Source organism: Myiozetetes cayanensis, unplaced genomic scaffold (genome assembly GCF_022539395.1).
Source record: "Myiozetetes cayanensis isolate MyiCay16 unplaced genomic scaffold, myiCay2020 scf1, whole genome shotgun sequence".
Taxonomy (NCBI): Eukaryota; Metazoa; Chordata; class Aves; order Passeriformes; family Tyrannidae; genus Myiozetetes; species Myiozetetes cayanensis.
This window is the reverse complement of record NW_026086604.1, coordinates 112,539,334-112,745,486: the sequence shown is the minus strand read 5'-3', so window position 1 is coordinate 112,745,486 and position 206,153 is coordinate 112,539,334. Positions and strand designations below refer to the sequence as shown.

Genomic DNA, 206,153 nt, shown 5'->3' with positions numbered 1-206,153 from the left:
CAGGAAGCAACCCAGATCTGTGTACATATAAGGCATCCTGGTAGCTGACTTCTCTTCTGCACAACACTCCTGGATAGAGAAAACACATGGATAAATGGTCAACCCAATATGCACCTGGGTCCCCAGTGGCAGATGGCACAAATTATTTAACAACGCTGCATTTCCACGATGTCTAAACTAGTATCTTTCTGGCTGGCTTAGGGTACAGAGCTCAGTCCATGGTGCATAAAGGCTTTTTTCCTTTCACCCTCTTATCCTTGCCCAATAGCAACCTCTCCAGCCTCCTCTCATACTGCTTAACAGTGTGTGTGGCTTGGCAGCCCTTGTTCCTACTGTTCAGTGTGCATTTGCCCTCTGTGGGCCCATGCACAGGCTTCCCCTTGTTGCTAGTTTGGCACAGGGTCAAACTGACTCCCCTCCACACACATCTGCAGGAGAGCATCTGTCCTTTTAGTCTCTTTGTAAGAGTATAAAAAAACCTGCTGAGTTAATGCATCGTGAAACTAATGCTGGTTCTTACATTTCTCAAGGAGAATTCAGTCATGATTTCCATAATTCATGGAATTTGTGGGAAGCTCCCAGGTGGAAAAGGTCCTGGGGCTGTTGGTTGACAGCTGTCTCAACATGAGCCAGCAGTGTGCCAAGGTGGCCAAGATGGATCAAAAATAGTGTAGCCAGTAGAAAGTGATTGTCCCCCTCTGCTTGGCACCAGTGAGGCCACACCTCGAATCCTGTGTTCAGTTTTGGGCCCCTCACTACAAGACGTTGAGGTGCTGCAGTAAGTTCAGGTGATGAAGCTGGTGAAGGGTCTGGAGCACAAGTGTGATGAGGAGCAGCTGAGGGAGCTGGCATTGCTTAACCTGGAGAAAAGGAGTCTCAGGAGGGACCTCATCACAACATGAAAGGAGGTTGTAGTGATGTGGGGGTCAGTCTCTTCTCCCACGTAACAAGCGACAGGACACGAGTTCAAGTTGTGCCAAGAGAGGTTTGATTGGATATTAGAAAAATTTCTTCACTGAAAGGGTAGTCAAGCATTGGGATAGACTGCCCATGGAATTGGTGAAATCACCATCCCTGGAGGTGTGGATGTGGCACTTGGGGACATGGTTTAGTGGTGGACTTGGCAGTGTTGAACTTGATGATCTTGGAGGTCTTTTCCAACATAAATGAGTCTTTGATTCTATGATTCTATAATTATTTACAGTCTTTTGCCATGTGCCTTGCAGAAGCACTGTGCTACAATAACGATACATCAGGAAACCCAGTCCTGCCACTCAGTGGCTGCTTGCTTTTAATTTATCTGCACACAGCAAATGCTGTGATAAATCTGGGCATAAAAGTACCATTTTTCATATAGGTGCTTCACCATAGGAGAGGTCATTCCAATGTTTTCTGAGGCAAAGGGGGGTGTCACTTTTTAACTTCACTGTAAGTAAAGCTTCCTTGGTAGCTAAAATCATGTAAGCTCTGCACAGGGTTGTTCTAGGACAGGAATCTTGCTTGAGCATAGGTGGGCTGAATTAAAGCACTGTTATGAGTGGCGAGAAGGATTGCCTGCCAGCAATACCAGGAATTACCTGACACCTGTGGCCAAAATTCCTTGGCATAAATGAGCAGGCTTAGCCTTTTCTGCTTTGCAGGGGGGTCAGCTTCCCCAAGCTGTCCCAGGTACCACAACTCCTGAGCCATGCTCAGACTGAAAATCTGGCCCTGAAAAGTCTCCTAATGCACTGAAGGCAAGAAGGAAGAGAAGACAAACATGGGATGGTCAGGGATAATAAGGCTTAGCAACTACATTCACAGCTAGTAATTATTCCAAATCATGGAGAAAGTCCCTTTGTTTGCTCCTTCCCACCCGATAGGTGTCTGCAGGTCTGTAACCAGGTCAGGATCTTTAAAAATTGTTTTGGACCTGAAGAGCAAAGTGCTTACAGGCCCTTATGTCCATGCTGCACTTCTCTGTGGTGCAGCTCTCCAGCTGTGCCTTGTCCTGCTGGGATGCAGCCGTATCTCCATGCCCGTGCTCTCTACCACAGAACGTGCGTTCATTCGTGTATGCTCAGAGTTGGCCGTCATGGGGCTGGCTCATGGATGGAAAGGTGCCCTCAGTCAGGAGTGTGCAGCCCTCAGGAATGTGCACCTCCACCCGAGGCAGCAGCATCAGCGCCTCAGAGCTGTGGTGCTGCTCCAGCTGGCCAGCCTGGCAGTGGAAAGACCTGGATGAGCTCCAAGGGCGTGGCTGTGTGTCACATTCCCAGTGTTATTGCAGCTATGACTTAAAATCATGAAGTGGTGTAGTAAAGGCAAGGCCTAGAGAGGAACAGGTGGGGTAGTCTCTAGCCTGTCCTTGACTCACTGTGTGCTCTTGGACACATCATGTCCTCTTGCTCTGCCTGAGCTTCCTTGCTGCATAGCACAGCACTTACCATGTGTGAATACCATGGGCTTCCATTCTTCTTCCATTAGCTGGCTTCTGGGAGAGCCTTGGCAGGAGCCTATGTGTTTCCCAGAGTGCTGAAGAGCTGCCACATATTAGCAAGGGACCTTCCTGCACAGGAACCTAAACACATAACTACCACAGTATCTTAAAAGATATAAGAAAGAGCAAGACTCCAGTTATTCAACTTGTTAATGCACTAGAACTTTAATAAAGTCTAAAAGGAGTGCCTTGAAGGAAAATGGTGTTCCTTACATTTCAATGAATTTTAATAACAGTAAGAACAACATTTAAAAAGGATTGCATAATATTGTTAACTTCACCTTAAACCTGGTGTTACAGTTACGAATGGGTTCATACCTCCCTCAAATGAATCATGGACAGTGTTCTCCATTCATGTTTCCTCTTGATACAGGTATGACCACAGCCTCCCCTGGGCTGAGAATAGTTTTAAAATGAAGGTGTGTCTTTGTGCCTGTGTTCTAGCTTTGAATGGCCAAATGTCTCCAATATAAGCACTTTAGAAAGGTCTGTATACACAGGGCTGCTGGAGTGAACTCACACATCAAACCACAGCTCAAGGTTTCAGTCATTTTGTTGGTACAGAAACCAAACCACTTGTGAGGATCTTGCTTCAGGGAATGGTGACACTACTCAGCCAAAAAAAAAAGGCAGGTTGAGAGTATCATACTCCTCTGTCCCACTCACCTCTCTACCCAGCAGCTATCCATCCTGAGTCTGCCCCACAGACACTGGTCTGGAGCAGCTGTCTGTGCCACCCTGCTTCTGCACAAAGGCCAACAACTCACTCAAAACCCACTTTCTTCCACCCCTTTAAACTGAGCTACCGGATGTTGCTCCACAGCAGCTGGAGATGAGGCCCCTGAACAGCTCCATTCACGCCACCCTGCTGATCACAGAATCATGAGAATCAAGAATCATAGAACCTTTAGGGCTGGCAAAGACCTCTAAGATCATCAAGTTCAACCATTAACCTAACTCTGCCGGCCCACCACATGTCCCCAAACGCCACATCACTTTTGTGAACACTTTCAAGGGTGCTGATTCTACCACTGACCTGGGCAGCCTGTTCCAATGCCTGATCATCCTGTCAGTAGACATTTTTCCTAATATCCAGTCTAAACCTCTCCTGGTGCAACCTGAAGCCATTTCTTCTCATTCTATTGCTTGTTACTGGGGAAAAGAGACCAACCTTTTATCTGCCCACAACTTCCTTTCAGGCAGTTGTAGTGAGTAATAAGGTCCTTCCTGAGCTTCCTTTTCTCCAGTGATGATGCGAGGGGGGCTGTTCCCTCCATAAGGAGGACCATCCAACTCAAAGCAGTCATACAGAGGAAAATCTGTAAGTGCCTGCCAAAGCTCAAAAAAAAAAAAGCTCCCGAAACCTTGACCAAACAGAACCTAGGTGCTTGGCGTGGAATCAGCTACTACAAAGGGAAAATGTGCTCTCCTGCGGGAGGGCCACCTTTCTACACAGAACCTGAGCGCGCAGGAGGAGAAATCCTTCCCCAGCCCACCACCAGTGTAGAGCTTCCTCTGAGCTCTTAGCTCGAGGGGTCAGAATGCAAGTGTGACAGAGGAAAAAACAAGGACCTGAAGGAGAGAGGAAAGTGCAAAATCCAACAGATAAAAGGCATTCCCTAAACCTGGAAATGTACTCCAAAAAACCTCACTTCCTTACACACCATTTTCAGCAGTATCTTTTTAGCTCGTCTCATCTAAGCATCTGGATATTAGCCTGTGGCTGAGCTGCGGAGTCCTGCCTGGCTTTGCTTCTTCCCTTAAGAGGAGCTGTGTTATTCCCCAGTATTTCTGGAAGGGGGCACTATGGCTCCAGGATTGCAGCCCAGCACGCTGCTCTGCTGCTGGTTGCTGCTCAGCCCGAAAGGGAAGCTGTTAGCAAAAAATAAACAGTTTATATCCAGCTTTGAGACAGAGACATTAGAAGGAGAGGGATAAACTGCAGCTCTAGGGACAAAGATAATGTAGTAGTGAATTTATTGAAATGTCAGGGCAAATGGGAATGACATAACCAAATAATCAAAAGGGGAAAAGAAAGTAACCGAGATGATAAAAAATTAAAATGGCAAACACAGCACGACAAGGAGCAATTACCCTGGGCTAGAAGCAAAGAAAATGTACAGCACAGAGATATACAGTGAGTAGTGGCAGAGCACAGCTCGAAATGAAAACAATAAAACAAAAATATAATTAAGAACAATTCAAACCACCCAGATGCATTTGTAGTTCAGCTCAGATGCCAAATTCAGTTAATAACTGCTTCCAGCTGCTCAGCGATGCACAGCCATTTCTCACTGCAGCCTCTGCATCGGGGCTGGGGAGAGCAGCAGAGGCACCGCTCTTACGGCACAGGCCCTGGAAGAGGGCAAGGCAGCAGGAGAGAATTAAAAAAATGGGAAGAGCTCTAAATCAGTCTACTGAATTCCTCTTGATGCTGGGCACTTGATGGGGATGGGGGGAGGTGCTGCAGCATTAGAGCTGGTGTATCAAAGTGATTCTTCTGGAGGGTCTCTGCCTTCCCCTCAGGTTCCTGTCTCACGTCTCTGTTGGCTACAGTTTCTTCCAGTGAGAGAAAGATGAGGGCATGAACCTTTAGAGCAAGCAGCCCTTTACAGAACAGGGATCAACACCAGCTATTATGCTTTCTCTGGGGCCTGGAAAAAACCAGACCTTTAATTGTCCTCCTTTTTGGTTGTTGATATTTTTTTAAGCTGTGTGTTACGATTCACCTTTTTCTGATTTTCTTTTTTTTTTTCTTCCCAAATCAGGAGGGCTCCCAACTCAACTTTTTGATGTTTAAACACAAACATTCTGCCTGCCCAGCCACTGTGTGTGTGCACACACACACACACACACACACACACACACAGAGATGTGTGTGTGCACATGCACACTCATGCACATTCACACACAAACATGGTTCCAGCACCTGGGATTTGATGGGGACCATCAACTGAACATACACAGGCATGAACTTGCAGCACTAGCATCTCCTTTTTCCCGAGGCATGATGTTTGTCCTGTAAGACAAAGCAGTCCTCGTATAATCAAATGACCCTTAGATCACTGCTGGGAGGCAGGGCATGGAGACTGTCAGCAAAACTGAGAATAGAACAAAGACAGAGAAGAGGCACAAGGGGGAGCTGGAAAACATTTCTTTTCTCCTCTCCATCCCTTTTTTAATTAACATCAAGCCTAGTCTGTGGTGCTCAAAACGGCCTGTGTTTGTTAATCACAGCTCATTTGGTTGTGTAGGAAGATACAAACAGGGTTTCATGTGTGACTGATGGGAGCTGTGAGCCAGCCCCCCCGGTTGTTTGTACTGCTCCCATGAACAGCACTCTTCATGTGTTTATATGCCAGGCCCCAACTCCAGAGGAATGCTGCTGGAGTCTGCTGTGGTTGGACTTCAGCTGAGAGAAAGGAATCCAGCTGTGTTGTGCCTCTTCTCAAGTCCCATCTCCAGCAATACCTCTGGTCCTTGCCAGATGAGGTAACTGCATTTGCGTTGTCTTCTGCAGCTTACTTTGTTTCTGCTCTGCCCACTTGCTGGTCTAAAACCAGAGCTGTCTTTTCTGATCTTCTAGCACTTTCAGCCATCCTGAGGTGCTCTTCTCTCCTGGGACTCCCTCCTCACCTCTAGTAGCCAGCTGACAGGTGTGCAAACAGCTTCAGACTCCCTCTCACATCCTGCTGTGTCCTGCCTGTCTGACTCGGGGTGCTGGATCTTCCTCTCTCCCACTGGCACTTGTCTACTTGACACTGATCCTCTCCACCTCCCCCTCCTTAATGAACATGTTTCCCTCCAGCCTCTCCCATCCCACCTTGACTCCAGCAAGAGTTGGCAACAAAGACAACTTGTGTTTGCGCTGAGAGTCTGGTTTGTGTCTGGGAAGCCCAACAGCAACTGATACTATTTTATTAAAGGCAAAGTGACGGAGGAGGGGAAAATAATCAAGGGATGACCTGTCACAAGACCAAAAAAATGGTTGCCAAGCACGGACCTATATAAGACTGACAGCTCTGTAATGCCATAGACCCAGCTGCAGATTTTAAGCTATTCCACTTGTCAACTATTTGAAGTATCTTGGTTTCTCTACCAAGATACATTGACTCAACACCAGGTTTCTGTTCTAGAGATCTCAGAGATCATCTGCTGAGGTGGGAGGGCAAGAACCCAGTTTCTTTTCCTGTAACTCATGCCAAGACAGCACCTCTGAATGATGGCAGGCTTTTAAAGAAAGGTTGTAAGAGCATTTTCAGGACCAGTCTTGCATTTAAAATCTTCAGACTACATTGATCTTTTGCTGTGGGAAAACCCAGTTTACTTCCTTGTTTACACATAATCATGTTCAGCTTTGAGATGAACAGCAAGATAGGAAAGTCTGTCCCTCAGATACCCCATGACTCCTGGAACTGATCTGCAGTTCAGAAATTACTTCCATGGCAAGACACCATGTGCCTGTCGCAGGGCTGTGCTGGTGCTGTAGTTCTGGATAACCACAGCCTTTTCCTTCATCTGGAAAATAACGTAAGCCAAGAGAGGTTTTCAAACCAAATTTCTCTGAGACTCTGCCGTACTTTTTGCCCACCTTCACCCCACATACAGGGGCCTCCTGCCATCTCCTTTTACTTCTGTCTCTCTGTGGTCTGTGACTCTTGGCTACTCAAAAATTTTTGGTATCACAAGGTTAAGAAGATTGATCTCCAGCCTTCTCACCCTTCGACAGTCAGGGGACAATAAAGGTGATTCAGAATATCTGATCCCACAAGAGAAAGTGTGACTGGTATGGGCGAGTTGGGGAGCAACCACTGAATGACCAGGAGGTTACGAGTTTAATGACACATAAGGCAGCCTTTGCTGAGAGCTTTGCTGGTTGCACTGTTGTCCCCTTGTGGCTGCAGAAGCCTTCATGGTCTCTTGGAACCTGGTGGCTGCTGTGTGGCCAGAGGCACAGCATCCCACGGTGAGTCTGAGGTTAGAAAGAGGATTACTTAAATTCATGCTCATTGAATGACTGCAGATGAGTATGAGAAGTCACCAAAGGTTTTGAGCCTACGGGTTCTCCAGCTGCGCTCTGCTGATGCACAGCATCATTCTCTAACCCTGTGCCTGAGAGAGATTTTACATCAACAGGAAGGATTTTTTTCTCCATCATGCCAAAACTATTGTGGACTACCTCAGGCATTTCAACGCCCTCAGTGATAGATGGCCAAGTCAAGGAGATGTTGCTCATCTATTTAGCAATATGTGTATGTGGCAATAAAATAGTACAAGGATAAGAATTCCTGCCATGTACTTTTTATCGGTGTAATAGAAAGAATTATGAAGTCAATCAAGTCTAACAGTGATTATGCATCTAATTTTTGTTCAGCCAAAACAACAACAAGGACAAGATTTTCAATAGCTCTTGACTATGGCAAAGAAGTGCTAGCTCCCTTTTTTGGTTTTTTTTGGCTCCTACTCTTGTTAATTAAAGTGATTTGTGCTTCCATTGTGATGAGAAACACTTCAGAAAGATGCCAAATATAAATATAAAAATTAACAGCAAAGTGAGATCAAGCTAGAAGACACTGGTTGACAGAGACACAGCTCTGTTTTTCCACACCATCATTTTCTTGTATTCCTTTTTTTAGTTGTCCCCTCTCTAGGGAGATCATAAATCCCTCAGAGAAGGGTAAGCCTTACTGTTGAGGCTGCTAATGTGCGTAAAAATTGCTGAATCATCCCCCAGCCTTCTTACCTATCTGCAGAATATCTAAAACACTTTGAGGCCTAGGGTAAATTATGAAAAAAACCCCAAACCAACACACCTGACTGTTTGGTTTTAAGCCTCTTCAAAGTTATTCTGTTTCTCTGAACTTTCTGAAACCACAAAACTGTGCAGGACTAATATTAAAACATGGTTCAAAAGCATCCAAATCCCTCTTCAGACTCCAAAGTCTACCACTTGCATGCCACACATCCCTCAAAACCACTACACAGCTGCACGAGATCACATGCCCCTTGGCATACCCTAGAGTTAATAGTTCGAACCTTTGGAGCTGCAGTTCGTCCATGAAGCCCTCTTTTTTCTCAGCCTTCCTGGCAACCCTTGTGTGTGGCACCCCTGAGTAATGTAAACAACCCTTATTAGCCTTATCAAGAAAGAACATAAATAACAAATTTAATATGTGGCCTAAAGTATTAAAATAGCTTGCTAGTCGCCTTTTCCTCTTCTCATTCTCTTCCCCCTCCAGAAGCTCTTATCTTGACCTTTTCAGTCCAACAACCTTAGAATTAAATTATGTACATTTTTCAGACCTTATTCATGGCTGCGAAAGAACATATTTCATGTTTGATAATAAGAATACAGCATGGGATGCAAAAGTGTTGAGCATAATAATTATTAGCTGTGACTTCATGTAATCTTGAACTGAAGCACTTCCACAATCTGGCTACTCATTCACTTTCTCCCTTTTTTGTGTCTTTGCTATGGGGAAGCCTTTCTATTGAATATGCACTAAGCTTGTTTTCTGCCATAGGAAGGGGAACAGAACCTCTCCTTTAACTTCAGGCCTCTTGATCAGCACTTTTGAGTTCTCAGTTCCTCTAGAAAACACCAAGAGTCAAAACTTATTGATGAGAGTGAAGGGTAAAATCAATAGGGGTACACAAAAACAGAGAGAAAGAGAACATGATTGCAGACATTTTCAGAGACTGTCATTTAAAAAAAAAAAAAAAGTTACTGTAGGTTTCCCTGTCCATCTTCATTTATTCATGATGCTTTCCTCATCTTCCTGGTACTTGCAGAACAGAATTAATTTTGCTGTACTTTGCTGGACACTAGTAGAGATCAGAGAATGGCTCTGAACTGACACACACTCAGTTCCCATCAACACTCAACCTCTAGTATTTTTGCCTTCCACCAACTCCATGTGTTATGTCCCAGATCAAGCAAGAAGGTGCCAGTCTCTTGAGGAAGCTAATCATTTCCTGCGATAAAATCTGTGACCAGAATTTATCCAAGCTCTTGAATGGTAGAATAATAAACTCAATTTCAGAGTGAACTGTAGAGCTTGTCTTGCCAGCACTCTCAGACATCAGTTACTACAATGAGAGTACATCCTGAACCTACAGCTCATAAGCATTTCTTCCTCAGTATTAATACATGCTCAGTAATGCAACAGCTCAAGAAATCACAGGGAAAATGTTGGTGGAATTTATGTTACTTGACCTGTGAAAGTAGCAGAGCCGGAGTAAACTTTCTGTTCCACATGGCTCAATCCTGGCATTAAGACATGCCAGTAAGACTGGAGCATGAAAATGTAAATGGAGAATGAGGACCAGGACATTCTCTGTCTGGAAAACAACAGTCTTTTTTACTCCATTGCTTCTGTTCCCCTGTCAGAACAGCACATCCACTTGCACAATACCTGTGCTTGCCAGAACAAAAGGTCTTGCCCTCCCTAGGATTCTTTTCACTCCGTTCAGTTAATTTTATTAACATCCTATAGACTCAGTCCTCAGGGCTTCAGGTGAAAATGTTTCATCATTTCAAGTATTTCACAATACAAGCCATGCAAAACCTACCAATGCTGCATGTGTGCTGCTATTAATTACCCTGTCAGAAAGGCTAGGAAAGCCTGATAAAATAAGCTGCATTTAATGCATACCATCCAGAGGAATTCGTTCAAACACACAGAGCTGGCTCAGGCAATTGCAGGGAGACTTGCTAACAATGTTGCATACGAAGGGTGATATTCAATGTGACACATATGAAGAACTCAGGCTCTCCTACTCTGCTCTTAAAGGTGTAACTATGACATTACTGTGCCATTTCTATATCATCAGTGCTCTAGGAAGGCAGGGTTATGTTACTTCCATTTTGCAGACAGTTTAGCTAAAGACCCATGCCTCGAGAACTGCAGGCACAAAAGCTGGAGCTCTGGGAGCAGAATTCACTTGGAGTGGTTGAGTCACAGGAACTGAATGAGAAACATAGCAAGAAAGGCTTATTCAAGGCTCCTCCCACTGAACTACACTCCTAGATTCTCATTTACAGACAATGTATTTGAGACAGGATGGCCCCATCCTCCCCCTCCAGTGCCCATTTTGTGACAAGCAGGTAAGCAGGGAAATGAACAAGATCAGCTCTCTGGAAAGGGAGTGCTGTAAGGAGAATGCATGATATGGGGTGCAATAATGAACATGGTATGTTGTAAGACCTACGTGCTCAGCTGACACTCCGAATCTTTGTGGTATAGGACTTGGAATTTTTCATAGCTCTCGCGTACTAAAAAATACTAGAAAGATAAAAAAAAAAAATACCATGGGAAAAAATTTCACTATTTAATCTAGCAAAACTTGTGAAATCAAAACCAGAGGGGTAAATGTGAACAGGTAAATTCTGAATCCTGTTCACTATGTAGTCTGGCAAGTCCGTTGTCCTGGGGTTTGCTGTAATTTAGATAGCTAGAGTCATGATGATCCAAAGGAAACAACATTAAAACTGCCTCAGCTTCTCAGTGCATTTCTGTCTGGAGTCCTCAAAGGGACAACTGCAGGCTTCATCCCACAGCCCCTGCCTGGAGACTGTTGTTGCTCTCCCCATTACATCTTGGCTGAGTAACAAGAAACTTCCCAAGATGAGTCAGTAAAACACACACAACATTTTGAAGGAGGGCAGTCAATCTGTTATGAAGTACGTAATCAACATTTGTGTCATGAATAATGATGTTCAGCTGACAGAGAGACGTTGATACCATCAGGCCTGGAACAGATACTGACACAGTGATGCTGGGATACTCAGTTTGTCCATCCTGGGTGTTTTCTTGCTGATGACTGAATGTACACTGGGCCCCCTGACTCTGGAAACAAGTTAGACATGCATGGTATGATCACAACAGGTTTACCTAATTGTCCTGCTCCAGGCTGTAGTGATAAAGGGCAGGAACTCATGGAAACTGTGCTTACGTCATTTATATCTATTAGCTCTTTTCCCATTTTTTGACCCTCCTTTCTCCACCCTAGTCTCCTCCCAAACAAACAAGACAATCCTAATTACTTTTTCCTTCTCAGTCAAAATCTGGCTACATCCATATCCAAATTACTTAGATTCTGATAATTATATGTAGATATTCTTGACCTTGTGTGACTCACCTTGAGTACTGTGTGCAGTTTTGGGCACCACAATATAAAAAACACATTAAGATATTAGAGAGTCTGAAGGAGGGCAATAAGGATGGTAAAGGGTCTGGAAGGGAAGCCTTGTGAGGAATGGCTGAGGTCACTTGGTCTGTTCAACCTAGACAAGAGGAGAGTGGGGAGACCTCACTGTGGTCTTCAACATCCTCATGAGGGGAAACAGAAGGGCAGGTACTGATCTCTTCAGTCTCATGACCAGTGGTAGGATTTGAGGAAACAGCATGAAACTAAGTTAGGGGAGGTTTAGGTTGGATATCAATAAGAAGTTTTTCACTCAGAGGATGATTGAGCCCTGGAACAGGTTCCCAGGGAAGTAGTCACAGCACCAAGCCTGACAGAGTTCAAGAAGTGTTTGGACTATGCTCTCAGGTACATGGTGTGACTTCTGGAGTGTCCTGTGCAGGGGTAGGAGTTGGACTCAATGATCCTGATGGGTTCTCTCCTATTCAGTATAATCTATGATACTATGATTACTGATACTCTCATGTAGGCACTGTATGTCTTGCAAGATTCCACTCCCCAGAAGGCTTCCAACTCTCTTTTACAGTTATCTGTAAAGTCTGGCTATTGTACACTTCTAACCATGTGCAAAATCCATCCATTCCTCAAGGTGCTGTACGTGGCTTTTACTAGAATCTCACAGTGGTATCCTGTCATGTGTGGCCATTGCTCATGCCATGCCCTGTGGTTTCTTATGACCTGTTCAGTCAGCTCAAAGGCAGGTCAGGGCATAGTCATCTGCCTGAAGATGTAAAAAATACTACATGATTTTCAGGCAACCTACGATGTCCACACCAGCTGTGTGCTGCAAGAACCATGGACCAGTACAAAAAAGTCTGGACAGAATTGGACTAATATCACCCTAGGCCTTATGGAAGCTCTGACAAGAGCCCAGGTGCATCAGGACTCAAAACCAGGTTGTATTTCTCATCTGTGAGTCTTTAGATGATAAATGGTTCCCTGCATCCATATATTGGCATGTCTGTCACAAAAGCCATTGTTTATGCTACATAGGTGCACAAAAATATTCACAGCACAACAAGCCAACTATTTCACGGAGAAAACATTTTGAATGCTGGAGGTGAAAATGTTCTGCCCCATTGCTGTTATGGTCTGACCAAGCACCCAGCCTTCTAAAGCACAAATCACAGAGTTGTGTCAAGGGCAAAATCAGGCTTCCCTAACATCCATACTTCCTCTTGGCTTTTTGTAAAAGTGACAGACAAACTTTACTTGACAAAGAGCACAAATTTTTGCTAGTGCAGTACTTTCAAAGTGAGGATGGTTTTCAGGAATGACATCAACCTGTTGGTACGAGTCCAGAGGGGGACTGTTAAGTTGATTAGAGGGAAGGAGCACCTCTCCTATCAGGAAAGGCTGAGAGAATTAGGATTGTTTAGTCTGGAAAAGAGAAGGCTTTAGGGTGACCTAATTGCAGCCTTCTGGTACTTGAAGTGAGTTGAGCCTAGTGGGAAAGGTGGAGAGGGACTTTTTTCAAGAGTATGTAGTGACAGGACAAGGGGGAATGGCTTCAAGTTTGAAGACAGTATGTTTAGATTAGATATTAGGAAAAAATTCTTTGCTGTGAGAGTGGTGAGGCATTGGAAAAGGTTGCTGAGAGAAGTTGTGGATGCCCCGCCTCTGGAAGTGCTTAAGGACAGGTTGGGTGGAGATCTGAGAAACCTGGTCTTGAGAAGGGTGTCTCTGTCCGTGGCAGGGGGTTGGAAGTAGATGATCTTTAAGCTTCCTTCCAACCCAGGCTATTCTCTGATTTTGTGATGATTCTGTGGAGAGCACTGGCATACACACAGAACAGTTCCCTCTCTTACAAAACCTTGTCACTAAACTCCAATCTAGGCAGCCCCTGGTGGTCTAGTGGTAAAGGCACCGCGCTATCACCGCGGAGACCCGGGTTCGATTCCCGGTCAGGGCCACTCCCGGGCAGGTGGGGCTCGTTAGCCCTTAAAGGCAACCCACCTACGTCCTAAGGACCTCGCTGCCACCGTCCAAGCTCGCTTGGCCCCGGCAGATGAACCTTAGGATTAAAGGGTGGGCTCAGTTCTGCGCACACTGTGTCTCACCTAAAAAATCCAATGCGCAGGCTGGAAGGTGTAAAGACCTTCCCCGGATCTTCGCTCGCGAAGACTGGCCAAACTCCAATCCAAATATGGGGGCTACTACACCTTGCTAAGAAAGGAAATGCCCAGCTCATGCATGTGCATAAGATGTGTGTAAAGAAGGCTAAATGTTCAGTGAGGAAATGTATCTTTCCTACAGATGAATCCCTGCATAACATTCACATAAAGTAAGAGGAGAGTATTTCCTTTGCAACAGGCACATCACAGAAAGGGAGTTCTCCCTTCCCAGTGCTGACTATTACAAACCTCAAGACCTGAGAGGGGCTCACCACTGGAAGTAAAACATCATCCAAGTCTCTTCCACAAAAAGAAAAAAAAAAGAAAAAAATAAATATTCTTTACTTTCTTAGTAAAATCAGGGGAATTGCAAAAGTAGTCCTGAAATAATTCCTGGGCTTGGCTTGCTACATTAGTTTAGTGAAAGTGCAGCACTGTAGTTGCTGGCTCATGAGTGATTCTGAAAACTGGCTTATTAGTCCAGCCTCTTGTTCTAGTCAAGACACCTATTTTGTCTTGACATCTCCTGGTTAAAATCCATATTACCAACTTGTTTTCCCAAAAAATAAAAGATTGGTAAGATTGTTAGCATGTTCTGATGCTGAAAATACTGTCATCATGCCCAGTTAAGAAAAAAGCACACTCATGGGAATAATAGAGTGTGGGTGCATTCACCTGTCTGAAGCCAAGCCTGAAATCAAATCAGGTCACATCACCACAGCTAGAAATGTGACAAGGTATAATCAGCATTAGATGATTACTTAATTTTACTACTGACTTCTTTAATAGAACTTGAAACAAAACTTTAGTGAGAAGAGTGGCACACTTCACCCCCAAGTGGTCTCCACGTGCCCTTTCTGCTCTGAGTTCAGACCTGCAGCCAAGCCCAGGTGCTGGAGCCAGAGCGCATCTCTAACAGCTCCAGTCTTACAGTCTGTCTGCCTGTCAACTGCTGGAGGCATGTTGTTATTTCATCATAGATACTCCCAGCTCAATGTATTCTCCTGCCTTCAACACAGGGCAAACCAGGATTTGAAGCCATCCTTGGCTCCCAAAATGAACCATCAGTCCCAGAAGACCTTTGATAAAAGGGCAATCAGGAATGCCCTAGGGGATGCCAGCTTCTGCTAGACAAACCACCAGTGGGTCACTACATGCCCACTGTGTCCCTCTGATGTGCTCTGCTCTGCTGACCAAGTCCGACTTCAGAATGTTCCAAGCCTCACAACACTTGCTGATGTCCCAGATTGACCTCGTGGTCAAAAGAATCAAGTCTGGGATAGGAATAATTCTGCTGTAAAACCTGATACACACAATCCAAGTGCTGGCTGTAGTTCTTCCCCCACACTTTTGCCAACCATCTTAAGTGCATTTTTTTTGCACACTCGTCTCGCAGCCCTGCTCTGATACACTCTGGAAGGCCCTGCAAACATCCCCACATTATTTTTTCAAAAACAGAGATTTCACTGCTGCAAACAAAGGCTGAAAACATCACAGCCTGAGCACTGGTGTCTGTGGAAGCAGAATTATTTCTTCACAACGAGTAAACAAGTTGTTACATGTCAAATCAATTCTTCACTCCAGGGCTGGTCCTCTGCGCAACCACAGCAGAATCTTTGGCAAAGCTTCCCCACTAAGGTGCCTGAACCAGAGTGCTCAAAGGAATTCCATTTAAGGCAGAGCAGGGATTTCATACTTTTCCTCCATCTCCTCAGGCAGAGCTCCTGCTTCTGAAGGCAGCCCCTATTCCCAGGGGCCACAGTGGGAACAAACCCTTGAGGAATGTGGTAACAGAGATAACATCTGAATGAGGAGACCTTTACCAATAGGCAATATAGCATGAAACACATTTGGCAACATTGGAAGTCTCCCTCTAGTTGAACTCTTTTGCATTGCCCTTACCCAATCCTTCTATGTTTTAATTAGGGATGTATTTTTCATACTTAAATCTCTTCCTCCAAGACTGCATTTAAAGATAGCTTGATGCACTTACTTTTCAGCTTAATTTCACTAAGTAGCTTCCTTCAAGACCTGCCTCTTGCGAGGTAGCAAGTGCACAATTCACAAGCGTTTTGGAGCTGCTGGGTCTTTACTTTCTGGGACAATTATATGCATTCACCATGCTGTGATGCTGAAACCCTTTTGACAACAGCAGAAAATGGCTCAGAATTTTCTCCTTATGTTAAAAAACATAAGGAATGTTGGATCATTATGCACTTAGGATGATTCAGGCCAGTGTAGATCTTAAAGGACTATGTCTGTGAAGGTGCCAGACAGGAACTCCCAGCTGTATGTCATAGAGGAAACTTTCAAGTAAGATTAAATAAACATTTACACTGATCCTCTTAAGATCTATCAATCTGTCCTTCTGATTGCTCTATCCTGGATATGTCTTGGAGAAATACTGGAATTATATTTTCTACAATTCTTTAGACTTTCAAATCCAATTTCATCTCAGTTACAAAACTCTCTTGTTGAATCAGGTGTCTCTTAATGGTCCAAGTCACACATACAAAGCACATCCTGAGTTCTGCCTTTGAACAGTAATGCCCAGTGGACATGGATTTTGGTAACTGGACATGGATGCTGTAAAATGGCCTCTATTCACTTGGAAAAAAAAGCACCTTCCAGCTCTGACACTATTTTGCTCAGATAAAAATCTGATGTATGTCTTTATAAATGAAAACAAATGAACAAACACAGTCAGAGCTCTGATCATATTTGGAACTTTTAAACAACTAGACTGATAGGACCTTTCTAGAAAGACTTGTGTGACCCGGTATATAATTGACAAATCATAGAATCAGAGAATCATAGAATTAATTGGGTTGGAAAAGACCTCTGACATCACCAAGTTCAACCCTTGATCCAACACTGCCGTTGTTACTAGACCATGGCACTAAGTGCCACATCCAATCTCATCTTAAAAACCTCCAGGGACAGAGAATGCACCACCTCCATGAGCAGCCCATTCCAATGTCTGATTACTCTCTCTGTAAAAAATTTCTTCCTAATATCCAACCTAAACCTCCCCTGGCACAGCTTAAGCCCGTGCCCTCTTGTCCTATTGCTGGTTGCCTGGGAGAAGAGACCGACCCTCACCTGGCTATAACCTCCTTTCAGGGAGTTGTAGAGAGTGATGAGGTCACCCCTGAGCCTCCTCTTCTCCAGACTAAACAACCCAGCTCCCTCAGTCTCTCCTCATAGGACTTGTGCTCAAGTCCCTTCACCAGCCTGGTTGCTCTTCTCTGGACCTGCTCCAGCACCTCAATATCCTTCCTGAACTGAGGGGCCCAGAATTGGAAACAGTACTCCAGGGGTGGCCTCACCAGTGCTGAGTACAGGGGAAGGATCACTTCCCTGCTCCTGCTGGCCACACTGTTCCTGATCCAGGCCAGAATGCCATTGGCCTTCTTGGCCACCTGGGCACACTGCTGGCTCGTGTTCAGCTTCCTGTCCATCCAAACTCCCAGGTCCCTTTCTGCCTGGCTGCTCTCCAGCCACTCTGTGCCCAGCCTGTAGCGCTGCAGGGGTTGTTGTGGCCAAAGTGCAGGACTCGGCACTTGTCCTTATTGAACTTCATCTCACTGGAGTCAGCCCACCTCTCCAGCTTGTCCAGGTCCCTCTGCAGAGCCCTCCTGCCTTCCAGCAGATCAACACTCCTCCTCAATTTGGTGTCATCTGCAAGTTGGTCTGCAAATAATCTCTTTTTAAGCCATTCTCCAGAAAGCTTAATGTACTACTGATTAAGAATTCCTCTAAACTACTGCAGTTTGGGAATTTTAGCTGCAGGCCACATCTGTTTTTCTAAATAGGCTTTCTAAATCTTTCACTTTGTAACAGCTGTTGATTACATAAATACTAATTGCAGAACTGAACAATAGTTGTCTCTGTTGAACTTCTAGGTAGATAATGAAAATAGGCTGCAGATAGAAGAAAGCCCATCTTCAAAGTCTTTTGTTCTACTAGGCATCTCCATTCAAAAGGTTTATCCTTTACGGACATTAATGCACTCTTTCTATGATAATAAGTGAAAATTGCTTCACAATTACTTCAAAAGCAGTAATTATGTTGTAGAAACAATGCCTAATTTCTACTTAGATTTGTTTACTTTTGTCTGGAGCCATTTTCATTATGGAAATGGCATTGTCAGACTGCTGGCAGACCTCTGAAATAAAATGAGAAGGCTCATTTCTGTTACTATCAACTTCCATTTTACTTCCAAGTATTTCACCATCTCCAGCAGCATATCGTGGAAGTCCTCCAAGGAAAAAAGGTAGAATTTAATCACCAACAACATTTTTAGACAGCAAACTATTTTTACTGTGTTAGGATCCTTCTCTTTTCCAATCAGAAGAGTAAGTGTACTGCATAGAATTTTCAAATATAAATACAGGTTAATAAAAAGTACTTACCTAGAACATAGGAATATGGAATCATAGAATGATTTAGGTTGGAAGGGACCTTTAAAGATCATCAAATCTAACTCTGTCATGGGCATGGACTTCTTTCAAACTGGAGAAACCTTTCATAGATTGTGAATGCTATGTATCCATTTATGCATATCCACTCCTTGGAATATTTTTTTGTTTTTCTTCAGCTCAAAATCACTGACTCCTTCTACATAGCTTTTAAAATGGTGTAAATCCATTTATTTTATTAAATTTATTCTTTATTTACATAAAAAATGTTGGAATTCACTTTCCTTCTGTCAGTTAAGTTGCTATGTGAACATGTTTCACTAATCTAGTGTAAAGATCCCTCTTTGAAATACATGACACCATAAACAGTCACAATCTCTTAGGCTTCAATATGAAAAATGATGAGGAAATTAGTTAACTAAAGCCTCCGCTTTAGTTCATAATGTCACAGAAAGCCAAATCAGCATTTTAGTTTCTCTTCTTCTTTCTTCTTTCCCCCACTTTTCTTTATGTATCCTTGCTTACTCTTCCTAGCTCCTCCAAACACCTACCAACCTCCTCCCAAACACACCTCAAAAAGCCCCCAAGGCTCCACAAGCTTGGAGAAAAAAGGGATTCTACTGAATGTTAAGGAACAAATGCCCAACACAGTAATGGTTTTATGATTTTGTACAATCATCTTCATCCTAACACCCCACAAACCTTCCTCTCCTTTTTACCCCAACAGTTAGACATATCCCTCCATACCACAGGCACTAATACCTTCACATAATGGCCAGTCTTCACGAGCGAAGATCCGGGGAAGGTCTTTACACCTTCCAGCCTGCGCATTGGATTTTTTAGGTGAGACACAGTGTGCGCGGAACTGAGCCCACCCTTTAATCCTAAGGTTCATCTGCCGGGGCCAAGCGAGCTTGGACGGTGGCAGCGAGGTCCTTAGGACGTAGGTGGGTTGCCTTTAAGGGCTAACAAGCCCCACCTGCCCGGGAGTGGCCCTGACCGGGAATCGAACCCGGGTCTCCGCGGTGATAGCGCGGCGCCTTTACCACTAGACCACCAGGTGCTCCAATATCTTCACATAATCCCTTGCAAACAGCTGCCTTTAAAATTACCTACTTGATTTATAATTCAAATAGATTAAGCTTTCTAGTTTTCCCAGCCACACAGCGGCTGGTCTAACCAAAATAATACTTTCCCCTGTAAACTTTACCTCACTTATGGCTAACTCATTTTGTATTTGGCCAGCTAGTAGTTAGTGGTGTCTAGCAATGCTCATAAGGTGTCCTAGCCATTAGTCATCCTTTTGCTTGACCCAAGTACACTGACTGTAATTAAATGAACTGTATTTGATTATTTTCCTCTTGGTTATCCACAGGCAGTCCTAGTTACCTGATCTTTTCTGTCACAAAGTATGCATATCAAGAAAAAATATTTTCTCATAATTTTTTTCTTACTTCTGATATTCGTGGTACTTACAAATGATCACCAACTTGTGCTCATTTTGAGATTACTCATATCTTAAAATATTTGTATTTCTTTGATACTGTATTAGCTAACCTGCAAGTCACCTACTCTGAATTATTTGGTACTTTCATAATGAATCCTCCAAAGTAGTCCATAGTTCTAGCTCAAGTGACTCTCTGCTCTAAATTGATGTTTTTCTGTATGAAGATGATGCTGTATTGTGGCTGGATTAGTTTATTCTAAGTAAGTGTATTCATATGGCAAAACAGTTGTTACAGTGACTGGAGTTGGTGGAGGATTAAAATATATAACCTCAACTCAGGTTTGATCATGTAGATAGAGTTGCATCATATTAAAGGAATCAGAGCTGTGATTTTGGCAGCATTCCAGACACTTCTCATTAGTTTGAAATTTACACCACTTGCTGTTGTCCAACATGAGGTGCTAAAGGTCTACGTAGACTGCTTTTAAGTCAGAAAGTAACCCTTTAAACTTACAGAATATCATTGTTCCTATGGCTGAAATTATTCAATACTTTTTTTTTTTTAAAACTTTTTATGTTTCCTCCTTCAGTGACATACTTGAGCATATTAACAACTGAATCAGCATATACAGAATAGCAGCAAACAAACACGAGTTAATTTAGCGTTAGACAACATATGTCTCATTAAGGTAAAAGGCATATGCTTTAAATCATCATAACCACATTTTTGTATTGGTCTTCCTGAGGTCCAGATTTATTCTAAAATGTTTTTAGTTGTTCACTAATTCAGTGTAAATAAGTAGGTAAAAGATGAATTGACATTTTGAACTATTTATGGAAGAAATTCAAAATAAGAAAATACATATATCAGTTGTTATATAGATCAGATACATTTGTTTCTTCTACTGCAGACATAATTTATTATTAATACTTTAGCATATCCTGCTCTAAATTCAGAACAAGTCTAGAATGTCACAGGAATATCCTCATCTCATGGTACTGTTACAAAATATAAACACCAATTAGCAACACTGATACTGTTAGTAATACAATAGTAACAGGCATAGTGTTACTATATATATAGATATACATGTATGTATCATGAAGAGGGAAACATAGACAGTAAAATGTATATTTGCACTTCACTTTTTCTGAACTCCTCCATGGAGTGTATTTCTTTAGATTATTCATCAGTCTCTTCCGTAGTGAGCGAGCATGACAGAGAGAAAGAATTATAATACCCAAGATGTTATATTAATCTGTAATAGCCTATACATATTTTGAGTGTGTTAAATGCAGTTGCTGTGCACCTATGCAGATCTATATGTGTGGGTATAAAACAATTCATCTTGCAGCCAGCCCACATGCCTTTGGTCAGTGCTGCTTATCAGTTTTGTTTGTCTTGTTGGTAGTTGTTCACTGAAGGAGAACTCTGGACAGAGAAAAGGTGACTTGCTTCAACTCTGCCATGGTGTCCCCAATCCAAAATGACAAAAGTACAAATAATAATGATAGTAAAGAAAATCCTACTGCTTAAAATTTCTGGAATGAAAGGAAATGAAAATTTGATGTACTGGCTTCTTGTGGTACCTAGAGCCAGATTTGTATTATTTTAACTGCAGGTGTAGACTAGCAATCACAGCAGTTGTCACTTGGTGGAGCCAGATTACTCTTCAAATTGAATATGACTTCTGAGTGGCTTGCTGAAAAGCTCTCCAAGCCAGGATTTTTAAATAACAGGTAGAAGAAGTAAAGATGGGAATCAGGGGACTTAAATATTTTGAAAAATCAAAATTTTAAAAATTTTTCTCTTAATTACTCTGGTATAGTCTTGACAGCTGAGGAAACAGTTATTACCTTTCATTGGAATAGGACAGAAATGCAGTAGAGATGCATTTGGTAATTTATGTGGAAACATGTAAGATGCAAACAAAAGCTGTCGCTTTTTGGTTTTGCACCATTTAAAGAAGTTCAGATTGTTGATGCTAAACTGAGAAATCTTATTACTGATTATATATTTTTAAACATATCTGCCATTTTTCCATCTCTCTCCTAATTTCTCTTAATATAAGTGAGAAGGGACCAAAAGTACTTACAGTTTAAAATACAGAACATCCTAAGAGGGAAAAATTAGAAGATGCTGAACTGTAAACACTTTCTCTACACTATGCTGACATTAGCAACAATTTCCCCAAAGTATGTTGCTTTTCTTTCCCTGACCACATGTATGAGACATTTTCATTAAATAAATAATTAAATAAATGTTATTAGTAAAAGCTCCTCTGGTTTCTGATTTTGTGGTACATTTATTATAATTGCTCTAACAGAGCTCAGGGAACTTGCACCACTCTCTGCCATCTTGATCTTCAGTGAAGGATCATAGAATCATAGAAAGGTCTGAGTCAAAAGGGGCCCCAAAGATCATTTATCTGATGTCCCTGACATGGACAGGGACACCTTCCTCTAGACTGGGTTGTTCAGAGCTCCATCCACCCTGACCTTAAACACTTACAGGGACGGGGATTCCACAACTTCTCTCAACAACTTTTTCCAAAGTGTATGTCCTTTCTGCCATTTTTGTATCTTCTCATTACATATTTTTTATCTGTATTGAATTGCTCCAAACCAACAAGATAAGGTTAGATGATAGATCTACTTCTATGGACATGTCCTGACTGGCATATAAACAAAGCCTCACCAGTTCTTTCCATACCTTTTTTAGACCAGCCAGATCTCACACACTGGGACTATCAGTTGGCTCCAACCTACTATTTTTCTCCAAAGAATATTGAAAGAAAGAAGAGAGCTCTCGGTCAGTGACCTCACATGCCAGAAAAGGCTGGCTGGTTCAGTCTGCAGTCTGTTGATGGATACATCTTACAAAGAAGACAGAAGAGAAGTCAGAATCCCCCACCAGAGCACTGGGGGACTGCAATTTAGTGTCCACTTGGAAGGTCATCCTCTTCCATGACACACTGGATCAGATGATGGTCATAGTTTTCATGTTCTTAAGATACTGGCAAACCTGGCTAGCAGTCTGCTTGTAAAAGGTGCTATCCTATCATACAAAAAGGTGACAAAGAACAGGAACTACTTGTGTTACAGCTTTTAGGTATGAAGTTTAAGTACAAAAGCATATTGAACATTATTAAGTCCTACATCTGATTTCCTAAAGAGTTAATTTACTCAATTATTTCTGCATAAATCCCTTTCTTTTGAGGCGGATGAGGACATGATCATAAAAACAAATTATATGTGATGAACAATTTAATTTTTTACTGTGGGGAACAACAGGACTTTTATGTAGAATTATAAATGACAGCGTTATCCCTGTCAAGGAAAGCAAATATAACAAGTGAAAATTATACCCACGTGTAAACAACACACCACATTTTATAGAAAAGCAGAATTAAGTTACAGATAAGAATCAGCAAAGATCAAACAGAAAAAATGGGACTATGTGAAATAAAGGAATAACATTCCCAGCATTATGTCTCTTAATGCTAGAAGATGGAGTTGGGGCAAGATGAAATCAGATCATTGCTTCTGCATACCTGGAGCAGCTGGAAAGATACCCTGTGATGGCCCAGGCTAGGTAGAAATTAGTATTTTCAACCAGCAAGCTGATGGCTTTACTTTCCTGTCATGTGTGGTTGGAGCTGAGAACAGGGTTGGGATCTGTGCCCAGGACAGAAGGAACAGCCTCACAGTTGGCCATGGAGGGCAGAAAGCTCATAAAGTTGCAGTTCAGGCTCGAGGGGTCTCCTATTTGTCCTAGGTCAGTTTGGGCTCCTCCACATTTCTGGGGAAGGTATTTGTGTCTTGGTGGCAATTTCAGAATTCAGTTTGTTAAAGAGGGAGTTGGTGAACTATGTTCCCATGTGGTCCCATGGAGCTGAGCACTTCAGGACCTGGGGCTGGAACTCTAGGCTCTCTCTGTCTCTCTTAGGTGCAGTAATGGGACAGGGTCAGTGGTGTCAGGTCGCATTGAGTATGGGGTTCAGGTGGGCTCATCTCTTGGGCTTGATGACCTCGGAGGCCTTTTGCAACCTCAGTGATCCTATGACTCTATGTCACTTTCTTCTCCCAGGTAAGAAGCAACAGCCCAACAGGAGATGGCTTCAAGTTGCACTAGGGGAAGATTACATTGAATAATAGGTAAAATATCTTCACTGAAATGGTGGTCAGGCGTTGGAACAAGGTGCCTGGGGAAGTGGTGGAATCACCATCCCTGGAGGAGGCAAGAGCCATGTATATGTAGCACTTTGAGATATAGTTTAGTGACAGACTTGGCAGTGCTGGGTTAACAGTTGGACTCAGTGATCTTAGAGGTATTTTGCAACCTTAATAATTCTAAGATCAAAGGGAAGGAGAGCTCAGAAATGGCTGTGTGCCCCAGACTTCAACCTGACTTCGGAAGTTTTCTAAAACCCCTGAAAGAATGAAATGTGGCAGCCACTCCTTTCCCTAACTGTCCTGATACGCCTGCCCATACCAGCCATCCTGAGCAAGTGGGCCAAGTGCAAACCTTTTTGGCCCCAGGAAGGGGATGAGGGTGTTGCTCCTAGTCAGTGTGCTGCCAGATCCTTGCCTCCAGGCTGTTTAAGAACTGAGTAGGAGCCTCAGCTCCTGGAAACCAGAGCTTGCATCCTGCCTCCTGCTGAGCAGCCAGGTGGGCACCGGCCTGGAGCTGAGAGAAGAGCTCACTGTTGCCCACCACAAGCACCAACCCTCAGCTTAGCTCTGAGGTACGACCAGAGTGGAGGCAGCAAATTCTGGGGCTGTGACAGGTATTTGAAATCTATTCCTGTGTCCAGAGGGTCTGTCTGATGTTTAGAAGATAGTAAATGGATATTTTATGATCTTTATTTCATGACTTCACCATCCTGTCACAAGATTTAGAGTCCATATTAAAGCTAGCGTTCAGTGGAGTTCCTTAGCTTGTGAAGTCTTAGACACTTTTCTCAGCGTTTTTGCATAGTTACAAAATTTTAGACTTCCTCTCTCAAAGAAGTGCAAAATAAGATTTTTAGTTGGACTACCTCTCTCTCTTTTTTTTTTTTTTTTAAATGGCTCTCACACCCTCTTTTCTGAACATTTATCATTGTTATTGCCCTCAAGCCAGTATTTTGCATTTTCCAATCAGTGAATCCTCTTTAAACTCAACATCCAGGATTCCTGTGGTGTAGAAGTTTCCTGTTTTTCACTTTATGCTCTCTGGTACTTTTTGCTACTGCTTTGGGCAAAGCTGCTCTATTTAATCTACAATCTCACTAGTAAAACTTGTGAAATCAAAATGACTGAGGAGACGAGGAAGAAGGATAAATATGAGTAGGTAATTTGTAAAGTCTATTCATCCGTCTGGCAAGCTCCTTGATTTGAAGTTTGCTGTTGTTTAGATTAACTGGATTTTTCTTCTTCCTGTGGATTCTGCAGTTTTGGCAAAGTACTTTTGGAAAGAAAGCAGTTGGAAGAGAAGCTTTCAGTTGCTCTCCTGTAGTTATTTTATCAGGAATGGTAGTAATGCTATGTGTCCCCATTCTGCTGCAGAGGTGGGGGGTCATTGGAGTTTGGAGCTCGTTTGACAGTTTCTGGCACAGAGGCCAGGTGATAAGGAAGGAGAGAGGCAGCCTGGCTAGGGAGATAAGCTTCATAAGATCCTATGGTTGTAATTCCAAAACCAGTTTTCACTTTGTTCCAGCTGAAGGTGTCAGTTTCTAAGTTTTCATGCCCGTGCTGAGGTCCCAGGAAAAACTGCAACACTATATCTGAGGAATAATGCCTGAATAGTAGAATCTAAAAAGCTGCTGGAAAGAAGAATGCAAGAACGTTCTTACAAAACATCTAATTTAGTGGGAAAACTAAATCAGTTTGAAATACAATCTTCCAAACCGACCAATGTGCATTTGCAAATGAAAATCCAGAGGAAACAACTACCTGAGCTCTCAGTGCTCTTCTCTGTCCAGACTCCTCAAAGGGACAAGCTCGGCCTGTTTGCATGGCCCAGTTACAAAGCGTGTAACTGACACTTGTGCTGTGAATATGACACAATTTTCAGTCAGCAAAAATCCCTACCTCTCTCACCCATGTCCTCACCAGCTGGGTGCAGTTCACCAGGCAGTGCAGTTCAAGGAAGACTGTGCAGAGTCAGACTAAAGCCACCCTGCCCGTTACAAAAGCCCTGACAGCAGTCCTGGTGCATCCAGATTCACAGCCAGGCAGGATTTCTCAGCAGAGAAATTTTAGACGATAAAAGGCTCCCTGCATCTATTCATCAGTGCGTCTGTCACACAAGCTACCACTTACTGCCTAGGTGCAAAATCAACATTCACAGCATAATGCACCATCTTTTCCATGTGGGAAGAGTCCTGACATTTTAAACAACAGAGTTGCCAACACTCTGCCCTGCTTTGCAGCTGGCAGGGTTTGACCAGGTACCCAGTGTGCTAGGCATGCAATATAGGCTCCTGTCACAAAATCAGGGCTCAGTAAAAACAGCTTTATTTTGTATCTTCATTTGCGTCTGTGGTTTGGGCTGGTTGGAACATGGTGTTTCAATCTGGGTTAGCTATAAAGTTGGCTTTCCAAAAAAATTAGGATGTTTGGCAAAAGCCAGTTCCTTTGAGGTTTTGCCCCCTTACACAGGCTCTATGCAGAGTGAAACTGGTGAAAAAGGACAAAGTTCTCTCACTTTTTGTTAGACAAATATATTGCTTCTTAATGCTGTTAATCCCACTTTAGGAAAAAAAATAGATGTTTCACTCAGAAAGATCTCCACTGAAATATATTTTGGGGTTGGCTAACTGTAAGATTTTTTTCTACATCCACTTGATTTTTGAACAGCTTTAAGGCCTGAGCCCGAACTTTTCACCATCAGTTAGATCATCTCTTTAAACTAGACAAACCTTAAGCTATACCTTATCTCTCTGCTTAGTTGTAGTAGGTTGTAGTTGTCAATTTTTGGTTACCATATTTGCACTTAAAAATCATTAAAATACTGATGCTCCAATGCAGAAGCATAAGCAAACACTTCTGTATTAGAGAAGGCATTTTACACAGAGATACACACAGAGATGGGAAATACAGAATTTTTTTTTTTCAACCTCTCCTTTCAAGAGGTGGAATTACAGAAAGACCTTCAAGTCTTGGGTCTTATTATTAGTCATCAGTTACTTTGAATTATGCAAAAGTTATTCCACCCAGTGGGCCTGAAGTGGTAGAGTTAAAAAACCAGGGAAGTTCAGTACAAATCACTCAGTACACATTTCAGGCACATGACGGATGCTTAGAGGAAGACAACAAGCAGATTTCCTAATACAACAATATTACATCAACTTCTAAAGTTAGTGTCAATGAATCAAAGCTCAGAATATGGTCTTATGTGCAGTGATAGACTACTTCAGATCTGGTCCAAGAATAATGCAGTCCTGAGCTATCCCACAGACTGCAAAAGCGAAGAACACCAAGGTTTTCATAACTGACCCTTAACTCATGCAATAGAAAAAGTCTGCACCCTCTCACAAAGAATATAAGTTTTTGCAGTAATTTTATAGTGACAGCAGTTTCCAGTCTATGGAGGGCACTGTCATCCACTCAGAACAACTCTCCTTCTTACAAGACCTTGGCACCTGACCTCCAATCCAAGGGCAGCAGCTACTACCACTAGTTGAAAAAGAAAATGCCCAGGATTCAGCATGTGCATATAGGTGCTGTATGGGAGTGAAAATCAAATGGCCAGTGCAAACAAGGGTTCCGTCTTACTGATCAACCTCTCTGCTCAGAATATACTTCAAGAAGGAGGAGAACTTCATCTGCAATGGATGCAAACGTCAACAGCTGAGAGGGGCTCACTTCACTTTGCAGAAGTCAAACATCTTGACTCTGAGGAAGGCAAACATTTCCTGAGTCTCTTCTGAAGCCCAGAAAAAGGGAAAAAAAGTATCCTACTTACTTTCTTTATGAAAATATTGCTGGGGTCAGTCTCCTGGTGCTGTGGATGGATAAAAGTGAGGCATCACAGCTCAGGAAAACAATTCTGAAACCCGGCTCATTAGTCCAGCCTCTTGTCCTGGCCAAGACACCTCTGTTGTCTTGACACCTCCTCGTTAAAACCCTTATTACCACTTTATTTTTCACCATAAAAAAAGAAATGGATATTGTGAGGTTTATTTTGAAGTTGAAACACTGTTATCATGCCCAGTTCAGGAAAAAGCATGTGTGGGAATAATGGAGTGTAGGTGCGTTCAACTGTCTGAAGCCAAGGCTAGAGGCAAATCAGATCAGCTCAGCTAGAAGTGTGACAAGGTGTAATTAACATTAGATGATTACTTAATTTCACTACTGATTTTATTAATAGAACTTGAAATCAAAACGAATTTAGGAAGAATCCCACACCTCACACCCTGAAGGGTCTCTCTGTGTCCTTTCTGCTCTGAGTTCAGACCTGTAGCCAAGCCCTGCTGCCAGAGTTGGAGACAGAGTGCATCTCCAACAGCTCCAGGCTCATGGAGCTGCGTGCCCACTGGCTGCTTGAGGCACGTAGTTATTTCACCACAGATACTCCCAGCCCAATGTGTTCCCATGTCCTCAGTGCAGGGTAGCCCAGGACTTGAAGCTGTTCTTGGCTCCCAAAATGAACCAGCAGCCCCAGAAGACCTTTGATTAAAAGGGCAATCAGCACTTCATTTTCAGGGCTTTAGGGATGGATATAGCCTGGAAACGGATCAGCCTAGTTTGTTTTTTTAGCCCTGTGTTGAGTGCAAAGTTGTGCACATGCAAAGAGTCTGCAGGAAGCTCAAACCCCTCTATTTCTGGCCAAAACAGCTTCCTTCCCCAATAATCTCTGATTTCTCCCATGGGTCTTGGCAGCATTATTCACAGCTTACAAACTCTGGTGACACAAGACAAGTCAATGTGATTTTAAAACCATCAGATGCCCATTTTAATACTACAGACTCCTGACAAAGAATACCTTGCTCCTGAGCTTTGCACACAGCCTTCAGAGGCAGAAGATCTGTCCCCATTGCTACTGCCCACTTCATCCAGGCAGACCTTTGTGACCATCATGCCATCTCTGTAGTTCCTGGTGTGGTGAGTAGAAATTTGTTCCGGTGCCCTTCATCCCATCTCTGGTGTCAGCAGAACTTCCAGGGAAGGCTCATGCCTCTGGAGTACACTCCTTCTCCATGCATGCTGCATGGGAATGTAGGACTGATGTCAGGACCTGCCTTCACAGAGCATTAACGGGACCCGAGGGCCTGTTTGTTGTCCTGCACTGCAAAGGCTGCGGTACAGGAAAAGAGAGATGTTCACGGCTATGCACCTTGCGGGGTCTCTGCTGCTCACATTCATGGACTCTGATCTGCTTCACCAAGACGTGCTGTTTTTTAAAGTGTGGATTATGTTTCTGTGTCATAATTGCCAAACACTTTCTTGTGCCTTTTGTGAAAGCAACTGACAGTACCTGTGATCTCCCCTACACTTCACCAAGACCACAGCCTGGATTTTTTTTTTTTGCCATTATCTATAAAGGGCCATAACCAAGGGGCACAAGATTTGGCCTCTTAGACCCATTAATTATTTCCAGCTTTGTTTTTTAAATTTGACCACACAGGAACTCAACTTACTTCACTTTTCATCAAATAATGGTCCCAGCTTGAAGGATGCTAGAGTCTAATTTAGTAGTGTTGAGCAGCAGACAGTATGCAGCCTTTCAGTCTCTCTGTCTTCCTTATATGACAGCACTGCTCCTCAGAGTGTGCTGCCTAAGCATGCAGTATGTGGTCAGAACCACGATCTTCGGCAAAGCTGCAAAGCCCATTACCTGCAGCTCTCACAGCTGCTGTCTTACACCTTTAGCAACCACTGATCCAGAGTTCAAGGTTAGCTTACCCTCTGCCCTTTTCCAAGAAGGTTAATTCTGGAGAGAGAATTACAATCTAAAGCCAGCATGCATTTTTTTCATCATAAGAAAAGAAATCTAGGATTGTCTGGACCATGAGAAGTCTCTTGCACGTTGTGTTGCTCATGGGCACACATTTTTTCCTGATTTTTCTCTTCTTCCAATACTGCTGTTTGTTCTTTCTTTTCTTTCTTTTCCTTTCTTTCTTTCCTTTCTTTGTTTCTTTCTTTCCTTTCTTTCTTTCTCTTTCTCTCTTTTTCTTTTTCAGCCCTAGACAACTCCAACTTTATATACACACTAAGGCATGCCAAGCTTTCATTTCCATTTTAAACATTACATCAGGCAGTGAAGCTTTGTGCCTTTATAGTTACCCCAGCAAAGACAACTTGTTCCCCTTTTTGCTCCTACCTCTGAGCAGGGAGATGAAGACCTTGCAGCTAATATAGTCTATCTTTTTTTTCTCTTTAAATAGCACTTGCACTTGGATTTTGCAAAACTGCCTTTATTTCTGGTAACTAGAGCATTTCTGTTCAGAGAGATACTGCTTAAAGCTACCCCCATACCAACTCAGGCAGTTTCTTGCAAATTCAAATTTCAGTGGCATTTGGGAAATGACTTATTTGGGGTTTTGCTTTTGATTTGCTGATGTCCTTCTCTAATATTTTAAAGTGTTTTCCAAATACAGTCCAGTAGGAATTGTCTTGTTTTCCCTGTAGGAGGACACCCCAGTTCTGCAGAGCAGGGTACCAAACTTGGACCACTTTTCCAAGTTTTTCCAGTTTTCTAAGGCACCACAAGGCTAGGATGACCCAGGAACCTTCTTACTTCTCCCTTCGGGACTTCTGATTCAGGGATCTCACCAGTCTTTCAGTATTCCTTGATGTTAGGGTGTTAAAGCTCTCCTAAATGGTTCAAAGGGTCTTCCTCCATTTTTGTAATTCTAAGGATCTTCAGGCACATCTTCGTGTGTACCAAGGCAGCTTTGTTTTGAAGCTATTGATGCTATGGGGAATACCATACAGCACACATGACTGTGAGTATAAGACATAGATCTGTCTGTTTATTCTTAAGTCCACAGAGAAAATCCTTACAACATGGGCCAAGTAGAGAAAACTGTCACCAAGAGGATGAACAAACCACAGCTTTGTTCACCAATAGGCTCACGATGCATGAGGTGTTGAGAACACACTCCTGCTTAAGTGTCAGAGTTCTGAAGGGAGAACTGACCATCTCTTACATCCTTCTCTGCAGTGACAAATAGACACTGAAGCAAATTCATGCAGCTGTCAAAATACTGCTCCTCTCAACAGACCTCGTTCTACTTTTTCAGAAACACAGACTTCACCACTACAACTGAAGCCTGAAAATGTGACAGCCAGAGCACTGGCGTCTGTGGGAGCAGAATTATTTCTTCACATCAAGTAAACAAGTTGTTATGCACCAAACCAATTCCTTACTCCAGAGCTGGTCCTGTGGGGCCTGAGCAGCCCACATTGTTGCTCACTTGGTGCAACCCCAGCAGAGGCTTTGGCAAGACTTCCCCAGTAAGGTGCCTGGAGTGCTCAAAGGGATTCCATTTAAGGCAGAGCAGGGATTTCATGCTTTCCCTCCAGCTCTTCAGATGGAGATCCTGCCTTTGAAGGCAGCCCCTATTCCCAGGGGCCACAGCGGGAAAAAACCCTTGAGATGCCAGCACAGCACTTCCTAAGGACACCAAGCCCAGCGTCAGGAAGGCACTCTCACCAATGCCAGGCAGAGCAAGGGAGCTCAGCATCCTTTTGAAGGCTCCCAGCACCTCACATGGAAGGGGATCAGGACCAGGAGCTGGCAGTCAGCCAGCAAATGCCTGTGGAAATCACCATGAAGCAACAGCCTGAAATAAGCTTCCCATCTGAGACAGGCCAAGGAACAACTTTGGATCCAGGCACTAGGCTTGCTTTTCTTTCTGACAGGAAGGAACAGACTGGAGGAGAAATCAAAACTTCAAAGGAATAGGAGACTAGAGAAAATATTTGAAGAGAATATCTTCTCCAATAGGTAAGAGAAGGAGGCACGCAAAGTATGAAAAGGTGGGAAGGTTATTGCTCTTATCCTCCTTGTTTAGGCCGGGAGGGGAGAAGGAAAAAAAAGGCATTTCCTTAAAAAATGCAATTGAGTGAGACATAAATTATGTGTCAGTTCACTGGAGTGAATTAATTTTGGCTGCTGTGAAGAGTGAGGAAGTGAAAAACTCTGGTTGGGTGCCCAACGGAGGGGAGGAGAGGAGATAAGATAAGAGGTAGGTGATGATGAAAGGGAAGCAGAATGATAGAAATGTGAACAAGTTAGAGTTGATAAAACATTGTGCTCTAGGTCCTAATTTTCCCATTCTGGTGGCTTGGAAGTGTGCAACAGTGCTGACGAAACAGCTCTCAACAAAGAGACAGAAACACCAGGACCACTTTTCAGTTATAAGCCTTTTCTTTTTTAGAATTCAAGCTTACACAGTTATCTATGCCCACTATATTCATAATTACATTTTAATATCTGCATACAAAAGCTATGTAAAAATTATTTTCTTCCCCCAAATATACAAATTTTCTCTTTAGATAGTTTAAAACATTTGTGATCACAGATTTTTTTTTTAATATATTTTAGGCTGAAAAAATATTACCAATCTAGCATAACTCTTAACACTGTTTGCAAAAAAATACATCATCCAAGGTACTTTGTTTTTTTACTGTACGGTGTAATGTTTGCCTTACCCTCAGGGCATGAAATTGATATAAAAAAAATAAACCAAATAAGCAAAACCCACAAACCTCATAGACAAAATAATAAGTCCTCCCAACCAACTTAATAAAAACAAATAAACAACCCAAACCACCCTTCTCTTCAAAAAAAATTATGAATGACTAATTTGATGTATTTATGAGCAAACTAAAACTGAAGAGTTCTAAGGAAGTAGGAAAAAAGAAATTACAGTATGTCAGCTAGTTCATGCCCTGATACTATCTTTACTGACATTAAATGTGTAATTAAATAAAGTGTCTTTTAATGTTTTACATTGTGCTCAGTAATTTACATAAATTTAATCCACACCCGGGTGCTGATGTAGATTTACATTTGATTGTCTTGTGCATAAACAAGGTTAGCTTTTAAAGAAGGTAAACTGTGCAATGGACAGTCACAAACAACTTATTACCTGCACAATATTGCTTTTTGAAGGCGACATCAGTCAATGTGGATACACACAAATAATGCATACTCTTTGCATTTGCTAACATCTATACTAAAACTTTGTGATAAGGCCAAACCTTTTTTTTTTGTTTGTTTTTAATTTTAAAGCAAAAATATACCATAGTAAAAAACCAAAAACAAAACCAAAAACGTGCTCACACCGTTTTGAGTCTTTAAGTGGAAAATAAATCTCTATCACACTAGAATAAAATTCTCTCTATAAAATTTAAATACAGATCACTTCATTACTATATCAAAAGGAAACGTCTGGCAATCATTTCCAGATGATCACTATAACAAGACACATTAAGAGGTTCTGTCGCCTCTTCCTTTGTGAAAAGATAAATGTTGAACACTTTCAATTGCTCTCACAGTGAGAGGAAAACGTTCCTTGGTTGTGGATTTTGATTCTGTCAATGAAAAAGGTTTAGCCTTAGGAATGCTGGCTACATCTCAAAACCATAAGATTGATTTTTATAATTTATGATTCATGCAGCAAGAAGTCAATATGACACATACAGATTAGAGTTCCATAGCATAAAAATACATCACTAGCAATGACATGCTCCGTTTGTGATCAACAGCCCTCTCTTGGCAGATTTCTGATATAAATGGTCTTTCTGGATAGTTTTTTTCCTCTTTCTGATGCCTGCCTCTGAAGATGCAAGCAGTCTGCTCAAGGATGATTTTCGACCTTGGAGGTCTAACTCTAACGTCTACATTTTGGCAGAATGTAAACAAAAATCATTATCACACGCTATATGTCATTATAAATATCATAACTTAACTGAGATTACACATGAAACGAGCATCTAAATGCACGTTACTCAGGGCAAAACCATGAATGGTGACAATCAGGTTTGACAGGAAAAAATCTTCTGTTTAAGACTCACACAGAGACCACAAAGCAAACGTAAGAGCTACGTGGCACCATCAGAAACGAGACTCTGGACTGCACTGGAATGCGCGTGCTTGTTATTTCACTCAGAAGGCCAGTTACTACAGAGGGTGCTGACTACAGTACTGACGTTTGCCACTGAGGTGGTCAGTCCAGTGGCTCAATCCCACAATGGCTTGAGACCACTGATATTTAAAAGCATGTATGTCTTTGCAGAACTAAGGTCAGTATCCACTGGCAAGAGTCTGCAAGAGCATCCTCATGTGGTCTAGTTTTGCTCTCATGATCACATAAATCAGCAGTTGTACTGAGGAAATAAATGAAGTCACACAAAGTAAGACTGGCAGGAGATTAGAGGCCATTAGATGTCAGTACATCAAATCTGTCCAACTAAGAGCTTGGTCTTAGTTTTCAATTAAGGAATACTACTATCTCACTGTTAATCAGTGTCAGACTCCAACTTAATCTAAAAAGCTAGAAAAGGATGTTGATGTATGTCCTTTCTGCTAAGAGCACTGCCGAACCTGTCAAAGTTGGTTGCCTGATTTTAGGCACTTCAGTCCATCTGCACTCATCTAAGGAAGGAGGCCTGATTTTTCTGAACCCTGATTAAGCACAGCTCCAAACTGCATCAGCTTCTTTTGGAACTAGAAGAAAGATGACATTTTTTCTCCTGGGTCTCATCTGTGGCACAGTCAAAAGCTGGAACACTAACTCAAGCTCACACTGAGCAAACAGGTGAGGTACCTGCACTGGTTTCAGGAGGAACAACAATCTCAGGTCTGTGAGAGAACAGAACACCAAAAGACATGCACATTTCTCTTTCCTTTGCAAGCCACTGTGGGCATAGATGCAAGTAAGGGATCAGCTTCTTTTCTACATTTCCTATATGCTATCGGTTCCCTATCAAATCATCCCAAATCAGCTATCCCAAAAACTAGTTTCTGACTCTGTCCCCAAGACAGTGCTCTACAAGGAATTTGGATAGAGACTGATGTTGCTTAGATGCATATTTCAAAACGGAGCAAGCATAGCCAACAACAGAGGTTCTTCAACTTCAGCAAATATGTAAGAATAAATCCCCAATGGCCTGTCTTCCCCGCTATCTGCAAAAAAACCCTAAACACCCCATTGCGTTTTATGTTCTGACAAAAACCCCCTAAGTGATAACATCAGTGCTCATAGCTCATCACAGGTGCATATGGTATCAAAGAACAGGGAGAACAAGAGTTGACATCCCTGAAAACATGGCCAATAGCACTCCAATGCTTTCTCAATGATGTAGGGAAAGAGGGGTGAAAACAATTTAACCCATGACACATATATACTGTGATCCACCTATAAGTTTTCCTGAGTATCATGTTTTTATGAGGGGATAAACACACAACATATGGGTTCAGATTTGGGCCATGAGTTTTGAAAGTCAGCACATCCACCCTAACAATGCCCACTGACTTGCCAGGCAAATAGGTCAATAAATAGCAGAGAAAGAAACTGGTACAAATGAATGCACAACATGAAAGAATGTAGGGTATGAGGAAGTGCAAAATATCTGAACTAAGTCTCTGGTTCCCAGGAAGAACAGAAGGATGGTTTTGATGTATCATACAAACTCAGAGAATGGTTTAATATCAAGTTTATAAAACACAGGGACAACAACCCTGCATGGAGATGGATGACAGAGAGGAACCTCTACCTATAATGTCCTCACCACTGGCCTCCAAACATTCCAGGACTGTGAGTACTGGCTTGCGAATTTCGGCAGCAGGACATTTTGTCATTGCTCAGTTTGGTTCCTGCTAGTGCAGTTAGTGGAAATAAATTAAAAGAATTAAGAGAGCATCTAGCCAAACAAAACATGAACAGACAACAAGGAGGGAGAACCTAGCTGATCCACATGCATACACACGCACACACACGGGAGCAAGTGAGAGAAGGGGAGAGAGAAGATAAACACATGGAAATATGTTTAAGACACCTGCTGAAGATTTGTAATTATATATATATAAAATTATATATATATGTGCATATAAACTTTATATATATATATAAAACAAAGCATTACTGCTGAGCAACACTATTTGGATTACTGGGATAAAGCTGTACAGTCTTGAGTGTCGTTAATAACACAGTTGGTTTCTGTCCCATCTGAACGTCACCCCATATGTTTCATTCTCCTTTTTCTCATTCCGTGAGCCCTCATATCCCTGAATAACTCTGAGGAACTGCCTGCTATCCTGACAGAGAGTCTTCTCCCTCAGCACTGCAGAAAAAGCAGACCTTTCCACTCTCAGAAAAAGCACCTCAGAGGATCAAATTCCCCTCCTTACTCCAATAGACCTTCCAGAGAAGTTACCTGGAGTTCAAATTTAATAACTGAAGATCTTAATATCTTATACACATGGAAAAAAAAAAGAGTCAGTCCCTTCTAACACTCTGCATTATTTTAAGTACTTGGGACACAGTTAAACTGTATCTGCTGGAACAATCCTCAAGGAATTACGGGATCATGATGATGACGAAGATCCTAGATCATAATGGTAATTGTTACAATAGCAATAATCATGAAAACTAGAAGTTTCATATTAAGAATTGGTCACCTGTACCCTGCAAAAGGAGGTAATACTAGACAGAATTGCCAGGGTCAAATTAACAACAGCTGTTTTAACTTGAAGGCCAATTTATTTTCTGCCACTCCAATTTCTCTCTCATATTTTTCAAGCAATGATGTGTGTGAGCTGGTGACCACACAAGTGCTGGTGAATGAGATTGGTTCTGTTCATATTTTCACTGTAAAGCTGTCAAAGCACTCACACCAAAGGACTGAAGAACAAATTGCAATAGTCACAAGTACCCGCATTAAAGGGATGTTTTCATCCATGTGTATACAACTGCCCCCCAGCAACCCCAAAAGAAAACCCAAACAAAAACCCAACCCCGTCTCAAGAAACAGAAGAGCATGAAAGAAGAAGAAGAGAGGTGAGAAGAGCTGGGCAACGGGATGAAATGACAGCCAGTAGTGCGACGGGGGTGCGGAGAACCGCTCCAGTCTCTCTAATCCTCAAATACTTCCAGGAACAATGGAGGAAACAGTTCTGTGGGGCACTCCACCTTCATGTGCAGGAAGCGGCTGGCATGGCAGGCTCCAATCATTCGCAGGTCTGTCACTTTCATCAGCAGTTTTGGCCAAAAGTGTGCAACATGGTGTTTTCTGTAATTAATGTAGTGTTCGAATGCCAGGAGGAACCCCTCTTGACACTTTTCTATTCTCTCGACGCAAACAAGGCCTGGGCGATCTGTGGATACAAAGCAGCAGAATTATCATGATTACTTATTGCCTTAACAAAGTCCTGATTATAAATCAGGAAAAACGGGATGGTTCTGTTGCTAGGAAAGAAAGAAGAGAGACCATGGACACTTGGCTCTGCCACAAACAACTTCTTTCACCCTGGACACCTCACTTATCAGTACTGTCCCCACCAAAACAAGGAGATAATCCTTCTTTTCTTCATCCTTTGCCTGTTTTGCCCTTGTAGAGTATAGATGTTTGGGATGTGTCTCCTTACAGTGACTAGAACAACAGATCCCCGATTTCAGATAAGGCTTCTACCTATACCTTTCTGTAAAACAACTAATAAAGAAATAAAAAAATTACTTATCAGTTATGTAAACTACAGTTCCCTTCTATCTGTTTCTCTACAGTCTGACCAATGCTTTGATCGTGCTCCGATCCCAGGTGAGCTACAAAGGAAATTGTTATGGAGCTCCGGAGACAGTTCTGGGAAAGCAGGTCCTTTGAACTGCCTTCTGAAACCACTACTCGTGTATCACTGCATATGGAACTAAAAAGAAATCAAAATGTTTTGACTGGGAAGATCAAGTGCTGTGTTGTAATTAATGTGGAAACCTTTTCTGTCTCAGATGCAGTTATACTTGTAAATCACTGACTGTATATTGTTTTCAGTGCCCAATCTTCAAAGTGGTTTTAAAATCTTGCCAAATCTGCCACTGCCCAAGAACGGAATTTCCTCTTTCGGCTGGCACAATCAGTTGAAGCATATTTGAAAACATACTCAAATTGAGAAGGTTAGAAACTCTTTGGAAATCGAGATGCTGCTTCTGTATTATGCCAGCAAATGACCAGTTCCCAGTGTAGGAAAACAGCACAACCCTCAAATGCCCATGAGGGAACAGTGGTGCTGCTAATCAGGAAAACAAGGGCAGGTCCAACGAAACATATGAGACTGATGGAAATATGTATAACTGCCCAGTGCATGACAGTATCCAGGGGAAAAGGGAACTACCTTATTGTAAGGACCGATGTTGCTAAATCATCTGGTTTTCATTCAAGACACACTGGCTCCAAACCAGAACTGAGTTCTTTCTGATGATCATCCCTGCCTCATCTGTAAGTACCAAACTGAGCAAGGTGTATAACCAAAGCCACTTCTATGTCCGTGTTTCTAAATACTCTGAATTTTTTCCCTAGTGCTTACCAAACTAAGTCTAAGCTGCATTGGGATTCTGAGAGAAACTTTCTCCCATTTTACTCCAGTCAGTACTACAAGATCTAACACATCTTATTCCTTTTAAAAAGAAGCTTGTGACAAAGACCAAAGAGTTTCAAAATGATTAGGATCCCAATATATTTCTGTTCTCACCTGATGACATGAGCAGAACAGCCTGAAGAAGGGCAACCTCGGTGTCATCCAAGTTAAATGAAGAAAGAGACATGCCCAGGTCAAAAATGGCATCAGACACTACGCCAAGACCCCCATTTTTCAGCTGGCCCCTTGTCACCGCCATCTCCCCATTTAGTGTTAAAGTCTCACTCTCGGGGTCATAGCGAACTGCTGCTCGGAGGGACATTATCTCCATACAGCAGCCTTTCAGAAGGATGATCTGGTCTTCACATGGCAGCTGCAGAAATTATAAATGGTAAAGAAAAATATGTATTTGTCAGACTGAGTTGCTTTACAAGTACAATAAACCCATGAGCATGAAGTTGCAGTTCACACGCCAGGACACTACCTCTCACAGTGCAGCTACGCTCCAAACACACTGCTGACTGACCACACTGCAAAAACGCCAGAGATTTGCATTCCTGCCCTCAGGAACTGCCAGCAGGTTAACATCCCCTCCTGAGCTCCCTCAGCTTACAACTTATAACAGAATAAACTAAAACTGGGGCTGGTACAGACCTTGGCCATCCCGGTTAAATTCACTGCCAGCCATGCTTATTTCTTACCTGACCAGAGATAAATAAAGACATTTGGGAGGGTCTGTGAGAGTGGACTATGTTTTAAGTAAAAGGAATGAAATAAATGCTTATATGTAGAGGAGATACCTGAATAGGTGGGGCAGTAATTCTCACTGCCCATTTAAACAACAGAGAACTTTTTAACCTCTACTTAGCCTAGTAAGGCTGTTCTCCCTAGACTCCCTACATTATCTATGGTATAGCTACAGCTTTTACACTGGTGTCTAAGCTGTGATCTTCAAGGTATGGGGCTAAACATGTCTTTTCCATAACATTAACAAAGGCAAGCTGTCCAGACTGTTGAAGGCACGTTCTATATTTACAGAGTATAACCAGAATGCTGACACATGAGCAGAATGTGTTTCTGTAAATCACATCTTTACGTTTTCATAGGTGATTCAATGATAGCAAAAAGCACCGGGACTACTTTGAGACTGTTTACATATGTGAGCAGCAAGGGTCATGCATAAGAAAAAGCAACCCACTTCTACTTGGCTTTAAAGGAGGCAAAAAGCCACCCATATCTGTTTCATATAAAATTATTACATTTACCTGCTTTGCAATTCAAGATGAAACTGCCATGAAATATAAGTCTACATGGCAACTGTGTACTCGCAAAGCAAGTACACTGATTTGGTGTAAAATGATACAGAGTGGACGCCAGACAGTTACCTAATGCAAGTGGAAAGCAGTTCCCTGTTAGAGCTTTAAGCACGAGCCAGTCATGGTCAGGAAAATGAGTTGAATCATGCAACCACTTTCCCAGCAATGTCAGCTTCAGGTGTGAAGTGTTTGATACAGAAGAAAATCGTCTCATCCTGTTCAGGGCAAATCACTTTCCCTGCAGATCACCCTCAGCTCAGCAGCAGTGTGGGGAAGACTGCACAGGCACAGTGGCAGTCTCCCTACCCAATAACAATGCCACTGGTTGGCTGCTGAGATTGAAGAAGGGAAAGAAACAGAGTAAAAAAAAATTAAAATAATAGATCTGTGAGAGGAACTGTGCAGAGATATCAGAAGAAGCAACAACAGTGAAAAAAGGGACATGAAAGAAAGGAAGAGAGAAGGGAGAAGAAAAGAGAAATTAAAAAAAAAACACCTCTGAGAAGGAAGAATAGTGGAAAAGAAACAGATAATAGTAGAGAAGATATTGTGTGATGCTTTGGCTGTTTTATTATGAGCCATTAAACTAATGAGAAGTTCTCTTCCAACTTGAACTTTTAAAAAACTTCTTTTTGGTAGTGGTGATTTGACTATGCGTGCCCTTCACCTGCTTCCTAATTCTGAAGGATACATGGGACATCTGTTTCACAGATGCCAAGCCTCAGGTCTTATCTGCCCATAGCAGGAATTCAGGAGTTACCGAAGACAGGAGGCTGGAATGTCAGTTCTACTCTCAACAGAGCAGATTTTAATGCTACCTACACTCACACCACTTGAGTGTTGCTACCAGAGCATCCTTAAAGAGAAAAAACAAAAGGCAGGAACCTGAGGCGCTCACCTCTAGAGGCAGGATGTGTGCAATGCAGCACCATGGAACTGAGCTGAGCTACCTGGGAGGGTACTGACATAGCTACACCCACTGTGGAACCAGTGATGCCTGAGACACTTAAAACTCACATCACTAAATTCTCCTCAATTTTCATCTTCTAAGCAGAATGAAATGCTAAAAGGAAACAAGAGCAGAAATGCTGAGAAGTAAATGAAGTTTTCCTTATATTTCAATTACTCTGGGATGGGATTCTTGTTTTGAGGCAGGGGCCAACGGGTGTACACAAACTAAGCTGGGCACTCACAGTGCTTCTGCATGGGTCCAAAGATGAAAGAAAGAAGGAAGAGTAGCCATGAATATATAAGTGACTACCAGTGTTCCTCATAGACATTTACTACATTCTTAGCCTTAGCCTCTGTGGAATTAAGAACTGACATAATGTATAAATGCTCTCCTATGGGAGAAAGGAGGTTTTTTTTCTCCTAAACAAATCCACATCCCACACAGTGTTTCTTCTAAAAAAAAGATATGGGTTAAAAACCATTACTGAAATAAAGTTAACATGATGGTGCCCCTTCAAAAAGAAGCAAACATTTGTCATTTTCTTCATGCTACAGCAAGAGCTACATGACAACTCAGAGGACAGCTGTCCCGTTCCTTTGTGTTTATGAGGAGTTGTCCCTCACCTTGCCACCAGACCTTGCTGAATATGGGTGTTAGGTTTACACAGGGGCCCAGTTGTAAACAAAGCCTGTCCAGCTGAGCCATGTAATGCACAAAGGTCATGCCCAATGATGCCTTAACTTCTTCATCCATGCTTCCTGCCTAGCTCTGACACAAGAGGGTCCATGGTAGCCAGGAGGGGTAGGAGATGTCAGATGGGCACTGATGTCTGTGTGTGACTGGCAAAGCCTTCTAAATTAAAAAGACTACCTTGGTATGTCACTGCAACTTCTTACCAACAAATGCCAAATCAGAGGAGACAGATTTCCTCAGACACTAAATGCTGCAGGGGCCTCTTGATCTATGGACACATTCCTCACATTTTAAGATCTTCACACTTGGCCACCATTTCATTCTTTCTTGACTGATGGAGCCAATGCTGAGGCTAGCCAGGATGAGCTATTTACACTATGATAACTATTGATATTTACCTCTTCTTGTTCTGTAGGTGCCAGGGGACATATATAGCTCTCCCTGACTGACCTTAAGGAGAAGCTGGCAGCCTCAGAACAGTAAAATGCTATGGCTGCCTTACACTTCCTTCCTGACTGATGTTATTAAGAAGAAACACTGTTCCTGAGTCAGGGAGTCCCAAGAACTCACTGTCCATAGTCACTCCCCCTGGAGTGCTGCACCCAGTTCTGGGGTCCCCAGCACAGGAAAGACATGGATCTGTTGGAGCAAGTCCAGAGGAGGGCTACCAAGATGATCAGAAAGATGGAACATCTCTGCTATCAGGAAAGGCTGAGGCAAATGGGATTGTTCAGTCTGGAAAAGAGAAGGCTGCAGGATGACTTAATTACAGCCTTTCAGTACCTCAAGGGAGCCTACAAGAAAGACAGAGAGAGACTATTTACAAGGGTATGTGGTGACATGACAAGGGGTGATGGCTTCACTCTGGAAGACAGTAGGTTTAGATTAAATATTAGGAAGAAATTACATACTGTGAGGATGGTAAGGCACTGGAAGAGGTTGCCCAGAGAATTTGTGGATGCCCCATTCCTGGAAGTGTTCAAGACCAGCCTGGATGGGGCTCTGAGCAAACTGTATGTAGTGGAAAGTGTCCCTGCCAATGGTAGAATGGTTGGAACTAGATGATCTTTAAGGTCCCTTCCAGCCCAAACCATTCTATGATTCTGTGAAAATTATTTATATTATTAAGACTGAAATATTATTTCAGGTTGCAGCTCTAATAATATTTTTTAAATTAGGAAAAAAATATAATCAGCCATTGCATCTAGTCCTTCAATAAAAATGATACCTTGGTGTAAATGAGATCATCTTAGGGCCTTTGCATTCCTAGTGTGCAACTGAGTCTATTTACTGCATATTTTTGCACATGAGTATCTACCTGAAATGACAATCCACTACTTTTATAGACTCTTTTATGCACAACCTCCTTATTCAAGAAAAGTGTATCTAGGGAACCCAGTGAGGCAAGTGTCACTCCTGGATAGGGGTGCTTTCCTGAATTTGAAGAATTTTTTACTGTGTAGACCCAGCTCTACAATACTGTAGCTCCCAAGGAGCCAGAGGGACAATAAGGAACCATAGGCTGGAAGATTTTATTACACATATCAACGACGCTTCTAGACAGTCATTTTTTGTTCACTTGCTTTGTTCAAGGCCACCTCTAAAGACACATCTGAGTCCCTAAGAAAACTCATTAAATTCCAAATGATTCTAGTCCCATCTATTTTGAGTCTCTTTAATTTTAAACATACTGAATTTTTAAATTTCATGCCAGAGTATTTTGAATAGTTTTTAACAACAGGCGTATAAATGAGGAGTGTAAGGAAGTCTTCTTACCTCACAAAACATAGGCAACTTTTTGGCAAAATCCACCACTCTTGTAATCGCTGGTGTGATAATTTTTGTAAACTGGCTGAAGGCTTCTAAATCCACTTTCCCACCTTCTGGGGCATTAACTATTGGTGCCTGCCCAATATCTTCTGGCTAAGGATATAAACAAAGATATTTAAAAGAACAATCTATCTTAGAGCTTTATACTCTGAAAAAGTCCTGCTTGGTGATGGAAGATATGCTAAAATAAAAAATAACACTACTGGCTTTATAAGTAACGCCCATTATACCACAAAATGTGAATTTATTTGTAAGGCATTTGTGAAAGGTGACTGCACAGAGAAATGGGTGACGGGCATGCTGCTACCCCTCCTTTCTGGGTAGCTGCATTGTTGTGCACATGCAGTTTCTTCCTTGTGCCTGTATCTGAGTATTTTATGGGTGCAGCACATGTAACTTTTTCTTAAAAACATAGGTGTGTTGTTTCTTACAGTTGCTGAAAACTCTCAATTTTCTCTAAAAGCAGAGAGTTGAGATGACACGTTACCCCTGAGAAGGTACTGTGAGCTTTGCAGAACTGGGCTCTTTCAAAGCTCTTTCAGAGCTCAAATCTCTGAAAGTCTCCACAGAACAGGTGGCCAGGTATCACAGAGCCCTGGGCAACTGCCAAGGCCGGTTTCCAAAACTGGGCTAAAACAACTGATGAGCAGGAATGGGATAACACAAAGCTCGTCTGGACAATGTGACCAGAATTCGAACTCATCTGGGAAAAATTTTTGGTCGAAAATCACCTGTTGCATTGCTTCAGCCCAAGGCTTCTCCAAATGAGAAAAAAAAATCATATTTTGAGCATTTTAATAGGGATATGCAATGAAATAGTTTCAAGCAAAATCTTCAATGAGTGTTTTTTCATTCCAACAGCACTTGAACTTGTTTACCTGATTTTTATGACAGCTGGTCAACACTAACACGTATTTTAAAAACAGGCAAATCAAAGCTGTTTGGGTTGCTAGGTGTGGCTTTGCAATGGTAAAACACCTGTCAAGGTTTCATTTTGTTCATATTAGAGTCAAAAACTAAATAAAACTCAGTGAAGAAAACCTTTAAGACTGACGGGCTCTATGACATTTGCATAAGACACTTAAACAGAGAAGGTGCTGAAAGTGCTGTCTGTAATAAAAACTTGTGCTCAGCCATTTTTTAAAGTAACTCATAATAAAAGATCCTTCACAGCTCTGTCACCAATCTGAATCCAAATCTAACTTCTTACAAGAAAAAACTCAGCAATGTGTTAATAAAGCAAGCACCAGTTGTCAAGAAACAATGAAGGGGACTGGGCTCAATTATCTGATGGTTTCTACTAAAAAACTCAAATAAACCCAGTCCTAGCTCCCTCCCTCCCTGAATCTTGGGTAACTAAACCACATTGTCTGTGTACTCATGATAAACAACCTTCATCACTTCCAAACAAGAAGACCAAAAGCTTAAAACCACACATAACTTTGTTAGAGAAAAAAATAAAGAGCACAGCATTTTCTTGGGAAAGACAAAAGAAGCCAGGATCACTAGCTAAAGCTAACACACCGGAGAGCCCTTGCCACCTAACGCAACAGGAAAAGAGGTCCAGACCTCAAAGGAGCTCCTGTTGTCAAAGACCCAGCCTTAGCTACATAAGGACAGACCCATAGCTACTGGGGCATGCAATCAGCTTCTCTTGCTCTTCAGCAGTTTGTGGCAGGGGCTTACGAAGTCCTTCACCCAGGGTTGGCAGGCCATCCCAGACCTTCCTTTCTGTGCTCACTGCAAAGTGTCAGTGAGCTTCCTATGCTTGCCTTGAAACCACTGGCCTTCAGCACAAGGTGTGAAACTCACAGCTGGTCCATGAACTGCACATTACAGTTGCCAGCCCTGCCTCTGTCCCATCCCTCCCCTCTCCCATTAGCCCTGTCATTACATCACCTCATGCCCTGTCTCTGGGCACCTTTTGCTGGAGCTTCCCCTTCCACTGTGATAGTTCCCAGAGCCTGAAGTCCTGTAGTGGACCACATTTTACATGGTCCAGCCTGTTCATTCCCAGCCCCAACCTCAAGCTCCCCATTCTTTATCCCAAACCTGGGGATACCCAAAGAACAGCACTCCTGTCTAAGCAACCAAAAGCACTCTTGCAGCTGCTTCTTGGTCTGCTAAAACCAGCACCTCAAACCTTGCTCTGCAGCACCCCTAGAAAGTGCTCTCTTGCTTCTTGCCAGTGACCACTGGCTGGGGTTTCCTGACTACACGCTAGTACGAACATGAGCCATTCGTATAGAAATTTAGATGGCGTCACTGGAATTTAAAAAAAAAAAAGCATTATAGAAGAGATCAGCTGCTTTGAATACATAATTTCTCTTACCAACTCAACCATGAGTTGAAATTCCCATGGTGAATTACGCAGCAGGAGCCCAGGCTTGCAAGAAGATGAGCATTCTCTATCTGATTTGCTATACACAGACTGTTAAAGACCCCTGTGTATTCCTGAAATGCAGTCGATAATCCTCTTTTGTGCTGTATAAGCATTTTGCATTCTGCATTTATTTCCCCTAAAAATCCATTTAGAAAAATCAAATAAATCCTTTTTTAAGGTTGAGCATCACAAATCACCCTTTATTTTCTAATCCTTAGTTACAGGATGAAAATGAAAGTTGTTTTGTAGCCTGCAATTCCAATGCTATAGTGTATGTATCATGCTGTTCTCATTAATTTTTCTTTGCCTAATTTATTTCAATAATGTATTCACCATTAACAAAAAGAAACAAAGCCCACAAATCATTAACAAAAATTACCAGCTTTCACTTAAAACTGTACATTGCTTTAACACTTACAATATGTCGTATGCTAGTCCCTAATAAAGACAACTATCCCTGGATATAATATACTAAATAAGATGAGGTATGCATTATAGACTGCTATTGTTCTTCATCAGGAGTGAAACAATTTTTCAACTTTTTCTTATCATAGCACAATAAAAGTATCCAGTTGAGTAAGCGTTAACTTAGCAACACGCTGTTTATCTTTTGAAATACATGATCTGATCAAACCTGAGGTTCAGGCAAGAAAAAGTAAGTAGTAACTACATAAAATCATCCCTTTTTCATAAACATGAATACACTGGCAGATAAAATCCCTCTGGGGTTGCAATGCTGGGAAGGCACTTCAGAAGAGAGAACGGGACCTGGTTCCAAGACCAGTGTACAAGGCTACAGCCCTTACCAGAAATTTCCTTTTCTGCTTCCAGTGGCTTCCTTGTGCATTGGTGGCCACATGTGCTTCAGTAACAATTTTGATGAGCTCCCATTCCTCATCCGTTGGCTCTGGTTTGTGCCCAATGGTTTTCTGCAGCTCTTCCCGACGTCTCTTCTCTCGATTTTCTTCTATCAGCTTCCTCTTTGCCAACCGCTTGCTGTCATCCAACACCACTAGCAGGGGAAAAAAATGTACAAAAATGGCAGGAAGCTCTTAAGGCTGTTTGAACTTTGGTCTTTTCAGTGCCTGAGGTACTAATTGATTACAAACACTGTAACCAATCAGTAAAGAAGTACCTTGGAAAGACCCACAGTTGAGACAGTTCTCTTATTTCTCCCTTCCAACTTCATTATCTCAGAAGTATGGATGGCAAAGAATGACTTACCCTCCTGGCAATGTTTTGTATACCGCCATTGCCTTCAGGGGGTTATTCCACCAACAAAATTAACATGTAAAAGCTTTGTGAGGTGTCAAAGTGCCCCTATAATGGACTTGGAGTAATCAATGTTGGGAAATATGCTCTTCTGTTTTCTTTGAAGTAATATCAGCATGCTCACTGCTCTGAAGTGTAGAATGTGTTCTTGGAAGCCAGCAGAAGGTAACATGGGTTGAAGAAAGTGGGAGTATTTATTCACAGGAGGCTCAACTGCCTGTTGCATGACACGATCAGAAACAACCTGCCTGTTGTTTTGTCTTTCCTTAATACCTACAAATGTTGTCGTTATGCAATGTTCCTGTAGTCTCATGACTTCCAGTGATGCCAGATAGGTAGGCCCCAAGGTTGCACATCTCTGACCACCATCTCCCCGGTGACCCAGGTTATCCAGCCCCTCTCCTGAGGGTCTACCTGCCTACAATGAAATTGTCTCTTTTACTCTATTTCCCTCTAGACAGAAGGCACTGTTATACACTACATTAACAATGAAAATACTAAGTTAGACTATTTTTCTGTTGTTTACTGGGCCTGTTTTCCTGTCAGTTCTACTGCAAAGAATTACACTGGCGACAACCATGAAGGCACGAGGGAATTTATGTGGCTTCTGGGGGTTTTACATGACTTCCTTCCATTTGCACTAATTGAAGTTATTGGTGTAAATTCCTGTGCAACAGCAGGAAAAGAAGACCCCTAAGGGTTAATCTTACAACCATATTTTCTAGTTCTTTAGAATGAGATTCGAATTCTTTGCAGCAGATAACTTCTTCAGAGCTAAAAATAAAACAAACAACTGCAGGATGACTCATACAATGACATTCAATTTCACATCCTCCAGAATTTTCTAAACAAGATGTTTTTATCTCAAGCAAAGTGTCCATCCAGATGCATTTCTCCCTCCTCTCCTCTGAAGAGTGAACATTCCTACTGTTACTCAGCTTGGTAAGGCCAAGAGAAGGTGGAGCCTGATGAAGGATAAACAAAAAATTACAGCCTTATGAAAGCGGTTTGATGCAATGACTGCAATTCCCTGCTACAAGTTATTAAAAACAGAAAAGTGCTGGCAGTTCTGCTCCACTTTAACAACCTTCATCAATCAACATACTTTAAGCAAACACAGACATTGAAAAAAAAAGATACAAGAAAGAAAACCAGAAAAATATACTTACAATCTGTTGCCATGCCAACAAAGATACATTTTTTGAAGCGACATTCCTGGCACTGATTTCTTGTTACTTTGTCTATCACACATTTTCCTTCATATTTACAGGAATAGGTTGGATGGAGGTTCTTCTGAATGGTTCTTCTAAAAAAACCCTAAATGCAAAAAATAAATATATTAGAAAGCATTAGCACTGAGCAATTTTATCAAATTGGGAGCCACTTTGCTTTGTTAGGAATGTACCTAAGTATGCAAGATAACGTATTTCATTCCATGAAGCTCTCAAAGGGGAGAAAAACAAACCAGTTTTATAGTGTATGGCATTTCTTTCGAGTTTCCTTAAAAATTAAAAACATATAGACATCTTAGATAAAGATGTAAATAATGTTGTCTCGAGGCACAAATACTGTCTACATTCTTCTTGCAGCCTTATGTTTTAGTGTTTTAAATTTTTTTGTATATAATATAGGAGGTTTATTTTTGATCCCCTTTCCAAATTTTGTAATCATTTTGAAGGATATGAGGAGGCATATACATAGTTTTAACTGAAGAGCAGTTTCTGCAAATGGTAAGAATGGTGGTGTGCATGTGCTAACAAAGGATGAAGAACAAAGAGTTCTACCCCTTTCTTTCCACAAAAGCCAAATAACCAACCAACCAATCACATCTGGGCAAGACTAAGAAATTTGCAAATACAAACTACACAACCTTTGCGTTTGTTTCTAAATAGCGGATCCATAATTTATAAATTTAATTTGTATTTACCACACAGTTAAAAAAAAAATCCCCATCACCACTGAAGATTCCTCTCTATATAAATCCTTTCTATCTATCTATCTATCTATCTATCTATCTATCTATCTATCTATCTATCTATCTATCTATCGTAATATAGACCCATACTGCCAGTTGCAATAGATCCTAAGTTCATGTGAACTAATGAAGTTCTGCTGAATTCACTGATTTATACATCCCATAAAGCCTGGCCTTAGGTAAAGAAATTAGATAAAATTTATCTCTGAACATTATGTATATAATCCTGGTATTAATTTCAACATGACTTCCAAAAGAGCTGGATAAACTCCCCAAGACTGCAAGATATTGATAAGACAGACTATAAAGCAAGAAATTTAGACTTCACTTTAATTTCAAGTTTTACCATTATTTGAGACTGTCTCATTTACAAATGCAGCTTGGGATGACCTTGACATAGAGAACACACTGACGCCCTGGTCCTGTTTGACTTAGGCTGCCAAGAATGGCTTCAGTTTCAGTCAAAACAATGGCAAAATTCAAGTGAGATTTTACCTAATGATTAGTTCTTCAGCTGGCATTTTATCTAATGAATAGTCTCTTCACTTCAGTAGGTGAAAGGTCTGTTTTTAATCATGTTAAATAACACCCAGTAAAATCTTACAGCAGTGCGCAATTTCTTTTTACACAGAATGTTGAATTAATATGTACAGATAAGTCTGTATCTCAACTTGAGCTCCTAACTTCTGCGAAGACAATAAAGAACCTTGTCCTCATTAGAGTTTTATCTTACAAGATTCAGCTTGAGCAAAGAGTACAACTCTTTACTCCTTTATTAAGATCCGAAAAGTTAATTAAACTGAGTGGCATAAAGGTTGCGGCAAAAAGCCTTTGCAAGACTGGGACCAGTTGTGTTGAGACAAAATCCGGGAAATCACAGGCAAGACATCCTTATGTGGGGTTTGGAACAAGTCTCAAACTCTCATCCACACAACAACTGGTTTTGGTTCCGTTCTCAACCCTGTGATGAATTCCTAGGATCTGTCACTCTCCTCCCTTAAGCCCAAAGATGGCTGGGGACAATCAGAGTCCCTGGGTTATCTCTGGTTACAGCAAGAGACAGAAAAATCTCTGATGAATCTCAGTAAGTGGTACTTCAAAACCTTCCAAACTTCAAACCTTCCAAACCTTGCATGGGACTTAATACGTCCCTAGTTTCACAATGGCAAGGCTCTTCATCACCTCTGTTGGGACCAGCTCATTTCACCTTCTCGTTTCATTGCATTTATCAGAAACATCTGGCAAAAAAACTTGTCTGTCTTTAGGAACAATATATTAAGGGAGTGGTTCTCTATACTTGCCCAAATAATTCATCACAGGAGTGTTATTTTCATCAATAAAAGAAATCATGTTTTATTGGTAGGCAACAACTCTTCCTAAATTCCTTTACTATGCACCTATATAGCAGTAGATGCAATGGGTAAAGTCTGAAAAAACGTTTCAGGGATGTCAGAACTTGCTGTTTGTTTATTTGGGTTTAAATTTCTTACATGTTACTCTTCAGAAATCACGGGTGAGGAGGTTTTTTTCATGAAAGCACTTGCCAAAGCAAATCTTTGGCTGTCAGCCTTGATTAATCTTGCTTCAAAACTAAGGTGACTTTGAGTGGAAGCAACTAGTAAATGTAAAATTAATCAGAAGTTGGTTTATATATAGTATATTGATATATACATATAAATTTGCTGATAAATCACTCAACTTCAAAAGCATATGCAGCTCCTCACGGAAATTAAGTACTTTTTGCAAATCGTTAGCTCAGTTCCTTGTGTGCAGAAGCATTATTTTAAATTATACGTCAGACAGAAGTACTGTATCTGAAGATAAACATAGAGTTATATGCTATGTCTCTAAAGTAGCTGGTAGGCATAAAAAGAAGTACTTCAGCTGGAGTAAAAAAGCTTTAAGAGGAAAGCTGGCAAGAGATATAGCTGTTCAGCTGGGAGCAAACAATATGTCATAATGCCACAGTGCTGTTTATTTCCCATTATATTTGAATTAAGTCATATCCATACATTTTATGTATTGTTATCATCTGCTATATGGAATGCAAATGTGTAGGAATCACTTGTTCAGCTCTACAGTTCTTTTCAGATATAAATACTTTTTCATACATAGTATGTATTTATAAAATCATTATGAATATTCCCACAGATCTGATATACATAGGATATTTAGGTCTCTGTGCATTTCATAAATGTAACTTAGGGCAACGCTGTACAACCAGAGGAACTACTTCATCACAAGAGTTACTGCAATGAGGGGCTCTAAAGTCAATCCAAACCCAGAATCTCAGATTCAAATGTTCCAGACTTTGGGGATGAATAGAATGAGACTTCTGTGGCTTAGTCTCATGACACTAGTCCAAGACATGTGTGGTCCTATTTGTTTAGAAAAACAATAATTTTTTATTTTCTGCAGGAAAGAACAGCTTTCTTACAGGATCTCAAGCTATTCATGCAAATTGATGGCAGTGAAATCATGTGAGATGCGCCTGATTCTGTTATTAATTTTTTTATTATTATTTACTTGCCCAAAGCAATCTCTTTTTTAATTTAATTTTGCATGTAGTTTTGGAGACGCAGTTTAGGGCTGAAAGCACATTTCAGTATGCTTATGTTAAAAAAGTCAAAATCTTTTTGAAACTATTTTAATTGGGTGTCAATGCTTTGATGGATGTTACTGTTGTATGAGCATGTGGAAGGGATTTTGATTTTTGCATCTTCACAGTCATGATGAGAAGCACTGGAACACTGTTAATCGCTACAGACCCTTCATGGCCATAGGCAGAACCTCAGCTATTGCATAAACAGCTTCAGTGGATTTGCTGGGAGCATGCTGATGTACTCTGGCTGAGAACATGGCTAAGGGAACATTAAAAAATGGAAATTCAAAAGCTGTTAAAACAGCAACAGCAACAATCTAAATTTCTTGTTTTCTTTTCAGAAGCAAACACGGCAAAAATCAACTATATTCCTTATGCATATGAAGAGCAGCAGCATAGCCGGGTATGGCTTATCGGATATGGTACTGGATGTTCTTATTCGCTTCTAATCTGTCTTTGATTTGACAGCACAGTCCAGGAAGCCTGTATAATGGAGGAGCTGGAGAGCTATTTCTGATTCCCACTTTCCCACTGTGCCATTTACCTTGCAACCTTCGCAAGTGATGCAGCGATAATGATATCCGGTGGCTTTGTCCCCACATACTACACATAGCTCATCCTTGTCTAAGTAACTGGGTATATACCCTGTAAAGAAAAAGAGGATGCGGCATGTAAACTCGATATGATACATTTGATATAAAAAGATTATGTTAAAATCCACTGTTGATCTTGTCTACTGGTGCCACACTTCTGAACTCACTGAATTTCCTGAATAAAAGTTCATACTATGTTACAGACTTATTTAAACACAGTCCTTAGTGTCTTCTACTCTTCAGACTGTTTCAGCATCAACTGGTCGAGAGGGAGAAGTCAGAACATGATTGCTCCCTCCTGAGTTGAAATACTACCTCAAAAAAATATATATTGTTACCTCAAAAGGTCTGATGTGAAATAATAAAGTAGCAGTGAGACATACAATATATTTCTCTTTTATATTTCAGAAAAAACCTGATATATTTGTACACTGCAGATGAGATTCCAGGTTTCCGCATGACTCAGGGGTTTGGTAGTAAGAAATATTTACTGACAGATTGTTTGTTTTAAAACAGAGGAGTACTAGCAACAGATAGCCCAAACTGTATTGATCATGCCTGACCTGGACATGTTCCACAGGGACATTTAATATAGTCTGAATTTAGGGCAAAACACGTGGGCATTCAAATATATGTATCTGTGTACATACGTACGTTAGAACAAAATCTTCTCTTCTGAAGTGGTTTACCAGATCCAATAAGTGAAATCAAACATTACTGCTGTGAAAAACATCGGCAATGCTTGGTTCTTTTCCCACAATGGCATTGGCTTTGATAACACAAACATATTTTCAATTTGAGCAAAAAACCAAAGCAATTCTGACGGTAACCAAAAAGTAATTCTGAAACTAAACACAACTTTAAACAGGGAAAAATACAAACCTGTCAGAATCAGTGTTCCAATGACTCATAACTAATGGAGTTACGGTATGTAACTTTTCCTTCTGAAAAATCTCCCTGTGAGGATGTAACACAGAGATCTCAGATTCCCTTTGAGGGGAGAGAGGAAAGTACAGCTATTTATGTAACAGCATAAGATCACTGAAGTGTAGTAAAGTTTTCACAGAACCCCACAATGGCTGAGGTTGGAGGTCACCTCTGGACATCATCTGGTCTGACATCCCTGCTCAAGCAGGGCCACCTAGAGCCAGCTGTCCAGAAGGATTTTGAGTACCTCCACGGATGGAGACTCCACAAACTTTCTAGGCAATCTATGCAGTGCTGTCACCCTCATAGTGAAAAGAAATTATTTTACTGTTCTCAGAAGGAATTCACTGTATTTCTATTTGTGCTCATTGCCCCTTGTGCTGTCACTGGGTACCACTGAGAAGAGTCTGTCTCTGTCTTCTACTATATGGGGGTTTAGGTATTTACACAAATTGATATCCCCCCCGAGCCTTCTCTGCTTCAGGCTGAACAGTCTCAGCTCTCTTAGTCTCTCCTCATAGAACCATCTCCAGTTCACCATCTCTGTGGCCCTTTGCTGGACTTGTTCCAATATGTCCATGTCTGTCTTGTATGGGGGAGCCCAGAACTGGACCCAGCACTGCAGTGTATTCCACTAGAGCTGAACAGAAGGGAAGAATCCCATCCCTCAATGCAGACCAGGATGTCACTGACACTCCTTGCCTCCAGGGCACACTGCTGGCCCATGCTCAATTTGCTGCCCACTGGGAGCGCCCAAGTACTTCAACCTAAAGCACTTTCCTGCCAGTTGGGACCCAGCCTGTACTTTATTATTCCTCCCCCAGCGCAGAACTTGGCATTTGCCTTTGATGAACTTCAAAAGATTCATCTCATTCCATTTCTCCAGCCTGCCTAGGTTGCTCTGAATGGCAGCACACCCATCTGGTGTCCCAGCCACTCCTCCCAGTTTTGCATCATCTGCCAACTGTCTGAGTGCAATTTATGAGTGCAATAAGGGAGAGTCCTTTGGATGTGGCTGCTTGTAACACTATCCATTGCCACTGGTTTGCTGAACCCATCTGTAGCACCACATGTTAGTCAGACTTCAAGTTTGCTGTCTTTGTGCGGCCCCCACACCAGTACATACAGGTCAGGGACTCGTGACACCAGTCACATGGAGGGTAACCAGCAACAAGACTCAGGGCAGCAGAAAGCTTTTGGAGGATGCTGCAAGAGGAGTGGCCATCATCTTCCTGCAACTAATATACCAGAGGGTCAGATCACTAACAGACAGCTTATATTAAAGTGCCTTCCTAAGACTATACTTCCAGAGGTTCTCCAAAAAGGAAAGCCCAAATCAGAGAGAAAACAGTTGAAATTAATTGAACTTAAAACGCTTAAATTTTGTGGACGCTGGTGAGTAAATTAGGTGAATGTAAAGAAGGCAGAAAATATTTGTATGGCCTAGTTTGAGTGTAATTATGAGAACCTCAAATTATAGAGGAACATATATCCCCTCTTTTGTAAAAGCCAGGAAGCAGTGGCACTCTGAAGCCATGCCTAGGTATGGGTGTCTCAGATCTGCCAATATTGGCATCTGAAAGGGGAGTGGGGCAACGAGCTTAAATCTTACTGATGTACCATACCATTCTGCAGTAGTGCAAAAGATCAGATTTACATTCAGGTTACATTTCTCCAGGATGAACAGGTTATGCCTGGATAGACTGGTGGCCATGTGGAGCTGGTTGTGTGACCTTGAGGGTTGAGAGACAGCAGGGTTTCGACTCCAATTTACATCACTGACTCCTAATGGACATTATGCCAGTGGGGGATTAGCAGAGGCTATTATCTTCATCCTGCCCCCACTTTGCTCACACCTGCCTCTGCACATGCAACACATACACAACACAGAGCTGACAGAGGAGGCAGAAGAGGCAGCAAAGGGATGCAGAATTTCCCCCTAAATTTCTCACAAAGATCAATTTCTTGTTATTGCTGGTTACTGCTATTCATGAAATGCAGCCTTTATGTAGCATAAACTATGTAATCCAAATTCAGTATCCCTGGTTCGCTTGCTTCAGAATTGCTTCTGAATTAAATGTCTTGATATTCCATTAAGTATATAATCTGCTTAGTACTGCTCATGTAATGGCAACTTTGCTCTACTGGAGGAGCAGAAGACCACTTGTCTAAACCACTTCCTTAAATATATACAGTAGCTCATGTATGTGACCACTGCTGTCCACCTCCTTCTTGGAGTTTCAGGACTTTATCCAACCCAGGAAACAGTTTCCAGTCTGGTAGAAAAGACAATCTCCTATAAGCACTCCTAGTCAGAGACTAAAAATGGCATCCTCACATGGAACCACTCCCTATTTTCCTGCATCAGCAGTGCTAAGTGCCACCTACTTAAGCTACTTTAATACTATGTTCAGTACTTTTGCAGGATTGCGCCCATGTCAGAAAGGAAGCACACATTTGGAACTCGTCTACCGATTCAACAAAACATGAATAGAAAAACCTTATCCCCAGAAATCACTGACAATAAAAGTGTGCAATACACATACCTTTTCTTTCTATTACAGATCTACACTTCTGCATATTTTTAATACTCATTCCAACAGCTAATGGGGTCAGAAACAGTTACAAAGTAGGAAAATTGAACCTTCAGTAGTATTTTTAAAAGATATAATTCAGACAAACAGATATCACTCCAGAAGGAATAAGAGTATTTATATTCAGTTCTTACAAACTGTAATGTCCAGTGCAAATAATTTCTAGTAGTTGCAAATATCCTCTATAACCTCTGTATAAATTCAATGCAATTTCATTTGAAAGACGTGCAGATAAGCAGCCTCAGTGCATTTCTGCTGCTTCTCAGAGTTAGAAACAGTATCAGCAGGAAGAAATTCAATCTTTTTTCTAAACATGGTACCAGCATGGAAGAAATGAATAGTGCAAATTGAGATTCTTGAGGAAGCCGTGGATGGCAGCAGAGTTGTCTGTTAGATGGTTTGAGGAAGAAGCAGAGCAAGGATTGTCTCGCTCCTTGCACCACTAACAGGAACTTGCCTCTCACATCAGCAAGTACTTTGCTTCATGTGTGCGTAATAACTCTGAACCAAAAATAAAAATCCCTACATGGAAAAGCAGATGCTGGACAGGGTAAACCAGGTGCTCTTTTGTGAAAGAAGAATGTCTGATAAGATCTCATGGAACATTGGGTAGGTTCCTATTTCTGGTGTTCGTATTTCATCCTTTATTTCTTGGTCAAAACGTACTAAGTAAAGAGCTATGAGGAACCACTCAAGAGCAACACCAATCTCACTGAACTGTACAATAACAACCAATATTGTTCCTTGCTCTTTCAAGTCTCTGTCTGCTGTATTTCAGCATCCTCATGGTAGTACTATTATTTGGTACATCCTGTATGATCCTGGAAGTTAACTATCTGTTAAGTATGGTTTGACAATGTTTATCCCAATGCCCATCTTGGCTCTTTGCTTTGATTGGAGAATAACAATGAATGACCTTGATCTGCCATGTCTGGTGTTTCCCTTGCAGCCTAAAGTAACATCTTTGCTCCCCAGACTCCCACCTGCCACTGCCTAATCTTACTGTCTTGGCAAGGCTAAATACTCAGCAGGACCAGTTGCACCTATCTAGAAGAGAATGTCATATAATTCCATTATAGCCAATCATGATGGCGATTTACAACACCTTTTAAAATTGTAACTGTAGCTTTCCAGAGGTATGGCACGGAACAATGCCCCTCGATAGGAAAACATGCAGTGAGTTTGCCCCAAGCAGACATAAGGACAGGAGGAGATTTGCTAACCTACGCAGTCATCTGAGGTACTCTTTCATTAATACTGTATGCACGCACTCTTGAATTACCATTTGCAGGAATGATACCTTAAAGCAGTATATGTGACCCTGCACAGTATAAGAGGTTGGTGAGACACTTCGTGGCTATTCGTCCATGGAACAAGGCAAAGAAATCTATTTAAAGTAAAACAAACCCTGAAAAGTTATAGTGGTTGGTTTCCTTTTTCCTCTGTACCTGGCACACATTACCAAAAAAAAAACCAAACAAAAAACCAAAAAACAAACCAACCAAACAAAAAAACCCATGTTTTGAGAAAAGTAAAGAACCAATTTCAGTTTTGTTAAGCTACCATTGCACATACTTTATACTGCCAGGTCTCTGTCTGTACAGATAACATGATATTGGCTTAGGGAATTAACTGACACTTTAAAAAAATTCTAGAACCAAATCATATCTGACCGTCAAACACGGATGTGAGTAACGCTGATGCAAACAAATTATGCCTATATACCAGATGTTCCATACTAGCTTGTTCCTGATCCACCACAGATTTATATGTTGTAGGCAGAAAACACCATTTGTAGCTATTGCACAAGGGCACTTGTGTTTTAAGACCATTATTCAGTATTTTAATTTCCCCTGTATACTAGTAGAATCATTAATTAAAATATATTCCCTGAAATCTTTCTTTTCCCCATCTGTTATGGTTTGCATGCCTACAGACCACTCACTAAAATGAGTTTAGGACTTATCAGTAAGCTGGTATTCACTTTAACTAGACACTGCAGTATAAGAATGAAAAAGATGAAATTAATTACTACCTTGAGAATCCCCAATTGTATTAAAACCGAAATGAAAATTCATACTGCTGTTCTACGGCTTCTATAGTCACCTTGAACTCTTTGCAAATTATAAAAAATTACAAAGACTATCCAGACATCATCCTTGACACGCCTGTGTACAAAAAGCTTAAGTAGAGTGTTGGTGAAAGCATAGAGTCGAGAGAGAAAAAGCATACTCCACTCTTGTTTGTGCTGTTATCAATATTGATCTGAAAGTCTGGGCTGATACACTGATCCTTGTTTCCCACTTCCTTTAAATTACTCCCACTGAGAAAAATGGCTTATTTCTCCATCGAGTTTGGAAGCACTGAGAATATTGTTGAACAGATTCGCACATTTCTTGTTAGCTAACTGGCTTGCTTTTCCTCAATTTTGATCTTTGTTGACATTCTTTGATTTATGGAATTACTAAAATTTGGCAAGAGATTCTGCAAAGATCGAATCTGAAACATTTTTATAGCCCCTTTTCCCTCAGTGACTTTTCAATGTACTAACCCTGTTCTTTGGGCTGATTCAGAAACCTTATCAGCAACAGTGCTTTCTGAACAGATGTGTTGAAAACATTTTAGTTCAAGTCGTGTTATCACTTAACTGCTCCAATCTGTACTGTACTTGCAGCCACTACCAACTACAGGTATAAAATACACCACTGTAAGTCAGACCATGCTATTTCCCCACCCAAATTTAAACGTTTTATCAACAAAGCTTTGTACTGCAAGAAAGCAATTTATTTAGAAATCTAAGCCTCACTGAACAAAGCAAAGTATGACTTAGTTCACTTTCCCTCTTATCTGGTTATGGAAAGGTACTGTAAAGTAGAAGAAAACATGTTTCCATTGACTTTTTATTACAAAAGAAACATATAATTCTAAATGCATAATGATTTCTTGAATTATTCAAATTTTTTTTATCAGTGCTATCTCCTTAGAGTGGTGGTCAAGTGCAAAATTAACATTTTTAAGCTTTGAATAATTGTCACTGTACTTGGAGCTGCTCTGCCGCAAAGGCCACGATGACAAATGCTCAGTGTTTCTGCAAGTTGATTATATGTACACATACTCCCTGCACTGATGAAGTGACATTTTGACACACACTCCATGTTGCATTTTCTTAGCTATTTAGAAAGTACCCTAATATTTCCACACCGCTGAGAACTCAGTTTGGACTAAATTGAGGCGCACACTCTAGCACTCCCACAGTACGTATTGTATTCTCAGCTGCATGTAAATTGCCTGAGAAAATGTAAGGGGAAATAATTACGGCAATTACAATTATAACAACAACAACAAAGATAACCTTCAAAGACCCTTTCTTCCACCATATCACCATGCCCTACAAAAGACAGCATTAACCCCACCTGGTATCTGGGAAGCAAAGTGAGACGCAGGGCTGAGGAGCCGGCGCTGCTGCAGCCCGACTCGAGAATTCCCACCTGCAAACCCTTGCTGTGAGGGGCAGCCTCTGCTTCCTGCTGTCCACTCCCATAGAACCCGAAGTTAAAGCCTAACTTCATAGACACCTGCAGGCATCTTTCGTTAACTTTGTCTGGGAAATGACCATGCAAAGGAAAGTGAAAGCCAACTCTCATCCCGGTTTTAACTTTGCAAACCTATTTCCCACACTGTCCAAATGTCCAAAACACTGTGCTCACACCAAATGTGGCAAGACTGAGGTTTCCGGACTCCTGTATGTATTTCTTTTGTACTTTCCTAACTGCATTATCTTTACCCTGTCACTCGGTACTCCTCCTCACAGTACGGGTGGTGTGAGGAGATCCAGGAACATTTTTGCCTATCTGCTCAGCCTCTGCACAAGGGTAGGCACAGGCTCACCCAGAGCATCACCCACACAGCATGCAGCACTGCAAGCTCACCATGGATGGAAGCACTATAAGAGAGGAAAAATATTCCAGTTTAAGTTCTCTGGGACAAAACTGAGAATAGCACCTCGTTCTCACAATGATGAGCCCTGTTCTGCTTATCAGATTTCACAGCATTACGCAGAAAACAGCAGTAAGCAAAGTGCTTCTGGCTGCCTGTTTCCTAGGGTAGGATCAGGGCCAAAAGAGTTTCCTCAATAAAACAGTAAGCTCTTGCACAAATGTTGTGCTACCACCTTTTAACAGCATACACTAGAGCACAAAAGGAAATGGAGCAACAAGCAGATGCAAACCTAAAGCTACACCTACCTCTACCTCTTGATTTTCTGGACCACAATTCTTTTCTTTAAAAGTCAATTCTTTCATCAGAATTTCTGACAGATAGTCAGGAAATAATAGTTTTTAATGTCATGTAATAACTGAAGTAGCTTTCTTGTATTTTACAATAACTGGTTTTACTTTCTAAATACTTTTTTTTCCCTTTAATGACACATTTCGAGGTCTTTGTTTCTTGTTTTTCAATTTATTTTCGGAATTCTTTTAAAGTGACATAAAGATAGAGAAGTAACTAAATACCCCTTCATAAATGATAAGCTTTTCAGCATATAAAATGTTGATTTTTTTTCTTTTCGGAGGGAAACCAAGACTTTAACCATTTAGTAACTTGCAAAAGTTTTGATAGAACACTCCATGCGCTACTGTAAAATACAATCTGATTTGAACAGCATATTACTGAGATTACAACAAATTTCAGGGGACTAACAAAAATACCAACTGCAACAATCAAGACTCCTCATGAACACCTGCTTAGGGACTTAATTTTGTTTTAATGGGCTATTACCAAGGCTTCTCTAACAAACTCCCTTGCCCCCCCAATCAATTCTGGATCAATACAGACACACATGCCCTGTGAAAAGCCTTCTGTTCTTGGGACAGGATTAAAAGATTCGTTAGTTTTACGATAGCTTGGTTAAAAGATGGAAATTAAAAAAAAAAAAGATGCACATGTTCCACGCAGTTTAGATCTGTTCTGCTTAACAAACCCAGCGTTTGCAAGGGTTTGACAGAAGGGAGGCAACTTTTTATTGATTATCACAGTAATAAGGATCTAAAAAATCCCAAAGCACATTGCTCTGCCTCTGTGAGTGATCAATTAAAAGCCTGCTTGAGATTCAGCTTCCTTCAAAATTCACCACCATTTCTTAGTGAAACGGAGGTGTTAGAAAACAAAGGCAGACATGTAATTTTTAAAAACAACTCTGTATTCTTTGACCCAAACAAGTGCGAAAACTTTAAACAGAGCAGATGTCAGATGTCTGAGTACCGAAAAAATGTAAAGCTCTGACCTAGGTATATCAATTTTTATTTATAACTTTTAAACTTATGAAAAATGTATTCCTTCACCGACTTTGCAATAACAAGTCTTTTATTTTTTTCTAAGTTAATCCTGAGATAAACTTTTTCTTTAACCGAAAATAAGACATGGGAAAAGTCTACAAAGGGCTGTGAATTCATTATACAGAACCCAACGGCAGATAGACTTAAAAAGCACTTAAAATGTTGCAAAACACAAAAACATGCATTATCCACAACTACATTTAGTCTACAATTTGATGATGTTGTTAAAGCTTCCCAGAAAAGGATTTCAAAAAACATTTCCTTTATTATGAAATACGATGCTGTTTGAAGCATAAAATGAAGACATTTTTCTACCGAACATACAGATTTATTGCACCAAGTAGTAATGAATATTGCCTGCCCAAAGGAAAATATTTCAGTTTTCCATGTAGTTAATAAAATTAAACAGTCTACTTTTCACTACAAAGCTACTTTAAAAGTAGTAAATGGTGTTTTCCCTATCCACCTAATTACATCAGATTCATGTGTTTTTTGGATAACTGCATACAGAAAATCTGGTCGTAACAGAAAACAAAAACATTATTGTGGTACAACAGACTGTCTATTTTTATTCTTTAATAATGTGATTTTAAAGAAACACGGAGAACATATACTCTGTATGCGTCAGTTTGGCTGTCTGAGTTCAGAAAAAAACACACTGAAAACATTTCTAAATGTTTGTTGGTATATTGGGGCTCTTTTTAAATCTCCTTTGCTTACTTGAAGGCAAAAGAGTAAATTCTAAAATGAGGCAATGATTTAACCCTGAGAGGGAGCAGACATTGCACTCTAATTGCCCCTCACAAACATATTGATTATATCAACTTTCTAGATGCAGAGTAGTCTTTCTTACATAGATATATTCTTGAATTCTCAGTCTTTTTTGCTCTGCATAATCAGAAACTACATGGTTTTCACTTAGAAGACAGTAACTCATTTTCCCATACATATTTACAGTTCTATTTTCAAAATCTTTTGCCTGAGTTGTTGAGTAAACAGAGTTCACATTTACTGAAAATGAGGACTTATACCGTTTGTGTGCAACCAGAAACACAGCTTTAAGACACAGAATATATAATGACGACATTTCAGAAGAGAAACTTTCTTATCTAGCTCACTGGTGAATCGCAAACAAACTTAATAGCCCAACAAAGAAGAAAACAAGCAATGTATTTGCAAATGTCTCTTATAGATTAAGAAAAAGTGCTTGGAAATCCTCATCGCTCACCGAAAACCTTACAATCACCTAGCAACCTACGTTACTGCTGCTTTCAATTTTGAACAGGCAGCCTTCACATTCAAAGATGCATCTGAGCCAACTGATGCAACTGTAAGTTTAAAGCAAAACAAAAACAAAAACAGAGATTATTTTTTTTTGTTATTTAAATAAAATGCCCCTACCTTTCTTCTGAGAGTACGATGGCGACTGCACTTGAGAAAAAGTAGGTTTTTCTTCTGTGAAATATTCAGGTTGGTTGTACTGATTCAGGGCCATGTCCATGTCAGAGTACTCGCTTTTAAACACGTTTCCAGGGTAACTACAGGTATAAGGCTGATTCACCGCCCAGGCCTGTTCCATATATATGTTGTTACTGTGCAGGACCTGAGCATCACAACTGCTGTAACCCTGATTATCTTCAATATATGTGCAATAATCAGTGGACTGCATGTAGCAATTGCTACCAGCAGCTGGGTGCACTTCATATATTTCTTGCATACAGTAGTTCATTTTGTTAGCCTATCTCAGCTTCTACTTTACGTACACACACACATGCATACACACGCAGGCATGCATACACATGGGTCGGGAGAGCAGCAATGAATATACACCAACAAAGTCGACTGCAAAACAGTCCGTTTTACTTCGGAGCGGCACCTGATGTGCTAAAATCCTATTTATATTGGGACGGCTTGTGAACTCCCCTGCCAGTCAAACATATTGGGAAGCAGATTTATGACAGTCAAAGGTCTTAATCTGTGACTGTAAGTTAATTCCAAGGGAAGATGGCAGGCAGGTAGCAATGACCACCAGACAAAGAAGCGACATCCCGACAACCCTCCTGTTCCCCCGTTTGTCTGGAATAATCATTTTATAAACCACTTCCAGCCTTTTCCAATATGATTAGAAAATGATTACTAAGGCGAGGACACAGTTATGTCACTGTAGTTGTCAACTTAAGTGTGAAGAATTATAAAGACTGCTTAAGAACTCCCAGAGGGGATACGCTGAAAATCCTAAAATCAATAATCCTGTTTTTCAGCATTAAACCATAGAAAATCCAATAGTGCTGTGCTGATGACCCGAACAGTAGTCTAGTTTTACAAAATTTAGCAACTTAATCTGTCATCAGCTTTATTGATTTTGTTTTACAGAATTACATGCATGAATCTCCCCAGCCTTCCACACATACACAATCCACCCCACTGCCTGGTAATGCATTTATGAGAAAGCAGCTTTGCTGAACTTCAGTGATTTCAAGAAGTAATTTCTATTGAGTTCAACAGGTGGGAAACTTAAAAATAATATAATCACTAAAAAGAGCACTGCTTATATATTATCAATAAGCTAATTGCTTTGCTATTCTGCTTTGTTATCTTTTCTGTTTCAGTAACAAAGTACTTTTAGAAGAGTATCTTTTTTGACAACAGACCCAGGAGAGGAAGGAGGGTTTTTGCTCAGTTTGGCTCACCTATGAACATGTCAATGCCACTACAACAAAAACTGTATGATCTTTTAATTGCTTAATGCACCCCAAACCTCAATATGGTCAATATATCTTCTTTAATAAGCCATTCTTTTTTGATCTAAAATAAATTATTTAAAACTTATATTAATGTTTTTTTTTCCCCAGGGAAAATGTGTTTTTTCTTTACAGCACAGCTAAAATAGGGTAAAACTTCTGAAGTCAGTAACAAGACAGTATCCCTTTCTAATAACTGTTCTTATTACTGGGAAGCAGAATTATTACTGATTTCATAATGAGATCTTAGTTTTCTTATTTCACTCATTTTAAACTAAAAGACTGACAAAATTACCATGTAACTTGGCCCTTTTTCTTCTACAGTCTTAAGTATACATCAAACAACTTTGATGAACATACACCTAAATAGTCCTAAAAAGTTCAGAGCAATACGTAAGAACGGGGTATGACATGTACATACTTCTCCCTCTCCGATATTGTTAATATTTGAGACTAACGCAAAGAGCCAACAGAGAAACATTTTCCCTTCCAACATACAATTGTAATTAACCTGTCTGAATAAAAAGTTTGCCAATCAGTGACTAAATATTACCAAATTCAGGACAAGTGCTTTCAAAGATCAGAGAAGTTTAAATTGATGCTTGGATTTTTTCCCCCCCCTCTAACTATAAAAGAAGCATCTTTAACACACATTTCTTATTAACTTGTTCAGAAAATAATAATACATTTGGTAAGTCAAAATGAACTTTACCAAGATCAATCCCGTTGAAGTCAATAAAGTTGCTCCCAAATGAACTTATTCTGATAAGATTCTAATAATTTTAACTAACATCTTACTTCATTAAGAGCACTAATTGCTACTGAAATTCCAGAAGTAAAACCCAAATGAACCCTCATTCATTTACCATTATCTAACTCAACAAATACCATTATGAAATACTATGTGAAAAAGCAACGAAAAAGTTAATTTTCATTTTAGCTCAGGCCCATCATCTAGATTTCACCAACAGTGACTTTGTCTGTGATAAAAGGCATGTCTCAGGCAGGAGCCGATTTTTCCAGAATGGATGTTCAACACTTCATAAAAAATGCCTGTGTTTCATAAGAAATTCAGCAATAGTTGTTTGCACAGAAACGCCCGAACCACGCTCATTTAGGCGATCAGTTGGTAATACCGTAGTGCATACAAACGTAACTCCGCTTGTCTACCTTACTTCTCCACACTCCTCAGAAAGAAAACATTCTGCAAGTGCAAGTACATGGGTTGTCCCTTTACCACAGAACTATCTCCTGTGCAGCTAACAGGAATTTATGTTAGAGCTTGCACAGATGTGAGACCGTGTTTTACAGGTTAGCAGAGTAGAATATCTGGATACTTCTACACCACCCAGAAAACCCTTGGCGAACTAGGCTTTAAATTCTTAGTGGGAATTTTTCCCCATGTAGATTTGCTTTGTCAGCAGAGTCAAAAGTCCCACAAATTTTCTCTTCTCTTGGTTTTTCACCCCTGATTTGATTCAGGTTTGTTACTGAGAAACTAAACAGAACTGAGACCGTGTGTTGACAGAGCTATTCCAGCCAGGATAGCACTTGAGGAAACGGTATATCAACATGGCACAGCCTGTGACTTACTCTCTGTTCCAAAATAAATCCCTCAAACATTTCTTATTTTCTATTGCTATGTCAATAATGCTTAGAAATGTGTCATATGTTCTATACTTGTAAAGAGTTACTGTAATACTGCAAGGAAATTAAATTACATGAAACTGTGAAGGACAAGAAGGAAAAGAAAAACGGATGGAAGATTTTTCCAACCACAAAAAAAAAAAAAAAGAATGATAAACACTGCCAGGGAATGTGGGTTCCTTACCTTTAAAGTGCTAACATTATAGAGGTTTATAGCACTGCAGATTGTTGTTCCCTTGGAAACAAATCAGTTCATTGATCATCTTTGTAAGAACATTGCAAAGTCTTAACATCCTTATTAAAACTGAAATAATACTAAAATATTTTAATTTTAATTTCTTAAGGTCCAATCCTGCAGGTCCCTGTCATATATTCCTTTGAATTAAATCATCTGATAAAAGAGAGTCAGACAGGGTCTTTATCAAAAGCCTGAAAGTGGAGTAGAATAATATTAAACAGTTTTTGTCTTATACTACAATTTGAATATTAGAGTCTTCGTGTCATGTTGAGCTTTCATTGCCTTCAGCAATATAGTACTGCACTTGGAATTTTATTACTGCACAAGTGTCTGATTATGCGAACATATGGGAATTAATCATCATCAGAATAAAACCTTCAATTCAAGCAAATAGGCCAGTGACAAAACAGAAACTTTGATACTGTGACAGCAAAGGATCCAGAGCTTGAACTCCTCACAATCTGAGATGCCAGTTCATTGTACTAAAGAAGGCAGAAATTACTTTTTGAACATGGGCCTGGAATGCCCCAAAGGTTTTTATGTACTCACCCTGGTGTAAATCAGAAGTAAGTGTAGCGCAGTCAGTGATGTTACACTGGGTGGGCAGAAATCAGGCTGAGAATGCCTGAAAAGAGGAGTCTGCAGAAAAGACCACTTTACACTAGATCATTCAGCTCTTCATCAACTCCCGTTTTAAAGTTATGACTAAGACTTTTAATTACAAACAATTAAATGCCCCACTAAGCTGCACTTCTACTCTTAACTTGGTTGCAAAATGCACGAAAATGAACCCGTGGAAACGTTAAGGAAAGACAGCAATCCTGTGGATGATCCTCTGGATGCTACAGCCCGACCAAGTGCCTGACACAGAAAAGAAGAACCGTTCAGCGAAATCCACGCCGCTGTGTTCCTCAGCTACCTGCGTAGGAGTCCACAGGAGTCCTATTCCCCCGACCTTTTCCAAACTGTGCACCCCTGGTCTAGAGTCCTGAGTATCCCAGTGCTGCACTTAGGTCCCCTACACGCTACTTCTAAAAGATTTGGCAATGCCAGTACGTGGGAAGCACTGCAGAGCATTGATATTAGTCAGGGCAGAGTGCCACTTCTAAAGGATCAAAAGGAAGAGTCTTATGTTGGTTGTGTTCACACTTCACGCATGAATAGAGATGAATAAAAATCCAGTATTTGGTAAAAAAATTTTGCACATTCGAACATGTAGTTGCAAGGATCAAACATACCTTTCTGAACTCTTCACAGTTTTGTACACTTGTATTATCAGGTCCTGGTTTAGTAATACAAATTTTTACACATTACAAAATAACTGTTATATTTCCTATTCATAGATTTTCTTGTTGCCTGCGTTCTCTCAGCCACCTCTGATGATGGTTTTGGGAAAAAAAAATTAGATCTCTGTGTTTTCCTGAGAACACAAATCTGTGCTTCCATAACATGGGCCACATCCCATACAGGTCTTTTCAAATTGTAAGGAAAATATACCGAAAACTGTAACAGCTTTTGAGCAGAAATACTAATGTAGCCTTTGCAACACACATAATTTGTCAAATACTGCTATCTCCATGCCTACACAATGAGTTACCATCTCTCTTTAACATACGTATTTGCACCACCTTATTCATTCACTTTACATACTATGATCAGAGACTCAAAATGGTCCCTCAAAAATGAGACTATGCAAACTTATTGTTAGAGATTAAACTAAGAAAACCTCAAACATCAGAATCAAAAATAATAACGGGTATTAACAAACCCAGAAAATTAATAAGATAAATAAGATAATTAATAAGATAAGAATATAAAGAATATAAAGAATATAAAATAAGAAAATTAATAAGATAAACACTATAAAGTGTTTATCTTAGTTTGAAAACTCTATGTGTGACTAAATCACAAAGCAGGTAGAATTATGCAATTCCAGTGCTGAAAAGTTACAACAGCACTTGACAGTTCCTGGAGTATGTCTCAATGGAATTGAAGATACTATAAATCGTAATTTTGTCTATGCTACATTTATTAGAGCAAGTAATACAACTGAAGGAAAAAGAGCTAAATCTTTCCAGCATAAAATAATTTCTCTGGGTTTGCAACAGATGCAAGCAAGCTTCAAACTAGTTGTCCCTGGTATAAACCAATGAAAACCTTACTTAGACAGCAGCACACCTATTTTCTCCACATGTACTAAGTTACTTATTTCTCTAAAACTGCTCTTCCCACAAAATTCACTGTACCTCGGTTATGACATGCCAATGAATTTCTATATGACTCATAATGTGCCAGTGTGATGTACCTTTTAATGAAACACTTCACTAGTCTGTTTGGATAACAAAGAATGTCATGGTTTATATTTAAATGTTCAGATTCACTACAATTCCAGTTATCCCTCAAAATATTTTTTGACATCTTGAATAAATTTGGTTAAAAGAGAAAAGGGATTTCTCTTTCCTGATCAGGACTCTTCGAGGGCTTGTGCTTGCATTTTTCTTGCACTATTCACAATGTGTAGGTAGCACATGGTCTTTCAGAAAGTGTTTGCTCCTTGAGAGGTCTGCCAACAAACGGGCTAACAAAATTCTTGAATAGTGTTTGACAACTTTTGAGACGGTCTCTGAGCAAATATTACTAAGAGTAATTATAAACCTGTGACCCAGACAACCCAATTTGTTAAGCCTCCCCATATATCATAATTGGAAGACCCTGTTAGCAGACATCAGTTAATTACAGAGCTTATATCTTGAGAAAGTAACCACCAATACTTATAACATGTACCTTTTCTGAGTCATTCCCTACCCCTACTCCACGTGAAAACTTCAGGGTAAAAAGTTTCATTTGTTCAAAAATAAAACCAAGCTGAAAGCAGCCTAATTTAGCTTGACACAACATAATTAACAGACTCCTGGATGGGACTGTCTGGGTTTGGCAGCCTCCTGACAGCCTTTGGTAAGACGTTAAAGCGATCAACACCTGACATCTGTTAGCAAAGAGGCATTCTGAGGTAAAGCACAACTAAATCTAAAGAAATCAGGTACTTAGACCAGTTTAACTTTTTCATGAGGTGATATCCTGCCTGACACTGTAATCTTTCTTCCTGGAGTGACGCAAGACTTAAGTAAAAGAAAACAACTTGTAATCCCCCCCATATTACTCCCAATATGCAGTAATTATTTTTTTAGGCAAAGAACAATGAAGAACTATTTATCCAAGTTTAAAAAGGAATAAAAATAACTTAAGCACTAAATTTGTGCTAATACCTAAGCAACTGTGATTCTGAAAAGGAATTCCTTCAATGCTGCACTGATGTGAACAAACCAGCCTACCTGAAAGAAAATGGTTTATTCTCCTGACTAGTGAGGCAAAGAATATTCCTAACAACAAGTTCCATTTAAGTTCTGTACATGCACTTACTGAGGCTTTGGGGATGGCTAATAATAAGAACGAGGGCAAACAACACAGTCACAGGTGGGAGATGAATACTCTGAAAGTAGTAAAAGAATGTTTTCTTTTGCCTTTGCATTTTTCATGTATCAAAGATATGCTTCGTTAAAAAAGGCCAGGTTCAGAAAAGATTTTTTATCAGCTTACAAGACCATAAAGACAAAGATTTTTAAAAGGTATTTTATTAGAATAGAGCTTTTTAAAAGCTCTAAATGAACAGGAATTATTTTGTATTAGGTATCACACAGAAACTCTCCGCAATTACTCATCCCATTGTCATCAGGGCTCTTCACTAAGCTACTAAATTAAATAGAAAGGAAAACTAAAAATCACAATTGTCCTGATGGAAAAAAAAAAAAAAAGTTGGTAACAAGAAAACATCCCCATATAATAATGCTTTTACCAATGGCCAAATCCCTGACAATAAACAATGACATAATAACCTGGTTTTGCTTGAGGTTTGGGGATTTTTTTAAATACAGCATTTGCTGTGCTCTGCATGATAATGCCAGTTACCTTTACACTTTTTTTCTTCTTTTTGGTATTCCTGGGCACTTGACATGACTTGAAAGTTTGCTTTTGTATGGCCTGGATGTAAAATTGTGCTAGTCCAGGTTGAAGCACGTAGACATTGCGAAAGCTGCTGTCCATTCCTCTGGATATCATAATTTTTGAAGTGTCTTTTCCTACAGAAACGGTTTTCTGCAGTGCCCACTAAATTCCATGTTTGATTTCTCTCAGGAAGGTGAATCAGTCTGTCCCACAACAGGAGGCCACGTCCTGGATGTTTGGCAAATACTGCAGGGCTACAAAGTGTTGGCTTTGCCAAAATCTTGCTCAGGTGTGGAGTTTTGGAAAGCAAGTGGTTCCCCAGCTCTCCTGATGCTGTGGTATTCCCGTGCATCTCCACTGGACTGCACTGATACGATGCAGAACCTTTCAGCCATGCCCATTCAGCCACCATTGTTTCCCCTTCGGTACAAGTAAATGTAAAATTTTCCCGTCTGAGAAGCCTGAACAAGTAGGCAAGATCTATGTGGACAGGCTAACACACTAGATGCAACTTTCACAACATCACAACTACAACACGGGCCCCTGGGCAAGTTACCACCGATTTATTGCCTTGCTCATATGATCATTTGAGGTCTTGTAGGTCGAGGCTGGTCGTGAACAATTTTCAGATACTTAAAACACAAAACATCAAGGATTCAGCCTTGTTTGACTTTGCTCTTATCGTAGGCTGACCTGAGGGACACTCTGTTACCTAAGTGTGACATTCTTATGTGGGCATGCTTAGCAGTTCCGCTTTTGCTACCTACTGCCTTTCTCTACTTGTCGTTATAGCAGAGCATCAGAGATGCTAATTTTATCACAGGAGCGTGGACACTTCGGTCTGGTGTAGATAATGAACAATACTAAAGCTGCATGATTTGATCTAATGGCTCATAATTTATTTATTCCTTGGTACAGAAGAAATGGAGATAACACTAGCTGATAAATTTGTAAAACTAAATATAGTCCATTTTCTCTTTTTGGGCAGTAAAATTAAATGCTGTAGAAATGACATGTCACAGATCATATTCCATATTCAAAGAATTTATTTTATATTATATGTAACAAAATTCAAATACAAAATAGTTGTCTAACCTGCATATAGAAAATAGCAAATTCCAGACATTTGATGACTGATACCCATGGTGGTTTTAATCATAGTAAGACTCTGCTGTTTTAACCAACCTAAGAACTAATTTTACATTCATTTCACTCATTAAAGTAACATATTAGTAAGTAAGTGCATACTAAGTCAGTAATTTCCAGATAAAAATGATTCAAAATAACTTGGATTTCAGTTTCCAGATCTATCATAATATTGCTGTCTCTGAAAATTTTGTCTTAAGACTTCCCTTAACTGGAACATTTCCAATCAAGGACACATTCAGGAAACTTAATTATAGTTAGCATTAAATACTGTTATCCTATGTTAATCCCTGATAGCATTTATAACTTTTCTCAACATGTTATTTTATTTTAAATGTAAATGCATACCTTTTTCTCTGCTGGGAATACAAGCTCACCTGATATTTGCAGTTACAAGTCCATTCCTTCTACTAACTGTATTCAGCTGGACATCAGTAACATGAATTTGTGTGAGGAACTACCTGGCATCATGGAATCAATGCACAGGGCAGGTAAGTTACCTACAGAATTTGCTCTTACTTACTTACTTCTGGCTTTATAGATCTACTCTATTTCAGACTCGATTTTCTTGGTAAAATTAAAAACTAACTCCAAATGCAGGTAATACAGCAAGAGAATATCACTTGTAGGAGGATAATCGGGTTTAAAATAGAATAGTGAAAGTAACCCAGAGAATACTAGGCAATTAAAAAAAAAAAAAGAACAAAATATGATTTTTTTTTTTAATAATTCAAACACTTTTATATTCTCTTGACTTCATAAATTTAAGCTCAGAGGAAGAGACTGGATTGTTCTGACAAGACCCACTGGGAGTTGCACAGAACTTCCCTGTAAGATCTGAACTGAGCTTACCCACATTACTCTTTCGTGCACGAAGAGTAACTGTGCACTATAACCCACCTTTCCTCCAGACTTTGTAATTACCTCAGAGAGTGTACCTGGTTCAGTACAAGGCTACTCTTCCTTGTCTTCCTTCATATCCCAGTTATCTCCCTGCATGGATAATATTGCATCTTTACATAAATGCAAGAGTCAAGCATGTGCAATATATGTGTTAAAAATACAGACATTTCTGTAATTCACTCAGAAATAGATCCCTGCTTTGTTGGCTCCTTGAGCAGACCACTGACATCACACAATTCTCGAACTCATTTAAAAAAGTCAGTTATATCCTCAGTTACTCAGGTCCTGCTATTAGTCCTCGAGATCAGTGATTCATAATCCAGGCTCAATTTTATCAGGCAAAACTTTCTATACTTTTTCACCCAAATTTATCTTTGATATTAAAGGTCATTTTGCTGTCTTTTAGCCTATAAGGACTTGTTTTACCTTTCATTTTAATTAAAAACCATACATTCACCACAATGGTAAAACTTCTGTTTCCCTTCAGAAAGGGTGTCACACAGGGCTTATAGATTTTTAACAAGGAACTCTAAACCCCTTCATAACTTAAAAAACAAAATTAAAACATATTTTACAAATTCTGTGTTTGCAAAGCATCTCTGGGATCTTAAAATATGATTCTAGACACATTTAAACTATGAGAAGAAACTGATTCTATTACATTTTCCATCATTTGGAATTTGCCCAGGCAGAGTTCACAAAGGCTAACCCAACATCCTCTCTTTTCCTTTCAGTTCCCTCTGAAATTTGTCTCAGTATTCTGACTCTCATGTTAGCTACAGTTTATTTAATTTAACAAGTTTGCACTTTATTTCACAAATTCTCTTCAGTCACCAGGGACATCTCACATTCAATTTTTTCTAGATAAGGATTAAGTTGTAAGGAACTACCACTGAGGGGTCTCATATTTTGTCTCCTTTTCTTGTACTTTCTACACTGTGGCACAGCAGATGGTTATGTCTTAAATTACCATTCACCTTTTTATGTTAAATTTATTCTACTCCATTTTTTCTAACATCTCTTGCCTGGATTTCTCAAAAGTTTTTTTTTTTTTTTTTTTTTTTTTCTTCTTTTTTTTTTCTCCCCAACAAAGAACACAGTTGAAATCTCCTACATCTACTCTTGGTTTCATCAAACCAAAATCTTTGATAAAGGATGATAATGTAATTTTGTCTGAGCTCCCTACTTTTAAGAGAAGCATCTCTCTCTCCCTCTAGCTACTGCTAAAATGCCTATAATTAAGGCAGGAAGCAGTACAGCCTACTGGGATGAACCACGACTGAAAAGACAGGCCCTATTTCAGAGTAAAGAGGCACTAATAAGCAGGGCCTAGAGCTCTTCTTGTCAACATAAGTAAAGGAATCAAGTAAAGCAGTTTCATAAAGCACATCATAGCAATAACTGTCATTTGAGCAGTCAGTAAGTCAAAAAACTTCCTCAGAGGGTCTTTAAAAGTTTTTTTTATAGAAGCAGAAAAGTTTTAGCAAATGAACTGTCCACTGAGCATATAAGCATATAAGCATAGGCAAGGAGAATCCCTTAGATTTTTTTATTATGGGCCAAGACAAAGACTCCTACTGGGTGATTGTAAACGTAGCCCTGTTCTCAGATATGCAGTGTTATCTGAATGTCAGTATATAAAGAACTATTAAAACAATAGGACAACTCATTTGTTTTCATCTCATTTCTATGGGTTTTTTCCTACATCTCTACTAGTACTATCAACAGTAGCCAAGGAAGGGATTCAAAAAACCTCTCCTTTCTTTGTTACAACTGAAGAGAATCATAAGTTGTTTCTTCCAGAAATATGGGAGATGGTAGCCAGCCAGTCAGGAGGACAGTGTTTCCTGCTGGAACAAGCTGTATAAGAACCCTGACAGAAACTCAAAGTAACAGCACAGGACCACAAAACACACTGAAAGAGTGCCTGTTCTCCGTGCTCACAACAAGCTTAGAGGCACTGCATTAAATTCCCCCTGCTGTGCCCTGAGAATTACCCTATTTTTTGCTAGCTTGGGATCTTCCCTGTTACACTCAAGGCTGGCATTTGCATTGCTGTTATTACTATTAGTGCTTTATACCACAGCAGCTCCGGTTGACAGCTAGATCCACTGGTGATGAAAGCTGCTACGACCACACAGGCAATCAGTCCTTGCTCCTCAGAGACTGACTACATTGCTCACACTCTTTTCGGGAGTGTAAACATTTATTTTTCACCCTCAGCAACAGGCTGTCGCTTAGCTGCAAGGCAAAAGGTAAATCAGTAGTTCTAGGATGTCAGAGGATTGCTGTTTTTACAGTTACAAAGACACTTCCTCTCACGACAAAAAGTTATTTTACATTCTGAAACTGCTCACAGGAGAATCTCTCAGAAAATTTTCTCTACACAGTATTTCAGCTTGCAGCTAATCAAAACAGTAGCAGTAGGAGAACATCTTAGCAATCTCTGAATTGTCATTAACTCACTTGGTTGCAAAAATTTTATATTTCTTGCCTTTTCTGATACTTCAGGTTTATTGAAAACAGAGCAGCAAGGGCAACAGCACTTCACTGGTTTGGGTTTTTTTTTGACATTGAAGTATGCAAGTATCTAAGGACACTGAAGTGGGTTGGCTTCAGAGAGATCAACTGAGGCAAATGCATCAGGATTATGACTGAGAGGTGCACAATAGGTTGATGAAGTAGCCTAGCTTTGTATGGACCCAGTCTGATAACACTAGATGATTTCTACTTGATGACTTGAGAGAAACAAAAAGCAACCAAGCTACGATTAAAGGACACTTCTCTGACAAAATAAACATCCAATTCATATTTTGTTCAAGCATTTTAAACCACACAAAGTAACTATAAGTAAAAGCATGTAAAGTTTTCATGCATGTTCATGCCAGGAAAGATAAAACTATCTGTGCCAGACAAGGCTAAGTTTTAATTCCTTCTTATTAATCTTGCTGTCAGTTCAGGGCATTTTATTTTTTTCGCCTTTATTTTGCTTTTCCTCTCCTCTTCCCCTCTTTGTTTTTTGTCCTTCCCTCTTCTCCCAAATAATAGCATGGCATTTTCTTCTTATGCCTCCTTATAAAACAGGGAAACACTTCACAATTGAGTTTCTCAACTTTTAAACTACATATGATCATTGAATAAGCAGAAGGATGGAGCACAGCTAATACAGAGTAGCCACTTTTTTCATAAATATGCAAATCCTGCCTATATGCTAAATAAAACCTTTGAGAACATGCGATTTCTTTCCTAAATTTTAAAATAGGAAAATGACAATGCCTATAAGAAAAAATTTGTAGAGCGAGAGAAAGGGACTCTAATAGATAGAAGTAGTGATGTCTACTAAAACAGACAGTTTTCAGTATTTCAGAAACATGTACATGTATGTTTGTGAAAGTAACTAGAGCCAGGAGTATTTAATCCAGGATTGTTTTATTGTTAATTGCTTTAACAGTGGCAGTATTATAAAATAATTTTTAAATTATGAATTTCAAGACAAATTTAATTTCAATATTTTCAGTCTTTGGGACAAAGATTACATCACCATGAAAGAGTGCACAGGTAATGACAATAAACTTTATAACAGCCTCTAATGTGTAAGAAAAGGCAACACTAAGAAACTCATAATATACAGTGTAGTATCTTTATCCTTGTTCTTGATGTATCTTTACAAGCTCCTCTGTGAATCAATGCTATCACTTTTTAAAAACACACTGAATTTCTATTAACTATTATAGTAATACTACACATACATGTATCTCATCAAGAACCTGGGCTTGACATTATGCTCAAATTTCTAAACATGAGAAAAAATTAATCAGAGAAAAAAATATCCAGAAGAACAACAGATGACAACTCATCTGTAAGTTAATCTGTACAAGTCAGGTTCTGAGCACAGAGAAGGAAATATTTCAGGGTTCGGGGTTTTGGTATGTAATAAGGAGCTGTCTGAAATCCTGTTCTTTGAGAAATGAACAGGAATTGTGGACACCAATATGGAATCTTGTAACAGCTACAAATAAAACAAACATACAGCAAGAAACGAATGACCAAAGCTATAAGGGGAAAAGCAGTAAGATATCAGGATACAAACAGAACTAGAAAGGTGGTGCTAACCTATATAGCCACATAGATGCTACATGCATTTTTCCGTGTCATAGTTCTGTACAACACATGGAAGTTTTCCTGAGAAGATGGTATACCTGAGCACAACAGTTCTGTTCAAACACAGGGCTCATCTGGCTGCTGTTCTCCAGCAGGAGCCATAAGTGGATACCCAGGGAAGAGTAAGAACAAAGCAAGTACGTATGAGAATTTCCAACAAGAGTCTCACAATCGCCAGCTACTTGTCAGCCCAAAGGATCTGAGCCTTTCTAAAATGTAGCAATACCCAATGGATCTCTCTTTGAAGTGCAGCCCAGTCTCCCCTTGTGTATCCTTCTTGCGCTTACAACACACTCTGGCAAGGAGTCCCAGTATCTGTGTCTAATGTGCACAACCACCTCTCTCTGTTTGTTTTAAAGCAAGATTGATTAAATGTCCAACAGATAGCGGTCCACCTATCCAGGACTCATTTTGCAGACTGATGTTTGTGTGAATATGGGGATGTTAATGGATGTTTACTCTCTTGATATTGTGTTAGATAATTCTTTTAATGCCTGGGAATCTACTAAAATAAAAGTGAGTAGCCATTATGGATCAGATTATGGATCAAAATACATAAACCAGATCTTTAAAAACATGTAAGTTTCAGTGGAGCCATTTAGAAAATCACTTAAATCACTTTCACAAATCACTTCAGATCACTATCACCTTCTTCTAAAACCCTGATTCTCAGTACTGCTTTCCTCTTGAGCTTTCAAATCAGTTCACATGGTCTTTCCCCAGTCCCCATCAGACCTTCGACTCCTTCCCACTGGGGAATGGACAGTATATTTGGCCATTGCTTACTAACAGCAAAACCTGCAGATATGTGCACATAATTGAAGCACTTTTTTTTTTTCAAGATGATAAAACAGTTCAAGTTATTTTAGTTCTAGAATTCCTTAATGAGATACCAGCTATCTTGAAATAACACCTCCTGTTGAAGGACTGAGTTTTGAGCAACGGCCAGGTAAAAATCTCAGATGTACCAAAACTAGCAATCTTGACAAATATGTAATTTGTTAAAGAAAAAAACCCCAACAAACCAATCAAGTTTGCCCAAACAATGGAGTCAAAGTTTTCTTCAATAAGAAAGACAAACTGGGATGTGAGGAGAGAATTCTTCAGAACTTGAAATAAACTCAAGCTTAGTACAGGTCTAAACCATTTTCAGACACACAACAACGCAGAAGTGAAAGTCTGGCCTTCATGTGTTGCAACATTTACACACCTCCTTGAACATTCACTTTCTTTTATGGTAAGCACTGTAGCAATTCTGATGCTTTTAAAGAACATAATCAGAAGTGCAGTAAGGGAACATAAAAAGTATTTTGTTTATATGGAAACAACTGGACAGTGCCCGATGCCATCAATCCTATAGTTTATCAACAATTTTACAAAAATTTACAAAAAATTATCATACTCTCTCTATATAGGACTCAATATCAAGGAGAAGCAGAGTTCATTGCTCTGACACACAGTTATCAGAAGAACTAAACAGCAGTCTGGGGTCAGACTTTTGAAGCTTGTAAAATGGCAGGTTACAACTCCTGTGGCAGGGAGTGCAGAAGATTTAGAAAACACAGAAGGACATTTTGTGGGTTTTTTATTAACTACTTTGAAAGGTCTTTGCCTGTAAAATGAGCAATTATGTTTTATATCGACATTATGAACTCCTTCTAAACTGATGGTAGTAGTGAAACAGAGTAATACAGTCTAAGAATTATTCTCAAAATTTCAAACACAACAGCCTGCTTCCACCAGAAATAAATTTCAGAAAGATGAGTTAGCAAAAGAAACAGCTCTGGTTTAAATAAAATTACTATAGAAAGGGACTAAGTGTACTGATAGATTATTAAAAACAAAATAGAAAAGGAAAAAAAATAGCAGCATTAACATAATGAAATGTATTTAATAAAATGACTAGCAAATGCTGCAAAACAAAAAAAATTACATCTTTGTTTTCTCTGTTCTTCGTGAAATCTAACCGGATCCTTTTTTTTTTTCCCCTTGAAAACATCTTATCTCGAAAAAACAGCAGGTATTCCTAAGTTGTAAATACCAAATTCAAACACCTTAGAAACACAGAGACATAAGATCTTCATGTTTCTCCCAATGAGAAAAATTCACTATTTAGAGAACCTTTTCTTCCCCTATGATGGAAAACACCAACATATAGAAATGCATAAAAAATTGAAACATTACAAAATGCTTTACAGACTTGGCTTTTGTATTGATATAGCCCTTTTTGAAAGTACTTTTAAAACCACTAAAATTTAAACAAAAAAGGTAAAATTAAACCAGAGTGCCTGTAACCTAGAACTTACAAAGTGTGATATTTTTAACTGCATATTCAAAAATATGTTTCTAAGTAATAAGAGCCATCATGGAGTGATTCACAGCTTCATGCAAAAACATCTCACAATATAAATCTTGTTAACCTTTTGAAAATCCCCAAAAGCTCATTACAAAGCTGCTGAATCCTAGTGTAAAAAACCCCTTATATTAAAGTATTTACTGTCCTTCTAAAAAGTCCATTACTTAAAAGAAATAATACACTTGAGTTAGCTGGATTTTATTATGGTCTGGCAGGCAAAGAAGTGTCAGACAGTGATGTATGTCAAATTAAATTATCCTAAAAAAAAATTACAGAAATTCAGGATAAATAATTTGCCAGCTGATGTTAAACAATAAACTATTCTCCATCTGAACTAATATCAAGTTTATGGGGTAATGAGAATTACAGTGAAAAGACTCATGAAGAAAATGTGGTACCTTTCCTATCCTATTACTTTTCCCAGTTCTTGGAAACTACGTGCAACACCCTTGGAGACACTGGTTTTCAAATGGATTTGTTGCATGAAAGCTGATTAAATTTCTTCTCCAAATAAGAGACCTGTTACAAGAAACGTTGCATATTAAATTCTACTTACTGAAAATATGCATTTATGACATTTAAATTATATTCCCCAATGTAAGCACTTAATTTCATTACAATTCCTATCTTGATCTAACTTTACAGTCATTACCAAATAGAACAGTGTGGATATTTGAGCGTAGAAGCACAATGACTGAGTTGATTATGAAAGCACCGAGTAAAAGCAGAGTAAAACGCTGGCCTTGCTGAAGTCAGTGAAAGAGCTGCTGCAGATTTCACTGGCATTACTATTATATTCTTTACATTCACTCTTCTTCTGCCACGAAGGTGAAAATAATGACATTTAACTGTATTCTACAAATACTTTCTAGGTTTTAAAGACTATTTTTGAATTTCTTCTTCAGTTCTCACTCCAGTAAATAAAGTAAGATGAAGATACGTCTCAGAGGTTGTCCTGCATTTTGGGAGAAAATATACACAAGGAAGCCTTCAACAATAGATTATTGCCAGTGAATAGTGATGCTAAAGCCAAAAGCTTCACTACAGTATTAAAACAGAAAGAATGTTTTTAATTCACTACGTTACATATTTATTTGAAAGCACTATCTTCTCAATGAGAAAATAATACTATTCTACCATGCAAATGCATGGCAGAAAGACTTGCAGTTATTGCTAAGACAGTACTGATTTTTAAAATGCTTATATAATTTTTTTCCCCTATATTACTCTGTGGGCAGTAATTGTTGCTGCCAACCGTAAAAGCTGCTGAAGAACAGCTGTTGTTACAGCCCAGAAAACCAATCATACCCCGGGCTGCACCAAAAGCAGTGTGACCAGCAGGTTGAGGGAGGTGATTCTGCCCCTCTGCTCTGCTCTCATGAGACCCCACCTGGAGTGCTGCATCCAGCTCTGGGGTCCTCACCACAGGAAAGACCTGGACCTGTTGGAGCAGGTCCAGAGGCATACCAGCAAGACAATCACAGGGATCGAACACCTCTCCTACGAGGAAAGTTTGAGAGTTGAGATTGTTCAGCCTGGAGAAGGGAAAGCTCTGTGGAGACTTTATTGTGGCCTTTTGGTACCTAAAGGGGGCCTATAAGAAAGACGGGGACAAACTTTTTAACCTGTTGCAATAGGACAAGGGGTGATGGTTTTAAAGTGAAAAAGGGTCGAATCAGATTAGATATAAGGAAGAAGGTTTTTACAATGAGAGTGTGAAAACACTGGAACAGGCTGCCCAGAGAAGTTGTGGATGCCCCATCCCTGGAAGCATTAACAATGAGGTTGGATCGGGCTCCAAGAAACCTGATCTAGTTGAAGATGTGCCTGCTCATTGCAGGGGGGTTGGACAAGATGACCTTTAAAGGTGCCTTCCAACCCAAACCATTCTGTGATTCTACAAAAGAGAATGCACACTCAAAAAAATTGTGTTTCAAAACAGGAAAGTTAAACTTTCAGGTTTGCTATGTTACATTTATGTGTGTGATCACTCATCTGAAAACTATTATTTACCAAGCTTCAGTTAATGAGAACAGAATGCATCTGTCTCAGACATAGTACTCAAAGATTCACTGTGTCCAGCTCTCCGTTTCCTGAAGAATCCCTTTATCTCAATGTTTGGTCATCATCTGAGTTATGTGTAAATAAAACTGGTTAGGCAAGTTTTGACACCTAGAACTCGTAGAGTTGCAAAAGTATACTAACAAACACTGTTTACAAAACCTGTAGATCCAGCTTTTCACTTGTCAGCTTCTCATGGCATCAAGTACCCAATATCAGGTGTTAATTAACTCCATCTGTATTGCTGGGCAAACTCTGCATTCTAAGGAAAAGGAAGAGTAGTTTGGACTTCACTTTGAACATTTGCTTTTCACTTTATCTTTCTGCATACTAATATTTTACCTGGTACATTCATTTTGCTTCTTATTTTTAATTTTATTCACTTCTAAGTAAGGGCTTCTACAGGTCTGAAATACTTATATGATATCAATAACTGAAGTTCCCAATTAGTTTTGGCAAACTTGAACTCTCTCTACTAAAAGCAATAACTACATAAAATAATCACACCAGTATGTGTTTTTAAATTTTAAATTTTTAAAGCTGAGATGTCAAAATATTAAAAATATTTCTCTTTCGGAAACTGAAAATGTAGTAAAGCCTAGCTTTACTGTCAAGGCCAAATTCTACAACCTTCTGTCAGAAAAACTTCTCTGGATTGCTCTAAAACCTGAAGGCTTTTGGGCAGTGCCTACAAGAGGAAAATACCTACTGCAGTCAAAATATAACATATGGGCAGAGAAATTAGCTATCAAAAATTCAAAGAATACAGCCTATTATTTTAGTCAAATGGTTTGGTTTTGGATTAGATTCTGTTCTTATTCCAGTGACTCAGTAACAGAATCTAAGCTTCCATTTTCATTCATTACAAAAGGATGCCTGTCTGGCTCTGGATCGTGGTACTTATGAAGTTTTTAGAGAGTTTGAAAGATTTTCATTTCATCCATGCTTCTTTTCACATTCAGACTCGTGTAGGGAATGCCATTCCTATAATCAGAAACAGAAAATACGAACTGTTCATAATGAAAAGTGTTGGACATCTACAGCTGTACCAACAGTCGTCTTACGACTATTTTCTTCGCACATTATTTGCTCTGCCCACATCTTTCAAAAGAAATGCAGGAAATGTAGGTCCTTGCAGTTAGGCTTTGTGTTTCACTGAGCTTAGCAGAGCTGCCCTGCCAGGGGCAAGTCCAGTGAGACAGGGCTGGTTAGAGTGCTAGTGGAAAATCTCCATAAAACTGCCCTCCACAGGAAGCCACAGAGCCAACAGGTAAGGTGGGCACACGGCATTTCCTTTCTCATCTCTTGCCATTACATAGCACAAGCTATTAACTGCTCCATTAAGGCCTGACATAAAATGCCATAAAACACAGTTTAGCACGAGACAGAAGAGAGCATAACAGAGAGCTGGAAGACGCCAAGTTATGTGTCAATGCTTTAAATTCTTCCAAAACAGGTATTTGCCAAACGAAATCATCATGCCTAGAATGCCCGCAGAACAATGCAAAAACACTCTCCAAGGCCCTGCCAATGTAGCCTAAGGATACAAACTCCTTCCTGATCCTCATGTGGTGGTGATGCTAATCCAGAGCCTGACACATCAACTAAGGGTCAGATTACTCCACTTCATTGCGCAAACTGCCTCAATGCCCTCTGTCTCCTTCTTACATTCACCTCCGCTTCAATGGGCAGCAAAGAAACCATAAAAAACCACACCTTTGCATATTATCAAATAATACATTTTACTATGAAAGCATACATCTAAATAATGCTCTGCATCTTCCCATCAATTTTACCCTCTACCTCATATCTGAACCCTAAAGTGAGAACACCAGCTTTGTTGATGAATGAAGCTGTTACCCCTTGCTGGTCAACACAGAAGGATGGGAGCCTTCTAGGGGAAAGGAAGGGATATTTGATCTGCACAGTCACTAAACTGTCCCTTGAGTATAACACCAGAAATTCAGTCTTGTTAGTTATGATTTTTTCCTATGTAGCACATGTTGCATTTTACAAACAGGCATTTAAAAGGTCCCATTTATGCATTTGGCTCTTGAAATACACATCGACAAGCAGTATCGGCAGAATATTTTCTTAGGCAATTCGATGAATGCTAAAATGAATTCTGGAAGTCTGAAATTCTTTGGCTTTCTATATGATCTCCACATTAAAAGTACATCTTTCTAGACACCCTGTTCTGGGATTAGATACATGGGGGTTTTGACACAGCTAATTTATATGTAACCTTCAAATGCTTTGCAACTGGCAGGGATAAGATGGTTAAGCAGGATTAAAATGGTTAATAGTCATTTCAACTCTGGATATTCAGCCCACCTGCAGACCTAGTCAGTAATTCTCTGAAGAGTACTTGGTAATCTATGTAAAATGAGTTTGACTGTCTCCCTTTGAAGCTCAGGGGATATGTCCATGTTACAAAATAACTTAGGCAAATGTAGTCAGCAGAAACTGTTACTGTACTGGCAGTTTAAGCAGGAATGCTGAGGTTGGAATGTGAGAACAAAACACTACTATGTTGCTGAAGGAAAACCAAGGAGGAAGAGAGTTTCAACATGAAAATGTTGGGGAAGGTGCGTCCCACATCTCTATACTCTCGGTAGAGGAAGAATTTCTACTCCCAGTACCAATGCATTCACAACTTATTAAAGAAGTATTTTGCAGTAAATATTTAATAATAATCACTCCAGCAAAACAAGAAACATTGCATAGATGTTCTTAAGAAATATGATTACCTGACATACTGCTGGGAATTATGGATATGTAATCATTCTTGTCCTTCTTCTGTCACCAATGTCAGCTGCCAAAAAACAAAGAAAAAACCCCATGTAATATGTCCATAAATGCATATCTGCAGAATACCATTAGCATTTAAACAGGATGGTATATTTTGGATCTTGAATACCACAGTCTATGTTTAATGGTTTAACACACTCAATTCAAAGCACCTTGCTTAGCTGCATGAAGCAATGAATGCAAATCAGGTCCAAAACATGGCAGACTGGAGGAGCTGTGGATAACAGGGATTTGGAAGCAAGGTCTAAAAGTTGGTGGTTACTGATCCAGAAAAAAAAAAATGCTTCTGCCCCCTTCATGGAACACTGTCTGTTAATTTTTTTTCAGAATCTCCTGTAAGTTTAATATGTCATCTTAGGAGCTAAATGGATTTATTTCACAGTTGCTAATGATATATGCCCATTACTCTTTTGTTCAGTAAGAACAGATGATTCAAAGGAGTTAGAAATCCTCCTTCTTCAATCATCTGAAATCCAAAATTCTATCGACGTTTACAAAGTTCTGATATGTAAATAGTAATTTTACTCATTCAGTAGGAAACTAATTTATATGTACTTATTACTTAACTTTTGTGCAACATCATCATTTCTTTTATTAAGGAGACAACTGCAACTGTGAGGAACTGAATTTGGCACTTTAAAGTCCTGGTTTTAATATTTAGACTATGTCCCCCATTCACACGACCATACACACACTCTGGCATTAACTATACTCTTTTTCTGTTTGGTAGCAAAGACTGAAGCCCTGCAAGCTCATTTAGTGTCAGGAGAGAAAATCAGGGATATAAGTTACAACATCATCCTTCAGCAGTATTGGTATTTATACCAGACATCACGTTTTTCACACAGAGGCAGAGCAGGCCATGTGCCTTTGTTCAGCCATCCCTTCCCAAAACACAGTGCCCAGTTGGATGATCCTGGCTCGCTCCCTAGTTTAAGCACCAACAATCCAATCCAAGCAGAGACAATCCTAAAGGTATTACTCCAGAATAGAGACAAGATCTCATTAGAATTTTTAAGTAAGAAATCCCGGGCCTACAAGTGACCCCACTAATGCCTGTGGAAAACTAGCCTGAGAACAGTCACGCTCTCTGGAATATCATCCCCCTCTATTCGGCACTAGTGAGACTGCACCTTGAGTTCTGTGTTCAGTTTTGGGCCCCTTGCTTTAGAAAGGACATTAAGGTACTGTGGTGTGTCCGGAGAAGGACAACAAGGCTCGTGAAAGGTCTACAAAACATGTCCTATAAGGAATAGCAAAGAGAGCTGGGTTTGTTTATTCTTGAGAAGGGGGGCCTCGGGGTGGGGGGTGGGGGGTGCTTATGCTCTCTACAACTACCTGAAAGGAGGTTGTAGTGAGGTGGGGTTGATCTCTCTTCTACCCTGCCTGCATTGAGAGGACCAAAAGAAATGGTTTTAAGATGAGACAGGGGAGATTCAGCTCAGATATTAGAAAAAAATTTTTTCCCATTAGGGTGGTCAGGCATTGGAATGGGTTGCCCAGAGAGGTGGTAGAGTCACCATCCCTGGAGGTGTTTAAGAGGCATCTGAATCTAGCACTGAGTGATGTGGTTTAGCAGTTTAGGGGTTACAGGAGGAGTGCTGGGTGGATGGTTGGACTGGATCATCCTAAAGGTCTCTCCCAACCTTGATGATTCTACAATTCTATGATAAGGAAAGACCTGCCTTTTAATGTTAGTGTATTTCCACATTTTATAGTGGAAGTAGAACCTCTCTTAGATTGTCCCAATCACCATTTTATGGTAAGAAACTGTCCTTTGGTCTTGTTAATGAACTTAGGGGTTTTAGGACAAGAGGGCACAGGCTTAAGCTCTGTCAGGGGAGGTTTAGGTTGGATATTAGAAAGAAATTCTTTACAGAGAGAATGATCAGGTATTGGAATGACCTGCCCAGAGAGGTGGTGGATTCACTGTCCCTGGAGGTTTTTAAGATGAGGCTGGATGTGGCACTGAGTGCCATGACCTAGTAATCACAGTGGGGCTGGATCAAGGGTTGGACTTGATGATCTCGGAGGTCTCTTCCAATCCAGTTAATTCTATGATTCCTCTCCATCCATTCAGTGCCACAGCCCTGTCTGTATTTCCTCTTGGTCACTGTCTCCTCACACGAGGAGCCTCTCTCTCTGCCTTGTCCTTGAAATAAATATCCTCCCCCAACAGCAGGCTGAAAGAACATCGAGCGCATCTGCTCTGTTTAGGCAGGGACTACATCACCACCAGAACGGGAGAGGAGGTGAGCCGCAGTCCCGGGTAATTAATGCATCTGGGACGCAGCCCCGCCTTTTCACCCAAGCCCATCAGCGCCTTCTTCCCCCCCGGCACCGAGAGCCCTCCCGGGCGCTCCCACACCCGGGGCTCCGCAGAGGCTACGCGAGCTGTCGGTGGGATGCCCCTCGCTCGCCCCAGGCGCTGCCTGCGCCCCGCTACTCGAGACGGAGCGCACTCCAGCGCCACACGCCGCGCCCACCGACGCGCCGGCTGCCCGGCCGGGAGGCGCCGGGAAGCACCGGGAAGCGCCGGGAAGCGCCGCAGCTCCCCCGCCCTCCCGAAGGCAGGAGCAGGGCCCGCCGGCCCCCGGCGCGGAGCGGCAGCGCGCCCTGCCGGCCGCGGCACAGCCCGAGCGCCGCTCCCCGCCCGCTCCACCGCTCCGGACACCTCGCTACCTGAACCGGACACGTCTGGATACATCTTTAGACTAAATTAATTGCTACTCCCGCAAGCCGGAATTGGTTATGGTTAAAAGAAACCAAACACGCCATCACCAAAAAAAAACCCCACACAACCTCCCCCTCCAATAAAACCCAAACACATCCCTCCTGCTCCGTAAATAAAAAAGAAAAAAGGGGTACCCCCCCGCCAAACCTATAATCATAGAATATCCTGGGTTGGAATGGACCCACAAGGACCACTGAAGTCCAGCTCCTGGCCCTGCACAGGATAACCCCAGGAATGTGATCCTGATGGGTTCCTTCCCACTCAGCATATTCTATGATTCAATAAATCACACCATTTGCCTGAGAGCATTGCCTCAGGCTCCTTGAGCTCTGGCAGCCTCAGGGCTGTGACCACATCCCTGGGGAGCCTGTTCCAGTGCCCGACCACCCTCTGGGTGAAGAACCTTTTCCTGATATCCAACCTAAAGCTCCCAATACAGCTTCATGCCATTCCCTCAGGTCCTGTCCCTGGTGACCAGAGAAGAAAAATTAAAAAACAGGCACCAAATTATTTTTTCTTTTCTCTATTTCCTAATCATCTGAAATTACTTCTCTCTACAGTATATTATACTTAATGGAAATTACTGATTTCAGGACATCATGTTCACTCTATTTTCAAAGACTGTTGTTCAGTACAAACAACAGAACCAGAGGTTCTGTTGCAAGGTCTTTCTTTTTGCAACTGACATCCTGTGGAACTTCAAAATCCTTCACAGTCTGTCAATCAAGAGATTTGAGAGGGTACAAATTTAGATCAGACCTCCAGCTAAAATCACACCCATCCCACCATGCCATGGGATGTTGTGAACCTCAACAATAAGCCATTTCCCAGAATTTAATTGTGGTTTGGTGACTCAGTGACATATAAGTGCTCTTGAAGTAAACAATTGAATGTTTTAAACAAAAATTCTGTCCCTCCTGTAAATAATTAGTTACTAACCCTAAAATTATTGGGTTTGCACCAATCTGTTAGAAAGGAGGATTAAAATACAATGTTCTTCAATGAATTCTGCATAAAGAGAAAAATTCTAGCTATCCTGTAAGTTTTGCCATTTTCTCTGATGAGACCAGGACTTGGCATAAAGGCAGTTGTCACTTGTATAAAAAAACTAATTACAAAATGACTGCAAGATAGTCTTTTGTTTAAAGCATTACAGTAACGTATCTAGTTTTGGCAGTCTTCCTGTGTGCCACAGTTTAAAATGGAGAGTGTGCATCCCCCCTTTCCCCTCCTAACTGTCCAGAAATTAAGTTTCTTGGAGCAGGTCTTGATGACCTGCTATGTGAATGTACATCATCTCCCCCATCTATCATCTCCACTAGGTCAATTTAGCAACTGCCAAAAGATACACAGTAACTGCACCCATTTGTAATACCTGCTTAACACCTGCTTTGTACTTGATGGTGATTTTAATAATCTTCCAAAGTGTACTGGGATGTTTTCAAAACGATGCTTTTATACTGCACTTTATATTCCAGAAGTAATTTCCCATTTTTCATTCCAAGGAATGTGGCACACAGATGGAAACACTGTGGAAGTACAGAAGTATTTATCCATTCTGGCACCCAAAACCTTGACAGTCTTCTGAAGGTGCAACACAGTTGCTACTTCCAATGAGTGAGATTAAGTGGTGTCTATGTTAATTATAGCCAGTTCCTCTTGAAGGCATAGTTGTGGAAGATGTTGGAGGAAATCGGGTTCTTTTTCAGTCTACAGCTAAAAAGTACATGAACAGGCACAAGTGAGAAAGGTGTGCATGAGTCACAGATGATACTCCACTACATCGGGCCAGTAATGTCTGGTAGTCTTCCTGGACACTGCAGAGTAAGTTTCTTTCTTGCCAGAAGTGACACAATTTTTACGGCTAAGCTTTGCTAACGTCACAGGGAACAGGCTTTGTTAGATTATCTGTTGTGTGTTGAGCAGTTATTTGCCCAAAAAGAGATACCCAAGGTCTCCTGGCTCTGAGTCACAAGCCCTAAGCACGCAGCACTAATTCAGAGGCTGCTATCTCACTTCCCATGTGATCTCCCTTCTAGAGAGCTGAGGCAGCAGAGTGGACAGTGTGCTCCTTCTCCATCACTGAAGTTCAACTCCACTTCTTTTTCCTTTGTTTTTTTTTGTTTGTTTTTTTTGGTGGGTTTTTGTTTGTTTTTGTTTGTTTGTTTTTGTTGGGGTTTGATTTTGTTTTGTTTTTAAACAAGGCAGTCTTTACATTTACATTGGGTACCACTAATAAAGGTAGCAAAATGCTCAGTGTCCTGATACTGAGCTGTGTCTCAGATCTACAGCCCTGAACCAGGAAAAGAATATTGTTATACTGCCTCAAAATAAAAAAATAAAAGACATCTTTGGGATCTTCAGATTCTCTGGTCTGAAAAGGTGATCCTTGGAATTAGTTCTCTGGCTTCAGTCTCCAATCCAGAAAAACTGTCCAGCCACATTGCCAGTTACTGCACCTACTTGCTTTTTCCATAATGAGAGGTGATTAAACAATTAGCATTAATCAATGTGGTTCAGTGTTCTCCCATTCTCACCAACTGCCTCCTCCTTCACACAACTGCACCGGAGTAACCAATGGCTGTATAAAACTAGTTTGCTGCTCAGAGGATGAAGGTGGTTTTGACCTTATTCTGATGCTTCAGGTTTAGATGGTGGCTGCCAGTCTCCTCTAAAGCCAGGGGCATGGTAATCTTGTGGTTTGAATCCTGGTTCCTGTCCATACCATGAACCGCACGCTTCTTCGCAAGCCTCAGGCTTCCCTTCCCACTCGCCAAGCAGCTGCACAGAGAGGACAAGCATTGCTGCCTCCTGTCTCTTCTCAAGGCAGGAGCAGGTGGGAAAAGGGATTTTACACCTTTCAGAAGCACTGACAAACCACCTGTCTCTTTGCTGGACTGCCCCTTGACATTCCCTTTTAAAAGCCAGAGGCAGGGCCATGGGGCAACCTGGCTCATTCACTGAAGTCCCTCCTGTAACCCTACCTGCAACAGCCAGTGTCTCTGGCTTATCGCTGCCACTCTTACACAACACTCTTATGCAACACTTGCCGCTTTGCTTCTGGCTCACCAGGAGCTGGGCTGCCTCCAGGGAGGGGAGCCTTGTGCCGAAAAGAAGAGAGGGCTGCTGGCAGAGCCAGGGATGGGTGGTAGCCTGCCCAGGTCCTGGGATGCGGCACAGAACTGGTGAGGGCACAGAGCAGGACAGCAGAGCATGTAGGTTTTGTAACAGGGTGCAGAGGTAAAGCTCCATCACAGTCAGAGCAAGCACCCCAGGACTCCAGCCCCTCATGCCCTTCCTTCCACAAATTATGGCACTTCTGTTTTTCTTGAGGGCTGTCTTGGCTTGGGGGTGACAAATTATGGGGTTAATCATCTGAATATTTTGTTCTGCAAACTCCCTCCGTGAAAGCTGCTCTCACTTTGAACTTCATCTTTAGTGAAAAATCCAGAGTAGCAACTTCACATCGGGAAAAATTATAAGGTACCCATATATTGGTTGTATTGATGCCTAACTGAACTTTAAAGTGTATTTCAATATTTAACAGGAAAGCAAAATTACTATTTTAGAGCAAGTTACAGAGAGGATTTTGTACTAATATATATTCAGTGAAAAAATGTACCAGACTATGGCTTATGGTACACAATATCTATATAATGAGCCAATGGTATTCACTTTCTTGTAAAACATAATGAATAACTGTGCACTGTTATGAGAAATAAAAATCTCTCTGATTTTTCAGATACATTTAGTGAAAAGCCCCCCTCAGAACTGGCTTGTAGGCACAAGCTCAGAAGTGGACTTTGACTCATGCTTTTTACTGCTAGTCTAGTTCAATTCACGAGGACACAAAAATATGCAATAAAGCAAAAAATCAAACCCACAGTGCACTATTTGTATAAACATTTGCAGTCTATTCTGAAACACAAGAACAAAAAGGCAAAGAGCTTTCTAATGGGAACGTCCAGTAGTTCTGTGTAATATCCTCCTCACACAGACTCAACACGTGCTTAGCTCTGTGCAGGCATCAGCAGATTTTTTTACAGCGTGAAAGCCAGAAAATTTTTATATGCAGACAATAAGTCTCACAAAAGATAACAGTAACTTCACTGCTTTACAGGTTTTTGAAAGCTCTTGTGTTCAATAAGCAGATCTGCAGGATGAACACTACTAATTTAGATGGACAAACTAATTCTTTCCATAGTCCCATTGTGAGGCTTTGGATCTGGCATATGGTTTGCAGGACAGGCTGAATGAAAAAGCTGTTGATTTCAACCTAGCTACAAAAAAAAAAATTGAGCCAGCACCACAAAATGAAGTAATGCAAGACAAAAACAAGATAAAAGTTGTTTTTATGATTTCATCAGAACTTACTGACTTACTGTATTGGGGTAAATATATCTTTTAATAAGACATTGGAAAATATAATAACGCATTTCTTCATAGCCAAAAAGGAGAAGAGTTTTAGTGTTTCTGTTTGTTTCCCAGTAGCCTGAGCAGATCAGAAAGGAGGTTTCATAAGTATCATTGAAAGAATGCGGAGGAAGACTGTAACATTACCTTTAAACCACCTAGTCATCAAGCAGAGAACAGAATATGTAATTCTTCTCTCTCCCCGTACTTACAGAAATGAGTAATATAATTTACAGAGAATCTCAAATCATTTACTATCATGATCTGGAGCTGTTGACTGGCCCTAAGATGTAAAGGCTATAAGAAATCTACTTATATGAAGCTTAAAACTTGTTCAGCATAATGGGCTGCAGCCTTCCCTTCCTTTACTTCATCCCCCTTGCAGAAATGTCAGCTCTCTAGCACTTTGCTTTGGCCTACTACATGTGTACACAGGAGGGCATGAGAGGAGCACAGAACTGGAGGCAGCACTGTTTAGCCACTATTTTGATAGCCAGGGGTTTATTCCCTGGGTGAGGAACTTTCCTTAACATGAAGCATTATGGTGCAAGCTAGCCAGATTTGCCAAAGAGTAGCTGATCTGTAACTGTGAATTAAGCGATGTTTATATCATTAAAGATTTAAGCCTTAATTCACAAAGACCTCTACAGACTTGAATAAATATTCAGTTGAGCAAGGATCCTGGAGGGCCAAGAATGATAGAAAAGGGGATAATATAAAAAAATCTCTAATTTGAGTGATTATTCCAGTGTTTTTTTGAGACACTTCATGGCTTCATAACCAGCATATGGGTATTCAGACAACAGCTTTGACATAAAACTTTTCTAGTTTGTCTGTTTTGTTCCACAGTCTCAGGAAACATTAGCTCTCCCTGAAATTTCAACAAGGAACAGTTTATCTTCAATGCTAATTTCTCTTATTACTTATTTTGAAGTGTGTATTAGACAAAGGCTGTCTTGAATTACCTACCCAGTAAGTAAGTCTCTACAACTAACTAACATCAGATAATCTCAGAGATAATAAATTTCAAAGACTTTCCTTGAAACTGATTTCCCCCCCTTATGATGAAATTGATTAAGAAAAAGAATATTTTCTAAATGTCAGGAAGGGAGGTACCTGGATGCATCTTGTTACGACAAATGCATTTTGTCAATGCATCCTATATATGCTGTGCCTAAAAAAATCAGTGAAGCAGAAATGAGTATGTTCTAATCTACAAATGTCACTCTGAATAGGGATAAATATTACCCTAAAGATTGGTACTGGCATTTATTTGAGCTATTTTCACGGATTCAGATATGAACAGCAGAATTAATGCAGCTTTAGGCTTTCTGCTTTTCTTAAACAGAGCTTCAGAAGGTCACCACTTAGTTGAAAAATAAATTCTCAATACTGAAAAATTGTTATCTGTATTTCAGGCTTTGATTTACAGTGTGAAAGAAAGTATGTTGAACTTTGTAGAAAATCTTAGAAAACAAGAGATGCTGTTACAGCTATGGGTTATCCTCAAAGGTTTTGTATATTGTGTGACTTGATGAGTTTCCAAACCTGATTCTATTTTTCCTAAAAACTGATAGCTGAATTGCCAAACCACTAAATTACAAAACGTATGGCTTAAATTCAATTATAACTGAGGGAAAATTTTGAAGAAGCTTATTTTCAACAAAATTGAAGTAACGGACCAGAAAAAGAAGCTAGCTGTTTTCTGAAACCTGTTTCCCCAGCTAGCGAGAGCTATGGTGTGTGAATAAAGACTAGCTAAATATCTGTGCAGATCCTTTCTACAAATCAAACTGGCAGTCCTGGAGCCTTTGCCTGCTGCTGCAGAAGCAGCTCAAGGGAAATGGGCATCAGAGAGTTGATGATGCACCAGAAGAGGACAGTGCATTTCTGCATGTGTAGGTTCGGCCTTATGTCGAGCAGTAGCAGAAAATGCCCCTGCAGGCACGTTGAAGGCACACCAGAGACACAAAAGAGTATGAATAATAGAAAGGGAGGGACAGACAAGTAAAGTTAAATGATTAAGGGGCTGGACTGACATATATCTCTTTTGAGAGTTAACTATGGCATGCTGAAGTGACAGGGAAGTGAGCACAGGATAACCAGGCTCAAAAGAGAGAGAGCAATGATAGGAGAATGTGACTGTTAGGGAAATTTTGGTTAAATTATGCTAATGGTTACTGGTGGACATGTAATTAGGGTAGAGAGCAGCTATATTTGAAAAGAAAAATTCCTGCCTGGTTTTAATTGATATTTTGAAATGGAGAACTCCATATTGCTATTTCTGAGGTTTAACCAAAAGCTTATTTTTCAAAAGAAAAAATGCAATGACTTCAGTAACAATGAAGCTCAAATTGGAGAAAGCTTTCTGCAAATGACCCCTCTGAAAACACAAACCACATGTTTTATAGATACATAGATATATTTATAATTATTATAAATAATTAAAGAGTTTCAAGTTACCTTGCAATAAGCCAGTGACCGCAAAATATGATTGTATTAAAAATATCTAAAAGCCCTTTGCTTCTGGTTTTGGGCAGACAGGAGTCATGGAGAGAAGGAATAATACTCGTGAAAATGAAGTAGAAGCTCTTATTTTGCTTATTTTAACAGAAAATGGCCTGCATCCTCTGTAACGGTTTTGTCTATATAACCAGCACCACATGAAGTTAATAAGTTAACTGGATTTCAGCTGAGGATTTTCACAGCTCAGAAGTTACCCTATTCAAAGTCCTATTCCTTTTTAACTTTTTTTTTTTCCTTTTTTTGAGAACAAACACATTATTAAATTTTTCCAACAAAACAATTCACTGATTTACTCTTAAAGGCAGGCAGGGGTCCCTAGGAGGTGTATTCTAACCTCTATCACATCTTGTAGCCTTTTTCCTGACCTGCTTGGGGCCCCAGTGCAGAGAGAGGAGAGGACAACTACTTCTTCTCAGAAGATGTATATAATCTTATATTAAGTACAAACATTATAGATGCATACCTACTTTCGTGAGCAGACTGGAAACAAATCACACAGCCTAAGTGTTAACAATGGCCTTTCAGTATGTCCGATAAAACGTGATTTCTCTTTTTTGGTTTTTTTAGACCTCTCTTCTTGTTTGCTGCCTCATTTACAGCTAACAATAATAGAATTAAGCCCAGAAATTAAAAGAAAAAGTTTAATCGCTGATGATTTCGCTATCTCTCCCAAGCAAACAACAAAAGTCCACAACCTTTTAACCTTTTCCATCCTATTTGCTAATTACTTATTTTCTAATTAACCCATTATACATCTGTCAGTGTGTTTTAAATTAAATCACTTTAATTGCTAGTAAGTAGGGTTTATTTAGTTCCTGGTATGGCTCTACGGGGTCATGAGTGTGGGGAGCTGTTGAACCACTCTGAGTTACAGGTGGCTCTGCAAAACTGCTGAGGTTGCTGAAGATAAAGAGGAGTTAAGCTGCTTTCCTTAGGTGATTTGATTTTAATGTCTACTGGCATATTTCTAATGGATGAAAGTTTACTGCAAATACGGGAGGGCATTTTTATTCCTAGTATATAGATCACGTCAGACATTAATCTCTTTCTTGAAATAATTTTTAACAAAGAAATAATTATGCTACAGTTTTAGAAAATGCCTATAACCACGTTCACTTTGCTGCATAGTAGAACTCTTTGAAATGCAACACAACTTCATATTAACAGCTGAACTTCAAATAAAGAGAACAGAGAAGACCTAACATGTGGGACAGAGGGTGTTTTAAGTATGAGGCTAACAGTCAACTCACTTGATTATCTTCATGTAAAACACTATAAAAACTGATGACAGTTTTAAGGATAGACATAATGATTAATGAGGACAGACATAAAAGATTTTGTTCTCTGTAGCACAGCCCCCTTCTACCCCTTGCATGACCTGACTCGCTTTGCTGACCCTGCAGAAAATACCCAGTTTTTATGCTGGGTTAGTTCTGTGCTGGGTTAGTGAGTTGAATTATCCCTGCAAGGTGGCTGGCGAGCACCACAGCTGGCACTAAGTAAGTGGCAAGAGACCACAACTGCTAGGAGGGAAGGGGAGGGAGATGAGGATCACCCTTCCTCATGACATGGCACGCCAGAGGAATGCAGTACAGGTTTATGCCTTCTGTAATAAACTAGAGTATTTATGACTCCGTGCATGGAAATTACTTTTTAACTGTTAAAATTATTTCTGAAGTTTTCTGAAACACCTTTGAAGATTATAAGTCTTGCACTGGGGAAAAAACCCCTAAGGACAACAATTCATTATACCTTTTTTTTTGTATTTAGATCCTAATACACTGAAGAAAGGCACTAAAAAGTGCTTGTTGTATGGGCTGGAGAATGGCAATATGAGTTGGTAAGGTCAGTCTTCCCTTTTGGACTGAGTAACATCACGAATCGAGTACTATTGAGACATGAGAATAAATTTCCAGCAAGAACTCAAGTCCACAGCTTTGCTAAGTTACCTTAGCAGGGAGGTCAGTATGGAAGCAGCATTCTCCCAGGATGTCTGAAGGAAAACCCTGGTATGAGCAGGCACATTTTCCCCAGAAAGCACACCAAAAATCACATGGTGAAGTCTTTCCTACCCCTATTAAGTCCTATAATGTTTCACGATGGCTACGTAACTGAGATAACACCAAGGTATCAATCCATGTTTCTTTGCTCTCCCAAACTAGTTGGACTGGCCAGGCTTTTCTTTTAGTACATTTTTCTCTTTTCTCTTCTTTCTTCTCCTTTCCAATAAATCTCCCTTTTTTCTAATTTCTAATCTTGTATGTGTGACCGTGCAACAGGAGAACTGGATGTTGCATTTCATTCCAGGGGATCTCACTGCCAAACACCAAAGCCATGGCCCTGATGGCTCCATCTCTGTCTACTGGTCCTGTGCGTCCGCCATCTGAAGAACAAACAGATCCTTGAGGAATGTAGCTGCAAGGAGGGGCAATTACCATTCAAGGAAAACTTTGTTTTAAAGGCACCCAGCACAGATGACTTCAAAGGTTAGCAGGAAAATACTGAATCAGACCTGGTATGGAGCCCCAGGGGCAAGACAGCGATAAAATGGGGAGCACTTCCAGCGGTGCAGCGTATTGAACAGTTTCAAAGAACTGGAGAGTTTTCTGGTCTAAAGCTCTACATAAATGCACTGCACTGGTAAGGGATGGAAGACACAAACGTGAGGATTATCCCAGTCAAGTTACCAGATAAATTTCTCTGCTTATCTCAGGATATCTGCCATGAAAAAGAAGATAATAAAGAAGACAAAGAGGGTCAAGGGACAAGCCACAAGCAAAATGACTCCCGAATATAAGACAAGATGGAAATTGCTACTTTTTCAGTAGATTTCAGTCCTCCATTTAGAACCATTTCTATTTAACTAATATGCAGTTTGATTTTAGCCAGACTCTGAAAGACAGTTTTTATGGCACTCACACTAATCAGGAGAAGCAGAACAGAACATCATCCTTGTATTGCTGATACTGAGGCTTCCCATGAATTATCTCAGCAGCATCACATGGATCTTGGGCAGTGGAAATACATAATTTTAGAAGTGATATTCCACATACTTCCCACCAGGCTTATCTGGAAACATGCTAATAAAGCATTAGAGACAGTCTTTCTTGTTGCTTTCCGTAGAGTTGCAAGGCTTGAAATATTGTCAAGAGAGACACACCAATCTAAATTAAGGATGTGGCATCTTCTCATACAGTGATGGGAAGGAGCTAATCTATCAGAACAATTTTAGAATTAATAAGTTTCATAAGTATTAATACATGGATTTAATCTACAATCAATGTTATCCAAATTACCTTGTGCTGAAAGAACAAGTTCTGTATAATGAAGGAAAACAAAAGAAGCTCACAGAAAAATAATTAAAGTTGGGAGTTGCAGTGGGAATTGGAGTCAGCACTGCCTCGTGTTCTGTGTTTGAAATTTATTCTTACAGTTACCCAGCTTCCTCATCCATAAGGTGGAGATGATAATACTTGCTTCAGTTCCAACAGTATGCCAGTAAGATCTACAGATAAGCCATCAGAACTGTTATTATTAATATTATATACGCTTGGCATGCAGTTTTTACTTCAAAACACTTTTATAGATTGCATTTCTGGTCTACTCTCAATGTTTAGGGAATCACTTTTTTAGACTTCATAAAAGTTATTCTCAATTTATTTACGACATTTGGGCATATTCTTTGTCATTGACTTAAATTCTATTTTACAGCTAATTAGTTTTATGGGATTTTGTTCTCTGCATGATGTGGGAACACAGGAGCGCAATGATTCAACAAACACCAGTTTTACCAACCAGCCAGATTTAACAGGCTATTTCTTGTTGTATCCTATAAACACAGTGAGAAGCCAATCTGATATTTAATGATGCAAACCATAAGCAGAGGTAGTGTTTTGTGCCAAGCTACAATATGTGGAGATTGCAAAAGCTCATAGTGAAATTTCTGGGGGAAAAAAAATACAGCATGGAGGTTTCTGAGTTGTTCTTTTGTGCAAATCAAAACAGAGTATCTTTACTGTGATAAACATAGAGATTAATTAGAAAAAACCCAAAGATATTGACAGAATGAGAAAACACCTCATATTGTCTACAGTAGGTAGACAACTCTGCTTTTTATGTGAAAACTTTATCAGAATAGGATTCCTAGATTTACTTTCATGTTCTGCCATCCACTAACTAAGAGACTAACTAAGTTTGCTCGTATGGGAAGCACAAAATGTACTAGCTTCTAAAGAGGGCTTATTTTTTTAGTATCTGTGAAGTTGTTGGAAGGATCTTACATAAGAAGATATTTATAAAGACTTAAAATTAGATTTTTCTTTGAGGTATCCTAACCAAATTACAGAAAAAAAAAGATTTGTGAAACAGTATGAGGTACCTTTTTAAACCAGCCATTTGTTTTTGTAAAAACATCTTTGTAGATCTCTCAAAAGGGAGACTGATATACTATCAGCATTTGTTGAACTGGCACAGAAGCTACAGGATACAGTGGACTATAAAGTGCTGCTCTTAACCACATATAGACAATAACATGAAAAAAAAAAAAAGTCTTAAAAATTCAGAATGAAATAGCAGAGTTGCCAGTAATGACCTGATCCACAGTTCCTGAGTGCTGGAAACTGACAGTACTGGATCATTGGAAATGCCTTAGTAACACAGACATCTTTTCTCTCCGGAACAAACTGACATCGCTACAATCCATCAATTTGCTGGAATTTCATAACCACACTAGACATTATTTCTGAACTACTGTGTCCAACAGCTATAGCCAAAATACCTGTATCTTTTCCAGTTATCTTTTCTTAAACCATATATCCTTTGGCTACATTTTACATGTATTTCGTCATTTTGGTTTCATTTATCCTTACACTTTTTTATAGAATAATGGGCTACAATTCATGAAAACCCTGCTCAACTGAAGAAATAAATATTCTGTTCGATCCTCCAGGACAGATTTAAGATGTCATTGTCAGCTTTAGGATATCTGTTCTTATTAGTCATCCTGCCAGCATTGAGATAGTAAGAGAAAAGATAAGGGTTTGCTGGAAGGCCAATGAAGCCAAGGGATTCTTTCTATTGACGTCAGCTATTTTGTAGCATGTTCCTCTAGCAGGGATTATTAGGACACAAAGAAGAGCTTCTCATACAAAATTCTGTACTTAACTTCTTCATTTGCACTCATTTTTATTGAGCAGGCTCAATAAAGTCTACTGGGGCTGCCATTTCTGCAACCTTTATACAACTGTCACTGATTTCACTGATGGGTAAAGGAGAATGGCCAAGTGTCACAGACAGGGAAAGGGGAGGGCACAGGACCTGCTGGAGAGTATAGCCACACAGGCCAGCAGGACCTATCATGTCACCTGAGGCCTGAGTTGAGATGGATGTGGAAAAAATGGGATCAAGGAGGAAAAAAAGCAATTAAGGGTGGGTTGTTTATTAGGCAGGAGACTGCAGCGGAGAAAAGAGGCACATGGGCAGCAAAAAGGAGGTTCAAGAAATGGCAAAAGTAGTAACAGCAGATGCAAATTATTTTAACCAGGGCTGCTTGGGGTAACTATCAGGTGGTCATGCCCTTGAGTACTGCACCCTGTTGTCCTAAATTGGAATGACCAACCAAGCCTGTGCTGACCTGCTGGCATGGTGTGCAGGACTGAGTGGGATGGGCAGAGGAGAACATCCAAAGCTATGGATCAAGCATCTGGTGTTGCCACCGTGCTGCAGGTATCAAGCCTGACAGCCTCAGCCTCTTCCTGACCTTCTCCTCACACGCACAGCAGCACAAGGAAACCCTCTCCCACCAACGCGGTGTCATCTCCCCAAAATGGCTTCAGCTAAATTGATAAAGGCAGTGGCATTTTTCCATTGGCATAGCTTCATATGTATTAGGGACTTTGCCAGGATAATTTCACTGGCTAGGAGGGGATGATTATTTTTAGATGCCCCTACACAACATATGTATGCTGGAAAAATCATCTGAAGTCATTTCACTGCTTGCCTAGTCCCATAGAAGGAGTTAAAACCTTCAAATTCAGTAAGTGGAAGAGCACGTAATGAAACTGAATTGCCCATATTTCTTCACAAAAATGTTACATGAAATTATTCCATTCTTACATTGAAAACATTATTTTTGTGACAATAGGAACTAGGTGAAAACTAGGCAAAAGTCTCTTCCTTTGAAATAGTTTTTTTCCACTGGTATTGTTCTAAAATAACCCTTAGATCTTTTTTTCAGTTCATTTCATAGAGACACAAATTTCCTGTAAGTATTACTGCCTTTAGATACTGCACAAATTACCCTTAGAAAGAGTATGCAGTGTATTATCCTCACAGATATCAAAGCCAAACACCCCCACTCAGGGTGTAAATACTGATGCTGACGGGTGAAATAACTAAGGCTTAGTCTTCCAGCAGACAGATGCGCTGCCTTCGGGTGCCAGCTACGCTTCTGAAGTTTGCTTCAAATTATGAAGTGAGATACCACAGAGCAAAAAGAAATCATCTAGACGAGTCAATATCCTCAAAAAAAAAGGGAAGTTCTACAACTCTCAATGAGAGATAGACAAGAAGAAGAAAAAAGGCTGGATCATTAAGGAGAAGACTTAATAAAACCCAGAGCCCAGCTTGCAGAAAGAAACCTGACTGGCACCACATTAACACAACTACAGTAGATACAAACCCAGAAATCTCAATAAATATATTAACTCTTACTCATTACAAGGTGTTTTTATTAAAAACTGCTCAATTTTTTCAGAGGTAGTGACTGAATGTCCACTGAATAGCACCTCCTGCATTCACAGCACATTTACAACTAACCAAAGCACCATTCAGTGCTACAAAATGCAAACAGTTGCACAAAGCAGCATAATACTGGAGAATCCAGGCTCTCCTAGGAAGAAAGCTGGGATTTGGGATGGTAGTCATTGCCAGCATTCTTCTTGTTTGGTTTAGCTACTAGAATATTTAATATTACCATACATTCTTTTTTAAATGTTCTCTCAGGAAGAGGGATATTTTATACATAGTGGTTTTTTTAATAGGAACAGGATTTTAAGCTACTAAACAAAAAGTTCTGTTTGTTGGGATTTGTGCATCACTGAAACAATCCATAGTTTGGAAGCAGATCAACCTATATAAAGTGTCAAAAATCACATTTACAAGCTAAATAAGAAAATAAACCATATGCTTTTTTGTTGTTACTGCTCTGTGAGGAAAGCTTCAAACATGCAGATAAAACTTTTTTTTCCTTAATTATAAACTATTGAAATTCCCAACAAATTTTAAAATAGTGAAATCAGATGGAAAGACTTGAACTAATTTTATTTTTAAAAAATCCTGACGACTACATATGTGGCAAATACCTTTCTGTAGTTCTTAGGCAGCAGTAATCACACTTCTCTGGGTCTTTGACATAAAACTCAGATTTTATTTGGGGCCTAGATATAGCATTTGGCAGACGTACACAAGAATGATCACAAGTGAAGCTCCTGTTTACAATGATTGTCAGTTCCCTGTTTCAGGTGGGTTGAATAAAGACGACATTCACCTGAAATACTTTGACTTGGCAAAACCAAAAAACCAACAAGCAATCTGACCTTAAATCATAACCTGATCCTGTTCCCATTTAAATCAAGAGAATTTTTTTCTACCCACTGCTTATATTCCTTCACAGAAAAGCAGAGATAGCTCAAGGCAGCAGGCAAGGTAGGCAGCAGCCTAGAGCAGAAAGCTGCCTACACCACCCAGAAGAAGAGGAGCGCAGTACTCATTTGCAATTCCACAGCCCTCACTAGTGCACTGTCTCACAACTCAAATGCACTGACAGAGATCAAGGCCTTCAGATGAAATTTTACCAGGCTATGAGTACCTATTGTCTGTAAGTCTCAGCTGCTCTGGAACTGGACAGCTGATTTCTGAAACATTCTTCCTTCTTACAAAGTTAGTATTACCATGTAAATCATCTCCTGAAGAAATCTACATTTCTTCATACTCACCAAATGAACCCTCACTTGATGCTGGGAAATATTTGTTTCTCTCAGTACTTTTTCACAGCTGCTGGATATTTTGTTTTGTTTTGCTCTGTTTTTTAAATCCATGTAAAACAATTCCAGGCTGATTTCAGTTCCACGCTGCACAGATTGCTCCCAGAGAAGACATTTTTCTTTCTGCATTTTCAGAGAATATTTAAATATTTTATATTAAAAAGAGGAACAGTTTCATCAGGGATGCCAAGAGACCCCCACTGTGGCCAATGCTACCTACCTAGCAAGGAAGCTCAGAGATCAAATTAGACAAGATGAAAGATTTGAAGAGGAAAGCCTCAGTGCTGCAAACCTGATCTGCTGTGTGTCAGGCATTTCCTCCTGCTTTCGGGAGACAGGGATGGATATGACTTGCCTGGATCCAGAACTGAATACTGTCAGCCCAAATTATCTCAGGGGTAAGACTTCACTTCCACTCTTCTCCAAGTCATCTCTCATTACACGCAGTGGAAGTGGGTTCGTGTGTAAGTGCCATAAGGAACCCCAAGAATTAAGCCTGAAATTCAGACTCCTGAGAAATAGGTGTCACAAAGCAAAACCTTCATGAATTTACCCACAAAGGACTCCAGTACTGTACTTATCTTTTTGATCTCAAATAAAGGCACTGGTCCCTTCAGTGTGCAAGTGTTCAGCTTTTCAAAGAAAGGTAGGATAAAGCACATATTCAGTTTGTTAGTCTTTTTTCATCCCCCTCCATATAGACTCCTAACAGCCCATCTTTATAGTCTTCCTTAAGAGTCAAGAAATACAAGAAATCAGTGGGTGTTTTAAAGCACTTTGGTTGCCAAAGTATGACTTGAATGGTTATAATATGTGATTCAACTCAAATAAGTCTGAGTCCTCACCATTTCAAGATTACCCAAAAGATTACACTTCCTTGGAACTGTCTGTATCACCAAATCAGAAACTTCAGATGAAAAGCAAGTATTTGCAAATTCGTAGTCAGAAACTATTGCAAGTGTCATTAGCTTTCCAAACTAATGCATTTAGAAAACAATTTCACCAATACAGAGGAAAACTTATCAGGAATCCATTGATTAGAAAACATCAGAATTACTACTATTTCATTCAGGGGTTTCTGTGATAATAATTTCCTGTTAAAAAGGAGAGAGGTTTTTAAAGATGTTACAAAAGTACTGTCAGGGACTTCGAGAAAGAAAAAAATATCCTTTGATGTTGGCAAGAGAACTGGGAACAATTTTTGGAGGGGAGCATATTCTGATCTGTTTTCCCACATGAGAATACTTTCCCAAAATAAGGTCAGCGGCAGATTCCCTCTTTAGGGCTTCAATCTGTTAACAGTGGTCAATCCCCAACCACCTGCATGCCTTCTGATTTGCAAATAGAAACCTGCAGTTATCTCATATTCCTGTGGCTGGTTGCAAAGGATGTTTGTGTCAGTATAATGCTACACTACTGGCTATGTGCTGATGCTCTCACTCCTTCTCCATACTGCTATTACAAGTCAGCATGCTGGTAAGGAAATCTGGGTTTGTTAATCTTGCCAATACTGTGCACCGTGTCATGCACTGCTCATTAGGAACCACGGGCAACCAGACTGTCTCAGTCGATCAGTTATAAAAGTTACAGGAGCCTTTCCCATCTTGCTGGTAATAAAAGACATGAAGTCTGCCAATATCACAATTCTCTTCAGAAGAAGAAAAGCAGCAAGTGCTAATTAAAGGAGGTGCCACAGTAGGCTGTACATTAAATGTCTTTCAGAATGAACACTGGAGTGTGAAGGATGGAAAGTTTGCTTCCTTTTTCCAAGACACATAGCTGAAAGTTAAACACCGAAAAACCTCTCTGAAATAGTACAATCTCCATTTATTTTTCCAATTTCTGTATAGTAATGAAACATCCTTAAGCCTTGCATTAAGAACTTAATTGCAGTGTTCAATGGGCTTTTAGCATTTCAACAAGTCTAAAGTTTACTCTTTCAATGCAGGAGTCGGCTCCAGTGCAGCAGTGGATTTACTTCATCTGTCCATACAGACAGGCTACCAGGGTGGGTACTGCTGTAATTTGTGAGCAGGATTTGGAGTAAGTGCAGGGTGAAGAGGTAAAGGACAGCAATGATTGAAAGGGGTTTCAACTTATAGGGTTTTATATAAATTCTGATATACCAGAGGCTACCTATTGGGACTACTAAGCATGACTCACACGAGACAAAGTGAACACCACAACCTTAGTTGTGACTAAGGGAGATTTGCCAGTTGGTGTATCTCTCTTGTAAACCCACTTCCATTTGTGCTATCTTCAAATGCCACACCAACCCTAGGGAATCTCTTAAATTTCACATCTCTTCCTTTCATTGGAGTGTTTTTCCCAATACAGAGTTCTGTTACTGTAGATTCAACTCTCAGTGTCCTGCTACATCCACAAGCAATGCTGGCACTTCTTTGGGGTTAACCTTTATGCATTTCATAAGAACTATTATCATGGTATTCCCACTCTCCTTATTGCAAAACTAAGCAGCTGTGCTTTGCTAAACCTTTACTTAGAACTCAAGCTTCCCACGCCTTCAGTATTTCTTGATACTCCTGCTAGACTGTCTCTTGTTGCTCACTATCTCTCCTACAATACTAAACTGGAGTGTGTACTCCACCTGGGACCTCAGCAGGTCAACGTATTTGTGTACATATTTTTCAGTCATTACTCAGGGCAATACACACATTAACTATTCCAGATCATTTTCTCTGAACTAAGTCTGCTTTCAGTAGCTCACCTGGAGTGTCTCAAGTTATTAGCTGATGTTTTTCCAAATTAATATCTTCAGCATGTCTAGATCCATCCTGCACAAGATCGTTAAACTTTCAACAGTTCTGCACTTTAGTGACAGCTACCAAAGACAGACAGAGAATGTCAGTGAGCATTTCTGAAAATAAGACTTAGCTTTGCAACACCATCTTTTTTCAGCTATCTGGAAGCAATCTAGATTTATTTTTATTGTTGTAATGGACATTTTTATTATTGTAAGGGATTGGATGTCATTACTGTTCACCAAACAATATATTTAAATGAAGTCTTAAATGTTATTTTATTGGATTAATCAACACATCACAGCACCAATTTTTATATACAGTGCAGAAAAGGTCAGTATGCAAATTACAATATGCTAAAAATGGATACGCTCTGAGTAATGCCCAATCAAGTTAGTGAAACTACATCCTGAAGATGAAGTTTAGCTTTTTGTTTTACCTCTGATATTTTGAATCTGTTCTACAGACTAATGCGGGATCCAAAATGTCAGGGAGAAAAATGAAAAACTAAGTAATGTAGAAATAACATTTTCTATCATTATGCACAATCTATTTATATGGTAGCAATCTTTGCATTACTTTTTCCATGAAAAAACACATTTTATTGTTAATCACAGCTTATTCCGCTTTTCTTCAACATCAATCTTTTTCTATTTAAATTTGAGTAAATTTTAAAATTATTTACTACTTCTATATATGTATTAGATGAACATTAGAACAACATTAGCATAACATATTTTTTTTTAATCAGGGAAGCAATGATAATATTATTTTAAGCTATTTGAATGCAACTACATAACTCTGAAGAGCAGTCTGTCCAGGATGATCTGTAGCCTTTTGTAAGTGACAAAGAATTTTGCTACTTTTTTTTGTTAGAAATTGGGAACTTTTAACATCATATAAAGCCATAAGCGAAATGATCCAAAGGCCAATGACTTTCATGAATGCATGATTAGAATATTTTTCTTCTATAAATATCTGAGATCTTCAGACGGATGGAGAGGGAAAAGCAGAAATCATTATGTGCAGTGTGGGTCCCACACTTCATGTGCAAGTTTGTAACCAAGAGAACATACTGAAATAACATAAAATATGTAACAGTTATTGTATCTACAAAGCACCTATGGCAAACTTGTTCATTTTGCATATTTATGGACATGATACTGGTGCTTAACACCTAACAGGCATAAGTTTTGCTGGGTAAAATTGCTCTGGAATAAATACAGGATTTGCTAGGAATAGCGGTTGTATGCACATACATCTGAATACACACATTCAAAAAGTCCTTTGAGACTAACACATTCTGGAATAGAGCATAATGGAAGACAGGTACGTTACAGTAAAGAACACATAACTTCCCCCAGCTGAACCAGCTTTATGTATTAAGGAGGGCTTCTGTTCAGCATAAAGCTGCTTACATTTGTAATTTTTCCCAGCCTCAGATTTCAGGCTTTACTCCTTTTATTTTTCAGATATTCTCTTCATAATTTTCTTTTCTTAATCACCACTAAGAAACTGCTGGATGCAATGTTGTAAAATTTCAAAGTTTTACAACACTGGTAATTAATATTGGAAAAACAGAAAGGAATAATATACAGAGCCCATCTTCATCTGTTCTTCATTATTACAGGGTTTCTAGATCATATCAGAAAAAGAAGCATGTAAGGATGGAAAACACCATGCTGTTATATATGTTTTAAGAATACAGATACGAAAATCTGACAAAGTAAGGACTGCATTACTTGGATGCAGTCCTATGTAGAGCAAAACATAGAGAATACAGCAATTTTCCCTGTTCCCTTCATAAAAAATTCTCAAAGTTTATTTTTGACATATAATGGCCATTCAGCTGTTACCTTTATAAAAGCATCTATTAAACACTAGCACTTTTGTCTTAAGTGGCCATACATCCATTATGACTCCAATTCTTCTCCTTTTAAAAAAATATTAACATTTACTGTTACTGAATTCCCTCTGCCATCTTATTACTCGGTCACACTCTACAATGTGTCAGATCCTTCTACAACTCTTCCCAGTTGACTCAAGCACTCAGATCCTTCTACAACTCTTCCCAGTTGACTCAAGCACCTCTAGCAGGTTTTATTATTTCTCTTTTAACCCTTTTTTCCACATGCTGAACCACCCAGATGCCTGGACTGATGTCTTACGGGACTCCCCTGGTGATTTACTTCCCTCCATTGCAAAACTTGACCATTTACTTCTTGCTGCTTCCTAACTTTTAACCTGCTATTAATTCATGACAGGAGTTTCCCTTGCATTGTACAGTAGCTTTAATTCTTTATAAGCCTTTGGGAAAGAATCTTATCGAAAACTTTTAGAAATCCAAGTAGATTATAGCTGGATCACATTTTTGTCCCAAATCACAGCCTGCCCTGGAGAATTCGGTAGACTTGCAAATTTTGACCTCCCCTTGTTAAGCCAAGCTGTTTAGCCTGCATGATGAACAACACAATCCTAAATTATAATTGACTCCCTGTTCCCATTCATTTCACACTGCAGCACTACACTGTAGCTGTGGTTTGAGAGCACACATCCCGATCAGCTCCCTACGCACATGTCAGAGTTTGGCTGTCAGAAAATGAAAAATTATGAATTATGGAAAATTTTTTTTACAAGATTATTATTACCCATATCCATTTTTTTATTTCCTTTTTTCTCCAATGCAATAAAAATGAATGGAGGTGTGGGAGAGAGGAGAAAGCATTCCTAGAGTTCATTGCAAAGGAAGCTAATAAGCCTAATAGCAATGTAGTAGCCCAAACTGAGGGCTTCAAGGCTCAGAGGTGATTTCAAGCTTCAGAGGACAGAGGAGAAAGACATCTCCAATGCAATTCCCTAAGAAAATAAGGTTCTTGGAGTGGCTATTCAGCACTCCATCATCACCTTCCCACCCCCTCTGCCCTGTTCTACCTGTTAGATGGTTTTCACTCAGCTCAACAGGGTCAGAAAACATGCAAGTTCTGGCAAGCGCCACGGCAAGGTGGGAGCCAGATGTCCGGGAAGAGAAGCCAGCAATGCCTCCCTCAAATGGGGAGCTGGAAGGACTGGAAAACTCCTTGGCTGCAACCAGACACCCAGAGCAGGAGCAGGAGGACACCGTGGCAGCACCCAGCCTGGGGAGACGCACAGCACAGCAAGGAGGGAAGTGGGTGCAGCGCACTGTTTGGTGGTTTTGTGCACAGCTTCTCTCCACATCTGTCAAAAATCTTTCCTGCTCATGTTACATTTGTTGCTGATGTCTCATTAGCCAAAGTTCAAAGAAAGTTCCCCACGCTGGGGAAGGCCAAAGTTCCCCAGGTTGGGGAACAGGGGTCATGCACGCCCTGGACCTGCAGCCTCTCAGAGAAGGTGAAACACAGGTGCAGACAGGGACCTCGGGATATCCAGGCACAGCTGAGGGACATGGAGCCACCAGCTCCCAATAGTCTGTGAGCATGTCCTACCCACTGGCTTAGGCAGGAACAGTCTGCCAGGATGAAGACAAGGTCATCAGGGAACTCCCTCCTGGGTCTCGCCCATGCTTACCTAACCCAAGAGGTTTTGAATTGAACTTTTCATTCACAAAACTGAAATTTTCCACTTAAAATGCCATTGTGACACCCTGTTAACAGAGCTGTAATGTATTTCACTTGGTGCTCCTGCACAGCTACAAAGCAATATTGTCACTGTGTATTTGACACTGGAGTAGTAGGTATGGTCTGATGATTTAATACTGAGCTTCATGTCTAAAGAATTTTGGCTGTTTGGTAAAATGGATAGCACACATAGGCCAAAGTACAGTTATTCACACCCTGGTTTATGGTTTGTTTTTTCTCATGTTATGACATGAGACACAAAGAACACAGCAGAAAGGTTTCTATTTGCTTCAACTGAGAAATGCAGAATTCCTAACACAAGAAGAAAAATTCATGGTGATATTCCCTTAAGTATTACATTGCTTATCTTTTGAAATAATGATTCAAACATATTCATAGATACAGGTATATGTATAGACACACAGACAATCAGAAAAAGCTTATGTCTTACTCTATAACAACTGCAACACACTGAAAATGGTTCACTTGCAACATTCTAGATCAAACTACGATATCCTTTTAAGTGACTATATTGCTACAGATTCATATTAATCCAAATAAATTATAGACAAATATGCTAGTACTACTAGAAGGGGTGTTTTCCCTAGTTTTATGATAATCATTTTACAATACAATTCTTACAGATCAATCTTGGTAAAAACACTTTAGGCAGGAATATAAGAGCCACAGCCACCTTTCCTAAAGATATTTTTCAAGCGAAACCCAGGTTCCCGTTCCCAGGATTCTAATGCTGGCAGCCGGTTACTTTTCCTGTAACAGGCTGAACAAAATCCCAAATCTGAAAACATACCAAGCTCTAAGAATACCCAGGTCTAGAAATGTATGTTCCATGAAAACTTTTACTCTAAACTAAACTTCTGCAATTCTATATACATTTTTAAAGAAAGTAAAGGAAAGGTCTGAGCGAATCAAAGTACAGAACTGGAACTGAAGAGGGAAGGGAAAAGCTGCCACAAATTGAACTATTATGTACTACAGAATTTTGCACAGACCCTGCAAATAGGTAGGCTAGAAAACAAAAGAACATGAAAGAGTTAGAAAGTGAAACAATATAGGTTTAAAGAGCCAAGATTAATCATCTCTCTTTTCTTTGAAAAAGAACATTCCAAAAAAGCATCACCAAAATGCAAGTAAGACACCACAATAAAAAGATGTATTATGTACCAACAAATACTTAGTGTTTGAAGAGACATCACAAAAACTGCACCACAGCCTTGAAATAGATATTGAATTCCACAGATAATCCTTAGTTTAACTGGGTACAAAGACAAGTGGTTTAGATGTCATTTTCTATGTTTGGCTCTCAAAAATAGGCATTTGCTTAAAAATATATTTTTTTTTAATTTTTTTTTTTTTCTGCTGGTAACAAATTCAGAAGAAATAGGGTTATGCTCTTTTTGTACATCAATGCATACTTTGCTACATTAATCTGAAATTTATTTCTGCGTCTTTGAGCTGTATACACAAATATCAGAGAGGCAAAAATCATAGATAAAAATGAAGCTGGTTTAGAAACAGACTTTCTGCCATGAAGGACCACAAGGAGAGGTAACTTTTTACTTTGCAATTAAAAAAAATATTAAATACTGAAACATTCTTTGAAATGTTAATATTTAATTCTTTAATAGCATCCTCAGAGACTTCACAACTCTCACCTAATTTGAGGGTAATGGGTTACAGCAATTTTTATTGCTGCACTGGACATAATTCTTATTTTGTGTGCTTTTATGTTATGCCAAAATTGCCTAAGTGCATATGAGTAAGTTTAGGCGGGGGGGCTGGGGGGGAGAGGTTGTGGGGTGTGTTGGTTTGTTGGGTTTTCGGGGTTTTTTTAAGAATGCATATACATTTAAAGGATTTCTTTTGCTTTCTGCTTCAGTTTTTAACAAGCAGCATTTCTGACCATGCACCGTTTCGCTATTGTTCCTGTGTGTACCCGCTGCATCTGCTCCACAGAACTCTTCAATTTTATTTTTTTCTGTAAAACACATTGTATTCTGTATGCAAACCTTACTCAGAACAGAAAACAACTTAATGAAATGTCCTCCCCAGCCTATCACAGAGCCCTGCTCTTCATATGAGAAAGTGGCAATGATCTGACCCCGGCTAGGTTCTGTGTTTGCCTCTCCCTGTCTTGTTCTGGCAGAGGAGAGCCCACCAGAAAACGGCTGGCTTCTCTCTTTCAAAAAGCTCTCTAAGTGCCACATCTTGAAAAGCATAAAGAGGAAACATACATTTAGAAACACATCCACTGGCTGAAGCAGAGCCTGCAAAGCAGCAATGGAGAAAAAAGAAAAGAGAGGACTCACCAAGATACATCCTGATGTAGGGGAACAGTTTTGGTAGCAAGTCTCTCCTTCTCTCCTCTTTTCCTTTCTCAGTCCCCCCCACTCCTAATTTCCCCATTTAAGGAAGAAAATAACAAGGCAGAAGACGCCAAGAGACTTTCATGACATAAACAATAAGGCCTTCCTGTGCCAATATTTCCTTTAAAAACACTTGCCAATAAAGCTCCTGGAGGCCAGCAAGAGAAAGAAATGCCGAAACAGCCATGACATGAACTTGGCATATTTTCTGACTCACTCACTTCCCTTGAGACAATCCCTCCAAGAGAATGCTGAAGGATAATGGGAAAAGAAAATTTCTTCCAGTGAAAAGGACTTCAGCTGCCCATGCTATGCAAGAAAACTGCCAATTAACTTTATTTCTGTTTACCTACAGCCTTGCTCACACAGCCACCTCTGCTGACACGTTTCCTGACTCACACACTCATGTTTGTACATTCATCTTGTGATCCTGATGTCTGAGAAAGACAAGGAGATTTTTTTAAAAAAATACAACTCTGAGAATCCTCAACTCCAAATAATTTCTGCACAACAGAGACAATGATCAATAAATGATAAAGGGTAGCCAAACACTTGGCTGCTTCACATATTAAATCCAACTCTCCCTTTTACTTATCCCTGCTATTTATACTTCATAACTTTTTAATGCCAGAGACACTAGTCTATTAGACACTAAAAGTGCTCATATACCTTGAGATATCTGTAATGAAAGATTTGTCAAGATCAGTGTGTCTCAACAATCTATCTCATTTTGAGTAATACCATGTTTTCAAAACTAAATGGCATGTTAAGAACCAGAAATTAAAATATCTCTGGAAATCAGAATCTTACATGCACAAACATTCACTCACTAACTCACTCATTCCTGGGGTATGGCTGTCCCCCACCTGAAGTCCCTCGTGGGCAGGCACATAGGGCTTCAGCTCTCTCCTCTCATCTGTGCCTTCATCTTCACTGCCAGGCAGGGGACCCTCCCCAGCAGGCTGGAGCCCAGCTCCTGTGGGAGAGGACAGGCAGGAGGCAGACCAGTGCTCTACTGATGGCAGGGGGCAACGTGGCTGCTCCTCCACGGTGGGGTCGCAGTGTCTCCTGCTTTTCCAAGGGCAGGGACGCGCAGGCTAAACGTGTCTCTGGCCAGGCTGCGCTCCAGGGCAGCCACCCTGCTGCACTCCTCTCTAACTGCAGACTGGGCAGCAAGCCCCCACCCTATTTCAAGACAGACAAAGCATAAATCGCTGCTTTGGGGGGGCTGTTTGGTTACCAGTCTCAGTCTTGCAAAGCGGAGACACCACCTCTTCCTTCCACATGTGCCCAATTCAGTGGGCCGTGCACGGATGCGTCCATCCCTCTATGTGAACCCTGCACCCTGTCGCTTGTGCTCGCTCTGTTTCTAAGAAGGCAGCAAGCACTGCCAAGTGCTCCTCACTCGGCTAAGGGCTCTTACTGTTGCTGGGCTTTCTTTGGTTTTGCATTCAACTCCTCAGATTAGCATCAGGGTATCACATAACAAAATAACCACTAGTGAGGATTTGCTGGCCTGCTCAGAAGAGAGAGTTCACCATACCTGAAGTTGCACAATTTTACTGTAACGTAGTTTGATGTCATACACCCCTGGCTTCTACTTTCTAATAACCTGCTTGCTGCTTTAGCACTTGGGCTTATGTCACACTCACCAAGTCCCCAGACTCTCCTCTAAGAGCCTGCCTACCCCTGAAGACCACCCTCAGCAATTACACCTAAACCAGTGCCACCAGACTGGACATACATGGAGATTTTTTAAAATTTTATTAATTTTTGGGACAATCCCAGCAAGTATGGTTCTTCTGGTAAAATGTATAAATGGTATAGTATGCTATAATGATTGCAATCTGCATTAGGAGTTATCTACTAGCTATCATGACTGCTGGGCACCTTGTCAAGACACACACACACACACACACACACACACACACACACATACTCTGTGTGATTCTCTTTTCTTAACCATCTTTCTCTGCCCACTTGCAAAACCAACACTGGTTTGTTTTTAGGTTTGTTTTCATCAAAACCTGAGAAAATATGTGTTTTTTTGTAACACCACCGCGGCAAGCCATCTGTGGTTGGCTGGCAAACTCTGAAATTCAGGGCAGGGGCAGAAATATTTAGGAGTCAAAAAAAGCTGACTTGCTCAAGAAATTAAAGCCCTTCTGACAATCTTCCAGAGAGCCCCTGAGGAAAAGGGAGGGAACCAGAGAGACTCAAGGAAAATGGATGGGAGCCCAGCGTTGAGATTCATGCCAGAACGGTTCCTGGCCAAGAAGGAAGGTTGGCAAGTAGACAAATACAGGCTTTCATAGGCAGCATTGTAAACAAGACATTAAAAATATTAATCCATTTAGATTTCAAGCACTGAGATGAGATTTACTTAAGAAGTAGAATTATGCTGGTAATGCCCCCTCAAACATTTCAGCTGAATGTCAAAACTTTTGCTCAACCGTATCAAGTGAAAATACAAGGAGCTGTTGACACTACAATATTCAAACATTCAGTTGTATGGCAGGGCTGGAAAAACACAGAGAAAGGCAAAGGAATGCAAAAACTTAAGCCCTCTCAAGGAAACAGCATTCACAAATGATTTTTACCTTTATTTCTACACTAAAATAATAAATTGAAGGGGTGAAATGGTTTCTTAAAACCAAACTTTCTTTCAGAAATCATTTCAAAAAAAATGTAAGTTACTTCCACCAAAATACTTTCTTTTCAAGCAGAAACAGTCATTTAGAACAGAATGGCTTTTGTGTGAAAGAAAGTTTAAGTAAATGTTAAACACCTAGGACTTTTAAAAAAGTTTCTTCTCTTGTGCAGGAATCAGTATGTCACCTCTTTTTGGTTTGGAAAACATACACTTATTCTAAATGATTGAATATTTTCTTTTTAAAAGAATTGGAAAAGTCATGTCTCAGCAAAGCAAACAGGTGTTCAGGAAAACTGAAGTACAGAAATACATGCCTTTTTGGTGCACGCGTGAAGTGTCATGTGACCCTAAGCCTGACACCACCAGAAGACTCACATATTGGTAAGCAGAGTTCTTCATATTGGTAAGCAGAGTTCACAAGATCCTCTACCAAGGGGCGTGTCAGGGGAGTCCCTCAGGGAAGATCAAGCGCCTTAAACAACGAGAAAAGTAAGTTCTACAATAACTACATGGGATTCAGTAAGTCAGTCAGGAATTGGAAGATTCCTTTTATAGGTTAAAAGAAAGACTAGTAGTTGCTTAATTAATGAGATTAATCCCGCACAGAAGTTCATGTGCACAACCTGCGCTCAAGAGAGGTCTTTTTTCTCCTCTTATTAGCACTGATAATCACTGTAAAATGCCACACATGGAGGAACTGAGGTATCTCCATTCAAAGCACTAAAAGCATTCTAAAGAAAAGGTTTGTATTCTCCATTATCTTCAGTCACTTAAAAAACGCCATTAACTTAGTAAAAAGGATAGGATAGAAAGCATCCCATCTTTTGCAACCTGGGATATACTATACACCCCTCAGATTTATATTTCTTATCAGGTTCCTTAAAAAAAGAACAAAAATTAAAAGATTAAAAAAAACAAACCCCTAAGCTCTTCCTTGCTTGTATCTGTAGCCACTCATAAAATTATCTTAAGATTTCTACAGTATATGAAATGGAAGATCTGATCAAAGGGATACCTCAAAACAAAGTTAAAGGAGGAACAACTTTGTTCTGCTTAGGATTGAAAAAAATAGATTAAAGTTTAAAGAATCCAAAATTTTATAACAGTTCAAACATTTAAATGCAAATTAAAATAGCAACACATGAATTATAGAAATTCTGTAGCACTCCTGATCTTATGAATCATACCATGAAATTTGCTTTCTGCTCTTTCAATGGAACCAAAATGAAATACTGGCATCTCAGGTATTTTGAAATGATACACAAGCAGCACATTTAATAGCATTCATTTCAATAAGTTAGCATTCTATCTCAGATGCATGTTTCAAAATGTTCTAGCTGAAGGTATGTTTATGAAAACTATTTGCCTGTTACATACCACAACTGGTGCAATTTCACCATCCAGGGAGGCATTTTCATCCCACAAAAGGAGAGGCCATTAGCAAAACGCTGCTTGGCAAACAGGAGCTCGCACACTGAAGCTGCAACATCATCCTGGCTTTCCTACATATTAAGCATAGGACTATGTTCAAAGTAAACATGTGGTCATAATTAAATAATAATTATGACTAACATTTGTGTAACACCATTCATCCAAATAGTTTAAAGCATTAGGTAAATCTGTAAACAAAAGGTCTAATCCTGCACCCTTTACTCACATAATACCATGTAGTTCAAACGGGCTATGTAGATCTTGTCTACACACAGACCTAATTGTTCTCAATTAACTCCATGTGTTAACACTTATTCCAGTGCGTCCTGTTCCTGTTTAGCTTAATTCTCTCACTGCTTGCTACAGGTGAATGCACTGTTTCTACACTCTCACTGATTTAATATCACTTTTACAGACACTTTTGGACACTTTCCTACATGGATCCCATAGGGCTTTTAAAATCTTAATGCAGCCTCACCTCTCCCACATACTTCTAATAATACAAATATTCTTTTATAGATGAAGTTCATTTGTTGCTCCTATGCTTAAGGGACTGACCATCACATCTAACTTGCAACTGTAAACCCAGGACCTACAGTTTCTATTCTCATACCTTAATCACACAAATAGCCCTCTTCATCCATCATGCTCCAGAGTAAAACCACAGGAAATGGTAAGAACAGGGGAAAATTCTGCAGTTTCTAAAAATAAAATATATTCAGAAGCAGACATGCTCAAACCACTTTTATGCATCTGCAGTACAAACATTGTCTGTTACAACCAAATCAGTTAGAACCAAAGTATCTAACTGCTAAAAACAACCCCAAAAATCCAAGAACAACTTGTAGACCTTCCTAACTATTTTACATCAGTCTGCCTTGACAGTCAAGAAACTGGAGAACATGGGAAAAAATTAGAAGTTCTTGAGTCAGATTTCATTTTGGCTCTGCTATGGACAGCTACTTAACTTCCTCACTTCAACTGCAGTATCTGCAAGTCAAGCCAAATCATCTCTTCCACTTATGGATCTCTTGAAATTCATAAAAATCCCTGTGGTTCTTTGAGGACAAATACTGTTTACTAGTGCTAGCTGCTACTTAGCTTTTAGCATTTTTTATCTTTTATCTTAACTTTTGCATAGAAGAAAGTCACTGTCACAACCCACTTGCACCACAATTTAGTGTATTTTCCTTCCAATTTTAATTCACCTTTGCAAGAGGTATATTCAGTTTTAGCTCTTATATGTAACTTTGGTATACATCAGAAACCTTTTTTTTTTTTGTACCAGACAAAAGCACAAAACGTTATCTCCTACTGAATTGTCAGCAAAGCTCACACTAACATGGCAGTATAATAGGGTGAGGGTTTTCCCTTAAAATATTCAGATGGCTGTAGGCATTTCTCTGATGTGTTCATTCAAAAAAAAAAAAAAAAATCCAACAAAACCATAATTGTCTTACTTAAGCACAATGTGGTCGAACCTGAAAAGAATCTGGTGTTACAACAGCAATCCCTACTACAGAAAAAAATACTGCAACTGTTTACATACTGTGAAAGTTCTCATTAATTTGGAAAAAGCTGCATGGCTATTAGCTAGTAAAGACACAGCTCTCCTTGTTCACTGATAACACCTACAGCTCTGCACTCTTAATCCCATATACAGATAGGGTTTGTGGACCCTGTACAAATGAATATGTGAATATTAATGGTGTAATCCACTATATGTTAATGGTTTTAATAAGCAATGAAATGAACATGTTATACTGAAGTGCATTGTCTTCACATGTGAGGGTGGGGTTGGAAAGATTTGCTTCTCTCTTCAGTTGTACAAGCAGCACCTGTTGGCAACACAAACAGGAAGCAGGCAGGGGAGTTCTTTTGCCCTGTCCAGCCAAATAAGCACTAGAGGTGCTATGCTGTGTCCTGCCAGGACACCCAGAGCAGTGCTCCTGCTCAGCAGCTCTTCCTCATTTGTTTTTGCAGTGCCTAGGACTGCAGCAGTAGGAGCCAAACAGTTTCTCTCCCTTCCCATGGACTGGATCTTGACAGCTGTGCAGAGACCATGGCTAAACATTGAGCTGAGGCAGAGAAACCAACAGCAACTCCATTCAGAACTAGGCTGTAGTCTCCTCTGTTCCTTATCTGTTCTGGGGTTAGGCCAAAGTGAGCCCATAACCCTGCTGGCAAGAGCACCCCTGGCACTGCTCCACATTGTTTATAACAGGGGCAGGCAGCACAGAGTCCAGGCCAGGAAAGGATCCTATGGGAAAATGAGTGTCATGCTGATGGGGCACCACAGAGCTGCCTATAAATACAGAGACTCTCAACACTATCTCTTAGCAAATCTATAATCCCAGAGAATTTGTTCACAGTAAGCTGTAAATCACGCCACACAGGATACAATTCACTGATGCACACTAAGCACAGCACTGGAACAACCCATGCAAGGCTTTGATAGGGGCTTCTCATGGCACTGAATTTTGCCCATGAGGGTTAAGAAACTATACGAAGTGAAAAGGAGCAGTGCATTAAAGGAAAGTATACAGGACAAACAGGCTTGGTAGTCTGGACTTCCAGAGCTGCTTATGTGTGAAAAGCAATTATCAGATTCGGCACAATGGCAGGCTAGTCCATCCTTTCAATTCTCTTGCAGTGGTAACTGGTATTTGCCTGGAAAGCTTTTATGTTTAATGCCAGAAATCCAGAATTAACTCTGCCTGTGATACAAGGTATGATAGTCAAAATAGCCAAAAATTTTAGTTAACATTATCATAGGCTATAAATGGCAGTATCTCAGGAGTGTTCCTGTTAGGAAAAACAGCAGCTCCAGAGGATAATAACCATTTTGGACATCTTAGCTGAATACCCATGAGTCACTGATGGTTGTAAGTGCATCTACAGAAGACAAGAAAAAATGTTGAGGGGCAGAAAGCAAAGTCAAAACCTTTTCTGAATCTAATCAGGACAATCGAAAGTACAAACTTCACTTTTTCTTTCATTTTTAAAACAGTCCCTTCTTATTGCTATAACTGCCTCACACTATCGCTTCCATCATTTATTTATCAAATGACTCACTTATAAACACACTCTGGTACAATCTGAGTTTATCATACCACTGATTTTAAAATTTCAAACACTGCTGTTTTGGGGCTCTTGCATCCCTGAAGATGTATACTCCAAATCTCTGCAAGCACAAGATGAACATCCCCATAGTAGATCTTTCTAACATGGAAGTAAATAAAACACACAGTAAATATGCAACTAATATCAAAGCAGTTCTTCAGACCTGACCAAAGCCTTGGTTGCATTTAACACTGAGTAATGAATAGGCAGAAGCTACTCTTTTAAGAGAGATGACATTCCTGAGTGTAAAACATGGGAGAAATACTGATGAGATCCTTTTGTCAGTTTAATTTCACTGGCTCTGATAGATTTTCTCTAGGCTGAATAGAAAATGACTACAGAGATTTCTACATATCTCATATCTCAGCAGAGCAGATTACATACTCTTTTCAATGTAAACTTTGAAACCTTCCTTGTTCTGGGGTGCAGCAATCAAGAAAAAAAACCACCAGTGTCCTCAGGCAATTTCTACCTCATTGGGGTGCAGCAAAGGCCATTGTCCATATAGAAATGGCAATTCTTGGCTATCTGTCTTTGAAATGCTGTATATCATGACACCTCAAACTTTCACACTGTGACACATCTGATCAGCATCTTCTTCACTACATGAGTATATTTCAACTTGAAGCTAATAATAAACTTATCTTCCATTGAGATATCCCTTTTTTTTTTTTTAATGTACATAATCTAAAAAGGAAAGCTGAAAATAAGCCTAAATTTTAAAATAAAAATGTGATTTCCTACCTTATACCTGCATCACCTTCTAATAAATGCCATGCAGCTGTGGGAGGGCATTTTCAGAAGGGAGGAAAAGTCCTAGGAAACAAAATGCTTTTAGTAGAATTCTGAATGGTTTCATTGAGTATTTTTAGCCTGGCCTCTCGAGAAGCTCTGCAAACATTTGCAAAACTCTAAAACAGAGCCAGGGTTATGTCACTATCTTTGGTACAAATAATTTGGTAGGAACTATTTTATTCTGGCACAGGGATATATCAAGAGGATGCGTGAACTGGCTTGTTTTCTTTTGGATTAATGTTGTTTGTCAACTGAAGGCTGTCTTTATGTGGAAAGAGCAGGGAGCCAAGAAGTACATTTCACCATGCCAAAATTAAAGGGAGGAGCTCAGAAATAGTCTTTTATTACCTAATTAGTTTTATCAAATGACACAGATCAACTAACAGGAGATAACTAATAGGAAAAAGGGGTCTAATGAAAAAGTAAGTTATCAGCTGGATGCTCTCCAGAAAACAATTATCTCTCTAGGTAAACAAGTACTACTGTTGGGAGGTCAGACACAAAACACAGTGAATGGAGGTCTTCTCAGGATACCAGCCCTCAGTGGAGTTGAAATGGATGAAAAAAGTAGTGGGATAAACTACATTGAGAAGAAGGGATAACTTGTTATTAAAGAAGCTACTAACTGTAAATAAAATTATTCCTATCTGGCCTATAGATATTCCACCAGTTGGTTCTTTTTTGGTCTTTTTTTTTTTTTTAAACATAGATCAAGTACAGCTTTCCAGATTAATATCTCTATTCGAAATGAAAATTAGGACTATAATAAGAATAGCCACATTCACCTACTCAAGAACAAATTACCAGAGTAAGTTTTTTACAGCTCATGAGGAAAATGGCAGTTCACAGATCTTATTTTGATTGCCCTCCTTAGACTGGAAAGGATTATCACAAAAATAAATACATAATTTTAGATTATATTCTATTCAATATATTATATTCTGCTTTATCCAGAATAACCAAAGGTAGTATCTAGAAGGTCACATGTACTTACATTTCCTTTCCATTACTTTTGCAGTTGCACGAACTAAACTAGTCAAATAATTCAAACTCACGTGGCTCACATTCAGATTACATCAACTTTTAAGTCCTAATATGAACCACACTTTCATGTTTCCAATTATTATTTGCTTATCTAGTATATACCTAAAGTACGAAAAACTTATCCAATTATTTTAGCTAGTAAAATGACATCAGACACATGTAACGGCACAAAGACATTTAAGAAGCCTTGCTGAAAAAAAAAAAATCTAAAAATGAGAATTTAATTGACTAAAGACTTGTGCCCCCCAGCAGCTTGAAGAGAAGCAACACTGATTTTTACAAACATTCTTTGAAAATTGGAAGTCATGCAACAGAGGAGTTTTATTATGCTATTCTTTCTCTTCATCTTCCCCCTCATCCATCCTCAGTTAATTTGAAAGCAAACAGGGCAAAGAATTTATGGGAAAACTCTCTGTCTTTTGGGATTCTGCAGTTCTACCTTTACTGCAGAGCTGTGGGGACCACAGGAAAATTTCATTTATACTTACAGTATGCTGTAGTAAGGACTTCTAAATGCAGAACTATGAAAGGAACATAAAAATCAGTGGAACCTAAGTGAAAATACCAACCACTCCATCCCACAACTGTGTCAAGAGTGGGCATAAGATGTTAATGAGGACTTGGCATGTCCTGGAAAGGGCTGAGTAGCATTGCTGGGAAAGAGCGGCCCTGCTAGCATGCTTTTCCCTGCCTGGAAATGCTGAGTTAGAGACCAAGTCCTAGTTCAGTTATAACATCTTGATGACCCTGCATCCAGCTGAGAGCACCTGCAGCAGCAGAGGCTTCATCCTAGATTTAAGTTGCTTATCCAGACTGTCACAACCCTTTCCAAGGGAGTGCTGACATTCCCATCAGCCTGCAAATGTAATAGGTGCCACCATTCCTTTGTGCCTCAATGAACTTAGTGGGGTATTGGATTGTAGAGTGGGGCCTCTACAGTAAGACAGTCCAGGAAAAATAAATGAAAAAAGAAAGAGAGAGCACATTACAAGAATGCAAATCAGTGAGCTCATGAAGGCACAAATAGAAAGCAGATTTAGTTGAGGAATGAAATAACCAGTGGATGAACTTATTTCATCTGCCATCCACCTTTAAAGCCCTGCAAAGAAAAGACTGTAAGATTCTTGTCCTTCACAAGATTCCAAGTGACTCCACAAAGAGTGGGGATTCTCTGCCAAAAACAGCCAGCCTTCACTTTCCTCCAGAGAGTCAGTCCTTGGCAGGCAAACCTTAATCACTGAAATATCCAGGCCTGCACATGGATGAGGTCACTGGCCACGATCAGCACATCAGCATGTGTAGCACAGATCTCCATGCATATTAGAGCCAGCTTCTCTCTAATGTATGATCATTCTTCATTCCCATAGAACTGGGCACTACCACGGTACTCTTTTCTTCTCTCCCTGCTCCACCACTGTCTCCTTCTTTTTATTTTTTCTATTATTTCCCCTTATACTGGAACTAACTGCAAGGTATGGTGCCACCGTACTGCAGCAAAATCCTCCTTGGCTCTGCCCACTTTGAAAAGACTGACAAAGGAGGAAAAAGTGGCCAAGCCATGACAGTGAGCAGGTCCAGAAGAGTAACCACTGCCATTCTCACCATGATCACCCGGATATTCAGTCAACCACCCTCCTTCTTCCAAAAGAACTTACCTGAACAACAAATTACCATCCTTTCTCTCACAAAAGGTTTCTAGCAGGCTTTGATCATACGTGCTGAATTTCAAAATGTTTTGCTTACTCTTTTTCTTTTAACCCTATCCCTCCTGTGTCCCTTAAGCAGCAAGTATCTACTGTATCTATCAGAGAACCAAGTAGCAGAGATTCCTGTACTCAAATTCCAAAATCCAACTTTTTAATGCTGGGCCACTCAAATTTATACAGCTCTACCTATAGCATTGTGGGAAGACTCTTCCCATAAATGGGTATACATCCCAGGGTGCAGCCAGGGCAACCTCCTGAGATTATCATTCCTCCACGCCAACAGCATTCCTGTAGACAGCTCCTCTGAAAATTACAAGCTTTAAGGCAATGCTCTCTGCACACCACCTTCCTTCTTTGTGTCTCCCTGGGAAGGTTCAGCCTTCCTGCCTCAGCATACCCAACACCAGACTTGTTCTGATGGCACAACGTGGACCCATCAAAACAAACAAGCTGAAGGAAAGGTGTTCATGCTTACTGCTGCTTTTCCATAGCACACTGGTGTTTTGAGTCTGGTCCTAGGAGTACTAAGGCTAGATGCACTGTATTGCCAACCCACGGTCACAGTAAATACCAAAACTTCTCCACAAGGACTGAGTTGGTTTGGGAAGCATACCTCAATATAGGAAAAAAAATTATTTTAAGGAATGTGGGCAAGAGAGGTCATCCAAACAAAAAAGCCTCACTTGACCAGGTCACTGACCTTGCCTAGGAATGCAGGTACTATACACAGGAAGAAAGTTATCTGTGCTCAAGTTGCCGTTAACACCCAGATTCATAGGCTTTTTTCCACAAGAAAAAGCTGCGTGTAAGGTCAGAAGGCAATAAATCACACTGCCTAATGGATCAACTTATTGTTTAGGACACATACGCAGAGAAATATCAAAAGCTTTTTGAAATTAACAGTGAGTGATTATGTGAGGCAAATGTACTGAAAACAGAACAGTCTCTCTTAGCTAGGGGTAGAGAATATTCAGCCAAAGGCTTCCTTTGACTCCCACTGCGAACAACGTGGTATGGAAATAAACAAAATGATGTATTAGAAGAATGAAGACTGAAGGCTTTCCACTAACTTATTGTTTTTCTGAACCATTAATTGCTAGACAGCTTTCTATGTCACAATAGCATTTCAATTACTGAGCTTTCATATGATAAATTCACTGTACATTTTTGAGCATGGGCAAAAATGTTCTAATTATTCAAACATGTCTAATAGGAACAGTTATAAAGGACAACTGAGCAGTTGGTCCTCCATTTGCTGTTATAAAACGCAATCTATGCAAACCGATGATAAGCAATTAACAGGTTTAACAACACATGTGATTAGCTGCAGTCATATTTAGATAGACTGATTCTTATGCACATTAAGTGGATTATTTAATTAAGTGATATGCATTTCAGCAGAATAGACTGGATGAGAGTGTGTGCAAGTTGCATGCATGTTGAAAAGAAAGTGTTCTTGCATAGGTGGGAACTGTGACATGGACTGTTACTAAGGATTATCCAATGCTTCCCACAAAATCTGATTTTCACTTGCCTAAAATTTTGTCAGACTAATTATTTGGGCTGAAACTTTCCACTTGAAAAGTTGGATGTGTGCTTCAGGCTGTTGGTTTTTTTTTTTTACATTAACCAAAATAGTTTAATTATTTTGAAGAAAAAAGCCAGGGGGAAAAAAAAAAAAAAGGCATTGTTTCGCAAGTGAGAAAACATTATCTGGTACTTCCTCTTTCAAGAATTCAAATATCCCTCTTCTTTTAAACAGGCAGAAAGTGCATTTTATTCAGGGAAGTGGCTCTTGCCAGGCCAGTTAAAACCAGTTCAAATCTGATAACACTCTGAACCTCTGCAAATTTGTGAGAAGTGCTGGATATTTGGTCTAATGCTGGGTACCACTGACAAGTGCTATCCCCCTGCTATTGCTGCTGCTCGTCCTTGCAGCCTGGGATGGAGGTCAGGTGGCATCGAGAGCAGGACCAGGCTGACCCACCCTCCATCAGGGAAAACCTGCTGGAAAGAGGAGGAGAAAGAAGGTATACCTGTACCATACAGACCACTTACGCAGAAGAAGAGAGTAGGATCCCCTGAAGAAGAGGTTAAAAAGAAGCGGATTTAGCTGACTGAAGTGACCTGGATAATGAGTTTATAATGAAAAAAGACAGCCAGACAAGGTCACGGATGGGGTACAGTGCTTGACTTTGCAAACTCTGTGTGTTATATGTGTGCAGCACTCAAGCAGGAATAAAATGCACTTAAAAGGATGTAATAACTTGATAACTCAGAAATGTACAACTCAAAGCTAATGTTCTCAGGTACTGACTATACTATGCTGTTCCTAAATAGTTAGGCCACTCCATTCAGATATACTGTTATAGAGACACCAAGCATGCCCATAACTGCAGTCAGAAATAAAACTGTTTATCAGTAGAAGATCCCTCTTTTTAAAGTATATATAAAAATACATCCCTGTTTCCATGATTAGAAATGTATATATAAAAAATGAGAAACGTGATTTGAAGTACCTCCAGCAGCAATCAGCTGTATAGTTCTTACTGAGTCTTTTAAGGAAACATGCCTTGGAAAATCTTTCCTGTTTCCTTAAAAATCCAGCTATATGCAACTTCATTTCATAAGTCCCGGGGAGATGACACAGGAGCTACAAATCATGACTGAGAGCAAAACATTAAAACAAAACCCTTTGGAAGGTCAAGCAGTGTGTTTACTCTACACCTACTGTGTAGGCTGGCACACACCTCCTTAGGCATCTACTACCCAGTCGTACGAGCAGCAGAGAGTCTGTGGGGACACAATCCCTGTGTCTCTGCCTTCGGAGCAGCTATGGCTCAGACCAAGCTCCGAGGTGTTTGCTCCACCACAGCTGTGACATGCCAGCGCTCAGGGTCACCCTGCCAGAAGGCAGTGGCAAGGATAGGGCAGTCCTGAACTGCTGTCCTCTGCAGGCAGAAAGTGGGATGGGAAATCTGCCTCAGCACAGGAGAATTTCTGATGTTTCGCAGTGATTTTTGATCAGTAGCCAAGTGTTGGTTAATCATTGACCTTTCTTGTGTCTGTTGCTCAATACAGAGACGGCACTGCACGTGCAACTACACCACAGTCCAGAGTTGAAATGGAACAAAGTAAGGCAGAAATTTTCTTTGACTGGGGGTTCAAGGTGGTATCCAAAGATTAGTCTTAGAAATATACAGATTCTTTTTTTCCCTCAATCGTCAGCTCACTTTTCTCAAAGAGAACAGTTCAGCTGTTCTCATTTCAGCAGTGAGTTACACTTTTCATAACTAGTTGATTATGTGATGAATTAGTCTTAAAGGCAGAAGATGAAAAGCAATGTTGGCTGTGCACTTGGACCCTGCTTTTCTTCCTATCCCCTACAATACTATTTATTCCCACAGATAGAAACTTAATACTCATTTATGACAACACTATTTTAATGGATTATGTGCTTATTAAAGCTAACTTTCCTTCAGTGAAGAAAAGCACCTTCTCCCAGGAGAGAGAAGATTTGCAATTTCATAATAAGTGCAGCATCTCTTAAGTAGTTCTAATTTTAACAGGATGAAGTACATTTTGTTTTACAAGGACGATGGGACCATTACACAGCACAGCACTGCAACCTTTTCAAAATGCAAGCATTTCCTTAGATAGAAGAAAAACAGATCACATTTTTGGTGAATTATTATTTTCTTATTATTTAAGAACACAGACCTATAGGAACTTTGTATACTGTGCATTTAAGAAGACAAATACATAAAAACAAGAGACTCAGAAAAGTTAGGACCTTGAATAATTTTCTTCCATCACTGTAGTATAAACTATTAATTAACATTTGAAGTATTTTGGTGATGAAAAGGAACACAAGCGAAATTTCACAAGAGATGTATTTGTCAAACACAGATGATCTATTCTCTGGGTCCCATTTCTCCACTGCATAAAACTATTTCCAGTATTACTGGCTGATGTGGCTTATGCTCCCAAAAATGTGGCAGAAAAGTGGTCTTGGTGGATATATAGGTTCTCCTCCCCTCCAATTCTGGATGCACTCAGTCTTAATATTTGTAACTGTGATTATTTCTTCCCTGCAAAATTAACTCCAGACATAGTAGAGGAATTGAAATATAACTTATACAGCAATTTCTTGATTTATATTTAATCTAATCACTAAACTGCCTACTAGAAACTTGCTAGATCTGGCCCAAAAGTCACCATCAACAAACTATGACAAAATGTGTGTTGGTGCACATAAAGAGCAAAGAATTGCCTCAGAAAAGCAACACAAAGCACCAAGTGAATCGGAAAGAGAATGTGAATGGCAGAGGGCATGCACTGTAGCTCTTTCATGCTCTGGTTGGTTTTAGTGAGCTTGATTTATGTATAATTAACCATTTTTTCCCCTGCAAACAATTTCCTTCGAAGCTGTGCTATCATTTTTACCCCCCATCCTCCTGCCACAGCCACATAAAACAGTCCAGCTAAACATGGTGACAACTGAAACACACTGCCACAGCAAGACTCCAAACTCTCTCTGTTTGCATAAAATCCCACTCTCTTGTCTTCCTCCTGCTCCTCCTATCATCACAAGAATGAAAGAAATTCATAAACTGTAACTCTCAGTCTAACAGAACCTTGGCCAAAATTCAAGCTTGAAAATTAATTACATTCTGTCTCTCCAAATTCCCACACTAGGCTGACTAAAAGAAATAACTCTTCTTTTCCCCCCCCCCAGACAACAATGTTTTTATATGGCTAATGGACACAGCAATTCACCTCTGAGAGAGCTGGGAAGTTAACTGGAAAGAAACAAGAGATACTTATAATACTTGGATAAGACAATGGCAGCAGATGAAAGAGTATTGTAGTAAGTTTTAAGTGTATATCAACATAAAAGCTAAATCATCGTTCTCTAATTACCCTTTCATCAGAGAATAAAAGCACAGACAATCATACAGGACAGGCAGCTGTGAGGACTTGGTGTCTGAGGGACTATAACACAGGGAGAATGACTTGGGATAGGAGGGTATTTGAGATAATTCAGACATGGTTATGAAAAGCTGATAAATCAGTAAGGTAAAATACATTTAAATATAGCACCAGATCTCAATAAAACACAGAAGGCATCCAAACCTTTTCAGTCTGAAGAATACGAAGCATTAACTCTATACCATGATCTCAGACAGTCATAAAACAAATCACTACCTCATGCCAGTATTCAGTAAATTATCAATATATCAAGAGAAGGAAAACTATTATGATACCTGTACTGTGAATAACATAAACCACTCATCACATGGGGATTGTAATTGGAATTTTCTTCTGAGGCTGACATATGAACACTATAACCTTAAGCAGCACTCTTACAAGATTTTATTTATTATTTCACATGTATTTGTAAAGGACTTAATTAACTTCTTTCCCTGCTGGGACAAAAGGGTGTGCATCATCAGTGAAAAAAATCACAAAGGCAGGGCTGGCATGAACGGTCTTGCTAACACTGCATGTATTTCACACTGACAAAACCCAGTGCAATTCTTTCTAAATACTGGAGATACCATCAATAAAACCTGTGTTGTTCCTTCCTTAATCTATCATATTTGATGCCCACGTCACTGTTTTTATAGATGCCATGTAACCTAGAGGTAGTATCCATACAAGAACAAGACATTAATATATGGTGATAAACTATTTTTACATTTGTCATATTACTATGGAGAATATATACAGCGGATGTTGCCAAAAGTATAGGATTGTTCTCTATTTACCAGATGGTAAATCTAGATCCTGTTACTGTTTAGTTTAGATTTCTAAAAACTCTTCAAGTTCTAAATGAGAAACAGGGTAATTTCAATCCAGCTTCAGTTGAAAGCTAGTATTTGAACAACTGATTCAACTTCCATCCCATTCAATTAGTAGGGTATAAAACCTTCAATATTATTATACAAATAAGGTCCAGGATACTACAAGTATAACATCCACTGCATACTGTACCAGTGTGCTGAGGCTCGGGAGAGGAAGAGGAGGGGCAGGTACTGATCCATTCTCTGTGGTGACCAGTGACAGGACCCAAGGGAATGGCCTGTGGTTGTGTCAGGGGAGGTTTTAGGTTGAATATCAGAAAGAGGTTCTTCACCCAGAGGTTCGCTGGGCACTGGAACAGGTTCCCCAGGGAAGCGGTCGCAGCACCAAGCCTGACAGAGTTCAAGAAGAGTTTGGACAATACTCTTGGGCACATGGTGTGACTCTCAGGGATGGTCCTGTGCAAGGCTGGGAGTTGGACTCCATGATCCTTGTGGGTCCCTTCCAACTCAACAGATTTTGTGATTCAGTGAGATTTACTGCAAGCAGTTCAGGCACCTAAAAAGCTTGGAACCCTAGCCTGGTATCAACACCACATGGACTGGGCACAGACACAAGAAAACAGTTCAGGTAGAATAATTAGTATCATCAGTTTTCCAAAACAAATCAATCTTGTTCAGTAGCAAAAATGCTGGGTCATTGCATAATGGCTGAGAGAAGCAATTTAAAAAAAATCAAACCTTTCCGAGTATATAAATGGTAAGCAGAATGTTTGTATGAGTGTTTAATTAATTATACTTGATGACTTGTTAGCAGGTATAGAGTTTAACATTAATTCTGCAAGAAAAAATATTTCAATAGTTTTATATCTTTGTGCTTTAGATTTCACAAAAAAACCCCAAAACAATAACATATACACAAACTTGTACAATATATGATTTGCACATATTTAATATATAAAAGTATCAAACATCCTGCGCATACAAACACACATAAAAACTGTGACCAAAAAATGCTTGTCTAAATGTACCATTTTCTATTACAAAGTGGAAAGGATGAAGCCATCAGACAAAGACTGCCTCTATGCCAGTGTTTGCTTTAAAGCGGACTGTAGTCTAGAACTATCACCCCCAATATGTACTGGAACTTTTCAGGTCTCCAGTAAGCGGGTAGCAGGAGTTAATTCCTATAGCTGTAATGTAATTTCAGCAATTTAGGTGCAATTATTTTCAATTTATACATATGACAGTCAAGGAAATGCAGCATAATAGAAAGAGTATTTAAGTTTTATTTTTCACTCAAGTTTAGACATGCCAATGTCTTTTTTTTTTTGTTGTGCTAGGTGTATATTTATTGTGTATCATCATTTGATTTGGAATGCATTATCACACAATGCTCTGATCATCATTATTATAGTTTCTTGCTTTCTCCTTATTCCTCTCATGTAGGGAAGGTTTGCAGTACACAATAAAATAGCTCTAATATTGTTGCAGTGTCAAAACTAATGGAAAGCACCACAAATCCCAATACTATAAATCATGCTTCCTTCCTCCTCTTGGTCACAAAATGTAATTACAGCTGACTCAAAGCACAACACACAAATTGTTCTCAAAGTGTTTTGCATGGGCATTGAGCCTTTTATCTACAGTCCTAGAAAGTCTGAATTTCAATCTGCAGACTCCTCACAATACACAGCTAAGATATAATACAGAATAGATTAAATATATACAGAAGATGTAATACAGAAAAGATATAATACAGAACTATATTAGCTGCCTATCACCGGATCAGGGCAAATAAAAGAAGTACTTTACTTGACATGGTATTCCCAGTTTGAAGACAATTCATATATCTGCTTTTTCAGATGATGCACTGAACAGCCCCCTCACCCTCATCTGGCAGCTCAGACAGATCCCAAGGGGGAATTTATGCTCCTATACTCATGATGATCAAAACAGTCTTCAAATAAAGTGAAGAAGTTGTTAATTCACCAAAGCTACCCTTAGTTCTGAACAGGAGGAAGAGAGGCAACAGCAGCAATACATGGAATTCCTTGAACAAAGGCATTTAGGGTAAGTCTGCTCAGGATCAGACCTATTCTCAGGGCTCGTGCCCTCTACAGAGGGGGAAAATCCTGTTTATCAACTCTCATCCAGGTGGCCTCTCAGGAATGTTGGACTTTTCCAAATAGAGCATATAAAAGAATGACAGATTGGATTATCATTTAACATGTTATGCAGGCTACACCTCTTAAATAATCAACTCATACACAGATCCTGAATATACAGACACAAAATAGATATACTATATAGATATAGTCACAATATAGACACTCATCTACTGATCCTGACTGACTGATCTTTACCTCTAGCACATATCTCAAATCAATGCAGAATCCAGGACTTTCTGTAGCGGTTCTCTCTGCATCTTTGAAGTCTTTGGTCACAGGTGATAATTCTTCCCAGAGCTGGTGACAACCCTTGAAATGCCTCATGCACTTGAGGAACAAAGAGTAATATACAGCATAACTTCTGGGTCTTAGAAGAACTTTTCCTAACTATTAAATGCAATATAACTGTCTCCTTGCTATGCCTTTTTTTTTTTTTTTTAATTCAGTAACAGCAAACATGGAGGTTATAGCATTTGAGCTTAATTTCTTTCAGCTCTGTACAAGCTTTACAAAACACTGAAGATCCTCTCTCTACCGTTCTCTGAAGGTCATGGGACTCCAAATGAATATGGTGATAATTAGAACAGTACTACAAAGCATTAATCTTAAATAAACACTGAAACTTTAAAATTTTGTATGGAAATGTGTAAAAAAGGCCCAAAAACTCACAAAGCTAATGATGAAATTCATTACAGTAAAATGGCCAGTTCGCTTTTCTAAGATTTCCAGAACATCTGAGACATTGCTGAATCTTAGCAACTTAACTAGCAACAGTCTGATGTAAGTGATATGGGCAGGATTAAAAAGCTTTCTTGATGTCAAAGAATATACTGGAACATCACCTGGAAAAGTAACTCTTTGGTAATGCAAGTCTACTGATGATTTTCATTTACCACATATAATGTGTATGATTCAGTTCTCCATTGCCCCATTAATTTTATATCCTTTGTCATGGACTGTTGCTGGTGACCCTGACTGGCTGGTACAACTGTAAAGCAATACGAGAATCAGTTTTGCAGATTTTAAGTCCAAGACAGTTAATAATAAAAGAAAATATATGGACATCTGGATCAAGAATATCTTGAACAGGAACTTCAAAATGGTTCACACAATGAAGCCATTAAATTGCAGAATTACTGAACATCACATACATTACAGAAATGCTGCTTATATTTTGTTTTACTGACATGGTAAATTACCACCCTTGTTCCCTGTAACACATATTTTTAAATTATCTGCTCAGAATTATCAGCATAACCGGATTTATTACACACATGTAGACACCTGCTTTATAAAACATATCAACTGTGCCAAAACGACCACGCTGGAATCCTCTGGCTCTCATCCAAGAGGAAATGGATTGAAAGCCTCACTGAACTGCACTAAGAAGAGATGAATGTTGTTAATGAAGAGATCACCAGACAAAGTAGAAAATATTTTTTGATTTGCTAATCTCCACGCCAAAAAGATTAAAGAAAATTTACTATATTTTCATCATTTGGTCATTATTACATAAGATGAAGACCAAGACTAAGAATTCTTTTCTTGTAAGAAGTGACTGGTATCTTTATTGTCACCCTAGTACCTTTTTGCCTAAACACTTAAGTTTTATTTATAACAGAGGAAAAAGTCAAAGGCAAAAGGATGCAAATGGAAAAAATCCCACATTCTCATATGAATTTAAATAACACAAGACTTACCACTCTCCTGATGGAAAGTAAAAGTTTTTTTGACTGCCTATTTCCAAGTACCACTCCAACATTAGGGGGTATCTCCCCCAGAGATACCTTTCCTTCTGGGGCCACTGCTGGAGGTCCAGCGGGACACCCTCTGTGAGCGACATCTCAAGTATCACTGGGCATCAGGATGTTGGCAGATGAACCTAGATGTTAGCTGCACTCCTAAACATGAGGCTGCAATCAATCAAAGGCACGCTTCATGATTCAGATTTGGTGTTGAAAAGCCTTCTCCGTCAGGAGTCTCGTGGGAGTAGTTAATGACAGTAACCCCTGGGGGATTCCACACACAGCACACCACCAGATTAAAGGATGTTTTCAAAACGTTTCTGTGACTCTGCCTACCAAGACACCTGTCTGGGTCATTGTAAACTTTGGTGTTTTTGTAAATGGGCTGGTCACTATCTTTCTAAGCACAATATTCCAATGAAATAAATCAAAAGTTCAAAAACTGCATTCAATTTGCTTTTACTCATTCTGAAACCTTCTGACAGGTAAAGTTTTGATTCAGGTCATCTCTCTGGTGTACAGATGACAATCCATCAGATAAATTTCAAAGTCTTCTTCAGCTTTGAAGGTCAGTTACTCCAGCTCTACAGCTAAGCTCTCGCACTAAGCCAAAAATTCCATAAGAAATTTTCAGTGGTTAAGAAGTGTCCATACATGCAGAAGAGTTAATAATGTTATTTCCTGAACAAACTAGTTGGAACAGCCCCTCTCCACATTTGCAACTCTAAATATTTCACCCATATGGTGCTTTCACATGTTCCAAGTCAGAATTATTCAGACAGAGGAACACAGGGAAATACAGCCTTATTATGGTTGGTGAATTGGCCTTTACCACATGTTCTTCTGGTAACGTCAAAAATTGATGCTAGGCATCCAGAATTTGTGTCAACAACGTTGTTACACTGAAGACTGAGCAAATGGATTTCTCTGTAGAAGTTCATGAGCATGGAAATGCATTTTGATTCCTAGTAAACATGAAGATGCTTTGTTTATTTAGTGCTGAGCTGAACAATGGACCAATTCAGTCTCAGGGCAAGACTGATTTCCAGAGGTCTTGAGAACAAACACTTCAGTACACAAGTATTTCGAGGTCTCAGTGTATGGGAGGAATAACCCCAAACCTAAAAAAATTAGGAAGGAAGTAAAGACACCCTGGGGGTATAGTTATTGTGGGACATTGACAATAAAATGAGAGAAATGAAAAAGATGTTTTTGGGTAAAGTATTGCTAACAGCATGTGTGTAAGAAAGCTCCTCTAAATAGTCCTAAAATAGTTTCAGTGGTAGCTCTTTTTTTTTTTTTAATACATCACATTAAGAAAATAAATCTCTCTTTCCTCAACATTTGGGAAGATCTTAAGGAGCAAATTTTGATACAAATAAACTGACCACTATAAAGAATGACTGTTACATATTGACCACTGAATGGTCAACAGATAGCAGTGACATATCTCTAATAATGATATGATATGCTTTAACTTTAGGCAAATAATTCCAGATCTTTTTTTTTTTTTTTTTTTACAGTGTTCACAGAGGAAATCATTACTGATCTAGATAAATATTTCAAACTTCAGTTAAGAGCTTTTACTTAGACTTCATTTTGCTTTTAGGCTAATTTATCTTATTCTCCTCCTTTCTCTTCCCTAGTAAGGTTGTATAATAAAATTTCGAGTCCTTTTCTATAAAATAATTAATAAAATAAATAAAGAAAAAAGAAGCTTGCTGTGGTGCTAAAAGATAAAATATGAGCAGACTGCCTTGCAATACATAGATAGCTTTAGAAAGCTACAATACAAGAATGAAATAGTACCATTATTAATAAATTTAGCAAAGTATAATCACAGGTCTAAGAATTATTATCTGGTTGTAATTGAGCTAACAAGTAGGAGTACAACACATCTCATTTATGAATGGCACTGTCAAACAATTTTTAGGAAATATTTTCATGTGAGTGTTCCTTTCAAGTTTTTTGTGGAAACTGGAAATGGGAGGGTTTTCTTGTCAAGATTTTTGCTCTGTTGTCTACATGCAATAATGGTGTTAGTAGTTCTGCTGAAGAGTTTCAAATCTGATATGTGCTATCAAACTTCAAATGTAAATCTGTGAACTTCTCAAAATATAAGAAGAAACATGAAAATTGAAACTTGATACTCCAAGGATATCTTTTCCTATCCTAACACCTCACCTCACACATATCATTATAGTCACTACATAATTACTGCTCATTTTACACTTTTAGAAATGGGGGATAATGTCAAAAGTCAGCATCCCTCACTCCCAGTATATTTTCTGATATTCATAATGCTTATAAACCATGTAAGATCCTTAGGGCTTCCTCAGGCCTATTCATGTAGTAAAAACTACATGTAGTAAAAACTACATGAATACTTAATAAACTAAGTTCTGATCACAACAAAGGTTTTACACATTTATATAATTTCATAGAAACCAGAATTTTTTTTTTTAATGAAACTGTCAAAAGTTCACTGACATTAGACTCCTACAGTTAATTTTTTTCCTTTAATTCAAAAAATAATGTTTTGCACTGAATAACAAGATAATACTACACTAATCCGTATTACTCAGTTAATTTACTAAGGGCTGCTCAACTATTTGTTGTGCACTTGATCTGCATGTTCATGGCTATGCAAGAGTCATGTACAATCTTGACACCTAGGAATGGTGAATCCACTCTCCAAGATACTGGGAAAAAACAGGAAGATGTGCCACATTTACAACAGCATCTGGGAAACTTTATGTAGTCACAGTAAGTTCAAATACACTCATCGTCCAAACTAGCAATTTAAACAGCCCTGATCTAGATGTGTGGAAAAGGCAATCAGTAAACATTGATTCTTTAACTGTATAGGGAAAAAAATATTATTAAGTTGTGTTCCTGTTTAATTTCATTTTTACATAGATCAGTCTCAAAAAATTGATCTCCATTTCAGCAAAATCAATTTGATTATGTCCACGATGACAGTGAAAGAATTTTTGTCACCCGCAACTGACACCCGCTAAAATCCAAATACCTTCAGAGATCACTAAAAACTTCAGTAAAAAATTCAATTTTTATATTCAATTACCTGGGAAGTATCTCAAGAGTAATAGTAGTCTATTTATTGCTATATGATACAGAAAATTTAGATATGTATAACACTGTAGAAAATCATGTGTATCATTATTACCATATATATCACAGAGTGGCTTTCAGATCACTGAAATTTTTTATTAAAATAATGAACTTGCTTGTAGAAGTGCCAAGAGATAACAATGTAACGTTACCCTACTGATGTATAATTTGAATGCTATGCAAGCAAAAGAAATCTGTCATAACACCCCACACAATACAGAATAGTCAAATGCTTTATTCTTCCTGTCAAGCAATTAACTGCTGCTTTTTTAGATCTGAAAGTGAGCATATAAATATTATGTTAACTTGTGACAAAATGACCTGGAATTCATATTTGTATTCACAGCTAACATACATAACTTAAACAATCTTCTCCTGTAGAATACATAGTAAGCAATTAAATTAAGGGAAAAAAATTAAAAATCACATGCCCAAGCAGAGGACAGAGTCTTTATACTGCATTGGATTTATTTTAGCCTTGTTCATCTTTTATGAAACAGTACAGCTTCAAATGAAAACATCAGGAAAACCTCTGAGCTTCAAGAATAAAAGCTGGCATCAAGGAATTAAACACAAGAGCAATATTTCAGTTTCAGATGTGTTTTGCAAGAATTGAGTTTGCTCTGTGTTTTTGTTACAAGCTGCTGACACCCTCCATAGGAAACATAGTTATTTTCAACTACTCCTGCAGGAAACAGCTCTGGTGACTCCCTCTGAGGTGCTGCCCCTGCACTGGGATGGCCTCTGCCTTTTCTCAAAATGAAGCAGCAATATTGTGTACAGTCATCAACACTGACTCATCATCATCATCTTTCTAGTGGTGTCAGAGGTTGCCTCCTCTCAGCGCAGCCAGCAGACGTGCCTGCAGGTTTTGAGGAATTCCACAGGAGGAGGAGGACTCAGTACCACACCTGCTGCCCATCCTGCCTCTCCAGGGACAAGCACCCCAACTGCTCTGTGCACCGAGTGAGGAAGATCACACAAGGATGCTCCCCTTGGGGGAAAGGTCTGAAGCACAACATGCCTCGGTTTCAGCCCAGACCATCCAGATGTAAAGGAGACAAATCAGCCATATTATAGTAGAAAACCTAAAACACTGGTCATGGTTCCACCACAAAGTGTAATCACCTTGTTGTAGGAGATGATTACCTTGTACTATAGGGATTTCAAAACAGTTATTGTATGGAAACAAGCATCGTTTTAATAAAAAAGATTACAGATAAGTTTTAAAATTAATTTGACTCCAAACACTAAAGAAATGCTTTTCTTAAACAAAATGACTGCGTAGGCAAAGACAGAACACCTCTTACACGGTCATGAGCAACAAAACACTCTTGGCAGTATTGACCCAGTTTTAATCAGCAGACAGAGTTTAAAAAAAACAACCCACAAAACCAAAAGGCAACAGACTAAAAATCAAATAAATAACCTACCTCAGGAGCCATAGGAAGCAGTACCATCTCAGTGAAAGTCATGATTAAAGCTTTTAACTCAACTATGAACCTTCTCAGTTATTCCCAGCACTGAGTAACATCCTGAAGTTAGCAGCACCGATCCTCACTCTTGGTTCCCTGCTGCAATGCTGTTTTCTGGCAGAGAAGGAATCTGCAAATCGGAAGTATAGCCCATATACAAGGCAGACTTCAAACAAAGGACCATTGTCACAACGAGGAGCCTACTATGAATAATCTCGTTATTGCAATCATGAATGATCTGACTCACCAAGTGTCTGCAGTGATGTTTCAGGCTACAATCACTTGCTTATACACAAAGCACACCTGGCTATTTCACACTACCCCAGCAAATAGATGCTTAGTAATGCTATGTGGTTTTATAAAAAGCCTGGAGACAGTACAGTCGGAGTTAAGAGGAAATTAATTCCCCTATCATTATATATTTATCTTTCCCTTCTTTAGGAAAGGGGAAGAACGCCTACTCCTACCTAGCATATTCTGCTTTTCACATTAAGATAAAACACTTCAAATCACTCAGGATGCAACCAAAGCAGCCTTATGCAGCTCTAAGTACCCCATACTCAGCTGGCACTGATCTGTGCCCTGCAGAAGCCAGGGTGGCCAGCACACACAGGACACCTGCACCCACCCCAGCACACAGGTACCCAGCAGCGCACCTGCCTTGGCCATCCTCGTGACCTCCTCGGGCCCCACAGCACCCGCCTGTCTGTGCACGGCCCTGGGATGCAGTGACACACCAGAGGTGAGGCTGCCCCACGCTTCAAGGATGCCCAGCTGAAAGATCTTTCTGTCCCTTAAAACAGCCCTGCTTAAAAAAAATGCTGATGACACAGCACGGCACAGGTACAACGCTGGATGAACCCTGGGGGGATAACGCCACTTTTGATGGTTCTACCACTTTTAGTGGGAAAACTGTCATTGTCAAGCCATTAAGCATTAATACTAGAAAATAAACATTACAGAAAATATTCACAGCGGGGGGGAAAGAAAGGTGCAAGTAAATCAATCTACATTCTTTATAAACAGGAAACTCAATTTAACTGCAAAACTCAACCTACCAAACCTTTGGCAGCCCAAGCAGGCAGGAGTCTATAATGTGATAAAATGATTATTTAAAAAAAATAATATTAGAAACTTAAGAGAATGCACAAGTGTTTCTTAGTAAGGCAAATTAAGTTTCTTTATGGGCATATTCCCAAGCTGAACAAACATTTTAACTTGAAATAGAGGGAGTGTTTTGTTAAAGCATTATGTAGATGTGAACCTGCTTTTATGTAACTCAATTTATCAGAGAAACGTGTTGTATCACGTTTTAGAATATTATAGAGATAAAAGGATAATAATTGAAGTGTTTGCATAGTTGTAGTACAAAGAAATAATGTATGCTAACAGACTATTTGTTGTCACATTAGCTTCAAACATATAAGTAAACAAGCGCTGATTTATTACTGTGTGTCTTGGGCTGTAGGATGGTAAAATTCCACTCACTGTAGTTTAAATAAAGGTCTAGAAAAGTAATGGAAAAAATCCTATCAAGCTCATAATTGAGGACAAATCAGTGGTACGATGTGAGGTGTTTATTAAAACAATTAATGAATTTACCTTGCTTATTCATAGTAAACTGCCATTTCTTACATCTGCACTTTTAAGAAGTGTTGACATGTTGAGGGTTGCATGCCATACCCTTCATAAATAACAAACCCACTGAATCTGTTCTGCAAAACTTGGCAGCACCTCTGCCTCCGGAGCCTGGGTCCGCAGCCTGGGCTCCTGCTGCTGCAGCCAGACACATCTCCCAGTACTTTTCAGTTCCATTTCTGACCCCACCATTATCACTGTGACCCCTTCCAGAATCTGATAATTTTAATTGTTATCTCCCAACCTCTACACTTAATAAACTGCAGATGAGTTTGTAGACCCTCCCACTGCAATGCTAGCCTCAGTCAGTGAAAAGAGTTTTTTCCCCTCCCTTGTGCCTCACTGCAGCAGGCAAGGTGAGGAAAGAGAGGAGGAGGAGGAAGGGGAAAATAAACTTGAGCTCGCACATACACACATACGTTTACACACACACGCATACATGTGTGTACAAATACATACTTACATGTATACAGTATACATACAGATATGGGATGTATATATAATTAGAAATTAAAGGTGGAGCCCTACATTCACAGACTCAGCAGCTGCTTTAGCTGATGACTCCCAAGTTTGCTCCCATTTTGTATTGAAGCTCACTGGCAAACGAAATCCGACAGCTGGTGTTTGATTCAGCAGGTTGGTTGCACCAAAAAAACAAAAGTCTTCTGAAAATTCTCTCCGTTACACCCAATGCCCATGAAGGGCACCAGGAAGGTGTGTGCTCACACCACTGCAGGGGCTAGTGCTCAGCAGCAAATGAAACGAGATGTAAAAAATCATCATATACCCTTAATCATACGTAGCAGTAGGATCACATTTGAAAGTACTTAAGGGATTTAAGAAATCAATTTTAAAATAGTTTCAGCTTTTTTCAGAGACAGCAAGTAGATTAAAAGAGTGTTTATTTCAAGTAGTATAGCTAAGGCCCTACAACCCCCTGTGTAGATACCCCTTAGAGAAAGAATTCCCTGCCATAGCTGAAATCAATTCTACTGTAAACAGATCAGATCAAACCAAAATGAGACATTCTGAATGCAGTATTAGACTGTCAGAATATTCCTTTGTAATTCCACAGGTATTTTGGAATGGCACAGATCAACCACAGATAAATAAAAGAAAGAGCAATTCCCAACTATGTATTTGCAACTATTTTCTTATTTCCTCATAATAATATTCTGTAAATGAAATTACAGCATCTTAGACTTCATCTTACAAATAACAGAGATGTTTCTGGGAAATAATAATACTTTTGGAAGTATTATAAGGCTCTTGTTCCATTTATGTGTAACTTGAAAATTTTGAAATTTTAAAACTTGTCGAAGTTTTAGATTAGTTTCTTAATGTCATTCTACCAAGAAAAAAAATATATACAGTAGAAGCATAACCCCAAACAAAATTGCTGACATAGTCTTAAATACCAAGAAGTAGCGAAAATTCCTAAATCTAAATAAAAAATAAATTTAAAAAAATTAAGTTGTGATAAGATTTCTTAACCTAAGGCATTAGATGTCTTAAAATTTGCAGCATATTAAGGTTATTAAGCAGAACACATTTTTGTTTGAGTGTAAAAGTTTGGGACTTTCCTCATATGACCTTCCTGGCATACTGCCAAGGCTCAGCTCTTATTGACATTTAATCTGAACATAATCCCTGAAATCCCTGCGCCATTACTGGGTTGCATGGGAATGATTCCCTGACAACATACATGGAATTGTGCTGTAAATTTTATTTTCAGTTCATGGCTGTTCCCCTTCGTCACCAGCTGCTGCAAATTACTTGTTTGAATAAATATAAATTATCTATACCCTTTTTTGTTATAGAAACACATAATACCTAAAAGAGAAAACAAGTCCAACATTTCTTATTTCAGATGGTTTTCTACTGATGGCTACCATATTGTTAAGGGAGTAAACTCCAGAAAACAAATTAAGTTCAGCAGCTGATGAAAAGCCTGGGTAATGAGCTGCAGTGGCGCAAACAACTCCATTGACTCTAAACAGGAGCAAGACCACACTGCAGCAGAGGGATGAGGGTTCCAGCTGAGGGTGCTCACACTTGAGACTGTGGTCTGAATGAGCAACTGCCTTTACAAAAAAAGCATACACTTAAAAGAGCTTTTTTCATATTCAAAGACGTCTCTGATCTCTGAAGCCAACTGCTTTTTTGTCATGAACTCTGTGAAAAATCACAGTGTCCAAGATTTCCACATCTGTGATTTTTGGCACTTATGCAAGGGTAGGAACTGAATAACTGATGTCTGAACAACACTAACAAAAATGAGGCAACACAGCAATTTGTCCCACAGGAAAACATGGAAAAGCCTCAGAATCACTGCAATAAGTGTGGATCTCTCACTGTTTTCTCTGTGCTCAGGATTTCACAAATATTTTCCCCCTGTATTCCCTGTAGGAAGGATGTAGGTAGGCCAAGCAGCACTGACTTTAATCTTACTAATGCATGTCCTAAAAGCAGTGAATCATACAGCAGTAAGAGCTCCAGTATGGGACGCAAAGACCTACCCATTGACCTGCATACTTAGTTCAGCAACAATCTAAGTGTCATTACAGTTCATGGGAGCTAGCAACAGTCTACCTACATTTGCTGTCATCCAATTTCTGCCTGAAGCAAAGACTGGCTCTTATTGAGACTTATTTACTGAGTGATCCCAACATTTTCCCTTTCCTATGCAAATTAAGTTAATAAAGTGAATAAGAAATATTAATTATTCCCTGAAAAAGAGGAACTCAATTTAAGAAAGTATAAAACTTTGACATATAAATCAATATTATTTTTTTAAAACTCATAATTTTCAGCAGAAAGCTTGCTTTGCTCAGCAGGCTCTTCTCCCTGTGCATTAACCCCTTCCCAGAAAAAATTTTCCTACACAAAGCTGACCAAGGACCATAATTCTGTGGGAAGAGAGAAAGAACTCTGAAGCATTCATAAAGGCTTATTTTATTACCTCTAAGTTACTTCTAATGCTAATCTCTTCATATATGTAAACAAGTATCCTATTTCAAAGGTTTTCCTTCAGGTTGGGGTGCAGAGGACCTTTCAGTTCTTCTCCTTCTGCTCTTTATGGAAGCTGAACTCCAAGGAAAAATAGGAGCTACTTCTCCAGTCCAGTTTTCTACAGCAGAGTGGCTTAATCCAACCAAGAGCCACTCAAGTCAATGGAGAGCTGATAATGTTTGGTTTAAGCCCCGTAACAGTGAGAAACTGAGAAACAGGTTTTCACCTGGCCTTCAGCCATGCACAATGCCACCACTAATGAGTGGCTGCTAGAACGAGATCTTTTGCAAGAGTCATATGTGAGATGAACTAACAAACACAATGCACACCTCACCCCCATCTCACAGAGAAATATCATTGCAGCTTTATCATAAGTATGTTTAGGTGTTCTGATGCCAGCCTACTGCCAAAGGAATTCACCGATAGGCAAGGGCAAGGTCTCTTTGCAATGCAGTCCTCCCTTGGGAGATGCATTTCACGGCTTCCAGCCAAAGCCTCCAAAACGCCTCCAGGGTAGCAGTTGGGCTGGAGCTGTCCCATCATGCCCTTCCACTGCAGCCGGATTTGCCTATTTTTGCAGTTGGCACCACCAAAGGCTACAAAAACTTGTAGTCAGCACGATCCCTTCCAGACTTTTCAGTCTCTTCAGCTAATAAACACTGAGAGCAGTGCATAGACTGGAAACAACCATAAACATAGTTTACATGGGAGACTCTGCACCTCTTTCAGCCTTTCTTTTTCATAACAATGTCTGTGTGATTGTTACCATCACAGCCCTCACTAGCCTCAAAAGAAAACTGCCCACCACACCAGCTTGTAAGAACGTCATTTCACCTAGCACTGCCATAACAAAATCCTTTTTGCTCAGTGTTTCTAATCCCCATGATAACAGCGCTGGACACAGAGTGTCATAATGAAGAAAAAAAATACTGGTTTGAATACGACTCAACTGTGGTTTCTTCCTTTGCTGCTCCAGCAGCACCAAGAACTCAGGAGCTTAAATCTTGATGGCTAAATACATGTTCATTGAGTAGTCAATCCTATCATTTTCAAGACAAAAGAACAAGTCTGTGCAGCCCACAGCTACTGTTGATGTACATCCTACAAACAGTACAGTGTGCTACCTAAATGAAAAATACTTTCAACGGTGAGCGAGGAAGACTATGGTTTTAGTAATGTCTCCATTTGTCATAAAAAATTCAGACAAGAGAAAAAATGTTAGAAAGAGAGCAGGCAAGGATTATAAAGAATATTGCATATACAGGTGCACCTTGTACAAACAATTTTTGGAACACATTCAGTCAAAGCACCATCAGTGCTCAGGAATTCAGTGATCCTTTCCAACAGAGAACTGCAGAGGGCTTCACAAAATGGAAGTCCCACAGAGGAAAGTAAACACTAGTTATATTCAGATAAAGTTCTCCAAAGCAAGCCTGAAGAGTGAATTATAGGAGTGAAGTTCAAACAAACAAGCTATGTGTACAAGCAAATGTAAAACTGTATGTGCAATGACCGTGAGCCTGTGTGATAAGTAAATATATACATACCAGAACAGTAATTACTTATCTAACTTGCTTTTGTGGGCCTGTGATGACACTGGCTTTGTGAGCTACTGCTGTACTTCTGCTTGCAAATGAGCTGCACGATGGAAAACCACCCTCTGGAAAGCTCGTTCAAGCTCAGAGGGATTGGTTTTGTTGTGATGCTAGCTTGACATAAAACTTGAGTTGTGCCCCTAACCTGACTCTTATTCAAAGAAAAAAGACCTTAGCACTAAGGAAGGGGTGCTGTAAACCTGAGCAGATGGCCCACAGAGAAGAGGAGGAGGTGGCTTGATACTGTTGTGCATAACAGCACCTAGTGATGCAGTGAGAACATGAACATTTGTATTTCGGTATCCTCTGCAAATGTTAAGCCTGAGAGAGGCTGGTCTAGTCTATAAAATGCATCACAATCCAGAGGCTCAGGGGGAAAAGCCAGAGCCAGTTCAAATCCACATCCCTACACTGTCTTTCCCTGCAAACCATTGTTACCTCTTCAATAATGCCTGCCGAGAACAATCCCTCTCCCACGCCATTCTGCCACAGGTGTCATCTGGGAACATGCTAGTTGGCATAGACCAAAATCATGTCACAGAATGTGCTAGAAATTAAACAGTACAGACAACCATAAGATACAAGACCTGGCCCTGATTAATTTACCCATGCAGACAAAGCAGTGGTGGAGCAAAGTGGAAGTGGAGTCTTTAAAGCCCATCATTGTAGTTAAAATACAAACATCAGAAAGAGGGCAGTACAGCAGGACCAAACACTAAGATTCCAAAGTTTAGCCCCATAGCCACAACATGACGAAGCTAGTGCCACAAGAAAGCAGGAAGCACAAAGAAGTTCTAAACACAAAGTAAAACTTTTCTCTGGAAATAAAGAGGCCAGAAGATGAGTGCTACAATAGATATCAGGGCACTGGCAAAGGCAAAGTGTGAAATGGATCCTTTCCAGCATTCAGTTTAGGAAGACAAACATTGTTCACAAATTCACTGTAGCCCTGCTTATTTTCCAAGCTCCTTAACTCATGCCAAAGGGCCCGGACTTTCTGAACATCCTGTTCTGTTTCCTCCACCACTAGTCTTAGTTGTCAGTACTAAATGTCTTTATTTCAGAGTCACATTTTCTATCATTTTATTCCAAACTCCTCCCTCTGTAGCTTTTGTATTTTACCTCTGGGTAAGAGTGAAGACACGCAGATTAATGAGAAGTCTGAATAGCACATTAAGTTACACCTATTGTAAGAGCCCTCCTCAGTAAGCATCCCAAGGCACTGCATAAAAATGAAACTACACCAATCACATTTAAATCTAACAAAAAGATTGCAGATGGGGGCATGCCTTGAAGCATAAAGACTGATGGTTAAATGAAGTCTCGGAGCCACATGAATACAGACCATTTTACCTGCCACTGCCGGGGTGCATTAGTGATCTACTTGGATGTAAAGCTAAAGAATCTTCATGGTGGTCTACTGGTACGATAAATATTCACGCCTGACAAGGACAGGAAAACAGTTCTAGTCAACGAGTAGTAGCTAGCTATTTCAGGGATTTCCTATCTAATGAGCAGCAATGCCTCCACCACTCAAAGGTGGCTCCAGAACACATTTCTGCTCCTGTCTTTGCTCCTCCACAGCTGCAAGAAGTCCAAGGTAAAAGTGGACTACAGTAGCACGGGCTTGGGCGGAGACAGGGATGTCATGTCTCACCCTACTGAATTAAGCTCCCAGATCCGCTGCTCTTGGGATCCCACTAACATCACAGGAAATGATAGCAAAGACCTTGACATGGCTGAGGTGCACCCTGGGTCTGGCTCACCCACCCGCACAGACACACCTCCTGGCCACTAGGGCAAATGACATGGGAGAAGGTGTTTCTCTTGGTACAAGAGGGAACTGCTGCTGTCAGGGAAGTGCCAGGAAGCCCATCACATGGACACTAAATAGTCCACTTGTTTCCCACTGCTCTGCCATAATACTTCCTATCTTGCTTCCTTCCTTGTCCTTCCCACAGAAGGCAAGGCTGAGACCAAAGCATGTAGTCAGTTACAAGGAACCAACTGGTGATCTTATTTGCCTTAAAACAACTGCATTTCTACACTGGACAATTCCAGTGCTCAAGCAGCCATGGTGCACAGAAGATGCTCCCACATCTTAGATCCCAGTGGTACCTTCAGAGCATCCCAGAAAGGAATATGGATGACCCTGCACTTGATCTCAAGGTCATCAGGAGCTGCTGCTGGCTGTCAGTACCTAAGTCATGAGACTGAGCAGCAAAGCTACAAGCAGCAGGCACAGTGCCACTGTGCTTTGATCCCCCATGCCCTCCTCACAACCCTTTCATTGGAATCCTTCTGTATGGTTCCTCACTCGCAGCTACTGGGCTGATCATACTGCTGTCTGGGAAGCATCACTCGTGGGTAAAGTTCCCATGTAACTACTTCATCTTGCCCTGCCATTTTGAGGCAGAAATGATTAAAGCAATATACAGATAACCAGCTGGCCCCTTGTGGAGATTTACTTCCCTTTCTTGAGATAATTCAGGAGAAAACTATGGGATGTACTTGCAGCCTTTTCAAAAAAGTAGTGTTGGAAAATAGCTGTGGCTTGCAAACTTTAACAAGCAGTAGTGTGTCTTACACTACATTCAACCCTACTTTAAAACTATGTGTTTATTAACACACATGCAAAAGAGGAAAAGGATGTAACACAAATTAAAAGTGGACAGGAGGCTGCAGTTTCAATAGTGATGTGAAGCTAAGGCCTAAGGGGCATCAAAACTTATACCTGTACCCAATTACTTTGTGTGCAGCTGAGGTGACCACCAGCACATGAACATTCTAAAAATTGTGGAATTAAAAAAACACAATTAAAAATTCTTATGCCTGCCAACATAGGGACAATTTGTGAGGAGCGTTGACTTTAGCGGGTCAGCTAAAACAGAGCTACAAACTTATAAGGGGCACAGAATAACATCAATGTAGGAAGAACAGGAGGTCCTCAACAATGCTGGAATCAGATCTTGAAACCAACATAGGCCTATGTATGTGAAATCAATCGAATAAACAAAGCTGATGCATCAGTGAAAAAGGTCTGGATGGACAAGACTTCAGGCTCACACTGCTCAAATAAGGAATACTTTTCTTACTATCTGGCTTAGAAATCACTTGGATTCCACAGTGGCCATCTAATGGCCAACAGGAAAGCAGGGAAACTATTTTAAGTAAGCATCACTAAAAATAAGACAGGAGATGCAATGAAAGGAAAAAAAGAAAGGGACCAGTGATAAATACAGTAAAAAGATTTTTCTATTTATATTTTTAAGGCTATTTATATTTGAAAGCTTTCCTTTTCAGACACTGACAGGCGGGTTTCCACATTCACCAGTCTGGAATTCATTCAATGACACAATATTTATAGAAACATGTAAAGGTCAACAGAAATAAAAAAGACATTAAAATTAATTCTGTCACAATTTGGGGTTACGATTATCCCTTCATATTCAAGTTCAGTCACACATAAAAAAACCCATTTCTCAATGCACTGATATGCATTTTGAATGCTCTCCATGAAATTCTTCTCCAGCAACAGGGTACACTTTGAAAAAACTAGTGCAACAGTTTGACACAGTCTGACACAACTTAAGGTTGCCTGGAGATAAGCTCTTTCAGGTGAACTTGCTGTGTGGGCTTGATTTCCCAAACAGTTGAATCAGGAAGCCAGCGCAGCATCAGTGATGGTAGGGCCACAGAGAACCTATATAACATCAACTCACAACAGAAAAAGCCTAAAGAACAGAACTGGAGAGGACACCAGAGCACCTTCCAGTACTTAAAAGGCGCCTAAAAGAACTGGAGAGGGACTTTTTACAAGAACATGCAGCGACAGGACAAGGGGTAATGTCTTCAAACTAAAAGAGGGTAGGTTTAGATTAGGAGGAAGTTCTTTACTGTGAGGGTAGTGAGACAATGGAACAGTTTGCACAGAGAGACTGTGGATGCCCCATTCTCTGGAAGGCCAGGTTGGATGGGGCTCTGAGCAACCTGGTCTAGTAGAAATGGTATCCCTGCCCAAGGCAGAGGGGTTGGAACTGGATGATCTTTAAGGTCCCTTCCAAACCAAACCATTCTATGATTCTATAACTGAAGACGAAAGGATCCATGAGTGTGGGATGAGTGCTGAAAGACTGATCATATGCTGGAGAAGAACTGCCAAAATACCCTGCACAGTCCTTTCCAAAAATGTCGCATCTGGCTTTTCAGAAGATAAGGCATTTGAAAGGAAAGTGCAACTCCTCTTGTTCCTCTCTAAAGTTCTTCACAAAACACCAACAGTGCATCTGGTTATGAACAGGTCATATTCATGAACTCATTTACAAAATGTGAGCTAAGATGCATGCTGCTTCTAGTAACCTGGATGATCTGACTTTAGTTTCAGAGGCAACTGACTGCTTTCGGCTAAAATTAATATCTGTTATTACCTTTGCTTAAGTGTCAACACTGTTTAGCTTAATTACCCAGCTTTCCTCTCTACCAGTCCCTTCCCTGATGTATTTATTAAGGAACTGTCTTATTGTGCCTCAGGTTTTACTTTACTAGCCTGCTCTGCTAAGACAAAGGCTCTCAGAAATGCTTTTCTTGCTCTACCTGTTACAGTTTGAATCGTTCCTGAATTCAAAACTCAGAACTACCCATGAAATTTGATTTGGTGCATCTTTCTACACTGGCCATGTCTCCATAACCTTCGAGTTACATCTATTCCATTCTAGATCCATATTTATCTTACTGATTTAGGTCTAGATATTTGCCTTGTTTTGATACAAGTTTCAAGAACTTTTTAAAATATTTTCTATACTTTTAAATGTTTGGGCTTTTTAGTCCAGCCAACTTAACTACCTACCAACCTCACAACCTTATTTCCTTAATTTCACAGCCTGGTCTTCTGTTGGAAGGAGTGTTATTTACGGATCTATGTTTGCTTATGCTTGTATTACATTTAAATGCAAATATCTAAATGCATGGTTCATACAAACTTACTTTGTATAACCAACTCTTCTATAATGTCACCATTCTACATGAAAACAAAATTTGAGAGCACATCAACATTTTATTTCAGCAACACTTTTAAGAAGAAACCATACTCACTGCCTGTCACAGATTGCACCAAAGACTGTCAGTGTCCTAAGTTTCCATGGGATTGCATCCTGAGCCATTTACAGCTGTATTTCTACAAGCAAAATAAACACGTCCAAGAATGTTGAGGCCAACTGGCACAGAAAGGTGCCATGTTAGTAAAGTCTATCCCCTTCAAAACAGGTTAGTTGCTTTCAAATTGCATACTGGGAACAATCCCAAGACAATTTTCAAACTCTACCTGGGAATAGTTGAGGTGGGTTCCTGTAAGTATAAACCAAAACTAGGCCAGTGACAGTCAATAGTAGATACATTTGATTTCCAGGGCCTGGGAGTGCTTCTAGGCACCATTTCAGCCATGCCCATTGCATTAGAACTTTTCACGCCTGCATGACCTGAGTTCTTCGTGAGTCTTTGTACATCGTCATTAGCTTGTCACTCTCTCACCTTCCTTCTCAGAGACCACACCAGCCACAGATTTTAGGAAACTTTTCTCTGGCTGGACATAATAATTTTCATTTTGTTTCAAAAGGGAAGCTGTGATCTTTGCCTCAAGTTTTTCCTCCAGTCTTTTTGTCCCCAGTTTTTTCTAGCTTTATGTTCGCATAATGTTTCTTTGGTCCTGGAAAATAAAACACTGCTCTTCCCCCAGATGAACTCTGCTGACAGATATGTCTTTCCACCTAAAGAAAATGAGCCTTCAGACACACACATCTGTATCTTCCTCGAACCGCTAGGACCCATGGTTTGGGTTTCTTATTTTCCTTTTTCCCCTGATGCTACCCAACTATCTTATACTTTCTGTCCCTAGTTCTTTAACCACATCCTTCTTCTTCTTCCTCAACCAAAAATCTTTACTTATCTCCATCTTATCATCCTTCTTTTCTGCTGCCACTCTTCTTTGGTGTCGTCTGTTTCTCACTTTTTCATCTTGAGTTCTCCATCATAACAGATCAGTCTTTCACTTGATTTCTCCACTACCAATTAGTGTCAGCCTCTACACTATGATTATGCATCTGTGGTCAGCTCCCTCAAAGACCTCTCCCTTCCAACTACTATTTTTATATACAGTTGTGCATTCAGATCACCTCAACTGCCTCCTCTATTCCCTCGTGTCTTTAGCTCCCTGCCTTTAGCTGCATCTAAACTACTTGTATATTCTCTCTCCTGACTTCTGTCAGGTGACATTTCTATATAAAAATAGATCCTATCAGGTAACATTGAAGAAAGTAAATCTCCTTCTGTTCCTACATTCAGTCTCAGTGTCGTCTCTGCTATCCTTCATTCAGTGCTGCATCACTGCACATCCTTCCTTGTCTCTGCCTTCAAGGAAAAATAAACAGCCCAGACTCTATGCATCCAGACTCTAAGTTTTCATTAAATGCTGGCTTCCTCTGGCCACTGACTTTTAAAATTGTTGGCCACATGTGAAAGGCAATTATCTGCCCAGCCTGAACTAAGCTCTCCTAGGTGAAAAGTTTTAGTTGTGATCAAAGGCAGAAAAACTCCTTCATCTTCTTCAGCTACAAGTTTAATCCACTGAAAACTGCAAATTGTTCTTGCAAACACCAGAAAAAAACAACCAACCAACAAACCAACCAAAAAACCCATCACCAACAACAAAAGAGAAAGAGTAATTACAATGTAGAGCAGGAATTCTTGAGCATGAAGCTTTACTGCAGCATAAAGAAAAGTGGATGTCTACATAAGTAGAAGAAAATGAAAGAAGTAGTGGGAGGAATTTCATGTCAGAGATCATAAATCCAGTTTGAGTAATCTTAATTTTCTGAGAAGAGGTTAGGTACTAACAGATGACTCCTCACGCTCGTGATATAGGAAAAATAAGTTTGCATGAACCTCAGATACAGAATAAAATTACTGGAGTTTTCTTCAAAATCAGAAATGACTACAGAAGCATGTGGCTAAAAAGAAAATACAGTTCAAGGATTTAACAAAGATATCTTTTTGCAAAGTACAAACCAAAGTACAGACTCCAACTCTTGATTATTCCCATCAAATCATGATATCATATTAAGGAGTTGTATCACACAAACTAAAATGCACTTTACTGTTTTTTTCCCCTTTAAATAACACAGATTTTACAGTACAAATAATAAGGACAGAGCTTCAAAGTTCATGTGGATGTGTAGGAACAGAGTACAAAGCAGAGTGTCATCTCAAGCCTTTTATTACATAATAAAAATAGCACTTTGTTTGAGAACTGGGAGCTTATCGGTCTCACCTTCAGTGCAAGTCTTTCCTGCATATCCAGGCATGCAAGAAAGGACAAGCAATGAACAGCAGGAAAGCCTTGTGCCTCCATTGCTTTGGTTTAGCTCCACAACTCCACATCCAGCAATGCTGCTAAATAAATAAGGCACACTGAGATACAAACAGAAAGAGCATGCCAATTGCTTCCATGTAAACAAGCAACAAGGCATCAAATTTAATTGTCAATAACTGGGAGGATCTTCTAAGATCCAAATGGACAGTAAATGAAGAGTTCAAAAGGTATTCAGGAATGGCCTAAGAGATCTAACTGCTGCTGTAAATCTACAATTCCTGAAAGCTATGACGTCTCTTTCACTATTGTTAAACATTTTGGAACATCTATCCACTATAAACAGTATACTAATTATAATTAATTACATTAATTTGCACTTATAATTTCCACAGAGATTCTCCTAAAATGAAGCAAGCCAAGAATACATCGAAAGAGGCATTTCTTGTGCTAGGGCACTGAAGGTACCTGGCCTCCTGATCTTGGAAAAAAATGATTAACATCTTTCTGGCAGATAACATTTATCTGTGGCCTCTGTTAAAAAGTACAGTGCAGAGTCTGACCCACATACCCCGTCAAAATAAAACAAACAAACAAACAAACAAACACAAACAAAAATATTTTAGCTTGCTTTAAATTAGGGTAATTTTTTCCATTAACAAAGAAAGGCAAAAGTGCAGTCCCTGCCTGTGATTAGTGCTGCCCTAAATATTTTTTAGAAACATGTATTAGAGTAAAAAAAACAAGAGGATGTATCAGAGTAAAAGTCTACAACATTAAATCCATACTTGACATAAAATGTATGGAGCTAAAAGAAAGCACAAGTCTTTCAGAGTTCCTTCTAAAACTTTAGGAATCTTCCTCTGAATTCCCAGTGTTGCTTTGACTTGCTTTGAAGACTAATCCTTTGCCAGAGGTGCTGTATAATTGTTTATGTCTCATCTAACCTGAAGTGGAAGTTGAAATTCAACAAATAAATATGCAAATATCTCCTAGTGATTTGTACTTGCAAAATATAACCCAAAGGTTTACTGAGATCCTATTCAACAATTTCCCAATGGACACATTTCTAGCAATGGATTAAATGCAGATATGATCAGATTTCCTGAAAGCCAATCGTAAAGGACTGAAAAACCCATGTAAAGAAATTTCTGAACAAGATCCCTAAGATAAATCCTTCTGTTATGAAAGATACGGAAAAAGTATGGTTAACAGGGAAATGTGACTGACTGGTTCAGTATTCAGCTACTTTCCACACATTTACATCAAGGAAAAGCATTTTTCCCACCAGTGGAAGAATTTAATTACACAGGGTACAGGAAAAAAAATATCCATTGTGAAAGGGCTCTTTCACTGTTTTAGTCAAACTGGATGTCTCAGAATATATCAGCTGGACAAACTGAAAATACAAAAATAAAATATGATTAAAGATAGTGTATCTTCACCTAGCAATTGGTAACTATGTGTTCCAGCCAGAGAAAACACTGGGAAAGCTACTGGAGGAGTTTTCCTTTGGCTCAGGGAACAGATGAGCAAGAGTTCTCCTAAGGCATTACTTACAAAGCCAAAAGCTGTTAAATTCAGTGGCGACTAAAGCAAGTTACAACACAGTCTGCTCCAGACTATGTGGACAGAGCCAAACTGCAGTATAATAACATTTAGGGGAAAAAGAGAGCGAGCAGAGAAAACATACCTTATGGTTTTATCCCAACCCTGAACCAGATTCATGGAGCTGTCTCAAGTAAGTCAGAATATGGAGGTAGAAGAGGCTTTCTGCTTGAAGAGTGCTCACCTAAGGAAGCACAGGTTCTACAGTGGTGTTTTCTAGTGGTTATTCAACCAAGTTTTCAATTCCCAAGTAATAGAGAGACACTCTCTTTGGAAAATTATGCCACTTGCTGTCGTCGAGGAAGACTTTTCCCGTCCAACAAATTGCATCTTTCCTGTCATGCATTCTTTCTCAATTAATCCAATTTTTTCTCTGTGTCACTTTACCATTCCAAGCATTTGCATGAAACCATTTTTACAGAACTGCTTTCTCCATGCCCCATTCCTACAGGAAACCTCTCTCTTCATCTGTCCTTGTACATTTCTCCATGTCCATGGTTCATTTTCCTTTATTTTCTCAGAATTTCAGTTAAACCACATAAAACACATAAAGACTAGAGGGAAGTTTAAAAAGCCACTGAAGTGAAAAAACAGGCTGAACTGTGAATTAAGGACTGTTTTTTGGTCAGCTGTGCAGTTCTAGCTCATTGCATAAGCACGAGTGTAAAATTGTTCTGCAGCTTCAAATAACTCCTATTTGTGTAATTTCCACTTCATTTAAGAATTAGTTGGAGCAAACTGCACTGGCAATCTAAGGAAGGCAGAAAAAGTTAAGAGGATCTAAAAGGTTTTATGCCATGGTTGCAATACTGTGTCAATCAGAACCAGGATTTAAGAACCTGTTTGGGTGATGAGGCATTGGAACAGGTTGTCCAGAGATGCCCCATCCCTGGGAGTGTGGGATGGAGCTTTGAGCAATGTGTTCTAGTGAAAGGTGGCCTTGCCCATGGTGGGGGGGTTAGAACTAGATGATCTTTAAGATCCCTTCCAATACAAGCCATTCTATGATCCTATGATCCTGTAAGAACAAGAAGTGACTTTTTCCTCTTCTGTTATCATTTATGTTTATTTTATTTCAAGGAAGCAACGAATAATAAAATTAAAACATAATTATAGATGCTAGTACATTTTTACAGCAGTCTTGTGTTTAACCTCTGTCTCTTCCATACGTGAAAGCTGCAACCATAACCAACTTTTGGAAACACAGAACATCAAATTGACCCATGCAGAACAGGAATACACCAGGGTCACCCTGGCATTTTCCCACTGAGGACAGAACCTGCTGAAAGAAGTGAGCACTCCCTGTCATTTTAGCATTTACTGCCGGCAAAGCTAGAGCTCTTTCTATAAATCTAAGTATCTTCCAATCAGTTAGTTCTCAGAAATGGAATTTTAGACTGGAAAAAGCACAACCCCTTATACCTCAAGAAAACCAGAGCTGGTGAACATGTGGTTACTTACCTGGAAATCTTGATGGGCTAATACTCTCATTGTATTTTAAAGAGGTTGTACATCTAATTTTTTTACTATCCTGTATTAAACCCACCCTGTAACTGAAAAATAAGACTCTCTGAATCAGCCCCAAATCAGGGGGTGAGACTAATGGGGTCTATGGTTAGCATCTTAACATAAAGAAAGTCAGAAATGCCAAAACTTGTCATAACTGCTCAATAGCATTATCCCTCTGTACTACACATCTACTATAACTAAAGGACTATGACAAATTGACATCCTCACAGTCAGCAAAAATTCAGTACTACTTTTCCTTGGTTACAGTCGGACAGGGCAGGGAACATTTTCCTTGTTTTCTGGGTGAACTTTATAGAAACCTGCTGCCTTTCTGTGAGGTCCACGTGCACTTCAAGTCTCAGTTCAGAACGTACAATTTCCCTCCCAAAATTGTATTATTTTTACCTTTACTTCTGGGCTTTTTCGGTGATTATTATATCACAGAAAGGACGACTGGCCTTTAAATTAATTTGTGAAAGGACAATGAAAGATGCTGGTGGCTAGAAGGATGGGAACGAGTTTCTAATGGATCAAAAGAGAGCGAGCACTATTGAACAGATGTGTCCTGAAAGGTTTTCTTAAATGCAGGCATGATGACTATCTCAAGACTGATCCATTACAAATACAGGTCTGCCCACCACGGTACCAGGGAAGAGCTCTTACTGTCTCTTAAGTAGAAAGGGAAAACACCAGAAGGAGCCTCAATCAGTGGTTCACATTTGAAGGAAAAAAAAGGTGGACTCCGTTCAGTCCTTGCTCCCTCTGCAAACACAGGAGGAGCACAAAATTGTCTCCCATCCTTCTGTCTGATTAGGATCATGGGAGCTACAGCTTTCCTAGGAAGCCCACAAGAGAGCTCCTGTCCTCCAAGGGCCAAACTCTGCTGCTGTGCTTGACAGTGCAGCTAAGAAATACTCACTGCTCACAATATTCTTTTGTACTACAAAGTGAAGCCCCTGAATAAAGAGCACAGTAGATCACATAAGATCAACGAATTAGAAACTAACCAGTAAGTGAGACTCTACAGAGTCACTAGACTGTTCATTTCAGTCATTGAGTTAAGCTGGCATGGTCGAGGCAGCTTTGTGACTGAAAAGCAAAGCATTTCAGGCTGCAATTCTTCTTATTTTTTTTTTTTCAATGTGATTGTAACTGAGCTAGTTCACCATACAGCTCAAATCGATCAAACACAGATGTTAGTTTGAAGTTAGTTTTACATTTATCTTTTGGGTTCTTTTCCTTTTTCAATGAGAGGGACTTTTTAACTTTGTGATAAAGTGTTCTCTTTCAAGAACAAAATCAGCCATCAATCCTGGCTGGCTGCACCCAAAATCCATTAAAAAAATCCCTGAGATATACATGCATTTTACTTTGAACATCCTGCTAGGTTGCATTTGCACTTACTTGAGTAAAAAGTTAGAACTTCTCTCCCTGCCTGAGGGAACCAAAAATATAAGTACTGATTAAATATTTATTTTGTAGCAACATGAAATCTATCTTGCTACAGAAATTTTTTTTGAATTATATGTCTTGAGCAAGGCTGCTACTTACAGTTTTTCTTTTTACTAAGCTAAACATTAAAAAAAAAAAATAGCTGGGCCAAGAAATCTCTGTTTTGCTTTGGCAAAGCATCAGACGGCACCTTCTGGTTTGCCAACATAGGCAGAATCTTATCTAACTGTAGGATGTGCTTGGATTTACTACCTATTAGCGAAACTATTAAGAAGCACTGAAAGGTTCCAGCCCCTTTTACGTATTCTCAGTCAAATCTCATTAGCTTGCATGCTCTCAGTTTGCACACAAAAATACAGCAGTCTTTTTCCAACTCCCAGGGAAAAAATTAATAGGACAGTGTTAAGTCTCATGTTACAAGGACTTCATTACTTTTACAAGCTATGATAAATAATTAAACCGTGCTTGTCAAATAACTGATTAGAGAACATTTTGTGCTGTGGTGTATGTTTTTACTGTTTGTTTACCTCAGCTGACAAAATTAAATCATTCACAGAGTCTCCTGTACAACACTGCAAACTGAAACCTTAAACTTGGAGTGAAGAAGAGCTGTGGGACTCAAAGGACAAGTGTATAAAGGATGTGATTAAAAAGACAACTAGATTAAAGGCACAGATGGGGAAACTGAAACAACAGAACCAAAACTTGCTCTGAGAATGCTGTTGAATGAGAAAAACCTAGAAGCAAATCTAGCTAAGACCATCTAGATCTCTAGCAGTTTCTAGACAGGCTTGTATCCCTTACAGTGAGCAAAAAACCAGAGAATGCATACATATTGCTTAGAGAAATTAGTACTAATAATATTGAGCCACCATTGACTTTCCCAACCTTTACCTTCTTATCCACATTTTCACAGTAATATATTAGTGGGGGTGGGGGGAGGCAGAGACAGGCTTTGACTAGTGCTAGTAGCAGGGTACAACAAACTGAAATATTCTTTCAGGGCTGAAATTCAGGGGCTATGTGCAAAATGGCAAAGGTCAAAAAATTAGACTAGCAATCTACCCCTCCACCACATCCATAAGACAAGGCCATTTCTGTAATGCCAAAAGATGAACAGAATTTCTGGCAGTGTATGTTGTCCTACCTGCCTCTCTTCTCCATAGGCAGGTCTCTGGAGCCCACTTGATCCAGTGAGACAGCCCACTTCATCCAGTGAGACAATCCACACAGCCAAATGAAGGAGATGTAGTCAAATGAACAGCTGTCTCCTGCTGACGGGAACTGATCTGTTTGGCCAACCTGGCAATTTTTCCAATACACTCCTCTAAAGGTTACTCAAAACCAAAAACTGTCTGGCTGCAAATCCCCTCTGGTAGCAGTCAGACATATGCTGTACCAGTCTGCTGCTACCAGAGCCTCATCCACCCTCCCAAGGGCTGCAAAAAACAGCAGGATCTGCTGTCCTGAACATCATCATGATGTTCAAGTTGGATTCTGTCAATGAGAGCATACACGCAATCTGCAATTTTTTAAATGTACTAGTCACCAAAAGCCACATTTCCATTAAGCCAGAGAGAACATTCCCGATGCTCCCATTCTCTCACAGCAGCAGGATTTCCCTGAATCGACACTTTTTGCAGAGTTATGTAACAGTGAGCACAGCACTCTTGACTCTCATCTGAGCAGACATTGCGAGCGCAGCAGAAGCACCAGGGTACTTCTTTACCCCAAACTGTGCTCCAACCCAGCATGTGGATTTAAAAAATTTGAAAAACAGTGTATTTATTTCTTGGAAGAGAGCAGCAAGTTACCCAGGCATAATCACAGATTCTTGCATAGGGGTTAATAAGTAAACACAGTGCAGGAAACAAGATTGAAGAGCTTTCAAATGCAGTCAAACTGAGCTTTGAAAGCAAGTGCAGTTCTTTGATACAAACCATGAATTTGGGACTACCAATGTGTTGGAAATACACCAAAGGAACTCCCCGGACCTCTGCATAACTCCTGCATTCTGTCATCTGGAATGCCTTTACAGCATTGTCTGAACAGAAAGAAATGCCAAGGAAACCCTCAGCGATAACCAAAGTCAATTCTGCAGGCTTGTGTACCACTGTCCAGTAGAAGCATTTCTTCTGTGGTAGGAAAGACTGTTTTCCTTTACATTAATGACTTAGTCATGAACTTCCACACAGAAGAAAATAGCAGCAATATGATGTCTCAAATACACTTACTAATGGAGACAGTAATTTTCTTTAGTGGCACAGCCTCCTCCACTCCTTTTCAGAACTGAAGTACCCATGAAGAGTGATTCAGTGGCAGCAAAAACATGCAAAAAAATGATATCCTGAAGTTTGTTTTTAAATACTCTCCACAGTCGGTATTATGGCTATCAGGAATTTTTGAAAACCATGGGTATGTAATATATTTTCATGAGACATGGAGCATAAGAAACTTCATACTAAAATATCACAACTATTGCATAGCAACCAGCCAAACATATTTGATTCCTGACTAACCAAAGTCTTCTCTCCTTTCTACTTCACCACAGCCACAAATTCCTAACCTACTAGCAAGGGTAATGAACCTTTTTTTTTCTTTCTCCAACATCTTGCCCTGCCTCTCCTTTCTCTCTCTCTTAGATGTCCACGAAAGCAGATGGAGCCTTCACGTGGAGGGACACACGCTTACTTAATCATCTTACTTTGGGTTATCAAACACAAGGGTAATTCTCTTCTGTACTTTAGTTTTCCTATTACTTTAATCTAATAACTTTTCCAATTCAGATTTAGACTGCCCTATGTAAACCATATGTACATGTTAGTCCAAAGAGGGAGAGTAGTAGGGATGGTCAGGTACCAAGCCCACCACTTGCTGTCAAATTGGTTATCAGGTATTCTGGAACATGAAATCCTCTGATATGTCTGGGCTCACCCCTGGATAATTTTACAGAAGAGTTTTTTCACAGGTCTTTCTACATAGCCAGAATTACATGAAAACTCTCCTGAATAATTTTTTATGCACACATACAGCCAGCACAACTCTTAGCTGTTCTCCCTGTCCTGCTGCTGTGGAGCTAACATTCCTACAACAGAAGCTATGCAACCTAAGTACAGTAGAGTGACATAATTCTGAGCTCAAGTTGATGGATTTTTCCATTGCGAGATTTTGCACAGTAACTCCTAATTAATTTTGAACATTGAAATTAATGAGCTTATCAAAGAGACAAGAAAGAGCCAGGGCTATCCTTGGTTCAACACAGTGTTTTATGTTTCTTCTAGCACAAAATTACTTTTTGACCAACCATTTAAATCTATTTTCTGTTAAAAGGATTTTGCCTCTTACCCAGTAAGACAAGGATGCAGCTGAAGGTGTAGCTGAAGAGAACTGAAAAATTACTATCCTCCCATCTCTCTCAGTATTCCATGCAGGTCTCAGAGCAAACATATAAGTTACTACTTTTTCTGTTTTGGGGAAAGCAGATTATTTTATATTAGGAATTCTACAAAATCTGTTAAAAATTTACCCTGCCCTTTCTACTCATATGGATATTAAGACTGGCTATAGAAGATCCTATGTTAAAGATGACAGCATTATGCTCACTGAATAACTGAGGAGAATTCTGAATTCATTCAGGACCTTACTTATATCACAGAAGGAATTCAATATGCATCATGGAAAAATTATTACTGTTCATTGAACTCAATACAAAGAAAGCTACTAAGTAAATCAGGTGAAATATCAGAAGATTATGCAGAGGGACGTGTCTATGGACTGATCAGATAAGAGCAGAAACTGCCTCAGTACGGTCTGCATGACTGGAGCACACAAAATCTGCAAGGTCAGCAGCACAGAGTACCCACCACCGCGCCTCTGCAAGGATCTGCTCAAAGACTTTTCAACCTTTCACTGCCAAAACAAGAGTGACCTGCTCCAGCTCTGATTTTAGAAAATTCTGTGGCTGCCTGTACCACATAAGAGCCTTTGTTGGTGGAGATGTGGATTTAAAAGGCCTGAAGGAATTCTTATGATAATCTGGTCTGACTTCCTGCCTGGCACTGCCCATAATACCTCACGCAGCAATTTCTTTACAAAGCACAAGAACTTGTAACTCTACTAGAAGACATTTCAGAAGGAGATCTAATCTTGATTTAATTACTCCAAGTGATCTACCACATTCCTTTCTAAGCTTTTCCAGTGGTTAATTACACCCACAGTATCATAATTCCAGTGTGAACTCCTCTTCCTTATCTTGCCATGTTTTTGTCTGTTGGAGCCCTATTCTATCTCCCTACACTGATATTTTTAGATACTAACCACATCACACCTCAAAATTCTCTTACCTGAGATAAATAGTTTGCCTGCTTGGCAAATCAAAACAGGCATTCCTGAATCCAACGCACAGCAGCTGCAGTGGAGTAGCATATATAGTGTTTGACTACAGAGACTAAAACAGAAAATTCAATTCAAGTGCAAAGGAAAGGTACCAAGCACACTCTTTAACAAGCTTTTCCAGCTTTCACAGCAGTCACCCACTTTAGAGACCTAGAAATTTGGGATCTGTATAGCTTCATTTTTAACCTGATAAATTCTAGCTCAAACAGGATCAGCAGTTACTAAATACTATAGTTAACTCATAAATAAAAAGTTGGCTGATGGCAGGTGGCTTTCTACTACCCATATGTCAAATCACATAAAAATCTTGCTAACAGAATTACCTGGTACTTCTGCAGGCACTGCCAAGACAGAAATCCAAGAGTGACCAAAATATACCCTCAAATACTTCCAGTTGTGAACCTGGTAAACAAAATAAGTAAATTTCCACTACTGCCGTCACGCTATATTACTTAGGCATATTACTTAGATATTTATATTACTGTAGCATTCAGAGGCTCCACATAAGACTCTCTTGTGTTAGGCGATCAACTACAAACACAGCAGGTTTAATTCATTTTTGCAGTGTTTGCCCAGTTCTTGTATGACTGAATCCTGGTAAGGAGACAGAAGGAGGACTTGTGTCCTCCCTGGATCGCAGATGCTGATGAGCTCAGTGTACAAAGACTGCTTAGAACTAGAATTTCTTCTGGCATTTGCTAAATCCCTGTACTACCCGTGTGGTTCTCAACACATTATAAAGTTCCTTAGCTTCCTTAGCTCTATTCCAGAAGGGTTTTCAGTCCTTCATATTGATTTGGTACGAAGAGCAGTATCTTGCTGTCTAGGGCATATACCATATATGCACACACCTTTGCAAATACAGGTACATACTCTCCCATGTACTAATACAAAGTAAGAACTGCAAAGCTAGATAGTCTGCTATTTACAACATCATTTGTTATGACACCTCAGTACTTTTTCACAACAGTACTGTTTTTTCCATTAATATTTCACATTTCTACTCACTTGTGGTTTCTAACAGTTTACATTTTGAATAGCTTAACTGTCTTTTTTTTTTTAGCCTCCCTCTTCCCTATTTCAAGGATATCCCTTTGCAAATCAGGAGCACAGTTTATGTAGATATGTCAACTTTTACTGGTTTAAGATGTCAAGGGTTTAAAAAAATTCCTTTTAAACACATTTCCATTTGGAAGGCATTTGAATTGAAATATATGCATGAAATCCAGCAAAAAACTCTGCAAACTTTTACTTTAACCACCAATATAAAAACCAAAACAGGCAAATACAGAAGGAAAGGAAAACAGTAACCAACAACACTCCCCTCCCTTGGTAACCTCTGAATGGCTATTAAAATTGAAACTATTACCTGTGACTGAAAAGCAATTATATATTTCTGTAATGTTCTCAACAGGTTCATTCTGCAGCTGCCTGTCAGAACAACTTGCTATCGTATGTCTAGTTACGTTATTTGACATAGATGCTTCATTTCCTAGAAAACACACTACATAGATGTCCTCACTAGCATCTTCACTAGCAATGGAAGAAAGGAAAAGATAAACTCAATTTTTTAACATCTCTTGGAATTGGTAATGTTTTGAAAGACCTTCTTCCATCTTCTGGCCATCTAGGAAATGCATACAGAATCCATTTCCAGAATGCAGTCTGAATGACATTATATTTAACAGGAAATATTCACTGCTAGAAGAATTCACCCCTCCTTTATTTATTTAACTATGTAACTCATGAACTCCTACCATCACATCTCAAAACCCGAAGATCTATGACCAAGCTACTTACTTTAACAGTATATTCTCCAAAATTTCATTTTCAAACCACAAAAAAGTGAAGATTTTCACTGACTGAGCAGTGAAAACCATAGCATCTGCTGAAAAATAACTATCTGCAAATTCTTTATAGGCAAAAAAAGTTTTCAAATCTATGCAGGTATCTTATTTTCATTAAAAAAAAACAAAGAGTGGCTTAGTAACAACAACAAAAAGTTCCATTTTAGACTCATTCTTCAATACCGTATCCTTTCCTATTTGTGCTTCGACATACTGACCCACACTATGTCTCGGGTCTACTCTGAAATGCCGAGCATATTTGTTAAAATTACCTCAAATTAACTTGAATATCTTACTGAAGTTGAATTTAAAAAAATCTTACCTTATTAGAGCTTCATTTTCTGTTCATTCACTGAAAAGAGTAAAGAAATCTGTATTAAAGATCCATTTGATAAAAAGTACTTTATGAAGTTATTATTTTAGTTTTACTTCAATTAACACCAAAACTATGGGGTTCTTTTTATGTAACTGGAATAAATCTCCATTGTTTCGGAGAGTTGATCATTCTCAATACTCTGGGGTGGATGCCTTTATTTACTTGCCATCCTAACTAGCTATGCTGAAAAAAAACATTTTAAATGCTTCAGAAATATCAATACAAACAACTGATCTCACCAATTCCTCACCCAAACTGCAGGCTGATTAGGCACACTTGATAGTTTTAACTGCAAGACATATTTTATGACCATTATCACCATTATTTTTATTGGACATTTCATATTTTCTATTACAAGATGGGTTTGCGAAGCAGTACGCCCATTCACAGAGTTTCCCAGGCTGGAAAGTTTCTTTAGAAGCAGCTATTTTCTGCCCAAATCCCAAACAGGTAAGGTCAGTAGCAGTTTAGAAGAATGAAAGCGTCAAGCCATTTCATTAAACACCTGCTTCAGCTGAGCCACTCTATACGGCACATTTGTCAACAACTTACCAACGAGCATCACAAAATCAAAAAACAAAAAAACCTTGAAGACTATTCTGAAAAAGTTCAGGCATGACTCAGAACAATCAACGAATGCTGAGGCTTGCAAAAATATTCATTAACCTTTCATTTTCTTGTGAATTTTGTTCAGTCTTTTACAACTGGGGAGAACTGTCTTCAGGCATCAGTGTTACAATCGGGAACTGGATTCTGGTAATTTTGAAGTAAATGGGTATTTTTGCCACTAATACATGCAAGAACAAAATCACACTTTTTCTTGTTTCATTTTCTAAATTAGCATAATACACAGCATGAAATAGAAAACAAAGAGCCAAGTCTAATAAAATCTGACAATTATTAGCAGTATTTGTTGAAAAGCAGAGAAAATCATGCTGAGTCACGGGCAAAGCATCTCAACCTCTAGCATTTTCCGTACACTTCATTAGCCATCAGTCAGTATGGTTAGAGATTTACAGATGAAGCAAAAACAAGGAGAGACCTTGCTCATCTTTGCCAAGGACGAATTCGAAGCTCGGCCTCAAAGCATGAGATCAACACAGTGGTTGAAGAGATGGAATTGCTCTAAAATGAAAATGTTATGATTTGGGGGACAGAGGGGTTAATAAGAGAGTCTTCTAGGAATGAATCTGTCAATCTGAGGGAAGCGAAGCTTAAGTGAATAGCAGAAGTGCCTCTTCCCTTAATTTATAGTATGGTCACCTGATATTTTACGAGAGACCTACAAAGTGAGACTATTTCAGAAATGGAACAGGTAAGCTTGAAGAGGGACATTCCTGGAGTGCAGAAAATCATTAGATAAATGAACTGTTCTGAGAAAAGGCATGAGATCCCATTTTTATGAGTCAGCTCATGAGAGCTGACATTTACAGTGTCTGATTTCCCACAACAGAGTATCTGCACATCTGTACCTTTAAAGGAAGAAGAATAACTATAAGGTCATTTAATTACTTAGTAAAATATATAAACCCTCATGGGTTTAATTTTCGTCTGCTCCTTCTGATAATCAACTACTAAAAACATTCATCAGCACCAGATTAATTCACATTTACCTATCTGGCTCTAGGTGTGTGTAACCCACACGAGGTAATTTAAGAAAGATTTTGCTGGAATCAAGGGACAGAACCAGTAGGTATTTTATCACTGGATGCTACGCGGGGTTTCAATAGGATTGAGTGGGATTTATTACAGCAAGGGCTAAATCCTTCTTACTTTTCTCATGCAAAATACCCATTGAAGCTAGACAGAGTGCAACTGAGGACATATTACATCTCTGATTCTTTATTACTCACCTGTCACAATAATACAGTGGTCCACAGCACAAAATTTATGGGACCAGCATGGTTCTTTCTGGGAAGGAAAGGAGCATCTTAAAGGAGAGCCTGTTTTAATTATAAGCAGGTACAGAGGCAAGTCTGAAGAAGACTAAAAGTCGTCCTGTACTTGTGACAAGATTCACAGCTTTTAAAGCAAATTTTCTATGCTACAAACACAGCACAAGCTGCTTTGAAGCATATTTAATGCATCCTACATACTTCTAAAGAAGAATGAAAGCTTACTTTGGCAGGGTTTATGACTCCCATAAAAAAATCTCTATCATGCTTCAAGAAACTATTTGCATAAGTTTTCCTTATCTGATCTAGCTGTTGATAACAGGACAAGCTATAATGAGGGCCATGAGCACCTCCCATCATAGGTTCTCACGGGCCCTGCTGCCTCTCTAGCTTAATGGTCTCAGCAGACATTTGTTCATGAGGACCCATTACTGTTCTCCATCAGGTAGCAAGAAGCTTCTGTCTTCAGATGATCTGGTTTCTATCCAAGCAGAGATAACCCCCACCCAATGTGCCCAAAACCACAGTGGGTAAGTGAGGTTCCAAGCATTCAACAGTTCCTGCAGAAGACTTGTCCGGTTTGCTGTCTTATGCACCTCTGACACCTTGGCAAAGAGTTTCACTCTTTTGAAAGTGTGGGCTCTACACTTTCAGACAAAAATATGATACTTCCTGTTTATTGCCAGTACTTTGTGCTTAATGCCTCCTTGCTTAGATGGAGGGGGAAAGTGTTATCAAAAAAAAAAAAAATTCAAGACATTTTCATCTCAGTGTTCACATGTGTCATTTTTCTAAGCATATGCCTCTTTACAGTAAAATCTATACTTGCTGCCAGTCACCAAATGTGTTAAGTTTGGACAGACTCTGGAAGGATTCTAGCAGACTGCCTCAAAGGCACATCAGTACCATTAAGTTAAACCAAGGAGACAACTGTCCACACTCAGTGACAACAGGCTGTGTAAATTCAACAAGGTATTTACCACTACCCTTTCATTTCAGGTACAGAAAAAAATTAATCATAAATCTTTTTGCAAGATCTATCTTTTTCAGAACAACTTCTTATGAGCCAATCTTGTAAACACTAAAACTAACACTAAAAAAATCTACTGACAGAGACTGTTTTTACAATGTACTTTGCTATTGATGCTGTTCATGATTTTTCTCAAAGAAGATTCACCACTGACTCACCGGACCACAGGAAATCAATATTGCCAAAATGATCAGACAGCAGAATAGATTTCCTCCTTTGCCACACTTAAAAAATTCCTGATTGCATGGAGTTGTACACATAAAAATGTTCCTTTTTGTTTCAGTCATTATTATTTCACCTTTTCTGTTTAGCGGAAACTGAAAAACTGAAGATAAAGAAACACATCTTGCCATTAACTAAAATAGGGGTTTGATCTCTATAACGAATATACTCAATTAGCTAAAACAAGTTATTTCCAAATGATCCAGCACTTATCAAGCATGCAGTAGGAGAAAAGACATCCAGGTGCACTTAAGAAAATTTAAACTACGTATTCTGCCTAGGTCTTTGAGCAGATATCAGATTAGGGATGAGAGCACTACTTGTCTTCTTAAAATTTTCTTCTTATCCAACAAAATCCCTTTCATCCTATTAAGACTTACTTTCAGGCTCCTGACACCCATCACAGACATCTTCATTTAGAAAAAAAACCTTAAAGTTACCAAAAGACGAAAATCTATTCAGTCCTCTAGACAGATTCACCACCACCCCAGAATTTGTTTCAGTTTACTTTTGTAGTTCCTGCAGAATGCTCTGATGTTCAGGGATCCACAAAGATACTGACTGAGGAAAGTAACTACAATTTCCTTTTTCACAAAAGATCACAAAAAGCCACCCAGACCTGGAAAAGCCCCAGAGTTTTCACTCCATCAGAGCCAAGTAAGGAAAAAGAAAGGGGTGGGGGACCAACAATCCTGACCAGGAGATAAATTAATTCTTAAAGCCACACCAGTAAGTTTGGCTTTCAGTTCTGCTGTTTAGCAACTCCCAGTGAGAATTAAAATGCATATCGAGGGGGAAAAGAATAAAAAAAAGAAAAAAAAATCAGGGAAAGTCTCACTGACCTCCCTCAGCAAAGCTCTTCCTCAATATGCAATGAACTCTGCTGGCACAGAAAGGTAACTTAATTCTTCCTGCCACACCAGTCTTGACTCAAGGCCATTTGATTTCACAGTTCCAGTACTTGCAGTAGTTAGCAAGTTGTGCCATGCACTCTATAGAGTGAAAAGCCATGACTGCAGCATGCCAAAGTCTAATCTGTGACAAGCATTCTCATTTCTGGAACTCTGCAGATCACGCGTTGGACTGGGCAGTGCTGCAAGGCAGCGATCAGGTCTGTGTGCACAGCCTAAACTCTGAGACCTAGAGATGCATCCTGAGAGTGTTTACCACCAGTACAATGCTAATCATAATCATGATGCGGGTATATGCTCTCTGCAGGATAAAAGGGTAGAAGAAAGCCAGTGTTTAGATTGGACAGCAAAGACAAGATCATAGCCGGAAGGCAGAAAACTCCTGAAACAGCTCCAGATAAAGTATACACACAGATTAAAAATTAACCACTGTTGCCAAAAAAACACACATAACCCCACCCACAGCTATACATACCTATGTATAACTGCCTAATGCAAGAGGAATATGTGCTCTGTGCTCTGCTGCCCCACCACTGTGACCAGACACAGAGCCACCACCTCACATCTGTCCTGCTCCCCAAGAAAATGGCCAGAAAAAGCATCACCATTCATTACTGCTCTTAATGACTGGATGTCATAGAAATCAGGGACTTCAACGAGTTTTTGGAAGGCAGTCCTCCTTCTGGGTCTAAGAAGTCTTAAATTTTAGCCAGGTAACTTGACCCAACTGTGCAGAGGTGAAATAATGAGGAAACAAAAATCACCATTGCTACTGCTGTATGCTTGTTGAGACTATTCTAGAGAATAAAAACTCACAGCTGCTTTACTGAAAATGCTACAGATAAGCTGTCCAGAAGCTATTATCTTCTCCTGTAAATGATGAGTCCACAGACAGTAATGTCTGCAGTCCTGTTTTGCCAGCATTTCCATTACAATTCTCTGTTTTAATGAAGAATTAACAAGATTAAAATACACTTTGGCAAGTAGACCTTCAAGTTCTATTACAGTACATTGTATTTATATTATCAATGTTAATGTTACAATTCTTCTTGACTTAAAAAAGGACAAAGATAAATTAATTTACTTTTAAAATAAAAACTGTACCAAACGTAATTGTTTAAAATCTCCAAACTTATTTCTCTACTTTTTATTAAAAATACATTATTTATGCCACTAAAAGGAAAAGCTTATTGTTGCAATGAAAGAGTTTATTGAATTCGAGAGAACTAAAGCAGATGCCAGAAAAGGGCAGTTACTCTCCTTGTGCATAACATAATCATATGCCCTAAACCCAATTATTTTTTTCCTCTGGAAGGTATTTAAGGATGTCATCTCTGCAGGGCCTGGCCCGGTGCCACCGAAAGTAAGCCACTGAGAAACCTTGCATTTACCTTAGACTTGAAAACCTTGCCTAGGACCAAAAACTCAATTGCAAAAAGCATCAGGATGTTGAAAATATGCCTTCATATGTATTTTTGAACTGCTGATGTTCATCACTTTTCTGACCGTTGCCCAAAACTTAAAAAACCCCTAACTAACAGTCAAATCTGAGGAGAACCTTCAGGTTTCACATGCAACATATTGTGAACTCAGCAGCGTTCACCCCACGTGTTTATCCATATACTGCAGTTATTGGTGGAAGTCACCACTTCTGAGATTGATGGTACAAACAGTACCCTGGAATTTTCTCATCTCTTCCTCCAGCTTACTGAAGAGGAACCCAGGGAGCAAACAAGCTGAGACAGCCAAACAAGGTTTCATCATCCATTCAATCATCCTTAGTTTCAGACTGTTTTACACCAGATGCCTGATTTTAATCACTGTATGTCTGAGTAAGCATAAACTACAGCAGAGATCGGACTGTGGACCTTCAAACCTTTTATCAGAAAGCACATATTTTTCTGCTTATAATTACCCCACTGACACAAGAATGATTATTGTTGTCTTAATTGTTTTTCTTCTATGAGATGACTGAACTAAAAAAGCTAGTATCTTCAAGGACAAATGTACAGTAAGTATTACTGCATAATATCCCCAGCCAGTAAAGTTCATTATTGAGTCTGGGAATAAAACATGACAGACTTTGTTATGTTATCTTTTTCAGGGTGTCAGTACCAATCCAACACATCCCTGAACATAATAAAGGCAGGCTGTCACCAACTCCTGACACATCCAGAACATGTATTTTTTTTTCCCCACTGCTTTTCCTAATAACTAAGTTGGTGGTGCTCTGTTGTGATAGGGATGGTGGATGACAGCCATCACACCTGCACACAGGAGTGCAGCTGTCATGGTAATTCCATCCAAAATTAAAGCAAATTCTATGAAAGCAAAGGTTTAATACATGCTTCTAACAGTGGAAAAAATACAGTGAACTGATCTGTAGTATATTAACTGCTTTGTCTTTGATTTTAGGATATTTTTTGTTACACTTCTTCCTTCTGCGTTTTTCCTACCTGTACGGCATGTGTCTTCATCTAAGTTCTATGTATAGCACATGTGCCAGTAAATCGTCCCAAAGCAGTTCAGAACTGTGGCACAGACTGCATGATTTGAGCAAGAAATACGTCTTTAAGCTCTGCATAAATTTTGAAAGATATGAAAAATACCCAAAGAATAAATAAAATGGAAATCTGACATTTGAAAGTCAGTGGAAGCAAGCTTAAAGAGAAGAGTAATTTCTTCTTATTTATGGTACTGTAAAGGTTTTAAGGTATATTGTACAACAATGCTGTATAATCATCAGGCAGCAATTCTGCTGGAAACTGCTTTTCACATGGCAGTTTAGGTTCCCTACATAAGAAACAGACAACGAAACAGAAACAGCTATTTCTAAGAAGGGCTTTGGAAATCATCTCCCTATGCCTAGTACATAGAGTAAACATAAATCTTCACTGAAACAAAGTTAGATTTCAGTAGTGTCTGCAGCTGCCTAACTTCATCTTTTGCGAAGAGGTGGTAGAAAACATTGTTAGTGACAATGACATCATTTGCTAGTGATAACCAACTATGACTAAATTCAAAATATTGTTGAATCAAGGTTTTCCGCCTAAGCTACTGGGATAAAAGCCTTAAGAAATTATATTTTCTTTATTTTGTGGAGCTAAGGTCAAGCATGCTGAAGCTCTCAGGCTTTTTTTGAAAGGTGGAATTGGGCTGAACGCCAATTAAGAGACAACTGACAGATTTAGACACTCGTTTAGGAACTATGTAGCAATGTATCAAAACCAATGTATTGGAATTGTCTTTTATGTTTATTTCTACCAAATGAAATCAGAATTACAAAAGTCTATTAAACTACTCAAATTCAAAACTGCATTCATGCACACTGAAAACCTTTGAATGCACAACTAGCAGGAAAGGGGGAAGTGGTATTTCCCCCACTTTGGATGCTCCATAAAAAAAGGCTTCATTTGCAATTCTGTGTTTTTAGAAAGATGGTGGTATTTGCTGGTTTCTTCCCCCAGTATATCACAGATAATATTCAGCTGTCACGTTTATGAGGTATTTGCAATTGTAACTCAACAGACAAATTCTTTGTTACAAAGAGAGAACAAATAATGGGGATTTACAAAGCTGTAATTACAGTAAGATGGTTTATGCATAAGGATATATTAAAAGAAATACTATACTCAAAATAATTTCTTCTAAGAAATCGTCTGAGCATTATCACCACTTACACTAAGGACCCTTTTATAATGTTACCATAAAAAGGATTCTAAATGCTTGTCATCCCTAAAGGATGCCTGCAGACTCTGCCAAGCTCTCCTACGTAGGCTGAAGTTGACAGAATATACCTGTTTTACAGTTAGAAAATTATGAAGAACGAGCACAGCAAACTTTGAGCCCAAAACAAACCACACTAAAGGCAGATGCTGTACTTCAGCAACCAGCCAAAGCATGTCAGCTGCTGCAAGCCTTTGCAGTGAAACAGGAGCAGAGACCAAACAGTGGTGCGTGCCACCCCTACCAGCCAACACCAAGAAGTTGTATGGTTTGTTGTACGACAAGCACAAGCAGAACCACTAATTGATGACCCCACTCCAGATGTGGATCAGGCTACTGTAAGGACACCTGCACGTGAATGACAATGAATCCACTAAGTAACACACCACTGAGGACAAGGACCATATTCTTGCCTTTGCGCTGGTCCATCTGGTCATGAAAGGCACTTGGACATGCAGGAGTGGGATGCCTCCACGTATGGGGGTTTCAGCCTCTATTCTGGATCTCCTGTTCCACCAGCAGCTTCCTGAGAACAGGTGTTCCCTGTGCACCAAAGACCTGTGGTTGGTTGCACAGCATTCCCCAGGAGACCCATAACCAGTTACAGTTGTGCCCTGAGGATGCTTTGAACCAAACTGCCAGACAGCCTGTCCCAGTAGTGAGGAAAAACAAAAGCAAAGATGACTTCAAGCATCCCACCGTCTGAATTAAAAAGGATATTAAGTTAGGTTTCACTTCAATATAATCCATGAGCAGAACATAGCTGGGAAGTTATTTTACAATACAGTGAACATTGTTTATTTAGCTATCAATTGCCACTATAGTTTCTGTTGCTGTTAAGTCAGGAAGATTTCTACATCTTCTCAAAATAAAACATTGAGCTGGGAATCACAAATAAAATCAAAACATTTTGCTTAAATTTATCCTGAGATCCTTTTGATCCTACTGGCTTTTTGGTAAACCAGAATGGGAGAATCTGACCGTTATTCAAGAAACTACAGTAAAAAACTTTTTACTTTCCCAAATACCATCTCTAAGATCCGTGATTCATTATCATAGTTTAGATTTTGTAAATGATTACTGGTGTAACAATAAGCAATTCTGGTAGTACTGGATTTTTAAGGTTACGCTTGAACACATTGAAACAGTTACTAGTGCAATATATAACAACAAAAAAAAAAAGTCCAGCTCAGGATATTCTATGATTCTATGACAAAGCAAGTAAATATTGCAGCAAAGCTACAATGAATCATAAATCTGCATTTTTAATTTTAAAAACCAGAAGAGTTTTTCTTATATATATTTCAACTTTTGTGTTTGATCCTGAAATTAAAAAAAAATGATCTATGACTTTTGTATTTGGGATTGGTCATATGGACTATGTAATGGAAAAGCTCTTTAACTTATCTGAATCATTATTTTATTTTGTTCTCCTGTGGTTCCAATTGTTCATTGTTAATTAGATCCAGCCATAACAACTCATTGTGCAAAAGACATACTCTGTTTTAATCAAAATCTTGGACAGCATTTTGGATGGCATCTTTAAAAACTTGGACAGAATACTCTGCGGTTTCCTCACCGATGAAGAATCAAAATGATTAACTATGAACACATCTTCCACTGAATGCTGACAGTTATTATCAGGTTATTTTGATGAACAGCTGCCTGTTTCATGGAACTATTTTAGATTTCTTCCTGTTCTGTACCTGCTTTCTTCACATTCAAAACAATAACGAAGTGAAAACCTGTCCCACAGGATACATCCACGGTGAACTCCTAAATAATTTTTTAATTTCCATTTTATGCTATGCTGAAAGTAACACGTTAAACACAAAACATGACTGTGATAGTCTCATCTATTTGAAATCAGATCTTTTTATTTACGGTGTTCAAATTATTTTCCCCATTGTTTTAGCAGTGAAGAGAAATGGCCAATGTTTGGGAATGAAACACACCAACAAGGTCACCCTTACGGACTGTCTTCGTAAATGCATTTTGGTGACAAGGTAGTGATTTGGATTATCCTCACTGATGCCAAAAATCTGAAAAATGTTTTTTTGCCAGGAACAAACACAGCACTTTTTTCTATCAATACATAAATTGTCATTCAATGGCAATTTTCATTTTAGGGCTGCTGTTTTGAGAACCCTTGCTACGTTTTACATTTTGCTCCATAAGATTCGATTACTTCTTCTATATCAGGCCATTCAGCAACTTCTTTCCCGCTGTCTCACCCCACTATAGCCCCAAGCAATCACGGACTCACAAACTGCTCTTGCCCAATCACCTGTTTGTAGCGGAAAAAGCAACATTGTTTAGCATGTTTATTGGGATGGAGTTGATCCCCAGCAGGCCTCCTGATTACACCAAACTGTGTGGTATAATCAACACACTGGAGGGAAGGGATACCATCCAAAGGGACCTTGACAGGCTTGAGAGGTGGGCCTGTGCAATACTCATCAAGTTTAACAAGACCATGTGCAAGATCCTGCTCTAGTGCTGACGCAATTCCAAACTCAAATACAGGGTGGGTGAAGAAAGGACTGAGAGCAGCATTAGGAGAAAGATTTGGAGGTGCTGGTGGATGAAGAGCTGGACATGAGTCAGCAATGTGTACTTGCAGCCCAGAAAGCCAACTGTATCCTTGGCTGCATCCAACGCAGCGTGACCAGCAAGTCCAGGGAGATGATTCTCTTCCCCTACTCTGCTGTTGTGAGACAACCCCTGGAGTACTGCATCCAGCTCTGGGGCCCCCAACAGAAGGACATGGACCTGCTGGAGCAAGTCCAGAGGAGGGCCATGAAGACAATCACAGCACTGGAGCACCTCTCCTATGGAGACAGAGGGAGTTGAGGTTGTTCAGCCTAGAAAAGAGAAGGGTCCAGCATGACCTTGAAGCACCTTCCAGTACCTGAAGAGAGCCTACAAGAGACCTGGAGAGGGACTTTTTACATGGACGTGCAGTGACGGGATAAGGCGGAATGGCTTTAAACTGAAAGACAGCAGGCTTAGATTAGATATTAGGAAGAAATTCTTTACTGAGAGGGTGCTGAGGCACTGCAAAAGGTTGCCCAGAGAAGTTCTGGGTGCCCCATCCCTGGACATATTCAAGGCAAGGCTGGATGAGGACTTGACCAACCTGGTCTACTAGAAGGTGTCTCTGCCCATGGTAGGTCCCTTCCAACCCAAACCATTCTATAATTCTGTGATTCTATCAAGTACTCACAAAACCAGTGTTTTAAGGGCTGTAAAGAAAAATTACAGAGGATTCTAACATGTTCTCTAGCCATCAGTTATTCCTACTTGCCTTCCCCTTGCAATAATACAAATGTTTTACAATAAATCACATTATATCATAAATTACAGTATCATGACATCACATTGTACTATATAACTACATATAGATATAAAAATTTGTTTGATTTTAATCTTTTCACCTTTTTGAATTACAAAAATCTTTCAAACACAATCTGAAAGGAAATCTAATAAGCTCTGTTTGCACATACAAGTGGTGATTTTGGATGCCTGGGCCTTTCTCTGACAAACCAAAATGTCTTTAATGAAACCTTGTTTCCAGTAAGAACTGAATACCATCTTTCTGATGTTTTAGGTTATGCACTCTAAAATGGCCTTATGCCAAATCATGAGTCATTTTTGAAAGTCTAAGATCCTGTATCTAGTATCAAAACCCAGCAAAAAATAAATTCCTAAACTATTATCAGAGTAGCACCATAATTTGGAAAAAATGAAAGCTCACTTTGGCTGATTTCTTCTGTAAAACAAAACAAAACACTACAGGCAAGGTTTTCAACTGACAAGTTAAAAAACAAACAAGCAAAAAGCCCACAAAAATAAGCCTCCTTCATAAATGGAAGAAATAAAAAGTATTTTTGATTTCTCAGAAGAAACTTCTGCCTATATTTTAGAAGAAAAACCATAATAGCAGTAACAAAAAGAAATGAGCACTAATGGGATCCCTCAATCTGCCTCACGAGGGGTTGGCTACAATATACCTACCACACCTGAAATGTTTCTACACTAAGGCACATAGCATGAAGAACAAACACGAGGAGCTCCAAGCTTTGGCCCAGTCCCAGAGATTTGGCATCACTGGCGTAAGTGAAACCTGGTGGGATGAGACCTGTGGCTGCAGTGCCCTGTTGGATGGTTACAGGCTCTTCAGGAGGGATAGGAAGGGCAGAAGAGGCAGAGGGGTGGCACTGTATCTAAGAGAAGGCTTAAAATGTATGGAGCTCCATGTTGTCAATGGAACAGTTGAGAGCCTCTGGGTAAGAATCAAGGGGCAAACAAATAATGTGGAAGTAATTGTGGGAGTCTGCTATAGACCTCCCAGCCAGGATGATGACATCAACAAACTATTCTTTGAGGAACTAAGAGATACTTTAAGTCAAGTGCCCTCGTCCTTATGGGGGACTTCAACTTGACTGAAATCAACTGGGAGCATCACACAGCTGGTACAACCTGGGCCAGAAGATTCCTTAAAAACCTAGATTACAACTTTATGGAACAGGTCCTAAGGGAGTTGACTCAGGAAGATGCTCTTCTTCATGTGCCGCTTGTCAACAGAGTGGATTTCATGAGCAAACTAGAGATTGGTGGTGGTCTTGGCCACAGCAACCACAAAGCAATCGAGTTTAAAATCTCTGTTGACAGGAGGAAAAACCTCAACTCTGGACATAATGTTTTTGCAGGTTCTGGGGTCTGTCAGTGCTGGTCACTTTTCAAATATCACCTGCTGAGGGCACAGGAACAGCACTTCCCACATGTTGGAAGTCAAGCAGAAGCCTGACCTGGTTGAGTAGGGATGTTCTCTTGGAAATAAGGCAAAAAAGGAAGGTGTATGCCCAGTGCAAGCAAGGTCAGGTGAAATGGGAAGAATTCAGAGATGCTCCTTGATTCTATAGGGAGAAAATTTGTGTGGCCAAAGCTCAGTTGGAGTTGAAGCTGGACAGAAATGTGTGGAACAACAGAAAGAGTTTTTCAAATACATTAATGGCAATGGGCAGTATAGAAATATCAATGGCCTCTTACAGGATGGTCACCTCACAAACAGGGACAGAGACAAGGCACAGGTGTTTAATGCTTTCTTTGCTTCTGCCTTCAACACGGATATGGACCAAGGGGGTCTCAGTGCCCTGAGCTGGAGGACCATGACTGTGAGAATGATCTACTGCCAGTCAACTCTGAAAGTGTGCAGGATCTGCTGCTCCAGCTGGATCCCTACAAGTCTACAGGGTCTAATGGAATTAATCCTAGAATCTTCAAAGAGCTAACTGATGTCATTGCAAAACCTCTCTCAATGATTTTTGAGCAGTTTTGGGAATACAGAGAGGTCCCAGATGACTGGAAGTTGGCAAACATTGTTCCAATTTTCAAGAAGGGTAAGCAGGACCATGGAAACTACAGGCCTGTCAGTCTCACTTCAGTGCCTCATAAAGTTATGGAGAACATTATTCTGGAACATACTGAAAAACATCTGAAAGACAACAGAGTCACTGGTCACAGCCAGCACAGCTTCATGAGAGGAAAGTCCTGCTTATCAAATCTAATTTCCTTTTATGACAAGGTAACCCACCTAGTTGACCAAGGGAAGCCAATTGATGTAATCTTTTTGGATTTCAGTAAAGCTTTTGATACTGTCTCTCACAGGATCCTTCTGGGCAAAATGTCCAGCCCACAGCTTGATAAACACATCACGTGGTGCATGAGCAACTGCCTCATGGGCTGAGCACAGAGGGTAATAGTGAATGGTGTAACATCAGACTGGTAACCTGTTACTAGTGGGGTTACACAGGGCTCCATCTTAGGCCCTCAACAGCTTCATAAATAACAGGACTGCAAGGGATACTAAGCAAGTTTGCAGATGACACAAAACTGGGAGGAGCTGTTGACTCCCTCAAAGGCAGGGAGGCCCTGCAGAGAGACCTTGACAAATTAGAGGACTGGGCAATCACCAATCATATGAAGTTCAACAAAGGGAAGTGCCTGATTCTGCACGTGGGATGGGGCAACGCCAGATGTTTGTACAGACTGGGGAATGAGATACTGGAAAGCAGTGCCACTGAAAGGGACCTGGGGGTCCTGGTCAACAGCAAGTTGAATATGAGTTAGGAGTGTCTTGGCAGCCAGGAGGGTCAACCATGTTCTGGGTGGAATCAAAAGTATCACCGTGTCTGTTCAGCCAGGAGGAGAATGAGGGAAGACCTGAAGTTACAACTTCCTCATGAGAGGAAGAGGAGGGGCAGACACTGATCTCTTCTCTGTGGTGAACAGCGACAAGACTCAAGGGAATGGCCTGAAGTTATGTCAGGTGAGGTTTTGCTGGATATTAGAGAAAGGTTCTTCACCTAGAGCATGGCTGGGCACTGGAACAGGCTCCTCAAGGAAGTGGTCACAGCACCAAGCCTGACAGAGTTCAAGAAGCATTTGAACTCTCTCAAGCACATAGTGTGATTCTTGGGGATGATCCTATGCAGGGCCAGGAGTTGGACTCACTGATCCTTGTGGGTCCCTTGAAACTTGGCATATTCTGTAATTCTGTGAAAAGCTTGTCTACTTTTTTGACATGGTGGTATATATGCCACATCAGCCCACTTCAAGCACTGGGCCTCTGAGAGTTTCAACTAAACATATTTCTACTACTGAATATAAATGCTAAGGGTCAAAATCCCCAAAAATTTACCCAGTAAAACTATAGTACATAGCAGTTTGCCTGTACAACACTTGAAGAATTGACATTTCAAAGTTCTTAAATTTTTTTTTCCCTGAGAAGAGACACTGAAAAGCAGAGACTGGTGGGACAGCAGCCTGCTTCCTTGTCACACAACTTTTATATATGTAATTCCAAGCAAGTTCTGCAAAGTGACTGACAGACATAGATTTTCAGGGGGGAAAAAATATCAGCATAGCTGAAATTGTGTTGGTTGAATGCTACAGCACGGCAGACAGCAACTCTATATGCCAGCACAGCAAGAAAAAAAACTCAATTGCTTTTAATAGACAAGCATTAGTGGAACTAATATAATCTGGAGTGACATTTCCCCCTGTCTATTATGTAAGATGAAAGCTAAACTTGTGCTTTTATACAGTATATAGCCTATCTTCAACACACTGCCTAATCAGCTTTCTTTCCACTTTTACGGTATTTTAGTAGCAAAAAAAAAGGGGGACTTATCAAATCCTTGAGATTCCTTCTTAACTCTTTTTCTTCCACTCTGTGTTCATGTTGCCACACAGACAGATTTCAATAGGAACTGTTCTTTGTTTAGTTAACATGGTACATATTCTATGTCTAACAACCTCTCCAAGAATTTTAACTCTCTACAGAAGATAATTTAAAAGGTGAAGAAAAATCCGGGAAACTCCACAGAGAAAACATGGAATTTCAAAAATCAAGGATAGTCAATCCATTTTACCAGCATCATTGCCTAACACCTCCTTTTCTAAATTTCAGGAAAAGAAGTAAAAAAGCAAGGAAATGGGTAGTTAGAGACATCACCATTTTTATAACTCAAGCATCATCCAGAATATGTGATATCTATCTACCCCTCTGACAGCAATTATCCTTGACAAGATATTCAAAATGGCATTCAGCAGCAGACTTACAGAGATCAGGAACTGTCCACAAAAAGAGCAAAACAGATAATGACAGACTTGCTCTGTTAAAACATGCATTTATAACTCCAAGATACTTAAATTATTAGCTAATTCTTTCCCAGTCTTTCTGTTCATCTATGGCTATTCACTTCTGTGCTGTCACTGGATAAAGCTGGTATCTTAATTGTAACCCCTTCAAGATAGCCAGCTCTGATAGACTGACTTGTTTTTAAAGTATTTTGATAGACAAATAAAGCTGTCTAAGTGCCAAGAAGTCTGCATATTTAAGATTCAGTACTCAAAGAAGTGAGTGATTAAAATCTAGTGATTTTGCAAGACAAGTTCATAAGGGCTATAAATACAGCACATAGCATCAAAAGACCTCATCAGCCAGACATCTGAGTACCAGAAGGAGACACAAGGCATAAAAGAAATCAAACCTTCAAAAACAACGTACCAAATTGATTAGGCAACACTGGAAGAATGAGTCGTACAGGAGACACTTTATTGTGCATATATGCCAAACATGTTTATGATTCCTCTTAAAAGACCTGTCTTCATTATCCTGGTAGTACCAGATAGTTCATGTCCCACCTGCCTTCCCAAACTGTGTATCCCACAATAAACAATGCTGCCTGCATTAGAAGAATGCCCCTTCCAGGTACATATCACCTCCTGAAAGGGCACTAAAAATGTCCTACCCTGATGCTTTTAGAGCCTGATCATGAGCAGGAATTTCTGACTTTTCCCAGTCTGAGGCAGGAGCATTCAGCATATATGCACAGACAACACTGCAGAGCTTCTTGGACTATCTACAAGTGCAAGAGAGATGCTGACCACTTAACCAGCTCTGCATATCGTGTTGTAGTCTGTAAATCTCCTGCTCTCTCAGAGTTGCATATCTGCTGAACCATGCCACTGATGCTACCCCATGCATCTGATGGAAAGCCTCCTCCATGCAAAGCCTTCTTTTGGGAGCACTGAGGTGGATGTAGGACACGGCAGCCACCGTCCTACTGCACCGAGCACCTCAGCGTGCCATGCCTGGGCGGTACTGATGCCCAGCTCTCCTCTGACATAAAATCTTTCCACAGACAGAGCAGAACCCATGAGTGTGCCTGTCAGCTCCGCAGAGATGGGATTAGAAAAAAAGTCTGGAGAAGCCTTACAAGAGGAGGACAGAAATCTGTGAAACTGCTACTAAACTCACTCGGAAACCTCAAGGTGCTCATGCAGGGAGCAGTGATTGGAATTTCAAATATAAAATATATCATCTACCCCATACCAGACAACACTCTTTGTTTTCTATTGAAATTTGGTACAGGGGCTGAGAAGACTGCCTATGCCCACTATCAGGAAAAGACTGTGAAACCAACAACAGCTCATGCTCTGCCCTTTTTCAGAAAATAGATGTCGAATGATACAAGCAATGGGAAAAAACAACCTTAAGTTGTCTCAGAGCAAAGAGATTGTTTTTCTCATTACAGCACAAAAAACACATGGCAGGGCATATTTCCATTTAGTTTTCTTTGGGTTTGCTTCTTTTCTATCCAGTAGGTCTCGAGTTAGTAAGGCTGAGAGCCATATTCATTTAGCTGGCAGAACCCAGCTGCAGGTAAGGTTTTCACATCACAACAGCGCTACCAACATTTTTCCCTCTAATTATTCTTGCTCAGTATTCTATTCTTCAGGTTGAAAAGGAAGGAAGAGCTTCAAACACTTAGGAGGGATGCCTCGTCTTGAAGAGAATTAACCAGAAAAAGTGCAATTCAGAATTAATAAAGCCACTTTTCTTCAGAGGCTTTCTGAATCCTATATATGCAGAGGAAAGTTTTGCATTTATCAGGCAGCAGAAGGGCAAGGGCTTTCCACAGGGCGATTTTGAAATTTGTGGTCAAAGGTTAACTTGGTTTTTAACTTCAAAGTGCAGAAAATCTTAGAGGTTGAAAGAATACAGTAAAACTTCAGAGGGATGTTACCAATCTGAAACCAGGCTATGAAGGCACGTAAAGCTGCCGTCTATGCTACACCTTTCCTCGCTCTTGGTTTCAGACAGTTCCTAAGAAGTGAAAAGACAAAGTCAGTTTGGGAAAGTTTAAAATATAATCAGATTTTTCTGGCTGGCATCACTGAAGGAGGAAAGGCAGTTTCACTAATTAAGATCTGAACTCCTGCTTCAACTTCAGTTTTTCATGATGTTACTAGATATTTTAAAATATGGTACTCATTCATTGCAGGGTGCAGCACCCGCAGGGCAGTGAGTAATGGCTTTACTCTTGCTTCAGTACTGGCAGCAGCATGTTGGACTGGAAAATGAACCTCTATTTCCTATCTATTTTTATAATCAGTTTATCTATCATCTCCTTAATTCTTGTCCCTATATACACACAAGAAACAAAACATTAAAGACTCAGTACTACGCTGAAATACATTCACAACGCTGCCATTGACAGACATTAACCGAGGACAGAATTTGGCCCCAACCAGTATATCTGCAGTCTGTACGAAAAATTGATGAACTAAATCTTTTAACTTCTTTTATAAACAGGAGACAAAATGAGAGAGTCATCACTTAGTCAGCCAGGGAATGATTCAAAATCTAAACCTAGGATATAATTTTAAGGAAAGTAATTGGTAATAGATACAAAGTATATTTTCTCATGCTAACAGAAAAATTACAAATTGAAGTTGTTCTGGTTTACACTGATTTTTTTCTTGTTTTCATTAATTGAAAAAGTATAAAATACCAACTAACCATAGCAGTAAGATATCAGACACAAAACAGAAATCTGCAGTGTTATATGCCCAGGTATATTTTACTGCAGTCCTGAAGTCATGCATGTTACTGAGTTCCAGTTTATTTGCAAGCTTTCCTGTTTCTCTAAACACAAACATTACTTCTGGTATTTTGTGACTAGCTCTATATTATGAGGTGATATTAACTGCGGAGGTGACAGCTGGCAGGAACTTTTGAATTGAAGGGTCTCTTTCTAAATGATACACACAAAGCTCTGTATTAGCTCTCATAAGATGCACTGTTTACTAAAGACGATTACCCATGAGTAAATAATGAGTCATGATATCCTTAAAAAAGCAAACACACAGAGTTAAAGAATAATTTCTAACACGGGTAAACAGACAGCACTGAAAAATTGAATCACTTACATGCATTTGTCCTAATAAAGTGTTAAAAACCAGAAAAACTAGAGAAAATAGCCATAATTATATAAAAATATGTTAGAAGATCTTGGCAAGACTGTATCTCTTTTCATATGATTGTAAAGCACCATTTACAGGAATACAAATAGGTAAATGCAGTCTTAAATATATGCAGGAACAAATGGAAAAGGGATTTTTATTTGGTTGACACAACACAGACCATGGTAGTTTTTTCATTCTACTCTATCCTTACAAACAGTGCAGACCACTGAAATGCTACATATTAAAATTCAATCAGGAAGGCAGCACTGTAATTATAATAGGGATGCAAACTGCTCATTTTTATTTTATGTTATCAGATGACTTCCTAGCACTTTGGGAATTTACTGTCGGGGAATTCATCTCCAGATGATCACCAGCAGTGGTGAAATACTCTCTCCTTCATTATTGCTACTTCAATAGGCATCTTATTTCTAATGCTACCTTATACATTTCTAAAATCAGCACTAGGGTCCAAAAGTTCCTCAGGGGAATACGATGGCAGACTGAAAATTACAAAAAATATACTTATATTATGTCCATTCAAAACACTATTCATCTGTAAGGATTTTGCCTGAAACAGTTTGCTCCTAGCCATTCTGCAGAACCTTCCAGACACCTGCGAAGCTTGTCAGCAGTTTTACAAGAAAAATTAAATGGAATCTAGTGATCCTCATAACTTCTCAGCAGCTGAGAGTGGTGGCTCTGGAATGAAAACAAGACATAAAGACAAGACATAAACACACTCTACTGGAACTATGACTTTTCATATAACCTTCTGAAATGTTTCCTTGTGAGGACTAAAGTAGAACAAGTTGGACTCCAAAAAAAAAGTAAAAATAATTAAACAATTTATTTAAGGACAATAAGGAATTATGTGAAGATAGGAAAAAACAGGCACCTAACTTGCTTTCTTACACCACCGTATTATAAAAAGATCCAGATTGAAAGTTGAAAGGGGTGTTGACCAAATGTTAGGACTAATGCTCTTGACTCGACAATGCTACATTCTGAAATTAGGGCTGCCAGGATATATTTGAAGATTTCATGACGATGAAATAGTCAAATTAGATTTCTTTGGAAAGCGCACTGACACCTCAATTCAAGCCTGGATATGATCACCACATTTTGGGAACTGATGCCCAGCTGGGGTACCAAGCAACTAGAGGAACGTACACCAAACCTGGTAATTATGACGTGAAGACAGGGGTGCTTTCCCCTCCTTCTTCCCTTTGTACTCCTCCTAGTATACTGGTCTTAAAATGTAATCTCTCATGCTTTGACCAATCTACAACCTCCACATAGTTAGTCACAGTTCACTTTTTGAGATTATGTGATTTTAAATCACAAGTTTCTCAAAAGTTGTTGTAACATTTTAAACAGATATTTTTGAGAAGATCCAGACAGCCAGTGAGATGGCTAACCACAGCACAGATCTCACAACCTGTCCTTCAAGTTTCTTAAATTACAGACACAGTTCCGAATCAGGGTCACACATAATGTGCAATTCTGTGAGGTTCTCCTCATTTTTTGGCTGACTGGTGATTGTTAAGATCACTGAAAAGGCACCACGAAGCTTTAGCTGCCAATGTTCATAACAGAAAAGATGGCATTTCGTCCCCCACAACCCACAAAACTTGAAATACTACCAAAAAGAAAAGGAAGGAAAGATCAGTGCAATCAGAGCACTTCAACTAGAATAAAGACCCCTTTGGGGCACTTTAACTTTCAGTCTGAAGCTTAAAAGGAAAATTAAATAAAATCTAAAATGGCACACAAGGCTTACAAGATTACATACGCTTACATTAAGCAAATACAACAGAAACCTATTTTTGCTGTATCTTGTTTTATATTATTGTGAATGTTTAATTAAGAAAAAATAATACACTAAAATTAGGAAATAATTTAATGTATTTTCCTTTTTTCTTTCTGTGATATAAATGGCCCATATTCTCAAAGCTGTTATACTAGACTTAAACTAGGTCAAAGGCATCTAGTGTTCAAAACCAGGACATGTCACTACTATCAAAAATTATCATACAAGAGTAGATTTCAGTAGCTGCCTATCCCTCATTGAAGGGATACTGAAGTTGTATCATTCCATAACATACAGCTGCTGGTGCTTTATACAACTTAGATTCCTATCAATCAATTACAAGGTGGTAACACCATCACACACAGATCAAAGTCTTAGATCCATCCCTTCTAACAAGGATGTTGTTAGATCCATCCCTTCTAATGAGATCTCTTCATTAAAATTTAAAAAACATTCACTTTTTGCAGTTACCTTTTACAACTACTTTCAGACAATTCAGACACGGTCACTAATAGACATGTGCAGATACCTTGCAGTCTTTGCCAATGTCATTTTCCTTTCCCACTCTATTATTTTTCCAAATCCTGCCTGAATTCTCTCCTGTTTAATCTCTTGTGGTTGAAAAAACCACAAAAAATAATGAGCAGTACACAAAAGGGAATGCAATGTTCTAGGACTGGGCTTGTATGAGCCATAGAAAAATGGTACAAAACTGAGAAGAGCTGTGAAAGCTGTAATGTGATGTCATGACCTCTGTTTACAGCAATAAATTACATCAACAAAGTGACAGTGTTCTGCGTGACTCTGCATTGTTTAATTTTTTCTCTCTTTTCTTAATTATTTTTCCTCTCTTTTTTCATTATTACTGTGCCTGTCTTCACTTTACCAATTCTAGTTACTTCCTCCAATTTGATAACGGTCTAACCAAACACATATTTCTCCTACACGTTCAAGCAGAAGACCCAATTTTACTGTCAACACAGCCAGATCAAAGCAGCTAACCTGTTATGGAAACAGCAAGGCCAACACCCTAATAATGTCCCAATTTCTTATGTTAACCAAAGAGATAAAATTATTCTTAATTAACAATGTGTAATTCAGTAGAAACATAACTTGAACGTAAGTGTTGACAGAAAGCAAAATTTATTGACTCAAAAATACAATGAATTTACTCCCCAAAATTCACCTTCTGATCTATAAAACTTTCAAAAGATACAAAAATACATGTTGTGCTGCACATTCAGAGATAACAAAAGAGTACAGTATTTAAATTCAGTAGGTTTTGCTCTATTTGTTGAATTACATAATGTTGATTAGATGACATTAGCTTGGTTACAAAGGGAAGAGCATTAATTGCTTTCAATATCAATACCATGGGCTAACTGAAGTATAAGGGGATAAGGACTCTTGAGTTATCAAAAACTTTAACCAAGTTTTTATGAAGATATCAATTAACATAAAATACAACAAAATTCAACAATGAGATTTCACACTATATCAGAAAAAGAAAAAAACCAAACAAACAAAAAAGAAAAACAAAACCAAACCCCATGGTAAGACTCTGAAGAAAAACAAACAAGAGCACGGTATAATTTTAATCCCTAAATCAAGATATTAGACCTGCCATATACACAGATGCAAATGGCTGGGTATACTGATTCCAAATTTAGCACTGTAGATAAAATTACTTCCATCATAAAAACACACTGTAATCAGATAATTTTGCTCACAAAACTGTTGAGTTTTGGAAAAGAGTAAGTTTGTATCACCTATCTTTATTTTTGCCTTTCTCAGTTCTCCAGCAGTAATAACCAGTGAAGGCAATCACATATTAAATGTCATTTTGGAGTCCTGAACCCTCATTTCAAACATTGCAGGAAGATATGCATTTATTAAACATACATAATGTTGATGGAATTGCAAAAATCACTTTTGGGATCATAACATATCACTTCTGGGCACTATTTAAGGTTTTAATCTGCCTGTGATACTCACCAAGCCTTTTTCACATCAAAATGAGAGAGTAATTCCACCACTTTGATATTATTAAAAAGATAGCTTTTATCACCACTAGGAAAATCACTGAAGAAAACACATCCAAGTAAATTAAAAGTAAAGTATCACAAAGACTGCTGGTATCTGCTGGCTATAACCTAATAGCTCAGATTTGCTGTGCTGAGATAGTGCATAAAAGGAGTAACACCAGACATCATTTTTTCTGACTCAAAATGTTTCCACCCAAAAATACAAAGAGTATGCAATAAATACGAATGCCCAAAGATCATCCCCAATACAGATAAGCTCAGCAAAAGTAAGCGCTTAAACTGTAACTTCTGATCTGCCCATCTGCTTTCCCCACTTTGCCCTGCTCTCCAGATGAGAAAACAGGTGAGGTCTTGAATTACTCATATGTCGCTCTGTAGTTTTGCCCACACCCTTCTTCCTGTTACACCATCACCCAAGTGTTGTGAAATTTGGATCTCCTAATAGAGATTGCAGATCTTAACCTTCACATGGCAATAGGTAAAGCTCAGTCCTATTCTATCCCAATGCCTTGCAACATATGCCAGGTTGAATCTCTCAAATTCTTCCTGCCTTGTCCTCTTTCTGGATTTAAATACTTGTTCTCTTAAAGAACTAAAAATGACACTGAGGTTTTCACAATCCTAATTTGCAAATTGTTTCAAGCTCTTTTAGATTAGATTACTTTCCAAGCCAACATAGTAATGCCCTACTATTCTCATTTCCCAAACACAGACCGCCTTACAACTGTGCAGGGCTCAAAATGCCTTTGCTTCTTTCAGCTGCCCATGTTCACACAAATGGCTTTCAATAACTCAAAGTACAGGATGTTCCACTCATCCAAAGCTATTTAAAAGAAGAAAGACCTAAAGAAATATTGACAAGATTAGGCATGATGTATCAGGAAACCCTTAGCAACAAAACATTTAAAAAATTATGAGACTGTAGATTTGATCTTGTAGATCTGGACTCCGGCAGTAAAGGTCTGCCTTTACATATCTTTCTCGCACCATCAAATAATTAATTCAGCTGCAGACTTATGATTATCAAAACGGACTATGGCTATATCTACACAGACAGGTTTTGAAGAAGTTGAGCTCGTTATAACTTGGCTTGGAGTTGAACTTCACAAAGAGGAGTCCAAGCTTTTCATCTTATTGCATGTTATGCTTGCCCAGACAGCAAGCAATATCCTCTCAGCAATCCACTTCCCCTTTTCCTTCTATCTCCAACATAAATTGCTGATAAGCCTTCCTGATAAGCCTCGGATGAGAAAATAAAGTGTGTTAAAAATATTGAGAAATACAAATTTTTCAGAAAAAAGGTCGCCTGCACTGTTGTTGCAAAGTACAGGTTACAATTATGTGAGTTGATATAATGGGTATGAACTTACAGCTGCCATTTGTGGATGAGCTCCATCTATGAGCAAAGGTAAGGAGATGTCTGGTACATGTCTGGCTACCAGCCAGTGTCCACACTGGTCCCCACAGGGCTGCCTCCTGAGTAGGTGGAGCAGTAATGGGAAAGGGAACATTGCCTGAGTTCAGGTTTTGTGGCTGCAATTCCACCACTGTCTTGATTTCAGAACTCGGGTTTCTTTCTGGAGCAACATGTAACTCACAAAAGAGATCCCTGAAAAAGTGCTGGGAGCCAAACTGGGCAGTGAAAAGTCAAGAGTGAGGGGAGGGCAAAGGTTCACAGAGTCTGCTTATGTAAATTTGACTTTTTACATTTAAATTCCTATCAGCAAAGCATTATCAGAAAATTACTCCCAAACAGCCAGCAAGTCCTGGCTACTTTTTCTGCACACATGATTCTATGAGATCAAAGGCAATGATGCTGAGAATTAGCCTATTATGCTCAAAGGTGAGAGCATGTATTCTCTTTCTAAGTTTTAGGTAAGCTCACAACTCTGATCTGTGCATAGAAAATGCATTTAGGGTACTCTTTAAAGTTACAGAGATGCTTCAGTTGTTTGTATAGACAGAAGTAATATGATTTGCTCTCTGTTATTTTGTTATGAATTCATAACATTTTTATTGACTCCCCAGAATTACGAGCAAGCCTGGCAGAGCAGCTTAATTTGAAAATGTGCTCTATAGTTCCCATTAAATGAATCTATTTTAATTTATTTTTTGCTTCCCTCACCTCCAACCAAATGAACTTCAATTCTCTTTAAAAATCTTTTCAGAAAGTTTCAGTCAAGGAATGGCTGAGGCTGTAAAGGACCTCTGCAGACTGTCTAGTCCACCACCCTGCTCAAGCAGGGTCACCTGGAGCAGGTTGCCCAGGACCATGGCCACCTGTTTTTTTAGTGGATGGAGATGCATTAACATCTCTGGGCAATTGGTGCAAAGAGTCTTGCTATTTCTGCAGCAAGAAGTAGCAAAGGAAATGCTTGGGGTTGGAGGTTTTTTGTTTGTGGGTGGGTTTTTTTGTGGTTTTTTTTTTTTTTGAGTTCTATTACTTAGAACAGAACCTGTAACTTGGCAAGAAAGGCCCTTATGACAAGGATGAATCCTGCTGTCCCTGTGAAAATCTAGACAGAAGGGGAAAACACAGGAGAGGAGTTTGCCTAAGTTTGTGCTCCACAAATATTTGTTATTTGTATTTGGAGAGAAAACCCATGTTTCATTCAGATTCTTGAATTTACCAGTTATCAGGTATTTGAGACATGAAGACATCTGGAAACAGAAGGAAGCATGCTCTGTAAACATATGGTTCTTCATATACACGGCTTTATGCAAGGAAACTGGCACTCTAAAGCCAGTCCAGAGCCAAAGCAAGGAGTCTTACCGACATCACTGCAGGCAGGACGGAGAGATCAGGATGGCTAGCTCAAGGAACAGCTCTATAGAGATAGGGCTCTATAGAGATAGGGCTCTATAGAGCCCTCTCTCCCTTGGGAATTATGGAATACAGCACTTTCCCCTCCCCAGGTCACACCATTCCCACTCACATCTATCCTCCAAGCAGAGAAAGCACTTCCACCTTCACAAAACTGAGGAGTGTTTTGATATATATCCTCTTGAAGAGATCCCAGTGGAAGATCCTTCTGCATCCCAAAATGCACTCCCACCATCCACACACTGGGAAGTCATGGCCAGAATGGCTGCAAGCACATTCCCTGCATCCTACTGTGAGAGTGACAGCGGGTGAGATTCATCTTCCCTGGGCAGAGGATGAAAGCAAATAGGCTTCTTAGGAGGCCTGACTATCAGAGCAGTCTCTGGGTTCTCCCAGAGTTCAATGCAAATGAAGACAGCTGCCATCAAGATGGTATCTTGTGCAACAACCTACTAGGCAAGAAAGAAGGCTTCCGACAGTTCAGAGGCTACAGAGGCTATCACCATTCCTGTCCAAGTTTCACAGCACGTGTCAGTGGTCACATACATACACAGCAGAACTGCCAAGTAGGGTGGGCCAGGGAGGGCCAAATGGCAGTGGGACTAGGGACAAAGAAAACCCCCCACCAACCAAAGAACTCAACACTCACTAATGCAGAAAGACAAGAAGGTGAAAGCACAGGGTTTGGTCAAAACAGTGGCAAGCAGGACTCTTGTCATTGGCTCATACCTTCAGGTGGCAAGAAGACCCTGTCAGAAGCAACCAGGAATCAGATGACTCCAAGTGCAACCCACTCTGTCAACACCAAGAGCATGGCAGCTGCCTTCAACACCTGCCAGATTAAGCAACTAGAACTTAAACTGACAGGACATCCTATGGGGAAAGAAGATTGAGGACGCTATCTCCATGCATAAGACTCTTCAAGAAAATAAAATGTCTCTAGCAGCTCTGCCCCAGTTCTGGCAAAGGAAAAAGCATGAAGTATCAGAGGCAGAAGACTGCCGGTGGTGGGGGTGGGAGGCGGGGAACGGGATGGGCAAGAGAAAAAAAAACAAGAGCTTAACAGTTTGCAACAATTGAATGCTAAGCTGGATAATCAGGTTAGTTGCCTTCATGGTCCAGGAATAAGTGATTTTCAACTCAAAATTCACAATTATCAGCGACAAATTACCGTTACATGCGTATAATTCACAGACAAGGACCACATGCTCACAATATGCTACATAACCAACTGCATTCTCTGTGATCTGATGTTCCTAAGTTTCCTGGTTTCAAATAAAGTTAAGAGAAATTGTAGTTTTCAAGCACAGTTATTACTACATATGGCTAAACACCCTGAAAAGTAAAGCAGTACCATTCATGGACTCTAAACCTTAATTCATCTGCATATATTCACAGATACCTGAATTAAGGCTACATAATCAACCTTAATTCTGGTATTTATTTTCCTCAGAGCCAGACATTATAATCTTAATAACCAGCAACTTCTGCAGTTAAACAGTTGATCCGAGTCCTCTGGCCCAACTAAGCTGTTGTATTCTGGTCACACAGAACATTTCAATAAATTAATCACTTCAGTAAGCCACAGTGAAATGGGAACAACATAAAATGCATGCAGTTCAGTGCTGCATAGGAAGTACTCTTTGTTCCAGATACAATTTTCTTTGTAGAAATAAAATCATACTTTCATATTTAATTGAAGCAATGACTTTTCCTTAAAAATGAAATTTGTCAAAAATACTTTATAGGTGAATATTCTTTTAACGCATGTGTGCATGGGCATATATATTCTGGATTTACATGAATACAACACTGTACAGACTATTTCCAGGTTTATCTAACTGGATAATGTGTTTCACCTTATCTTTTTTTAGAACAAATGAAATATAGAAAATAAGACATCTTATTCATAAAAAAAGGCTCAAGATAAATACTTCCATTTCCTGAAGTGATAAACAAAGTCATTCTAAGCCTTACACAAAAATGCTACACATCTTAGTTACACTTTGAAGTACCTTGTGCACAAACACACATTTTTAAAAAAGATGTATGAAATACTGAAAAAAACCCACATAACCAATCCCAAACCAGAGCCAGGGACAAGTAAATAAATCATGGAAATAAAATTATTTTAATGTAAAGACAAAAAACAGTATGAAGTCACATGAAGGCAATCCTACCTGTCAAGAGTTGCAAGGAGGTAGGCAAATGGACTAGGACTGATACAATTTTGCTAAAGGTCAGAGGAAAAAAACAATGATAAAGAAGAAATATTATCATTTTATTAGTGTTCATTCTTTCTACTGATAGGAAACCAAGGAGCAGCAGCAGCATTCCATACCTGTTGAAGTACAGCTTGGCTGGAGCACATGGCAAATAGGTGGCATAGCCAAGTCAAGAGAAATAATGCAAAGTCATGAGTGGAAGGTGTGGAGTTAACAGGATACTAAAGGAGGCCAAGGTGCAAGACCAAGGGACTACAAACCCATGAAAACATAAGAAAGGAAAAGGCCCAGAGTTCAAGAACATTGCACAGCTGTAAATAATGACAGCAAACATGACACATGACTCAAGGAAGCCGACTTGCAGTGGGGATGAAAACAGCTCTTCTTACCCAAACATTTTTCTCGTGAATGTTTTAAAAATGGTTCACACCCATTTGCTTGTCACTAAGATATTGGTTAGTGAAGAATTGTTCAAGGATCCAACTACTTATGTAGTTGACAGCTACTTCTGATTTTCTTCAAAGAGCTCCTTTATTTTCCTACACCACAGCTGTTGCAAAGAACATCTACTGTCAAGCAACATTGTTGCCGTATCTGCAGCATACAGTTCATTCCTACCAACTCTCATGAAGTAATCCAGAAGACAGCCAAACACTAGGATCAAAATAGGCCAAAAAAATGTAGCAGGTTGTGAAAGACAGCTCAGACTACAACCCTCAAACCCTGTTAGCAGGTGAGCAGAACTAATGATCTTCTACCCCAGATAAAACAGTAAGCATTGTGTATGCATACTGAGAAGCAATTTGGTTCTATGTGTACCAACTTCGTCCAGTAAAAGAAATACTTATATTTTGTTTGATTTTAAATTCACTTGATCAGACACTGATCTTCTTGCTCTGTTTCCTACCTTACTATTAGGCAGCTCAACAATCAGTCCTTTTATTTCTTCCAATGGAAAAACAGAACCCTAATTTATTGGGTTAGGTTCACCAGAGGACACAGAACAGTTCGGTAGTCTAGAATGATCACACTGCTTTCAAGCGTATAATCTAATTATAACATAAGAGTATTTGCCCTTTTAGTTCATCAGAAAAAATTATTACAGCTCTGTATATTTAAGACATTTGAGGATATACAGGTTTTTTTTAAAAAACTGCAATTCATTCCTGTACTCTTTGACTAGTTCACTGGTTTCACAGGATATTTAATTTCTAAGAAGCTAAAATAGGTCAGAGTAAAATGAGAATTTTCATGACCAAAGCATTCAGAACGGAATATACAATTTAATTTTCATATTTCAAAAAGGCATTTCATTTGCTTTCAATTTCCTCTTCTCTAGTTGTAGGCTGTTATACACACTTTGGTAGTGTGACCATAAACCAAAAAAGCTAGCAACAGAACCAACTTTTCCAAACAATCCTTTTACTTGCATTGTCCCCCTACCATAACCACATTTAAAGTAAAGTAGTTGTGATGAATAATGGAAACAATCTCATTCACGTGTTGTAAATTAAATGAGAGAAACAACTTGTGCAAGATTCAATCTCTTTATTCAAAATGTCCTCTTGGACCACATAACAACCAATGAAATAACATAGAACTGAAGGAATACAATTCTTTAGTCTTTACACAGAAATTTATAGTCTGCCCTCGATTTTGATTATAAAGGTTCTCATAACACATGCATTGTTTGTTTAGTTATCCCTGTACAATATGTAAAAATCCTAGCTCATCCCTGACAAGGGAGAGTAGTTCTCCACTGCACAATGACAAGCTCAAAAAACATCAGAAACAGTACTACCACACTAATGACCATGTCAATTATTCTGCTAACTTTTTTGATGAGATAAATTAGCCAAGCAGACCCTCGGACTGACATACTGCATTTCAAGTACAGACTTCCTCACCCACCCGGAGGCCTTACTTAAGTTAAACAGATAGAAGAAGGAAAGTATCTTTGTGACCTGGCTGAATTCTGCTGTCATATACCCAAAGAGCTACCAAACAGAATCTGTTTATTTAATTATTTGTTTATTTGAATAGGGCCGTGCAGGAGAGAATCTGGGACTAAATACATTGCTATTTGTGACATTTGGAAAGAAGGAGACAACAACAAACTGTGGAAATATTAAGAAAATCTTCCGTGACCAATCCTCTGACCCTGGCTGACAAAGAATTCAGAAATTTATACCCTGTCCATACTCTCTGTAGAAACCCATGGTGTGAATGTGCTGCCTCGTTCCCTGCAGGCAGGTGGACAGTGCCCAGCAGTATCTTCACCCTTCCTCCAGAGGCCAGATTCTCATGTGCTTTGGAAACCCTGCATGCAAAAAGTACAATACACAGCAAATATGCAGCTCTATATTGCTACCCTGCAACCTGCAGTACAACTCTGCTTTCTGCCATGACATCTCCTATTAAAGACAAAATTGGTTTGGCTGGAAAAATTAGCACTTCCCAAGTCCTAGGAGAAAATCCAGTACTTGAGAGCTCATAGTAATTGTGCTTCTCCTGCCTTCCCTCATCTCAGGCTATTTATCTGAGCTTCTTTCACATGCATACCTCTTTTGCCTTCTTCAACTTTTAGCAATAAGCAAACCCCAAATCAGTAAACCAGAATATGATAGAGGAGAGATAACAAGTACCAGAATTTCCTTTTCCAAGGAGCCAAAATTCCTGGTCTCACCCTTCCGGTGGCAAATGAGATTCTTGCTGGAGGATGTCCTGCCTCAAATCAGGTAGGGTTTTTCTGAGGTTTCATCCCTTGATTCCCTTCCAAATGGAATCAAATTTCAAGACAAGCTACACTAAACTCTGACAAACTTCCATGATTTGAGTGTAGCAATCCTTCTCCTCCCTACTTTCTCTTGGCTGGGTTTTTACATATAGCCAAGAGGAAAAATCATGCTCATCATCAGCAACACGGAAGCCAAGAGAGAATATATGCCTATCACAGGTATGTGTTATTCTCCAAGCTTTTTTAGAGAACACCAGTATCTGTTATCACTAACAGCTTTCTCCCCTTCAGCTTCAAAAAAAAAAAAAAAAAAAAGAAAGGCAGCAAACAACCATATACTGAACAAAGGAAATACAACGTGCACCTCAGAGAAAGCATGTCTTCCAACTTCAGATGTCCCACTACTGTAAACTCTTTGAAAAACACCTGAAGAAACCTGTCTCAAGGGTAAGCAGCCTTCAGCAAAGCAGATTCACTTTAACTTCTTCCAAAATCCCCCATATGTTGTCCTCACATAGCAGGAAATGATCAGATAATAAAATTAATGCTATAGCATATAAAAGAGTGAACAAAAACACTACCACCACTTTCTATCAAGAAAAAGAACATTCCCACACAGGTGACAGCACAAAAGGAAAACTGACTTTACATAATGACTTGGCTATGCAAAGAATTTCAAAAGCACTAAACAATTTGGAGTATCCATGGTGTGCTCAACACCAGCTCATAGAAGCCTTTATCCAAAACCAGTAAAAATCAGTGGGAGATTTTCCACCGACTCTAACAGACTCTGGTTTGAGCCCTTTCAGCTCTGAATTATTATACTCCACGCAGTTAGAAGCACATAAAAACCACAGCTAAATCCTGCCTTTTCCAACATGGAGCCATGAGACGTTTAAATTTCCTCAGGACCATCCAGCAGCAGTGTCCTCAGTTTCACAACTGGTACGTCAGGACTAGATTATTCCATCATTAGCAAGTAACAATGGAACATACCAGCTCATCCAAAGGTCACCAATTCAAATAAACTGGAAGAAGGCTGAGACTAATTTAAGGGTCCTGGGACTAATATGAAGGGTGATTTCATGCCAGTTAGTAGAAAAGAAAAAACAGTCTTGTGAGGAAGGAAGGAGGCATATACAGTTTCACAAAACTTTTGGGTTTATTGTGCCTTAAACAGCTGTTCTATGAGAAAGTGACCAGCTATACTTTCCAGTGATTTAGCCCAGCTTCTCCTCTTTTGAAAAGGCTATACATTCATATAGCTGTATTATTTACAGTTCAAAGTAAGGGAGAGAACTCAAGCCTCTCACTGTAAGGCAATACAGCTAACCAGTGCAACTGAATTGATCATGGTAAAGTCTTCTGAAAATTAACTTGTTACTATTTCTTATAAAGAGCAAATTTCTTACAAAGAGCAAACCCTTTGCTCTGTTGTTTTGGTTTTTCTTCTCAAATGTTTATTCAGAAGTTGGGGCTGGGAAAACAGGAACCAGAAAATCTAGTAAATTGTCTCAACATACAAGTAGTATTGAACTGTAAAAGGAAAACAAACATTTTTTATAAAAAAACTCTAGTCTATCAATTAAGCAAACATATATTTACGACAGACTAAGTTTTGTAAATAAATGCCAAATATGTTACTGTAACTAGCAGATGGCTCAGTTTGAATGCATGAATTTTGTGTTAAAATAATAAAGGGAACACGGCTTATACTGTAAAAAAAAAAAATCCTGTCTCCCTTCCTGGTCAGAGCTGGTATTTATTACAGCATTTTTAACCTGTGTTTCGCCCTTCCTCCGTTCAGATCACAGGAGGGCAGACAAGGTTTCTGGGGACCATGGGGCTCCTGCCACTCACCAGAACAGGTGCGATCCTTCCTACCGGCAACTGGCTTCGTAGGGCTGACAATTTTCCCTTTTCCTTTTTACTCATACGCTGCCTGATCAATCCACCCACTTACAGCTTCCTCTTCTATATTTAGTTAACAATTAACACATTTGACTTTTTTAACTTCGCGGATTTCTTGTTGCTGTTGTTGTCGCCGCCGCTTTAGAAAGTCAAACAGAACTTCAACGCATAAACTCTTTTAACGGGGAAATACCACCTCTCGCTGCAAACATAAATAAATCAGGAAGCGCCGGTAGCCGCGCGCGCCGCCGCTCCCCCCGCCCGGCACCGCCGCCCCCCGCGGTGATGAATACCGGCGGTGCCGCCGCTCCGTCCCTGCCCTCCCCGCCGGGCCGCGCCGCCGCTCGCCCCCCGCCGCCCCCGGATGCTGCTGCGGGCGGCGCCCCGACGGGCCGGTGGATCTCTCTCCCCGACCAGCGTTTTGCGCGCCTCTGCCACCGCTCTCCCCGCCGGTGACAGCTAAATATAGTGAGCGGCCAGGGAGCGCGGCTCGGCTCCCCCGCGCCCGCCCCGCAGCGCCGGGCGGACGGCGAGCAGCGCTGCGCTCCGCGGGGGCGCGCCGGGACTCCCAACCTGCGGGGCCGGCACCCGCCGCCCGCCCACGCCCGTGGCAGGCGCGCTGCCCGCCGAGCGGGTGCGCGGGTGACTTACCGGCGGAGCGGAGTGACCCGCCTGCCCCGCGCCCCTCGCCGCCCGCCCGGCCGGGCGCGGTGCGGTGCGGTGCGGTGCCTCTCGCCGCGTCCCTCCCGCCAGCCGCCGTCTGGCTGCGGACGTGACCTGGATTCCCCCCGCCTGCGCCGCCGCCTCCCGCGGGGCCGCGCACACGCCGCGCCGCGCTGCGCCCCCCCGGCCCGGCCGGCCCGGCCCCGCCCGCGCCGCCGCCGCCGCCGCCGCTCACCTCCGGCCGCGGCGACCCGACCCGCCCGGCTGCCTGCGCGCCTCCCTGCGCCCCGAGCGACGCGCCGCGGAGCGGAGCCCAGCGCGGCGTTACGCAACGCGCCCCGCGGCCCCTCCGCGCCGCGGAGAGGGTCGCCGGGAGGCGGGCGCGGGGCGGAGGGAAACCGCGGCGGAGCCGGAGCCGAAACCGCCCCCGGCGGCCACTTGTAGCGCCGCTGGAGCCGGGATCCCCCCGGCTCCGCTGCGGCCCCGCGGGCGGCGCCCGGCCGGGCGGGCCCCAGAGTGCCGCCGAGTCACCGCGTCGCCCCGGGGCTCGGGCGGAAAGGTGCGGGGACGGGCCGCGGGGAAGCCGCTGCGCGGGCACCGCTGCTCGTTTCTGCCACGGATAGTAAATCCCGCGGCCGTGGGTCGCCCTGCCAGAGGAGCACGGGCACGGGAGAGGAGGAAGAATCCCCCGTGGTCCGAGGTTGAAGGCAGCAGCCCCTAGGTAACAACTGTGCCGCGGCTCAGCCTCTGGAGTGGACACCCAGGGCGGCTGTGGCTCTGCGCAAACACGCAGTCAAAGGGCTTTTTGATGGCACCTCCTGCATCCGGCTGGATTGTCCCGCTCTTGACTCGTATGTTTTTCCCATGGGCTTTGACAGGCGCACCCCACCGCGGGGCCTCCATCCCAGGGGTGCGGGCAGCCCCGGTGGGTGCTGGCGGCTGGCATCCTCTCTCTGCAGGGATGCCCAGTGGGGGGTCTCCCCTTGGCCCTGCAACTCTGGGTTTGGGAAACCAAGGGGTCAGGGTGAGAGGGCATCTGGGCAGCCCACCAGCCCTGCTGATAGCCGACCCATGCAGACGTCAGCAGGAATGAGATGGGCTGTACCCAGCACACCGGCTCTGACAGGAAAATGAAGACTGACAGTCCTCTGGCCTACAAAACCAGTGCAAATTTGGTCTCAGAAACATGATCACCCCACATCATCCCAGCACAAAAGCTGCTCCTTGCTCTTCACAAGGCAAACAGGTTTGGGAGGCTGTAGGTTCCCTGGCCTTCGGTCACGCTCAGAAGAATGTGCTCAGAAGAGGATGACAGTACATCCCCACCACCCATCTCTAATTCATGAGGCCAGGAAAGCAAGGAAGGAGAAGTACCCAGAGTCTCATTAACAGCTATCAGCTTGAGCGAGTAAGATGGCGTCTGAAGTAACAGGCGTGAAAGCAATAGCTACTTGAAAGAATAAGATCGGTTTGTTTTTCCTTAAGGAATTACAGGAATATTAAACCCTTCTTGCAGTTATAAATCATTTAATGCAAATCATTTAATCCAAACAGAATTTTTACAAGCTCATGAGGCTCACTCATTTTGCCAAGAGTGAGTCATGTACAAATAAAATGAAACCAACAAAGAAAAGAGCTCTCATACCATGTGTATGTGGGTGATCCTTTGAAAAACTTGTAATTATTTTTTTAACTCTACCACAGCCAGGAAGACAGGTTTGTGAAGCAAGAGCAAACCTTGATAACTGCAGCCCATCAACGTGTACTTTTTCCTTCACCCAGAAAGTAACACAACAGGTCCCTTGTCAGGCCGACGACAGCAATGGTGTGACTAATGTATCAGCAGCCCCTCAAACACCACGATTTCAAACCCAGTTGTGTGCTGACATACTAAGGAAGCAAAAGACTTTTCAAAAAAATGAAAATAATGTTAAGTGATTAATACTTAGTAAAAGAATGCAGTAGGCAGTTAATCCCTCACTTGCGGGTTAGTTAAGGACGTGAGTTAAACTTCATTCTTCACTCCCCATGTCATAAATATGTGCTGCTAAACACAGAGCACAGCATGAGCCAGTGGGGTGGTGATGCACTGCTCTGAAATGACTAAAATGCAGGGACACAAAGCCATGTGATGGTGAGAATGGGAGCCTTAAAATGTGTCATCATCCCCACTGAATGGCACTGACATGGAATGCCATTCACTGATGGCAATGGCAAATTTTTGTGGATACTGAAGAGATACGGCTTTCTAGAATTTTCTGATGCCAGCTCCCTGCGTCATTTGGAATAGATATGTGAAAGTATCTTGAAGTGTTCCTCTAGCCACCTACTTTGCATTCTGACATGAGGACAGATGCTCCTGGGTCCTCACACAACCACAGTCTCCTTCCATCTGCTTAACCAGAAAACAATACTTGCATATGGACTGTCGCTGCCCAGACTGGGGCAATCCAGGACCCTAAGCCCTCCGTCACTTTCACTAGCAATGCCCCCACCCCCAAACCCCAGTGCCTGAAATACCATTCCTGTCTGGCATAAAGACAGGTCCTCTTGTTCTCTTTGAGGGAATCCCTGCTTGCCTTGCTGTTGTTAGGGATGTGCTGTGTCTACCATGCATTCACATAAATGCTTTTCTTAGTGACCATGAGACAAGAGTTCAGTACTGCAGGACATGTCAAAGAGCCTCTGAAACCCTTCACTATCTGTGCTGCCTGACCTGGAAGAGGCACTAAAGAGGGAGGGAGGAGCAAAGGGAGGGACCACCTAGTTTGTTCAGCCAGGAAAGCAATGACAACATTTTACTCCTCCCCGAGAACAGTTCAGGTCATCTAGAGGCAAAATTTCCCACTGCATCAGTTAGCCACAGGCCATGACTTTGTTCACAAATGCAGGAGTCAGAAACTTCCTCAATTAAAAAGCAGCCTAACACTGACCTCATCAAATGCCTGACAGCTGGACCAGGTGCCCATAGGGTGTAATCAAGCTCTGAGATGAGCTGGAAGAGAATCTTTACAACTTTCATGGCATAAGGCTCTTTTCAATGAAACAGTATTCTTTCTTTTGTTTTTTAACACAACGACTTAATTTCGTACCTTAGTGGATTTCAGCTTTTTATCCTTTATTCCTCTCAGTTTACATTTTCTCCTAAGTAATTTTTGTCTGGCTGTCATACCTCAGAGCTGGACAGGCAATGGAGAAATTTAGTTTATCTGGGCTTTCTAATGGTAATGGATGGACAGTGTGCATCTGCCATCAACTGCCAGATTCCCTTGTTACTGGTTGATTTTGTTTTTTCCTATGCATCTTTGATTTTAGAATGGTTGTTTGACAAATCAGGTACAAGTGACTTTGTGTTCTTCTCAGAAGTACTGCACACCTCATGTGTTCCTTTTTGAGGAGGGGTGTTACTAATTGTTTATACACAAGCAGGAAGAGAGCACAGGCAATGAAACATGAGCTAATCTGAACCACTTGACCACCTAGCACACATTAACTGGTGGACAGAGGAGCCCCTAATCACTTTCTGAAGGAGGGTCTTACAAGACATACAGGTTTTCTTATTATTTGTAATTTCCCAGCCCTCTTACTTCCTCAGTACATGGGAAAACAGTGAATAAAGATGAAAACAGTTGTGGTAAAATAGCACTTTAAAAATTACTCTGGAATCTGCTGATTAAATGAGAACCTCACCTTTTGGCAGATAAAGAGAATCCAAAACATTTTGGTTTAAAAGTGTTACAAGGAATGTGAAAATAAGGAAGCACACATGCCCCTTTTAATTTTTTAGACTACTAGGAATGATTCAGCACAGCAGGAAAGCATCCTGTGTGGGTCCCTCTTTAAACCATGGATGACCAGTGCTAATACACACAACAAAAATACTGGACAGTACATGACTACAATGACTTTAGATTAATGTCCATTTATTATTAATCCTAGCAGAGGCCTAGGTTCTCTAAATGCCATGAAACACTTCAAAGCATATTGGTGTTAACTGGAGGTATTTGGCCAACATCCTTTATTCTTTGTCTGAGGCAAATATCCATTTCCTGAAAAAAAAAAAAAAAAAAAAAAGTAAAATAAACCACTAGTACTATATACTGCTTCTTTTCCTCTTCAATTTCCATTTTCCAATACAATGTAATATATGTCTGTTTCAAGATTTCTGAGGAACAAAAAAAGTAACCTAATGTAATAATACTTTGTTTATGTACAGAGATCTAGTTCCATCCTGCCATAAGAATTCGAGGGGAACCACAGGAGATGTGTGAGAACTGAAGAGAAATGAATGAAAATTGAGACAAATAAGAAAGAAAAATAAATAATAAGTAGGAAAGCAACAGAGAGAGAAACAAACCTAGAGGCACAATCTAACCTCCAATGCACAGTTCATATCCATTTTTGATCTTCCATGAAAAAACACAGCAGGGATTTTTTTTTTCAAGTTATCCAGGGATGCACATGGCACAGGACATTAGTGCTCTTTCCACAAAACCAGATGAACAAGGGCAAAAAATTCTAAACTTAAAGAAAAGCAGCAAGATTAAATTATCAAAAATTAATTTTAAGATCTGTGTTTCTAAATTGCAGCAACAAATTATTGGGGAAAACAGTCTCAGCTCTGCTACACTGAAGCAGGCTTCCAGACTAAACACATACTTGTGTATATTCTCCTTTTTATTGCAAAAGCTGTTTTACTAAAAAAGGGTATTTGGTCTGTTATCAAAGGATGATGTGGAAGGTCAAGAAAGTTCAAAACGAAACAGACAATTTATGGTCGACAAGTCCATTGATGGTTAGTAAACATGATGATGCAATCCAGTGAAAATTCTGGTTTAGGAAATTCCCATACCCTCTGACTGCCAGAAATTAGGAAATCCTACACTTGTCCTGTTTTTTCCAGTCTTTCTGCAAGCATCCTCTACTCATCAGTCAAAGGCAACCAGGCTAGATGGGTTATTGGAGTAAACAAAATCAGTAGTTAATTCTTCTTATACTCCTAATAGGTTATCAAGCCCATTCCTGTCATATTCTGGTGCCATCTGTGATTAATTTTTTAATGATCCAAGTCATGGCTCCAAATTGCAACATAGTGGACCTAGATTGGATTGCCAAAAAATATACAGCAGAAGCAACTACACATCAATAAATTAATATTAATGCAAAAAGTAGAGGGCAGCTGACAGGCTTCATTAGCTCAGATCTGTAGGTTTTCCTTAATTCTGAATGGGATGGACAAGGGGTGAGATGGGCACATTAGTAAGGACAGCCCATTAAGCAAGAAGAAATAGCACTTAACTGACCTGCAGGAAAGCCTCTAGCTTGAAGTGGGTGTGATAGCACCAAAGGCTTTGCACACAGTTCCCTTTCAGTGGTGTATAAGGGATATCTCTTTCGAGAAGAATTGAAGGAAGAGCAAATGCAGCTCTGAGAGAAGGTAGAGTGGGAAGATGGCTGAAAGTTCTACTGAAACCAGATCCCTTGTCCCAAACCATGGTGGTTTCAGTTAAAAGATTAGGGCTTGGACAGGCTCCTGCAGTTGGAATAATTATTACTATATTACTCTGAGGGAAAGCAACAACTCACCAGGGAGAGGCTTGATTTTGGAGGCCCAACAGAAGCAATAGCTTTGCAAGTTTTCTCATTCCTAATCCAAGACCATATGGAGCTCAAGTACCAGGTGGGTGGGTATATTAGTTGAGGGAATGTGCAGCTTGTCCTATTCTAAATCAACTTATTCTTCATAAGTGATCATTACAATAGAAAACAGAGCAAGAAACATAGAGATGCTGGGAAACACCCTTCACCGTTATGTAAAAAATCACAGTGTCTAGGAATTGAGATTCCACCTTTCTACTAAGCTCAGAACAGAAGGTAGAAGCCTGGTATCTCTTCTCTGGAGAAGAGATACCAGTAAGTAAAACCATGTAAAATAATGCACTATAATCTTCCCATTCATTCTCCATCTCTTGCTTTAGCAGCATTTTGCTAAGCTTTATTTTAGCAGGCCTAAAATATGCGAAAAATAAGATTACTTAACCGTCTTCATCCTGAATTCAATCATAGCTGAATTTCTGGAAGAATTCAGAGACATGCAGAGAGTTTTTATTGAAGTATTTTGGTTCCTAAGTTCTCTTGAGAGGCATGGAAGATAAATATTACCATGGTGCTAGCAGAAATGCTATAATGGAATAGCACTATAATTCTATTAGTTTAGAATGGCTGTTGCCATTTTTTGCCCCAAGCGTAGCATGTAGCATAGCACAGATACCTGCTCAGTGTAGTATGTAGTGCTGGTACAGTTCCAACAGTCATATTTCAGTAAATGACAAATTAAATGTGATTTGCCTGACATACAAGAGGAAAGTGTCCTCTGACTGTGATTATGGGCTTCATGTTGTGATATTTATGCTAATAGCATCTGCAAAAGAAGCAGTTCCTTCCCCTAGAAAACCTGATCTGTCAGGAATCGCAGCAGGTGCTTTAGAGGCCAGCTTGAAAAATCTCTCTGTAGGACCTGCCAAGGAAGAGTCCTACTTCAGTCAAAACTCTAGGTTTTCAAGTGACCTTCAAGTGCTGTAGAAGAGTGGCAGTGTTACCCCCTGTACATAAATCTTTGCAGAGGGACGTGCTTCAGTAAAAGCTCTTGCTTGACTTCTCAAAAGTAAGTATAGAAAGTCATAGCATAGCTATGCATAGCATAACATAACATAGCATTGCCATACCTTTTTTTAGTTACCTGGTCAGCTGAAACCCAATAACATTAAAATTAAAAACCTAACTGTGACCCAGATGCAATGAGTAATAGTATGGAAACACCTACAGATCATTCCTGATGCGCTCAGACCCATGGCTATGAACTCCTGGAACAAATTAGAAACTGGCACTACTGTAATAGCTGGGTAACTCATTTCTTTAGGATACATCTGAATGAGCAAAACATGAACAAACAAGCAATGGATGAAACAGATAAGTGGCTAATTCCAACATGCAGGAACCTCCTGCTTGTTAATTTATCCACCCTAGTCAGTCCTCTGACTATAGGAAAAACAATCCACAGAATCTATACTTGTGTACCAGGGCAGTAAACAAATTGTAATGTACAGAGACAGGCTGAACCACTTGCATGTTGTTTTTAAATTATCTTTATGAAAACGAGAACTTGGGGAGGAGCTGGGGATGATTAGAAACTGATGATGGCATACACTGCAGGCTTTTCCTCCCTCCAAACATATCACTTAATTTCTTTAAATTCCCTAGGTCTTCAGACACAGAAAGAGCAGTTTCTTATTCTTTCTAAAGACTTTTAGAAAGCTGGCACTTCAACTTTTAGCACTGTGAAGAGGAAATAAACGTTTGAGAAAATCTTACCTGTTTAAACCACTTTTTAATGGTCCAATGATTTTTTAAAAACAACAATTTGACTTATGCCAAAGATATCATTACAAACCAGAATTAAAGTACTTCTCCACCCTGACTATGGAATTCCTGAAACAACACAATAATAACCAGAAGGGAGGAAATTCTCTAGGAAAAAATATGTGTTTATTGTTCATTATAGCACCATTGAAAATGTCCATTAATAAAATAGCATTCATTGGTTTTATAACAATTCCAGTTCAAAATCTTCTTTTTGGAACTCTAATTGATCCTCCAAATGAGCTTTATTAATCATTGACGGAAAACTGGCAAAATCCTTCCCTGTACTTTGGCAACATTTCAAAATGCCCAATTAGGTCAAATCAAGAAAGCCCCAGAACTCAATTAAAGCAGCACTTCTAAGCCAAAAAATCTCACTGTACACTGAAAAACCTGCAACTTTATAGAAAAAAACCCAAACAAAACCCCTCAGTCCTGATCTGGTTATGCACCTGAAATACCACCTCCATAGAAACATGCCAAATAGTCACTCCTTGAACTACATCAATTAATGATATTTGCTCAGAGATTTTATTTATCAGTGCCATAAATGTCACCAAGCAGTACACCACAAGGAACAGTGCCAGCCAATTCCTTAATCTGTCAAGCAAACACGTGCTCCCCTTCAGCATTTTTCTGTACATCTCATCTCCAATGCTCTAATTGCACATGTATACGAAGCCTTCACCTTTTTTATGAGTTTCATGTGTTCTGTATCTCACCTCCATGTTTGTACATTAACAACTATGTTGACAATGCGATAAAAATAATCTTGGCAGCAAGAACAATAGCGACCTTTATCTAACTTCTCAAGAATGTGATCTTTGCTTCTGCAATACTTCTGCACGTACAGCCCTATGGTGCTGGTGGGCTGTTTGAGGTGTGTTTTGCTGCCAATCCTAATCCCACCACCCACAGTCAAGAATTAATTAGGACTTGAAGATGCCAGAGGGAGGCAAAACAAACAAAAATAGCATTTTAATTAACTACAAACAATAATTAAGATTCTGCATTATGTTTAGCATCTGCACATTTCTGGACTTACTGCAGTGACTCTGAATCTGACGAGATCATCCATCTAAATCCCAGAGGACTGAACAGATCTCAGATCCTAAGTACATCTCCTATTATATCTTAAAACAGTAAATAATTCATGCATTCTTATTGTGAACACCAGTAATTAAAAATTTTTTAAAATGTCACTGTAAATGAACCGAATCCATATATCCTGGACAGACTAAAGGAAAACAAAATGTGCACCCATATAGTAGGTAGATTTGAGTTTCCAACGCCAAATGTATACCTGTTCTGCCATTTCATAACACAATGGTCCCCACTTTACCATACTTACTAATACTCACTTATAACAACCACTTATTTGGTTGATTAGGCTTTTATTTATTTACTTACTTATTTACAGTTCCCTTTTACTTTTTTTATTAGCTTTTTTTATTAAACCTGTCATTATCCTAACATAATTAGGAAGGCGGTATTATACGACATATTTTTGCCAAAGTCATGAAAGTTATTTTCAACATTTTCCACTCCAGTGCTCTTTTAATTACAATGTTGAGACACAGGATCCTCTAAGTCTCTTCCTATCCATTTTAGTGATTCAGCTTCCTCTGCCATTTGATCTTTAGCTGGCTAGTTTACAAACTGGATCTCAGTAGTTCATCTCAACACTAAGTATTACTTCCCTCAACTAGTGCTTGACACAGTTATATGTCCCTCAGAAGACAAACCCTCTTAACAAAAACTCCTTACCTTCACCAGGAGGACAGGTAAAGTTCCTCAAGTTTACTTTACCATGATCTTGATCAAGGGTAACCACCGGGACCTAACCATACAGAAGGAAGTCAAGGTTTCTTTTGCGCTTGTCTCTAGAAACCTAAAGGAAAACATCTGTCTGAAGTAACCACGTGGCTTTAGTGTTCTGTCATTTTCCAAAAACAGCTAGACCAAACCTCTTAACATACATTAACTACAGCTAAAACCTTAATTCACCAAAGATAATGGAACTCATAGTACCGTTTATATAATGCAACCCCAACATCTCATTTGAATTTTAGCCATTATAAGGCAGACAAGTGCAATGTTTTAGCTCATACTTTGAAAGCTTTGGGTGGATCCTTTTCTTCCTCCCATTAGTTGTTTATTAACCCATTAATATTAAAACAAAAAAAATGTTTGGAAGATCCTGCATATCTCTAGCCCTCTTTCAGATTGAGTTTCATAGGTTCCTCGGGTTTCATAGGTTTCATGTATTCTCCCTTGCATTTTGCTAAACTAGTAGGTACAGAAAATTAACTGATTCGTAATACTATTGTTGTTTTCACCTCCATAGCAAAATTTTGAAATGCAAATTGAATACTTGTATTTCATAAAAGTAAAAACAGACTGGTCTGTATTTAGAAAGCTGAGGTCAGACCTAAGTGTAAAGTTTATGTTAGGATGTATCCTAATGTAAGGATACCTTTTGTTAGAATGACTGGCATTATTTATGACTGATTGCAAATGGGGCTGAATTGCTTTGCTGACTTGGAAAGGTCAGGAAATTTACTGTTTTTCCTCTCATTTTATTTATGTCATGCCTTTTCTTTAACTGTCTGTACTCTTGTAACTGCACCACTTTGTTATATTTGTCCTTCTACAAAAGCTTTCCTTCCTTTTTATTCTTTTTTTTTTTTCTGTTATGGTGGCAAACACTCAACTAAAAGTTCTACATTTCCTCTGAGTGGATGAAGAAACCAGTGATCACCTCCTTTCTTTACATGAAATGCTGTTTTGTTGTGGCCTAGAAAGCCCAGCCTGGTACAGGACAGCTATTAGGCTGCTCCCTGGTCTGTGGGACATCCTGTAATGGATCATACCTCATAGTTGTGTACGTGGTTCTGTACAAGAGTGGCTGAATCTCAGCCCTTATCACAGCTGCTCCTTCTGGTTGGTAATGCTTTCCAGGAAACTGCCTCACGGTCTCTTGTTTTTCTTTCAGGTGTATATAAAATCTGTATTTTCTATAAGCACCTTTGGCTTGCAGTGCTCCTTAACTTTCTTGGCCTTCCTTCTGACATCCCCCAGTTGGGGCAGATACATCATCCTATATCAGCTCTTTTCCTGCTTAGTCCTTATCCTTTTCTTGGAAATGCAGACACTGGCACGTTCAAGAATTTCTCAGGTTTATCCAGAATATCTTCATTTGCCAAGAAAATAAAACAGTAAGGTCTCAGGGTCCAGGGTTCTAGTTTTAACTGCTGTCAACATAGCAAAACAAGCTCACAGTTCCCTAGGACAGCAGCTTTGCATCCCTCCCTCCCAGATAAAAGTCTCCAGAAATGCCTGTAGCAGTTCAGCTTCCTACTTATGCTCTGTTTCCCACTCTCTTTTCTTGAGCCTTTTCCCCAATTTTTCTACTAGCTACCTCACGTTCTGTGTCTTTCTCAGGTTGATCTCCACACTGTGACAATTTGTGTAATGAAAATAAATGTCATTTATCTCCTGCATCTCGACTTCTTTCTGAGTAATACCATCATGGGTCTTTTTTGTTTTATTCTCTTGAGCTGGTCAACTAACTCCAATATTACATTATGAAAATGTTTGTGTTACCTGGAGCATTTCAACTTCTTTTTAGTGAGAGGTTTCCATCATTACGAAAAACATTTCTTTTGATTTCACTTTTTCCCCCCACCTTTTTTTGCAAAACTTTTCCATTTCAGCTTTTTCTGTGAAAACAAAGCATTGTTGTATTTTCTTTCTGCTAGGCCTCATTTTTTAAGAGATTTCCTTTTTAAATCTGAGACAATATGTCTTTCTTCATTTCCCTAATAAATCCTGATACAATATCCCTAGCCTTTTTTACTAATAATGCCTTCTCATTTATCCTATTCAAGTTTTATCTCAACTGCTCATATAAGTTTATATTAGAAGATGTGTATTTTTGGTTTATGTTTATTGATTCAATGAAAAAGACCAAGATCTTAAACTTTTGCAGCCCAACATGCTGTTGTGCTTTAAATTCTTAACCAAGTCTTACTTGTTTTGGTAATCTTGCTTGTGTAGATTGACTCTACTAACTTTTTTTTTGACGATACACAGTATCTTTCTGTTTTCTTTGCTTCTCATTTAGTGCCGCAGTCCCCTGCAGTATTTTCTTTAAGGTATAATTTCTGGGTAAAAAAAAAAATCTTTAACGTGTGAAAGAACTGTGAATTGATTATCATTTATGTTCTGCAAGTGCTTTCTTTTCATCGAGGTTCTTTCTGCTTTTCGCTGTCTCCTGATCGCTCCAGAGCACAACTGCTCCATGCTGTGTGACTTAGGAGAGCATCCTCCTCTGATGGCAGTGGTCACCTCACAGCATATGCCTTCAGGAGAGCCTCAGATTCCTCACCATAACACTGCTTTTCTGGTCATATGGTCTGAGCACAACTTACAGGGACATTTCTTTTTTGCCCAGAGCTGCTCTCCCAGTCTAATAATAATAAATCAATTTTAGTTCTTTATCCCAGTTTTGTTAAGCAAGAGCTCATCCTGCCTTCCTTGCAGCTGATGGTATTTTGCCACTGTTTTGGTGAGAGGAAGCTCTACCCCTTATGGAGGAAAACATACGACAGATGCAAGACAGAGAGCCAGGACACACTCTCTTCTCAGCTCTGCCACCTGTTGCTGCAGGACTTAAGCTACTCCATATTCCTGTGCCTTGCATTTTTCACATAATGTGTATTCTGTGTTAGTTTGTTTACATCTCTCCCTCAGAAGCATCCCCCAGGACGCCCTATGAAACTCCAAGTTTTTTCCTCATGAGGCATTGCCTTCACTCAACTAGGAAGACAGTAGTGCCCATTTTTAAAAAAATATTGGTTCGTGATCCTTCACAGTCACAAGTACGATTAACAGTGTTACTATATTTGTAGTGAGGTTCTTACAACTTATCTCAGTTTATCAGCTGGTCACAGATTGCAGTCTGGAATGATAACACACGGCCACTGCCATCTGTGGCCCGAACTCCCCAGCGTTTCCCAGCCATCTCCCATGCTGCCATCCCAGCTGAGCTCAGCGCTCCCGCACGCGCCGCGCAGGGAAAGTGCCTGAATTCCCCGGGGAGCAGCCTGGACCCTCCTGCGAGGTCTGCGCAGCTCCTAGGAGCGGGAGGAACTCTGCAGAAGCAGCAAACGCGTCGTAGCCCCTCCTGGAGCCTATTTTCATCCCGTGTAACCAGTAAATACGTCTGGCAAAAATGTAGGGCCGGGGGCACTCAGTAGCTGACACTGCCCTTGCATCTCCAGCCCAGCCCTCGCATGGCCAGCGCGGGGAGCCCCGGCACGGCTGAGAAGAGGAGGGAGCCTCGTTCCCTGGGCGGCGGCACAGCGGGGCCTCCCCGCCCCGGCGGCAGGCCGGGCCCCGGGCTGCGGGGGCGACCGGCGGCGCCGCTCCCGCCCGGGCGCCTCTCCATCCCCGCCGGTGCGGGCCGCCCCAGCCAGCACCGGGGAGTGGCCCCGGGCCCCCGTCCGCGGAATCCCCGCTCGGGCTTCCCGCCCCACACGCCGGCCCAGAGGCGCTCCCCCTGGCCCCGGCCCCTCTGTCGGGGACCGGCGGGGACACGGTGCAGTGCGGCCGCCGGGGAGCGGGGAGGGACGCGGGGAGTCTCACCTGCCACAGGAGAGCGCCGAGCGGGAGGCGCCGGGGCGGCTGCGGCGCTTCCTGCGGCGGGAGGCGGGAGCTGTCCCCGGGTGACCCCGCGGGGGGGCGGCGGGACGCGGGGCCGGGGGGGCCGTGCGGGCGGCTCGCCCTGAGCAGGGAGGGGGCCGGAGCGGGGCGGGCGCGGGCAGTGCCGGGGCCGAGCGGCGCGGTGGCGGCGAGCGCTGCGGGTGCTGATGGCGCGGAGCGCTGGGCACAGCGGCGGCTCCCGCAGCTCCTCACGCCTCTCCTGGGCGCTTCTGCCGGCTGGGCCGGGGACGGTACCCGCAGTTTTCCCCACCGCTCTGCGGAGAGAGGGCCCCGCCGCGCCGCCCCGCGCCAACTCGCCGCGGGAACGCTTGCCTTCTGCACCGCTAAGACTGCCGGCGAGCGAACTGCGCTAATTCCAGCGAGCTGGAGGGCAGCAGGCAGTGCTGCGGTTCCTAGCGAAGTGCCAAAGCAGCGCTCAGCGCTATCGCCGCTCGGCGCCGAGCCCCGCTCCGCAGAGCCGCCCAGCAGGACAGCAGCGGGTTGCGTAAGAGCGGCCGCTGCGCCCGGGCTTGGCGGAGCTGGTTTTGCAAACATGTCGTGGACACTGAGCATCGCGTTTCTTCCAGATTGCAAAGAAGTTTGTTTGTTGGTTTGTTTGGTTTTTGTTGTTGTTGTTTTGTTTGTGTTCTTGGGGGCGGGGGGGTGTTTCCTTCGCACCACTGTTCATCAGTGCCAGGTGTAGAGGCTGATCTACGGCGTTGCCAAAATATACACAAATTTGGCTTAAATGTCATACTTCTTTCTGTTTTCAACTTCTCTATCAGCAAATTTTACATGTGATAAGGTATAAAAGGAAAGCAAAAGGCACAATGACGAAGCACAGTTTAGCTAGCACAGTGCTGCCTGCATTAAAAATGTAGAAATAAGAAAAGCACCTACATGACTCCTACAAGGGGATGCAATTAATTTGACTAGACAGCCCCATAATATCACAGCTGAGACAGGAGTGTGGTTCAAAGGCAGTGAAAGGATTAAAGCTCCTACCCGGTTAGCATTTAAGCTTCTTGAACATGGCTCCTCTATAACGTGATTCTGCTCTGAAAGTGGGATAGCACGTACTCTGTCTCAGTGCTTTCTGCATCATTTC

The 206,153-nt window shown here is 40.1% G+C and overlaps 1 protein-coding gene across 7 annotated transcripts; it reads right to left on the bottom strand.

Moving 5' to 3' along the window:
- Positions 1-32,007: 32,007 nt before the first annotated feature.
- On the bottom strand, positions 32,008-205,116 carry THRB (thyroid hormone receptor beta). 7 transcript variants are annotated; one of them, XM_050312138.1, is made up of 10 exons: positions 204,989-205,116; positions 201,107-201,230; positions 159,047-159,076; positions 82,709-82,773; positions 51,801-51,901; positions 47,849-47,996; positions 46,214-46,419; positions 42,971-43,117; positions 38,348-38,606; positions 32,008-36,982 (listed from the first exon to the last, which is right to left on the bottom strand). In XM_050312138.1, exons 4-10 carry the CDS (start codon positions 82,713-82,715, stop codon positions 36,741-36,743), a joined length of 1,110 nt encoding a protein of 369 aa, XP_050168095.1. In that variant the 5' UTR covers positions 82,716-82,773; positions 159,047-159,076; positions 201,107-201,230; positions 204,989-205,116; the 3' UTR covers positions 32,008-36,740. The 7 variants fall into 7 exon arrangements, with proteins under 7 accessions (XP_050168095.1, XP_050168105.1, XP_050168077.1 ...); XM_050312148.1 differs by lacking the exons at positions 201,107-201,230; positions 204,989-205,116 and adding exons at positions 157,201-157,279; positions 192,156-192,246; XM_050312120.1 differs by lacking the exons at positions 201,107-201,230; positions 204,989-205,116 and adding an exon at positions 192,156-192,262.
- Positions 205,117-206,153: the final 1,037 nt, after the last annotated feature.

Coding starts and splice junctions, on each gene's coding strand:
- THRB (XM_050312103.1), bottom strand. CDS start 62,432: ATGAACTACTGTATGCAAGAAATATATGAAGTGCACCCAGCTGCTGGT. Junction 46,420..47,848: donor TGTTGGCATGGCAACAGATT/GTAAGTATATTT, acceptor TTCCCCTGCTAG/TGGTGTTGGATGACAGCAAG. Junction 43,118..46,213: donor AGCAGAAAAGGAAATTTCTG/GTAAGGGCTGTA, acceptor TTATATCCTTAG/CCAGAAGATATTGGGCAGGC.